We start from the raw sequence: 288,358 nt of genomic DNA on the forward strand, positions 1-288,358 counted from the left end.
TCAGGAAAAAACGCATACGCCCTTTTTGGCCAAGGGCATCATTGTCGAGGTTTTGCCGCTTTTCCTGTGCTTTAAAGGCGATTCGAATCTGCCTCCTGAAATCTGTTTCCTGCAATTCTGCCTTGCTTTCAAATCCTCTTTGTTGCCTTCCCTCAATATATTTGTAGACGAGAGTTATCATTTATAAGTCTGCAGGTTTGTGAATTGCAGTGCCCCTGAGCTCCATTTTTCAACTCGCTCTCTTGGGAGCTGGCCGCAAAAGCGCAGGATTGCTTTAGGCCCTATTCTGCTTCCGGGCGGCAGACTGAGCCTGTGGTTAATTCTTCTTCCTGATGGGAAAATAGAGTGACCTGTGCCTGTCCCAACACCTAGAGCTAGTCTCTCATTGGTTCCCCCTCTTCCCGTTCACCCTCAGGACAAATTGCAACCTGTATGGAACAGGAGGTTAAAGGTGCTGATTCTCCAAGGAGGGAGATTGCTAGTAAAGCGGCTGGAATGGCGAACCCGAGCACAAGGAGATGAGAAATGAGGTGCATTTTAGAAACCTTTCCCGATCACTCGGTGGACCATCTTCTGGGTTTCTCATGCATGTTTTCGATGTAGGAAGATGCCCTTGAACCTGGAGATTTGGGAACCATGGGATGGGTACCACGCAGTATTACTTTAAAGCGTCTGCGTTTGCTCACCCAACCTCACCAAACCCCTCAGCCCCAAGAGTGTCCACCCTTTTCTCTCAATCAGCTGCGGGTCTAGATATGGTCAATCCAGGTGGCATCACAGCGCCTGAACGAATTTTGTAAGAATTTCTCTCCCTTTCACTGTCTTTGTTTCACGGGTTTTTAAAATTAATTGAGTTTTATAATGGGGTTTAGCTGCTTTTCACTGCTGTGTTTATGCAGCTTTACACCCACTTGACTCACTTACAGAGAGATATCAATACATAGGTTTTAAGATTCTTACTAGTCAGATATACTCTTGGGCGGTGAATAGGGGGTGTTGAGTCCAGTTCCCTGAGCAAGGAGTAGGTCTTGTCTATTACGTATTGGGTTTATGGAACGGTATCTGAGCTAATTTGAAACCCTTGTTTTATGCATCACCCCACCTCACGTTTCCCGTTTGGCAGCCATAGTGTGTTTTCTAACCGTGTGACTCTGTTCTGTTTTGTAATTCAGTTCAAGGGCAGCGGTTTTTACATTCCCTCTATAAGTGATATCTTATGATAAGTGTCTTTTTCTGTGTGACTTATTGCACTTAGAATCGTCGTACCTAAATCCACTCATCATGCTGCTACTAGCCTTATGACGTTGATTTCATGGCTGAGTGATATTCCATTGTACATAAGGACCACAACTTCTTTATCCATTTTTCTCTTTCCTGGGATATTTAAGGTGTAACGAAGTGGAGGTTCTTGTCAACAGAGCAGCCCTAAACTTTGGGGTGCTTGTGTCTTGCTGATTTTTAGTTTTCCCAATTTATACGCCCATGAGTGGAAGTGCCCTATGCTCTCTAAGCTGAGTTTTGTAAATGTTTCAGGACACACCGTACACTTCTCCAGAGTGGCTGTTGGCAATTTACATCCCGCCCATCAGCGTAGCAAGGCTCCCGTTTCTCCGTGGCCTGTCCTGCATTTCTGGTTTTGACACTTTATTCAGCATGGCCCTTTTGACCGATGGGAAGCGAGACTTCTTTGTAGCGCTGATTTGCCTTTCCAGGTTGCTTGGTTGGCCAAACAGGGCGTATGCGTTTTTTCCTGAATATATTCAGGAAAAAACGCATACGCCCTTTTTGGCCAAGGGCATCATTGTCGAGGTTTTGCCGCTTCTCCTGTGCTTTAAAGGCGATTCGAATCTGCCTCCTGAAATCTGTTTCCTGCAATTCTGCCTTGCTTTCAAATCCTCTTTGTTGCCTTCCCTCAATATATTTGTAGACGAGAGTTATCATTTATAAGTCTGCAGGTTTGTGAATTGCAGTGCCCCTGAGCTCCATTTTTCAACTCGCTCTCTTGGGAGCTGGCCGCAAAAGCGCAGGATTGCTTTAGGCCCTATTCTGCTTCCGGGCGGCAGACTGAGCCTGTGGTTAATTCTTCTTCCTGATGGGAAAATAGAGTGACCTGTGCCTGTCCCAACACCTAGAGCTAGTCTCTCATTGGTTCCCCGTCTTCCCGTTCATCCTCAGTTCAAATTGCCACCTGTATGGAACAGGAGGTTAAAGGTGCTGATTCTCCAAGGAGGGAGATTGCTAGTAAAGCGGCTGGAATGGCGAACCCGAGCACAAGGAGACGAGAAATGAGGTGCGTTTTAGAAACCTTTCCCGATCACTCGGTGGACCATCTTCTGGGTTTCTCATGCATGTTTTCGATATAGGAAGATGCCCTTGAACCTGGAGATTTGGGACCCATGGGATGGGTACCACGCAGTATTACTTTAAAGCGTCTGCGTTTGCTCACCCAACCTCACCAAACCTCTCAGCCCCAAGAGTGTCCACCCTTATGTCTCAATCAGCTGCGGGTCTAGATATGGTCAATCCAGGTGGCATCACAGCCCCTGAACGAATTTTGTAAGAATTTCTCTCTCTTTCACTGTCTTTGTTTCACGGGGTTTTAAAATTAATTGAGTTTTATAATGGGGTTTAGCTGCTTTTCACTGCTGTGTTTATGCAGCTTTACACCCACTTGACTCACTTACAGAGAGATATCAATACATAAGTTTTAAGATTCTTACTAGTCAGATATACTCTTGGGCGGTGAATAGGGGGTGTTGAGTCCAGTTCCCTGAGCAAGGAGTAGGTCTTGTCTATTACATATTGGGTTTATGGAACGGTATCTGAGCTAATTTGAAACCCTTGTTTTATGCATCACCCCACCTCACCTTTGCCGTTAGGCAGCCATAGTGTGTTTTCTAACCGTGTGACTCTGTTCTGTTTTGTAATTCTGTTCAAGGGCAGCGGTTTTTACATTCCCTCTATAGGTGATATCTTATGATAAGTGTCTTTTTCTGTGTGACTTATTTGACTTAGAATCGTCGTACCTAACTCCACTCATCATGCTGCTACTAGCCTTATGACGTTGATTTCATGGCTGAGTGATATTCCATTGTACATAAGGACCACAACTTCTTTATCCATTTTTCTCTTTCCTGGGATATTTAAGGTGTAACGAAGTGGAGGTTCTTGTCAACAGAGCAGCCCTAAACTTTGGGGTGCTTGTGTCTTGCTGATTTTTAGTTTTCCCAATTTATACGCCCATGAGTGGAAGTGCCCTATGCTCTCTAAGCTGAGTTTTGTAAATGTTTCAGGACACACCGTACACTTCTCCAGAGTGGCTGTTGGCAATTTACATCCCGCCCATCAGCGTAGCAAGGCTCCCGTTTCTCCGTGGCCTGTCCTGCATTTCTGGTTTTGACACTTTATTCAGCATGGCCCTTTTGACCGATGGGAAGCGAGACTTCTTTGTAGCGCTGATTTGCCTTTCCAGGTTGCTTGGTTGGCCAAAAAGGGCGTATGCGTTTTTTCCTGAATATATTCAGGAAAAAACGCATACGCCCTTTTTGGCCAAGGGCATCATTGTCGAGGTTTTGCCGCTTTTCCTGTGCTTTAAAGGCGATTCGAATCTGCCTCCTGAAATCTGTTTCCTGCAATTCTGCCTTGCTTTCAAATCCTCTTTGTTGCCTTCCCTCAATATATTTGTAGACGAGAGTTATCATTTATAAGTCTGCAGGTTTGTGAATTGCAGTGCCCCTGAGCTCCATTTTTCAACTTGCTCTCTTGGGAGCTGGCCGCAAAAGCGCAGGATTGCTTTAGGCCCTATTCTGCTTCCGGGCGGCAGACTGAGCCTGTGGTTAATTCTTCTTCCTGATGGGAAAATAGAGTGACCTGTGCCTGTCCCAACACCTAGAGCTAGTCTCTCATTGGTTCCCCCTCTTCCCGTTCACCCTCAGGACAAATTGCAACCTGTATGGAACAGGAGGTTAAAGGTGCTGATTCTCCAAGGAGGGAGATTGCTAGTAAAGCGGCTGGAATGGCGAACCCGAGCACAAGGAGATGAGAAATGAGGTGCCTTTTAGAAACCTTTCCCGATCACTCGGTGGACCATCTTCTGGGTTTCTCATGCATGTTTTCGATGTAGGAAGATGCCCTTGAACCTGGAGATTTGGGAACCATGGGATGGGTACCACGCAGTATTACTTTAAAGCGTCTGCGTTTGCTCACCCAACCTCACCAAACCCCTCAGCCCCAAGAGTGTCCACCCTTTTCTCTCAATCAGCTGCGGGTCTAGATATGGTCAATCCAGGTGGCATCACAGCGCCTGAACGAATTTTGTAAGAATTTCTCTCCCTTTCACTGTCTTTGTTTCACGGGTTTTTAAAATTAATTGAGTTTTATAATGGGGTTTAGCTGCTTTTCACTGCTGTGTTTATGCAGCTTTACACCCACTTGACTCACTTACAGAGAGATATCAATACATAGGTTTTAAGATTCTTACTAGTCAGATATACTCTTGGGCGGTGAATAGGGGGTGTTGAGTCCAGTTCCCTGAGCAAGGAGTAGGTCTTGTCTATTACGTATTGGGTTTATGGAACGGTATCTGAGCTAATTTGAAACCCTTGTTTTATGCATCACCCCACCTCACGTTTCCCGTTTGGCAGCCATAGTGTGTTTTCTAACCGTGTGACTCTGTTCTGTTTTGTAATTCAGTTCAAGGGCAGCGGTTTTTACATTCCCTCTATAAGTGATATCTTATGATAAGTGTCTTTTTCTGTGTGACTTATTGCACTTAGAATCGTCGTACCTAAATCCACTCATCATGCTGCTACTAGCCTTATGACGTTGATTTCATGGCTGAGTGATATTCCATTGTACATAAGGACCACAACTTCTTTATCCATTTTTCTCTTTCCTGGGATATTTAAGGTGTAACGAAGTGGAGGTTCTTGTCAACAGAGCAGCCCTAAACTTTGGGGTGCTTGTGTCTTGCTGATTTTTAGTTTTCCCAATTTATACGCCCATGAGTGGAAGTGCCCTATGCTCTCTAAGCTGAGTTTTGTAAATGTTTCAGGACACACCGTACACTTCTCCAGAGTGGCTGTTGGCAATTTACATCCCGCCCATCAGCGTAGCAAGGCTCCCGTTTCTCCGTGGCCTGTCCTGCATTTCTGGTTTTGACACTTTATTCAGCATGGCCCTTTTGACCGATGGGAAGCGAGACTTCTTTGTAGCGCTGATTTGCCTTTCCAGGTTGCTTGGTTGGCCAAACAGGGCGTATGCGTTTTTTCCTGAATATATTCAGGAAAAAACGCATACGCCCTTTTTGGCCAAGGGCATCATTGTCGAGGTTTTGCCGCTTCTCCTGTGCTTTAAAGGCGATTCGAATCTGCCTCCTGAAATCTGTTTCCTGCAATTCTGCCTTGCTTTCAAATCCTCTTTGTTGCCTTCCCTCAATATATTTGTAGACGAGAGTTATCATTTATAAGTCTGCAGGTTTGTGAATTGCAGTGCCCCTGAGCTCCATTTTTCAACTCGCTCTCTTGGGAGCTGGCCGCAAAAGCGCAGGATTGCTTTAGGCCCTATTCTGCTTCCGGGCGGCAGACTGAGCCTGTGGTTAATTCTTCTTCCTGATGGGAAAATAGAGTGACCTGTGCCTGTCCCAACACCTAGAGCTAGTCTCTCATTGGTTCCCCGTCTTCCCGTTCATCCTCAGTTCAAATTGCCACCTGTATGGAACAGGAGGTTAAAGGTGCTGATTCTCCAAGGAGGGAGATTGCTAGTAAAGCGGCTGGAATGGCGAACCCGAGCACAAGGAGACGAGAAATGAGGTGCGTTTTAGAAACCTTTCCCGATCACTCGGTGGACCATCTTCTGGGTTTCTCATGCATGTTTTCCATGTAGGAAGATGCCCTTGAACCTGGAGATTTGGGACCCATGGGATGGGTACCACGCAGTATTACTTTAAAGCGTCTGCGTTTGCTCACCCAACCTCACCAAACCCCTCAGCCCCAAGAGTGTCCACCCTTATGTCTCAATCAGCTGCGGGTCTAGATATGGTCAATCCAGGTGGCATCACAGCGCCTGAACGAATTTTGTAAGAATTTCTCTCCCTTTCACTGTCTTTGTTTCACGGGTTTTTAAAATTAATTGAGTTTTATAATGGGGTTTAGCTGCTTTTCACTGCTGTGTTTATGCAGCTTTACACCCACTTGACTCACTTACAGAGAGATATCAATACATAGGTTTTAAGATTCTTACTAGTCAGATATACTCTTGGGCGGTGAATAGGGGGTGTTGAGTCCAGTTCCCTGAGCAAGGAGTAGGTCTTGTCTATTACATATTGGGTTTATGGAACGGTATCTGAGCTAATTTGAAACCCTTGTTTTATGCATCACCCCACCTCACGTTTCCCGTTTGGCAGCCATAGTGTGTTTTCTAACCGTGTGACTCTGTTCTGTTTTGTAATTCAGTTCAAGGGCAGCGGTTTTTACATTCCCTCTATAAGTGATATCTTATGATAAGTGTCTTTTTCTGTGTGACTTATTGCACTTAGAATCGTCGTACCTAAATCCACTCATCATGCTGCTACTAGCCTTATGACGTTGATTTCATGGCTGAGTGATATTCCATTGTACATAAGGACCACAACTTCTTTATCCATTTTTCTCTTTCCTGGGATATTTAAGGTGTAACAAAGTGGAGGTTCTTGTCAACAGAGCAGCCCTAAACTTTGGGGTGCTTGTGTCTTGCTGATTTTTAGTTTTCCCAATTTATACGCCCATGAGTGGAAGTGCCCTATGCTCTCTAAGCTGAGTTTTGTAAATGTTTCAGGACACACCGTACACTTCTCCAGAGTGGCTGTTGGCAATTTACATCCCGCCCATCAGCGTAGCAAGGCTCCCGTTTCTCCGTGGCCTGTCCTGCATTTCTGGTTTTGACACTTTATTCAGCATGGCCCTTTTGACCGATGGGAAGCGAGACTTCTTTGTAGCGCTGATTTGCCTTTCCAGGTTGCTTGGTTGGCCAAACAGGGCGTATGCGTTTTTTCCTGAATATATTCAGGAAAAAACGCATACGCCCTTTTTGGCCAAGGGCATCATTGTCGAGGTTTTGCCGCTTTTCCTGTGCTTTAAAGGCGATTCGAATCTGCCTCCTGAAATCTGTTTCCTGCAATTCTGCCTTGCTTTCAAATCCTCTTTGTTGCCTTCCCTCAATATATTTGTAGACGAGAGTTATCATTTATAAGTCTGCAGGTTTGTGAATTGCAGTGCCCCTGAGCTCCATTTTTCAACTCGCTCTCTTGGGAGCTGGCCGCAAAAGCGCAGGATTGCTTTAGGCCCTATTCTGCTTCCGGGCGGCAGACTGAGCCTGTGGTTAATTCTTCTTCCTGATGGGAAAATAGAGTGACCTGTGCCTGTCCCAACACCTAGAGCTAGTCTCTCATTGGTTCCCCGTCTTCCCGTTCACCCTCAGTTCAAATTGCCACCTGTATGGAACAGGAGGTTAAAGGTGCTGATTCTCCAAGGAGGGAGATTGCTAGTAAAGCGGCTGGAATGGCGAACCCGAGCACAAGGAGACGAGAAATGAGGTGCGTTTTAGAAACCTTTCCCGATCACTCGGTGGACCATCTTCTGGGTTTCTCATGCATGTTTTCGATGTAGGAAGATGCCCTTGAACCTGGAGATTTGGGACCCATGGGATGAGTACCACGCAGTATTACTGTAAAGCGTCTGCGTTTGCTCACCGAACCTCACCAAACCCCTAAGCCCCAAGAGTGTCCACGCTTATGTCTCAATCAGCTGCGGGTCTAGATATGGTCAATCCAGGTGGCATCACAGCGCCTGAACGAATTTTGTAAGAATTTCTCTCCCTTTCACTGTCTTTGTTTCACGGGTTTTTAAAATTAATTGAGTTTTATAATGGGGTTTAGCTGCTTTTCACTGCTGTGTTTATGCAGGTTTACACCCACTTGACTCACTTACAGAGAGATATCAATACATAGGTTTTAAGATTCTTACTAGTCAGATATACTCATGGGCGGTGAATAGGGGGTGTTGAGTCCAGTTCCCTGAGCAAGGAGTAGGTCTTGTCTATTACGTATTGGGTTTATGGAACGGTATCTGAGCTAATTTGAAACCCTTGTTTTATGCATCACCCCACCTCACCTTTGCCGTTAGGCAGCCGTAGTGTGTTTTCTAACCCTGTGACTCTGTTCTGTTTTGTAATTCAGTTCAAGGGCAGCGGTTTTTACATTCCCTCTATAGGTGATATCTTATGATAAGTGTCTTTTTCTGTGTGACTTATTTGACTTAGAATCGTCGTACCTAAATCCACTCATCATGCTGCTACTAGCCTTATGACGTTGATTTCATGGCTGAGTGATATTCCATTGTACATAAGGACCACAACTTCTTTATCCATTTTTCTCTTTCCTGGGATATTTAAGGTGTAACGAAGTGGAGGTTCTTGTCAACAGAGCAGCCCTAAACTTTGGGGTGCTTGTGTCTTGCTGATTTTTAGTTTTCCCAATTTATACGCCCATGAGTGGAAGTGCCCTATGCTCTCTAAGCTGAGTTTTGTAAATGTTTCAGGACACACCGTACACTTCTCCAGAGTGGCTGTTGGCAATTTACATCCCGCCCATCAGCGTAGCAAGGCTCCCGTTTCTCCGTGGCCTGTCCTGCATTTCTGGTTTTGACACTTTATTCAGCATGGCCCTTTTGACCGATGGGAAGCGAGACTTCTTTGTAGCGCTGATTTGCCTTTCCAGGTTGCTTGGTTGGCCAAAAAGGGCGTATGCGTTTTTTCCTGAATATATTCAGGAAAAAACGCATACGCCCTTTTTGGCCAAGGGCATCATTGTCGAGGTTTTGCCGCTTTTCCTGTGCTTTAAAGGCGATTCGAATCTGCCTCCTGAAATCTGTTTCCTGCAATTCTGCCTTGCTTTCAAATCCTCTTTGTTGCCTTCCCTCAATATATTTGTAGACGAGAGTTATCATTTATAAGTCTGCAGGTTTGTGAATTGCAGTGCCCCTGAGCTCCATTTTTCAACTCGCTCTCTTGGGAGCTGGCCGCAAAAGCGCAGGATTGCTTTAGGCCCTATTCTGCTTCCGGGCGGCAGACTGAGCCTGTGGTTAATTCTTCTTCCTGATGGGAAAATAGAGTGACCTGTGCCTGTCCCAACACCTAGAGCTAGTCTCTCATTGGTTCCCCGTCTTCCCGTTCATCCTCAGTTCAAATTGCCACCTGTATGGAACAGGAGGTTAAAGGTGCTGATTCTCCAAGGAGGGAGATTGCTAGTAAAGCGGCTGGAATGGCGAACCCGAGCACAAGGAGACGAGAAATGAAGTGCGTTTTAGAAACCTTTCCCGATCACTCGGTGGACCATCTTCTGGGTTTCTCATGCATGTTTTCGATGTAGGAAGATGCCCTTGAACCTGGAGATTTGGGACCCATGGGATGGGTACCACGCAGTATTACTTTAAAGCGTCTGCGTTTGCTCACCGAACCTCACCAAACCCCTCAGCCCCAAGAGTGTCCACCCTTATGTCTCAATCAGCTGCGGGTCTAGATATGGTCAATCCAGGTGGCATCACAGCGCCTGAACGAATTTTGTAAGAATTTCTCTCCCTTTCACTGTCTTTGTTTCACGGGTTTTTAAAATTAATTGAGTTTTATAATGGGGTTTAGCTGCTTTTCACTGCTGTGTTTATGCAGCTTTACACCCACTTGACTCACTTACAGAGAGATATCAATACATAGGTTTTAAGATTCTTACTAGTCAGATATACTCATGGGCGGTGAATAGGGGGTGTTGGGTCCAGTTCCCTGAGCAAGGAGTAGGTCTTGTCTATTACGTATTGGGTTTATGGAACGGTATCTGAGCTAATTTGAAACCCTTGTTTTATGCATCACCCCACCTCACCTTTGCCGTTAGGCAGCCGTAGTGTGTTTTCTAACCGTGTGACTCTGTTCTGTTTTGTAATTCAGTTCAAGGGCAGCGGTTTTTACATTCCCTCTATAGGTGATATCTTATGATAAGTGTCTTTTTCTGTGTGACTTATTTGACTTAGAATCGTCGTACCTAAATCCACTCATCATGCTGCTACTAGCCTTATGACGTTGATTTCATGGCTGAGTGATATTCCATTGTACATAAGGACCACAACTTCTTTATCCATTTTTCTCTTTCCTGGGATATTTAAGGTGTAACGAAGTGGAGGTTCTTGTCAACAGAGCAGCCCTAAACTTTGGGGTGCTTGTGTCTTGCTGATTTTTAGTTTTCCCAATTTATACGCCCATGAGTGGAAGTGCCCTATGCTCTCTAAGCTGAGTTTTGTAAATGTTTCAGGACACACCGTACACTTCTCCAGAGTGGCTGTTGGCAATTTACATCCCGCCCATCAGCGTAGCAAGGCTCCCGTTTCTCCGTGGCCTGTCCTGCATTTCTGGTTTTGACACTTTATTCAGCATGGCCCTTTTGACCGATGGGAAGCGAGACTTCTTTGTAGCGCTGATTTGCCTTTCCAGGTTGCTTGGTTGGCCAAACAGGGCGTATGCGTTTTTTCCTGAATATATTCAGGAAAAAACGCATACGCCCTTTTTGGCCAAGGGCATCATTGTCGAGGTTTTGCCGCTTTTCCTGTGCTTTAAAGGCGATTCGAATCTGCCTCCTGAAATCTGTTTCCTGCAATTCTGCCTTGCTTTCAAATCCTCTTTGTTGCCTTCCCTCAATATATTTGTAGACGAGAGTTATCATTTATAAGTCTGCAGGTTTGTGAATTGCAGTGCCCCTGAGCTCCATTTTTCAACTCGCTCTCTTGGGAGCTGGCCGCAAAAGCGCAGGATTGCTTTAGGCCCTATTCTGCTTCCGGGCGGCAGACTGAGCCTGTGGTTAATTCTTCTTCCTGATGGGAAAATAGAGTGACCTGTGCCTGTCCCAACACCTAGAGCTAGTCTCTCATTGGTTCCCCGTCTTCCCGTTCATCCTCAGTTCAAATTGCCACCTGTATGGAACAGGAGGTTAAAGGTGCTGATTCTCCAAGGAGGGAGATTGCTAGTAAAGCGGCTGGAATGGCGAACCCGAGCACAAGGAGACGAGAAATGAAGTGCGTTTTAGAAACCTTTCCCGATCACTCGGTGGACCATCTTCTGGGTTTCTCATGCATGTTTTCGATGTAGGAAGATGCCCTTGAACCTGGAGATTTGGGACCCATGGGATGGGTACCACGCAGTATTACTTTAAAGCGTCTGCGTTTGCTCACCGAACCTCACCAAACCCCTCAGCCCCAAGAGTGTCCACCCTTATGTCTCAATCAGCTGCGGGTCTAGATATGGTCAATCCAGGTGGCATCACAGCGCCTGAACGAATTTTGTAAGAATTTCTCTCCCTTTCACTGTCTTTGTTTCACGGGTTTTTAAAATTAATTGAGTTTTATAATGGGGTTTAGCTGCTTTTCACTGCTGTGTTTATGCAGCTTTACACCCACTTGACTCACTTACAGAGAGATATCAATACATAGGTTTTAAGATTCTTACTAGTCAGATATACTCATGGGCGGTGAATAGGGGGTGTTGAGTCCAGTTCCCTGAGCAAGGAGTAGGTCTTGTCTATTACGTATTGGGTTTATGGAACGGTATCTGAGCTAATTTGAAACCCTTGTTTTATGCATCACCCCACCTCACCTTTGCCGTTAGGCAGCCGTAGTGTGTTTTCTAACCGTGTGACTCTGTTCTGTTTTGTAATTCAGTTCAAGGGCAGCGGTTTTTACATTCCCTCTATAGGTGATATCTTATGATAAGTGTCTTTTTCTGTGTGACTTATTTGACTTAGAATCGTCGTACCTAAATCCACTCATCATGCTGCTACTAGCCTTATGACGTTGATTTCATGGCTGAGTGATATTCCATTGTACATAAGGACCACAACTTCTTTATCCATTTTTCTCTTTCCTGGGATATTTAAGGTGTAACGAAGTGGAGGTTCTTGTCAACAGAGCAGCCCTAAACTTTGGGGTGCTTGTGTCTTGCTGATTTTTAGTTTTCCCAATTTATACGCCCATGAGTGGAAGTGCCCTATGCTCTCTAAGCTGAGTTTTGTAAATGTTTCAGGACACACCGTACACTTCTCCAGAGTGGCTGTTGGCAATTTACATCCCGCCCATCAGCGTAGCAAGGCTCCCGTTTCTCCGTGGCCTGTCCTGCATTTCTGGTTTTGACACTTTATTCAGCATGGCCCTTTTGACCGATGGGAAGCGAGACTTCTTTGTAGCGCTGATTTGCCTTTCCAGGTTGCTTGGTTGGCCAAACAGGGCGTATGCGTTTTTTCCTGAATATATTCAGGAAAAAACGCATACGCCCTTTTTGGCCAAGGGCATCATTGTCGAGGTTTTGCCGCTTTTCCTGTGCTTTAAAGGCGATTCGAATCTGCCTCCTGAAATCTGTTTCCTGCAATTCTGCCTTGCTTTCAAATCCTCTTTGTTGCCTTCCCTCAATATATTTGTAGACGAGAGTTATCATTTATAAGTCTGCAGGTTTGTGAATTGCAGTGCCCCTGAGCTCCATTTTTCAACTCGCTCTCTTGGGAGCTGGCCGCAAAAGCGCAGGATTGCTTTAGGCCCTATTCTGCTTCCGGGCGGCAGACTGAGCCTGTGGTTAATTCTTCTTCCTGATGGGAAAATAGAGTGACCTGTGCCTGTCCCAACACCTAGAGCTAGTCTCTCATTGGTTCCCCGTCTTCCCGTTCATCCTCAGTTCAAATTGCCACCTGTATGGAACAGGAGGTTAAAGGTGCTGATTCTCCAAGGAGGGAGATTGCTAGTAAAGCGGCTGGAATGGCGAACCCGAGCACAAGGAGACGAGAAATGAAGTGCGTTTTAGAAACCTTTCCCGATCACTCGGTGGACCATCTTCTGGGTTTCTCATGCATGTTTTCGATGTAGGAAGATGCCCTTGAACCTGGAGATTTGGGACCCATGGGATGGGTACCACGCAGTATTACTTTAAAGCGTCTGCGTTTGCTCACCGAACCTCACCAAACCCCTCAGCCCCAAGAGTGTCCACCCTTATGTCTCAATCAGCTGCGGGTCTAGATATGGTCAATCCAGGTGGCATCACAGCGCCTGAACGAATTTTGTAAGAATTTCTCTCCCTTTCACTGTCTTTGTTTCACGGGTTTTTAAAATTAATTGAGTTTTATAATGGGGTTTAGCTGCTTTTCACTGCTGTGTTTATGCAGCTTTACACCCACTTGACTCACTTACAGAGAGATATCAATACATAGGTTTTAAGATTCTTACTAGTCAGATATACTCATGGGCGGTGAATAGGGGGTGTTGAGTCCAGTTCCCTGAGCAAGGAGTAGGTCTTGTCTATTACGTATTGGGTTTATGGAACGGTATCTGAGCTAATTTGAAACCCTTGTTTTATGCATCACCCCACCTCACCTTTGCCGTTAGGCAGCCGTAGTGTGTTTTCTAACCGTGTGACTCTGTTCTGTTTTGTAATTCAGTTCAAGGGCAGCGGTTTTTACATTCCCTCTATAGGTGATATCTTATGATAAGTGTCTTTTTCTGTGTGACTTATTTGACTTAGAATCGTCGTACCTAAATCCACTCATCATGCTGCTACTAGCCTTATGACGTTGATTTCATGGCTGAGTGATATTCCATTGTACATAAGGACCACAACTTCTTTATCCATTTTTCTCTTTCCTGGGATATTTAAGGTGTAACGAAGTGGAGGTTCTTGTCAACAGAGCAGCCCTAAACTTTGGGGTGCTTGTGTCTTGCTGATTTTTAGTTTTCCCAATTTATACGCCCATGAGTGGAAGTGCCCTATGCTCTCTAAGCTGAGTTTTGTAAATGTTTCAGGACACACCGTACACTTCTCCAGAGTGGCTGTTGGCAATTTACATCCCGCCCATCAGCGTAGCAAGGCTCCCGTTTCTCCGTGGCCTGTCCTGCATTTCTGGTTTTGACACTTTATTCAGCATGGCCCTTTTGACCGATGGGAAGCGAGACTTCTTTGTAGCGCTGATTTGCCTTTCCAGGTTGCTTGGTTGGCCAAAAAGGGCGTATGCGTTTTTTCCTGAATATATTCAGGAAAAAACGCATACGCCCTTTTTGGCCAAGGGCATCATTGTCGAGGTTTTGCCGCTTTTCCTGTGCTTTAAAGGCGATTCGAATCTGCCTCCTGAAATCTGTTTCCTGCAATTCTGCCTTGCTTTCAAATCCTCTTTGTTGCCTTCCCTCAATATATTTGTAGACGAGATTTATCATTTATAAGTCTGCAGGTTTGTGAATTGCAGTGCCCCTGAGCTCCATTTTTCAACTCGCTCTCTTGGGAGCTGGCCGCAAAAGCGCAGGATTGCTTTAGGCCCTATTCTGCTTCCGGGCGGCAGACTGAGCCTGTGGTTAATTCTTCTTCCTGATGGGAAAATAGAGTGACCTGTGCCTGTCCCAACACCTAGAGCTAGTCTCTCATTGGTTCCCCGTCTTCCCGTTCATCCTCAGTTCAAATTGCCACCTGTATGGAACAGGAGGTTAAAGGTGCTGATTCTCCAAGGAGGGAGATTGCTAGTAAAGCGGCTGGAATGGCGAACCCGAGCACAAGGAGACGAGAAATGAAGTGCGTTTTAGAAACCTTTCCCGATCACTCGGTGGACCATCTTCTGGGTTTCTCATGCATGTTTTCGATGTAGGAAGATGCCCTTGAACCTGGAGATTTGGGACCCATGGGATGGGTACCACGCAGTATTACTTTAAAGCGTCTGCGTTTGCTCACCGAACCTCACCAAACCCCTCAGCCCCAAGAGTGTCCACCCTTATGTCTCAATCAGCTGCGGGTCTAGATATGGTCAATCCAGGTGGCATCACAGCGCCTGAACGAATTTTGTAAGAATTTCTCTCCCTTTCACTGTCTTTGTTTCACGGGTTTTTAAAATTAATTGAGTTTTATAATGGGGTTTAGCTGCTTTTCACTGCTGTGTTTATGCAGCTTTACACCCACTTGACTCACTTACAGAGAGATATCAATACATAGGTTTTAATATTCTTACTAGTCAGATATACTCTTGGGCGGTGAATAGGGGGTGTTGAGTCCAGTTCCCTGAGCAAGGTGTAGGTCTTGTCTATTACGTATTGGGTTTATGGAACGGTATCTGAGCTAATTTGAAACCCTTGTTTTATGCATCACCCCACCTCACGTTTCCCGTTTGGCAGCCATAGTGTGTTTTCTAACCGTGTGACTCTGTTCTGTTTTGTAATTCAGTTCAAGGGCAGCGGTTTTTACATTCCCTCTATAAGTGATATCTTATGATAAGTGTCTTTTTCTGTGTGACTTATTGCACTTAGAATCGTCGTACCTAAATCCACTCATCATGCTGCTACTAGCCTTATGACGTTGATTTCATGGCTGAGTGATATTCCATTGTACATAAGGACCACAACTTCTTTATCCATTTTTCTCTTTCCTGGGATATTTAAGGTGTAACGAAGTGGAGGTTCTTGTCAACAGAGCAGCCCTAAACTTTGGGGTGCTTGTGTCTTGCTGATTTTTAGTTTTCCCAATTTATACGCCCATGAGTGGAAGTGCCCTATGCTCTCTAAGCTGAGTTTTGTAAATGTTTCAGGACACACCGTACACTTCTCCAGAGTGGCTGTTGGCAATTTACATCCCGCCCATCAGCGTAGCAAGGCTCCCGTTTCTCCGTGGCCTGTCCTGCATTTCTGGTTTTGACTCTTTATTCAGCATGGCCCTTTTGACCGATGGGAAGCGAGACTTCTTTGTAGCGCTGATTTGCCTTTCCAGGTTGCTTGGTTGGCCAAACAGGGCGTATGCGTTTTTTCCTGAATATATTCAGGAAAAAACGCATACGCTCTTTTTGGCCAAGGGCATCATTGTCGAGGTTTTGCCGCTTTTCCTGTGCTTTAAAGGCGATTCGAATCTGCCTCCTGAAATCTGTTTCCTGCAATTCTGCCTTGCTTTCAAATCCTCTTTGTTGCCTTCCCTCAATATATTTGTAGACGAGAGTTATCATTTATAAGTCTGCAGGTTTGTGAATTGCAGTGCCCCTGAGCTCCATTTTTCAACTCGCTCTCTTGGGAGCTGGCCGCAAAAGCGCAGGATTGCTTTAGGCCCTATTCTGCTTCCGGGCGGCAGACTGAGCCTGTGGTTAATTCTTCTTCCTGATGGGAAAATAGAGTGACCTGTGCCTGTCCCAACACCTAGAGCTAGTCTCTCATTGGTTCCCCGTCTTCCCGTTCATCCTCAGTTCAAATTGCCACCTGTATGGAACAGGAGGTTAAAGGTGCTGATTCTCCAAGGAGGGAGATTGCTAGTAAAGCGGCTGGAATGGCGAACCCGAGCACAAGGAGACGAGAAATGAAGTGCGTTTTAGAAACCTTTCCCGATCACTCGGTGGACCATCTTCTGGGTTTCTCATGCATGTTTTCGATGTAGGAAGATGCCCTTGAACCTGGAGATTTGGGACCCATGGGATGGGTACCACGCAGTATTACTTTAAAGCGTCTGCGTTTGCTCACCGAACCTCACCAAACCCCTCAGCCCCAAGAGTGTCCACCCTTATGTCTCAATCAGCTGCGGGTCTAGATATGGTCAATCCAGGTGGCATCACAGCGCCTGAACGAATTTTGTAAGAATTTCTCTCCCTTTCACTGTCTTTGTTTCACGGGTTTTTAAAATTAATTGAGTTTTATAATGGGGTTTAGCTGCTTTTCACTGCTGTGTTTATGCAGCTTTACACCCACTTGACTCACTTACAGAGAGATATCAATACATAGGTTTTAAGATTCTTACTAGTCAGATATACTCATGGGCGGTGAATAGGGGGTGTTGGGTCCAGTTCCCTGAGCAAGGAGTAGGTCTTGTCTATTACGTATTGGGTTTATGGAACGGTATCTGAGCTAATTTGAAACCCTTGTTTTATGCATCACCCCACCTCACCTTTGCCGTTAGGCAGCCGTAGTGTGTTTTCTAACCGTGTGACTCTGTTCTGTTTTGTAATTCAGTTCAAGGGCAGCGGTTTTTACATTCCCTCTATAGGTGATATCTTATGATAAGTGTCTTTTTCTGTGTGACTTATTTGACTTAGAATCGTCGTACCTAAATCCACTCATCATGCTGCTACTAGCCTTATGACGTTGATTTCATGGCTGAGTGATATTCCATTGTACATAAGGACCACAACTTCTTTATCCATTTTTCTCTTTCCTGGGATATTTAAGGTGTAACGAAGTGGAGGTTCTTGTCAACAGAGCAGCCCTAAACTTTGGGGTGCTTGTGTCTTGCTGATTTTTAGTTTTCCCAATTTATACGCCCATGAGTGGAAGTGCCCTATGCTCTCTAAGCTGAGTTTTGTAAATGTTTCAGGACACACCGTACACTTCTCCAGAGTGGCTGTTGGCAATTTACATCCCGCCCATCAGCGTAGCAAGGCTCCCGTTTCTCCGTGGCCTGTCCTGCATTTCTGGTTTTGACACTTTATTCAGCATGGCCCTTTTGACCGATGGGAAGCGAGACTTCTTTGTAGCGCTGATTTGCCTTTCCAGGTTGCTTGGTTGGCCAAACAGGGCGTATGCGTTTTTTCCTGAATATATTCAGGAAAAAACGCATACGCCCTTTTTGGCCAAGGGCATCATTGTCGAGGTTTTGCCGCTTTTCCTGTGCTTTAAAGGCGATTCGAATCTGCCTCCTGAAATCTGTTTCCTGCAATTCTGCCTTGCTTTCAAATCCTCTTTGTTGCCTTCCCTCAATATATTTGTAGACGAGAGTTATCATTTATAAGTCTGCAGGTTTGTGAATTGCAGTGCCCCTGAGCTCCATTTTTCAACTCGCTCTCTTGGGAGCTGGCCGCAAAAGCGCAGGATTGCTTTAGGCCCTATTCTGCTTCCGGGCGGCAGACTGAGCCTGTGGTTAATTCTTCTTCCTGATGGGAAAATAGAGTGACCTGTGCCTGTCCCAACACCTAGAGCTAGTCTCTCATTGGTTCCCCGTCTTCCCGTTCATCCTCAGTTCAAATTGCCACCTGTATGGAACAGGAGGTTAAAGGTGCTGATTCTCCAAGGAGGGAGATTGCTAGTAAAGCGGCTGGAATGGCGAACCCGAGCACAAGGAGACGAGAAATGAAGTGCGTTTTAGAAACCTTTCCCGATCACTCGGTGGACCATCTTCTGGGTTTCTCATGCATGTTTTCGATGTAGGAAGATGCCCTTGAACCTGGAGATTTGGGACCCATGGGATGGGTACCACGCAGTATTACTTTAAAGCGTCTGCGTTTGCTCACCGAACCTCACCAAACCCCTCAGCCCCAAGAGTGTCCACCCTTATGTCTCAATCAGCTGCGGGTCTAGATATGGTCAATCCAGGTGGCATCACAGCGCCTGAACGAATTTTGTAAGAATTTCTCTCCCTTTCACTGTCTTTATTTCACGGGTTTTTAAAATTAATTGAGTTTTATAATGGGGTTTAGCTGCTTTTCACTGCTGTGTTTATGCAGCTTTACACCCACTTGACTCACTTACAGAGAGATATCAATACATAGGTTTTAAGATTCTTACTAGTCAGATATACTCATGGGCGGTGAATAGGGGGTGTTGAGTCCAGTTCCCTGAGCAAGGAGTAGGTCTTGTCTATTACGTATTGGGTTTATGGAACGGTATCTGAGCTAATTTGAAACCCTTCTTTTATGCATCACCCCACCTCACCTTTGCCGTTAGGCAGCCGTAGTGTGTTTTCTAACCGTGTGACTCTGTTCTGTTTTGTAATTCAGTTCAAGGGCAGCGGTTTTTACATTCCCTCTATAGGTGATATCTTATGATAAGTGTCTTTTTCTGTGTGACTTATTTGACTTAGAATCGTCGTACCTAAATCCACTCATCATGCTGCTACTAGCCTTATGACGTTGATTTCATGGCTGAGTGATATTCCATTGTACATAAGGACCACAACTTCTTTATCCATTTTTCTCTTTCCTGGGATATTTAAGGTGTAACGAAGTGGAGGTTCTTGTCAACAGAGCAGCCCTAAACTTTGGGGTGCTTGTGTCTTGCTGATTTTTAGTTTTCCCAATTTATACGCCCATGAGTGGAAGTGCCCTATGCTCTCTAAGCTGAGTTTTGTAAATGTTTCAGGACACACCGTACACTTCTCCAGAGTGGCTGTTGGCAATTTACATCCCGCCCATCAGCGTAGCAAGGCTCCCGTTTCTCCGTGGCCTGTCCTGCATTTCTGGTTTTGACACTTTATTCAGCATGGCCCTTTTGACCGATGGGAAGCGAGACTTCTTTGTAGCGCTGATTTGCCTTTCCAGGTTGCTTGGTTGGCCAAACAGGGCGTATGCGTTTTTTCCTGAATATATTCAGGAAAAAACGCATACGCCCTTTTTGGCCAAGGGCATCATTGTCGAGGTTTTGCCGCTTTTCCTGTGCTTTAAAGGCGATTCGAATCTGCCTCCTGAAATCTGTTTCCTGCAATTCTGCCTTGCTTTCAAATCCTCTTTGTTGCCTTCCCTCAATATATTTGTAGACGAGAGTTATCATTTATAAGTCTGCAGGTTTGTGAATTGCAGTGCCCCTGAGCTCCATTTTTCAACTCGCTCTCTTGGGAGCTGGCCGCAAAAGCGCAGGATTGCTTTAGGCCCTATTCTGCTTCCGGGCGGCAGACTGAGCCTGTGGTTAATTCTTCTTCCTGATGGGAAAATAGAGTGACCTGTGCCTGTCCCAACACCTAGAGCTAGTCTCTCATTGGTTCCCCGTCTTCCCGTTCATCCTCAGTTCAAATTGCCACCTGTATGGAACAGGAGGTTAAAGGTGCTGATTCTCCAAGGAGGGAGATTGCTAGTAAAGCGGCTGGAATGGCGAACCCGAGCACAAGGAGACGAGAAATGAAGTGCGTTTTAGAAACCTTTCCCGATCACTCGGTGGACCATCTTCTGGGTTTCTCATGCATGTTTTCGATGTAGGAAGATGCCCTTGAACCTGGAGATTTGGGACCCATGGGATGGGTACCACGCAGTATTACTTTAAAGCGTCTGCGTTTGCTCACCGAACCTCACCAAACCCCTCAGCCCCAAGAGTGTCCACCCTTATGTCTCAATCAGCTGCGGGTCTAGATATGGTCAATCCAGGTGGCATCACAGCGCCTGAACGAATTTTGTAAGAATTTCTCTCCCTTTCACTGTCTTTGTTTCACGGGTTTTTAAAATTAATTGAGTTTTATAATGGGGTTTAGCTGCTTTTCACTGCTGTGTTTATGCAGCTTTACACCCACTTGACTCACTTACAGAGAGATATCAATACATAGGTTTTAAGATTCTTACTAGTCAGATATACTCATGGGCGGTGAATAGGGGGTGTTGAGTCCAGTTCCCTGAGCAAGGAGTAGGTCTTGTCTATTACGTATTGGGTTTATGGAACGGTATCTGAGCTAATTTGAAACCCTTGTTTTATGCATCACCCCACCTCACCTTTGCCGTTAGGCAGCCGTAGTGTGTTTTCTAACCGTGTGACTCTGTTCTGTTTTGTAATTCAGTTCAAGGGCAGCGGTTTTTACATTCCCTCTATAGGTGATATCTTATGATAAGTGTCTTTTTCTGTGTGACTTATTTGACTTAGAATCGTCGTACCTAAATCCACTCATCATGCTGCTACTAGCCTTATGACGTTGATTTCATGGCTGAGTGATATTCCATTGTACATAAGGACCACAACTTCTTTATCCATTTTTCTCTTTCCTGGGATATTTAAGGTGTAACGAAGTGGAGGTTCTTGTCAACAGAGCAGCCCTAAACTTTGGGGTGCTTGTGTCTTGCTGATTTTTAGTTTTCCCAATTTATACGCCCATGAGTGGAAGTGCCCTATGCTCTCTAAGCTGAGTTTTGTAAATGTTTCAGGACACACCGTACACTTCTCCAGAGTGGCTGTTGGCAATTTACATCCCGCCCATCAGCGTAGCAAGGCTCCCGTTTCTCCGTGGCCTGTCCTGCATTTCTGGTTTTGACACTTTATTCAGCATGGCCCTTTTGACCGATGGGAAGCGAGACTTCTTTGTAGCGCTGATTTGCCTTTCCAGGTTGCTTGGTTGGCCAAAAAGGGCGTATGCGTTTTTTCCTGAATATATTCAGGAAAAAACGCATACGCCCTTTTTGGCCAAGGGCATCATTGTCGAGGTTTTGCCGCTTTTCCTGTGCTTTAAAGGCGATTCGAATCTGCCTCCTGAAATCTGTTTCCTGCAATTCTGCCTTGCTTTCAAATCCTCTTTGTTGCCTTCCCTCAATATATTTGTAGACGAGATTTATCATTTATAAGTCTGCAGGTTTGTGAATTGCAGTGCCCCTGAGCTCCATTTTTCAACTCGCTCTCTTGGGAGCTGGCCGCAAAAGCGCAGGATTGCTTTAGGCCCTATTCTGCTTCCGGGCGGCAGACTGAGCCTGTGGTTAATTCTTCTTCCTGATGGGAAAATAGAGTGACCTGTGCCTGTCCCAACACCTAGAGCTAGTCTCTCATTGGTTCCCCGTCTTCCCGTTCATCCTCAGTTCAAATTGCCACCTGTATGGAACAGGAGGTTAAAGGTGCTGATTCTCCAAGGAGGGAGATTGCTAGTAAAGCGGCTGGAATGGCGAACCCGAGCACAAGGAGACGAGAAATGAAGTGCGTTTTAGAAACCTTTCCCGATCACTCGGTGGACCATCTTCTGGGTTTCTCATGCATGTTTTCGATGTAGGAAGATGCCCTTGAACCTGGAGATTTGGGACCCATGGGATGGGTACCACGCAGTATTACTTTAAAGCGTCTGCGTTTGCTCACCGAACCTCACCAAACCCCTCAGCCCCAAGAGTGTCCACCCTTATGTCTCAATCAGCTGCGGGTCTAGATATGGTCAATCCAGGTGGCATCACAGCGCCTGAACGAATTTTGTAAGAATTTCTCTCCCTTTCACTGTCTTTGTTTCACGGGTTTTTAAAATTAATTGAGTTTTATAATGGGGTTTAGCTGCTTTTCACTGCTGTGTTTATGCAGCTTTACACCCACTTGACTCACTTACAGAGAGATATCAATACATAGGTTTTAATATTCTTACTAGTCAGATATACTCTTGGGCGGTGAATAGGGGGTGTTGAGTCCAGTTCCCTGAGCAAGGAGTAGGTCTTGTCTATTACGTATTGGGTTTATGGAACGGTATCTGAGCTAATTTGAAACCCTTGTTTTATGCATCACCCCACCTCACGTTTCCCGTTTGGCAGCCATAGTGTGTTTTCTAACCGTGTGACTCTGTTCTGTTTTGTAATTCAGTTCAAGGGCAGCGGTTTTTACATTCCCTCTATAAGTGATATCTTATGATAAGTGTCTTTTTCTGTGTGACTTATTGCACTTAGAATCGTCGTACCTAAATCCACTCATCATGCTGCTACTAGCCTTATGACGTTGATTTCATGGCTGAGTGATATTCCATTGTACATAAGGACCACAACTTCTTTATCCATTTTTCTCTTTCCTGGGATATTTAAGGTGTAACAAAGTGGAGGTTCTTGTCAACAGAGCAGCCCTAAACTTTGGGGTGCTTGTGTCTTGCTGATTTTTAGTTTTCCCAATTTATACGCCCATGAGTGGAAGTGCCCTATGCTCTCTAAGCTGAGTTTTGTAAATGTTTCAGGACACACCGTACACTTCTCCAGAGTGGCTGTTGGCAATTTACATCCCGCCCATCAGCGTAGCAAGGCTCCCGTTTCTCCGTGGCCTGTCCTGCATTTCTGGTTTTGACACTTTATTCAGCATGGCCCTTTTGACCGATGGGAAGCGAGACTTCTTTGTAGCGCTGATTTGCCTTTCCAGGTTGCTTGGTTGGCCAAACAGGGCGTATGCGTTTTTTCCTGAATATATTCAGGAAAAAACGCATACGCTCTTTTTGGCCAAGGGCATCATTGTCGAGGTTTTGCCGCTTTTCCTGTGCTTTAAAGGCGATTCGAATCTGCCTCCTGAAATCTGTTTCCTGCAATTCTGCCTTGCTTTCAAATCCTCTTTGTTGCCTTCCCTCAATATATTTGTAGACGAGAGTTATCATTTATAAGTCTGCAGGTTTGTGAATTGCAGTGCCCCTGAGCTCCATTTTTCAACTCGCTCTCTTGGGAGCTGGCCGCAAAAGCGCAGGATTGCTTTAGGCCCTATTCTGCTTCCGGGCGGCAGACTGAGCCTGTGGTTAATTCTTCTTCCTGATGGGAAAATAGAGTGACCTGTGCCTGTCCCAACACCTAGAGCTAGTCTCTCATTGGTTCCCCGTCTTCCCGTTCATCCTCAGTTCAAATTGCCACCTGTATGGAACAGGAGGTTAAAGGTGCTGATTCTCCAAGGAGGGAGATTGCTAGTAAAGCGGCTGGAATGGCGAACCCGAGCACAAGGAGACGAGAAATGAAGTGCGTTTTAGAAACCTTTCCCGATCACTCGGTGGACCATCTTCTGGGTTTCTCATGCATGTTTTCGATGTAGGCAGATGCCCTTGAACCTGGAGATTTGGGACCCATGGGATGGGTACCACGCAGTATTACTGTAAAGCGTCTGCGTTTGCTCACCGAACCTCACCAAACCCCTAAGCCCCAAGAGTGTCCACGCTTATGTCTCAATCAGCTGCGGGTCTAGATATGGTCAATCCAGGTGGCATCACAGCGCCTGAACGAATTTTGTAAGAATTTCTCTCCCTTTCACTGTCTTTGTTTCACGGGTTTTTAAAATTAATTGAGTTTTATAATGGGGTTTAGCTGCTTTTCACTGCTGTGTTTATGCAGGTTTACACCCACTTGACTCACTTACAGAGAGATATCAATACATAGGTTTTAAGATTCTTACTAGTCAGATATACTCATGGGCGGTGAATAGGGGGTGTTGAGTCCAGTTCCCTGAGCAAGGAGTAGGTCTTGTCTATTACGTATTGGGTTTATGGAACGGTATCTGAGCTAATTTGAAACCCTTGTTTTATGCATCACCCCACCTCACCTTTGCCGTTAGGCAGCCGTAGTGTGTTTTCTAACCCTGTGACTCTGTTCTGTTTTGTAATTCAGTTCAAGGGCAGCGGTTTTTACATTCCCTCTATAGGTGATATCTTATGATAAGTGTCTTTTTCTGTGTGACTTATTTGACTTAGAATCGTCGTACCTAAATCCACTCATCATGCTGCTACTAGCCTTATGACGTTGATTTCATGGCTGAGTGATATTCCATTGTACATAAGGACCACAACTTCTTTATCCATTTTTCTCTTTCCTGGGATATTTAAGGTGTAACGAAGTGGAGGTTCTTGTCAACAGAGCAGCCCTAAACTTTGGGGTGCTTGTGTCTTGCTGATTTTTAGTTTTCCCAATTTATACGCCCATGAGTGGAAGTGCCCTATGCTCTCTAAGCTGAGTTTTGTAAATGTTTCAGGACACACCGTACACTTCTCCAGAGTGGCTGTTGGCAATTTACATCCCGCCCATCAGCGTAGCAAGGCTCCCGTTTCTCCGTGGCCTGTCCTGCATTTCTGGTTTTGACACTTTATTCAGCATGGCCCTTTTGACCGATGGGAAGCGAGACTTCTTTGTAGCGCTGATTTGCCTTTCCAGGTTGCTTGGTTGGCCAAACAGGGCGTATGCGTTTTTTCCTGAATATATTCAGGAAAAAACGCATACGCCCTTTTTGGCCAAGGGCATCATTGTCGAGGTTTTGCCGCTTTTCCTGTGCTTTAAAGGCGATTCGAATCTGCCTCCTGAAATCTGTTTCCTGCAATTCTGCCTTGCTTTCAAATCCTCTTTGTTGCCTTCCCTCAATATATTTGTAGACGAGAGTTATCATTTATAAGTCTGCAGGTTTGTGAATTGCAGTGCCCCTGAGCTCCATTTTTCAACTCGCTCTCTTGGGAGCTGGCCGCAAAAGCGCAGGATTGCTTTAGGCCCTATTCTGCTTCCGGGCGGCAGACTGAGCCTGTGGTTAATTCTTCTTCCTGATGGGAAAATAGAGTGACCTGTGCCTGTCCCAACACCTAGAGCTAGTCTCTCATTGGTTCCCCGTCTTCCCGTTCATCCTCAGTTCAAATTGCCACCTGTATGGAACAGGAGGTTAAAGGTGCTGATTCTCCAAGGAGGGAGATTGCTAGTAAAGCGGCTGGAATGGCGAACCCGAGCACAAGGAGACGAGAAATGAAGTGCGTTTTAGAAACCTTTCCCGATCACTCGGTGGACCATCTTCTGGGTTTCTCATGCATGTTTTCGATGTAGGAAGATGCCCTTGAACCTGGAGATTTGGGACCCATGGGATGGGTACCACGCAGTATTACTTTAAAGCGTCTGCGTTTGCTCACCGAACCTCACCAAACCCCTCAGCCCCAAGAGTGTCCACCCTTATGTCTCAATCAGCTGCGGGTCTAGATATGGTCAATCCAGGTGGCATCACAGCGCCTGAACGAATTTTGTAAGAATTTCTCTCCCTTTCACTGTCTTTGTTTCACGGGTTTTTAAAATTAATTGAGTTTTATAATGGGGTTTAGCTGCTTTTCACTGCTGTGTTTATGCAGCTTTACACCCACTTGACTCACTTACAGAGAGATATCAATACATAGGTTTTAAGATTCTTACTAGTCAGATATACTCATGGGCGGTGAATAGGGGGTGTTGAGTCCAGTTCCCTGAGCAAGGAGTAGGTCTTGTCTATTACGTATTGGGTTTATGGAACGGTATCTGAGCTAATTTGAAACCCTTGTTTTATGCATCACCCCACCTCACCTTTGCCGTTAGGCAGCCGTAGTGTGTTTTCTAACCGTGTGACTCTGTTCTGTTTTGTAATTCAGTTCAAGGGCAGCGGTTTTCACATTCCCTCTATAGGTGATATCTTATGATAAGTGTCTTTTTCTGTGTGACTTATTTGACTTAGAATCGTCGTACCTAAATCCACTCATCATGCTGCTACTAGCCTTATGACGTTGATTTCATGGCTGAGTGATATTCCATTGTACATAAGGACCACAACTTCTTTATCCATTTTTCTCTTTCCTGGGATATTTAAGGTGTAACGAAGTGGAGGTTCTTGTCAACAGAGCAGCCCTAAACTTTGGGGTGCTTGTGTCTTGCTGATTTTTAGTTTTCCCAATTTATACGCCCATGAGTGGAAGTGCCCTATGCTCTCTAAGCTGAGTTTTGTAAATGTTTCAGGACACACCGTACACTTCTCCAGAGTGGCTGTTGGCAATTTACATCCCGCCCATCAGCGTAGCAAGGCTCCCGTTTCTCCGTGGCCTGTCCTGCATTTCTGGTTTTGACACTTTATTCAGCATGGCCCTTTTGACCGATGGGAAGCGAGACTTCTTTGTAGCGCTGATTTGCCTTTCCAGGTTGCTTGGTTGGCCAAACAGGGCGTATGCGTTTTTTCCTGAATATATTCAGGAAAAAACGCATACGCCCTTTTTGGCCAAGGGCATCATTGTCGAGGTTTTGCCGCTTTTCCTGTGCTTTAAAGGCGATTCGAATCTGCCTCCTGAAATCTGTTTCCTGCAATTCTGCCTTGCTTTCAAATCCTCTTTGTTGCCTTCCCTCAATATATTTGTAGACGAGAGTTATCATTTATAAGTCTGCAGGTTTGTGAATTGCAGTGCCCCTGAGCTCCATTTTTCAACTCGCTCTCTTGGGAGCTGGCCGCAAAAGCGCAGGATTGCTTTAGGCCCTATTCTGCTTCCGGGCGGCAGACTGAGCCTGTGGTTAATTCTTCTTCCTGATGGGAAAATAGAGTGACCTGTGCCTGTCCCAACACCTAGAGCTAGTCTCTCATTGGTTCCCCGTCTTCCCGTTCATCCTCAGTTCAAATTGCCACCTGTATGGAACAGGAGGTTAAAGGTGCTGATTCTCCAAGGAGGGAGATTGCTAGTAAAGCGGCTGGAATGGCGAACCCGAGCACAAGGAGACGAGAAATGAAGTGCGTTTTAGAAACCTTTCCCGATCACTCGGTGGACCATCTTCTGGGTTTCTCATGCATGTTTTCGATGTAGGAAGATGCCCTTGAACCTGGAGATTTGGGACCCATGGGATGGGTACCACGCAGTATTACTTTAAAGCGTCTGCGTTTGCTCACCGAACCTCACCAAACCCCTCAGCCCCAAGAGTGTCCACCCTTATGTCTCAATCAGCTGCGGGTCTAGATATGGTCAATCCAGGTGGCATCACAGCGCCTGAACGAATTTTGTAAGAATTTCTCTCCCTTTCACTGTCTTTGTTTCACGGGTTTTTAAAATTAATTGAGTTTTATAATGGGGTTTAGCTGCTTTTCACTGCTGTGTTTATGCAGCTTTACACCCACTTGACTCACTTACAGAGAGATATCAATACATAGGTTTTAAGATTCTTACTAGTCAGATATACTCATGGGCGGTGAATAGGGGGTGTTGAGTCCAGTTCCCTGAGCAAGGAGTAGGTCTTGTCTATTACGTATTGGGTTTATGGAACGGTATCTGAGCTAATTTGAAACCCTTGTTTTATGCATCACCCCACCTCACCTTTGCCGTTAGGCAGCCGTAGTGTGTTTTCTAACCGTGTGACTCTGTTCTGTTTTGTAATTCAGTTCAAGGGCAGCGGTTTTTACATTCCCTCTATAGGTGATATCTTATGATAAGTGTCTTTTTCTGTGTGACTTATTTGACTTAGAATCGTCGTACCTAAATCCACTCATCATGCTGCTACTAGCCTTATGACGTTGATTTCATGGCTGAGTGATATTCCATTGTACATAAGGACCACAACTTCTTTATCCATTTTTCTCTTTCCTGGGATATTTAAGGTGTAACGAAGTGGAGGTTCTTGTCAACAGAGCAGCCCTAAACTTTGGGGTGCTTGTGTCTTGCTGATTTTTAGTTTTCCCAATTTATACGCCCATGAGTGGAAGTGCCCTATGCTCTCTAAGCTGAGTTTTGTAAATGTTTCAGGACACACCGTACACTTCTCCAGAGTGGCTGTTGGCAATTTACATCCCGCCCATCAGCGTAGCAAGGCTCCCGTTTCTCCGTGGCCTGTCCTGCATTTCTGGTTTTGACACTTTATTCAGCATGGCCCTTTTGACCGATGGGAAGCGAGACTTCTTTGTAGCGCTGATTTGCCTTTCCAGGTTGCTTGGTTGGCCAAAAAGGGCGTATGCGTTTTTTCCTGAATATATTCAGGAAAAAACGCATACGCCCTTTTTGGCCAAGGGCATCATTGTCGAGGTTTTGCCGCTTTTCCTGTGCTTTAAAGGCGATTCGAATCTGCCTCCTGAAATCTGTTTCCTGCAATTCTGCCTTGCTTTCAAATCCTCTTTGTTGCCTTCCCTCAATATATTTGTAGACGAGAGTTATCATTTATAAGTCTGCAGGTTTGTGAATTGCAGTGCCCCTGAGCTCCATTTTTCAACTCGCTCTCTTGGGAGCTGGCCGCAAAAGCGCAGGATTGCTTTAGGCCCTATTCTGCTTCCGGGCGGCAGACTGAGCCTGTGGTTAATTCTTCTTCCTGATGGGAAAATAGAGTGACCTGTGCCTGTCCCAACACCTAGAGCTAGTCTCTCATTGGTTCCCCGTCTTCCCGTTCATCCTCAGTTCAAATTGCCACCTGTATGGAACAGGAGGTTAAAGGTGCTGATTCTCCAAGGAGGGAGATTGCTAGTAAAGCGGCTGGAATGGCGAACCCGAGCACAAGGAGACGAGAAATGAAGTGCGTTTTAGAAACCTTTCCCGATCACTCGGTGGACCATCTTCTGGGTTTCTCATGCATGTTTTCGATGTAGGAAGATGCCCTTGAACCTGGAGATTTGGGACCCATGGGATGGGTACCACGCAGTATTACTTTAAAGCGTCTGCGTTTGCTCACCGAACCTCACCAAACCCCTCAGCCCCAAGAGTGTCCACCCTTATGTCTCAATCAGCTGCGGGTCTAGATATGGTCAATCCAGGTGGCATCACAGCGCCTGAACGAATTTTGTAAGAATTTCTCTCCCTTTCACTGTCTTTGTTTCACGGGTTTTTAAAATTAATTGAGTTTTATAATGGGGTTTAGCTGCTTTTCACTGCTGTGTTTATGCAGCTTTACACCCACTTGACTCACTTACAGAGAGATATCAATACATAGGTTTTAATATTCTTACTAGTCAGATATACTCTTGGGCGGTGAATAGGGGGTGTTGAGTCCAGTTCCCTGAGCAAGGTGTAGGTCTTGTCTATTACGTATTGGGTTTATGGAACGGTATCTGAGCTAATTTGAAACCCTTGTTTTATGCATCACCCCACCTCACGTTTCCCGTTTGGCAGCCATAGTGTGTTTTCTAACCGTGTGACTCTGTTCTGTTTTGTAATTCAGTTCAAGGGCAGCGGTTTTTACATTCCCTCTATAAGTGATATCTTATGATAAGTGTCTTTTTCTGTGTGACTTATTGCACTTAGAATCGTCGTACCTAAATCCACTCATCATGCTGCTACTAGCCTTATGACGTTGATTTCATGGCTGAGTGATATTCCATTGTACATAAGGACCACAACTTCTTTATCCATTTTTCTCTTTCCTGGGATATTTAAGGTGTAACGAAGTGGAGGTTCTTGTCAACAGAGCAGCCCTAAACTTTGGGGTGCTTGTGTCTTGCTGATTTTTAGTTTTCCCAATTTATACGCCCATGAGTGGAAGTGCCCTATGCTCTCTAAGCTGAGTTTTGTAAATGTTTCAGGACACACCGTACACTTCTCCAGAGTGGCTGTTGGCAATTTACATCCCGCCCATCAGCGTAGCAAGGCTCCCGTTTCTCCGTGGCCTGTCCTGCATTTCTGGTTTTGACACTTTATTCAGCATGGCCCTTTTGACCGATGGGAAGCGAGACTTCTTTGTAGCGCTGATTTGCCTTTCCAGGTTGCTTGGTTGGCCAAACAGGGCGTATGCGTTTTTTCCTGAATATATTCAGGAAAAAACGCATACGCTCTTTTTGGCCAAGGGCATCATTGTCGAGGTTTTGCCGCTTTTCCTGTGCTTTAAAGGCGATTCGAATCTGCCTCCTGAAATCTGTTTCCTGCAATTCTGCCTTGCTTTCAAATCCTCTTTGTTGCCTTCCCTCAATATATTTGTAGACGAGAGTTATCATTTATAAGTCTGCAGGTTTGTGAATTGCAGTGCCCCTGAGCTCCATTTTTCAACTCGCTCTCTTGGGAGCTGGCCGCAAAAGCGCAGGATTGCTTTAGGCCCTATTCTGCTTCCGGGCGGCAGACTGAGCCTGTGGTTAATTCTTCTTCCTGATGGGAAAATAGAGTGACCTGTGCCTGTCCCAACACCTAGAGCTAGTCTCTCATTGGTTCCCCGTCTTCCCGTTCATCCTCAGTTCAAATTGCCACCTGTATGGAACAGGAGGTTAAAGGTGCTGATTCTCCAAGGAGGGAGATTGCTAGTAAAGCGGCTGGAATGGCGAACCCGAGCACAAGGAGACGAGAAATGAAGTGCGTTTTAGAAACCTTTCCCGATCACTCGGTGGACCATCTTCTGGGTTTCTCATGCATGTTTTCGATGTAGGAAGATGCCCTTGAACCTGGAGATTTGGGACCCATGGGATGGGTACCACGCAGTATTACTTTAAAGCGTCTGCGTTTGCTCACCGAACCTCACCAAACCCCTCTGCCCCAAGAGTGTCCACCCTTATGTCTCAATCAGCTGCGGGTCTAGATATGGTCAATCCAGGTGGCATCACAGCGCCTGAACGAATTTTGTAAAAATTTCTCTCCCTTTCACTGTCTTTGTTTCACGGGTTTTTAAAATTAATTGAGTTTTATAATGGGGTTTAGCTGCTTTTCACTGCTGTGTTTATGCAGCTTTACACCCACTTGACTCACTTACAGAGAGATATCAATACATAGGTTTTAAGATTCTTACTAGTCAGATATACTCTTGGGCGGTGAATAGGGGGTGTTGAGTCCAGTTCCCTGAGCAAGGAGTAGGTCTTGTCTATTACGTATTGGGTTTATGGAACGGTATCTGAGCTAATTTGAAACCCTTGTTTTATGCATCACCCCACCTCACGTTTCCCGTTTGGCAGCCATAGTGTGTTTTCTAACCGTGTGACTCTGTTCTGTTTTGTAATTCAGTTCAAGGGCAGCGGTTTTTACATTCCCTCTATAAGTGATATCTTATGATAAGTGTCTTTTTCTGTGTGACTTATTGCACTTAGAATCGTCGTACCTAAATCCACTCATCATGCTGCTACTAGCCTTATGACGTTGATTTCATGGCTGAGTGATATTCCATTGTACATAAGGACCACTACTTCTTTATCCATTTTTCTCTTTCCTGGGATATTTAAGGTGTAACGAAGTGGAGGTTCTTGTCAACAGAGCAGCCCTAAACTTTGGGGTGCTTGTGTCTTGCTGATTTTTAGTTTTCCCAATTTATACGCCCATGAGTGGAAGTGCCCTATGCTCTCTAAGCTGAGTTTTGTAAATGTTTCAGGACACACCGTACACTTCTCCAGAGTGGCTGTTGGCAATTTACATCCCGCCCATCAGCGTAGCAAGGCTCCCGTTTCTCCGTGGCCTGTCCTGCATTTCTGGTTTTGACACTTTATTCAGCATGGCCCTTTTGACCGATGGGAAGCGAGACTTCTTTGTAGCGCTGATTTGCCTTTCCAGGTTGCTTGGTTGGCCAAACAGGGCGTATGCGTTTTTTCCTGAATATATTCAGGAAAAAACGCATACGCCCTGTTTGGCCAAGGGCATCATTGTCGAGGTTTTGCCGCTTTTCCTGTGCTTTAAAGGCGATTCGAATCTGCCTCCTGAAATCTGTTTCCTGCAATTCTGCCTTGCTTTCAAATCCTCTTTGTTGCCTTCCCTCAATATATTTGTAGACGAGAGTTATCATTTATAAGTCTGCAGGTTTGTGAATTGCAGTGCCCCTGAGCTCCATTTTTCAACTCGCTCTCTTGGGAGCTGGCCGCAAAAGCGCAGGATTGCTTTAGGCCCTATTCTGCTTCCGGGCGGCAGACTGAGCCTGTGGTTAATTCTTCTTCCTGATGGGAAAATAGAGTGACCTGTGCCTGTCCCAACACCTAGAGTTAGTCTCTCATTGGTTCCCCGTCTTCCCGTTCACCCTCAGTTCAAATTGCCACCTGTATGGAACAGGAGGTTAAAGGTGCTGATTCTCCAAGGAGGGAGATTGCTAGTAAAGCGGCTGGAATGGCGAACCCGAGCACAAGGAGACGAGAAATGAGGTGCGTTTTAGAAACCTTTCCCGATCACTCGGTGGACCATCTTCTGGGTTTCTCATGCATGTTTTCGATGTAGGAAGATGCCCTTGAACCTGGAGATTTGGGACCCATGGGATGGGTACCACGCAGTATTACTGTAAAGCGTCTGCGTTTGCTCACCGAACCTCACCAAACCCCTAAGCCCCAAGAGTGTCCACGCTTATGTCTCAATCAGCTGCGGGTCTAGATATGGTCAATCCAGGTGGCATCACAGCGCCTGAACGAATTTTGTAAGAATTTCTCTCCCTTTCACTGTCTTTGTTTCACGGGTTTTTAAAATTAATTGAGTTTTATAATGGGGTTTAGCTGCTTTTCACTGCTGTGTTTATGCAGGTTTACACCCACTTGACTCACTTACAGAGAGATATCAATACATAGGTTTTAAGATTCTTACTAGTCAGATATACTCATGGGCGGTGAATAGGGGGTGTTGAGTCCAGTTCCCTGAGCAAGGAGTAGGTCTTGTCTATTACGTATTGGGTTTATGGAACGGTATCTGAGCTAATTTGAAACCCTTGTTTTATGCATCACCCCACCTCACCTTTGCCGTTAGGCAGCCGTAGTGTGTTTTCTAACCCTGTGACTCTGTTCTGTTTTGTAATTCAGTTCAAGGGCAGCGGTTTTTACATTCCCTCTATAGGTGATATCTTATGATAAGTGTCTTTTTCTGTGTGACTTATTTGACTTAGAATCGTCGTACCTAAATCCACTCATCATGCTGCTACTAGCCTTATGACGTTGATTTCATGGCTGAGTGATATTCCATTGTACATAAGGACCACAACTTCTTTATCCATTTTTCTCTTTCCTGGGATATTTAAGGTGTAACGAAGTGGAGGTTCTTGTCAACAGAGCAGCCCTAAACTTTGGGGTGCTTGTGTCTTGCTGATTTTTAGTTTTCCCAATTTATACGCCCATGAGTGGAAGTGCCCTATGCTCTCTAAGCTGAGTTTTGTAAATGTTTCAGGACACACCGTACACTTCTCCAGAGTGGCTGTTGGCAATTTACATCCCGCCCATCAGCGTAGCAAGGCTCCCGTTTCTCCGTGGCCTGTCCTGCATTTCTGGTTTTGACACTTTATTCAGCATGGCCCTTTTGACCGATGGGAAGCGAGACTTCTTTGTAGCGCTGATTTGCCTTTCCAGGTTGCTTGGTTGGCCAAACAGGGCGTATGCGTTTTTTCCTGAATATATTCAGGAAAAAACGCATACGCTCTTTTTGGCCAAGGGCATCATTGTCGAGGTTTTGCCGCTTTTCCTGTGCTTTAAAGGCGATTCGAATCTGCCTCCTGAAATCTGTTTCCTGCAATTCTGCCTTGCTTTCAAATCCTCTTTGTTGCCTTCCCTCAATATATTTGTAGACGAGAGTTATCATTTATAAGTCTGCAGGTTTGTGAATTGCAGTGCCCCTGAGCTCCATTTTTCAACTCGCTCTCTTGGGAGCTGGCCGCAAAAGCGCAGGATTGCTTTAGGCCCTATTCTGCTTCCGGGCGGCAGACTGAGCCTGTGGTTAATTCTTCTTCCTGATGGGAAAATAGAGTGACCTGTGCCTGTCCCAACACCTAGAGCTAGTCTCTCATTGGTTCCCCGTCTTCCCGTTCATCCTCAGTTCAAATTGCCACCTGTATGGAACAGGAGGTTAAAGGTGCTGATTCTCCAAGGAGGGAGATTGCTAGTAAAGCGGCTGGAATGGCGAACCCGAGCACAAGGAGACGAGAAATGAAGTGCGTTTTAGAAACCTTTCCCGATCACTCGGTGGACCATCTTCTGGGTTTCTCATGCATGTTTTCGATGTAGGAAGATGCCCTTGAACCTGGAGATTTGGGACCCATGGGATGGGTACCACGCAGTATTACTTTAAAGCGTCTGCGTTTGCTCACCGAACCTCACCAAACCCCTCAGCCCCAAGAGTGTCCACCCTTATGTCTCAATCAGCTGCGGGTCTAGATATGGTCAATCCAGGTGGCATCACAGCGCCTGAACGAATTTTGTAAGAATTTCTCTCCCTTTCACTGTCTTTGTTTCACGGGTTTTTAAAATTAATTGAGTTTTATAATGGGGTTTAGCTGCTTTTCACTGCTGTGTTTATGCAGCTTTACACCCACTTGACTCACTTACAGAGAGATATCAATACATAGGTTTTAAGATTCTTACTAGTCAGATATACTCATGGGCGGTGAATAGGGGGTGTTGAGTCCAGTTCCCTGAGCAAGGAGTAGGTCTTGTCTATTACGTATTGGGTTTATGGAACGGTATCTGAGCTAATTTGAAACCCTTCTTTTATGCATCACCCCACCTCACCTTTGCCGTTAGGCAGCCGTAGTGTGTTTTCTAACCGTGTGACTCTGTTCTGTTTTGTAATTCAGTTCAAGGGCAGCGGTTTTTACATTCCCTCTATAGGTGATATCTTATGATAAGTGTCTTTTTCTGTGTGACTTATTTGACTTAGAATCGTCGTACCTAAATCCACTCATCATGCTGCTACTAGCCTTATGACGTTGATTTCATGGCTGAGTGATATTCCATTGTACATAAGGACCACAACTTCTTTATCCATTTTTCTCTTTCCTGGGATATTTAAGGTGTAACGAAGTGGAGGTTCTTGTCAACAGAGCAGCCCTAAACTTTGGGGTGCTTGTGTCTTGCTGATTTTTAGTTTTCCCAATTTATACGCCCATGAGTGGAAGTGCCCTATGCTCTCTAAGCTGAGTTTTGTAAATGTTTCAGGACACACCGTACACTTCTCCAGAGTGGCTGTTGGCAATTTACATCCCGCCCATCAGCGTAGCAAGGCTCCCGTTTCTCCGTGGCCTGTCCTGCATTTCTGGTTTTGACACTTTATTCAGCATGGCCCTTTTGACCGATGGGAAGCGAGACTTCTTTGTAGCGCTGATTTGCCTTTCCAGGTTGCTTGGTTGGCCAAAAAGGGCGTATGCGTTTTTTCCTGAATATATTCAGGAAAAAACGCATACGCCCTTTTTGGCCAAGGGCATCATTGTCGAGGTTTTGCCGCTTTTCCTGTGCTTTAAAGGCGATTCGAATCTGCCTCCTGAAATCTGTTTCCTGCAATTCTGCCTTGCTTTCAAATCCTCTTTGTTGCCTTCCCTCAATATATTTGTAGACGAGAGTTATCATTTATAAGTCTGCAGGTTTGTGAATTGCAGTGCCCCTGAGCTCCATTTTTCAACTCGCTCTCTTGGGAGCTGGCCGCAAAAGCGCAGGATTGCTTTAGGCCCTATTCTGCTTCCGGGCGGCAGACTGAGCCTGTGGTTAATTCTTCTTCCTGATGGGAAAATAGAGTGACCTGTGCCTGTCCCAACACCTAGAGCTAGTCTCTCATTGGTTCCCCGTCTTCCCGTTCATCCTCAGTTCAAATTGCCACCTGTATGGAACAGGAGGTTAAAGGTGCTGATTCTCCAAGGAGGGAGATTGCTAGTAAAGCGGCTGGAATGGCGAACCCGAGCACAAGGAGACGAGAAATGAAGTGCGTTTTAGAAACCTTTCCCGATCACTCGGTGGACCATCTTCTGGGTTTCTCATGCATGTTTTCGATGTAGGAAGATGCCCTTGAACCTGGAGATTTGGGACCCATGGGATGGGTACCACGCAGTATTACTTTAAAGCGTCTGCGTTTGCTCACCGAACCTCACCAAACCCCTCAGCCCCAAGAGTGTCCACCCTTATGTCTCAATCAGCTGCGGGTCTAGATATGGTCAATCCAGGTGGCATCACAGCGCCTGAACGAATTTTGTAAGAATTTCTCTCCCTTTCACTGTCTTTGTTTCACGGGTTTTTAAAATTAATTGAGTTTTATAATGGGGTTTAGCTGCTTTTCACTGCTGTGTTTATGCAGCTTTACACCCACTTGACTCACTTACAGAGAGATATCAATACATAGGTTTTAAGATTCTTACTAGTCAGATATACTCTTGGGCGGTGAATAGGGGGTGTTGAGTCCAGTTCCCTGAGCAAAGTGTAGGTCTTGTCTATTACGTATTGGGTTTATGGAACGGTATCTGAGCTAATTTGAAACCCTTGTTTTATGCATCACCCCACCTCACGTTTCCCGTTTGGCAGCCATAGTGTGTTTTCTAACCGTGTGACTCTGTTCTGTTTTGTAATTCAGTTCAAGGGCAGCGGTTTTTACATTCCCTCTATAAGTGATATCTTATGATAAGTGTCTTTTTCTGTGTGACTTATTGCACTTAGAATCGTCGTACCTAAATCCACTCATCATGCTGCTACTAGCCTTATGACGTTGATTTCATGGCTGAGTGATATTCCATTGTACATAAGGACCACAACTTCTTTATCCATTTTTCTCTTTCCTGGGATATTTAAGGTGTAACGAAGTGGAGGTTCTTGTCAACAGAGCAGCCCTAAACTTTGGGGTGCTTGTGTCTTGCTGATTTTTAGTTTTCCCAATTTATACGCCCATGAGTGGAAGTGCCCTATGCTCTCTAAGCTGAGTTTTGTAAATGTTTCAGGACACACCGTACACTTCTCCAGAGTGGCTGTTGGCAATTTACATCCCGCCCATCAGCGTAGCAAGTCTCCCGTTTCTCCGTGGCCTGTCCTGCATTTCTGGTTTTGACACTTTATTCAGCATGGCCCTTTTGACCGATGGGAAGCGAGACTTCTTTGTAGCGCTGATTTGCCTTTCCAGGTTGCTTGGTTGGCCAAACAGGGCGTATGCGTTTTTTCCTGAATATATTCAGGAAAAAACGCATACGCTCTTTTTGGCCAAGGGCATCATTGTCGAGGTTTTGCCGCTTTTCCTGTGCTTTAAAGGCGATTCGAATCTGCCTCCTGAAATCTGTTTCCTGCAATTCTGCCTTGCTTTCAAATCCTCTTTGTTGCCTTCCCTCAATATATTTGTAGACGAGAGTTATCATTTATAAGTCTGCAGGTTTGTGAATTGCAGTGCCCCTGAGCTCCATTTTTCAACTCGCTCTCTTGGGAGCTGGCCGCAAAAGCGCAGGATTGCTTTAGGCCCTATTCTGCTTCCGGGCGGCAGACTGAGCCTGTGGTTAATTCTTCTTCCTGATGGGAAAATAGAGTGACCTGTGCCTGTCCCAACACCTAGAGCTAGTCTCTCATTGGTTCCCCGTCTTCCCGTTCATCCTCAGTTCAAATTGCCACCTGTATGGAACAGGAGGTTAAAGGTGCCGATTCTCCAAGGAGGGAGATTGCTAGTAAAGCGGCTGGAATGGCGAACCCGAGCACAAGGAGACGAGAAATGAAGTGCGTTTTAGAAACCTTTCCCGATCACTCGGTGGACCATCTTCTGGGTTTCTCATGCATGTTTTCGATGTAGGAAGATGCCCTTGAACCTGGAGATTTGGGACCCATGGGATGGGTACCACGCAGTATTACTTTAAAGCGTCTGCGTTTGCTCACCGAACCTCACCAAACCCCTCAGCCCCAAGAGTGTCCACCCTTATGTCTCAATCAGCTGCGGGTCTAGATATGGTCAATCCAGGTGGCATCACAGCGCCTGAACGAATTTTGTAAGAATTTCTCTCCCTTTCACTGTCTTTGTTTCACGGGTTTTTAAAATTAATTGAGTTTTATAATGGGGTTTAGCTGCTTTTCACTGCTGTGTTTATGCAGCTTTACACCCACTTGACTCACTTACAGAGAGATATCAATACATAGGTTTTAAGATTCTTACTAGTCAGATATACTCTTGGGCGGTGAATAGGGGGTGTTGAGTCCAGTTCCCTGAGCAAGGAGTAGGTCTTGTCTATTACGTATTGGGTTTATGGAACGGTATCTGAGCTAATTTGAAACCCTTGTTTTATGCATCACCCCACCTCACGTTTCCCGTTTGGCAGCCATAGTGTGTTTTCTAACCGTGTGACTCTGTTCTGTTTTGTAATTCAGTTCAAGGGCAACGGTTTTTACATTCCCTCTATAAGTGATATCTTATGATAAGTGTCTTTTTCTGTGTGACTTATTGCACTTAGAATCGTCGTACCTAAATCCACTCATCATGCTGCTACTAGCCTTATGACGTTGATTTCATGGCTGAGTGATATTCCATTGTACATAAGGACCACAACTTCTTTATCCATTTTTCTCTTTCCTGGGATATTTAAGGTGTAACGAAGTGGAGGTTCTTGTCAACAGAGCAGCCCTAAACTTTGGGGTGCTTGTGTCTTGCTGATTTTTAGTTTTCCCAATTTATACGCCCATGAGTGGAAGTGCCCTATGCTCTCTAAGCTGAGTTTTGTAAATGTTTCAGGACACACCGTACACTTCTCCAGAGTGGCTGTTGGCAATTTACATCCCGCCCATCAGCGTAGCAAGGCTCCCGTTTCTCCGTGGCCTGTCCTGCATTTCTGGTTTTGACACTTTATTCAGCATGGCCCTTTTGACCGATGGGAAGCGAGACTTCTTTGTAGCGCTGATTTGCCTTTCCAGGTTGCTTGGTTGGCCAAACAGGGCGTATGCGTTTTTTCCTGAATATATTCAGGAAAAAACGCATACGCCCTGTTTGGCCAAGGGCATCATTGTCGAGGTTTTGCCGCTTTTCCTGTGCTTTAAAGGCGATTCGAATCTGCCTCCTGAAATCTGTTTCCTGCAATTCTGCCTTGCTTTCAAATCCTCTTTGTTGCCTTCCCTCAATATATTTGTAGACGAGAGTTATCATTTATAAGTCTGCAGGTTTGTGAATTGCAGTGCCCCTGAGCTCCATTTTTCAACTCGCTCTCTTGGGAGCTGTCCGCAAAAGCGCAGGATTGCTTTAGGCCCTATTCTGCTTCCGGGCGGCAGACTGAGCCTGTGGTTAATTCTTCTTCCTGATGGGAAAATAGAGTGACCTGTGCCTGTCCCAACACCTAGAGCTAGTCTCTCATTGGTTCCCCGTCTTCCCGTTCACCCTCAGTTCAAATTGCCACCTGTATGGAACAGGAGGTTAAAGGTGCTGATTCTCCAAGGAGGGAGATTGCTAGTAAAGCGGCTGGAATGGCGAACCCGAGCACAAGGAGACGAGAAATGAGGTGCGTTTTAGAAACCTTTCCCGATCACTCGGTGGACCATCTTCTGGGTTTCTCATGCATATTTTCGATGTAGGAAGATGCCCTTGAACCTGGAGATTTGGGACCCATGGGATGGGTACCACGCAGTATTACTTTAAAGCGTCTGCGTTTGCTCACCGAACCTCACCAAACCCCTCAGCCCCAAGAGTGTCCACCCTTATGTCTCAATCAGCTGCGGGTCTAGATATGGTCAATCCAGGTGGCATCACAGCGCCTGAACGAATTTTGTAAGAATTTCTCTCCCTTTCACTGTCTTTGTTTCACGGGTTTTTTAAATTAATTGAGTTTTATAATGGGGTTTAGCTGCTTTTCACTGCTGTGTTTATGCAGCTTTACACCCACTTGACTCACTTACAGAGAGATATCAATACATAGGTTTTAAGATTCTTACTAGTCAGATATACTTTTGGGCGGTGAATAGGGGGTGTTGAGTCCAGTTCCCTGAGCAAGGAGTAGGTCTTGTCTATTACATATTGGGTTTATGGAACGGTATCTGAGCTAATTTGAAACCCTTGTTTTATGCATCACCCCACCTCACCTTTGCTGTTAGGCAGCCATAGTGTGTTTTCTAACCGTGTGACTCTGTTCTGTTTTGTAATTCAGTTCAAGGGCAGCGGTTTTTACATTCCCTCTATAGGTGATATCTTATGATAAGTGTCTTTTTCTGTGTGACTTATTTGACTTAGAATCGTCGTACCTAAATCCACTCATCATGCTGCTACTAGCCTTATGACTTTGATTTCATGGCTGAGTGATATTCCATTGTACATAAGGACCACAACTTCTTTATCCATTTTTCTCTTTCCTGGGATATTTAAGGTGTAACGAAGTGGAGGTTCTTGTCAACAGAGCAGCCCTAAACTTTGGGGTGCTTGTGTCTTGCTGATTTTTAGTTTTCCCAATTTATACGCCCATGAGTGGAAGTGCCCTATGCTCTCTAAGCTGAGTTTTGTAAATGTTTCAGGACACACCGTACACTTCTCCAGAGTGGCTGTTGGCAATTTACATCCCGCCCATCAGCGTAGCAAGGCTCCCGTTTCTCCGTGGCCTGTCCTGCATTTCTGGTTTTGACACTTTATTCAGCATGGCCCTTTTGACCGATGGGAAGCGAGACTTCTTTGTAGCGCTGATTTCCCTTTCCAGGTTGCTTGGTTGGCCAAACAGGGCGTATGCGTTTTTTCCTGAATATATTCAGGAAAAAACGCATACGCCCTGTTTGGCCAAGGGCATCATTGTCGAGGTTTTGCCGCTTTTCCTGTGCTTTAAAGGCGATTCGAATCTGCCTCCTGAAATCTGTTTCCTGCAATTCTGCCTTGCTTTCAAATCCTCTTTGTTGCCTTCCCTCAATATATTTGTAGACGAGAGTTATCATTTATAAGTCTGCAGGTTTGTGAATTGCAGTGCCCCTGAGCTCCATTTTTCAACTCGCTCTCTTGGGAGCTGTCCGCAAAAGCGCAGGATTGCTTTAGGCCCTATTCTGCTTCCGGGCGGCAGACTGAGCCTGTGGTTAATTCTTCTTCCTGATGGGAAAATAGAGTGACCTGTGCCTGTCCCAACACCTAGAGCTAGTCTCTCATTGGTTCCCCGTCTTCCCGTTCACCCTCAGTTCAAATTGCCACCTGTATGGAACAGGAGGTTAAAGGTGCTGATTCTCCAAGGAGGGAGATTGCTAGTAAAGCGGCTGGAATGGCGAACCCGAGCACAAGGAGACGAGAAATGAGGTGCGTTTTAGAAACCTTTCCCGATCACTCGGTGGACCATCTTCTGGGTTTCTCATGCATATTTTCGATGTAGGAAGATGCCCTTGAACCTGGAGATTTGGGACCCATGGGATGGGTACCACGCAGTATTACTTTAAAGCGTCTGCGTTTGCTCACCGAACCTCACCAAACCCCTCAGCCCCAAGAGTGTCCACCCTTATGTCTCAATCAGCTGCGGGTCTAGATATGGTCAATCCAGGTGGCATCACAGCGCCTGAACGAATTTTGTAAGAATTTCTCTCCCTTTCACTGTCTTTGTTTCACGGGTTTTTTAAATTAATTGAGTTTTATAATGGGGTTTAGCTGCTTTTCACTGCTGTGTTTATGCAGCTTTACACCCACTTGACTCACTTACAGAGAGATATCAATACATAGGTTTTAAGATTCTTACTAGTCAGATATACTTTTGGGCGGTGAATAGGGGGTGTTGAGTCCAGTTCCCTGAGCAAGGAGTAGGTCTTGTCTATTACATATTGGGTTTATGGAACGGTATCTGAGCTAATTTGAAACCCTTGTTTTATGCATCACCCCACCTCACCTTTGCTGTTAGGCAGCCATAGTGTGTTTTCTAACCGTGTGACTCTGTTCTGTTTTGTAATTCAGTTCAAGGGCAGCGGTTTTTACATTCCCTCTATAGGTGATATCTTATGATAAGTGTCTTTTTCTGTGTGACTTATTTGACTTAGAATCGTCGTACCTAAATCCACTCATCATGCTGCTACTAGCCTTATGACGTTGATTTCATGGCTGAGTGATATTCCATTGTACATAAGGACCACAACTTCTTTATCCATTTTTCTCTTTCCTGGGATATTTAAGGTGTAACGAAGTGGAGGTTCTTGTCAACAGAGCAGCCCTAAACTTTGGGGTGCTTGTGTCTTGCTGATTTTTAGTTTTCCCAATTTATACGCCCATGAGTGGAAGTGCCCTATGCTCTCTAAGCTGAGTTTTGTAAATGTTTCAGGACACACCGTACACTTCTCCAGAGTGGCTGTTGGCAATTTACATCCCGCCCATCAGCGTAGCAAGGCTCCCGTTTCTCCGTGGCCTGTCCTGCATTTCTGGTTTTGACACTTTATTCAGCATGGCCCTTTTGACCGATGGGAAGCGAGACTTCTTTGTAGCGCTGATTTGCCTTTCCAGGTTGCTTGGTTGGCCAAAAAGGGCGTATGCGTTTTTTCCTGAATATATTCAGGAAAAAACGCATACGCCCTTTTTGGCCAAGGGCATCATTGTCGAGGTTTTGCCGCTTTTCCTGTGCTTTAAAGGCGATTCGAATCTGCCTCCTGAAATCTGTTTCCTGCAATTCTGCCTTGCTTTCAAATCCTCTTTGTTGCCTTCCCTCAATATATTTGTAGACGAGAGTTATCATTTATAAGTCTGCAGGTTTGTGAATTGCAGTGCCCCTGAGCTCCATTTTTCAACTCGCTCTCTTGGGAGCTGGCCGCAAAAGCGCAGGATTGCTTTAGGCCCTATTCTGCTTCCGGGCGGCAGACTGAGCCTGTGGTTAATTCTTCTTCCTGATGGGAAAATAGAGTGACCTGTGCCTGTCCCAACACCTAGAGCTAGTCTCTCATTGGTTCCCCCTCTTCCCGTTCACCCTCAGGACAAATTGCAACCTGTATGGAACAGGAGGTTAAAGGTGCTGATTCTCCAAGGAGGGAGATTGCTAGTAAAGCGGCTGGAATGGCGAACCCGAGCACAAGGAGATGAGAAATGAGGTGCCTTTTAGAAACCTTTCCCGATCACTCGGTGGACCATCTTCTGGGTTTCTCATGCATGTTTTCGATGTAGGAAGATGCCCTTGAACCTGGAGATTTGGGACCCATGGGATGGGTACCACGCAGTATTACTTTAAAGCGTCTGTGTTTGCTCACCGAACCTCACCAAACCCCTCAGCCCCAAGAGTGTCCACCCTTATGTCTCAATCAGCTGCGGGTCTAGATATGGTCAATCCAGGTGGCATCACAGCGCCTGAACGAATTTTGTAAGAATTTCTCTCCCTTTCACTGTCTTTGTTTCACGGGTTTTTAAAATTAATTGAGTTTTATAATGGGGTTTAGCTGCTTTTCACTGCTGTGTTTATGCAGCTTTACACCCACTTGACTCACTTACAGAGAGATATCAATACATAGGTTTTAAGATTCTTACTAGTCAGATATACTCATGGGCGGTGAATAGGGGGTGTTGAGTCCAGTTCCCTGAGCAAGGAGTAGGTCTTGTCTATTACGTATTGGGTTTATGGAACGGTATCTGAGCTAATTTGAAACCCTTCTTTTATGCATCACCCCACCTCACCTTTGCCGTTAGGCAGCCGTAGTGTGTTTTCTAACCGTGTGACTCTGTTCTGTTTTGTAATTCAGTTCAAGGGCAGCGGTTTTTACATTCCCTCTATAGGTGATATCTTATGATAAGTGTCTTTTTCTGTGTGACTTATTTGACTTAGAATCGTCGTACCTAAATCCACTCATCATGCTGCTACTAGCCTTATGACGTTGATTTCATGGCTGAGTGATATTCCATTGTACATAAGGACCACAACTTCTTTATCCATTTTTCTCTTTCCTGGGATATTTAAGGTGTAACGAAGTGGAGGTTCTTGTCAACAGAGCAGCCCTAAACTTTGGGGTGCTTGTGTCTTGCTGATTTTTAGTTTTCCCAATTTATACGCCCATGAGTGGAAGTGCCCTATGCTCTCTAAGCTGAGTTTTGTAAATGTTTCAGGACACACCGTACACTTCTCCAGAGTGGCTGTTGGCAATTTACATCCCGCCCATCAGCGTAGCAAGGCTCCCGTTTCTCCGTGGCCTGTCCTGCATTTCTGGTTTTGACACTTTATTCAGCATGGCCCTTTTGACCGATGGGAAGCGAGACTTCTTTGTAGCGCTGATTTGCCTTTCCAGGTTGCTTGGTTGGCCAAACAGGGCGTATGCGTTTTTTCCTGAATATATTCAGGAAAAAACGCATACGCCCTTTTTGGCCAAGGGCATCATTGTCGAGGTTTTGCCGCTTTTCCTGTGCTTTAAAGGCGATTCGAATCTGCCTCCTGAAATCTGTTTCCTGCAATTCTGCCTTGCTTTCAAATCCTCTTTGTTGCCTTCCCTCAATATATTTGTAGACGAGAGTTATCATTTATAAGTCTGCAGGTTTGTGAATTGCAGTGCCCCTGAGCTCCATTTTTCAACTCGCTCTCTTGGGAGCTGGCCGCAAAAGCGCAGGATTGCTTTAGGCCCTATTCTGCTTCCGGGCGGCAGACTGAGCCTGTGGTTAATTCTTCTTCCTGATGGGAAAATAGAGTGACCTGTGCCTGTCCCAACACCTAGAGCTAGTCTCTCATTGGTTCCCCGTCTTCCCGTTCATCCTCAGTTCAAATTGCCACCTGTATGGAACAGGAGGTTAAAGGTGCTGATTCTCCAAGGAGGGAGATTGCTAGTAAAGCGGCTGGAATGGCGAACCCGAGCACAAGGAGACGAGAAATGAAGTGCGTTTTAGAAACCTTTCCCGATCACTCGGTGGACCATCTTCTGGGTTTCTCATGCATGTTTTCGATGTAGGAAGATGCCCTTGAACCTGGAGATTTGGGACCCATGGGATGGGTACCACGCAGTATTACTTTAAAGCGTCTGCGTTTGCTCACCGAACCTCACCAAACCCCTCAGCCCCAAGAGTGTCCACCCTTATGTCTCAATCAGCTGCGGGTCTAGATATGGTCAATCCAGGTGGCATCACAGCGCCTGAACGAATTTTGTAAGAATTTCTCTCCCTTTCACTGTCTTTGTTTCACGGGTTTTTAAAATTAATTGAGTTTTATAATGGGGTTTAGCTGCTTTTCACTGCTGTGTTTATGCAGCTTTACACCCACTTGACTCACTTACAGAGAGATATCAATACATAGGTTTTAAGATTCTTACTAGTCAGATATACTCATGGGCGGTGAATAGGGGGTGTTGAGTCCAGTTCCCTGAGCAAGGAGTAGGTCTTGTCTATTACGTATTGGGTTTATGGAACGGTATCTGAGCTAATTTGAAACCCTTGTTTTATGCATCACCCCACCTCACCTTTGCCGTTAGGCAGCCGTAGTGTGTTTTCTAACCGTGTGACTCTGTTCTGTTTTGTAATTCAGTTCAAGGGCAGCGGTTTTTACATTCCCTCTATAGGTGATATCTTATGATAAGTGTCTTTTTCTGTGTGACTTATTTGACTTAGAATCGTCGTACCTAAATCCACTCATCATGCTGCTACTAGCCTTATGACGTTGATTTCATGGCTGAGTGATATTCCATTGTACATAAGGACCACAACTTCTTTATCCATTTTTCTCTTTCCTGGGATATTTAAGGTGTAACGAAGTGGAGGTTCTTGTCAACAGAGCAGCCCTAAACTTTGGGATGCTTGTGTCTTCCTGATTTTTAGTTTTCCCAATTTATACGCCCATGAGTGGAAGTGCCCTATGCTCTCTAAGCTGAGTTTTGTAAATGTTTCAGGACACACCGTACACTTCTCCAGAGTGGCTGTTGGCAATTTACATCCCGCCCATCAGCGTAGCAAGGCTCCCGTTTCTCCGTGGCCTGTCCTGCATTTCTGGTTTTGACACTTTATTCAGCATGGCCCTTTTGACCGATGGGAAGAGAGACTTCTTTGTAGCGCTGATTTGCCTTTCCAGGTTGCTTGGTTGGCCAAAAAGGGCGTATGCGTTTTTTCCTGAATATATTCAGGAAAAAACGCATACGCCCTTTTTGGCCAAGGGCATCATTGTCGAGGTTTTGCCGCTTTTCCTGTGCTTTAAAGGCGATTCGAATCTGCCTCCTGAAATCTGTTTCCTGCAATTCTGCCTTGCTTTCAAATCCTCTTTGTTGCCTTCCCTCAATATATTTGTAGACGAGATTTATCATTTATAAGTCTGCAGGTTTGTGAATTGCAGTGCCCCTGAGCTCCATTTTTCAACTCGCTCTCTTGGGAGCTGGCCGCAAAAGCGCAGGATTGCTTTAGGCCCTATTCTGCTTCCGGGCGGCAGACTGAGCCTGTGGTTAATTCTTCTTCCTGATGGGAAAATAGAGTGACCTGTGCCTGTCCCAACACCTAGAGCTAGTCTCTCATTGGTTCCCCGTCTTCCCGTTCATCCTCAGTTCAAATTGCCACCTGTATGGAACAGGAGGTTAAAGGTGCTGATTCTCCAAGGAGGGAGATTGCTAGTAAAGCGGCTGGAATGGCGAACCCGAGCACAAGGAGACGAGAAATGAAGTGCGTTTTAGAAACCTTTCCCGATCACTCGGTGGACCATCTTCTGGGTTTCTCATGCATGTTTTCGATGTAGGAAGATGCCCTTGAACCTGGAGATTTGGGACCCATGGGATGGGTACCACGCAGTATTACTTTAAAGCGTCTGCGTTTGCTCACCGAACCTCACCAAACCCCTCAGCCCCAAGAGTGTCCACCCTTATGTCTCAATCAGCTGCGGGTCTAGATATGGTCAATCCAGGTGGCATCACAGCGCCTGAACGAATTTTGTAAGAATTTCTCTCCCTTTCACTGTCTTTGTTTCACGGGTTTTTAAAATTAATTGAGTTTTATAATGGGGTTTAGCTGCTTTTCACTGCTGTGTTTATGCAGCTTTACACCCACTTGACTCACTTACAGAGAGATATCAATACATAGGTTTTAATATTCTTACTAGTCAGATATACTCTTGGGCGGTGAATAGGGGGTGTTGAGTCCAGTTCCCTGAGCAAGGTGTAGGTCTTGTCTATTACGTATTGGGTTTATGGAACGGTATCTGAGCTAATTTGAAACCCTTGTTTTATGCATCACCCCACCTCACGTTTCCCGTTTGGCAGCCATAGTGTGTTTTCTAACCGTGTGACTCTGTTCTGTTTTGTAATTCAGTTCAAGGGCAGCGGTTTTTACATTCCCTCTATAAGTGATATCTTATGATAAGTGTCTTTTTCTGTGTGACTTATTGCACTTAGAATCGTCGTACCTAAATCCACTCATCATGCTTCTACTAGCCTTATGACGTTGATTTCATGGCTGAGTGATATTCCATTGTACATAAGGACCACAACTTCTTTATCCATTTTTCTCTTTCCTGGGATATTTAAGGTGTAACGAAGTGGAGGTTCTTGTCAACAGAGCAGCCCTAAACTTTGGGGTGCTTGTGTCTTGCTGATTTTTAGTTTTCCCAATTTATACGCCCATGAGTGGAAGTGCCCTATGCTCTCTAAGCTGAGTTTTGTAAATGTTTCAGGACACACCGTACACTTCTCCAGAGTGGCTGTTGGCAATTTACATCCCGCCCATCAGCGTAGCAAGGCTCCCGTTTCTCCGTGGCCTGTCCTGCATTTCTGGTTTTGACACTTTATTCAGCATGGCCCTTTTGACCGATGGGAAGCGAGACTTCTTTGTAGCGCTGATTTGCCTTTCCAGGTTGCTTGGTTGGCCAAACAGGGCGTATGCGTTTTTTCCTGAATATATTCAGGAAAAAACGCATACGCTCTTTTTGGCCAAGGGCATCATTGTCGAGGTTTTGCCGCTTTTCCTGTGCTTTAAAGGCGATTCGAATCTGCCTCCTGAAATCTGTTTCCTGCAATTCTGCCTTGCTTTCAAATCCTCTTTGTTGCCTTCCCTCAATATATTTGTAGACGAGAGTTATCATTTATAAGTCTGCAGGTTTGTGAATTGCAGTGCCCCTGAGCTCCATTTTTCAACTCGCTCTCTTGGGAGCTGGCCGCAAAAGCGCAGGATTGCTTTAGGCCCTATTCTGCTTCCGGGCGGCAGACTGAGCCTGTGGTTAATTCTTCTTCCTAATGGGAAAATAGAGTGACCTGTGCCTGTCCCAACACCTAGAGCTAGTCTCTCATTGGTTCCCCGTCTTCCCGTTCATCCTCAGTTCAAATTGCCACCTGTATGGAACAGGAGGTTAAAGGTGCTGATTCTCCAAGGAGGGAGATTGCTAGTAAAGCGGCTGGAATGGCGAACCCGAGCACAAGGAGACGAGAAATGAAGTGCGTTTTAGAAACCTTTCCCGATCACTCGGTGGACCATCTTCTGGGTTTCTCATGCATGTTTTCGATGTAGGAAGATGCCCTTGAACCTGGAGATTTGGGACCCATGGGATGGGTACCACGCAGTATTACTTTAAAGCGTCTGCGTTTGCTCACCGAACCTCACCAAACCCCTCTGCCCCAAGAGTGTCCACCCTTATGTCTCAATCAGCTGCGGGTCTAGATATGGTCAATCCAGGTGGCATCACAGCGCCTGAACGAATTTTGTAAAAATTTCTCTCCCTTTCACTGTCTTTGTTTCACGGGTTTTTAAAATTAATTGAGTTTTATAATGGGGTTTAGCTGCTTTTCACTGCTGTGTTTATGCAGCTTTACACCCACTTGACTCACTTACAGAGAGATATCAATACATAGGTTTTAAGATTCTTACTAGTCAGATATACTCTTGGGCGGTGAATAGGGGGTGTTGAGTCCAGTTCCCTGAGCAAGGAGTAGGTCTTGTCTATTACGTATTGGGTTTATGGAACGGTATCTGAGCTAATTTGAAACCCTTGTTTTATGCATCACCCCACCTCACGTTTCCCGTTTGGCAGCCATAGTGTGTTTTCTAACCGTGTGACTCTGTTCTGTTTTGTAATTCAGTTCAAGGGCAGCGGTTTTTACATTCCCTCTATAAGTGATATCTTATGATAAGTGTCTTTTTCTGTGTGACTTATTGCACTTAGAATCGTCGTACCTAAATCCACTCATCATGCTGCTACTAGCCTTATGACGTTGATTTCATGGCTGAGTGATATTCCATTGTACATAAGGACCACTACTTCTTTATCCATTTTTCTCTTTCCTGGGATATTTAAGGTGTAACGAAGTGGAGGTTCTTGTCAACAGAGCAGCCCTAAACTTTGGGGTGCTTGTGTCTTGCTGATTTTTAGTTTTCCCAATTTATACGCCCATGAGTGGAAGTGCCCTATGCTCTCTAAGCTGAGTTTTGTAAATGTTTCAGGACACACCGTACACTTCTCCAGAGTGGCTGTTGGCAATTTACATCCCGCCCATCAGCGTAGCAAGGCTCCCGTTTCTCCGTGGCCTGTCCTGCATTTCTGGTTTTGACACTTTATTCAGCATGGCCCTTTTGACCGATGGGAAGCGAGACTTCTTTGTAGCGCTGATTTGCCTTTCCAGGTTGCTTGGTTGGCCAAACAGGGCGTATGCGTTTTTTCCTGAATATATTCAGGAAAAAACGCATACGCCCTGTTTGGCCAAGGGCATCATTGTCGAGGTTTTGCCGCTTTTCCTGTGCTTTAAAGGCGATTCGAATCTGCCTCCTGAAATCTGTTTCCTGCAATTCTGCCTTGCTTTCAAATCCTCTTTGTTGCCTTCCCTCAATATATTTGTAGACGAGAGTTATCATTTATAAGTCTGCAGGTTTGTGAATTGCAGTGCCCCTGAGCTCCATTTTTCAACTCGCTCTCTTGGGAGCTGGCCGCAAAAGCGCAGGATTGCTTTAGGCCCTATTCTGCTTCCGGGCGGCAGACTGAGCCTGTGGTTAATTCTTCTTCCTGATGGGAAAATAGAGTGACCTGTGCCTGTCCCAACACCTAGAGCTAGTCTCTCATTGGTTCCCCGTCTTCCCGTTCACCCTCAGTTCAAATTGCCACCTGTATGGAACAGGAGGTTAAAGGTGCTGATTCTCCAAGGAGGGAGATTGCTAGTAAAGCGGCTGGAATGGCGAACCCGAGCACAAGGAGACGAGAAATGAGGTGCGTTTTAGAAACCTTTCCCGATCACTCGGTGGACCATCTTCTGGGTTTCTCATGCATGTTTTCGATGTAGGAAGATGCCCTTGAACCTGGAGATTTGGGACCCATGGGATGGGTACCACGCAGTATTACTGTAAAGCGTCTGCGTTTGCTCACCGAACCTCACCAAACCCCTAAGCCCCAAGAGTGTCCACGCTTATGTCTCAATCAGCTGCGGGTCTAGATATGGTCAATCCAGGTGGCATCACAGCGCCTGAACGAATTTTGTAAGAATTTCTCTCCCTTTCACTGTCTTTGTTTCACGGGTTTTTAAAATTAATTGAGTTTTATAATGGGGTTTAGCTGCTTTTCACTGCTGTGTTTATGCAGGTTTACACCCACTTGACTCACTTACAGAGAGATATCAATACATAGGTTTTAAGATTCTTACTAGTCAGATATACTCATGGGCGGTGAATAGGGGGTGTTGAGTCCAGTTCCCTGAGCAAGGAGTAGGTCTTGTCTATTACGTATTGGGTTTATGGAACGGTATCTGAGCTAATTTGAAACCCTTGTTTTATGCATCACCCCACCTCACCTTTGCCGTTAGGCAGCCGTAGTGTGTTTTCTAACCCTGTGACTCTGTTCTGTTTTGTAATTCAGTTCAAGGGCAGCGGTTTTTACATTCCCTCTATAGGTGATATCTTATGATAAGTGTCTTTTTCTGTGTGACTTATTTGACTTAGAATCGTCGTACCTAAATCCACTCATCATGCTGCTACTAGCCTTATGACGTTGATTTCATGGCTGAGTGATATTCCATTGTACATAAGGACCACAACTTCTTTATCCATTTTTCTCTTTCCTGGGATATTTAAGGTGTAACGAAGTGGAGGTTCTTGTCAACAGAGCAGCCCTAAACTTTGGGGTGCTTGTGTCTTGCTGATTTTTAGTTTTCCCAATTTATACGCCCATGAGTGGAAGTGCCCTATGCTCTCTAAGCTGAGTTTTGTAAATGTTTCAGGACACACCGTACACTTCTCCAGAGTGGCTGTTGGCAATTTACATCCCGCCCATCAGCGTAGCAAGGCTCCCGTTTCTCCGTGGCCTGTCCTGCATTTCTGGTTTTGACACTTTATTCAGCATGGCCCTTTTGACCGATGGGAAGCGAGACTTCTTTGTAGCGCTGATTTGCCTTTCCAGGTTGCTTGGTTGGCCAAACAGGGCGTATGCGTTTTTTCCTGAATATATTCAGGAAAAAACGCATACGCCCTTTTTGGCCAAGGGCATCATTGTCGAGGTTTTGCCGCTTTTCCTGTGCTTTAAAGGCGATTCGAATCTGCCTCCTGAAATCTGTTTCCTGCAATTCTGCCTTGCTTTCAAATCCTCTTTGTTGCCTTCCCTCAATATATTTGTAGACGAGAGTTATCATTTATAAGTCTGCAGGTTTGTGAATTGCAGTGCCCCTGAGCTCCATTTTTCAACTCGCTCTCTTGGGAGCTGGCCGCAAAAGCGCAGGATTGCTTTAGGCCCTATTCTGCTTCCGGGCGGCAGACTGAGCCTGTGGTTAATTCTTCTTCCTGATGGGAAAATAGAGTGACCTGTGCCTGTCCCAACACCTAGAGCTAGTCTCTCATTGGTTCCCCGTCTTCCCGTTCATCCTCAGTTCAAATTGCCACCTGTATGGAACAGGAGGTTAAAGGTGCTGATTCTCCAAGGAGGGAGATTGCTAGTAAAGCGGCTGGAATGGCGAACCCGAGCACAAGGAGACGAGAAATGAAGTGAGTTTTAGAAACCTTTCCCGATCACTCGGTGGACCATCTTCTGGGTTTCTCATGCATGTTTTCGATGTAGGAAGATGCCCTTGAACCTGGAGATTTGGGACCCATGGGATGGGTACCACGCAGTATTACTTTAAAGCGTCTGCGTTTGCTCACCGAACCTCACCAAACCCCTCAGCCCCAAGAGTGTCCACCCTTATGTCTCAATCAGCTGCGGGTCTAGATATGGTCAATCCAGGTGGCATCACAGCGCCTGAACGAATTTTGTAAGAATTTCTCTCCCTTTCACTGTCTTTGTTTCACGGGTTTTTAAAATTAATTGAGTTTTATAATGGGGTTTAGCTGCTTTTCACTGCTGTGTTTATGCAGCTTTACACCCACTTGACTCACTTACAGAGAGATATCAATACATAGGTTTTAAGATTCTTACTAGTCAGATATACTCATGGGCGGTGAATAGGGGGTGTTGAGTCCAGTTCCCTGAGCAAGGAGTAGGTCTTGTCTATTACGTATTGGGTTTATGGAACGGTATCTGAGCTAATTTGAAACCCTTGTTTTATGCATCACCCCACCTCACCTTTGCCGTTAGGCAGCCGTAGTGTGTTTTCTAACCGTGTGACTCTGTTCTGTTTTGTAATTCAGTTCAAGGGCAGCGGTTTTTACATTCCCTCTATAGGTGATATCTTATGATAAGTGTCTTTTTCTGTGTGACTTATTTGACTTAGAATTGTCGTACCTAAATCCACTCATCATGCTGCTACTAGCCTTATGACGTTGATTTCATGGCTGAGTGATATTCCATTGTACATAAGGACCACAACTTCTTTATCCATTTTTCTCTTTCCTGGGATATTTAAGGTGTAACGAAGTGGAGGTTCTTGTCAACAGAGCAGCCCTAAACTTTGGGGTGCTTGTGTCTTGCTGATTTTTAGTTTTCCCAATTTATACGCCCATGAGTGGAAGTGCCCTATGCTCTCTAAGCTGAGTTTTGTAAATGTTTCAGGACACACCGTACACTTCTCCAGAGTGGCTGTTGGCAATTTACATCCCGCCCATCAGCGTAGCAAGGCTCCCGTTTCTCCGTGGCCTGTCCTGCATTTCTGGTTTTGACACTTTATTCAGCATGGCCCTTTTGACCGATGGGAAGCGAGACTTCTTTGTAGCGCTGATTTGCCTTTCCAGGTTGCTTGGTTGGCCAAAAAGGGCGTATGCGTTTTTTCCTGAATATATTCAGGAAAAAACGCATACGCCCTTTTTGGCCAAGGGCATCATTGTCGAGGTTTTGCCGCTTTTCCTGTGCTTTAAAGGCGATTCGAATCTGCCTCCTGAAATCTGTTTCCTGCAATTCTGCCTTGCTTTCAAATCCTCTTTGTTGCCTTCCCTCAATATATTTGTAGACGAGAGTTATCATTTATAAGTCTGCAGGTTTGTGAATTGCAGTGCCCCTGAGCTCCATTTTTCAACTCGCTCTCTTGGGAGCTGGCCGCAAAAGCGCAGGATTGCTTTAGGCCCTATTCTGCTTCCGGGCGGCAGACTGAGCCTGTGGTTAATTCTTCTTCCTGATGGGAAAATAGAGTGACCTGTGCCTGTCCCAACACCTAGAGCTAGTCTCTCATTGGTTCCCCGTCTTCCCGTTCATCCTCAGTTCAAATTGCCACCTGTATGGAACAGGAGGTTAAAGGTGCTGATTCTCCAAGGAGGGAGATTGCTAGTAAAGCGGCTGGAATGGCGAACCCGAGCACAAGGAGACGAGAAATGAAGTGCGTTTTAGAAACCTTTCCCGATCACTCGGTGGACCATCTTCTGGGTTTCTCATGCATGTTTTCGATGTAGGAAGATGCCCTTGAACCTGGAGATTTGGGACCCATGGGATGGGTACCACGCAGTATTACTTTAAAGCGTCTGCGTTTGCTCACCGAACCTCACCAAACCCCTCAGCCCCAAGAGTGTCCACCCTTATGTCTCAATCAGCTGCGGGTCTAGATATGGTCAATCCAGGTGGCATCACAGCGCCTGAACGAATTTTGTAAGAATTTCTCTCCCTTTCACTGTCTTTGTTTCACGGGTTTTTAAAATTAATTGAGTTTTATAATGGGGTTTAGCTGCTTTTCACTGCTGTGTTTATGCAGCTTTACACCCACTTGACTCACTTACAGAGAGATATCAATACATAGGTTTTAAGATTCTTACTAGTCAGATATACTCTTGGGCGGTGAATAGGGGGTGTTGAGTCCAGTTCCCTGAGCAAAGTGTAGGTCTTGTCTATTACGTATTGGGTTTATGGAACGGTATCTGAGCTAATTTGAAACCCTTGTTTTATGCATCACCCCACCTCACGTTTCCCGTTTGGCAGCCATAGTGTGTTTTCTAACCGTGTGACTCTGTTCTGTTTTGTAATTCAGTTCAAGGGCAGCGGTTTTTACATTCCCTCTATAAGTGATATCTTATGATAAGTGTCTTTTTCTGTGTGACTTATTGCACTTAGAATCGTCGTACCTAAATCCACTCATCATGCTGCTACTAGCCTTATGACGTTGATTTCATGGCTGAGTGATATTCCATTGTACATAAGGACCACAACTTCTTTATCCATTTTTCTCTTTCCTGGGATATTTAAGGTGTAACGAAGTGGAGGTTCTTGTCAACAGAGCAGCCCTAAACTTTGGGGTGCTTGTGTCTTGCTGATTTTTAGTTTTCCCAATTTATACGCCCATGAGTGGAAGTGCCCTATGCTCTCTAAGCTGAGTTTTGTAAATGTTTCAGGACACACCGTACACTTCTCCAGAGTGGCTGTTGGCAATTTACATCCCGCCCATCAGCGTAGCAAGGCTCCCGTTTCTCCGTGGCCTGTCCTGCATTTCTGGTTTTGACACTTTATTCAGCATGGCCCTTTTGACCGATGGGAAGCGAGACTTCTTTGTAGCGCTGATTTGCCTTTCCAGGTTGCTTGGTTGGCCAAACAGGGCGTATGCGTTTTTTCCTGAATATATTCAGGAAAAAACGCATACGCTCTTTTTGGCCAAGGGCATCATTGTCGAGGTTTTGCCGCTTTTCCTGTGCTTTAAAGGCGATTCGAATCTGCCTCCTGAAATCTGTTTCCTGCAATTCTGCCTTGCTTTCAAATCCTCTTTGTTGCCTTCCCTCAATATATTTGTAGACGAGAGTTATCATTTATAAGTCTGCAGGTTTGTGAATTGCAGTGCCCCTGAGCTCCATTTTTCAACTCGCTCTCTTGGGAGCTGGCCGCAAAAGCGCAGGATTGCTTTAGGCCCTATTCTGCTTCCGGGCGGCAGACTGAGCCTGTGGTTAATTCTTCTTCCTGATGGGAAAATAGAGTGACCTGTGCCTGTCCCAACACCTAGAGCTAGTCTCTCATTGGTTCCCCGTCTTCCCGTTCATCCTCAGTTCAAATTGCCACCTGTATGGAACAGGAGGTTAAAGGTGCCGATTCTCCAAGGAGGGAGATTGCTAGTAAAGCGGCTGGAATGGCGAACCCGAGCACAAGGAGACGAGAAATGAAGTGCGTTTTAGACACCTTTCCCGATCACTCGGTGGACCATCTTCTGGGTTTCTCATGCATGTTTTCGATGTAGGAAGATGCCCTTGAACCTGGAGATTTGGGACCCATGGGATGGGTACCACGCAGTATTACTTTAAAGCGTCTGCGTTTGCTCACCGAACCTCACCAAACCCCTCAGCCCCAAGAGTGTCCACCCTTATGTCTCAATCAGCTGCGGGTCTAGATATGGTCAATCCAGGTGGCATCACAGCGCCTGAACGAATTTTGTAAGAATTTCTCTCCCTTTCACTGTCTTTGTTTCACGGGTTTTTAAAATTAATTGAGTTTTATAATGGGGTTTAGCTGCTTTTCACTGCTGTGTTTATGCAGCTTTACACCCACTTGACTCACTTACAGAGAGATATCAATACATAGGTTTTAAGAATCTTACTAGTCAGATATACTCTTGGGCGGTGAATAGGGGGTGTTGAGTCCAGTTCCCTGAGCAAGGAGTAGGTCTTGTCTATTACGTATTGGGTTTATGGAACGGTATCTGAGCTAATTTGAAACCCTTGTTTTATGCATCACCCCACCTCACGTTTCCCGTTTGGCAGCCATAGTGTGTTTTCTAACCGTGTGACTCTGTTCTGTTTTGTAATTCAGTTCAAGGGCAGCGGTTTTTACATTCCCTCTATAAGTGATATCTTATGATAAGTGTCTTTTTCTGTGTGACTTATTGCACTTAGAATCGTCGTACCTAAATCCACTCATCATGCTGCTACTAGCCTTATGACGTTGATTTCATGGCTGAGTGATATTCCATTGTACATAAGGACCACAACTTCTTTATCCATTTTTCTCTTTCCTGGGATATTTAAGGTGTAACGAAGTGGAGGTTCTTGTCAACAGAGCAGCCCTAAACTTTGGGGTGCTTGTGTCTTGCTGATTTTTAGTTTTCCCAATTTATACGCCCATGAGTGGAAGTGCCCTATGCTCTCTAAGCTGAGTTTTGTAAATGTTTCAGGACACACCGTACACTTCTCCAGAGTGGCTGTTGGCAATTTACATCCCGCCCATCAGCGTAGCAAGGCTCCCGTTTCTCCGTGGCCTGTCCTGCATTTCTGGTTTTGACACTTTATTCAGCATGGCCCTTTTGACCGATGGGAAGCGAGACTTCTTTGTAGCGCTGATTTGCCTTTCCAGGTTGCTTGGTTGGCCAAACAGGGCGTATGCGTTTTTTCCTGAATATATTCAGGAAAAAACGCATACGCCCTGTTTGGCCAAGGGCATCATTGTCGAGGTTTTGCCGCTTTTCCTGTGCTTTAAAGGCGATTCGAATCTGCCTCCTGAAATCTGTTTCCTGCAATTCTGCCTTGCTTTCAAATCCTCTTTGTTGCCTTCCCTCAATATATTTGTAGACGAGAGTTATCATTTATAAGTCTGCAGGTTTGTGAATTGCAGTGCCCCTGAGCTCCATTTTTCAACTCGCTCTCTTGGGAGCTGGCCGCAAAAGCGCAGGATTGCTTTAGGCCCTATTCTGCTTCCGGGCGGCAGACTGAGCCTGTGGTTAATTCTTCTTCCTGATGGGAAAATAGAGTGACCTGTGCCTGTCCCAACACCTAGAGCTAGTCTCTCATTGGTTCCCCGTCTTCCCGTTCACCCTCAGTTCAAATTGCCACCTGTATGGAACAGGAGGTTAAAGGTGCTGATTCTCCAAGGAGGGAGATTGCTAGTAAAGCGGCTGGAATGGCGAACCCGAGCACAAGGAGACGAGAAATGAGGTGCGTTTTAGAAACCTTTCCCGATCACTCGGTGGACCATCTTCTGGGTTTCTCATGCATATTTTCGATGTAGGAAGATGCCCTTGAACCTGGAGATTTGGGACCCATGGGATGGGTACCACGCAGTATTACTTTAAAGCGTCTGCGTTTGCTCACCGAACCTCACCAAACCCCTCAGCCCCAAGAGTGTCCACCCTTATGTCTCAATCAGCTGCGGGTCTAGATATGGTCAATCCAGGTGGCATCACAGCGCCTGAACGAATTTTGTAAGAATTTCTCTCCCTTTCACTGTCTTTGTTTCACGGGTTTTTTAAATTAATTGAGTTTTATAATGGGGTTTAGCTGCTTTTCACTGCTGTGTTTATGCAGCTTTACACCCACTTGACTCACTTACAGAGAGATATCAATACATAGGTTTTAAGATTCTTACTAGTCAGATATACTTTTGGGCGGTGAATAGGGGGTGTTGAGTCCAGTTCCCTGAGCAAGGAGTAGGTCTTGTCTATTACATATTGGGTTTATGGAACGGTATCTGAGCTAATTTGAAACCCTTGTTTTATGCATCACCCCACCTCACCTTTGCTGTTAGGCAGCCATAGTGTGTTTTCTAACCGTGTGACTCTGTTCTGTTTTGTAATTCAGTTCAAGGGCAGCGGTTTTTACATTCCCTCTATAGGTGATATCTTATGATAAGTGTCTTTTTCTGTGTGACTTATTTGACTTAGAATCGTCGTACCTAAATCCACTCATCATGCTGCTACTAGCCTTATGACGTTGATTTCATGGCTGAGTGATATTCCATTGTACATAAGGACCACAACTTCTTTATCCATTTTTCTCTTTCCTGGGATATTTAAGGTGTAACGAAGTGGAGGTTCTTGTCAACAGAGCAGCCCTAAACTTTGGGGTGCTTGTGTCTTGCTGATTTTTAGTTTTCCCAATTTATACGCCCATGAGTGGAAGTGCCCTATGCTCTCTAAGCTGAGTTTTGTAAATGTTTCAGGACACACCGTACACTTCTCCAGAGTGGCTGTTGGCAATTTACATCCCGCCCATCAGCGTAGCAAGGCTCCCGTTTCTCCGTGGCCTGTCCTGCATTTCTGGTTTTGACACTTTATTCAGCATGGCCCTTTTGACCGATGGGAAGCGAGACTTCTTTGTAGCGCTGATTTGCCTTTCCAGGTTGCTTGGTTGGCCAAACAGGGCGTATGCGTTTTTTCCTGAATATATTCAGGAAAAAACGCATACGCCCTGTTTGGCCAAGGGCATCATTGTCGAGGTTTTGCCGCTTTTCCTGTGCTTTAAAGGCGATTCGAATCTGCCTCCTGAAATCTGTTTCCTGCAATTCTGCCTTGCTTTCAAATCCTCTTTGTTGCCTTCCCTCAATATATTTGTAGACGAGAGTTATCATTTATAAGTCTGCAGGTTTGTGAATTGCAGTGCCCCTGAGCTCCATTTTTCAACTCGCTCTCTTGGGAGCTGTCCGCAAAAGCGCAGGATTGCTTTAGGCCCTATTCTGCTTCCGGGCGGCAGACTGAGCCTGTGGTTAATTCTTCTTCCTGATGGGAAAATAGAGTGACCTGTGCCTGTCCCAACACCTAGAGCTAGTCTCTCATTGGTTCCCCGTCTTCCCGTTCACCCTCAGTTCAAATTGCCACCTGTATGGAACAGGAGGTTAAAGGTGCTGATTCTCCAAGGAGGGAGATTGCTAGTAAAGCGGCTGGAATGGCGAACCCGAGCACAAGGAGACGAGAAATGAGGTGCGTTTTAGAAACCTTTCCCGATCACTCGGTGGACCATCTTCTGGGTTTCTCATGCATATTTTCGATGTAGGAAGATGCCCTTGAACCTGGAGATTTGGGACCCATGGGATGGGTACCACGCAGTATTACTTTAAAGCGTCTGCGTTTGCTCACCGAACCTCACCAAACCCCTCAGCCCCAAGAGTGTCCACCCTTATGTCTCAATCAGCTGCGGGTCTAGATATGGTCAATCCAGGTGGCATCACAGCGCCTGAACGAATTTTGTAAGAATTTCTCTCCCTTTCACTGTCTTTGTTTCACGGGTTTTTTAAATTAATTGAGTTTTATAATGGGGTTTAGCTGCTTTTCACTGCTGTGTTTATGCAGCTTTACACCCACTTGACTCACTTACAGAGAGATATCAATACATAGGTTTTAAGATTCTTACTAGTCAGATATACTTTTGGGCGGTGAATAGGGGGTGTTGAGTCCAGTTCCCTGAGCAAGGAGTAGGTCTTGTCTATTACATATTGGGTTTATGGAACGGTATCTGAGCTAATTTGAAACCCTTGTTTTATGCATCACCCCACCTCACCTTTGCTGTTAGGCAGCCATAGTGTGTTTTCTAACCGTGTGACTCTGTTCTGTTTTGTAATTCAGTTCAAGGGCAGCGGTTTTTACATTCCCTCTATAGGTGATATCTTATGATAAGTGTCTTTTTCTGTGTGACTTATTTGACTTAGAATCGTCGTACCTAAATCCACTCATCATGCTGCTACTAGCCTTATGACGTTGATTTCATGGCTGAGTGATATTCCATTGTACATAAGGACCACAACTTCTTTATCCATTTTTCTCTTTCCTGGGATATTTAAGGTGTAACGAAGTGGAGGTTCTTGTCAACAGAGCAGCCCTAAACTTTGGGGTGCTTGTGTCTTGCTGATTTTTAGTTTTCCCAATTTATACGCCCATGAATGGAAGTGCCCTATGCTCTCTAAGCTGAGTTTTGTAAATATTTCAGGACACACCGTACACTTCTCCAGAGTGGCTGTTGGCAATTTACATCCCGCCCATCAGCGTAGCAAGGCTCCCGTTTCTCCGTGGCCTGTCCTGCATTTCTGGTTTTGACACTTTATTCAGCATGGCCCTTTTGACCGATGGGAAGCGAGACTTCTTTGTAGCGCTGATTTGCCTTTCCAGGTTGCTTGGTTGGCCAAACAGGGCGTATGCGTTTTTTCCTGAATATATTCAGGAAAAAACGCATACGCCCTTTTTGGCCAAGGGCATCATTGTCGAGGTTTTGCCGCTTTTCCTGTGCTTTAAAGGCGATTCGAATCTGCCTCCTGAAATCTGTTTCCTGCAATTCTGCCTTGCTTTCAAATCCTCTTTGTTGCCTTCCCTCAATATATTTGTAGACGAAAGTTATCATTTATAAGTCTGCAGGTTTGTGAATTGCAGTGCCCCTGAGCTCCATTTTTCAACTCGCTCTCTTGGGAGCTGGCCGCAAAAGCGCATGATTGCTTTAGGCCCTATTCTGCTTCCGGGCGGCAGACTGAGCCTGTGGTTAATTCTTCTTCCTGATGGGAAAATAGAGTGACCTGTGCCTGTCCCAACACGTAGAGCTAGTCTCTCATTGGTTCCCCCTCTTCCCGTTCACCCTCAGGACAAATTGCAACCTGTATGGAACAGGAGGTTAAAGGTGCTGATTCTCCAAGGAGGGAGATTGCTAGTAAAGCGGCTGGAATGGCGAACCCGAGCACAAGGAGACGAGAAATGAGGTGCGTTTTAGAAACCTTTCCCGATCACTCGGTGGACCATCTTCTGGGTTTCTCATGCATGTTTTCGATGTAGGAAGATGCCCTTGAACCTGGAGATTTGGGACCCATGGGATGGGTACCACGCAGTATTACTTTAAAGCGTCTGTTTTTGCTCACCGAACCTCACCAAACCCCTCAGCCCCAAGAGTGTCCACCCTTATGTCTCAATCAGCTGCGGGTCTAGATATGGTCAATCCAGGTGGCATCACAGCGCCTGAACGAATTTTGTAAGAATTTCTCTCCCTTTCACTGTCTTTGTTTCACGGGTTTTTAAAATTAATTGAGTTTTATAATGGGGTTTAGCTGCTTTTCACTGCTGTGTTTATGCAGCTTTACACCCACTTGACTCACTTACAGAGAGATATCAATACATAGGTTTTAAGATTCTTACTAGTCAGATATACTCTTGGGCGGTGAATAGGGGGTGTTGAGTCCAGTTCCCTGAGCAAGGAGTAGGTCTTGTCTATTACGTATTGGGTTTATGGAACGGTATCTGAGCTAATTTGAAACCCTTGTTTTATGCATCACCCCACCTCACGTTTTCCGTTTGGCAGCCATAGTGTGTTTTCTAACCGTGTGACTCTGTTCTGTTTTGTAATTCAGTTCAAGGGCAGCGGTTTTTATATTCCCTCTATAAGTGATATCTTATGATAAGTGTCTTTTTCTGTGTGACTTATTGCACTTAGAATCGTCGTACCTAAATCCACTCATCATGCTGCTACTAGCCTTATGACGTTGATTTCATGGCTGAGTGATATTCCATTGTACATAAGGACCACAACTTCTTTATCCATTTTTCTCTTTCCTGGGATATTTAAGGTGTAACGAAGTGGAGGTTCTTGTCAACAGAGCAGCCCTAAACTTTGGGGTGCTTGTGTCTTGCTGATTTTTAGTTTTCCCAATTTATACGCCCATGAATGGAAGTGCCCTATGCTCTCTAAGCTGAGTTTTGTAAATATTTCAGGACACACCGTACACTTCTCCAGAGTGGCTGTTGGCAATTTACATCCCGCCCATCAGCGTAGCAAGGCTCCCGTTTCTCCGTGGCCTGTCCTGCATTTCTGGTTTTGACACTTTATTCAGCATGGCCCTTTTGACCGATGGGAAGCGAGACTTCTTTGCAGCGCTGATTTGCCTTTCCAGGTTGCTTGGTTGGCCAAACAGGGCGTATGCGTTTTTTCCTGAATATATTCAGGAAAAAACGCATACGCCCTTTTTGGCCAAGGGCATCATTGTCGAGGTTTTGCCGCTTTTCCTGTGCTTTAAAGGCGATTCGAATCTGCCTCCTGAAATCTGTTTCCTGCAATTCTGCCTTGCTTTCAAATCCTCTTTGTTGCCTTCCCTCAATATATTTGTAGACGAGAGTTATCATTTATAAGTCTGCAGGTTTGTGAATTGCAGTGCCCCTGAGCTCCATTTTTCAACTCGCTCTCTTGGGAGCTGGCCGCAAAAGCGCATGATTGCTTTAGGCCCTATTCTGCTTCCGGGCGGCAGACTGAGCCTGTGGTTAATTCTTCTTCCTGATGGGAAAATAGAGTGACCTGTGCCTGTCCCAACACGTAGAGCTAGTCTCTCATTGGTTCCCCCTCTTCCCGTTCACCCTCAGGACAAATTGCAACCTGTATGGAACAGGAGGTTAAAGGTGCTGATTCTCCAAGGAGGGAGATTGCTAGTAAAGCGGCTGGAATGGCGAACCCGAGCACAAGGAGACGAGAAATGAGGTGCGTTTTAGAAACCTTTCCCGATCACTCGGTGGACCATCTTCTGGGTTTCTCATGCATGTTTTCGATGTAGGAAGATGCCCTTGAACCTGGAGATTTGGGACCCATGGGATGGGTACCACGCAGTATTACTGTAAAGCGTCTGCGTTTGCTCACCGAACCTCACCAAACCCCTAAGCCCCAAGAGTGTCCACGCTTATGTCTCAATCAGCTGCGGGTCTAGATATGGTCAATCCAGGTGGCATCACAGCGCCTGAACGAATTTTGTAAGAATTTCTCTCCCTTTCACTGTCTTTGTTTCACGGGTTTTTAAAATTAATTGAGTTTTATAATGGGGTTTAGCTGCTTTTCACTGCTGTGTTTATGCAGCTTTACACCCACTTGACTCACTTACAGAGAGATATCAATACATAGGTTTTAAGATTCTTACTAGTCAGATATACTCTTGGGCGGTGAATAGGGGGTGTTGAGTCCAGTTCCCTGAGCAAGGAGTAGGTCTTGTCTATTACGTATTGGGTTTATGGAACGGTATCTGAGCTAATTTGAAACCCTTGTTTTATGCATCACCCCACCTCACGTTTCCCGTTTGGCAGCCATATTGTGTTTTCTAACCGTGTGACTCTGTTCTGTTTTGTAATTCAGTTCAAGGGCAGCGGTTTTTACATTCCCTCTATAAGTGATATCTTATGATAAGTGTCTTTTTCTGTGTGACTTATTGCACTTAGAATCGTCGTACCTAAATCCACTCATCATGCTGCTACTAGCCTTATGACGTTGATTTCATGGCTGAGTGATATTCCATTGTACATAAGGACCACAACTTCTTTATCCATTTTTCTCTTTCCTGGGATATTTAAGGTGTAACGAAGTGGAGGTTCTTGTCAACAGAGCAGCCCTAAACTTTGGGGTGCTTGTGTCTTGCTGATTTTTAGTTTTCCCAATTTATACGCCCATGAGTGGAAGTGCCCTATGCTCTCTAAGCTGAGTTTTGTAAATGTTTCAGGACACACCGTACACTTCTCCAGAGTGGCTGTTGGCAATTTACATCCCGCCCATCAGCGTAGCAAGGCTCCCGTTTCTCCGTGGCCTGTCCTGCATTTCTGGTTTTGACACTTTATTCAGCATGGCCCTTTTGACCGATGGGAAGCGAGACTTCTTTGTAGCGCTGATTTGCCTTTCCAGGTTGCTTGGTTGGCCAAAAAGGGCGTATGCGTTTTTTCCTGAATATATTCAGGAAAAAACGCATACGCCCTTTTTGGCCAAGGGCATCATTGTCGAGGTTTTGCCGCTTTTCCTGTGCTTTAAAGGCGATTCGAATCTGCCTCCTGAAATCTGTTTCCTGCAATTCTGCCTTGCTTTCAAATCCTCTTTGTTGCCTTCCCTCAATATATTTGTAGACGAGAGTTATCATTTATAAGTCTGCAGGTTTGTGAATTGCAGTGCCCCTGAGCTCCATTTTTCAACTCGCTCTCTTGGGAGCTGGCCGCAAAAGCGCAGGATTGCTTTAGGCCCTATTCTGCTTCCGGGCGGCAGACTGAGCCTGTGGTTAATTCTTCTTCCTGATGGGAAAATAGAGTGACCTGTGCCTGTCCCAACACCTAGAGCTAGTCTCTCATTGGTTCCCCCTCTTCCCGTTCACCCTCAGGACAAATTGCAACCTGTATGGAACAGGAGGTTAAAGGTGCTGATTCTCCAAGGAGGGAGATTGCTAGTAAAGCGGCTGGAATGGCGAACCCGAGCACAAGGAGATGAGAAATGAGGTGCCTTTTAGAAACCTTTCCCGATCACTCGGTGGACCATCTTCTGGGTTTCTCATGCATGTTTTCGATGTAGGAAGATGCCCTTGAACCTGGAGATTTGGGACCCATGGGATGGGTACCACGCAGTATTACTTTAAAGCGTCTGTGTTTGCTCACCGAACCTCACCAAACCCCTCAGCCCCAAGAGTGTCCACCCTTATGTCTCAATCAGCTGCGGGTCTAGATATGGTCAATCCAGGTGGCATCACAGCGCCTGAACGAATTTTGTAAGAATTTCTCTCCCTTTCACTGTCTTTGTTTCACGGGTTTTTAAAATTAATTGAGTTTTATAATGGGGTTTAGCTGCTTTTCACTGCTGTGTTTATGCAGCTTTACACCCACTTGACTCACTTACAGAGAGATATCAATACATAGGTTTTAAGATTCTTACTAGTCAGATATACTCTTGGGCGGTGAATAGGGGGTGTTGAGTCCAGTTCCCTGAGCAAGGAGTAGGTCTTGTCTATTACGTATTGGGTTTATGGAACGGTATCTGAGCTAATTTGAAACCCTTGTTTTATGCATCACCCCACCTCACGTTTTCCGTTTGGCAGCCATAGTGTGTTTTCTAACCGTGTGACTCTGTTCTGTTTTGTAATTCAGTTCAAGGGCAGCGGTTTTTATATTCCCTCTATAAGTGATATCTTATGATAAGTGTCTTTTTCTGTGTGACTTATTGCACTTAGAATCGTCGTACCTAAATCCACTCATCATGCTGCTACTAGCCTTATGACGTTGATTTCATGGCTGAGTGATATTCCATTGTACATAAGGACCACAACTTCTTTATCCATTTTTCTCTTTCCTGGGATATTTAAGGTGTAACGAAGTGGAGGTTCTTGTCAACAGAGCAGCCCTAAACTTTGGGGTGCTTGTGTCTTGCTGATTTTTAGTTTTCCCAATTTATACGCCCATGAATGGAAGTGCCCTATGCTCTCTAAGCTGAGTTTTGTAAATATTTCAGGACACACCGTACACTTCTCCAGAGTGGCTGTTGGCAATTTACATCCCGCCCATCAGCGTAGCAAGGCTCCCGTTTCTCCGTGGCCTGTCCTGCATTTCTGGTTTTGACATTTTATTCAGCATGGCCCTTTTGACCGATGGGAAGCGAGACTTCTTTGTAGCGCTGATTTGCCTTTCCAGGTTGCTTGGTTGGCCAAACAGGGCGTATGCGTTTTTTCCTGAATATATTCAGGAAAAAACGCATACGCCCTTTTTGGCCAAGGGCATCATTGTCGAGGTTTTGCCGCTTTTCCTGTGCTTTAAAGGCGATTCGAATCTGCCTCCTGAAATCTGTTTCCTGCAATTCTGCCTTGCTTTCAAATCCTCTTTGTTGCCTTCCCTCAATATATTTGTAGACGAGAGTTATCATTTATAAGTCTGCAGGTTTGTGAATTGCAGTGCCCCTGAGCTCCATTTTTCAACTCGCTCTCTTGGGAGCTGGCCGCAAAAGCGCATGATTGCTTTAGGCCCTATTCTGCTTCCGGGCGGCAGACTGAGCCTGTGGTTAATTCTTCTTCCTGATGGGAAAATAGAGTGACCTGTGCCTGTCCCAACACGTAGAGCTAGTCTCTCATTGGTTCCCCCTCTTCCCGTTCACCCTCAGGACAAATTGCAACCTGTATGGAACAGGAGGTTAAAGGTGCTGATTCTCCAAGGAGGGAGATTGCTAGTAAAGCGGCTGGAATGGCGAACCCGAGCACAAGGAGACGAGAAATGAGGTGCGTTTTAGAAACCTTTCCCGATCACTCGGTGGACCATCTTCTGGGTTTCTCATGCATGTTTTCGATGTAGGAAGATGCCCTTGAACCTGGAGATTTGGGACCCATGGGATGGGTACCACGCAGTATTACTGTAAAGCGTCTGCGTTTGCTCACCGAACCTCACCAAACCCCTAAGCCCCAAGAGTGTCCACGCTTATGTCTCAATCAGCTGCGGGTCTAGATATGGTCAATCCAGGTGGCATCACAGCGCCTGAACGAATTTTGTAAGAATTTCTCTCCCTTTCACTGTCTTTGTTTCACGGGTTTTTAAAATTAATTGAGTTTTATAATGGGGTTTAGCTGCTTTTCACTGCTGTGTTTATGCAGCTTTACACCCACTTGACTCACTTACAGAGAGATATCAATACATAGGTTTTAAGATTCTTACTAGTCAGATATACTCTTGGGCGGTGAATAGGGGGTGTTGAGTCCAGTTCCCTGAGCAAGGAGTAGGTCTTGTCTATTACGTATTGGGTTTATGGAACGGTATCTGAGCTAATTTGAAACCCTTGTTTTATGCATCACCCCACCTCACGTTTCCCGTTTGGCAGCCATAGTGTGTTTTCTAACCGTGTGACTCTGTTCTGTTTTGTAATTCAGTTCAAGGGCAGCGGTTTTTACATTCCCTCTATAAGTGATATCTTATGATAAGTGTCTTTTTCTGTGTGACTTATTGCACTTAGAATCGTCGTACCTAAATCCACTCATCATGCTGCTACTAGCCTTATGACGTTGATTTCATGGCTGAGTGATATTCCATTGTACATAAGGACCACAACTTCTTTATCCATTTTTCTCTTTCCTGGGATATTTAAGGTGTAACGAAGTGGAGGTTCTTGTCAACAGAGCAGCCCTAAACTTTGGGGTGCTTGTGTCTTGCTGATTTTTAGTTTTCCCAATTTATACGTCCATGAGTGGAAGTGCCCTATGCTCTCTAAGCTGAGTTTTGTAAATGTTTCAGGACACACCGTACACTTCTCCAGAGTGGCTGTTGGCAATTTACATCCCGCCCATCAGCGTAGCAAGGCTCCCGTTTCTCCGTGGCCTGTCCTGCATTTCTGGTTTTGACACTTTATTCAGCATGGCCCTTTTGACCGATGGGAAGCGAGACTTCTTTGTAGCGCTGATTTGCCTTTCCAGGTTGCTTGGTTGGCCAAACAGGGCGTATGCGTTTTTTCCTGAATATATTCAGGAAAAAACGCATACGCCCTTTTTGGCCAAGGGCATCATTGTCGAGGTTTTGCCGCTTTTCCTGTGCTTTAAAGGCGATTCGAATCTGCCTCCTGAAATCTGTTTCCTGCAATTCTGCCTTGCTTTCAAATCCTCTTTGTTGCCTTCCCTCAATATATTTGTAGACGAGAGTTATCATTTATAAGTCTGCAGGTTTGTGAATTGCAGTGCCCCTGAGCTCCATTTTTCAACTCGGTCTCTTGGGAGCTGGCCGCAAAAGCGCAGGATTGCTTTAGGCCCTATTCTGCTTCCGGGCGGCAGACTGAGCCTGTGGTTAATTCTTCTTCCTGATGGGAAAATAGAGTGACCTGTGCCTGTCCCAACACCTAGAGCTAGTCTCTCATTGGTTCCCCGTCTTCCCGTTCACCCTCAGTTCAAATTGCCACCTGTATGGAACAGGAGGTTAAAGGTGCTGATTCTCCAAGGAGGGAGATTGCTAGTAAAGCGGCTGGAATGGCGAACCCGAGCACAAGGAGACGAGAAATGAGGTGCGTTTTAGAAACCTTTCCCGATCACTCGGTGGACCATCTTCTGGGTTTCTCATGCATGTTTTCGATGTAGGAAGATGCCCTTGAACCTGGAGATTTGGGACCCATGGGATGGGTACCACGCAGTATTACTGTAAAGCGTCTGCGTTTGCTCACCGAACCTCACCAAACCCCTAAGCCCCAAGAGTGTCCACGCTTATGTCTCAATCAGCTGCGGGTCTAGATATGGTCAATCCAGGTGGCATCACAGCGCCTGAACGAATTTTGTAAGAATTTCTCTCCCTTTCACTGTCTTTGTTTCACGGGTTTTTAAAATTAATTGAGTTTTATAATGGGGTTTAGCTGCTTTTCACTGCTGTGTTTATGCAGCTTTACACCCACTTGACTCACTTACAGAGAGATATCAATACATAGGTTTTAAGATTCTTACTAGTCAGATATACTCATGGGCGGTGAATAGGGGGTGTTGAGTCCAGCTCCCTGAGCAAGGAGTAGGTCTTGTCTATTACGTATTGGGTTTATGGAACGGTATCTGAGCTAATTTGAAACCCTTGTTTTATGCATCACCCCACCTCACCTTTGCCGTTAGGCAGCCGTAGTGTGTTTTCTAACCGTGTGACTCTGTTCTGTTTTGTAATTCAGTTCAAGGGCAGCGGTTTTTACATTCCCTCTATAGGTGATATCTTATGATAAGTGTCTTTTTCTGTGTGACTTATTTGACTTAGAATCGTCGTACCTAAATCCACTCATCATGCTGCTACTAGCCTTATGACGTTGATTTCATGGCTGAGTGATATTCCATTGTACATAAGGACCACAACTTCTTTATCCATTTTTCTCTTTCCTGGGATATTTAAGGTGTAACGAAGTGGAGGTTCTTGTCAACAGAGCAGCCCTAAACTTTGGGGTGCTTGTGTCTTGCTGATTTTTAGTTTTCCCAATTTATACGCCCATGAGTGGAAGTGCCCTATGCTCTCTAAGCTGAGTTTTGTAAATGTTTCAGGACACACCGTACACTTCTCCAGAGTGGCTGTTGGCAATTTACATCCCGCCCATCAGCGTAGCAAGGCTCCCGTTTCTCCGTGGCCTGTCCTGCATTTCTGGTTTTGACACTTTATTCAGCATGGCCCTTTTGACCGATGGGAAGCGAGACTTCTTTGTAGCGCTGATTTGCCTTTCCAGGTTGCTTGGTTGGCCAAACAGGGCGTATGCGTTTTTTCCTGAATATATTCAGGAAAAAACGCATACGCCCTTTTTGGCCAAGGGCATCATTGTCGAGGTTTTGCCGCTTTTCCTGTGCTTTAAAGGCGATTCGAATCTGCCTCCTGAAATCTGTTTCCTGCAATTCTGCCTTGCTTTCAAATCCTCTTTGTTGCCTTCCCTCAATATATTTGTAGACGAGAGTTATCATTTATAAGTCTGCAGGTTTGTGAATTGCAGTGCCCCTGAGCTCCATTTTTCAACTCGCTCTCTTGGGAGCTGGCCGCAAAAGCGCAGGATTGCTTTAGGCCCTATTCTGCTTCCGGGCGGCAGACTGAGCCTGTGGTTAATTCTTCTTCCTGATGGGAAAATAGAGTGACCTGTGCCTGTCCCAACACCTAGAGCTAGTCTCTCATTGGTTCCCCGTCTTCCCGTTCATCCTCAGTTCAAATTGCCACCTGTATGGAACAGGAGGTTAAAGGTGCTGATTCTCCAAGGAGGGAGATTGCTAGTAAAGCGGCTGGAATGGCGAACCCGAGCACAAGGAGACGAGAAATGAAGTGCGTTTTAGAAACCTTTCCCGATCACTCGGTGGACCATCTTCTGGGTTTCTCATGCATGTTTTCGATGTAGGAAGATGCCCTTGAACCTGGAGATTTGGGACCCATGGGATGGGTACCACGCAGTATTACTTTAAAGCGTCTGCGTTTGCTCACCGAACCTCACCAAACCCCTCAGCCCCAAGAGTGTCCACCCTTATGTCTCAATCAGCTGCGGGTCTAGATATGGTCAATCCAGGTGGCATCACAGCGCCTGAACGAATTTTGTAAGAATTTCTCTCCCTTTCACTGTCTTTGTTTCACGGGTTTTTAAAATTAATTGAGTTTTATAATGGGGTTTAGCTGCTTTTCACTGCTGTGTTTATGCAGCTTTACACCCACTTGACTCACTTACAGAGAGATATCAATACATAGGTTTTAAGATTCTTACTAGTCAGATATACTCTTGGGCGGTGAATAGGGGGTGTTGAGTCCAGTTCCCTGAGCAAGGAGTAGGTCTTGTCTATTACGTATTGGGTTTATGGAACGGTATCTGAGCTAATTTGAAACCCTTGTTTTATGCATCACCCCACCTCACGTTTCCCGTTTGGCAGCCATAGTGTGTTTTCTAACCGTGTGACTCTGTTCTGTTTTGTAATTCAGTTCAAGGGCAGCGGTTTTTACATTCCCTCTATAAGTGATATCTTATGATAAGTGTCTTTTTCTGTGTGACTTATTGCACTTAGAATCGTCGTACCTAAATCCACTCATCATGCTGCTACTAGCCTTATGACGTTGATTTCATGGCTGAGTGATATTCCATTGTACATAAGGACCACAACTTCTTTATCCATTTTTCTCTTTCCTGGGATATTTAAGGTGTAACGAAGTGGAGGTTCTTGTCAACAGAGCAGCCCTAAACTTTGGGGTGCTTGTGTCTTGCTGATTTTTAGTTTTCCCAATTTATACGCCCATGAGTGGAAGTGCCCTATGCTCTCTAAGCTGAGTTTTGTAAATGTTTCAGGACACACCGTACACTTCTCCAGAGTGGCTGTTGGCAATTTACATCCCGCCCATCAGCGTAGCAAGGCTCCCGTTTCTCCGTGGCCTGTCCTGCATTTCTGGTTTTGACACTTTATTCAGCATGGCCCTTTTGACCGATGGGAAGCGAGACTTCTTTGTAGCGCTGATTTGCCTTTCCAGGTTGCTTGGTTGGCCAAACAGGGCGTATGCGTTTTTTCCTGAATATATTCAGGAAAAAACGCATACGCCCTGTTTGGCCAAGGGCATCATTGTCGAGGTTTTGCCGCTTTTCCTGTGCTTTAAAGGCGATTCGAATCTGCCTCCTGAAATCTGTTTCCTGCAATTCTGCCTTGCTTTCAAATCCTCTTTGTTGCCTTCCCTCAATATATTTGTAGACGAGAGTTATCATTTATAAGTCTGCAGGTTTGTGAATTGCAGTGCCCCTGAGCTCCATTTTTCAACTCGCTCTCTTGGGAGCTGTCCGCAAAAGCGCAGGATTGCTTTAGGCCCTATTCTGCTTCCGGGCGGCAGACTGAGCCTGTGGTTAATTCTTCTTCCTGATGGGAAAATAGAGTGACCTGTGCCTGTCCCAACACCTAGAGCTAGTCTCTCATTGGTTCCCCGTCTTCCCGTTCACCCTCAGTTCAAATTGCCACCTGTATGGAACAGGAGGTTAAAGGTGCTGATTCTCCAAGGAGGGAGATTGCTAGTAAAGCGGCTGGAATGGCGAACCCGAGCACAAGGAGACGAGAAATGAGGTGCGTTTTAGAAACCTTTCCCGATCACTCGGTGGACCATCTTCTGGGTTTCTCATGCATATTTTCGATGTAGGAAGATGCCCTTGAACCTGGAGATTTGGGACCCATGGGATGGGTACCACGCAGTATTACTTTAAAGCGTCTGCGTTTGCTCACCGAACCTCACCAAACCCCTCAGCCCCAAGAGTGTCCACCCTTATGTCTCAATCAGCTGCGGGTCTAGATATGGTCAATCCAGGTGGCATTACAGCGCCTGAACGAATTTTGTAAGAATTTCTCTCCCTTTCACTGTCTTTGTTTCACGGGTTTTTTAAATTAATTGAGTTTTATAATGGGGTTTAGCTGCTTTTCACTGCTGTGTTTATGCAGCTTTACACCCACTTGACTCACTTACAGAGAGATATCAATACATAGGTTTTAAGATTCTTACTAGTCAGATATACTTTTGGGCGGTGAATAGGGGGTGTTGAGTCCAGTTCCCTGAGCAAGGAGTAGGTCTTGTCTATTACATATTGGGTTTATGGAACGGTATCTGAGCTAATTTGAAACCCTTGTTTTATGCATCACCCCACCTCACCTTTGCTGTTAGGCAGCCATAGTGTGTTTTCTAACCGTGTGACTCTGTTCTGTTTTGTAATTCAGTTCAAGGGCAGCGGTTTTTACATTCCCTCTATAGGTGATATCTTATGATAAGTGTCTTTTTCTGTGTGACTTATTTGACTTAGAATCGTCGTACCTAAATCCACTCATCATGCTGCTACTAGCCTTATGACGTTGATTTCATGGCTGAGTGATATTCCATTGTACATAAGGACCACAACTTCTTTATCCATTTTTCTCTTTCCTGGGATATTTAAGGTGTAACGAAGTGGAGGTTCTTGTCAACAGAGCAGCCCTAAACTTTGGGGTGCTTGTGTCTTGCTGATTTTTAGTTTTCCCAATTTATACGCCCATGAGTGGAAGTGCCCTATGCTCTCTAAGCTGAGTTTTGTAAATGTTTCAGGACACACCGTACACTTCTCCAGAGTGGCTGTTGGCAATTTACATCCCGCCCATCAGCGTAGCAAGGCTCCCGTTTCTCCGTGGCCTGTCCTGCATTTCTGGTTTTGACACTTTATTCAGCATGGCCCTTTTGACCGATGGGAAGCGAGACTTCTTTGTAGCGCTGATTTGCCTTTCCAGGTTGCTTGGTTGGCCAAAAAGGGCGTATGCGTTTTTTCCTGAATATATTCAGGAAAAAACGCATACGCCCTTTTTGGCCAAGGGCATCATTGTCGAGGTTTTGCCGCTTTTCCTGTGCTTTAAAGGCGATTCGAATCTGCCTCCTGAAATCTGTTTCCTGCAATTCTGCCTTGCTTTCAAATCCTCTTTGTTGCCTTCCCTCAATATATTTGTAGACGAGAGTTATCATTTATAAGTCTGCAGGTTTGTGAATTGCAGTGCCCCTGAGCTCCATTTTTCAACTCGCTCTCTTGGGAGCTGGCCGCAAAAGCGCAGGATTGCTTTAGGCCCTATTCTGCTTCCGGGCGGCAGACTGAGCCTGTGGTTAATTCTTCTTCCTGATGGGAAAATAGAGTGACCTGTGCCTGTCCCAACACCTAGAGCTAGTCTCTCATTGGTTCCCCCTCTTCCCGTTCACCCTCAGGACAAATTGCAACCTGTATGGAACAGGAGGTTAAAGGTGCTGATTCTCCAAGGAGGGAGATTGCTAGTAAAGCGGCTGGAATGGCGAACCCGAGCACAAGGAGATGAAAAATGAGGTGCCTTTTAGAAACCTTTCCCGATCACTCGGTGGACCATCTTCTGGGTTTCTCATGCATGTTTTCGATGTAGGAAGATGCCCTTGAACCTGGAGATTTGGGACCCATGGGATGGGTACCAGGCAGTATTACTTTAAAGCGTCTGCGTTTGCTCACCGAACCTCACCAAACCCCTCAGCCCCAAGAGTGTCCACCCTTATGTCTCAATCAGCTGCGGGTCTAGATATGGTCAATCCAGGTGGCATCACAGCGCCTGAACGAATTTTGTAAGAATTTCTCTCCCTTTCACTGTCTTTGTTTCACGGGTTTTTAAAATTAATTGAGTTTTATAATGGGGTTTAGCTGCTTTTCACTGCTGTGTTTATGCAGCTTTACACCCACTTGACTCACTTACAGAGAGATATCAATACATAGGTTTTAAGATTCTTACTAGTCAGATATACTCTTGGGCGGTGAATAGGGGGTGTTGAGTCCAGTTCCCTGAGCAAGGAGTAGGTCTTGTCTATTACGTATTGGGTTTATGGAACGGTATCTGAGCTAATTTGAAACCCTTGTTTTATGCATCACCCCACCTCACCTTTGCCGTTAGGCAGCCATAGTGTGTTTTCTAACCGTGTGACTCTGTTCTGTTTTGTAATTCAGTTCAACGGCAGTGGTTTTTACATTCCCTCTATAGGTGATATCTTATGATAAGTGTCTTTTTCTGTGTGACTTATTTGACTTAGAATCGTCGTACCTAAATCCACTCATCATGCTGCTACTAGCCTTATGACGTTGATTTCATGGCTGAGTGATATTCCATTGTACATAAGGACCACAACTTCTTTATCCATTTTTCTCTTTCCTGGGATATTTAAGGTGTAACGAAGTGGAGGTTCTTGTCAACAGAGCAGCCCTAAACTTTGGGGTGCTTGTGTCTTGCTGATTTTTAGTTTTCCCAATTTATACGCCCATGAGTGGAAGTGCCCTATGCTCTCTAAGCTGAGTTTTGTAAATGTTTCAGGACACACCGTACACTTCTCCAGAGTGGCTGTTGGCAATTTACATCCCGCCCATCAGCGTAGCAAGGCTCCCGTTTCTCCGTGGCCTGTCCTGCATTTCTGGTTTTGACACTTTATTCAGCATGGCCCTTTTGACCGATGGGAAGCGAGACTTCTTTGTAGCGCTGATTTGCCTTTCCAGGTTGCTTGGTTGGCCAAACAGGGCGTATGCGTTTTTTCCTGAATATATTCAGGAAAAAACGCATACGCCCTGTTTGGCCAAGGGCATCATTGTCGAGGTTTTGCCGCTTTTCCTGTGCTTTAAAGGCGATTCGAATCTGCCTCCTGAAATCTGTTTCCTGCAATTCTGCCTTGCTTTCAAATCCTCTTTGTTGCCTTCCCTCAATATATTTGTAGATGAGAGTTATCATTTATAAGTCTGCAGGTTTGTGAATTGCAGTGCCCCTGAGCTCCATTTTTCAACTCGCTCTCTTGGGAGCTGGCCGCAAAAGCGCAGGATTGCTTTAGGCCCTATTCTGCTTCCGGGCGTCAGACTGAGCCTGTGGTTAATTCTTCTTCCTGATGGGAAAATAGAGTGACCTGTGCCTGTCCCAACACCTAGAGCTAGTCTCTCATTGGTTCCCCATCTTCCCGTTCACCCTCAGTTCAAATTGCCACCTGTATGGAACAGGAGGTTAAAGGTGCTGAATTCTCCAAGGAGGGAGATTGCTAGTAAAGCGGCTGGAATGGCGAACCCGAGCACAAGGAGACGAGAAATGAGGTGCGTTTTAGAAACCTTTCCCGATCACTCGGTGGACCATCTTCTGGGTTTCTCATGCATGTTTTCGATGTAGGAAGATGCCCTTGAACCTGGAGATTTGGGACCCATGGGATGGGTACCACGCAGTATTACTGTAAAGCGTCTGCGTTTGCTCACCGAACCTCACCAAACCCCTCAGCCCCAAGAGTGTCCACCCTTATGTCTCAATCAGCTGCGGGTCTAGATATGGTCAATCCAGGTGGCATCACAGCGCCTGAACGAATTTTGTAAGAATTTCTCTCCCTTTCACTGTCTTTGTTTCACGGGTTTTTAAAATTAATTGAGTTTTATAATGGGGTTTAGCTGCTTTTCACTGCTGTGTTTATGCAGCTTTACACCCACTTGACTCACTTACAGAGAGATATCAATACATAGGTTTTAAGATTCTTACTAGTCAGATATACTCTTGGGCGGTGAATAGGGGGTGTTGAGTCCAGTTCCCTGAGCAAGGAGTAGGTCTTGTCTATTACGTATTGGGTTTATGGAACGGTATCTGAGCTAATTTGAAACCCTTGTTTTATGCATCACCCCACCTCACGTTTTCCGTTTGGCAGCCATAGTGTGTTTTCTAACCGTGTGACTCTGTTCTGTTTTGTAATTCAGTTCAAGGGCAGTGGTTTTTACATTCCCTCTATAGGTGATATCTTATGATAAGTGTCTTTTTCTGTGTGACTTATTTGACTTAGAATCGTCGTACCTAAATCCACTCATCATGCTGCTACTAGCCTTATGACGTTGATTTCATGGCTGAGTGATATTCCATTGTACATAAGGACCACAACTTCTTTATCCATTTTTCTCTTTCCTGGGATATTTAAGGTGTAACGAAGTGGAGGTTCTTGTCAACAGAGCAGCCCTAAACTTTGGGGTGCTTGTGTCTTGCTGATTTTTAGTTTTCCCAATTTATACGCCCATGAGTGGAAGTGCCCTATGCTCTCTAAGCTGAGTTTTGTAAATGTTTCAGGACACACCGTACACTTCTCCAGAGTGGCTGTTGGCAATTTACATCCCGCCCATCAGCGTAGCAAGGCTCCCGTTTCTCCGTGGCCTGTCCTGCATTTCTGGTTTTGACACTTTATTCAGCATGGCCCTTTTGACCGATGGGAAGCGAGACTTCTTTGTAGCGCTGATTTGCCTTTCCAGGTTGCTTGGTTGGCCAAACAGGGCGTATGCGTTTTTTCCTGAATATATTCAGGAAAAAACGCATACGCCCTGTTTGGCCAAGGGCATCATTGTCGAGGTTTTGCCGCTTTTCCTGTGCTTTAAAGGCGATTCGAATCTGCCTCCTGAAATCTGTTTCCTGCAATTCTGCCTTGCTTTCAAATCCTCTTTGTTGCCTTCCCTCAATATATTTGTAGATGAGAGTTATCATTTATAAGTCTGCAGGTTTGTGAATTGCAGTGCCCCTGAGCTCCATTTTTCAACTCGCTCTCTTGGGAGCTGGCCGCAAAAGCGCAGGATTGCTTTAGGCCCTATTCTGCTTCCGGGCGGCAGACTGAGCCTGTGGTTAATTCTTCTTCCTGATGGGAAAATAGAGTGACCTGTGCCTGTCCCAACACCTAGAGCTAGTCTCTCATTGGTTCCCCATCTTCCCGTTCACCCTCAGTTCAAATTGCCACCTGTATGGAACAGGAGGTTAAAGGTGCTGAATTCTCCAAGGAGGGAGATTGCTAGTAAAGCGGCTGGAATGGCGAACCCGAGCACAAGGAGACGAGAAATGAGGTGCGTTTTAGAAACCTTTCCCGATCACTCGGTGGACCATCTTCTGGGTTTCTCATGCATGTTTTCGATGTAGGAAGATGCCTTTGAACCTGGAGATTTGGGACCCATGGGATGGGTACCACGCAGTATTACTGTAAAGCGTCTGCGTTTGCTCACCGAACCTCACGAAACCCCTCAGCCCCAAGAGTGTCCACCCTTATGTCTCAATCAGCTGCGGGTCTAGATATGGTCAATCCAGGTGGCATCACAGCGCCTGAACGAATTTTGTAAGAATTTCTCTCCCTTTCACTGTCTTTGTTTCACGGGTTTTTAAAATTAATTGAGTTTTATAATGGGGTTTAGCTGCTTTTCACTGCTGTGTTTATGCAGCTTTACACCCACTTGACTCACTTACAGAGAGATATCAATACATAGGTTTTAAGATTCTTACTAGTCAGATATACTCTTGGGCGGTGAATAGGGGGTGTTGAGTCCAGTTCCCTGAGCAAGGAGTAGGTCTTGTCTATTACGTATTGGGTTTATGGAACGGTATCTGAGCTAATTTGAAACCCTTGTTTTATGCATCACCCCACCTCACGTTTTCCGTTTGGCAGCCATAGTGTGTTTTCTAACCGTGTGACTCTGTTCTGTTTTGTAATTCAGTTCAAGGGCAGCGGTTTTTACATTCCCTCTATAAGTGATATCTTATGATAAGTGTCTTTTTCTGTGTGACTTATTGCACTTAGAATCGTCGTACCTAAATCCACTCATCATGCTGCTACTAGCCTTATGACGTTGATTTCATGGCTGAGTGATATTCCATTGTACATAAGGACCACAACTTCTTTATCCATTTTTCTCTTTCCTGGGATATTTAAGGTGTAACGAAGTGGAGGTTCTTGTCAACAGAGCAGCCCTAAACTTTGGGGTGCTTGTGTCTTGCTGATTTTTAGTTTTCCCAATTTATACGCCCATGAATGGAAGTGCCCTATGCTCTCTAAGCTGAGTTTTGTAAATATTTCAGGACACACCGTACACTTCTCCAGAGTGGCTGTTGGCAATTTACATCCCGCCCATCAGCGTAGCAAGGCTCCCGTTTCTCCGTGGCCTGTCCTGCATTTCTGGTTTTGACATTTTATTCAGCATGGCCCTTTTGACCGATGGGAAGCGAGACTTCTTTGTAGCGCTGATTTGCCTTTCCAGGTTGCTTGGTTGGCCAAACAGGGCGTATGCGTTTTTTCCTGAATATATTCAGGAAAAAACGCATACGCCCTTTTTGGCCAAGGGCATCATTGTCGAGGTTTTGCCGCTTTTCCTGTGCTTTAAAGGCGATTCGAATCTGCCTCCTGAAATCTGTTTCCTGCAATTCTGCCTTGCTTTCAAATCCTCTTTGTTGCCTTCCCTCAATATATTTGTAGACGAAAGTTATCATTTATAAGTCTGCAGGTTTGTGAATTGCAGTGCCCGTGAGCTCCATTTTTCAACTCGCTCTCTTGGGAGCTGGCCGCAAAAGCGCATGATTGCTTTAGGCCCTATTCTGCTTCCGGGCGGCAGACTGAGCCTGTGGTTAATTCTTCTTCCTGATGGGAAAATAGAGTGACCTGTGCCTGTCCCAACACGTAGAGCTAGTCTCTCATTGGTTCCCCCTCTTCCCGTTCACCCTCAGGACAAATTGCAACCTGTATGGAACAGGAGGTTAAAGGTGCTGATTCTCCAAGGAGGGAGATTGCTAGTAAAGCGGCTGGAATGGCGAACCCGAGCACAAGGAGACGAGAAATGAAGTGCGTTTTAGAAACCTTTCCCGATCACTCGGTGGACCATCTTCTGGGTTTCTCATGCATGTTTTCGATGTAGGAAGATGCCCTTGAACCTGGAGATTTGGGACCCATGGGATGGGTACCACGCAGTATTACTTTAAAGCGTCTGCGTTTGCTCACCGAACCTCACCAAACCCCTCAGCCCCAAGAGTGTCCACCCTTATGTCTCAATCAGCTGCGGGTCTAGATATGGTCAATCCAGGTGGCATCACAGCGCCTGAACGAATTTTGTAAGAATTTCTCTCCCTTTCACTGTCTTTGTTTCACGGGTTTTTAAAATTAATTGAGTTTTATAATGGGGTTTAGCTGCTTTTCACTGCTGTGTTTATGCAGCTTTACACCCACTTGACTCACTTACAGAGAGATATCAATACATAAGTTTTAAGATTCTTACTAGTCAGATATACTCTTGGGCGGTGAATAGGGGGTGTTGAGTCCAGTTCCCTGAGCAAGGAGTAGGTCTTGTCTATTACATATTGGGTTTATGGAACGGTATCTGAGCTAATTTGAAACCCTTGTTTTATGCATCACCCCACCTCACCTTTGCCGTTAGGCAGCCATAGTGTGTTTTCTAAACGTGTGACTCTGTTCTGTTTTGTAATTCAGTTCAAGGGCAGTGGTTTTTACATTCCCTCTATAGGTGATATCTTATGATAAGTGTCTTTTTCTGTGTGACTTATTTGACTTAGAATCGTCGTACCTAAATCCACTCATCATGCTGCTACTAGCCTTATGACGTTGATTTCATGGCTGAGTGATATTCCATTGTACATAAGGACCACAACTTCTTTATCCATTTTTCTCTTTCCTGGGATATTTAAGGTGTAACGAAGTGGAGGTTCTTGTCAACAGAGCAGCCCTAAACTTTGGGGTGCTTGTGTCTTGCTGATTTTTAGTTTTCCCAATTTATACGCCCATGAGTGGAAGTGCCCTATGCTCTCTAAGCTGAGTTTTGTAAATGTTTCAGGACACACCGTACACTTCTCCAGAGTGGCTGTTGGCAATTTAAATCCCGCCCATCAGCGTAGCAAGGCTCCCGTTTCTCCATGGCCTGTCCTGCATTTCTGGTTTTGACACTTTATTCAGCATGGCCCTTTTGACCGATGGGAAGCGAGACTTCTTTGTAGCGCTGATTTGCCTTTCCAGGTTGCTTGGTTGGCCAAACAGGGCGTATGCGTTTTTTCCTGAATATATTCAGGAAAAAACGCATACGCCCTGTTTGGCCAAGGGCATCATTGTCGAGGTTTTGCCGCTTTTCCTGTGCTTTAAAGGCGATTCGAATCTGCCTCCTGAAATCTGTTTCCTGCAATTCTGCCTTGCTTTCAAATCCTCTTTGTTGCCTTCCCTCAATATATTTGTAGATGAGAGTTATCATTTATAAGTCTGCAGGTTTGTGAATTGCAGTGCCCCTGAGCTCCATTTTTCAACTCGCTCTCTTGGGAGCTGGCCGCAAAAGCGCAGGATTGCTTTAGGCCCTATTCTGCTTCCGGGCGGCAGACTGAGCCTGTGGTTAATTCTTCTTCCTGATGGGAAAATAGAGTGACCTGTGCCTGTCCCAACACCTAGAGCTAGTCTCTCATTGGTTCCCCATCTTCCCGTTCACCCTCAGTTCAAATTGCCACCTGTATGGAACAGGAGGTTAAAGGTGCTGATTCTCCAAGGAGGGAGATTGCTAGTAAAGCGGCTGGAATGGCGAACCCGAGCACAAGGAGACGAGAAATGAGGTGCGTTTTAGAAACCTTTCCCGATCACTCGGTGGACCATCTTCTGGGTTTCTCATGCATGTTTTCGATGTAGGAAGATGCCCTTGAACCTGGAGATTTGGGACCCATGGGATGGGTACCACGCAGTATTACTGTAAAGCGTCTGCGTTTGCTCACCGAACCTCACCAAACCCCTCAGCCCCAAGAGTGTCCACCCTTATGTCTCAATCAGCTGCGGGTCTAGATATGGTCAATCCAGGTGGCATCACAGCGCCTGAACGAATTTTGTAAGAATTTCTCTCCCTTTCACTGTCTTTGTTTCACGGGTTTTTAAAATTAATTGAGTTTTATAATGGGGTTTAGCTGCTTTTCACTGCTGTGTTTATGCAGCTTTACACCCACTTGACTCACTTACAGAGAGATATCAATACATAGGTTTTAAGATTCTTACTAGTCAGATATACTCTTGGGCGGTGAATAGGGGGTGTTGAGTCCAGTTCCCTGAGCAAGGAGTAGGTCTTGTCTATTACGTATTGGGTTTATGGAACGGTATCTGAGCTAATTTGAAACCCTTGTTTTATGCATCACCCCACCTCACCTTTCCCGTTAGGCAGCCATAGTGTGTTTTCTAACCGTATGACTCTGTTCTGTTTTGTAATTCAGTTCAAGGGCAGCGGTTTTTACATTCCCTCTATAGGTGATATCTTATGATAAGTGTCTTTTTCTGTGTGACTTATTTGACTTAGAATCGTCGTACCTAAATCCACTCATCATGCTGCTACTAGCCTTATGACGTTGATTTCATGGCTGAGTGATATTCCATTGTACATAAGGACCACAACTTCTTTATCCATTTTTCTCTTTCCTGGGATATTTAAGGTGTAACGAAGTGGAGGTTCTTGTCAACAGAGCAGCCCTAAACTTTGGGGTGCTTGTGTCTTGCTGATTTTTAGTTTTCCCAATTTATACGCCCATGAGTGGAAGTGCCCTATGCTCTCTAAGCTGAGATTTGTAAATGTTTCAGGACACACCGTACACTTCTCCAGAGTGGCTGTTTGCAATTTACATCCCGCCCATCAGCGTAGCAAGGCTCCCGTTTCTCCGTGGCCTGTCCTGCATTTCTGGTTTTGACACTTTATTCAGCATGGCCCTTTTGACCGATGGGAAGCGAGACTTCTTTGTAGCGCTGATTTGCCTTTCCAGGTTGCTTGGTTGGCCAAAAAGGGCGTATGCGTTTTTTCCTGAATATATTCAGGAAAAAACGCATACGCCCTGTTTGGCCAAGGGCATCATTGTCGAGGTTTTGCCGCTTTTCCTGTGCTTTAAAGGCGATTCGAATCTGCCTCCTGAAATCTGTTTCCTGCAATTCTGCCTTGCTTTCAAATCCTCTTTGTTGCCTTCCCTCAATATATTTGTAGATGAGAGTTATCATTTATAAGTCTGCAGGTTTGTGAATTGCAGTGCCCCTGAGCTCCATTTTTCAACTCGCTCTCTTGGGAGCTGGCCGCAAAAGCGCAGGATTGCTTTAGGCCCTATTCTGCTTCCGGGCGGCAGACTGAGCCTGTGGTTAATTCTTCTTCCTGATGGGAAAATAGAGTGACCTGTGCCTGTCCCAACACCTAGAGCTAGTCTCTCATTGGTTCCCCATCTTCCCGTTCACCCTCAGTTCAAATTGCCACCTGTATGGAACAGGAGGTTAAAGGTGCTGAATTCTCCAAGGAGGGAGATTGCTAGTAAAGCGGCTGGAATGGCGAACCCGAGCACAAGGAGACGAGAAATGAGGTGCGTTTTAGAAACCTTTCCCGATCACTCGGTGGACCATCTTCTGGGTTTCTCATGCATGTTTTCGATGTAGGAAGATGCCCTTGAACCTGGAGATTTGGGACCCATGGGATGGGTACCACGCAGTATTACTGTAAAGCGTCTGCGTTTGCTCACCGAACCTCACGAAACCCCTCAGCCCCAAGAGTGTCCACCCTTATGTCTCAATCAGCTGCGGGTCTAGATATGGTCAATCCAGGTGGCATCACAGCGCCTGAACGAATTTTGTAAGAATTTCTCTCCCTTTCACTGTCTTTGTTTCACGGGTTTTTAAAATTAATTGAGTTTTATAATGGGGTTTAGCTGCTTTTCACTGCTGTGTTTATGCAGCTTTACACCCACTTGAATCACTTACAGAGAGATATCAATACATAGGTTTTAAGATTCTTACTAGTCAGATATACTCTTGGGCGGTGAATAGGGGGTGTTGAGTCCAGTTCCCTGAGCAAGGAGTAGGTCTTGTCTATTACGTATTGGGTTTATGGAACGGTATCTGAGCTAATTTGAAACCCTTGTTTTATGCATCACCCCACCTCACGTTTTCCGTTTGGCAGCCATAGTGTGTTTTCTAACCGTGTGACTCTGTTCTGTTTTGTAATTCAGTTCAAGGGCAGCGGTTTTTACATTCCCTCTATAAGTGATATCTTATGATAAGTGTCTTTTTCTGTGTGACTTATTGCACTTAGAATCGTCGTACCTAAATCCACTCATCATGCTGCTACTAGCCTTATGACGTTGATTTCATGGCTGAGTGATATTCCATTGTACATAAGGACCACAACTTCTTTATCCATTTTTCTCTTTCCTGGGATATTTAAGGTGTAACGAAGTGGAGGTTCTTGTCAACAGAGCAGCCCTAAACTTTGGGGTGCTTGTGTCTTGCTGATTTTTAGTTTTCCCAATTTATACGCCCATGAATGGAAGTGCCCTATGCTCTCTAAGCTGAGTTTTGTAAATATTTCAGGACACACCGTACACTTCTCCAGAGTGGCTGTTGGCAATTTACATCCCGCCCATCAGCGTAGCAAGGCTCCCGTTTCTCCGTGGCCTGTCCTGCATTTCTGGTTTTGACATTTTATTCAGCATGGCCCTTTTGACCGATGGGAAGCGAGACTTCTTTGTAGCGCTGATTTGCCTTTCCAGGTTGCTTGGTTGGCCAAACAGGGCGTATGCGTTTTTTCCTGAATATATTCAGGAAAAAACGCATACGCCCTTTTTGGCCAAGGGCATCATTGTCGAGGTTTTGCCGCTTTTCCTGTGCTTTAAAGGCGATTCGAATCTGCCTCCTGAAATCTGTTTCCTGCAATTCTGCCTTGCTTTCAAATCCTCTTTGTTGCCTTCCCTCAATATATTTGTAGACGAAAGTTATCATTTATAAGTCTGCAGGTTTGTGAATTGCAGTGCCCGTGAGCTCCATTTTTCAACTCGCTCTCTTGGGAGCTGGCCGCAAAAGCGCATGATTGCTTTAGGCCCTATTCTGCTTCCGGGCGGCAGACTGAGCCTGTGGTTAATTCTTCTTCCTGATGGGAAAATAGAGTGACCTGTGCCTGTCCCAACACGTAGAGCTAGTCTCTCATTGGTTCCCCCTCTTCCCGTTCACCCTCAGGACAAATTGCAACCTGTATGGAACAGGAGGTTAAAGGTGCTGATTCTCCAAGGAGGGAGATTGCTAGTAAAGCGGCTGGAATGGCGAACCCGAGCACAAGGAGACGAGAAATGAAGTGCGTTTTAGAAACCTTTCCCGATCACTCGGTGGACCATCTTCTGGGTTTCTCATGCATGTTTTCGATGTAGGAAGATGCCCTTGAACCTGGAGATTTGGGACCCATGGGATGGGTACCACGCAGTATTACTTTAAAGCGTCTGCGTTTGCTCACCGAACCTCACCAAACCCCTCAGCCCCAAGAGTGTCCACCCTTATGTCTCAATCAGCTGCGGGTCTAGATATGGTCAATCCAGGTGGCATCACAGCGCCTGAACGAATTTTGTAAGAATTTCTCTCCCTTTCACTGTCTTTGTTTCACGGGTTTTTAAAATTAATTGAGTTTTATAATGGGGTTTAGCTGCTTTTCACTGCTGTGTTTATGCAGCTTTACACCCACTTGACTCACTTACAGAGAGATATCAATACATAAGTTTTAAGATTCTTACTAGTCAGATATACTCTTGGGCGGTGAATAGGGGGTGTTGAGTCCAGTTCCCTGAGCAAGGAGTAGGTCTTGTCTATTACATATTGGGTTTATGGAACGGTATCTGAGCTAATTTGAAACCCTTGTTTTATGCATCACCCCACCTCACCTTTGCCGTTAGGCAGCCATAGTGTGTTTTCTAACCGTGTGACTCTGTTCTGTTTTGTAATTCAGTTCAAGGGCAGTGGTTTTTACATTCCCTCTATAGGTGATATCTTATGATAAGTGTCTTTTTCTGTGTGACTTATTTGACTTAGAATCGTCGTACCTAAATCCACTCATCATGCTGCTACTAGCCTTATGACGTTGATTTCATGGCTGAGTGATATTCCATTGTACATAAGGACCACAACTTCTTTATCCATTTTTCTCTTTCCTGGGATATTTAAGGTGTAACGAAGTGGAGGTTCTTGTCAACAGAGCAGCCCTAAACTTTGGGGTGCTTGTGTCTTGCTGATTTTTAGTTTTCCCAATTTATACGCCCATGAGTGGAAGTGCCCTATGCTCTCTAAGCTGAGTTTTGTAAATGTTTCAGGACACACCGTACACTTCTCCAGAGTGGCTGTTGGCAATTTACATCCCGCCCATCAGCGTAGCAAGGCTCCCGTTTCTCCATGGCCTGTCCTGCATTTCTGGTTTTGACACTTTATTCAGCATGGCCCTTTTGACCGATGGGAAGCGAGACTTCTTTGTAGCGCTGATTTGCCTTTCCAGGTTGCTTGGTTGGCCAAACAGGGCGTATGCGTTTTTTCCTGAATATATTCAGGAAAAAACGCATACGCCCTGTTTGGCCAAGGGCATCATTGTCGAGGTTTTGCCGCTTTTCCTGTGCTTTAAAGGCGATTCGAATCTGCCTCCTGAAATCTGTTTCCTGCAATTCTGCCTTGCTTTCAAATCCTCTTTGTTGCCTTCCCTCAATATATTTGTAGATGAGAGTTATCATTTATAAGTCTGCAGGTTTGTGAATTGCAGTGCCCCTGAGCTCCATTTTTCAACTCGCTCTCTTGGGAGCTGGCCGCAAAAGCGCAGGATTGCTTTAGGCCCTATTCTGCTTCCGGGCGGCAGACTGAGCCTGTGGTTAATTCTTCTTCCTGATGGGAAAATAGAGTGACCTGTGCCTGTCCCAACACCTAGAGCTAGTCTCTCATTGGTTCCCCATCTTCCCGTTCACCCTCAGTTCAAATTGCCACCTGTATGGAACAGGAGGTTAAAGGTGCTGATTCTCCAAGGAGGGAGATTGCTAGTAAAGCGGCTGGAATGGCGAACCCGAGCACAAGGAGACGAGAAATGAGGTGCGTTTTAGAAACCTTTCCCGATCACTCGGTGGACCATCTTCTGGGTTTCTCATGCATGTTTTCGATGTAGGAAGATGCCCTTGAACCTGGAGATTTGGGACCCATGGGATGGGTACCACGCAGTATTACTGTAAAGCGTCTGCGTTTGCTCACCGAACCTCACCAAACCCCTCAGCCCCAAGAGTGTCCACCCTTATGTCTCAATCAGCTGCGGGTCTAGATATGGTCAATCCAGGTGGCATCACAGCGCCTGAACGAATTTTGTAAGAATTTCTCTCCCTTTCACTGTCTTTGTTTCACGGGTTTTTAAAATTAATTGAGTTTTATAATGGGGTTTAGCTGCTTTTCACTGCTGTGTTTATGCAGCTTTACACCCACTTGACTCACTTACAGAGAGATATCAATACATAGGTTTTAAGATTCTTACTAGTCAGATATACTCTTGGGCGGTGAATAGGGGGTGTTGAGTCCAGTTCCCTGAGCAAGGAGTAGGTCTTGTCTATTACGTATTGGGTTTATGGAACGGTATCTGAGCTAATTTGAAACCCTTGTTTTATGCATCACCCCACCTCACCTTTCCCGTTAGGCAGCCATAGTGTGTTTTCTAACCGTATGACTCTGTTCTGTTTTGTAATTCAGTTCAAGGGCAGCGGTTTTTACATTCCCTCTATAGGTGATATCTTATGATAAGTGTCTTTTTCTGTGTGACTTATTTGACTTAGAATCGTCGTACCTAAATCCACTCATCATGCTGCTACTAGCCTTATGACGTTGATTTCATGGCTGAGTGATATTCCATTGTACATAAGGACCACAACTTCTTTATCCATTTTTCTCTTTCCTGGGATATTTAAGGTGTAACGAAGTGGAGGTTCTTGTCAACAGAGCAGCCCTAAACTTTGGGGTGCTTGTGTCTTGCTGATTTTTAGTTTTCCCAATTTATACGCCCATGAGTGGAAGTGCCCTATGCTCTCTAAGCTGAGATTTGTAAATGTTTCAGGACACACCGTACACTTCTCCAGAGTGGCTGTTTGCAATTTACATCCCGCCCATCAGCGTAGCAAGGCTCCCGTTTCTCCGTGGCCTGTCCTGCATTTCTGGTTTTGACACTTTATTCAGCATGGCCCTTTTGACCGATGGGAAGCGAGACTTCTTTGTAGCGCTGATTTGCCTTTCCAGGTTGCTTGGTTGGCCAAAAAGGGCGTATGCGTTTTTTCCTGAATATATTCAGGAAAAAACGCATACGCCCTTTTTGGCCAAGGGCATCATTGTCGAGGTTTTGCCGCTTTTCCTGTGCTTTAAAGGTGATTCGAATCTGCCTCCTGAAATCTGTTTCCTGCAATTCTGCCTTGCTTTCAAATCCTCTTTGTTGCCTTCCCTCAATATATTTGTAGACGAGAGTTATCATTTATAAGTCTGCAGGTTTGTGAATTGCAGTGCCCCTGAGCTCCATTTTTCAACTCGCTCTCTTGGGAGCTGGCCGCAAAAGCGCAGGATTGCTTTAGGCCCTATTCTGCTTCCGGGCGGCAGACTGAGCCTGTGGTTAATTCTTCTTCCTGATGGGAAAATAGAGTGACCTGTGCCTGTCCCAACACCTAGAGCTAGTCTCTCATTGGTTCCCCATCTTCCCGTTCACCCTCAGTTCAAATTGCCACCTGTATGGAACAGGAGGTTAAAGGTGCTGATTCTCCAAGGAGGGAGATTGCTAGTAAAGCGGCTGGAATGGCGAACCCGAGCACAAGGAGACGAGAAATGAGGTGCGTTTTAGAAACCTTTCCCGATCACTCGGTGGACCATCTTCTGGGTTTCTCATGCATGTTTTCGATGTAGGAAGATGCCCTTGAACCTGGAGATTTGGGACCCATGGGATGGGTACCACGCAGTATTACTGTAAAGCGTCTGCGTTTGCTCACCGAACCTCACCAAACCCCTCAGCCCCAAGAGTGTCCACCCTTATGTCTCAATCAGCTGCGGGTCTAGATATGGTCAATCCAGGTGGCATCACAGCGCCTGAACGAATTTTGTAAGAATTTCTCTCCCTTTCACTGTCTTTGTTTCACGGGTTTTTAAAATTAATTGAGTTTTATAATGGGGTTTAGCTGCTTTTCACTGCTGTGTTTATGCAGCTTTACACCCACTTGACTCACTTACAGAGAGATATCAATACATAGGTTTTAAGATTCTTACTAGTCAGATATACTCTTGGGCGGTGAATAGGGGGTGTTGAGTCCAGTTCCCTGAGCAAGGAGTAGGTCTTGTCTATTACGTATTGGGTTTATGGAACGGTATCTGAGCTAATTTGAAACCCTTGTTTTATGCATCACCCCACCTCACGTTTTCCGTTTGGCAGCCATAGTGTGTTTTCTAACCGTGTGACTCTGTTCTGTTTTGTAATTCAGTTCAAGGGCAGCGGTTTTTACATTCCCTCTATAAGTGATATCTTATGATAAGTGTCTTTTTCTGTGTGACTTATTGCACTTAGAATCGTCGTACCTAAATCCACTCATCATGCTGCTACTAGCCTTATGACGTTGATTTCATGGCTGAGTGATATTCCATTGTACATAAGGACCACAACTTCTTTATCCATTTTTCTCTTTCCTGGGATATTTAAGGTGTAACGAAGTGGAGGTTCTTGTCAACAGAGCAGCCCTAAACTTTGGGGTGCTTGTGTCTTGCTGATTTTTAGTTTTCCCAATTTATACGCCCATGAATGGAAGTGCCCTATGCTCTCTAAGCTGAGTTTTGTAAATATTTCAGGACACACCGTACACTTCTCCAGAGTGGCTGTTGGCAATTTACATCCCGCCCATCAGCGTAGCAAGGCTCCCGTTTCTCCGTGGCCTGTCCTGCATTTCTGGTTTTGACACTTTATTCAGCATGGCCCTTTTGACCGATGGGAAGCGAGACTTCTTTGTAGCGCTGATTTGCCTTTCCAGGTTGCTTGGTTGCCCAAACAGGGCGTATGCGTTTTTTCCTGAATATATTCAGGAAAAAACGCATACGCCCTTTTTGGCCAAGGGCATCATTGTCGAGGTTTTGCCGCTTTTCCTGTGCTTTAAAGGCGATTCGAATCTGCCTCCTGAAATCTGTTTCCTGCAATTCTGCCTTGCTTTCAAATCCTCTTTGTTGCCTTCCCTCAATATATTTGTAGACGAAAGTTATCATTTATAAGTCTGCAGGTTTGTGAATTGCAGTGCCCCTGAGCTCCATTTTTCAACTCGCTCTCTTGGGAGCTGGCCGCAAAAGCGCATGATTGCTTTAGGCCCTATTCTGCTTCCGGGCGGCAGACTGAGCCTGTGGTTAATTCTTCTTCCTGATGGGAAAATAGAGTGACCTGTGCCTGTCCCAACACGTAGAGCTAGTCTCTCATTGGTTCCCCCTCTTCCCGTTCACCCTCAGGACAAATTGCAACCTGTATGGAACAGGAGGTTAAAGGTGCTGATTCTCCAAGGAGGGAGATTGCTAGTAAAGCGGCTGGAATGGCGAACCCGAGCACAAGGAGACGAGAAATGAGGTGCGTTTTAGAAACCTTTCCCGATCACTCGGTGGACCATCTTCTGGGTTTCTCATGCATGTTTTCGATGTAGGAAGATGCCCTTGAACCTGGAGATTTGGGACCCATGGGATGGGTACCACGCAGTATTACTTTAAAGCGTCTGCGTTTGCTCACCGAACCTCACCAAACCCCTCAGCCCCAAGAGTGTCCACCCTTATGTCTCAATCAGCTGCGGGTCTAGATATGGTCAATCCAGGTGGCATCACAGCGCCTGAACGAATTTTGTAAGAATTTCTCTCCCTTTCACTGTCTTTGTTTCACGGGTTTTTAAAATTAATTGAGTTTTATAATGGGGTTTAGCTGCTTTTCACTGCTGTGTTTATGCAGCTTTACACCCACTTGACTCACTTACAGAGAGATATCAATACATAAGTTTTAAGATTCTTACTAGTCAGATATACTCTTGGGCGGTGAATAGGGGGTGTTGAGTCCAGTTCCCTGAGCAAGGAGTAGGTCTTGTCTATTACATATTGGGTTTATGGAACGGTATCTGAGCTAATTTGAAACCCTTGTTTTATGCATCACCCCACCTCACCTTTGCCGTTAGGCAGCCATAGTGTGTTTTCTAACCGTGTGACTCTGTTCTGTTTTGTAATTCAGTTCAAGGGCAGTGGTTTTTACATTCCCTCTATAGGTGATATCTTATGATAAGTGTCTTTTTCTGTGTGACTTATTTGACTTAGAATCGTCGTACCTAAATCCACTCATCATGCTGCTACTAGCCTTATGACGTTGATTTCATGGCTGAGTGATATTCCATTGTACATAAGGACCACAACTTCTTTATCCATTTTTCTCTTTCCTGGGATATTTAAGGTGTAACGAAGTGGAGGTTCTTGTCAACAGAGCAGCCCTAAACTTTGGGGTGCTTGTGTCTTGCTGATTTTTAGTTTTCCCAATTTATACGCCCATGAGTGGAAGTGCCCTATGCTCTCTAAGCTGAGTTTTGTAAATGTTTCAGGACACACCGTACACTTCTCCAGAGTGGCTGTTGGCAATTTACATCCCGCCCATCAGCGTAGCAAGGCTCCCGTTTCTCCGTGGCCTGTCCTGCATTTCTGGTTTTGACACTTTATTCAGCATGGCCCTTTTGACCGATGGGAAGCGAGACTTCTTTGTAGCGCTGATTTGCCTTTCCAGGTTGCTTGGTTGGCCAAACAGGGCGTATGCGTTTTTTCCTGAATATATTCAGGAAAAAACGCATACGCCCTGTTTGGCCAAGGGCATCATTGTCGAGGTTTTGCCGCTTTTCCTGTGCTTTAAAGGCGATTCGAATCTGCCTCCTGAAATCTGTTTCCTGCAATTCTGCCTTGCTTTCAAATCCTCTTTGTTGCCTTCCCTCAATATATTTGTAGATGAGAGTTATCATTTATAAGTCTGCAGGTTTGTGAATTGCAGTGCCCCTGAGCTCCATTTTTCAACTCGCTCTCTTGGGAGCTGGCCGCAAAAGCGCAGGATTGCTTTAGGCCCTATTCTGCTTCCGGGCGGCAGACTGAGCCTGTGGTTAATTCTTCTTCCTGATGGGAAAATAGAGTGACCTGTGCCTGTCCCAACACCTAGAGCTAGTCTCTCATTGGTTCCCCATCTTCCCGTTCACCCTCAGTTCAAATTGCCACCTGTATGGAACAGGAGGTTAAAGGTGCTGATTCTCCAAGGAGGGAGATTGCTAGTAAAGCGGCTGGAATGGCGAACCCGAGCACAAGGAGACGAGAAATGAGGTGCGTTTTAGAAACCTTTCCCGATCACTCAGTGGACCATCTTCTGGGTTTCTCATGCATGTTTTCGATGTAGGAAGATGCCCTTGAACCTGGAGATTTGGGACCCATGGGATGGGTACCACGCAGTATTACTGTAAAGCGTCTGCGTTTGCTCACCGAACCTCACCAAACCCCTCAGCCCCAAGAGTGTCCACCCTTATGTCTCAATCAGCTGCGGGTCTAGATATGGTCAATCCAGGTGGCATCACAGCGCCTGAACGAATTTTGTAAGAATTTCTCTCCCTTTCACTGTCTTTGTTTCACGGGTTTTTAAAATTAATTGAGTTTTATAATGGGGTTTAGCTGCTTTTCACTGCTGTGTTTATGCAGCTTTACACCCACTTGACTCACTTACAGAGAGATATCAATACATAGGTTTTAAGATTCTTACTAGTCAGATATACTCTTGGGCGGTGAATAGGGGGTGTTGAGTCCAGTTCCCTGAGCAAGGAGTAGGTCTTGTCTATTACGTATTGGGTTTATGGAACGGTATCTGAGCTAATTTGAAACCCTTGTTTTATGCATCACCCCACCTCACCTTTCCCGTTAGGCAGCCATAGTGTGTTTTCTAACCGTATGACTCTGTTCTGTTTTGTAATTCAGTTCAAGGGCAGCGGTTTTTACTTTCCCTCTATAGGTGATATCTTATGATAAGTGTCTTTTTCTGTGTGACTTATTTGACTTAGAATCGTCGTACCTAATTCCACTCATCATGCTGCTACTAGCCTTATGACGTTGATTTCATGGCTGAGTGATATTCCATTGTACATAAGGACCACAACTTCTTTATCCATTTTTCTCTTTCCTGGGATATTTAAGGTGTAACGAAGTGGAGGTTCTTGTCAACAGAGCAGCCCTAAACTTTGGGGTGCTTGTGTCTTGCTGATTTTTAGTTTTCCCAATTTATACGCCCATGAGTGGAAGTGCCCTATGCTCTCTAAGCTGAGATTTGTAAATGTTTCAGGACACACCGTACACTTCTCCAGAGTGGCTGTTGGCAATTTACATCCCGCCCATCAGCGTAGCAAGGCTCCCGTTTCTCCGTGGCCTGTCCTGCATTTCTGGTTTTGACACTTTATTCAGCATGGCCCTTTTGACCGATGGGAAGCGAGACTTCTTTGTAGCGCTGATTTGCCTTTCCAGGTTGCTTGGTTGGCCAAAAAGGGCGTATGCGTTTTTTCCTGAATATATTCAGGAAAAAACGCATACGCCCTTTTTGGCCAAGGGCATCATTGTCGAGGTTTTGCCGCTTTTCCTGTGCTTTAAAGGTGATTCGAATCTGCCTCCTGAAATCTGTTTCCTGCAATTCTGCCTTGCTTTCAAATCCTCTTTGTTGCCTTCCCTCAATATATTTGTAGACGAGAGTTATCATTTATAAGTCTGCAGGTTTGTGAATTGCAGTGCCCCTGAGCTCCATTTTTCAACTCGCTCTCTTGGGAGCTGGCCGCAAAAGCGCAGGATTGCTTTAGGCCCTATTCTGCTTCCGGGCGGCAGACTGAGCCTGTGGTTAATTCTTCTTCCTGATGGGAAAATAGAGTGACCTGTGCCTGTCCCAACACCTAGAGCTAGTCTCTCATTGGTTCCCCGTCTTCCCGTTCACCCTCAGTTCAAATTGCCACCTGTATGGAACAGGAGGTTAAAGGTGCTGATTCTCCAAGGAGGGAGATTGCTAGTAAAGCGGCTGGAATGGCGAACCCGAGCACAAGGAGACGAGAAATGAGGTGCGTTTTAGAAACCTTTCCCGATCACTCGGTGGACCATCTTCTGGGTTTCTCATGCATGTTTTCGATGTAGGAAGATGCCCTTGAACCTGGAGATTTGGGACCCATGGGATGGGTACCACGCAGTATTACTTTAAAGCGTCTGCGTTTGCTCACCGAACCTCACCAAACCCCTCAGCCCCAAGAGTGTCCACCCTTATGTCTCAATCAGCTGCGGGTCTAGATATGGTCAATCCAGGTGGCATCACAGCGCCTGAACGAATTTTGTAAGAATTTCTCTCCCTTTCACTGTCTTTGTTTCACGGGTTTTTAAAATTAATTGAGTTTTATAATGGGGTTTAGCTGCTTTTCACTGCTGTGTTTATGCAGCTTTACACCCACTTGACTCACTTACAGAGAGATATCAATACATAGGTTTTAAGATTCTTACTAGTCAGATATACTCTTGGGCGGTGAATAGGGGGTGTTGAGTCCAGTTCCCTGAGCAAGGAGTAGGTCTTGTCTATTACGTATTGGGTTTATGGAACGGTATCTGAGCTAATTTGAAACCCTTGTTTTATGCATCACCCCACCTCACCTTTCCCGTTAGGCAGCCATAGTGTGTTTTCTAACCGTATGACTCTGTTCTGTTTTGTAATTCAGTTCAAGGGCAGCGGTTTTTACTTTCCCTCTATAGGTGATATCTTATGATAAGTGTCTTTTTCTGTGTGACTTATTTGACTTAGAATCGTCGTACCTAAATCCACTCATCATGCTGCTACTAGCCTTATGACGTTGATTTCATGGCTGAGTGATATTCCATTGTACATAAGGACCACAACTTCTTTATCCATTTTTCTCTTTCCTGGGATATTTAAGGTGTAACGAAGTGGAGGTTCTTGTCAACAGAGCAGCCCTAAACTTTGGGGTGCTTGTGTCTTGCTGATTTTTAGTTTTCCCAATTTATACGCCCATGAGTGGAAGTGCCCTATGCTCTCTAAGCTGAGATTTGTAAATGTTTCAGGACACACCGTACACTTCTCCAGAGTGGCTGTTGGCAATTTACATCCCGCCCATCAGCGTAGCAAGGCTCCCGTTTCTCCGTGGCCTGTCCTGCATTTCTGGTTTTGACACTTTATTCAGCATGGCCCTTTTGACCGATGGGAAGCGAGACTTCTTTGTAGCGCTGATTTGCCTTTCCAGGTTGCTTGGTTGGCCAAAAAGGGCGTATGCGTTTTTTCCTGAATATATTCAGGAAAAAACGCATACGCCCTTTTTGGCCAAGGGCATCATTGTCGAGGTTTTGCCGCTTTTCCTGTGCTTTAAAGGCGATTCGAATCTGCCTCCTGAAATCTGTTTCCTGCAATTCTGCCTTGCTTTCAAATCCTCTTTGTTGCCTTCCCTCAATATATTTGTAGACGAGAGTTATCATTTATAAGTCTGCAGGTTTGTGAATTGCAGTGCCCCTGAGCTCCATTTTTCAACTCGCTCTCTTGGGAGCTGGCCGCAAAAGCGCAAGGTTTTCTTTAGGCCCTATTCTGATTCCGGGCGGCAGACTGAGCCTGTGGTTAATTCTTCTTCCTGATGGGAAAATAGAGTGACCTGTGCCTGTCCCAACACCTAGAGCTAGTCTCTCATTGGTTCCCCGTCTTCCCGTTCACCCTCAGTTCAAATTGCCACCTGTATGGAACAGGAGGTTAAAGGTGGTGATTCTCCAACGAGGGAGATTGCTAGTAAAGCGGCTGGAATGACGAACTCGAGCACAAGGAGATGAGAAATGAGGTGCGTTTTAGAAACCTTTCCCGATCACTCGGTGGACCATCTTCTGGCTTTCTCATGCATGTTTTCGATGTAGGAAGATGCCCTTGAACCTGGAGATTTGGGACCCAAGGGATGGGTACCACACAGTATTACTTTAAAGCGTCTGCGTTTGCTCACCCAACCTCACCAAACCTCTCAGCCCCAAGAGTGTCCACCCTTATGTCTCAATCGGCTGCAGGTCTAGATATGGTCAATCGAGGTGGCATCACAGCCCCTGAACGAATTTTGTGAGAATTTCTCTCTCTTTCACTGTCTTTGTTTCACGGGTTTTTAAAATTAATTGAGTTTTATAATGGGGTTTAGCTGCTTTTCACTGCTGTGTTTATGCAGCTTTACACCCACTTGACTCACTTACAGAGAGATATCAATACATAGGTTTTAAGATTCTTACTAGTCAGATATACTCTTGGGCGGTGAATAGGGGGTGTTGAGTCCAGTTCCCTGAGCAAGGAGTAGGTCTTGTCTATTACGTATTGGGTTTATGGAACGGTATCTGAGCTAATTTGAAACCCTTGTTTTATGCATCACCCCACCTCACCTTTGCCGTTAGGCAGCCATAGTGTGTTTTCTAACCGTGTGACTCTGTTCTGTTTTGTAATTCAGTTCAATGGCAGCGGTTTTTACATTCCCTCTATAGGTGATATCTTATGATTAGTGTCTTTTTCTGTGTGACTTATTTGACTTAGAATCGTCGTACCTAAATCCACTCATCATGCTGCTACTAGCCTTATGACGTTGATTTCATGGCTGAGTGATATTCCATTGTACATAAGGACCACAACTTCTTTATCCATTTTTCTCTTTCCTGGGATATTTAAGGTGTAACGAAGTGGAGGTTCTTGTCAACAGAGCAGCCCTAAACTTTGGGGTGCTTGTGTCTTGCTGATTTTTAGTTTTCCCAATTTATACGCCCATGAGTGGAAGTGCCCTATGCTCTCTAAGCTGAGTTTTGTAAATGTTTCAGGACACACCGTACACTTCTCCAGAGTGGCTGTTGGCAATTTACATCCCGCCCATCAGCGTAGCAAGGCTCCCGTTTCTCCGTGGCCTGTCCTGCCTTTCTGATTTTGACACTTTATTCAGCATGGCCCTTTTGACCGATGGGAAGCGAGACTTCTTTGTAGTGCTGATTTGCCTTTCCAGGTTGCTTGGTTGGCCAAAAAGGGCGTATGCGTTTTTTCCTGAATATATTCAGGAAAAAACGCATACGCCCTTTTTGGCCAAGGGCATCATTGTCGAGGTTTTGCCGCTTTTCCTGTGCTTTAAAGGCGATTCGAATCTGCCTCCTGAAATCTGTTTCCTGCAATTCTGCCTTGCTTTCAAATCCTCTTTGTTGCCTTCCCTCAATATATTTGTAGACGAGAGTTATCATTTATAAGTCTGCAGGTTTGTGAATTGCAGTGCCCCTGAGCTCCATTTTTCAACTCGCTCTCTTGGGAGCTGGCCGCAAAAGCGCAGGATTGCTTTAGGCCCTATTCTGCTTCCGGGCGGCAGACTGAGCCTGTGGTTAATTCTTCTTCCTGATGGGAAAATAGAGTGACCTGTGCCTGTCCCAATACCTAGAGCTAGTCTCTCATTGGTTCCCCGTCTTCCCGTTCACCCTCAGTTCAAATTGCCACCTGTATGGAACAGGAGGTTAAAGGTGCTGATTCTCCAAGGAGGGAGATTGCTAGTAAAGCGGCTGGAATGGCGAACCCGAGCACAAGGAGACGAGAAATGAGGTGCGTTTTAGAAACCTTTCCCGATCACTCGGTGGACCATCTTCTGGGTTTCTCATGCATGTTTTCGATGTAGGAAGATGCCCTTGAACCTGGAGATTTGGGACCCATGGGATGGGTACCACGCAGTATTACTGTAAAGCGTCTGCGTTTGCTCACCGAACCTCACCAAACCCCTCAGCCCCAAGAGTGTCCACCCTTATGTCTCAATCAGCTGCGGGTCTAGATATGGTCAATCCAGGTGGCATCACAGCGCCTGAACGAATTTTGTAAGAATTTCTCTCCCTTTCACTGTCTTTGTTTCACGGGTTTTTAAAATTAATTGAGTTTTATAATGGGGTTTAGCTGCTTTTCACTGCTGTGTTTATGCAGCTTTACACCCACTTGACTCACTTACAGAGAGATATCAATACATAGGTTTTAAGATTCTTACTAGTCAGATATACTCTTGGGCGGTGAATAGGGGGTGTTGAGTCCAGTTCCCTGAGCAAGGAGTAGGTCTTGTCTATTACGTATTGGGTTTATGGAACGGTATCTGAGCTAATTTGAAACCCTTGTTTTATGCATCACCCCACCTCACCTTTGCCGTTAGGCAGCCATAGTGTGTTTTCTAACCGTGTGACTCTGTTCTGTTTTGTAATTCAGTTCAAGGGCAGCGGTTTTTACATTCCCTCTATAGGTGATATCTTATGATAAGTGTCTTTTTCTGTGTGACTTATTACACTTAGAATCGTCGTACCTAAATCCACTCATCATGCTGCTACTAGCCTTATGACGTTGATTTCATGGCTGAGTGATATTCCATTGTACATAAGGACCACAACTTCTTTATCCATTTTTCTCTTTCCTGGGATATTTAAGGTGTAACGAAGTGGAGGTTCTTGTCAACAGAGCAGCCCTAAACTTTGGGGTGCTTGTGTCTTGCTGATTTTTAGTTTTCCCAATTTATACGCCCATGAATGGAAGTGCCCTATGCTCTCTAAGCTGAGTTTTGTAAATGTTTCAGGACACACCGTACACTTCTCCAGAGTGGCTGTTGGCAATTTACATCCCGCCCATCAGCGTAGCAAGGCTCCCGTTTCTCCGTGGCCTGTCCTGCATTTCTGGTTTTGACACTTTATTCAGCATGGCCCTTTTGACCGATGGGAAGCGAGACTTCTTTGTAGCGCTGATTTGCCTTTCCAGGTTGCTTGGTTGGCCAAAAAGGGCGTATGCGTTTTTTCCTGAATATATTCAGGAAAAAACGCATACGCCCTTTTTGGCCAAGGGCATCATTGTCGAGGTTTTGCCGCTTTTCCTGTGCTTTAAAGTTGATTCGAATCTGCCTCCTGAAATCTGTTTCCTGCAATTCTGCCTTGCTTTCAAATCCTCTTTGTTGCCTTCCCTCAATATATTTGTAGACGAGAGTTATCATTTATAAGTCTGCAGGTATGTGAATTGCAGTGCCCCTGAGCTCCATTTTTCAACTCGCTCTCTTGGGAGCTGGCCGCAAAAGCGCAGGATTGCTTTAGGCCCTATTCTGCTTCCGGGCGGCAGACTGAGCCTGTGCTTAATTCTTCTTCCTGATGGGAAAATAGAGTGACCTGTGCCTGTCCCAACACCTAGAGCTAGTCTCTCATTGGTTCCCCCTCTTCCCGTTCATCCTCAGGACAAATTGCCACCTGTATGGAACAGGAGGTTAAAGGTGCTGATTCTCCAAGGAGGGAGATTGCCAGTAAAGCGGCTGGAATGGCGAACCCGAGCACAAGGAGACGAGAAATGAGGTGCGTTTTAGAAACCTTTCCCGATCACTCGGTGGACCATCTTCTGGGTTTCTCATGCATGTTTTCGATGTAGGAAGATGCCCTTGAACCTGGAGATTTGGGACCCATGGGATGGGTACCACACAGTATTACTTTAAAGCGTCTGCGTTTGCTCACCGAACCTCACCAAACCTCTCAGCCCCAAGAGTGTCCACCCTTATGTCTCAATCGGCTGCAGGTCTAGATATGGTCAATCGAGGTGGCATCACAGCCCCTGAACGAATTTTGTGAGAAATTCTCTCTCTTTCACTGTCTTTGTTTCACGGGTTTTTAAAATTAATTGAGTTTTATAATGGGGTTTAGCTGGTTTTCACTGCTGTGTTTATGCAGCTTTACACCCCCTTGACTCACTTACAGGGAGATATCAATACATAGGTTTTAAGATTCTTACTAGTCAGATATACTCTTGGGCGGTGAATAGGGGGTGTCGAGTCCAGTTCCCTGAGCAAGGAGTAGGTCTTGTCTATTACATATTGGGTTTATGGAACGGTATCTGAGCTAATTTGAAACCCTTGTTTTATGCATCACCCCACCTCACCTTTCCCGTTAGGCAGCCATAGTGTGTTTTCTAACCGTGTGACTCTGTTCTGTTTTGTAATTCAGTTCAAGGGTAGCGGGTTTTACATTCCCTCTATAAGTGATATCTTATGATAAGTGACTTTTTCTGTGTGACTTATTACACTTAGAATCGTCGTACCTAAATCCACTCATCATGCTGCTACTAGCCTTATGACGTCGATTTCATGGCTGAGTGATATTCCATTGTACATACGGACCACAACTTCTTTATCCATTTTTCTCTTTCCTGGGATATTTAAGGTGTAACGAAGTGGAGGTTCTTGTCAACAGAGCAGCCCTAAACTTTGGGGTGCTTGTGTCTTGGTGATTTCTAGTTTTCCCAATGTATACGCCCATGAGTGGAAGTGCCCTATGCTCTCTAAGCTGAGTTTTGTAAATGTTTCAGGACACACCGTACACTTCTCCAGAGTGGCTGTTGGCAATTTACATCCCGCCCATCAGCGTAGCAAGGCTCCCGTTTCTCCGTGGCCTGTCCTGCATTTCTGGTTTTGACATTTTATTCAGCATGGCCCTTTTGACCGATGGGAAGCGAGACTTCTTTGTAGCGCTGATTTGCCTTTCCAGGTTGCTTGGTTGGCCAAAAAGGGCGTATGCGTTTTTTCCTGAATATATTCAGGAAAAAACGCATACGCCCTTTTTGGCCAAGGGCATCATTGTCGAGGTTTTGCCGCTTTTCCTGTGCTTTAAAGGTGATTCGAATCTGCCTCCTGAAATCTGTTTCCTGCAATTCTGCCTTGCTTTCAAATCCTCTTTGTTGCCTTCCCTCAATATATTTGTAGACGAGAGTTATCAATTATAAGTCTGCAGGTTTGTGAATTGCAGTGCCCCTGAGCTCCATTTTTCAACTCGCTCTCTTGGGAGCTGGCCGCAAAAGCGCAGGATTGCTTTAGGCACTATTCTGCTTCCGGGCGGCAGACTGAGCCTGTGGTTAATTCTTCTTCCTGATGGGAAAATAGAGTGACCTGTGCCTGTCCCAACACCTAGAGCTAGTCTCTCATTGGTTCCCCGTCTTCCCGTTCATCCTCAGTTCAAATTGCAACCTGTATGGAACAGGAGGTTAAAGATGCTGATTCTCCAAGGAGGGAGATTGCTAGTAAAGCGGCTGGAATGGCGAACTCGAGCACAAGGAGATGAGAAATGAGGTGCGTTTTAGAAACCTTTCCCGATCACTCGGTGGACCATCTTCTGGGTTTCTCATGCATGTTTTCGATGTAGGAAGATGCCCTTGAATCTGGAGATTTGGGACCCATGGGATGGGTACCACACAGTATTACTTTAAAGCGTCTGCGTTTGCTCACCCAACCTCACCAAACCCCTCAGCCCCAAGAGTGTCCACCCTTATGTCTCAATCGGCTGCAGGTCTAGATATGGTCAATCGAGGTGGCATCACAGCCCCTGAACGAATTTTGTAAGAATTTCTCTCTCTTTCACTGTCTTTGTTTCACGGGTTTTTAAAATTAATTGAGTTTTATAGTGGGGTTTAGCTGCTTTTCACTGCTGTGTTTATGCAGCTTTACACCCACTTGACTCACTTACAGAGAGATATCAATACATAAGTTTTAAGATTCTTACTAGTCAGATATATTCTTGGGCGGTGAATAGGGGGTGTTGAGTCCAGTTCCCTGAGCAAGGAGTAGGTCTTGTCTATTACGTATTGGGTTTATGGAACGGTATCTGAGCTAATTTGAAACCCTTCTTTTATGCATCACCCCACCTCACCTTTCCCGTTAGGCAGCCATAGTGTGTTTTCTAACCGTGTGACTCTGTTCTGTTTTGTAATTCAGTTCAAGGGCAGCGGTTTTTACATTCCCTCTATAGGTGATATCTTATGATAAGTGTCTTTTTCTGTGTGACTTATTACACTTAGAATCGTCGTACCTAAATCCACTCATCATGCTGCTACTAGCCTTATGATGTTGATTTCATGGCTGAGTGATATTCCATTGTACATAAGGACCACAACTTCTTTATCCATTTTTCTCTTTCCTGGGATATTTAAGGTGTAACGAAGTGGAGGTTCTTGTCAACAGAGCAGCCCTAAACTTTGGGGTGCTTGTGTCTTGCTGATTTTTAGTTTTCCCAATTTATACGCCCATGAGTGGAAGTGCCCTATGCTCTCTAAGCTGAGTTTTGTAAATGTTTCAGGACACACCGTACACTTCTCCAGAGTGGCTGGTGGCAATTTACATCCCGCCCATCAGCGTAGCAAGGCTCCCGTTTCTCCGTGGCCTGTCCTGCATTTCTGGTTTTGACACTTTATTCAGCATGGCCCTTTTGACCGATGGGAAGCGAGACTTCTTTGTAGCGCTGATTTGCCTTTCCAGGTTGCTTGGTTGGCCAAAAAGGGCGTATGCGTTTTTTCCTGAATATATTCAGGAAAAAACGCATACGCCCTTTTTGGCCAAGGGCATGATTGTCGAGGTTTTGCCGCTTTTCCTGTGCTTTAAAGTCGATTCGAATCTGCCTCCTGAAATCTGTTTCCTGCAATTCTGCCTTGCTTTCAAATCCTCTTTGTTGCCTTCCCTCAATATATTTGTAGACGAGAGTTATCATTTATAAGTCTGCAGGTTTGTGAATTGCAGTGCCCCTGAGCTCCATTTTTCAACTCGCTCTCTTGGGAGCTGGCCGCAAAAGCGCAGGATTGCTTTAGGCCCTATTCTGCTTCCGGGCGGCAGACTGAGCCTGTGCTTAATTCTTCTTCCTGATGGGAAAATAGAGTGACCTGTGCCTGTCCCAACACCTAGAGCTAGTCTCTCATTGGTTCCCCCTCTTCCCGTTCATCCTCAGGACAAATTGCCACCTGTATGGAACAGGAGGTTAAAGGTGCTGATTCTCCAAGGAGGGAGATTGCTAGTAAAGCGGCTGGAATGGCGAACCCGAGCACAAGGAGATGAGAAATGAGGTGCGTTTTAGAAACCTTTCCCGATCACTCGGTGGACCATCTTCTGGGTTTCTCATGCATGTTTTCGATGTAGGAAGATGCCCTTGAACCTGGAGATTTGGGACCCATGGGATGGGTACCACACAGTATTACTTTAAAGCGTCTGCGTTTGCTCACCCAACCTCACCAAACCTCTCAGCCCCAAGAGTGTCCACCCTTATGTCTCAATCGGCTGCAGGTCTAGATATGGTCAATCGAGGTGGCATCACAGCCCCTGAACGAATTTTGTGAGAAATTCTCTCTCTTTCACTGTCTTTGTTTCACGGGTTTTTAAAATTAATTGAGTTTTATAATGGGGTTTAGCTGGTTTTCACTGCTGTGTTTATGCAGCTTTACACCCACTTGACTCACTTACAGGGAGATATCAATACATAGGTTTTAAGATTCTTACTAGTCACATATATTCTTGGGCGGTGAATAGGGGGTGTTGAGTCCAGTTCCCTGAGCAAGGAGTAGGTCTTGTCTATTACATATTGGGTTTATGGAACGGTATCTGAGCTAATTTGAAACCCTTGTTTTATGCATCACCCCACCTCACCTTTCCCGTTAGGCAGCCATAGTGTGTTTTCTAACCGTGTGACTCTGTTCTGTTTTGTAATTCAGTTCAATGGCAGCGGTTTTTACATTCCCTCTATAGGTGATATCTTATGATTAGTGTCTTTTTCTGTGTGACTTATTTGACTTAGAATCGTCGTACCTAAATCCACTCATCATGCTGCTACTAGCCTTATGACGTTGATTTCATGGCTGAGTGATATTCCATTGTACATAAGGACCACAACTTCTTTATCCATTTTTCTCTTTCCTGGGATATTTAAGGTGTAACGAAGTGGAGGTTCTTGTCAACAGAGCAGCCCTAAACTTTGGGGTGCTTGTGTCTTGCTGATTTCTAGTTTTCCCAATGTATACGCCCATGAGTGGAAGTGCCCTATGCTCTCTAAGCTGAGTTTTGTAAATGTTTCAGGACACACCGTACACTTCTCCAGAGTGGCTGTTGGCAATTTACATCCCGCCCATCAGCGTAGCAAGGCTCCCGTTTCTCCGTGGCCCGTCCTGCATTTCTGGTTTTGACACTTTATTCAGCATGGCCCTTTTGACCGATGGGAAGCGAGACTTCTTTGTAGCGCTGATTTGCCTTTCCAGGTTGCTTGGTTGGCCAAAAAGGGCGTATGCGTTTTTTCCTGAATATATTCAGGAAAAAACGCATACGCCCTTTTTGGCCAAGGGCATCATTGTCGAGGTTTTGCCGCTTTTCCTGTGCTTTAAAGGCGATTCGAATCTGCCTCCTGAAATCTGTTTCCTGCAATTCTGCCTTGCTTTCAAATCCTCTTTGTTGCCTTCCCTCAATATATTTGTAGACGAGAGTTATCATTTATAAGTCTGCAGGTATGTGAATTGCAGTGCCCCTGAGCTCCATTTTTCAACTCGCTCTCTTGGGAGCTGGCCGCAAAAGCGCAGGATTGCTTTAGGCCCTATTCTGCTTCCGGGCGGCAGACTGAGCCTGTGCTTAATTCTTCTTCCTGATGGGAAAATAGAGTGACCTGTGCCTGTCCCAACACCTAGAGCTAGTCTCTCATTGGTTCCCCCTCTTCCCGTTCATCCTCAGGACAAATTGCCACCTGTATGGAACAGGAGGATAAAGGTGCTGATTCTCCAAGGAGGGAGATTGCCAGTAAAGCGGCTGGAATGGCGAACCCCAGCACAAGGAGACGAGAAATGAGGTGCGTTTTAGAAACCTTTCCCGATCACTCGGTGGACCATCTTCTGGGTTTCTCATGCATGTTTTCGATGTAGGAAGATGCCCTTGAACCTGGAGATTTGGGACCCATGGGATGGGTACCACACAGTATTACTTTAAAGTGTCTACGTTTGCTCACCGAACCTCACCAAACCTCTCAGCCCCAAGAGTGTCCACCCTTATGTCTCAATCGGCTGCAGGTCTAGATATGGTCAATCGAGGTGGCATCACAGCCCCTGAACGAATTTTGTGAGAAATTCTCTCTCTTTCACTGTCTTTGTTTCACGGGTTTTTAAAATTAATTGAGTTTTATAATGGGGTTTAGCTGGTTTTCACTGCTGTGTTTATGCAGCTTTACACCCACTTGACTCACTTACAGGGAGATATCAATACATAGGTTTTAAGATTCTTACTAGTCAGATATACTCTTGGGCGGTGAATAGGGGGTGTCGAGTCCAGTTCCCTGAGCAAGGAGTAGGTCTTGTCTATTAAGTATTGGGTTTATGGAACGGTATCTGAGCTAATTTGAAACCCTTGTTTTATGCATCACCCCACCTCACCTTTCCCGTTAGGCAGCCATAGTGTGTTTTCTAACCGTGTGACTCTGTTCTGTTTTGTAATTCAGTTCAAGGGTAGCGGGTTTTACATTCCTTCTATAAGTGATATCTTATGATAAGTGACTTTTTCTGTGTGACTTATTACACTTAGAATCGTCGTACCTAAATCCACTCATCATGCTGCTACTAGCCTTATGACGTCGATTTCATGGCTGAGTGATATTCCATTGTACATACGGACCACAACTTCTTTATCCATTTTTCTCTTTCCTGGGATATTTAAGGTGTAACGAAGTGGGGGTTCTTGTCAACAGAGCAGCCCTAAACTTTGGGGTGCTTGTGTCTTGGTGATTTCTAGTTTTCCCAATGTATACGCCCATGAGTGGAAGTGCCCTATGCTCTCTAAGCTGAGTTTTGTAAATGTTTCAGGACACACCGTACACTTCTCCAGAGTGGCTGTTGGCAATTTACATCCCGCCCATCAGCGTAGCAAGGCTCCCGTTTCTCCGTGGCCTGTCCTGCATTTCTGGTTTTGACATTTTATTCAGCATGGCCCTTTTGACCGATGGGAAGCGAGACTTCTTTGTAGCGCTGATTTGCCTTTCCAGGTTGCTTGGTTGGCCAAAAAGGGCGTATGCGTTTTTTCCTGAATATATTCAGGAAAAAACGCATACGCCCTTTTTGGCCAAGGGCATCATTGTCGAGGTTTTGCCGCTTTTCCTGTGCTTTAAAGGTGATTCGAATCTGCCTCCTGAAATCTGTTTCCTGCAATTCTGCCTTGCTTTCAAATCCTCTTTGTTGCCTTCCCTCAATATATTTGTAGACGAGAGTTATCAATTATAAGTCTGCAGGTTTGTGAATTGCAGTGCCCCTGAGCTCCATTTTTCAACTCGCTCTCTTGGGAGCTGGCCGCAAAAGCGCAGGATTGCTTTAGGCCCTATTCTGCTTCCGGGCGGCAGACTGAGCCTGTGGTTAATTCTTCTTCCTGATGGGAAAATAGAGTGACCTGTGCCTGTCCCAACACCTAGAGCTAGTCTCTCATTGGTTCCCCGTCTTCCCGTTCATCCTCAGTTCAAATTGCCACCTGTATGGAACAGGAGGTTAAAGGTGCTGATTCTCCAACGAGGGAGATTGCTAGGAAAGCGGCTGGAATGACGAAGTCGAGCACAAGGAGATGAGAAATGAGGTGCGTTTTAGAAACCTTTCCCGATCACTCGGTGGACCATCTTCTGGGTTTCTCATGCATGTTTTCGATGTAGGAAGATGCCCTTGAACCTGGAGATTTGGGACCCATGGGATGGGTACCACACAGTATTACTTTAAAGCGTCTGCGTTTGCTCACCCAACCTCACCAAACCTCTCAGCCCCAAGAGTGTCCACCCTTATGTCTCAATCGGCTGCAGGTCTAGATATGGTCAATCGAGGTGGCATCACAGCCCCTGAACGAATTTTGTGAGAAATTCTCTCTCTTTCACTGTCTTTGTTTCACGGGTTTTTAAAATTAATTGAGTTTTATAATGGGGTTTAGCTGGTTTTCACTGCTGTGTTTATGCAGCTTTACACCCACTTGACTCACTTACAGAGAGATATCTATACATAAGTTTTAAGATTCTTACTAGTCAGATATATTCTTGGGCGGTGAATAGGGGGTGTTGAGTCCAGTTCCCTGAGCAAGGAGTAGGTCTTGTCTATTACGTATTGGGTTTATGGAACGGTATCTGAGCTAATTTGAAACCCTTGTTTTATGCATCACCCCACCTCACCTTTCCCGTTAGGCAGCCATAGTGTGTTTTCTAACCGTGTGACTCTGTTCTGTTTTGTAATTCAGTTCAAGGGCAGCGGTTTTTACATTCCCTCTATAGGTGATATCTTATGATAAGTGTCTTTTTCTGTGTGACTTATTACACTTAGAATCGTCGTACCTAAATCCACTCATCATGCTGCTACTAGCCTTATGACGTCGATTTCATGGCTTAGTGATATTCCATTGTACATAAGGACCACAACTTCTTTATCCATTTTTCTCTTTCCTGAGATATTTAAGGTGTAACGAAGTGGAGGTTCTTGTCAACAGAGCAGCCCTAAACTTTGGGGTGCTTGTGTCTTGCTGATTTTTAGTTTTCCCAATTTATACGCCCATGAGTGGAAGTGCCCTATGCTCTCTAAGCTGAGTTTTGTAAATGTTTCAGGACACACCGTACACTTCTCCAGAGTGGCTGTTGGCAATTTACATCCCGCCCATCAGCGTAGCAAGGCTCCCGTTTCTCCGTGGCCTGTCCTGCATTTCTGGTTTTGACACTTTATTCAGCATGGCCCTTTTGACCGATGGGAAGCGAGACTTCTTTGTAGCGCTGATTTGCCTTTCCAGGTTGCTTGGTTGGCCAAAAAGGGCGTATGCGTTTTTTCCTGAATATATTCAGGAAAAAACGCATACGCCCTTTTTGGCCAAGGGCATCATTGTCGAGGTTTTGCCGCTTTTCCTGTGCTTTAAAGGCGATTCGAATCTGCCTCCTGAAATCTGTTTCCTGCAATTCTGCCTTGCTTTCAAATCCTCTTTGTTGCCTTCCCTCAATATATTTGTAGACGAGAGTTATCATTTATAAGTCTGCAGGTTTGTGAATTGCAGTGCCCCTGAGCTCCATTTTTCAACTCGCTCTCTTGGGAGCTGGCCGCAAAAGTGCAGGATTGCTTTAGGCCCTATTCTGCTTCCGGGCGGCAGACTGAGCCTGTGGTTAATTCTTCTTCCTGATGGGAAAATAGAGTGACCTGTGCCTGTCCCAAAACCTAGAGCTAGTCTCTCATTGGTTCCCCGTCTTCCCGTTCATCCTCAGTTCAAATTGCAACCTGTATGGAACAGGAGGTTAAAGATGCTGATTCTCCAAGGAGGGAGATTGCTAGTAAAGCGGCTGGAATGGCGAACTCGAGCACAAGGAGATGAGAAATGAGGTGCGTTTTAGAAACCTTTCCCGATCACTCGGTGGACCATCTTCTGGGTTTCTCATGCATGTTTTCGATGTAGGAAGATGCCCTTGAACCTGGAGATTTGGGACCCATGGGATGGGTACCACACAGTATTACTTTAAAGCGTCTGCGTTTGCTCACCCAACCTCACCAAACCTCTCAGCCCCAAGAGTGTCCACCCTTATGTCTCAATCGGCTGCAGGTCTAGATATGGTCAATCGAGGTGGCATCACAGCCCCTGAACGAATTTTGTGAGAAATTCTCTCTCTTTCACTGTCTTTGTTTCACGGGTTTTTAAAATTAATTGAGTTTTATAATGGGGTTTAGCTGGTTTTCACTGCTGTGTTTATGCAGCTTTACACCCACTTGACTCACTTACAGGGAGATATCAATACATAGGTTTTAAGATTCTTACTAGTCAGATATATTCTTGGGCGGTGAATAGGGGGTGTTGAGTCCAGTTCCCTGAGCAAGGAGTAGGTCTTGTCTATTACTTATTGGGTTTATGGAACGATATCTGAGCTAATTTGAAACCCTTGTTTTATGCATCACCCCACCTCACCTTTCCCGTTAGGCAGCCATAGTGTGTTTTCTAACCGTGTGACTCTGTTCTGTTTTGTAATTCAGTTCAATGGCAGCGGTTTTTACATTCCCTCTATAGGTGATATCTTATGATTAGTGTCTTTTTCTGTGTGACTTATTTGACTTAGAATCGTCGTACCTAAATCCACTCATCATGCTGCTACTAGCCTTATGACGTTGATTTCATGGCTGAGTGATATTCCATTGTACATAAGGACCACAACTTCTTTATCCATTTTTCTCTTTCCTGGGATATTTAAGGTGTAACGAAGTGGAGGTTCTTGTCAACAGAGCAGCCCTAAACTTTGGGGTGCTTGTGTCTTGCTGATTTCTAGTTTTCCCAATGTATACGCCCATGAGTGGAAGTGCCCTATGCTCTCTAAGCTGAGTTTTGTAAATGTTTCAGGACACACCGTACACTTCTCCAGAGTGGCTGTTGGCAATTTACATCCCGCCCATCAGCGTAGCAAGGCTCCCGTTTCTCCGTGGCCTGTCCTGCATTTCTGGTTTTGACACTTTATTCAGCATGGCCCTTTTGACCGATGGGAAGCGAGACTTCTTTGTAGCGCTGATTTGCCTTTCCAGGTTGCTTGGTTGGCCAAAAAGGGCGTATGCGTTTTTTCCTGAATATATTCAGGAAAAAACGCATACGCCCTTTTTGGCCAAGGGCATCATTGTCGAGGTTTTGCCGCTTTTCCTGTGCTTTAAAGGCGATTCGAATCTGCCTCCTGAAATCTGTTTCCTGCAATTCTGCCTTGCTTTCAAATCCTCTTTGTTGCCTTCCCTCAATATATTTGTAGACGAGAGTTATCATTTATAAGTCTGCAGGTTTGTGAATTGCAGTGCCCCTGAGCTCCATTTTTCAACTCGCTCTCTTGGGAGCTGGCCGCAAAAGCGCAGGATTGCTTTAGGCCCTATTCTGCTTCCGGGCGGCAGACTGAGCCTGTGGTTAATTCTTCTTCCTGATGGGAAAATAGAGTGACCTGTGCCTGTCCCAACACCTAGAGCTAGTCTCTCATTGGTTCCCCGTCTTCCCGTTCATCCTCAGTTCAAATTGCCACCTGTATGGAACAGGATGTTAAAGGTGGTGATTCTCCAACGAGGGAGATTGCTAGTAAAGCGGCTGGAATGACGAACTCGAGCACAAGGAGATGAGAAATGAGGTGCGTTTTAGAAACCTTTCCCGATCACTCGGTGGACCATCTTCTGGCTTTCTCATGCATGTTTTCGATGTAGGAAGATGCCCTTGAACCTGGAGATTTGGGACCCATGGGATGGGTACCACACAGTATTACTTTAAAGCGTCTGCGTTTGCTCACCCAACCTCACCAAACCTCTCAGCCCCAAGAGTGTCCACCCTTATGTCTCAATCGGCTGCAGGTCTAGATATGGTCAATCGAGGTGGCATCACAGCCCCTGAACGAATTTTGTGAGAATTTCTCTCTCTTTCACTGTCTTTGTTTCACGGGTTTTTAAAATTAATTGAGTTTTATAATGGGGTTTAGCTGCTTTTCACTGCTGTGTTTATGCAGCTTTACACCCACTTGACTCACTTACAGAGAGATATCAATACATAAGTTTTAAGATTCTTACTAGTCAGATATATTCTTGGGCGGTGAATAGGGGGTGTTGAGTCCAGTTCCCTGAGCAAGGAGTAGGTCTTGTCTATTACGTATTGGGTTTATGGAACGGTATCTGAGCTAATTTGAAATCCTTGTTTTATGCATCACCCCACCTCACCTTTCCCGTTAGGCAGCCATAGTGTGTTTTCTAACCGTGTGACTCTGTTCTGTTTTGTAATTCAGTTCAAGGGCAGCGGTTTTTACATTCCCTCTATAGGTGATATCTTATGATAAGTGTCTTTTTCTGTGTGACTTATTACACTTAGAATCGTCGTACCTAAATCCACTCATCATGCTGCTACTAGCCTTATGACGTCGATTTCATGGCTTAGTGATATTCCATTGTACATACGGACCACAACTTCTTTATCCATTTTTCTCTTTCCTGGGATATTTAAGGTGTAACGAAGTGGAGGTTCTTGTCAACAGAGCAGCCCTAAACTTTGGGGTGCTTGTGTCTTGCTGATTTCTAGTTTTCCCAATGTATACGCCCATGAGTGGAAGTGCCCTATGCTCTCTAAGCTGAGTTTTGTAAATGTTTCAGGACACACCGTACACTTCTCCAGAGTGGCTGTTGGCAATTTACATCCCGCCCATCAGCGTAGCAAGGCTCCCGTTTCTCCGTGGCCTGTCCTGCATTTCTGGTTTTGACACTTTATTCAGCATGGCCCTTTTGACCGATGGGAAGCGAGACTTCTTTGTAGCGCTGATTTGCCTTTCCAGGTTGCTTGGTTGGCCAAAAAGGGCGTATGCGTTTTTTCCTGAATATATTCAGGAAAAAACGCATACGCCCTTTTTGGCCAAGGGCATCATTGTCGAGGTTTTGCCGCTTTTCCTGTGCTTTAAAGGCGATTCGAATCTGCCTCCTGAAATCTGTTTCCTGCAATTCTGCCTTGCTTTCAAATCCTCTTTGTTGCCTTCCCTCAATATATTTGTAGACGAGAGTTATCATTTATAAGTCTGCAGGTTTGTGAATTGCAGTGCCCCTGAGCTCCATTTTTCAACTCGCTCTCTTGGGAGCTGGCCGCAAAAGCGCAAGGTTTTCTTTAGGCCCTATTCTGCTTCCGGGCGGCAGACTGAGCCTGTGGTTAATTCTTCTTCCTGATGGGAAAATAGAGTGACCTGTGCCTGTCCCAACACCTAGAGCTAGTCTCTCATTGGTTCCCCCTCTTCCCGTTCACCCTCAGGACAAATTGCAACCTGTATGGAACAGGAGGTTAAAAGTGCTGATTCTCCAAGGAGGGAGATTGCTAGTAAAGCGGCTGGAATGGCGAACCCGAGCACAAGGAGACGAGAAATGAGGTGCGTTTTAGAAACCTTTCCCAATCACTCGGTGGACCGTCTTCTGGGTTTCTCATGCATGTTTTCGATGTAGGCAGATGCCCTTGAACCTGGAGATTTGGGACCCATGGGATGGGTACCACGCAGTATTACTTTAAAGCGTCTGCGTTTGCTCACCCAACCTCACCAAACCTCTCAGCCCCAAGAGTGTCCACCCTTATGTCTCAATCAGCTGCAGGTCTAGGTATGGTCAATCCAGGTGGCATCACAGCCCCTGAACGAATTTTGTGAGAATTTCTCTCTCTTTCACTGTCTTTGTTTCACGGGTTTTTAAAATTAATTGAGTTTTATAATGGGGTTTAGCTGCTTTTCACTGCTGTGTTTATGCAGCTTTACACCCACTTGACTCACTTACAGAGAGATATCAATACATAGGTTTTAAGATTCTTACTAGTCAGATATACTCGTGGCCGGTGAATAGGGGGTGTTGAGTCCAGTTCCCTGAGCAAGGAGTAGGTCTTGTCTATTACGTATTGGGTTTATGGAACGGTATCTGAGCTAATTTGAAACCCTTGTTTTATGCATCACCCCACCTCACCTTTGCCGTTAGGCAGCCATAGTGTGTTTTCTAACCGTGTGACTCTGTTCTGTTTTGTAATTCAGTTCAAGGGCAGCGGTTTTTACATTCCCTCTATAGGTGATATCTTATGATAAGTGTCTTTTTCTGTGTGACTTATTACACTTAGAATCGTCGTACCTAAATCCACTCATCATGCTGCTACTAGCCTTATGACGTTGATTTCATGGCTGAGTGATATTCCATTGTACATAAGGACCACAACTTCTTTATCCATTTTTCTCTTTCCTGGGATATTTAAGGTGTAACGAAGTGGAGGTTCTTGTCAACAGAGCAGCCCTAAACTTTGGGGTGCTTGTGTCTTGCTGATTTTTAGTTTTCCCAATTTATACGCCCATGAATGGAAGTGCCCTATGCTGTCTAAGCTGAGATTTGTAAATGTTTCAGGACACACCGTACACTTCTCCAGAGTGGCTGTTGGCAATTTACATCCCGCCCATCAGCGTAGCAAGGCTCCCGTTTCTCCGTGGCCTGTCCTGCATTTCTGGTTTTGACACTTTATTCAGCATGGCCCTTTTGACCGATGGGAAGCGAGACTTCTTTGTAGCGCTGATTTGCCTTTCCAGGTTGCTTGGTTGGCCAAAAAGGGCGTATGCGTTTTTTCCTGAATATATTCAGGAAAAAACGCATACGCCCTTTTTGGCCAAGGGCATCATTGTCGAGGTTTTGCCGCTTTTCCTGTGCTTTAAAGTCGATTCGAATCTGCCTCCTGAAATCTGTTTCCTGCAATTCTGCCTTGCTTTCAAATCCTCTTTGTTGCCTTCCCTCAATATATTTGTAGACGAGAGTTATCATTTATAAGTCTGCAGGTATGTGAATTGCAGTGCCCCTGAGCTCCATTTTTCAACTCGCTCTCTTGGGAGCTGGCCGCAAAAGCGCAGGATTGCTTTAGGCCCTATTCTGCTTCCGGGCGGCAGACTGAGCCTGTGCTTAATTCTTCTTCCTGATGGGAAAATAGAGTGACCTGTGCCTGTCCCAACACCTAGAGCTAGTCTCTCATTGGTTCCCCCTCTTCCCGTTCATCCTCAGGACAAATTGCCACCTGTATGGAACAGGAGGTTAAAGGTGCTGATTCTCCAAGGAGGGAGATTGCCAGTAAAGCGGCTGGAATGGCGAACCCGAGCACAAGGAGACGAGAAATGAGGTGCGTTTTAGAAACCTTTCCCGATCACTCGGTGGACCATCTTCTGGGTTTCTCATGCATGTTTTCGATGTAGGAAGATGCCCTTGAACCTGGAGATTTGGGACCCATGGGATGGGTACCACACAGTATTACTTTAAAGCGTCTGCGTTTGCTCACCGAACCTCACCAAACCTCTCAGCCCCAAGAGTGTCCACCCTTATGTCTCAATCGGCTGCAGGTCTAGATATGGTCAATCGAGGTGGCATCACAGCCCCTGAACGAATTTTGTGAGAAATTCTCTCTCTTTCACTGTCTTTGTTTCACGGGTTTTTAAAATTAATTGAGTTTTATAATGGGGTTTAGCTGGTTTTCACTGCTGTGTTTATGCAGCTTTACACCCACTTGACTCACTTACAGGGAGATATCAATACATAGGTTTTAAGATTCTTACTAGTCAGATATACTCTTGGGCGGTGAATAGGGGGTGTCGAGTCCAGTTCCCTGAGCAAGGAGTAGGTCTTGTCTATTACATATTGGGTTTATGGAACGGTATCTGAGCTAATTTGAAACCCTTGTTTTATGCATCACCCCACCTCACCTTTCCCGTTAGGCAGCCATAGTGTGTTTTCTAACCGTGTGACTCTGTTCTGTTTTGTAATTCAGTTCAAGGGTAGCTGGTTTTACATTCCCTCTATAAGTGATATCTTATGATAAGTGACTTTTTCTGTGTGACTTATTACACTTAGAATCGTCGTACCTAAATCCACTCATCATGCTGCTACTAGCCTTATGACGTCGATTTCATGGCTGAGTGATATTCCATTGTACATACGGACCACAACTTCTTTATCCATTTTTCTCTTTCCTGGGATATTTAAGGTGTAACGAAGTGGAGGTTCTTGTCAACAGAGCAGCCCTAAACTTTGGGGTGCTTGTGTCTTGGTGATTTCTAGTTTTCCCAATGTATACGCCCATGAGTGGAAGTGCCCTATGCTCTCTAAGTTGAGTTTTGTAAATGTTTCAGGACACACCGTACACTTCTCCAGAGTGGCTGTTGTCAATTTACATCCCGCCCATCAGCGTAGCAAGGCTCCCGTTTCTCCGTGGCCTGTCCTGCATTTCTGGTTTTGACATTTTATTCAGCATGGCCCTTTTGACCGATGGGAAGCGAGACTTCTTTGTAGCGCTGATTTGCCTTTCCAGGTTGCTTGGTTGGCCAAAAAGGGCGTATGCGTTTTTTCCTGAATATATTCAGGAAAAAACGCATACGCCCTTTTTGGCCAAGGGCATCATTGTCGAGGTTTTGCCGCTTTTCCTGTGCTTTAAAGGTGATTCGAATCTGCCTCCTGAAATCTGTTTCCTGCAATTCTGCCTTGCTTTCAAATCCTCTTTGTTGCCTTCCCTCAATATATTTGTAGACGAGAGTTATCAATTATAAGTCTGCAGGTTTGTGAATTGCAGTGCCCCTGAGCTCCATTTTTCAACTCGCTCTCTTGGGAGCTGGCCGCAAAAGCGCAGGATTGCTTTAGGCCCTATTCTGCTTCCGGGCGGCAGACTGAGCCTGTGGTTAATTCTTCTTCCTGATGGGAAAATAGAGTGACCTGTGCCTGTCCCAACACCTAGAGCTAGTCTCTCATTGGTTCCCCGTCTTCCCGTTCATCCTCAGTTCAAATTGCCACCTGTATGGAACAGGAGGTTAAAGGTGCTGATTCTCCAACGAGGGAGATTGCTAGTAAAGCGGCTGGAATGACGAAGTCGAGCACAAGGAGATGAGAAATGAGGTGCGTTTTAGAAACCTTTCCCGATCACTCGGTGGACCATCTTCTGGGTTTCTCATGCATGTTTTCGATGTAGGAAGATGCCCTTGAACCTGGAGATTTGGGACCCATGGGATGGGTACCACACAGTATTACTTTAAAGCGTCTGCGTTTGCTCACCCAACCTCACCAAACCTCTCAGCCCCAAGAGTGTCCACCCTTATGTCTCAATCGGCTGCAGGTCTAGATATGGTCAATCGAGGTGGCATCACAGCCCCTGAACGAATTTTGTGAGAATTTCTCTCTCTTTCACTGTCTTTGTTTCACGGGTTTTTAAAATTAATTGAGTTTTATAATGGGGTTTAGCTGCTTTTCACTGCTGTGTTTATGCAGCTTTACACCCACTTGACTCACTTACAGAGAGATATCAATACATAAGTTTTAAGATTCTTACTAGTCAGATATATTCTTGGGCGGTGAATAGGGGGTGTTGAGTCCAGTTCCCTGAGCAAGGAGTAGGTCTTGTCTATTACGTATTGGGTTTATGGAACGGTATCTGAGCTAATTTGAAACCCTTGTTTTATGCATCACCCCACCTCACCTTTCCCGTTAGGCAGCCATAGTGTGTTTTCTAACCGTGTGACTCTGTTCTGTTTTGTAATTCAGTTCAAGGGCAGCGGTTTTTACATTCCCTCTATAGGTGATACCTTATGATAAGTGTCTTTTTCTGTGTGACTTATTACACTTAGAATCGTCGTACCTAAATCCACTCATCATGCTGCTACTAGCCTTATGACGTCGATTTCATGGCTTAGTGATATTCCATTGTACATAAGGACCACAACTTCTTTATCCATTTTTCTCTTTCCTGAGATATTTAAGGTGTAACGAAGTGGAGGTTCTCGTCAACAGAGCAGCCCTAAACTTTGGGGTGCTTGTGTCTTGCTGATTTTTAGTTTTCCCAATTTATACGCCCATGAGTGGAAGTGCCCTATGCTCTCTAAGCTGAGTTTTGTAAATGTTTCAGGACACACCGTACACTTCTCCAGAGTGGCTGTTGGCAATTTACATCCCGCCCATCAGCGTAGCAAGGCTCCCGTTTCTCCGTGGCCTGTACTGCATTTCTGGTTTTGACACTTTATTCAGCATGGCCCTTTTGACCGATGGGAAGCGAGACTTCTTTGTAGCGCTGATTTGCCTTTCCAGGTTGCTTGGTTGGCCAAAAAGGGCGTATGCGTTTTTTCCTGAATATATTCAGGAAAAAACGCATACGCCCTTTTTGGCCAAGGGCATCATTGTCGAGGTTTTGCCGCTTTTCCTGTGCTTTAAAGGCGATTCGAATCTGCCTCCTGAAATCTGTTTCCTGCAATTCTGCCTTGCTTTCAAATCCTCTTTGTTGCCTTCCCTCAATATATTTGTAGACGAGAGTTATCATTTATAAGTCTGCAGGTTTGTGAATTGCAGTGCCCCTGAGCTCCATTTTTCAACTCGCTCTCTTGGGACCTGGCCGCAAAAGTGCAGGATTGCTTTAGGCCCTATTCTGCTTCCGGGCGGCAGACTGAGCCTGTGGTTAATTCTTCTTCCTGATGGGAAAATAGAGTGACCTGTGCCTGTCCCAACACCTAGAGCTAGTCTCTCATTGGTTCCCCGTCTTCCCGTTCATCCTCAGTTCAAATTGCAACCTGTATGGAACAGGAGGTTAAAGATGCTGATTCTCCAAGGAGGGAGATTGCTAGTAAAGCGGCTGGAATGGCGAACTCGAGCACAAGGAGATGAGAAATGAGGTGCGTTTTAGAAACCTTTCCCGATCACTCGGTGGACCATCTTCTGGGTTTCTCATGCATGTTTTCGATGTAGGAAGATGCCCTTGAACCTGGAGATTTGGGACCCAAGGGATGGGTACCACACAGTATTACTTTAAAGCGTCTGCGTTTGCTCACCCAACCTCACCAAACCTCTCAGCCCCAAGAGTGTCCACCCTTATGTCTCAATCGGCTGCAGGTCTAGATATGGTCAATCGAGGTGGCATCACAGCCCCTGAACGAATTTTGTAAGAATTTCTCTCTCTTTCACTGTCTTTGTTTCACGGGTTTTTAAAATTAATTGAGTTTTATAGTGGGGTTTAGCTGCTTTTCACTGCTGTGTTTATGCAGCTTTACACCCACTTGACTCACTTACAGAGAGATATCAATACATAAGTTTTAAGATTCTTACTAGTCAGATATATTCTTGGGCGGTGAATAGGGGGTGTTGAGTCCAGTTCCCTGAGCAAGGAGTAGGTCTTGTCTATTACGTATTGGGTTTATGGAACGGTATCTGAGCTAATTTGAAACCCTTCTTTTATGCATCACCCCACCTCACCTTTCCCGTTAGGCAGCCATAGAGTGTTTTCTAACCGTGTGACTCTGTTCTGTTTTGTAATTCAGTTCAAGGGCAGCGGTTTTTACATTCCCTCTATAGGTGATATCTTATGATAAGTGTCTTTTTCTGTGTGACTTATTACACTTAGAATCGTCGTACCTAAATCCACTCATCATGCTGCTACTAGCCTTATGATGTTGATTTCATGGCTGAGTGATATTCCATTGTACATAAGGACCACAACTTCTTTATCCATTTTTCTCTTTCCTGGGATATTTAAGGTGTAACGAAGTGGAGGTTCTTGTCAACAGAGCAGCCCTAAACTTTGGGGTGCTTGTGTCTTGCTGATTTTTAGTTTTCCCAATTTATACGCCCATGAGTGGAAGTGCCCTATGCTCTCTAAGCTGAGTTTTGTAAATGTTTCAGGACACACCGTACACTTCTCCAGAGTGGCTGTTGGCAATTTACATCCCGCCCATCAGCGTAGCAAGGCTCCCGTTTCTCCGTGGCCTGTCCTGCATTTCTGGTTTTGACACTTTATTCAGCATGGCCCTTTTGACCGATGGGAAGCGAGACTTCTTTGTAGCGCTGATTTGCCTTTCCAGGTTGCTTGGTTGGCCAAAAAGGGCGTATGCGTTTTTTCCTGAATATATTCAGGAAAAAACGCATACGCCCTTTTTGGCCAAGGGCATCATTGTCGAGGTTTTGCCGCTTTTCCTGTGCTTTAAAGTCGATTCGAATCTGCCTCCTGAAATCTGTTTCCTGCAATTCTGCCTTGCTTTCAAATCCTCTTTGTTGTCTTCCCTCAATATATTTGTAGACGAGAGTTATCATTTATAAGTCTGCAGGTTTGTGAATTGCAGTGCCCCTGAGCTCCATTTTTCAACTCGCTCTCTTGGGAGCTGGCCGCAAAAGCGCAGGATGGCTTTAGGCCCTATTCTGCTTCCGGGCGGCAGACTGAGCCTGTGCTTAATTCTTCTTCCTGATGGGAAAATAGAGTGACCTGTGCCTGTCCCAACACCTAGAGCTAGTCTCTCATTGGTTCCCCCTCTTCCCGTTCATCCTCAGGACAAATTGCCACCTGTATGGAACAGGAGGTTAAAGGTGCTGATTCTCCAAGGAGGGAGATTGCTAGTAAAGCGGCTGGAATGGCGAACCCGAGCACAAGGAGATGAGAAATGAGGTGCGTTTTAGAAACCTTTCCCGATCACTCGGTGGACCATCTTCTGGGTTTCTCATGCATGTTTTCGATGTAGGAAGATGCCCTTGAACCTGGAGATTTGGGACCCATGGGATGGGTACCACACAGTATTACTTTAAAGCGTCTGCGTTTGCTCACCCAACCTCACCAAACCTCTCAGCCCCAAGAGTGTCCACCCTTATGTCTCAATCGGCTGCAGGTCTAGATATGGTCAATCGAGGTGGCATCACAGCCCCTGAACGAATTTTGTGAGAAATTTTCTCTCTTTCACTGTCTTTGTTTCACGGGTTTTTAAAATTAATTGAGTTTTATAATGGGGTTTAGCTGCTTTTCACTGCTGTGTTTATGCAGCTTTACACCCACTTGACTCACTTACAGAGAGATATCAATACATAAGTTTTAAGATTCTTACTAGTCAGATATATTCTTGGGCGGTGAATAGGGGGTGTTGAGTCCAGTTCCCTGAGCAAGGAGTAGGTCTTGTCTATTACGTATTGGGTTTATCGAACGGTATCTGAGCTAATTTGAAACCCTTGTTTTATGCATCACCCCACCTCACCTTTCCCGTTAGGCAGCCATAGTGTGTTTTCTAACCCTGTGACTCTGTTCTGTTTTGTAATTCAGTTCAAGGGCAGCGGTTTTTACATTCCCTCTATAGGTGATATCTTATGATAAGTGTCTTTTCCTGTGTGACTTATTACACTTAGAATCGTCGTACCTAAATCCACTCATCATGCTGCTACTAGCCTTATGACGTCGATTTCATGGCTTAGTGATATTCCATTGTACATAAGGACCACAACTTCTTTATCCATTTTTCTCTTTCCTGAGATATCTAAGGTGTAACGAAGTGGAGGTTCTTGTCAACAGAGCAGCCCTAAACTTTGGGGTGCTTGTGTCTTGCTGATTTTTAGTTTTCCCAATTTATACGCCCATGAGTGGAAGTGCCCTATGCTCTCTAAGCTGAGTTTTGTAAATGTTTCAGGACACACCGTACACTTCTCCAGAGTGGCTGTTGGCAATTTACATCCCGCCCATCAGCGTAGCAAGGCTCCCGTTTCTCCGTGGCCTGTCCTGCATTTCTGGTTTTGACACTTTATTCAGCATGGCCCTTTTGACCGATGGGAAGCGAGACTTCTTTGTAGCGCTGATTTGCCTTTCCAGGTTGCTTGGTTGGCCAAAAAGGGCGTATGCGTTTTTTCCTGAATATATTCAGGAAAAAACGCATACGCCCTTTTTGGCCAAGGGCATCATTGTCGAGGATTTGCCGCTTTTCCTGTGCTTTAAAGGCGATTCGAATCTGCCTCCTGAAATCTGTTTCCTGCAATTCTGCCTTGCTTTCAAATCCTCTTTGTTGCCTTCCCTCAATATATTTGTAGACGAGAGTTATCATTTATAAGTCTGCAGGTTTGTGAATTGCAGTGCCCCTGAGCTCCATTTTTCAACTCGCTCTCTTGGGAGCTGGCCGCAAAAGCGCAGGATTGCTTTAGGCCCTATTCTGCTTCCGGGCGGCAGACTGAGCCTGTGGTTAATTCTTCTTCCTGATGGGAAAATAGAGTGACCTGTGCCTGTCCCAACACCTAGAGCTAGTCTCTCATTGGTTCCCCGTCTTCCCGTTCATCCTCAGTTCAAATTGCCACCTGTATGGAACAGGAGGTTAAAGGTGCTGATTCTCCAACGAGGGAGATTGCTAGTAAAGCGGCTGGAATGACGAACTCGAGCACAAGGAGATGAGAAATGAGGTGCGTTTTAGAAACCTTTCCCGATCACTCGGTGGACCATCTTCTGGGTTTCTCATGCATGTTTTCGATATAGGAAGATGCCCTTGAACCTGGAGATTTGGGACCCATGGGATGGGTACCACGCAGTATTACTTTAAAGCGTCTGCGTTTGCTCACCCAACCTCACCAAACCTCTCAGCCCCAAGAGTGTCCACCCTTATGTCTCAATCAGCTGCGGGTCTAGATATGGTCAATCCAGGTGGCATCACAGCCCCTGAACGAATTTTGTAAGAATTTTTCTCTCTCTCACTGTCTTTGTTTCACGGGGTTTTAAAATTAATTGAGTTTTATAATGGGGTTTAGCTGCTTTTCACTGCTGTGTTTATGCATCTTTACACCCACTTGACTCACTTACAGAGAGATATGAATACATAGGTTTTAAGATTCTTACTAGTCAGATATATTCTTGGGCGGTGAATAGGGGGTGTTGAGTCCAGTTCCCTGAGCAAGGAGTAGGTCTTGTCTATTACGTATTGGGTTTATGGAACGGTATCTGAGCTAATTTGAAACCCTTGTTTTATGCATCACCCCACCTCACCTTTCCCGTTAGGCAGCCATAGTGTGTTTTCTAACCGTGTGACTCTGTTCTGTTTTGTAATTCAGTTCAAGGGCAGCGGTTTTTACATTCCCTCTATAGGTGATATCTTATGATAAGTGTCTTTTCCTGTGTGACTTATTACACTTAGAATCGTCGTACCTAAATCCACTCATCATGCTGCTACTAACCTTATGACGTCGATTTCATGGCTTAGTGATATTCCATTGTACATAAGGACCACAACTTCTTTATCCATTTTTCTCTTTCCTGAGATATTTAAGGTGTAACGAAGTGGAGGTTCTTGTCAACAGAGCAGCCCTAAACTTTGGGGTGCTTGTGTCTTGCTGATTTTTAGTTTTCCCAATTTATACGCCCATGAGTGGAAGTGCCCTATGCTCTCTAAGCTGAGTTTTGTAAATGTTTCAGGACACACCGTACACTTCTCCAGAGTGGCTGTTGGCAATTTACATCCCGCCCATCAGCGTAGCAAGGCTCCCGTTTCTCCGTGGCCTGTCCTGCATTTCTGGTTTTGACACTTTATTCAGCATGGCCCTTTTGACCGATGGGAAGCGAGACTTCTTTGTAGCGCTGATTTGCCTTTCCAGGTTGCTTGGTTGGCCAAAAAGGGCGTATGCGTTTTTTCCTGAATATATTCAGGAAAAAACGCATACGCCCTTTTTGGCCAAGGGCATCATTGTCGAGGTTTTGCCGCTTTTCCTGTGCTTTAAAGGCGATTCGAATCTGCCTCCTGAAATCTGTTTCCTGCAATTCTGCCTTGCTTTCAAATCCTCTTTGTTGCCTTCCCTCAATATATTTGTAGACGAGAGTTATCATTTATAAGTCTGCAGGTTTGTGAATTGCAGTGCCCCTGAGCTCCATTTTTCAACTCGCTCTCTTGGGAGCTGGCCGCAAAAGTGCAGGATTGCTTTAGGCCCTATTCTGCTTCCGGGCGGCAGACTGAGCCTGTGGTTAATTCTTCTTCCTGATGGGAAAATAGAGTGACCTGTGCCTGTCCCAACACCTAGAGCTAGTCTCTCATTGGTTCCCCGTCTTCCCGTTCATCCTCAGTTCAAATTGCAACCTGTATGGAACAGGAGGTTAAAGATGCTGATTCTCCAAGGAGGGAGATTGCTAGTAAAGCGGCTGGAATGGCGAACTCGAGCACAAGGAGATGAGAAATGAGGTGCGTTTTAGAAACCTTTCCCGATCACTCGGTGGACCATCTTCTGGGTTTCTCATGCATGTTTTCGATGTAGGAAGATGCCCTTGAACCTGGAGATTTGGGACCCATGGGATGGGTACCACACAGTATTACTTTAAAGCGTCTGCGTTTGCTCACCCAACCTCACCAAACCTCTCAGCCCCAAGAGTGTCCACCCTTATGTCTCAATCGGCTGCAGGTCTAGATATGGTCAATCGAGGTGGCATCACAGCCCCTGAACGAGTTTTGTGAGAATTTCTCTCTCTTTCACTGTCTTTGTTTCACGGGTTTTTAAAATTAATTGAGTTTTATAATGGGGTTTAGCTGCTTTTCACTGCTGTGTTTATGCAGCTTTACACCCACTTGACTCACTTACAGAGAGATATCAATACATAAGTTTTAAGATTCTTACTAGTCAGATATATTCTTGGGCGGTGAATAGGGGGTGTTGAGTCCAGTTCCCTGAGCAAGGAGTAGGTCTTGTCTATTACGTATTGGGTTTATGGAACGGTATCTGAGCTAATTTGAAACCCTTGTTTTATGCATCACCCCACCTCACCTTTCCCGTTAGGCAGCCATAGTGTGTTTTCTAACCGTGTGACTCTGTTCTGTTTTGTAATTCAGTTCAAGGGCAGCGGTTTTTACATTCCCTCTATAGGTGATATCTTATGATAAGTGTCTTTTTCTGTGTGACTTATTACACTTAGAATCGTCGTACCTAAATCCACTCATCATGCTGCTACTAGCCTTATGACGTTGATTTCATGGCTTAGTGATATTCCATTGTACATAAGGACCACAACTTCTTTATCCATTTTTCTCTTTCCTGAGATATTTAAGGTGTAACGAAGTGGAGGTTCTTGTCAACAGAGCAGCCCTAAACTTTGGGGTGCTTGTGTCTTGCTGATTTTTAGTTTTCCCAATTTATACGCCCATGAGTGGAAGTGCCCTATGCTCTCTAAGCTGAGTTTTGTAAATGTTTCAGGACACACCGTACACTTCTCCAGAGTGGCTGTTGGCAATTTACATCCCGCCCATCAGCGTAGCAAGGCTCCCGTTTCTCCGTGGCCTGTCCTGCATTTCTGGTTTTGACACTTTATTCAGCATGGCCCTTTTGACCGATGGGAAGCGAGACTTCTTTGTAGCGCTGATTTGCCTTTCCAGGTTGCTTGGTTGGCCAAAAAGGGCGTATGCGTTTTTTCCTGAATATATTCAGGAAAAAACGCATACGCCCTTTTTGGCCAAGGGCATCATTGTCGAGGTTTTGCCGCTTTTCCTGTGCTTTAAAGGCGATTCGAATCTGCCTCCTGAAATCTGTTTCCTGCCATTCTGCCTTGCTTTCAAATCCTCTTTGTTGCCTTCCCTCAATATATTTGTAGACGAGAGTTATCATTTATAAGTCTGCAGGTTTGTGAATTGCAGTGCCCCTGAGCTCCATTTTTCAACTCGCTCTCTTGGGAGCTGGCCGCAAAAGTGCAGGATTGCTTTAGGCCCTATTCTGCTTCCGGGCGGCAGACTGAGCCTGTGGTTAATTCTTCTTCCTGATGGGAAAATAGAGTGACCTGTGCCTGTCCCAACACCTAGAGCTAGTCTCTCATTGGTTCCCCGTCTTCCCGTTCATCCTCAGTTCAAATTGCAACCTGTATGGAACAGGAGGTTAAAGATGCTGATTCTCCAAGGAGAGAGATTGCTAGTAAAGCGGCTGGAATGGCGAACTCGAGCACAAGGAGATGAGAAATGAGGTGCGTTTTAGAAACCTTTCCCGATCACTCGGTGGACCATCTTCTGGGTTTCTCATGCATGTTTTCGATGTAGGAAGATGCCCTTGAACCTGGAGATTTGGGACCCATGGGATGGGTACCACACAGTATTACTTTAAAGCGTCTGCGTTTGCTCACCCAACCTCACCAAACCTCTCAGCCCCAAGAGTGTCCACCCTTATGTCTCAATCGGCTGCAGGTCTAGATATGGTCAATCGAGGTGGCATCACAGCCCCTGAACGAATTTTGTAAGAATTTCTCTCTCTTTCACTGTCTTTGTTTCACGGGTTTTTAAAATTAATTGAGTTTTATAGTGGGGTTTAGCTGCTTTTCACTGCTGTGTTTATGCAGCTTTACACCCACTTGACTCACTTACAGAGAGATATCAATACATAAGTTTTAAGATTCTTACTAGTCAGATATATTCTTGGGCGGTGAATAGGGGGTGTTGAGTCCAGTTCCCTGAGCAAGGAGTAGGTCTTGTCTATTATGTATTGGGTTTATGGAACGGTATCTGAGCTAATTTGAAACCCTTCTTTTATGCATCACCCCACCTCACCTTTCCCGTTAGGCAGCCATAGTGTGTTTTCTAACCGTGTGACTCTGTTCTGTTTTGTAATTCAGTTCAAGGGCAGCGGTTTTTACATTCCCTCTATAGGTGATATCTTATGATAAGTGTCTTTTTCTGTGTGACTTATTACACTTAGAATCGTCGTACCTAAATCCACTCATCATGCTGCTACTAGCCTTATGATGTTGATTTCATGGCTGAGTGATATTCCATTGTACATAAGGACCACAACTTCTTTATCCATTTTTCTCTTTCCTGGGATATTTAAGGTGTAACGAAGTGGAGGTTCTTGTCAACAGAGCAGCCCTAAACTTTGGGGTGCTTGTGTCTTGCTGATTTTTAGTTTTCCCAATTTATACGCCCATGAGTGGAAGTGCCCTATGCTCTCTAAGCTGAGTTTTGTAAATGTTTCAGGACACACCGTACACTTCTCCAGAGTGGCTGTTGGCAATTTACATCCCGCCCATCAGCGTAGCAAGGCTCCCGTTTCTCCGTGGCCTGTCCTGCATTTCTGGTTTTGACACTTTATTCAGCATGGCCCTTTTGACCGATGGGAAGCGAGACTTCTTTGTAGCGCTGATTTGCCTTTCCAGGTTGCTTGGTTGGCCAAAAAGGGCGTATGCGTTTTTTCCTGAATATATTCAGGAAAAAACGCATACGCCCTTTTTGGCCAAGGGCATCATTGTCGAGGTTTTGCCGCTTTTCCTGTGCTTTAAAGGCGATTCGAATCTGCCTCCTGAAATCTGTTTCCTGCAATTCTGCCTTGCTTTCAAATCCTCTTTGTTGCCTTCCCTCAATATATTTGTAGACGAGAGTTATCATTTATAAGTCTGCAGGTTTGTGAATTGCAGTGCCCCTGAGCTCCATTTTTCAACTCGCTCTCTTGGGAGCTGGCCGCAAAAGCGCAGGATTGCTTTAGGCCCTATTCTGCTTCCGGGCGGCAGACTGAGCCTGTGCTTAATTCTTCTTCCTGATGGGAAAATAGAGTGACCTGTGCCTGTCCCAACACCTAGAGCTAGTCTCTCATTGGTTCCCCCTCTTCCCGTTCATCCTCAGGACAAATTGCCACCTGTATGGAACAGGAGGTTAAAGGTGCTGATTCTCCAAGGAGGCAGATTGCTAGTAAAGCGGCTGGAATGGCGAACCCGAGCACAAGGAGATGAGAAATGAGGTGCGTTTTAGAAACCTTTCCCGATCACTCGGTGGACCATCTTCTGGGTTTCTCATGCATGTTTTCGATGTAGGAAGATGCCCTTGAACCTGGAGATTTGGGACCCATGGGATGGGTACCACACAGTATTACTTTAAAGCGTCTGCGTTTGCTCACCCAACCTCACCAAACCTCTCAGCCCCAAGAGTGTCCACCCTTATGTCTCAATCGGCTGCAGGTCTAGATATGGTCAATCGAGGTGGCATCACAGCCCCTGAACGAATTTTGTGAGAAATTCTCTCTCTTTCACTGTCTTTGTTTCACGGGTTTTTAAAATTAATTGAGTTTTATAATGGGGTTTAGCTGGTTTTCACTGCTGTGTTTATGCAGCTTTACATCCACTTGACTCACTTACAGGGAGATATCAATACATAGGTTTTAAGATTCTTACTAGTCAGATATATTCTTGGGCGGTGAATAGGGGGTGTTGAGTCCAGTTCCCTGAGCAAGGAGTAGGTCTTGTCTATTACATATTGGGTTTATGGAACGGTATCTGAGCTAATTTGAAACCCTTGTTTTATGCATCACCCCACCTCACCTTTCCCGTTAGGCAGCCATAGTGTGTTTTCTAACCGTGTGACTCTGTTCTGTTTTGTAATTCAGTTCAAGGGTAGCGGTTTTTACATTCCCTCTATAAGTGATATCTTATGATAAGTGTCTTTTTCTGTGTGACTTATTACACTTAGAATCGTCGTACCTAAATCCACTCATCATGCTGCTACTAGCCTTATGACGTTGATTTCATGGCTGAGTGATATTCCATTGTACATACGGACCACAACTTCTTTATCCATTTTTCTCTTTCCTGGGATATTTAAGGTGTAACGAAGTGGAGGTTCTTGTCAACAGAGCAGCCCTAAACTTTGGGGTGCTTGTGTCTTGCTGATTTCTAGTTTTCCCAATGTATACGCCCATGAGTGGAAGTGCCCTATGCTCTCTAAGCTGAGTTTTGTAAATGTTTCAGGACACACCGTACACTTCTCCAGAGTGGCTGTTGGCAATTTACATCCCGCCCATCAGCGTAGCAAGGCTCCCGTTTCTCCGTGGCCTGTCCTGCATTTCTGGTTTTGACACTTTATTCAGCATGGCCCTTTTGACCGATGGGAAGCGAGACTTCTTTGTAGCGCTGATTTGCCTTTCCAGGTTGCTTGGTTGGCCAAAAAGGGCGTATGCGTTTTTTCCTGAATATATTCAGGAAAAAACGCATACGCCCTTTTTGGCCAAGGGCATCATTGTCGAGGTTTTGCCGCTTTTCCTGTGCTTTAAAGGCGATTCGAATCTGCCTCCTGAAATCTGTTTCCTGCAATTCTGCCTTGCTTTCAAATCCTCTTTGTTGCCTTCCCTCAATATATTTGTAGACGAGAGTTATCAATTATAAGTCTGCAGGTTTGTGAATTGCAGTGCCCCTGAGCTCCATTTTTCAACTCGCTCTCTTGGGAGCTGGCCGCAAAAGCGCAGGATTGCTTTAGGCCCTATTCTGCTTCCGGGCGGCAGACTGAGCCTGTGGTTAATTCTTCTTCCTGATGGGAAAATAGAGTGACCTGTGCCTGTCCCAACACCTAGAGCTAGTCTCTCATTGGTTCCCCGTCTTCCCGTTCATCCTCAGTTCAAATTGCCACCTGTATGGAACAGGAGGTTAAAGGTGCTGATTCTCCAACGAGGGAGATTGCTAGTAAAGCGGCTGGAATGACGAACTCGAGCACAAGGAGATGAGAAATGAGGTGCGTTTTAGAAACCTTTCCCGATCACTCGGTGGACCATCTTCTGGGTTTCTCATGCATGTTTTCGATGTAGGAAGATGCCCTTGAACCTGGAGATTTGGGACCCATGGGATGGGTACCACACAGTATTACTTTAAAGCGTCTGCGTTTGCTCACCCAACCTCACCAAACCTCTCAGCCCCAAGAGTGTCCACCCTTATGTCTCAATCGGCTGCAGGTCTAGATATGGTCAATCGAGGTGGCATCACAGCCCCTGAACGAATTTTGTGAGAAATTTTCTCTCTTTCACTGTCTTTGTTTCACGGGTTTTTAAAATTAATTGAGTTTTATAATGGGGTTTAGCTGCTTTTCACTGCTGTGTTTATGCAGCTTTACACCCACTTGACTCACTTACAGAGAGATATCAATACATAAGTTTTAAGATTCTTACTAGTCAGATATATTCTTGGGCGGTGAATAGGGGGTGTTGAGTCCAGTTCCCTGAGCAAGGAGTAGGTCTTGTCTATTACGTATTGGGTTTATCGAACGGTATCTGAGCTAATTTGAAACCCTTGTTTTATGCATCACCCCACCTCACCTTTCCCGTTAGGCAGCCATAGTGTGTTTTCTAACCCTGTGACTCTGTTCTGTTTTGTAATTCAGTTCAAGGGCAGCGGTTTTTACATTCCCTCTATAGGTGATATCTTATGATAAGTGTCTTTTCCTGTGTGACTTATTACACTTAGAATCGTCGTACCTAAATCCACTCATCATGCTGCTACTAGCCTTATGACGTCGATTTCATGGCTTAGTGATATTCCATTGTACATAAGGACCACAACTTCTTTATCCATTTTTCTCTTTCCTGAGATATCTAAGGTGTAACGAAGTGGAGGTTCTTGTCAACAGAGCAGCCCTAAACTTTGGGGTGCTTGTGTCTTGCTGATTTTTAGTTTTCCCAATTTATACGCCCATGAGTGGAAGTGCCCTATGCTCTCTAAGCTGAGTTTTGTAAATGTTTCAGGACACACCGTACACTTCTCCAGAGTGGCTGTTGGCAATTTACATCCCGCCCATCAGCGTAGCAAGGCTCCCGTTTCTCCGTGGCCTGTCCTGCATTTCTGGTTTTGACACTTTATTCAGCATGGCCCTTTTGACCGATGGGAAGCGAGACTTCTTTGTAGCGCTGATTTGCCTTTCCAGGTTGCTTGGTTGGCCAAAAAGGGCGTATGCGTTTTTTCCTGAATATATTCAGGAAAAAACGCATACGCCCTTTTTGGCCAAGGGCATCATTGTCGAGGATTTGCCGCTTTTCCTGTGCTTTAAAGGCGATTCGAATCTGCCTCCTGAAATCTGTTTCCTGCAATTCTGCCTTGCTTTCAAATCCTCTTTGTTGCCTTCCCTCAATATATTTGTAGACGAGAGTTATCATTTATAAGTCTGCAGGTTTGTGAATTGCAGTGCCCCTGAGCTCCATTTTTCAACTCGCTCTCTTGGGAGCTGGCCGCAAAAGCGCAGGATTGCTTTAGGCCCTATTCTGCTTCCGGGCGGCAGACTGAGCCTGTGGTTAATTCTTCTTCCTGATGGGAAAATAGAGTGACCTGTGCCTGTCCCAACACCTAGAGCTAGTCTCTCATTGGTTCCCCGTCTTCCCGTTCATCCTCAGTTCAAATTGCCACCTGTATGGAACAGGAGGTTAAAGGTGCTGATTCTCCAACGAGGGAGATTGCTAGTAAAGCGGCTGGAATGACGAACTCGAGCACAAGGAGATGAGAAATGAGGTGCGTTTTAGAAACCTTTCCCGATCACTCGGTGGACCATCTTCTGGGTTTCTCATGCATGTTTTCGATATAGGAAGATGCCCTTGAACCTGGAGATTTGGGACCCATGGGATGGGTACCACGCAGTATTACTTTAAAGCGTCTGCGTTTGCTCACCCAACCTCACCAAACCTCTCAGCCCCAAGAGTGTCCACCCTTATGTCTCAATCAGCTGCGGGTCTAGATATGGTCAATCCAGGTGGCATCACAGCCCCTGAACGAATTTTGTAAGAATTTTTCTCTCTCTCACTGTCTTTGTTTCACGGGGTTTTAAAATTAATTGAGTTTTATAATGGGGTTTAGCTGCTTTTCACTGCTGTGTTTATGCATCTTTACACCCACTTGACTCACTTACAGAGAGATATGAATACATAGGTTTTAAGATTCTTACTAGTCAGATATATTCTTGGGCGGTGAATAGGGGGTGTTGAGTCCAGTTCCCTGAGCAAGGAGTAGGTCTTGTCTATTACGTATTGGGTTTATGGAACGGTATCTGAGCTAATTTGAAACCCTTGTTTTATGCATCACCCCACCTCACCTTTCCCGTTAGGCAGCCATAGTGTGTTTTCTAACCGTGTGACTCTGTTCTGTTTTGTAATTCAGTTCAAGGGCAGCGGTTTTTACATTCCCTCTATAGGTGATATCTTATGATAAGTGTCTTTTCCTGTGTGACTTATTACACTTAGAATCGTCGTACCTAAATCCACTCATCATGCTGCTACTAACCTTATGACGTCGATTTCATGGCTTAGTGATATTCCATTGTACATAAGGACCACAACTTCTTTATCCATTTTTCTCTTTCCTGAGATATTTAAGGTGTAACGAAGTGGAGGTTCTTGTCAACAGAGCAGCCCTAAACTTTGGGGTGCTTGTGTCTTGCTGATTTTTAGTTTTCCCAATTTATACGCCCATGAGTGGAAGTGCCCTATGCTCTCTAAGCTGAGTTTTGTAAATGTTTCAGGACACACCGTACACTTCTCCAGAGTGGCTGTTGGCAATTTACATCCCGCCCATCAGCGTAGCAAGGCTCCCGTTTCTCCGTGGCCTGTCCTGCATTTCTGGTTTTGACACTTTATTCAGCATGGCCCTTTTGACCGATGGGAAGCGAGACTTCTTTGTAGCGCTGATTTGCCTTTCCAGGTTGCTTGGTTGGCCAAAAAGGGCGTATGCGTTTTTTCCTGAATATATTCAGGAAAAAACGCATACGCCCTTTTTGGCCAAGGGCATCATTGTCGAGGTTTTGCCGCTTTTCCTGTGCTTTAAAGGCGATTCGAATCTGCCTCCTGAAATCTGTTTCCTGCAATTCTGCCTTGCTTTCAAATCCTCTTTGTTGCCTTCCCTCAATATATTTGTAGACGAGAGTTATCATTTATAAGTCTGCAGGTTTGTGAATTGCAGTGCCCCTGAGCTCCATTTTTCAACTCGCTCTCTTGGGAGCTGGCCGCAAAAGTGCAGGATTGCTTTAGGCCCTATTCTGCTTCCGGGCGGCAGACTGAGCCTGTGGTTAATTCTTCTTCCTGATGGGAAAATAGAGTGACCTGTGCCTGTCCCAACACCTAGAGCTAGTCTCTCATTGGTTCCCCGTCTTCCCGTTCATCCTCAGTTCAAATTGCAACCTGTATGGAACAGGAGGTTAAAGATGCTGATTCTCCAAGGAGGGAGATTGCTAGTAAAGCGGCTGGAATGGCGAACTCGAGCACAAGGAGATGAGAAATGAGGTGCGTTTTAGAAACCTTTCCCGATCACTCGGTGGACCATCTTCTGGGTTTCTCATGCATGTTTTCGATGTAGGAAGATGCCCTTGAACCTGGAGATTTGGGACCCATGGGATGGGTACCACACAGTATTACTTTAAAGCGTCTGCGTTTGCTCACCCAACCTCACCAAACCTCTCAGCCCCAAGAGTGTCCACCCTTATGTCTCAATCGGCTGCAGGTCTAGATATGGTCAATCGAGGTGGCATCACAGCCCCTGAACGAGTTTTGTGAGAATTTCTCTCTCTTTCACTGTCTTTGTTTCACGGGTTTTTAAAATTAATTGAGTTTTATAATGGGGTTTAGCTGCTTTTCACTGCTGTGTTTATGCAGCTTTACACCCACTTGACTCACTTACAGAGAGATATCAATACATAAGTTTTAAGATTCTTACTAGTCAGATATATTCTTGGGCGGTGAATAGGGGGTGTTGAGTCCAGTTCCCTGAGCAAGGAGTAGGTCTTGTCTATTACGTATTGGGTTTATGGAACGGTATCTGAGCTAATTTGAAACCCTTGTTTTATGCATCACCCCACCTCACCTTTCCCGTTAGGCAGCCATAGTGTGTTTTCTAACCGTGTGACTCTGTTCTGTTTTGTAATTCAGTTCAAGGGCAGCGGTTTTTACATTCCCTCTATAGGTGATATCTTATGATAAGTGTCTTTTTCTGTGTGACTTATTACACTTAGAATCGTCGTACCTAAATCCACTCATCATGCTGCTACTAGCCTTATGACGTTGATTTCATGGCTTAGTGATATTCCATTGTACATAAGGACCACAACTTCTTTATCCATTTTTCTCTTTCCTGAGATATTTAAGGTGTAACGAAGTGGAGGTTCTTGTCAACAGAGCAGCCCTAAACTTTGGGGTGCTTGTGTCTTGCTGATTTTTAGTTTTCCCAATTTATACGCCCATGAGTGGAAGTGCCCTATGCTCTCTAAGCTGAGTTTTGTAAATGTTTCAGGACACACCGTACACTTCTCCAGAGTGGCTGTTGGCAATTTACATCCCGCCCATCAGCGTAGCAAGGCTCCCGTTTCTCCGTGGCCTGTCCTGCATTTCTGGTTTTGACACTTTATTCAGCATGGCCCTTTTGACCGATGGGAAGCGAGACTTCTTTGTAGCGCTGATTTGCCTTTCCAGGTTGCTTGGTTGGCCAAAAAGGGCGTATGCGTTTTTTCCTGAATATATTCAGGAAAAAACGCATACGCCCTTTTTGGCCAAGGGCATCATTGTCGAGGTTTTGCCGCTTTTCCTGTGCTTTAAAGGCGATTCGAATCTGCCTCCTGAAATCTGTTTCCTGCCATTCTGCCTTGCTTTCAAATCCTCTTTGTTGCCTTCCCTCAATATATTTGTAGACGAGAGTTATCATTTATAAGTCTGCAGGTTTGTGAATTGCAGTGCCCCTGAGCTCCATTTTTCAACTCGCTCTCTTGGGAGCTGGCCGCAAAAGTGCAGGATTGCTTTAGGCCCTATTCTGCTTCCGGGCGGCAGACTGAGCCTGTGGTTAATTCTTCTTCCTGATGGGAAAATAGAGTGACCTGTGCCTGTCCCAACACCTAGAGCTAGTCTCTCATTGGTTCCCCGTCTTCCCGTTCATCCTCAGTTCAAATTGCAACCTGTATGGAACAGGAGGTTAAAGATGCTGATTCTCCAAGGAGGGAGATTGCTAGTAAAGCGGCTGGAATGGCGAACTCGAGCACAAGGAGATGAGAAATGAGGTGCGTTTTAGAAACCTTTCCCGATCACTCGGTGGACCATCTTCTGGGTTTCTCATGCATGTTTTCGATGTAGGAAGATGCCCTTGAACCTGGAGATTTGGGACCCATGGGATGGGTACCACACAGTATTACTTTAAAGCGTCTGCGTTTGCTCACCCAACCTCACCAAACCTCTCAGCCCCAAGAGTGTCCACCCTTATGTCTCAATCGGCTGCAGGTCTAGATATGGTCAATCGAGGTGGCATCACAGCCCCTGAACGAATTTTGTAAGAATTTCTCTCTCTTTCACTGTCTTTGTTTCACGGGTTTTTAAAATTAATTGAGTTTTATAGTGGGGTTTAGCTGCTTTTCACTGCTGTGTTTATGCAGCTTTACACCCACTTGACTCACTTACAGAGAGATATCAATACATAAGTTTTAAGATTCTTACTAGTCAGATATATTCTTGGGCGGTGAATAGGGGGTGTTGAGTCCAGTTCCCTGAGCAAGGAGTAGGTCTTGTCTATTATGTATTGGGTTTATGGAACGGTATCTGAGCTAATTTGAAACCCTTCTTTTATGCATCACCCCACCTCACCTTTCCCGTTAGGCAGCCATAGTGTGTTTTCTAACCGTGTGACTCTGTTCTGTTTTGTAATTCAGTTCAAGGGCAGCGGTTTTTACATTCCCTCTATAGGTGATATCTTATGATAAGTGTCTTTTTCTGTGTGACTTATTACACTTAGAATCGTCGTACCTAAATCCACTCATCATGCTGCTACTAGCCTTATGATGTTGATTTCATGGCTGAGTGATATTCCATTGTACATAAGGACCACAACTTCTTTATCCATTTTTCTCTTTCCTGGGATATTTAAGGTGTAACGAAGTGGAGGTTCTTGTCAACAGAGCAGCCCTAAACTTTGGGGTGCTTGTGTCTTGCTGATTTTTAGTTTTCCCAATTTATACGCCCATGAGTGGAAGTGCCCTATGCTCTCTAAGCTGAGTTTTGTAAATGTTTCAGGACACACCGTACACTTCTCCAGAGTGGCTGTTGGCAATTTACATCCCGCCCATCAGCGTAGCAAGGCTCCCGTTTCTCCGTGGCCTGTCCTGCATTTCTGGTTTTGACACTTTATTCAGCATGGCCCTTTTGACCGATGGGAAGCGAGACTTCTTTGTAGCGCTGATTTGCCTTTCCAGGTTGCTTGGTTGGCCAAAAAGGGCGTATGCGTTTTTTCCTGAATATATTCAGGAAAAAACGCATACGCCCTTTTTGGCCAAGGGCATCATTGTCGAGGTTTTGCCGCTTTTCCTGTGCTTTAAAGGCGATTCGAATCTGCCTCCTGAAATCTGTTTCCTGCAATTCTGCCTTGCTTTCAAATCCTCTTTGTTGCCTTCCCTCAATATATTTGTAGACGAGAGTTATCATTTATAAGTCTGCAGGTTTGTGAATTGCAGTGCCCCTGAGCTCCATTTTTCAACTCGCTCTCTTGGGAGCTGGCCGCAAAAGCGCAGGATTGCTTTAGGCCCTATTCTGCTTCCGGGCGGCAGACTGAGCCTGTGCTTAATTCTTCTTCCTGATGGGAAAATAGAGTGACCTGTGCCTGTCCCAACACCTAGAGCTAGTCTCTCATTGGTTCCCCCTCTTCCCGTTCATCCTCAGGACAAATTGCCACCTGTATGGAACAGGAGGTTAAAGGTGCTGATTCTCCAAGGAGGCAGATTGCTAGTAAAGCGGCTGGAATGGCGAACCCGAGCACAAGGAGATGAGAAATGAGGTGCGTTTTAGAAACCTTTCCCGATCACTCGGTGGACCATCTTCTGGGTTTCTCATGCATGTTTTCGATGTAGGAAGATGCCCTTGAACCTGGAGATTTGGGACCCATGGGATGGGTACCACACAGTATTACTTTAAAGCGTCTGCGTTTGCTCACCCAACCTCACCAAACCTCTCAGCCCCAAGAGTGTCCACCCTTATGTCTCAATCGGCTGCAGGTCTAGATATGGTCAATCGAGGTGGCATCACAGCCCCTGAACGAATTTTGTGAGAAATTCTCTCTCTTTCACTGTCTTTGTTTCACGGGTTTTTAAAATTAATTGAGTTTTATAATGGGGTTTAGCTGGTTTTCACTGCTGTGTTTATGCAGCTTTACATCCACTTGACTCACTTACAGGGAGATATCAATACATAGGTTTTAAGATTCTTACTAGTCAGATATATTCTTGGGCGGTGAATAGGGGGTGTTGAGTCCAGTTCCCTGAGCAAGGAGTAGGTCTTGTCTATTACATATTGGGTTTATGGAACGGTATCTGAGCTAATTTGAAACCCTTGTTTTATGCATCACCCCACCTCACCTTTCCCGTTAGGCAGCCATAGTGTGTTTTCTAACCGTGTGACTCTGTTCTGTTTTGTAATTCAGTTCAAGGGTAGCGGTTTTTACATTCCCTCTATAAGTGATATCTTATGATAAGTGTCTTTTTCTGTGTGACTTATTACACTTAGAATCGTCGTACCTAAATCCACTCATCATGCTGCTACTAGCCTTATGACGTTGATTTCATGGCTGAGTGATATTCCATTGTACATACGGACCACAACTTCTTTATCCATTTTTCTCTTTCCTGGGATATTTAAGGTGTAACGAAGTGGAGGTTCTTGTCAACAGAGCAGCCCTAAACTTTGGGGTGCTTGTGTCTTGCTGATTTCTAGTTTTCCCAATGTATACGCCCATGAGTGGAAGTGCCCTATGCTCTCTAAGCTGAGTTTTGTAAATGTTTCAGGACACACCGTACACTTCTCCAGAGTGGCTGTTGGCAATTTACATCCCGCCCATCAGCGTAGCAAGGCTCCCGTTTCTCCGTGGCCTGTCCTGCATTTCTGGTTTTGACACTTTATTCAGCATGGCCCTTTTGACCGATGGGAAGCGAGACTTCTTTGTAGCGCTGATTTGCCTTTCCAGGTTGCTTGGTTGGCCAAAAAGGGCGTATGCGTTTTTTCCTGAATATATTCAGGAAAAAACGCATACGCCCTTTTTGGCCAAGGGCATCATTGTCGAGGTTTTGCCGCTTTTCCTGTGCTTTAAAGGCGATTCGAATCTGCCTCCTGAAATCTGTTTCCTGCAATTCTGCCTTGCTTTCAAATCCTCTTTGTTGCCTTCCCTCAATATATTTGTAGACGAGAGTTATCAATTATAAGTCTGCAGGTTTGTGAATTGCAGTGCCCCTGAGCTCCATTTTTCAACTCGCTCTCTTGGGAGCTGGCCGCAAAAGCGCAGGATTGCTTTAGGCCCTATTCTGCTTCCGGGCGGCAGACTGAGCCTGTGGTTAATTCTTCTTCCTGATGGGAAAATAGAGTGACCTGTGCCTGTCCCAACACCTAGAGCTAGTCTCTCATTGGTTCCCCGTCTTCCCGTTCATCCTCAGTTCAAATTGCCACCTGTATGGAACAGGAGGTTAAAGGTGCTGATTCTCCAACGAGGGAGATTGCTAGTAAAGCGGCTGGAATGACGAACTCGAGCACAAGGAGATGAGAAATGAGGTGCGTTTTAGAAACCTTTCCCGATCACTCGGTGGACCATCTTCTGGGTTTCTCATGCATGTTTTCGATATAGGAAGATGCCCTTGAACCTGGAGATTTGGGACCCATGGGATGGGTACCACGCAGTATTACTTTAAAGCGTCTGCGTTTGCTCACCCAACCTCACCAAACCTCTCAGCCCCAAGAGTGTCCACCCTTATGTCTCAATCAGCTGTGGGTCTAGATATGGTCAATCCAGGTGGCATCACAGCCCCTGAACGAATTTTGTAAGAATTTCTCTCTCTTTCACTGTCTTTGTTTCACGGGGTTTTAAAATTAATTGAGTTTTATAAAGGGGTTTAGCTGCTTTTCACTGCTGTGTTTATGCAGCTTTACACCCACTTGACTCACTTACAGAGAGATATCAATACATAAGTTTTAAGATTCTTACTAGTCAGATATATTCTTGGGCGGTGAATAGGGGGTGTTGAGTCCAGTTCCCTGAGCAAGGAGTAGGTCTTGTCTATTACGTATTGGGTTTATGGAACGGTATCTGAGCTAATTTGAAACCCTTGTTTTATGCATCACCCCACCTCACCTTTCCCGTTAGGCAGCCATAGTCTGTTTTCTAACCGTGTGACTCTGTTCTGTTTTGTAATTCAGTTCAAGGGCAGCGGTTTTTACATTCCCTCTATAGGTGATATCTTATGATAAGTGTCTTTTCCTGTGTGACTTATTACACTTAGAATCGTCGTACCTAAATCCACTCATCATGCTGCTACTAGCCTTATGACGTCGATTTCATGGCTTAGTGATATTCCATTGTACATAAGGACCACAACTTCTTTATCCATTTTTCTCTTTCCTGAGATATTTAAGGTGTAACGAAGTGGAGGTTCTTGTCAACAGAGCAGCCCTAAACTTTGGGGTGCTTGTGTCTTGCTGATTTTTAGTTTTCCCAATTTATACGCCCATGAGTGGAAGTGCCCTATGCTCTCTAAGCTGAGTTTTGTAAATGTTTCAGGACACACCGTACACTTCTCCAGAGTGGCTGTTGGCAATTTACATCCCGCCCATCAGCGTAGCAAGGCTCCCGTTTCTCCGTGGCCTGTCCTGCATTTCTGGTTTTGACACTTTATTCAGCATGGCCCTTTTGACCGATGGGAAGCGAGACTTCTTTGTAGCGCTGATTTGCCTTTCCAGGTTGCTTGGTTGGCCAAAAAGGGCGTATGCGTTTTTTCCTGAATATATTCAGGAAAAAACGCATACGCCCTTTTTGGCCAAGGGCATCATTGTCGAGGTTTTGCCGCTTTTCCTGTGCTTTAAAGGCGATTCGAATCTGCCTCCTGAAATCTGTTTCCTGCAATTCTGCCTTGCTTTCAAATCCTCTTTGTTGCCTTCCCTCAATATATTTGTAGACGAGAGTTATCATTTATAAGTCTGCAGGTTTGTGAATTGCAGTGCCCCTGAGCTCCATTTTTCAACTCGCTCTCTTGGGAGCTGGCCGCAAAAGTGCAGGATTGCTTTAGGCCCTATTCTGCTTCCGGGCGGCAGACTGAGCCTGTGGTTAATTCTTCTTCCTGATGGGAAAATAGAGTGACCTGTGCCTGTCCCAACACCTAGAGCTAGTCTCTCATTGGTTCCCCGTCTTCCCGTTCATCCTCAGTTCAAATTGCAACCTGTATGGAACAGGAGGTTAAAGATGCTGATTCTCCAAGGAGGGAGATTGCTAGTAAAGCGGCTGGAATGGCGAACTCGAGCACAAGGAGATGAGAAATGAGGTGCGTTTTAGAAACCTTTCCCGATCACTCGGTGGACCATCTTCTGGGTTTCTCATGCATGTTTTCGATGTAGGAAGATGCCCTTGAACCTGGAGATTTGGGACCCATGGGATGGGTACCACACAGTATTACTTTAAAGCGTCTGCGTTTGCTCACCCAACCTCACCAAACCTCTCAGCCCCAAGAGTGTCCACCCTTATGTCTCAATCGGCTGCAGGTCTAGATATGGTCAATCGAGGTGGCATCACAGCCCCTGAACGAGTTTTGTGAGAATTTCTCTCTCTTTCACTGTCTTTGTTTCACGGGTTTTTAAAATTAATTGAGTTTTATAATGGGGTTTAGCTGCTTTTCACTGCTGTGTTTATGCAGCTTTACACCCACTTGACTCACTTACAGAGAGATATCAATACATAAGTTTTAAGATTCTTACTAGTCAGATATATTCTTGGGCGGTGAATAGGGGGTGTTGAGTCCAGTTCCCTGAGCAAGGAGTAGGTCTTGTCTATTACGTATTGGGTTTATGGAACGGTATCTGAGCTAATTTGAAACCCTTGTTTTATGCATCACCCCACCTCACCTTTCCCGTTAGGCAGCCATAGTGTGTTTTCTAACCGTGTGACTCTGTTCTGTTTTGTAATTCAGTTCAAGGGCAGCGGTTTTTACATTCCCTCTATAGGTGATATCTTATGATAAGTGTCTTTTTCTGTGTGACTTATTACACTTAGAATCGTCGTACCTAAATCCACTCATCATGCTGCTACTAGCCTTATGACGTTGATTTCATGGCTTAGTGATATTCCATTGTACATAAGGACCACAACTTCTTTATCCATTTTTCTCTTTCCTGAGATATTTAAGGTGTAACGAAGTGGAGGTTCTTGTCAACAGAGCAGCCCTAAACTTTGGGGTGCTTGTGTCTTGCTGATTTTTAGTTTTCCCAATTTATACGCCCATGAGTGGAAGTGCCCTATGCTCTCTAAGCTGAGTTTTGTAAATGTTTCAGGACACACCGTACACTTCTCCAGAGTGGCTGTTGGCAATTTACATCCCGCCCATCAGCGTAGCAAGGCTCCCGTTTCTCCGTGGCCTGTCCTGCATTTCTGGTTTTGACACTTTATTCAGCATGGCCCTTTTGACCGATGGGAAGCGAGACTTCTTTGTAGCGCTGATTTGCCTTTCCAGGTTGCTTGGTTGGCCAAAAAGGGCGTATGCGTTTTTTCCTGAATATATTCAGGAAAAAACGCATACGCCCTTTTTGGCCAAGGGCATCATTGTCGAGGTTTTGCCGCTTTTCCTGTGCTTTAAAGGCGATTCGAATCTGCCTCCTGAAATCTGTTTCCTGCCATTCTGCCTTGCTTTCAAATCCTCTTTGTTGCCTTCCCTCAATATATTTGTAGACGAGAGTTATCATTTATAAGTCTGCAGGTTTGTGAATTGCAGTGCCCCTGAGCTCCATTTTTCAACTCGCTCTCTTGGGAGCTGGCCGCAAAAGTGCAGGATTGCTTTAGGCCCTATTCTGCTTCCGGGCGGCAGACTGAGCCTGTGGTTAATTCTTCTTCCTGATGGGAAAATAGAGTGACCTGTGCCTGTCCCAACACCTAGAGCTAGTCTCTCATTGGTTCCCCGTCTTCCCGTTCATCCTCAGTTCAAATTGCAACCTGTATGGAACAGCTGGTTAAAGATGCTGATTCTCCAAGGAGGGAGATTGCTAGTAAAGCGGCTGGAATGGCGAACTGGAGCACAAGGAGATGAGAAATGAGGTGCGTTTTAGAAACCTTTCCCGATCACTCGGTGGACCATCTTCTGGGTTTCTCATGCATGTTTTCGATGTAGGAAGATGCCCTTGAACCTGGAGATTTGGGACCCATGGGATGGGTACCACACAGTATTACTTTAAAGCGTCTGCGTTTGCTCACCCAACCTCACCAAACCTCTCAGCCCCAAGAGTGTCCACCCTTATGTCTCAATCGGCTGCAGGTCTAGATATGGTCAATCGAGGTGGCATCACAGCCCCTGAACGAATTTTGTAAGAATTTCTCTCTCTTTCACTGTCTTTGTTTCACGGGTTTTTAAAATTAATTGAGTTTTATAGTGGGGTTTAGCTGCTTTTCACTGCTGTGTTTATGCAGCTTTACACCCACTTGACTCACTTACAGAGAGATATCAATACATAAGTTTTAAGATTCTTACTAGTCAGATATATTCTTGGGCGGTGAATAGGGGGTGTTGAGTCCAGTTCCCTGAGCAAGGAGTAGGTCTTGTCTATTATGTATTGGGTTTATGGAACGGTATCTGAGCTAATTTGAAACCCTTGTTTTATGCATCACCCCACCTCACCTTTCCCGTTAGGCAGCCATAGTGTGTTTTCTAACCGTGTGACTCTGTTCTGTTTTGTAATTCAGTTCAAGGGCAGCGGTTTTTACATTCCCTCTATAGGTGATATCTTATGATAAGTGTCTTTTCCTGTGTGACTTATTACACTTAGAATCGTCGTACCTAAATCCACTCATCATGCTGCTACTAGCCTTATGACGTCGATTTCATGGCTTAGTGATATTCCATTGTACATAAGGACCACAACTTCTTTATCCATTTTTCTCTTTCCTGAGATATTTAAGGTGTAACGAAGTGGAGGTTCTTGTCAACAGAGCAGCCCTAAACTTTGGGGTGCTTGTGTCTTGCTGATTTTTAGTTTTCCCAATTTATACGCCCATGAGTGGAAGTGCCCTATGCTGTCTAAGCTGAGTTTTGTAAATGTTTCAGGACACACCGTACACTTCTCCAGAGTGGCTGTTGGCAATTTACATCCCGCCCATCAGCGTAGCAAGGCTCCCGTTTCTCCGTGGCCTGTCCTGCATTTCTGGTTTTGACACTTTATTCAGCATGGCCCTTTTGACCGATGGGAAGCGAGACTTCTTTGTAGCGCTGATTTGCCTTTCCAGGTTGCTTGGTTGGTCAAAAAGGGCGTATGCGTTTTTTCCTGAATATATTCAGGAAAAAACGCATACGCCCTTTTTGGCCAAGGGCATCATTGTCGAGGTTTTGCCGCTTTTCCTGTGCTTTAAAGGCGATTCGAATCTGCCTCCTGAAATCTGTTTCCTGCAATTCTGCCTTGCTTTCAAATCCTCTTTGTTGCCTTCCCTCAATATATTTGTAGACGAGAGTTATCATTTATAAGTCTGCAGGTTTGTGAATTGCAGTGCCCCTGAGCTCCATTTTTCAACTCGCTCTCTTGGGAGCTGGCCGCAAAAGCGCAAGGTTTTCTTTAGGCCCTATTCTGCTTCCGGGCGGCAGACTGAGCCTGTGGTTAATTCTTCTTCCTGATGGGAAAATAGCGTGACCTGTGCCTGTCCCAACACCTAGAGCTAGTCTCTCATTGGTTCCCCCTCTTCCCGTTCATCCTCAGGACAAATTGCCACCTGTATGGAACAGGAGGTTAAAGGTGCTGATTCTCCAAGGAGGGAGATTGCTAGTAAAGCGGCTGGAATGGCGAACTCGAGCACAAGGAGATGAGAAATGAGGTGCGTTTTAGAAACCTTTCCCGATCACTCGGTGGACCATCTTCTGGGTTTCTCATGCATGTTTTCGATGTAGGAAGATGCCCTTGAACCTGGAGATTTGGGACCCATGGGATGGGTACCACACAGTATTACTTTAAAGCGTCTGCGTTTGCTCACCCAACCTCACCAAACCTCTCAGCCCCAAGAGTGTCCACCCTTATGTCTCAATCGGCTGCAGGTCTAGATATGGTCAATCGAGGTGGCATCACAGCCCCTGAACGAATTTTGTGAGAAATTCTCTCTCTTTCACTGTCTTTGTTTCACGGGTTTTTAAAATTAATTGAGTTTTATAATGGGGTTTAGCTGGTTTTCACTGCTGTGTTTATGCAGCTTTACACCCACTTGACTCACTTACAGGGAGATATCAATACATAGGTTTTAAGTTTCTTACTAGTCAGATATATTCTTGGGCGGTGAATAGGGGGTGTTGAGTCCAGTTCCCTGAGCAAGGAGTAGGTCTTGTCTATTACATATTGGGTTTATGGAACGGTATCTGAGCTAATTTGAAACCCTTGTTTTATGCATCACCCCACCTCACCTTTCCCGTTAGGCAGCCATAGTGTGTTTTCTAACCGTGTGACTCTGTTCTGTTTTGTAATTCAGTTCAAGGGTAGCGGTTTTTACATTCCCTCTATAAGTGATATCTTATGATAAGTGTCTTTTTCTGTGTGACTTATTACACTTAGAATCGACGTACCTAAATCCACTCATCATGCTGCTACTAGCCTTATGACGTTGATTTCATGGCTGAGTGATATTCCATTGTACATACGGACCACAACTTCTTTATCCATTTTTCTCTTTCCTGGGATATTTAAGGTGTAACGAAGTGGAGGTTCTTGTCAACAGAGCAGCGCTAAACTTTGGGGTGCTTGTGTCTTGCTGATTTTTAGTTTTCCCAATGTATACGCCCATGAGTGGAAGTGCCCTATGCTCTCTAAGCTGAGTTTTGTAAATGTTTCAGGACACACCGTACACTTCTCCAGAGTGGCTGTTGGCAATTTACATCCCGCCCATCAGCGTAGCAAGGCTCCCGTTTCTCCGTGGCCTGTCCTGCATTTCTGGTTTTGACACTTTATTCAGCATGGCCCTTTTGACCGATGGGAAGCGAGACTTCTTTGTAGCGCTGATTTGCCTTTCCAGGTTGCTTGGTTGGTCAAAAAGGGCGTATGCGTTTTTTCCTGAATATATTCAGGAAAAAACGCATACGCCCTTTTTGGCCAAGGGCATCATTGTCGAGGTTTTGCCGCTTTTCCTGTGCTTTAAAGGCGATTCGAATCTGCCTCCTGAAATCTGTTTCCTGCAATTCTGCCTTGCTTTCAAATCCTCTTTGTTGCCTTCCCTCAATATATTTGTAGACGAGAGTTATCATTTATAAGTCTGCAGGTTTGTGAATTGCAGTGCCCCTGAGCTCCATTTTTCAACTCGCTCTCTTGGGAGCTGGCCGCAAAAGCGCAAGGTTTTCTTTAGGCCCTATTCTGCTTCCGGGCGGCAGACTGAGCCTGTGGTTAATTCTTCTTCCTGATGGGAAAATAGCGTGACCTGTGCCTGTCCCAACACCTAGAGCTAGTCTCTCATTGGTTCCCCCTCTTCCCGTTCATCCTCAGGACAAATTGCCACCTGTATGGAACAGGAGGTTAAAGGTGCTGATTCTCCAAGGAGGGAGATTGCTAGTAAAGCGGCTGGAATGGCGAACTCGAGCACAAGGAGATGAGAAATGAGGTGCGTTTTAGAAACCTTTCCCGATCACTCGGTGGACCATCTTCTGGGTTTCTCATGCATGTTTTCGATGTAGGAAGATGCCCTTGAACCTGGAGATTTGGGACCCATGGGATGGGTACCACACAGTATTACTTTAAAGCGTCTGCGTTTGCTCACCCAACCTCACCAAACCTCTCAGCCCCAAGAGTGTCCACCCTTATGTCTCAATCGGCTGCAGGTCTAGATATGGTCAATCGAGGTGGCATCACAGCCCCTGAACGAATTTTGTGAGAATTTCTCTCTCTTTCACTGTCTTTGTTTCACGGGTTTTTAAAATTAATTGAGTTTTATAGTGGGGTTTAGCTGCTTTTCACTGCTGTGTTTATGCAGCTTTACACCCACTTGACTCACTTACAGAGAGATATCAATACATAAGTTTTAAGATTCTTACTAGTCAGATATATTCTTGGGCGGTGAATAGGGGGTGTTGAGTCCAGTTCCCTGAGCAAGGAGTAGGTCTTGTCTATTACATATTGGGTTTATGGAACGGTATCTGAGCTAATTTGAAACCCTTGTTTTATGCATCACCCCACCTCACCTTTGCCGTTAGGCAGCCATAGTGTGTTTTCTAACCGTGTGACTCTGTACTGTTTTGTAATTCAGTTCAAGGGTAGCGGTTTTTACATTCCCTCTATAAGTGATATCTTACGATAAGTGTCTTTTTCTGTGTGACTTATTTCACTTAGAATCGTCGTACCTAAATCCACTCATCATGCTGCTACTAGCCTTATGATGTTGATTTCATGGCTGAGTGATATTCCATTGTACATAAGGACCACAACTTCTTTATCCATTTTTCCCTTTCCTGGGATATTTAAGGTGTAACGAAGTGCAGGTTCTTGTCAACAGAGCAGCCCTAAACTTTGGGGTGCTTGTGTCCTGCTGATTTTTAGTTTTCCCAATTTATACGCCCATGAGTGGAAGTGCCCTATGCTCTCTAAGCTGAGTTTTGTAAATGTTTCAGGACACACCGTACACTTCTCCAGAGTGGCTGTTGGCAATTTACATCCCGCCCATCAGCGTAGCGAGGCTCCCGTTTCTCCGTGGCCTGTCCTGCATTTCTGGTTTTGACACTTTATTCAGCATGGCCCGTTTGACCGATGGGAAGCGAGACTTCTTTGTAGCGCTGATTTGCCTTTCCAGGTTGCTTGGTTGGCCAAAAAGGGCGTATGCGTTTTTTCCTGAATATATTCAGGAAAAAACGCATACGCCCTTTTTGGCCAAGGGCATCATTGTCGAGGTTTTGCCGCTTTTCCTGTGCTTTAAAGTCGATTCGAATCTGCCTCCTGAAATCTGTTTCCTGCAATTCTGCCTTGCTTTCAAATCCTCTTTGTTGCCTTCCCTCAATATATTTGTAGACGGGAGTTATCATTTATAAGTCTGCAGGTTTGTGAATTGCAGTGCCCCTGAGCTCCATTTTTCAACTCGCTCTCTTGGGAGCTGGCCGCAAAAGCGCAAGGTTTTCTTTAGGCCCTATTCTGCTTCCGGGCGGCAGACTGAGCCTGTGCTTAATTCTTCTTCCTGATGGGAAAATAGAGTGACCTGTGCCTGTCCCAACACCTAGAGCTAGTCTCTCATTGGTTCCCCCTCTTCCCGTTCACCCTCAGGACAAATTGCAACCTGTATGGAACAGGAGGTTAAAAGTGCTGATTCTCCAAGGAGGGAGATTGGTAGTAAAGCGGCTGGAATGGCGAACCCGAGCACAAGGAGACGAGAAATGAGGTGCGTTTTAGAAACCTTTCCCAATCACTCGGTGGACCGTCTTCTGGGTTTCTCATGCATGTTTTCGATGTAGGCAGATGCCCTTGAACCTGGAGATTTGGGACCCATGGGATGGGTACCACGCAGTATTACTTTAAAGTGTCTGCGTTTGCTCACCCAACCTCACCAAACCTCTCAGCCCCAAGAGTGTCCACCCTTATGTCTCAATCAGCTGCAGGTCTAGGTATGGTCAATCCAGGTGGCATCACAGCCCCTGAACGAATTTTGTGAGAATTTCTCTCTCTTTCACTGTCTTTGTTTCACGGGTTTTTAAAATTAATTGAGTTTTATAATGGGGTTTAGCTGCTTTTCACTGCTGTGTTTATGCAGCTTTACACCCACTTGACTCACTTACAGAGAGATATCAATACATAGGTTTTAAGATTCTTACTAGTCAGATATACTCTTGGCCGGTGAATAGGGGGTGTTGAGTCCAGTTCCCTGAGCAAGGAGTAGGTCTTGTCTATTACGTATTGGGTTTATGGAACGGTATCTGAGCTAATTTGAAACCCTTGTTTTATGCATCACCCCACCTCACCTTTCCCGTTAGGCAGCCATAGTGTGTTTTCTAACCGTGTGGCTCTGTTCTGTTTGGTAATTCAGTTCAAGGGTAGCGGTTTTTACATTCCCTCTATAAGTGATATCTTATGATAAGTGTCTTTTTCTGTGTGACTTATTACACTTAGAATCGTCGTACCTAAATCCACTCATCATGCTGCTACTAGCCTTATGACGTTGATTTCATGGCTGAGTGATATTCCATTGTACATACGGACCACAACTTCTTTATCCATTTTTCTCTTTCCTGGGATATTTAAGGTGTAACGAAGTGGAGGTTCTTGTCAACAGAGCAGCCCTAAACTTTGGGGTGCTTGTGTCTTGCTGATTTCTAGTTTTCCCAATGTATACGCCCATGAGTGGAAGTGCCCTATGCTCTCTAAGCTGAGTTTTGTAAATGTTTCAGGACACACCGTACACTTCTCCAGAGTGGCTGTTGGCAATTTACATCCCGCCCATCAGCGTAGCAAGGCTCCCGTTTCTCCGTGGCCTGTCCTGCATTTCTGGTTTTGACACTTTATTCAGCATGGCCCGTTTGACCGATGGGAAGCGAGACTTCTTTGTAGCGCTGATTTGCCTTTCCAGGTTGCTTGGTTGGCCAAAAAGGGCGTATGCGTTTTTTCCTGAATATATTCAGGAAAAAACGCATACGCCCTTTTTGGCCAAGGGCATCATTGTCGAGGTTTTGCCGCTTTTCCTGTGCTTTAAAGTCAATTCGAATCTGCCTCCTGAAATCTGTTTCCTGCAATTCTGCCTTGCTTTCAAATCCTCTTTGTTGCCTTCCCTCAATATATTTGTAGACGAGAGTTATCATTTATAAGTCTGCAGGTTTGTGAATTGCAGTGCCCCTGAGCTCCATTTTTCAACTCGCTCTCTTGGGAGCTGGCCGCAAAAGCGCAAGGTTTTCTTTAGGCCCTATTCTGCTTCCGGGCGGCAGACTGAGCCTGTGCTTAATTCTTCTTCCTGATGGGAAAATAGAGTGACCTGTGCCTGTCCCAACACCTAGAGCTAGTCTCTCATTGGTTCCCCCTCTTCCCGTTCACCCTCAGGACAAATTGCAACCTCTATGGAACAGGAGGTTAAAAGTGCTGATTCTCCAAGGAGGGAGATTGCTAGTAAAGCGGCTGGAATGGCGAACCCGAGCACAAGGAGACGAGAAATGAGGTGCGTTTTAGAAACCTTTCCCAATCACTCGGTGGACCGTCTTCTGGGTTTCTCATGCATGTTTTCGATGTAGGCAGATGCCCTTGAACCTGGAGATTTGGGACCCATGGGATGGGTACCACGCAGTATTACTTTAAAGTGTCTGCGTTTGCTCACCCAACCTCACCAAACCTCTCAGCCCCAAGAGTGTCCACCCTTATGTCTCAATCAGCTGCAGGTCTAGGTATGGTCAATCCAGGTGGCATCACAGCCCCTGAACGAATTTTGTGAGAATTTCTCTCTCTTTCACTGTCTTTGTTTCACGGGTTTTTAAAATTAATTGAGTTTTATAATGGGGTTTAGCTGCTTTTCACTGCTGTGTTTATGCAGCTTTACACCCACTTGACTCACTTACAGAGAGATATCAATACATAGGTTTTAAGATTCTTACTAGTCAGATATACTCTTGGCCGGTGAATAGGGGGTGTTGAGTCCAGTTCCCTGAGCAAGGAGTAGGTCTTGTCTATTACGTATTGGGTTTATGGAACGGTATCTGAGCTAATTTGAAACCCTTGTTTTATGCATCACCCCACCTCACCTTTCCGGTTAGGCAGCCATAGTGTGTTTTCTAACCGTGTGACTCTGTTCTGTTTGGTAATTCAGTTCAAGGGTAGCGGTTTTTACATTCCCTCTATAAGTGATATCTTATGATAAGTGTCTTTTTCTGTGTGACTTATTACACTTAGAATCGTCGTACCTAAATCCACTCATCATGCTGCTACTAGCCTGATGACGTTGATTTCATGGCTGAGTGATATTCCATTGTACATACGGACCACAACTTCTTTATCCATTTTTCTCTTTCCTGGGATATTTAAGGTGTAACGAAGTGGAGGTTCTTGTCAACAGAGCAGCCCTAAACTTTGGGGTGCTTGTGTCTTGCTGATTTCTAGTTTTCCCAATGTATACGCCCATGAGTGGAAGTGCCCTATGCTCTCTAAGCTGAGTTTTGTAAATGTTTCAGGACACACCGTACACTTCTCCAGAGTGGCTGTTGGCAATTTACATCCCGCCCATCAGCGTAGCAAGGCTCCCGTTTCTCCGTGGCCTGTCCTGCATTTCTGGTTTTGACACTTTATTCAGCATGGCCCTTTTGACCGATGGGAAGCGAGACTTCTTTGTAGCGCTGATTTGCCTTTCCAGGTTGCTTGGTTGGCCAAAAAGGGCGTATGCGTTTTTTCCTGAATATATTCAGGAAAAAACGCATACGCCCTTTTTGGCCAAGGGCATCATTGTCGAGGTTTTGCCGCTTTTCCTGTGCTTTAAAGTCGATTCGAATCTGCCTCCTGAAATCTGTTTCCTGCAATTCTGCCTTGCTTTCAAATCCTCTTTGTTGCCTTCCCTCAATATATTTGTAGACGAGAGTTATCATTTATAAGTCTGCAGGTTTGTGAATTGCAGTGCCCCTGAGCTCCATTTTTCAACTCGCTCTCTTGGGAGCTGGCCGCAAAAGCGCAAGGTTTTCTTTAGGCCCTATTCTGCTTCCGGGCGGCAGACTGAGCCTGTGCTTAATTCTTCTTCCTGATGGGAAAATAGAGTGACCTGTGCCTGTCCCAACACCTAGAGCTAGTCTCTCATTGGTTCCCCGTCTTCCCGTTCATCCTCAGTTCAAATTGCCACCTGTATGGAACAGGAGGTTAAAGGTGCTGATTCTCCAAGGAGGGAGATTGCTAGTAAAGCGGCTGGAATGACGAACTCGAGCACAAGGAGATGAGAAATGAGGTGCGTTTTAGAAACCTTTCCCGATCACTCGGTGGACCATCTTCTGGGTTTCTCATGCATGTTTTCGATGTAGGAAGATGCCCTTGAACCTGGAGATTTGGGACCCATGGGATGGGTACCACACAGTATTACTTTAAAGCGTCTGCGTTTGCTCACCCAACCTCACCAAACCTCTCAGCCCCAAGAGTGTCCACCCTTATGTCTCAATCGGCTGCAGGTCTAGATATGGTCAATCGAGGTGGCATCACAGCCCCTGAACGAATTTTGTGAGAATTTCTCTCTCTTTCACTGTCTTTGTTTCACGGGTTTTTAAAATTAATTGAGTTTTATAATGGGGTTTAGCTGCTTTTCACTGCTGTGTTTATGCAGCTTTACACCCACTTGACTCACTTACAGAGAAATATCAATACATAAGTTTTAAGATTCTTACTAGTCAGATATATTCTTGGGCGGTGAATAGGGGGTGTTGAGTCCAGTTCCCTGAGCAAGGAGTAGGTCTTGTCTATTACGTATTGGGTTTATGGAACGGTATCTGAGCTAATTTGAAACCCTTATTTTATGCATCACCCCACCTCACCTTTCCCGTTAGGCAGCCATAGTGTGTTTTCTAAACGTGTGACTCTGTTCTGTTTTGTAATTCAGTTCAAGGGCAGCGGTTTTTACATTCCCTCTATAGGTGATATCTTACGATAAGTGTCTTTTTCTGTGTGACTTATTACACTTAGAATCGTCGTACCTAAATCCACTCATCATGCTGCTACTAGCCTTATGACGTCGATTTCATGGCTGAGTGATATTCCATTGTACATAAGGACCACAACTTCTTTATCCATTTTTCTCTTTCCTGGGATATTTAAGGTGTAACGAAGTGGAGGTTCTTGTCAACAGAGCAGCCCTAAACTTTGGGGTGCTTGTGTCTTGCTGATTTTTAGTTTTCCCAATTTATACGCCCATGAGTGGAAGTGCCCTATGCTCTCTAAGCTGAGTTTTGTAAATGTTTCAGGACACACCGTACACTTCTCCAGAGTGGCTGTTGGCAATTTACATCCCGCCCATCAGCGTAGCAAGGCTCCCGTTTCTCCGTGGCCTGTCCTGCATTTCTGGTTTTGACACTTTATTCAGCATGGCCCTTTTGACCGATGGGAAGCGAGACTTCTTTGTAGCGCTGATTTGCTTTTCCAGGTTGCTTGGTTGGCCAAAAAGGGCGTATGCGTTTTTTCCTGAATATATTCAGGAAAAAACGCATACGCCCTTTTTGGCCAAGGGCATCATTGTCGAGGTTTTGCCGCTTTTCCTGTGCTTTAAAGGCGATTCGAATCTACCTCCTGAAATCTGTTTCCTGCACTTCTGCCTTGCTTTCAAATCCTCTTCGTTGCCTTCCCTGAATATATTTGTGGACGAGAGTTATCATCTATAACTCTGCAAGTTTGGGAATTGCAGTGCCCCTGAGCTCCATTTTTCAACTCTCTTTCTTGGGACCTGGCCGCAAAAGCGCAGGATTGCTTTAGGCCCTATTCTGCTTCCGGGCGGCAGACTGAGCCTGTGGTTAATTCTTCTTCCTGATGGGAAAATAGAGTGACCTGTGCCTGTCCCAACACCTAGAGCTAGTCTCTCATTGGTTCCCCGTCTTCCCGTTCATCCTCAGTTCAAATTGCAACCTGTATGGAACAGGAGGTTAAAGGTGCTGATTCTCCAAGGAGGGAGATTGCTAGTAAAGCGGCTGGAATGGCGAACTCGAGCACAAGGAGATGAGAAATGAGGTGCGTTTTAGAAACCTTTCCCGATCACTCGGTGGACCATCTTCTGGGTTTCTCATGCATGTTTTCGATGTAGGAAGATGCCCTTGAACCTGGAGATTTGGGACCCATGGGATGGGTACCACACAGTATTACTTTAAAGCGTCTGCGTTTGCTCACCCAACCTCACCAAACCTCTCAGCCCCATGAGTGTCCACCCTTATGTCTCAATCGGCTGCAGGTCTAGATATGGTCAATCGAGGTGGCATCACAGCCCCTGAACGAATTTTGTGAGAATTTCTCTCTCTTTCACTGTCTTTGTTTCACGGGTTTTTAAAATTAATTGAGTTTTATAGTGGGGTTTAGCTGCTTTTCACTGCTGTGTTTATGCAGCTTTACACCCACTTGACTCACTTACAGAGAGATATCAATACATAGGTTTTAAGATTCTTACTAGTCAGATATACTCTTGGGCGGTGAATAGGGGGTGTTGAGTCCAGTTCCCTGAGCAAGGAGTAGGTCTTGTCTATTACGTATTGGGTTTATGGAACGGTATCTGAGCTAATTTGAAACCCTTGTTTTATGCATCACCCCACCTCACCTTTGCCGTTAGGCAGCCATAGTGTGTTTTCTAACCGTGTGACTCTGTACTGTTTTGTAATTCAGTTCAAGGGTAGCGGTTCTTACATTCCCTCTATAAGTGATATCTTACGATAAGTGTCTTTTTCTGTGTGACTTATTTCACTTAGAATCGTCGTACCTAAATCCACTCATCATGCTGCTACTAGCCTTATGACATTGATTTCATGGCTGAGTGATATTCCATTGTACATAAGGACCACAACTTCTTTATCCATTTTTCCCTTTCCTGGGATATTTAAGGTGTAACGAAGTGGAGGTTCTTGTCAACAGAGCAGCCCTAAACTTTGGGGTGCTTGTGTCCTGCTGATTTTTAGTTTTCCCAATTTATACGCCCATGAGTGGAAGTGCCCTATGCTGTCTAAGCTGAGTTTTGTAAATGTTTCAGGACACACCGTACACTTCTCCAGAGTGGCTGTTGGCAATTTACATCCCGCCCATCAGCGTAGCAAGGCTCCCGTTTCTCCGTGGCCTGTCCTGCATTTCTGGTTTTGACACTTTATTCAGCATGGCCCTTTTGACCGATGGGAAGCGAGACTTCTTTGTAGCGCTGATTTGCCTTTCCAGGTTGCTTGGTTGGCCAAAAAGGGCGTATGCGTTTTTTCCTGAATATATTCAGGAAAAAACGCATACGCCCTTTTTGGCCAAGGGCATCATTGTCGAGGTTTTGCCGCTTTTCCTGTGCTTTAAAGGCGATTCGAATCTGCCTCCTGAAATCTGTTTCCTGCAATTCTGCCTTGCTTTCAAATCCTCTTTGTTGCCTTCCCTCAATATATTTGTAGACGAGAGTTATCATTTATAAGTCTGCAGGTTTGTGAATTGCAGTGCCCCTGAGCTCCATTTTTCAACTCGCTCTCTTGGGAGCTGGCCGCAAAAGCGCAAGGTTTTCTTTAGGCCCTATTCTGCTTCCGGGCGGCAGACTGAGCCTGTGGTTAATTCTTCTTCCTGATGGGAAAATAGAGTGACCTGTGCCTGTCCCAACACCTAGAGCTAGTCTCTCATTGGTTCCCCCTCTTCCCGTTCACCCTCAGGACAAATTGCAACCTGTATGGAACAGGAGGTTAAAAGTGCTGATTCTCCAAGGAGGGAGATTGCTAGTAAAGCGGCTGGAATGGCGAACCCTAGCACAAGGAGATGAGAAATGAGGTGCGTTTTAGAAACCTTTCCCGATCACTCGATGTACCATCTTCTGGGTTTCTCATGCATGTTTTCGATGTAGGCAGATGCCCTTGAACCTGGAGATTTGGGACCCATGGGATGGGTACCACGCAGTATTACTTTAAAGCGTCTGTGTTTGCTCACCCAACCTCACCAAACCTCTCAGCCCCAAGAGTGTCCACCCTTATGTCTCAATCAGCTGCAGGTCTAGGTATGGTCAATCCAGGTGGCATCACAGCCCCTGAACGAATTTTGTGAGAATTTCTCTCTCTTTCATTGTCTTTGTTTCACGGGTTTTTAAAATTAATTGAGTTTCATAATGGGGTTTAGCTGCTTTTCACTGCTGTGTTTATGCAGCTTTACACCCACTTGACTCACTTACAGAGAGATATCAATACATAGGTTTTAAGATTCTTACTAGTCAGATATACTCTTGGGCGGTGAATAGGGGGTGTTGAGTCCAGTTCCCTGAGCAAGGAGTAGGTCTTGTCTATTACGTATTGGGTTTATGGAACGGTATCTGAGCTAATTTGAAACCCTTGTTTTATGCATCACCCCACCTCACCTTTCCCGTTAGGCAGCCATAGTGTGTTTTCTAACCGTGTGACTCTGTTCTGTTTTGTAATTCAGTTCAAGGGTAGCGGTTCTTACATTCCCTCTATAAGTGATATCTTACGATAAGTGTCTTTTTCTGTGTGACTTATTTCACTTAGAATCGTCGTACCTAAATCCACTCATCATGCTGCTACTAGCCTTATGACATTGATTTCATGGCTGAGTGATATTCCATTGTACATAAGGACCACAACTTCTTTATCCATTTTTCCCTTTCCTGGGATATTTAAGGTGTAACGAAGTGGAGGTTCTTGTCAACAGAGCAGCCCTAAACTTTGGGGTGCTTGTGTCCTGCTGATTTTTAGTTTTCCCAATTTATACGCCCATGAGTGGAAGTGCCCTATGCTCTCTAAGCTGAGTTTTGTAAATGTTTCAGGACACACCGTACACTTCTCCAGAGTGGCTGTTGGCAATTTACATCCCGCCCATCAGCGTAGCAAGGCTCCCGTTTCTCCGTGGCCTGTCCTGCATTTCTGGTTTTGACACTTTATTCAGCATGGCCCTTTTGACCGATGGGAAGCGAGACTTCTTTGTAGCGCTGATTTGCCTTTCCAGGTTGCTTGGTTGGCCAAAAAGGGCGTATGCGTTTTTTCCTGAATATATTCAGGAAAAAACGCATACGCCCTTTTTGGCCAAGGGCATCATTGTCGAGGTTTTGCCGCTTTTCCTGTGCTTTAAAGGCGATTCGAATCTGCCTCCTGAAATCTGTTTCCTGCAATTCTGCCTTGCTTTCAAATCCTCTTTGTTGCCTTCCCTCAATATATTTGTAGACGAGAGTTATCATTTATAAGTCTGCAGGTTTGTGAATTGCAGTGCCCCTGAGCTCCATTTTTCAACTCGCTCTCTTGGGAGCTGGCCGCAAAAGCGCAAGGTTTTCTTTAGGCCCTATTCTGCTTCCGGGCGGCAGACTGAGCCTGTGGTTAATTCTTCTTCCTGATGGGAAAATAGAGTGACCTGTGCCTGTCCCAACACCTAGAGCTAGTCTCTCATTGGTTCCCCCTCTTCCCGTTCACCCTCAGGACAAATTGCAACCTGTATGGAACAGGAGGTTAAAAGTGCTGATTCTCCAAGGAGGGAGATTGCTAGTAAAGCGGCTGGAATGGCGAACCCGAGCACAAGGAGATGAGAAATGAGGTGCGTTTTAGAAACCTTTCCCGATCACTCGATGTACCATCTTCTGGGTTTCTCATGCATGTTTTCGATGTAGGCAGATGCCCTTGAACCTGGAGATTTGGGACCCATGGGATGGGTACCACGCAGTATTACTTTAAAGCGTCTGCGTTTGCTCACCCAACCTCACCAAACCTCTCAGCCCCAAGAGTGTCCACCCTTATGTCTCAATCAGCTGCAGGTCTAGGTATGGTCAATCCAGGTGGCATCACAGCCCCTGAACGAATTTTGTGAGAATTTCTCTCTCTTTCATTGTCTTTGTTTCACGGGTTTTTAAAATTAATTGAGTTTTATAATGGGGTTTAGCTGCTTTTCACTGCTGTGTTTATGCAGCTTTACACCCACTTGACTCACTTACAGAGAGATATCAATACATAGGTTTTAAGATTCTTACTAGTCAGATATACTCTTGGGCGGTGAATAGGGGGTGTTGAGTCCAGTTCCCTGAGCAAGGAGTAGGTCTTGTCTATTACGTATTGGGTTTATGGAACGGTATCTGAGCTAATTTGAAACCCTTGTTTTATGCATCACCCCACCTCACCTTTCCCGTTAGGCAGCCATAGTGTGTTTTCTAACCGTGTGACTCTGTTCTGTTTTGTAATTCAGTTCAAGGGCAGCGGTTTTTACATTCCCTCTATAGGTGATATCTTATGATAAGTGTCTTTTTCTGTGTGACTTATTACACTTAGAATCGTCGTACCTAAATCCACTCATCATGCTGCTACTAGCCTTATGACGTCGATTTCATGGCTGAGTGATATTCCATTGTACATAAGGACCACAACTTCTTTATCCATTTTTCTCTTTCCTGGGATATTTAAGGTGTAACGAAGTGGAGGTTCTTGTCAACAGAGCAGCCCTAAACTTTGGGGTGCTTGTGTCTTGCTGATTTTTAGTTTTCCCAATTTATACGCCCATGAGTGGAAGTGCCCTATGCTGTCTAAGCTGAGTTTTGTAAATGTTTCAGGACACACCGTACACTTCTCCAGAGTGGCTGTTGGCAATTTACATCCCGCCCATCAGCGTAGCAAGGCTCCCGTTTCTCCGTGGCCTGTCCTGCATTTCTGGTTTTGACACTTTATTCAGCATGGCCCTTTTGACCGATGGGAAGCGAGACTTCTTTGTAGCGCTGATTTGCCTTACCAGGTTGCTTGGTTGGCCAAAAAGGGCGTATGCGTTTTTTCCTGAATATATTCAGGAAAAAACGCATACGCCCTTTTTGGCCAAGGGCATCATTGTCGAGGTTTTGCCGCTTTTCCTGTGCTTTAAAGTCGATTCGAATCTGCCTCCTGAAATCTGTTTCCTGCAATTCTGCCTTGCTTTCAAATCCTCTTTGTTGCCTTCCCTCAATATATTTGTAGACGAGAGTTATCATTTATAAGTCTGCAGGTTTGTGAATTGCAGTGCCCCTGAGCTCCATTTTTCAACTCGCTCTCTTGGGAGCTGGCCGCAAAAGCGCAGGATTGCTTTAGGCCCTATTCTGCTTCCGGGCGGCAGACTGAGCCTGTGGTTAATTCTTCTTCCTGATGGGAAAATAGCGTGACCTGTGCCTGTCCCAACACCTAGAGCTAGTCTCTCATTGGTTCCCCCTCTTCCCGTTCATCCTCAGGACAAATTGCCACCTGTATGGAACAGGAGGTTAAAGGTGCTGATTCTCCAAGGAGGGAGATTGCTAGTAAAGCGGCTGGAATGGCGAACTCGAGCACAAGGAGATGAGAAATGAGGTGCGTTTTAGAAACCTTTCCCGATCACTCGGTGGACCATCTTCTGGGTTTCTCATGCATGTTTTCGATGTAGGAAGATGCCCTTGAACCTGGAGATTTGGGACCCATGGGATGGGTACCACACAGTATTACTTTAAAGCGTCTGCGTTTGCTCACCCAACCTCACCAAACCTCTCAGCCCCAAGAGTGTCCACCCTTATGTCTCAATCGGCTGCAGGTCTAGATATGGTCAATCGAGGTGGCATCACAGCCCCTGAACGAATTTTGTGAGAATTTCTCTCTCTTTCACTGTATTTGTTTCACGGGTTTTTAAAATTAATTGAGTTTTATAATGGGGTTTAGCTGCTTTTCACTGCTGTGTTTATGCAGCTTTACACCCACTTGACTCACTTACAGAGAGATATCAATACATAAGTTTTAAGATTCTTGCTAGTCAGATATATTCTTGGGCGGTGAATAGGGGGTGTTGAGTCCAGTTCCCTGAGCAAGGAGTAGGTCTTGTCTATTACGTATTGGGTTTATGGAACGGTATCTGAGCTATTTTGAAACCCTTGTTTTATGCATCACCCCACCTCACCTTTCCCGTTAGGCAGCCATAGTGTGTTTCTAACCGTGTGACTCTGTACTGTTTTGTAATTCAGTTCAAGGGTAGCGGTTTTTACATTCCCTCTATAAGTGATATCTTATGATAAGTGTCTTTTTCTGTGTGACTTATTTCACTTAGAATCGTCGTACCTAAATCCACTCATCATGCTGCTACTAGCCTTATGACGTCGATTTCATGGCTGAGTGATATTCCATTGTACATAAGGACCACAACTTCTTTATCCATTTTTCTCTTTCCTGGGATATTTAAGGTGTAACGAAGTGGAGGTTCTTGTCAACAGAGCAGCCCTAAACTTTGGGGTGCTTGTGTCTTGCTGATTTTTAGTTTTCCCAATTTATACGCCCATGAGTGGAAGTGCCCTATGCTGTCTAAGCTGAGTTTTGTAAATGTTTCAGGACACACCGTACACTTCTCCAGAGTGGCTGTTGGCAATTTACATCCCGCCCATCAGCGTAGCAAGGCTCCCGTTTCTCCGTGGCCTGTCCTGCATTTCTGGTTTTGACACTTATTCAGCATGGCCCTTTTGACCGATGGGAAGCGAGACTTCTTTGTAGCGCTGATTTGCCTTTCCAGGTTGCTTGGTTGGCCAAAAAGGGCGTATGCGTTTTTTCCTGAATATATTCAGGAAAAAACGCATACGCCCTTTTTGGCCAAGGGCATCATTGTCGAGGTTTTGCCGCTTTTCCTGTGCTTTAAAGGCGATTCGAATCTGCCTCCTGAAATCTGTTTCCTGCAATTCTGCCTTGCTTTCAAATCCTCTTTGTTGCCTTCCCTCAATATATTTGTAGACGAGAGTTATCATTTATAAATCTGCAGGTTTGTGAATTGCAGTGCCCCTGAGCTCCATTTTTCAACTCGCTCTCTTGGGACCTGGCCGCAAAAGCGCAGGATTGCTTTAGGCCCTATTCTGCTTCCGGGCGGCAGACTGAGCCTGTGCTTAAATCTTCTTCCTGTTGGGAAAATAGAGTGACCTGTGCCTGTCCCAACACCTAGAGCTAGTCTCTCATTGGTTCCCCCTCTTCCCGTTCATCCTCAGGACAAATTGCCACCTGTATGGAACAGGAGGTTAAAGGTGCTGATTCTCCAAGGAGGGAGATTGCTAGTAAAGCGGCTGGAATGGCAAACTCGAGCACAAGGAGATGAGAAATGAGGTGCGTTTTAGAAACCTTTCCCGATCACTCGGTGGACCATCTTCTGGGTTTCTCATGCATGTTTTCGATGTAGGAAGATGCCCTTGAACCTGGAGATTTGGGACCCATGGGATGGGTACCACACAGTATTACTTTAAAGCGTCTGCGTTTGCTCACCCAACCTCACCAAACCTCTCAGCCCCAAGAGTGTCCACCCTTATGTCTCAATCGGCTGCAGGTCTAGATATGGTCAATCGAGGTGGCATCACAGCCCCTGAACGAATTTTGTGAGAATTTCTCTCTCTTTCACTGTCTTTGTTTCACGGGTTTTTAAAATTAATTGAGTTTTATAATGGGGTTTAGCTGGTTTTCACTGCTGTGTTTATGCAGCTTTACACCCACTTGACTCACTTACAGGGAGATATCAATACATAGGTTTTAAGATTCTTACTAGTCAGATATATTCTTGGGCGGTGAATAGGGGGTGTTGAGTCCAGTTCCCTGAGCAAGGAGTAGGTCTTGTCTATTACATATTGGGTTTATGGAACGGTATCTGAGCTAATTTGAAACCCTTGTTTTATGCATCACCCCACCTCACCTTTCCCGTTAGGCAGCCATAGTGTGTTTTCTAACCGTGTGACTCTGTTCTGTTTTGTAATTCAGTTCAAGGGTAGCGGTTTTTACATTCCCTCTATAAGTGATATCTTATGATAAGTGTCTTTTTCTGTGTGACTTTTTACACTTAGAATCGTCGTACCTAAATCCACTCATCATGCTGCTACTAGCCTTATGACGTTGATTTCATGGCTGAGTGATATTCCATTGTACATACGGACCACAACTTCTTTATCCATTTTTCTCTTTCCTGGGATATTTAAGGTGTAACGAAGTGGAGGTTCTTGTCAACAGAGCAGCCCTAAACTTTGGGGTGCTTGTGTCTTGCTGATTTCTAGTTTTCCCAATGTATACGCCCATGAGTGGAAGCGCCCTATGCTCTCTAAGCTGAGTTTTGTAAATGTTTCAGGACACACCGTACACTTCTCCAGAGTGGCTGTTGGCAATTTACATCCCGCCCATCAGCGTAGCAAGGCTCCCGTTTCTCCGTGGCCTGTCCTGCATTTCTGGTTTTGACACTTTATTCAGCATGGCCCTTTTGACCGATGGGAAGCGAGACTTCTTTGTAGCGCTGATTTGCCTTTCCAGGTTGCTTGGTTGGCCAAAAAGGGCGTATGCGTTTTTTCCTGAATATATTCAGGAAAAAACGCATACGCCCTTTTTGGCCAAGGGCATCATTGTCGAGGTTTTGCCGCTTTTCCTGTGCTTTAAAGGCGATTCGAATCTGCCTCCTGAAATCTGTTTCCTGCAATTCTGCCTTGCTTTCAAATCCTCTTTGTTGCCTTCCCTCAATATATTTGTAGACGAGAGTTATCAATTATAAGTCTGCAGGTTTGTGAATTGCAGTGCCCCTGAGCTCCATTTTTCAACTCGCTCTCTTGGGAGCTGGCCGCAAAAGCGCAGGATTGCTTTAGGCCCTATTCTGCTTCCGGGCGGCAGACTGAGCCTGTGGTTAATTCTTCTTCCTGATGGGAAAATAGAGTGACCTGTGCCTGTCCCAACACCTAGAGCTAGTCTCTCATTGGTTCCCCGTCTTCCCGTTCATCCTCAGTTCAAATTGCCACCTGTATGGAACAGGAGGTTAAAGGTGCTGATTCTCCAACGAGGGAGATTGCTAGTAAAGCGGCTGGAATGACGAACTCGAGCAGAAGGAGATGAGAAATGAGGTGCGTTTTAGAAACCTTTCCCGATCACTCGGTGGACCATCTTCTGGGTTTCTCATGCATGTTTTCGATGTAGGAAGATGCCCTTGAACCTGGAGATTTGGGACCCATGGGATGGGTACCACACAGTATTACTTTAAAGCGTCTGCGTTTGCTCACCCAACCTCACCAAACCTCTCAGCCCCAAGAGTGTCCACCCTTATGTCTCAATCGGCTGCAGGTCTAGATATGGTCAATCGAGGTGGCATCACAGCCCCTGAACGAATTTTGTGAGAATTTCTCTCTCTTTCACTGTCTTTGTTTCACGGGTTTTTAAAATTAATTGAGTTTTATAATGGGGTTTAGCTGCTTTTCACTGCTGTGTTTATGCAGCTTTACACCCACTTGACTCACTTACAGAGAGATATCAATACATAAGTTTTAATATTCTTACTAGTCAGATATATTCTTGGGCGGTGAATAGGGGGTGTTGAGTCCAGTTCCCTGAGCAAGGAGTAGGTCTTGTCTATTACGTATTGGGTTTATGGAACGGTATCTGAGCTAATTTGAAACCCTTGTTTTATGCATCACCCCACCTCACCTTTCCCGTTAGGCAGCCATAGTGTGTTTTCTAACCGTGTGACTCTGTTCTGTTTTGTAATTCAGTTCAAGGGCAGCGGTTTTTACATTCCCTCTATAGGTGATATCTTATGATAAGTGTCTTTTTCTGTGTGACTTATTACACTTAGAATCGTCGTACCTAAATCCACTCATCATGCTGCTACTAGCCTTATGACGTCGATTTCATGGCTTAGTGATATTCCATTGTACATAAGGACCACAACTTCTTTATCCATTTTTCTCTTTCCTGAGATATTTAAGGTGTAACGAAGTGGAGGTTCTTGTCAACAGAGCAGCCCTAAACTTTGGGGTGCTTGTGTCTTGCTGATTTTTAGTTTTCCCAATTTATACGCCCATGAGTGGAAGTGCCCTATGCTCTCTAAGCTGAGTTTTGTAAATGTTTCAGGACACACCGTACACTTCTCCAGAGTGGCTGTTGGCAATTTACATCCCGCCCATCAGCGTAGCAAGGCTCCCGTTTCTCCGTGGCCTGTCCTGCATTTCTGGTTTTGACACTTTATTCAGCATGGCCCTTTTGACCGATGGGAAGCGAGACTTCTTTGTAGCGCTGATTTGCCTTTCCAGGTTGCTTGGTTGGCCAAAAAGGGCGTATGCGTTTTTTCCTGAATATATTCAGGAAAAAACGCATACGCCCTTTTTGGCCAAGGGCATCATTGTCGAGGTTTTGCCGCTTTTCCTGTGCTTTAAAGGCGATTCGAATCTGCCTCCTGAAATCTGTTTCCTGCAATTCTGCCTTGCTTTCAAATCCTCTTTGTTGCCTTCCCTCAATATATTTGTAGACGAGAGTTATCATTTATAAGTCTGCAGGTTTGTGAATTGCAGTGCCCCTGAGCTCCATTTTTCAACTCGCTCTCTTGGGAGCTGGCCGCAAAAGTGCAGGATTGCTTTAGGCCCTATTCTGCTTCCGGGCGGCAGACTGAGCCTGTGGTTAATTCTTCTTCCTGATGGGAAAATAGAGTGACCTGTGCCTGTCCCAACACCTAGAGCTAGTCTCTCATTGGTTCCCCGTCTTCCCGTTCATCCTCAGTTCAAATTGCAACCTGTATGGAACAGGAGGTTAAAGATGCTGATTCTCCAAGGAGGGAGATTGCTAGTAAAGCGGCTGGAATGGCGAACTCGAGCACAAGGAGATGAGAAATGAGGTGCGTTTTAGAAACCTTTCCCGATCACTCGGTGGACCATCTTCTGGGTTTCTCATGCATGTTTTCGATGTAGGAAGATGCCCTTGAACCTGGAGATTTGGGACCCATGGGATGGGTACCACACAGTATTACTTTAAAGCGTCTGCGTTTGCTCACCCAACCTCACCAAACCTCTCAGCCCCAAGAGTGTCCACCCTTATGTCTCAATCGGCTGCAGGTCTAGATATGGTCAATCGAGGTGGCATCACAGCCCCTGAACGAATTTTGTGAGAATTTCTCTCTCTTTCACTGTCTTTGTTTCACGGGTTTTTAAAATTAATTGAGTTTTATAGTGGGGTTTAGCTGCTTTTCACTGCTGTGTTTATGCAGCTTTACACCCACTTGACTCACTTACCGAGAGATATCAATACATAAGTTTTAAGATTCTTACTAGTCAGATATATTCTTGGGCGGTGAATAGGGGGTGTTGAGTCCAGTTCCCTGAGCAAGGAGTAGGTCTTGTCTATTACGTATTGGGTTTATGGAACGGTATCTGAGCTAATTTGAAACCCTTGTTTTATGCATCACCCCACCTCACCTTTGCCGTTAGGCAGCCATAGTGTGTTTTCTAACCGTGTGACTCTGTTCTGTTTTGTAATTCAGTTCAAGGGCAGCGGTTTTTACATTCCCTCTATAGGTGATATCTTATGATAAGTGTCTTTTTCTGTGTGACTTATTACACTTAGAATCGTCGTACCTAAATCCACTCATCATGCTGCTACTAGCCTTATGATGTTGATTTCATGGCTGAGTGATATTCCATTGTACATAAGGACCACAACTTCTTTATCCATTTTTCTCTTTCCTGGGATATTTAAGGTGTAACGAAGTGGAGGTTCTTGTCAACAGAGCAGCCCTAAACTTTGGGGTGCTTGTGTCTTGCTGATTTTTAGTTTTCCCAATTTATACGCCCATGAGTGGAAGTGCCCTATGCTGTCTAAGCTGAGTTTTGTAAATGTTTCAGGACACACCGTACACTTCTCCAGAGTGGCTGTTGGCAATTTACATCCCGCCCATCAGCGTAGCAAGGCTCCCGTTTCTCCGTGGCCTGTCCTGCATTTCTGGTTTTGACACTTTATTCAGCATGGCCCTTTTGACCGATGGGAAGCGAGACTTCTTTGTAGCGCTGATTTGCCTTTCCAGGTTGCTTGGTTGGCCAAAAAGGGCGTATGCGTTTTTTCCTGAATATATTCAGGAAAAAACGCATACGCCCTTTTTGGCCAAGGGCATCATTGTCGAGGTTTTGCCGCTTTTCCTGTGCTTTAAAGTCGATTCGAATCTGCCTCCTGAAATCTGTTTCCTGCAATTCTGCCTTGCTTTCAAATCCTCTTTGTTGCCTTCCCTCAATATATTTGTAGACGAGAGTTATCATTTATAAGTCTGCAGGTTTGTGAATTGCAGTGCCCCTGAGCTCCATTTTTCAACTCGCTCTCTTGGGAGCTGGCCGCAAAAGCGCAGGATTGCTTTAGGCCCTATTCTGCTTCCGGGCGGCAGACTGAGCCTGTGGTTAATTCTTCTTCCTGATGGGAAAATAGAGTGACCTGTGCCTGTCCCAACACCTAGAGCTAGTCTCTCATTGGTTCCCCCTCTTCCCGTTCATCCTCAGGACAAATTGCCACCTGTATGGAACAGGAGGTTAAAGGTGCTGATTCTCCAAGGAGGGAGATTGCTAGTAAAGCGGCTGGAATGGCGAACCCGAGCACAAGGAGATGAGAAATGAGGTGCGTTTTAGAAACCTTTCCCGATCACTCGGTGGACCATCTTCTGGGTTTCTCATGCATGTTTTCGATGTAGGAAGATGCCCTTGAACCTGGAGATTTGGGACCCATGGGATGGGTACCACACAGTATTACTTTAAAGCGTCTGCGTTTGCTCACCCAACCTCACCAAACCTCTCAGCCCCAAGAGTGTCCACCCTTATGTCTCAATCGGCTGCAGGTCTAGATATGGTCAATCGAGGTGGCATCACAGCCCCTGAACGAATTTTGTGAGAAATTCTCTCTCTTTCACTGTCTTTGTTTCACGGGTTTTTAAAATTAATTGAGTTTTATAATGGGGTTTAGCTGGTTTTCACTGCTGTGTTTATGCAGCTTTACACCCACTTGACTCACTTACAGGGAGATATCAATACATAGGTTTTAAGTTTCTTACTAGTCAGATATATTCTTGGGCGGTGAATAGGGGGTGTTGAGTCCAGTTCCCTGAGCAAGGAGTAGGTCTTGTCTATTACATATTGGGTTTATGGAACGGTATCTGAGCTAATTTGAAACCCTTGTTTTATGCATCACCCCACCTCACCTTTCCCGTTAGGCAGCCATAGTGTGTTTTCTAACCGTGTGACTCTGTTCTGTTTTGTAATTCAGTTCAAGGGTAGCGGTTTTTACATTCCCTCTATAAGTGATATCTTATGATAAGTGTCTTTTTCTGTGTGACTTATTACACTTAGAATCGTCGTACCTAAATCCACTCATCATGCTGCTACTAGCCTTATGACGTTGATTTCATGGCTGAGTGATATTCCATTGTACATACGGACCACAACTTCTTTATCCATTTTTCTCTTTCCTGGGATATTTAAGGTGTAACGAAGTGGAGGTTCTTGTCAACAGAGCAGCCCTAAACTTTGGGGTGCTTGTGTCTTGCTGATTTTTAGTTTTCCCAATTTATACGCCCATGAGTGGAAGTGCCCTATGCTCTCTAAGCTGAGTTTTGTAAATGTTTCAGGACACACCGTACACTTCTCCAGAGTGGCTGTTGGCAATTTACATCCCGCCCATCAGCGTAGCAAGGCTCCCGTTTCTCCGTGGCCTGTCCTGCATTTCTGGTTTTGACACTTTATTCAGCATGGCCCTTTTGACCGATGGGAAGCGAGACTTCTTTGTAGCGCTGATTTGCCTTTCCAGGTTGCTTGGTTGGCCAAAAAGGGCGTATGCGTTTTTTCCTGAATATATTCAGGAAAAAACGCATACGCCCTTTTTGGCCAAGGGCATCATTGTCGAGGTTTTGCCGCTTTTCCTGTGCTTTAAAGGCGATTCGAATCTGCCTCCTGAAATCTGTTTCCTGCAATTCTGCCTTGCTTTCAAATCCTCTTTGTTGCCTTCCCTCAATATATTTGTAGACGAGAGTTATCATTTATAAGTCTGCAGGTTTGTGAATTGCAGTGCCCCTGAGCTCCATTTTTCAACTCGCTCTCTTGGGAGCTGGCCGCAAAAGCGCAAGGTTTTCTTTAGGCCCTATTCTGCTTCCGGGCGGCAGACTGAGCCTGTGGTTAATTCTTCTTCCTGATGGGAAAATAGCGTGACCTGTGCCTGTCCCAACACCTAGAGCTAGTCTCTCATTGGTTCCCCCTCTTCCCGTTCATCCTCAGGACAAATTGCCACCTGTATGGAACAGGAGGTTAAAGGTGCTGATTCTCCAAGGAGGGAGATTGCTAGTAAAGCGGCTGGAATGGCGAACTCGAGCACAAGGAGATGAGAAATGAGGTGCGTTTTAGAAACCTTTCCCGATCACTCGGTGGACCATCTTCTGGGTTTCTCATGCATGTTTTCGATGTAGGAAGATGCCCTTGAACCTGGAGATTTGGGACCCATGGGATGGGTACCACACAGTATTACTTTAAAGCGTCTGCGTTTGCTCACCCAACCTCACCAAACCTCTCAGCCCCAAGAGTGTCCACCCTTATGTCTCAATCGGCTGCAGGTCTAGATATGGTCAATCGAGGTGGCATCACAGCCCCTGAACGAATTTTGTGAGAATTTCTCTCTCTTTCACTGTCTTTGTTTCACGGGTTTTTAAAATTAATTGAGTTTTATAGTGGGGTTTAGCTGCTTTTCACTGCTGTGTTTATGCAGCTTTACACCCACTTGACTCACTTACAGAGAGATATCAATACATAAGTTTTAAGATTCTTACTAGTCAGATATATTCTTGGGCGGTGAATAGGGGGTGTTGAGTCCAGTTCCCTGAGCAAGGAGTACGTCTTGTCTATTACATATTGGGTTTATGGAACGGTATCTGAGCTAATTTGAAACCCTTGTTTTATGCATCACCCCACCTCACCTTTGCCGTTAGGCAGCCATAGTGTGTTTTCTAACCGTGTGACTCTGTACTGTTTTGTAATTCAGTTCAAGGGTAGCGGTTTTTACATTCCCTCTATAAGTGATATCTTACGATAAGTGTCTTTTTCTGTGTGACTTATTTCACTTAGAATCGTCGTACCTAAATCCACTCATCATGCTGCTACTAGCCTTATGATGTTGATTTCATGGCTGAGTGATATTCCATTGTACATAAGGACCACAACTTCTTTATCCATTTTTCCCTTTCCTGGGATATTTAAGGTGTAACGAAGTGCAGGTTCTTGTCAACAGAGCAGCCCTAAACTTTGGGGTGCTTGTGTCCTGCTGATTTTTAGTTTTCCCAATTTATACGCCCATGAGTGGAAGTGCCCTATGCTCTCTAAGCTGAGTTTTGTAAATGTTTCAGGACACACCGTAAACTTCTCCAGAGTGGCTGTTGGCAATTTACATCCCGCCCATCAGCGTAGCGAGGCTCCCGTTTCTCCGTGGCCTGTCCTGCATTTCTGGTTTTGACACTTTATTCAGCATGGCCCGTTTGACCGATGGGAAGCGAGACTTCTTTGTAGCGCTGATTTGCCTTTCCAGGTTGCTTGGTTGGCCAAAAAGGGCGTATGCGTTTTTTCCTGAATATATTCAGGAAAAAACGCATACGCCCTTTTTGGAAAAGGGCATCATTGTCGAGGTTTTGCCGCTTTTCCTGTGCTTTAAAGTCGATTCGAATCTGCCTCCTGAAATCTGTTTCCTGCAATTCTGCCTTGCTTTCAAATCCTCTTTGTTGCCTTCCCTCAATATATTTGTAGACGAGAGTTATCATTTATAAGTCTGCAGGTTTGTGAATTGCAGTGCCCCTGAGCTCCATTTTTCAACTCGCTCTCTTGGGAGCTGGCCGCAAAAGCGCAAGGTTTTCTTTAGGCCCTATTCTGCTTCCGGGCGGCAGACGGAGCCTGTGCTTAATTCTTCTTCCTGATGGGAAAATAGAGTGACCTGTGCCTGTCCCAACACCTAGAGCTAGTCTCTCATTGGTTCCCCCTCTTCCCGTTCACCCTCAGGACAAATTGCAACCTGTATGGAACAGGAGGTTAAAAGTGCTGATTCTCCAAGGAGGGAGATTGCTAGTAAAGCGGCTGGAATGGCGAACCCGAGCACAAGGAGACGAGAAATGAGGTGCGTTTTAGAAACCTTTCCCAATCACTCGGTGGACCGTCTTCTGGGTTTCTCATGCATGTTTTCGATGTAGGCAGATGCCCTTGAACCTGGAGATTTGGGACCCATGGGATGGGTACCACGCAGTATTACTTTAAAGTGTCTGCGTTTGCTCACCCAACCTCACCAAACCTCTCAGCCCCAAGAGTGTCCACCCTTATGTCTCAATCAGCTGCAGGTCTAGGTATGGTCAATCCAGGTGGCATCACAGCCCCTGAACGAATTTTGTGAGAATTTCTCTCTCTTTCACTGTCTTTGTTTCACGGGTTTTTAAAATTAATTGAGTTTTATAATGGGGTTTAGCTGCTTTTCACTGCTGTGTTTATGCAGCTTTACACCCACTTGACTCACTTACAGAGAGATATCAATACATAGGTTTTAAGATTCTTACTAGTCAGATATACTCTTGGCCGGAGAATAGGGGGTGTTGAGTCCAGTTCCCTGAGCAAGGAGTAGGTCTTGTCTATTACGTATTGGGTTTATGGAACGGTATCTGAGCTAATTTGAAACCCTTGTTTTATGCATCACCCCACCTCACCTTTCCCGTTAGGCAGCCATAGTGTGTTTTCTAACCGTGTGACTCTGTTCTGTTTGGTAATTCAGTTCAAGGGTAGCGGTTTTTACATTCCCTCTATAAGTGATATCTTATGATAAGTGTCTTTTTCTGTGTGACTTATTACACTTAGAATCGTCGTACCTAAATCCACTCATCATGCTGCTACTAGCCTTATGACGTTGATTTCATGGCTGAGTGATATTCCATTGTACATACGGACCACAACTTCTTTATCCATTTTTCTCTTTCCTGGGATATTTAAGGTGTAACGAAGTGGAGGTTCTTGTCAACAGAGCAGCCCTAAACTTTGGGGTGCTTGTGTCTTGCTGATTTTTAGTTTTCCCAATTTATACGCCCATGAGTGGAAGTGCCCTATGCTCTCTAAGCTGAGTTTTGTAAATGTTTCAGGACACACCGTACACTTCTCCAGAGTGGCTGTTGGCAATTTACATCCCGCCCATCAGCGTAGCAAGGCTCCCGTTTCTCCGTGGCCTGTCCTGCATTTCTGGTTTTGACACTTTATTCAGCATGGCCCTTTTGACCGATGGGAAGCGAGACTTCTTTGTAGCGCTGATTTGCCTTTCCAGGTTGCTTGGTTGGCCAAAAAGGGCGTATGCGTTTTTTCCTGAATATATTCAGGAAAAAACGCATACGCCCTTTTTGGCCAAGGGCATCATTGTCGAGGTTTTGCCGCTTTTCCTGTGCTTTAAAGGCGATTCGAATCTGCCTCCTGAAATCTGTTTCCTGCAATTCTGCCTTGCTTTCAAATCCTCTTTGTTGCCTTCCCTCAATATATTTGTAGACGAGAGTTATCATTTATAAGTCTGCAGGTTTGTGAATTGCAGTGCCCCTGAGCTCCATTTTTCAACTCGCTCTCTTGGGAGCTGGCCGCAAAAGCGCAAGGTTTTCTTTAGGCCCTATTCTGCTTCCGGGCGGCAGACTGAGCCTGTGGTTAATTCTTCTTCCTGATGGGAAAATAGAGTGACCTGTGCCTGTCCCAACACCTAGAGCTAGTCTCTCATTGGTTCCCCCTCTTCCCGTTCACCCTCAGGACAAATTGCAACCTGTATGGAACAGGAGGTTAAAAGTGCTGATTCTCCAAGGAGGGAGATTGCTAGTAAAGCGGCTGGAATGGCGAACCCGAGCACAAGGAGATGAGAAATGAGGTGCGTTTTAGAAACCTTTCCCGATCACTCGATGTACCATCTTCTGGGTTTCTCATGCATGTTTTCGATGTAGGCAGATGCCCTTGAACCTGGAGATTTGGGACCCATGGGATGGGTACCACGCAGTATTACTTTAAAGCGTCTGCGTTTGCTCACCCAACCTCACCAAACCTCTCAGCCCCAAGAGTGTCCACCCTTATGTCTCAATCAGCTGCAGGTCTAGGTATGGTCAATCCAGGTGGCATCACAGCCCCTGAACGAATTTTGTGAGAATTTCTCTCTCTTTCATTGTCTTTGTTTCACGGGTTTTTAAAATTAATTGAGTTTTATAATGGGGTTTAGCTGCTTTTCACTGCTGTGTTTATGCAGCTTTACACCCACTTGACTCACTTACAGAGAGATATCAATACATAGGTTTTAAGATTCTTACTAGTCAGATATACTCTTGGGCGGTGAATAGGGGGTGTTGAGTCCAGTTCCCTGAGCAAGGAGTAGGTCTTGTCTATTACGTATTGGGTTTATGGAACGGTATCTGAGCTAATTTGAAACCCTTGTTTTATGCATCACCCCACCTCACCTTTCCCGTTAGGCAGCCATAGTGTGTTTTCTAACCGTGTGACTCTGTTCTGTTTTGTAATTCAGTTCAAGGGCAGCGGTTTTTACATTCCCTCTATAGGTGATATCTTATGATAAGTGTCTTTTTCTGTGTGACTTATTACACTTAGAATCGTCGTACCTAAATCCACTCATCATGCTGCTACTAGCCTTATGACGTCGATTTCATGGCTGAGTGATATTCCATTGTACATAAGGACCACAACTTCTTTATCCATTTTTCTCTTTCCTGGGATATTTAAGGTGTAACGAAGTGGAGGTTCTTGTCAACAGAGCAGCCCTAAACTTTGGGGTGCTTGTGTCTTGCTGATTTTTAGTTTTCCCAATTTATACGCCCATGAGTGGAAGTGCCCTATGCTGTCTAAGCTGAGTTTTGTAAATGTTTCAGGACACACCGTACACTTCTCCAGAGTGGCTGTTGGCAATTTACATCCCGCCCATCAGCGTAGCAAGGCTCCCGTTTCTCCGTGGCCTGTCCTGCATTTCTGGTTTTGACACTTTATTCAGCATGGCCCTTTTGACCGATGGGAAGCGAGACTTCTTTGTAGCGCTGATTTGCCTTACCAGGTTGCTTGGTTGGCCAAAAAGGGCGTATGCGTTTTTTCCTGAATATATTCAGGAAAAAACGCATACGCCCTTTTTGGCCAAGGGCATCATTGTCGAGGTTTTGCCGCTTTTCCTGTGCTTTAAAGTCGATTCGAATCTGCCTCCTGAAATCTGTTTCCTGCAATTCTGCCTTGCTTTCAAATCCTCTTTGTTGCCTTCCCTCAATATATTTGTAGACGAGAGTTATCATTTATAAGTCTGCAGGTTTGTGAATTGCAGTGCCCCTGAGCTCCATTTTTCAACTCGCTCTCTTGGGAGCTGGCCGCAAAAGCGCAGGATTGCTTTAGGCCCTATTCTGCTTCCGGGCGGCAGACTGAGCCTGTGGTTAATTCTTCTTCCTGATGGGAAAATAGCGTGACCTGTGCCTGTCCCAACACCTAGAGCTAGTCTCTCATTGGTTCCCCCTCTTCCCGTTCATCCTCAGGACAAATTGCCACCTGTATGGAACAGGAGGTTAAAGGTGCTGATTCTCCAAGGAGGGAGATTGCTAGTAAAGCGGCTGGAATGGCGAACTCGAGCACAAGGAGATGAGAAATGAGGTGCGTTTTAGAAACCTTTCCCGATCACTCGGTGGACCATCTTCTGGGTTTCTCATGCATGTTTTCGATGTAGGAAGATGCCCTTGAACCTGGAGATTTGGGACCCATGGGATGGGTACCACACAGTATTACTTTAAAGCGTCTGCGTTTGCTCACCCAACCTCACCAAACCTCTCAGCCCCAAGAGTGTCCACCCTTATGTCTCAATCGGCTGCAGGTCTAGATATGGTCAATCGAGGTGGCATCACAGCCCCTGAACGAATTTTGTGAGAATTTCTCTCTCTTTCACTGTATTTGTTTCACGGGTTTTTAAAATTAATTGAGTTTTATAATGGGGTTTAGCTGCTTTTCACTGCTGTGTTTATGCAGATTTACACCCACTTGACTCACTTACAGAGAGATATCAATACATAAGTTTTAAGATTCTTGCTAGTCAGATATATTCTTGGGCGGTGAATAGGGGGTGTTGAGTCCAGTTCCCTGAGCAAGGAGTAGGTCTTGTCTATTACGTATTGGGTTTATGGAACGGTATCTGAGCTATTTTGAAACCCTTGTTTTATGCATCACCCCACCTCACCTTTCCCGTTAGGCAGCCATAGTGTGTTTCTAACCGTGTGACTCTGTACTGTTTTGTAATTCAGTTCAAGGGTAGCGGTTTTTACATTCCCTCTATAAGTGATATCTTATGATAAGTGTCTTTTTCTGTGTGACTTATTTCACTTAGAATCGTCGTACCTAAATCCACTCATCATGCTGCTACTAGCCTTATGACGTCGATTTCATGGCTGAGTGATATTCCATTGTACATAAGGACCACAACTTCTTTATCCATTTTTCTCTTTCCTGGGATATTTAAGGTGTAACGAAGTGGAGGTTCTTGTCAACAGAGCAGCCCTAAACTTTGGGGTGCTTGTGTCTTGCTGATTTTTAGTTTTCCCAATTTATACGCCCATGAGTGGAAGTGCCCTATGCTGTCTAAGCTGAGTTTTGTAAATGTTTCAGGACACACCGTACACTTCTCCAGAGTGGCTGTTGGCAATTTACATCCCGCCCATCAGCGTAGCAAGGCTCCCGTTTCTCCGTGGCCTGTCCTGCATTTCTGGTTTTGACACTTATTCAGCATGGCCCTTTTGACCGATGGGAAGCGAGACTTCTTTGTAGCGCTGATTTGCCTTTCCAGGTTGCTTGGTTGGCCAAAAAGGGCGTATGCGTTTTTTCCTGAATATATTCAGGAAAAAACGCATACGCCCTTTTTGGCCAAGGGCATCATTGTCGAGGTTTTGCCGCTTTTCCTGTGCTTTAAAGGCGATTCGAATCTGCCTCCTGAAATCTGTTTCCTGCAATTCTGCCTTGCTTTCAAATCCTCTTTGTTGCCTTCCCTCAATATATTTGTAGACGAGAGTTATCATTTATAAATCTGCAGGTTTGTGAATTGCAGTGCCCCTGAGCTCCATTTTTCAACTCGCTCTCTTGGGACCTGGCCGCAAAAGCGCAGGATTGCTTTAGGCCCTATTCTGCTTCCGGGCGGCAGACTGAGCCTGTGCTTAAATCTTCTTCCTGATGGGAAAATAGAGTGACCTGTGCCTGTCCCAACACCTAGAGCTAGTCTCTCATTGGTTCCCCCTCTTCCCGTTCATCCTCAGGACAAATTGCCACCTGTATGGAACAGGAGGTTAAAGGTGCTGATTCTCCAAGGAGGGAGATTGCTAGTAAAGCGGCTGGAATGGCAAACTCGAGCACAAGGAGATGAGAAATGAGGTGCGTTTTAGAAACCTTTCCCGATCACTCGGTGGACCATCTTCTGGGTTTCTCATGCATGTTTTCGATGTAGGAAGATGCCCTTGAACCTGGAGATTTGGGACCCATGGGATGGGTACCACACAGTATTACTTTAAAGCGTCTGCGTTTGCTCACCCAACCTCACCAAACCTCTCAGCCCCAAGAGTGTCCACCCTTATGTCTCAATCGGCTGCAGGTCTAGATATGGTCAATCGAGGTGGCATCACAGCCCCTGAACGAATTTTGTGAGAATTTCTCTCTCTTTCACTGTCTTTGTTTCACGGGTTTTTAAAATTAATTGAGTTTTATAATGGGGTTTAGCTGGTTTTCACTGCTGTGTTTATGCAGCTTTACACCCACTTGACTCACTTACAGGGAGATATCAATACATAGGTTTTAAGATTCTTACTAGTCAGATATATTCTTGGGCGGTGAATAGGGGGTGTTGAGTCCAGTTCCCTGAGCAAGGAGTAGGTCTTGTCTATTACATATTGGGTTTATGGAACGGTATCTGAGCTAATTTGAAACCCTTGTTTTATGCATCACCCCACCTCACCTTTCCCGTTAGGCAGCCATAGTGTGTTTTCTAACCGTGTGACTCTGTTCTGTTTTGTAATTCAGTTCAAGGGTAGCGGTTTTTACATTCCCTCTATAAGTGATATCTTATGATAAGTGTCTTTTTCTGTGTGACTTTTTACACTTAGAATCGTCGTACCTAAATCCACTCATCATGCTGCTACTAGCCTTATGACGTTGATTTCATGGCTGAGTGATATTCCATTGTACATACGGACCACAACTTCTTTATCCATTTTTCTCTTTCCTGGGATATTTAAGGTGTAACGAAGTGGAGGTTCTTGTCAACAGAGCAGCCCTAAACTTTGGGGTGCTTGTGTCTTGCTGATTTCTAGTTTTCCCAATGTATACGCCCATGAGTGGAAGCGCCCTATGCTCTCTAAGCTGAGTTTTGTAAATGTTTCAGGACACACCGTACACTTCTCCAGAGTGGCTGTTGGCAATTTACATCCCGCCCATCAGCGTAGCAAGGCTCCCGTTTCTCCGTGGCCTGTCCTGCATTTCTGGTTTTGACACTTTATTCAGCATGGCCCTTTTGACCGATGGGAAGCGAGACTTCTTTGTAGCGCTGATTTGCCTTTCCAGGTTGCTTGGTTGGCCAAAAAGGGCGTATGCGTTTTTTCCTGAATATATTCAGGAAAAAACGCATACGCCCTTTTTGGCCAAGGGCATCATTGTCGAGGTTTTGCCGCTTTTCCTGTGCTTTAAAGGCGATTCGAATCTGCCTCCTGAAATCTGTTTCCTGCAATTCTGCCTTGCTTTCAAATCCTCTTTGTTGCCTTCCCTCAATATATTTGTAGACGAGAGTTATCAATTATAAGTCTGCAGGTTTGTGAATTGCAGTGCCCCTGAGCTCCATTTTTCAACTCGCTCTCTTGGGAGCTGGCCGCAAAAGCGCAGGATTGCTTTAGGCCCTATTCTGCTTCCGGGCGGCAGACTGAGCCTGTGGTTAATTCTTCTTCCTGATGGGAAAATAGAGTGACCTGTGCCTGTCCCAACACCTAGAGCTAGTCTCTCATTGGTTCCCCGTCTTCCCGTTCATCCTCAGTTCAAATTGCCACCTGTATGGAACAGGAGGTTAAAGGTGCTGATTCTCCAAGGAGGGAGATTGCTAGTAAAGCGGCTGGAATGACGAACTCGAGCAGAAGGAGATGAGAAATGAGGTGCGTTTTAGAAACCTTTCCCGATCACTCGGTGGACCATCTTCTGGGTTTCTCATGCATGTTTTCGATGTAGGAAGATGCCCTTGAACCTGGAGATTTGGGACCCATGGGATGGGTACCACACAGTATTACTTTAAAGCGTCTGCGTTTGCTCACCCAACCTCACCAAACCTCTCAGCCCCAAGAGTGTCCACCCTTATGTCTCAATCGGCTGCAGGTCTAGATATGGTCAATCGAGGTGGCATCACAGCCCCTGAACGAATTTTGTGAGAATTTCTCTCTCTTTCACTGTCTTTGTTTCACGGGTTTTTAAAATTAATTGAGTTTTATAATGGGGTTTAGCTGCTTTTCACTGCTGTGTTTATGCAGCTTTACACCCACTTGACTCACTTACAGAGAGATATCAATACATAAGTTTTAATATTCTTACTAGTCAGATATATTCTTGGGCAGTGAATAGGGGGTGTTGAGTCCAGTTCCCTGAGCAAGGAGTAGGTCTTGTCTATTACGTATTGGGTTTATGGAACGGTATCTGAGCTAATTTGAAACCCTTGTTTTATGCATCACCCCACCTCACCTTTCCCGTTAGGCAGCCATAGTGTGTTTTCTAACCGTGTGACTCTGTTCTGTTTTGTAATTCAGTTCAAGGGCAGCGGTTTTTACATTCCCTCTATAGGTGATATCTTATGATAAGTGTCTTTTTCTGTGTGACTTATTACACTTAGAATCGTCGTACCTAAATCCACTCATCATGCTGCTACTAGCCTTATGACGTCGATTTCATGGCTTAGTGATATTCCATTGTACATAAGGACCACAACTTCTTTATCCATTTTTCTCTTTCCTGAGATATTTAAGGTGTAATGAAGTGGAGGTTCTTGTCAACAGAGCAGCCCTAAACTTTGGGGTGCTTGTGTCTTGCTGATTTTTAGTTTTCCCAATTTATACGCCCATGAGTGGAAGTGCCCTATGCTCTCTAAGCTGAGTTTTGTAAATGTTTCAGGACACACCGTACACTTCTCCAGAGTGGCTGTTGGCAATTTACATCCCGCCCATCAGCGTAGCAAGGCTCCCGTTTCTCCGTGGCCTGTCCTGCATTTCTGGTTTTGACACTTTATTCAGCATGGCCCTTTTGACCGATGGGAAGCGAGACTTCTTTGTAGCGCTGATTTGCCTTTCCAGGTTGCTTGGTTGGCCAAAAAGGGCGTATGCGTTTTTTCCTGAATATATTCAGGAAAAAACGCATACGCCCTTTTTGGCCAAGGGCATCATTGTCGAGGTTTTGCCGCTTTTCCTGTGCTTTAAAGGCGATTCGAATCTGCCTCCTGAAATCTGTTTCCTGCAATTCTGCCTTGCTTTCAAATCCTCTTTGTTGCCTTCCCTCAATATATTTGTAGACGAGAGTTATCATTTATAAGTCTGCAGGTTTGTGAATTGCAGTGCCCCTGAGCTCCATTTTTCAACTCGCTCTCTTGGGAGCTGGCCGCAAAAGTGCAGGATTGCTTTAGGCCCTATTCTGCTTCCGGGCGGCAGACTGAGCCTGTGGTTAATTCTTCTTCCTGATGGGAAAATAGAGTGACCTGTGCCTGTCCCAACACCTAGAGCTAGTCTCTCATTGGTTCCCCGTCTTCCCGTTCATCCTCAGTTCAAATTGCAACCTGTATGGAACAGGAGGTTAAAGATGCTGATTCTCCAAGGAGGGAGATTGCTAGTAAAGCGGCTGGAATGGCGAACTCGAGCACAAGGAGATGAGAAATGAGGTGCGTTTTAGAAACCTTTCCCGATCACTCGGTGGACCATCTTCTGGGTTTCTCATGCATGTTTTCGATGTAGGAAGATGCCCTTGAACCTGGAGATTTGGGACCCATGGGATGGGTACCACACAGTATTACTTTAAAGCGTCTGCGTTTGCTCACCCAACCTCACCAAACCTCTCAGCCCCAAGAGTGTCCACCCTTATGTCTCAATCGGCTGCAGGTCTAGATATGGTCAATCGAGGTGGCATCACAGCCCCTGAACGAATTTTGTGACAATTTCTCTCTCTTTCACTGTCTTTGTTTCACGGGTTTTTAAAATTAATTGAGTTTTATAGTGGGGTTTAGCTGCTTTTCACTGCTGTGTTTATGCAGCTTTACACCCACTTGACTCACTTACCGAGAGATATCAATACATAAGTTTTAAGATTCTTACTAGTCAGATATATTCTTGGGCGGTGAATAGGGGGTGTTGAGTCCAGTTCCCTGAGCAAGGAGTAGGTCTTGTCTATTACGTATTGGGTTTATGGAACGGTATCTGAGCTAATTTGAAACCCTTGTTTTATGCATCACCCCACCTCACCTTTGCCGTTAGGCAGCCATAGTGTGTTTTCTAACCGTGTGACTCTGTTCTGTTTTGTAATTCAGTTCAAGGGCAGCGGTTTTTACATTCCCTCTATAGGTGATATCTTATGATAAGTGTCTTTTTCTGTGTGACTTATTACACTTAGAATCGTCGTACCTAAATCCACTCATCATGCTGCTACTAGCCTTATGATGTTGATTTCATGGCTGAGTGATATTCCATTGTACATAAGGACCACAACTTCTTTATCCATTTTTCTCTTTCCTGGGATATTTAAGGTGTAACGAAGTGGAGGTTCTTGTCAACAGAGCAGCCCTAAACTTTGGGGTGCTTGTGTCTTGCTGATTTTTAGTTTTCCCAATTTATACGCCCATGAGTGGAAGTGCCCTATGCTGTCTAAGCTGAGTTTTGTAAATGTTTCAGGACACACCGTACACTTCTCCAGAGTGGCTGTTGGCAATTTACATCCCGCCCATCAGCGTAGCAAGGCTCCCGTTTCTCCGTGGCCTGTCCTGCATTTCTGGTTTTGACACTTTATTCAGCATGGCCCTTTTGACCGATGGGAAGCGAGACTTCTTTGTAGCGCTGATTTGCCTTTCCAGGTTGCTTGGTTGGCCAAAAAGGGCGTATGCGTTTTTTCCTGAATATATTCAGGAAAAAACGCATACGCCCTTTTTGGCCAAGGGCATCATTGTCGAGGTTTTGCCGCTTTTCCTGTGCTTTAAAGTCGATTCGAATCAGCCTCCTGAAATCTGTTTCCTGCAATTCTGCCTTGCTTTCAAATCCTCTTTGTTGCCTTCCCTCAATATATTTGTAGACGAGAGTTATCATTTATAAGTCTGCAGGTTTGTGAATTGCAGTGCCCCTGAGCTCCATTTTTCAACTCGCTCTCTTGGGAGCTGGCCGCAAAAGCGCAGGATTGCTTTAGGCCCTATTCTGCTTCCGGGCGGCAGACTGAGCCTGTGGTTAATTCTTCTTCCTGATGGGAAAATAGAGTGACCTGTGCCTGTCCCAACACCTAGAGCTAGTCTCTCATTGGTTCCCCCTCTTCCCGTTCATCCTCAGGACAAATTGCCACCTGTATGGAACAGGAGGTTAAAGGTGCTGATTCTCCAAGGAGGGAGATTGCTAGTAAAGCGGCTGGAATGGCGAACCCGAGCACAAGGAGATGAGAAATGAGGTGCGTTTTAGAAACCTTTCCCGATCACTCGGTGGACCATCTTCTGGGTTTCTCATGCATGTTTTCGATGTAGGAAGATGCCCTTGAACCTGGAGATTTGGGACCCATGGGATGGGTACCACACAGTATTACTTTAAAGCGTCTGCGTTTGCTCACCCAACCTCACCAAACCTCTCAGCCCCAAGAGTGTCCACCCTTATGTCTCAATCGGCTGCAGGTCTAGATATGGTCAATCGAGGTGGCATCACAGCCCCTGAACGAATTTTGTGAGAAATTCTCTCTCTTTCACTGTCTTTGTTTCACGGGTTTTTAAAATTAATTGAGTTTTATAATGGGGTTTAGCTGGTTTTCACTGCTGTGTTTATGCAGCTTTACACCCACTTGACTCACTTACAGGGAGATATCAATACATAGGTTTTAAGTTTCTTACTAGTCAGATATATTCTTGGGCGGTGAATAGGGGGTGTTGAGTCCAGTTCCCTGAGCAAGGAGTAGGTCTTGTCTATTACATATTGGGTTTATGGAACGGTATCTGAGCTAATTTGAAACCCTTGTTTTATGCATCACCCCACCTCACCTTTCCCGTTAGGCAGCCATAGTGTGTTTTCTAACCGTGTGACTCTGTTCTGTTTTGTAATTCAGTTCAAGGGTAGCGGTTTTTACATTCCCTCTATAAGTGATATCTTATGATAAGTGTCTTTTTCTGTGTGACTTATTACACTTAGAATCGTCGTACCTAAATCCACTCATCATGCTGCTACTAGCCTTATGACGTTGATTTCATGGCTGAGTGATATTCCATTGTACATACGGACCACAACTTCTTTATCCATTTTTCTCTTTCCTGGGATATTTAAGGTGTAACGAAGTGGAGGTTCTTGTCAACAGAGCAGCCCTAAACTTTGGGGTGCTTGTGTCTTGCTGATTTTTAATTTTCCCAATTTATACGCCCATGAGTGGAAGTGCCCTATGCTCTCTAAGCTGAGTTTTGTAAATGTTTCAGGACACACCGTACACTTCTCCATAGTGGCTGTTGGCAATTTACATCCCGCCCATCAGCGTAGCAAGGCTCCCGTTTCTCCGTGGCCTGTCCTGCATTTCTGGTTTTGACACTTTATTCAGCATGGCCCTTTTGACCGATGGGAAGCGAGACTTCTTTGTAGCGCTGATTTGCCTTTCCAGGTTGCTTGGTTGGCCAAAAAGGGCGTATGCGTTTTTTCCTGAATATATTCAGGAAAAAACGCATACGCCCTTTTTGGCCAAGGGCATCATTGTCGAGGTTTTGCCGCTTTTCCTGTGCTTTAAAGGCGATTCGAATCTGCCTCCTGAAATCTGTTTCCTGCAATTCTGCCTTGCTTTCAAATCCTCTTTGTTGCCTTCCCTCAATATATTTGTAGACGAGAGTTATCATTTATAAGTCTGCAGGTTTGTGAATTGCAGTGCCCCTGAGCTCCATTTTTCAACTCGCTCTCTTGGGAGCTGGCCGCAAAAGCGCAAGGTTTTCTTTAGGCCCTATTCTGCTTCCGGGCGGCAGACTGAGCCTGTGGTTAATTCTTCTTCCTGATGGGAAAATAGCGTGACCTGTGCCTGTCCCAACACCTAGAGCTAGTCTCTCATTGGTTCCCCCTCTTCCCGTTCATCCTCAGGACAAATTGCCACCTGTATGGAACAGGAGGTTAAAGGTGCTGATTCTCCAAGGAGGGAGATTGCTAGTAAAGCGGCTGGAATGGCGAACTCGAGCACAAGGAGATGAGAAATGAGGTGCGTTTTAGAAACCTTTCCCGATCACTCGGTGGACCATCTTCTGGGTTTCTCATGCATGTTTTCGATGTAGGAAGATGCCCTTGAACCTGGAGATTTGGGACCCATGGGATGGGTACCACACAGTATTACTTTAAAGCGTCTGCGTTTGCTCACCCAACCTCACCAAACCTCTCAGCCCCAAGAGTGTCCACCCTTATGTCTCAATCGGCTGCAGGTCTAGATATGGTCAATCCAGGTGGCATCACAGCCCCTGAACGAATTTTGTGAGAATTTCTCTCTCTTTCACTGTCTTTGTTTCACGGGTTTTTAAAATTAATTGAGTTTTATAGTGGGGTTTAGCTGCTTTTCACTGCTGTGTTTATGCAGCTTTACACCCACTTGACTCACTTACAGAGAGATATCAATACATAAGTTTTAAGATTCTTACTAGTCAGATATATTCTTGGGCGGTGAATAGGGGGTGTTGAGTCCAGTTCCCTGAGCAAGGAGTAGGTCTTGTCTATTACATATTGGGTTTATGGAACGGTATCTGAGCTAATTTGAAACCCTTGTTTTATGCATCACCCCACCTCACCTTTGCCGTTAGGCAGCCATAGTGTGTTTTCTAACCGTGTGACTCTGTACTGTTTTGTAATTCAGTTCAAGGGTAGCGGTTTTTACATTCCCTCTATAAGTGATATCTTACGATAAGTGTCTTTTTCTGTGTGACTTATTTCACTTAGAATCGTCGTACCTAAATCCACTCATCATGCTGCTACTAGCCTTATGATGTTGATTTCATGGCTGAGTGATATTCCATTGTACATAAGGACCACAACTTCTTTATCCATTTTTCCCTTTCCTGGGATATTTAAGGTGTAACGAAGTGCAGGTTCTTGTCAACAGAGCAGCCCTAAACTTTGGGGTGCTTGTGTCCTGCTGATTTTTAGTTTTCCCAATTTATACGCCCATGAGTGGAAGTGCCTTATGCTCTCTAAGCTGAGTTTTGTAAATGTTTCAGGACACACCGTACACTTCTCCAGAGTGGCTGTTGGCAATTTACATCCCGCCCATCAGCGTAGCGAGGCTCCCGTTTCTCCGTGGCCTGTCCTGCATTTCTGGTTTTGACACTTTATTCAGCATGGCCCGTTTGAACCGATGGAAGCGAGACTTCTTTGTAGCGCTGATTTGCCTTTCCAGGTTGCTTGGTTGGCCAAAAAGGGCGTATGCGTTTTTTCCTGAATATATTCAGGAAAAAACGCATACGCCCTTTTTGGCCAAGGGCATCATTGTCGAGGTTTTGCCGCTTTTCCTGTGCTTTAAAGTCGATTCGAATCTGCCTCCTGAAATCTGTTTCCTGCAATTCTGCCTTGCTTTCAAATCCTCTTTGTTGCCTTCCCTCAATATATTTGTAGACGAGAGTTATCATTTATAAGTCTGCAGGTTTGTGAATTGCAGTGCCCCTGAGCTCCATTTTTCAACTCGCTCTCTTGGGAGCTGGCCGCAAAAGCGCAAGGTTTTCTTTAGGCCCTATTCTGCTTCCGGGCGGCAGACTGAGCCTGTGCTTAATTCTTCTTCCTGATGGGAAAATAGAGTGACCTGTGCCTGTCCCAACACCTAGAGCTAGTCTCTCATTGGTTCCCCCTCTTCCCGTTCATCCTCAGGACAAATTGCCACCTGTATGGAACAGGAGGTTAAAGGTGCTGATTCTCCAAGGAGGGAAATTGCTAGTAAAGCGGCTGGAATGGCGAACCCGAGCACAAGGAGATGAGAAATGAGGTGCGTTTTAGAAACCTTTCCCGATCACTCGGTGGACCATCTTCTGGGTTTCTCATGCATGTTTTCGATGTAGGAAGATGCCCTTGAACCTGGAGATTTGGGACCCATGGGATGGGTACCACACAGTATTACTTTAAAGCGTCTGCGTTTGCTCACCCAACCTCACCAAACCTCTCAGCCCCAAGAGTGTCCACCCTTATGTCTCAATCGGCTGCAGGTCTAGATATGGTCAATCGAGGTGGCATCACAGCCCCTGAACGAATTTTGTGAGAAATTCTCTCTCTTTCACTGTCTTTGTTTCACGGGTTTTTAAAATTAATTGAGTTTTATAATGGGGTTTAGCTGGTTTTCACTGCTGTGTTTATGCAGCTTTACACCCACTTGACTCACTTACAGGGAGATATCAATACATAGGTTTTAAGATTCTTACTAGTCAGATATATTCTTGGGCGGTGAATAGGGGGTGTTGAGTCCAGTTCCCTGAGCAAGGAGTAGGTCTTGTCTATTACATATTGGGTTTATGGAACGGTATCTGAGCTAATTTGAAACCCTTGTTTTATGCATCACCCCACCTCACCTTTCCCGTTAGGCAGCCATAGTGTGTTTTCTAACCGTGTGACTCTGTTCTGTTTTGTAATTCAGTTCAAGGGCAGCGGTTTTTACATTCCCTCTATAGGTGATATCTTATGATAAGTGTCTTTTTCTGTGTGACTTATTACACTTAGAATCGTCGTACCTAAATCCACTCATCATGCTGCTACTAGCCTTATGACGTCGATTTCATGGCTTAGTGATATTCCATTGTATATAAGGACCACAACTTCTTTATCCATTTTTCTCTTTCCTGAGATATTTAAGGTGTAACGAAGTGGAGGTTCTTGTCAACAGAGCAGCCCTAAACTTTGGGGTGCTTGTGTCTTGCTGATTTTTAGTTTTCCCAATTTATTCGCCCATGAGTGAAAGTGCCCTATGCTGTCTAAGCTGAGTTTTGTAAATGTTTCAGGACACACCGTACACTTCTCCAGAGTGGCTGTTGGCAATTTACATCCCGCCCATCAGCGTAGCAAGGCTCCCGTTTCTCCGTGGCCTGTCCTGCATTTCTGGTTTTGACACTTTATTCAGCATGGCCCTTTTGACCGATGGGAAGCGAGACTTCTTTGTAGCGCTGATTTGCCTTTCCAGGTTGCTTGGTTGGCCAAAAAGGGCGTATGCGTTTTTTCCTGAATATATTCAGGAAAAAACGCATACGCCCTTTTTGGCCAAGGGCATCATTGTCGAGGTTTTGCCGCTTTTCCTGTGCTTTAAAGGCGATTCGAATCTGCCTCCTGAAATCTGTTTCCTGCAATTCTGCCTTGCTTTCAAATCCTCTTTGTTGCCTTCCCTCAATATATTTGTAGACGAGAGTTATCATTTATAAGTCTGCAGGTTTGTGAATTGCAGTGCCCCTGAGCTCCATTTTTCAACTCGCTCTCTTGGGAGCTGGCCGCAAAAGCGCAGGATTGCTTTAGGCCCTATTCTGCTTCCGGGCGGCAGACTGAGCCTGTGGTTAATTCTTCTTCCTGATGGGAAAATAGAGTGACCTGTGCCTGTCCCAACACCTAGAGCTAGTCTCTCATTGGTTCCCCCTCTTCCCGTTCATCCTCAGGACAAATTGCCACCTGTATGGAACAGGAGGTTAAAGGTGCTGATTCTCCAAGGAGGGAGATTGCTAGTAAAGCGGCTGGAATGGCGAACCCGAGCACAAGGAGATGAGAAATGAGGTGCGTTTTAGAAACCTTTCCCGATCACTCGGTGGACCATCTTCTGGGTTTCTCATGCATGTTTTCGATGTAGGAAGATGCCCTTGAACCTGGAGATTTGGGACCCATGGGATGGGTACCACACAGTATTACTTTAAAGCGTCTGCGTTTGCTCACCCAACCTCACCAAACCTCTCAGCCCCAAGAGTGTCCACCCTTATGTCTCAATCGGCTGCAGGTCTAGATATGGTCAATCGAGGTGGCATCACAGCCCCTGAACGAATTTTGTGAGAAATTCTCTCTCTTTCACTGTCTTTGTTTCACGGGTTTTTAAAATTAATTGAGTTTTATAATGGGGTTTAGCTGGTTTTCACTGCTGTGTTTATGCAGCTTTACACCCACTTGACTCACTTACAGGGAGATATCAATACATAGGTTTTAAGTTTCTTACTAGTCAGATATATTCTTGGGCGGTGAATAGGGGGTGTTGAGTCCAGTTCCCTGAGCAAGGAGTAGGTCTTGTCTATTACATATTGGGTTTATGGAACGGTATCTGAGCTAATTTGAAACCCTTGTTTTATGCATCACCCCACCTCACCTTTCCCGTTAGGCAGCCATAGTGTGTTTTCTAACCGTGTGACTCTGTTCTGTTTTGTAATTCAGTTCAAGGGTAGCGGTTTTTACATTCCCTCTATAAGTGATATCTTATGATAAGTGTCTTTTTCTGTGTGACTTATTACACTTAGAATCGTCGTACCTAAATCCACTCATCATGCTGCTACTAGCCTTATGACGTTGATTTCATGGCTGAGTGATATTCCATTGTACATACGGACCACAACTTCTTTATCCATTTTTCTCTTTCCTGGGATATTTAAGGTGTAACGAAGTGGAGGTTCTTGTCAACAGAGCAGCCCTAAACTTTGGGGTGCTTGTGTCTTGCTGATTTCTAGTTTTCCCAATGTATACGCCCATGAGTGGAAGTGCCCTATGCTCTCTAAGCTGAGTTTTGTAAATGTTTCAGGACACACCGTACACTTCTCCAGAGTGGCTGTTGGCAATTTACATCCCGCCCATCAGCGTAGCAAGGCTCCCTTTTCTCCGTGGCCTGTCCTGCATTTCTGGTTTTGACACTTTATTCAGCATGGCCCTTTTGACCGATGGGAAGCGAGACTTCTTTGTAGCGCTGATTTGCCTTTCCAGGTTGCTTGGTTGGCCAAAAAGGGCGTATGCGTTTTTTCCTGAATATATTCAGGAAAAAACGCATACGCCCTTTTTGGCCAAGGGCATCATTGTCGAGGTTTTGCCGCTTTTCCTGTGCTTTAAAGGCGATTCGAATCTGCCTCCTGAAATCTGTTTCCTGCAATTCTGCCTTGCTTTCAAATCCTCTTTGTTGCCTTCCCTCAATATATTTGTAGACGAGAGTTATCATTTATAAGTCTGCAGGTTTGTGAATTGCAGTGCCCCTGAGCTCCATTTTTCAACTCGCTCTCTTGGGAGCTGGCCGCAAAAGCGCAAGGTTTTCTTTAGGCCCTATTCTGCTTCCGGGCGGCAGACTGAGCCTGTGGTTAATTCTTCTTCCTGATGGGAAAATAGCGTGACCTGTGCCTGTCCCAACACCTAGAGCTAGTCTCTCATTGGTTCCCCCTCTTCCCGTTCATCCTCAGGACAAATTGCCACCTGTATGGAACAGGAGGTTAAAGGTGCTGATTCTCCAAGGAGGGAGATTGCTAGTAAAGCGGCTGGAATGGCGAACTCGAGCACAAGGAGATGAGAAATGAGGTGCGTTTTAGAAACCTTTCCCGATCACTCGGTGGACCATCTTCTGGGTTTCTCATGCATGTTTTCGATGTAGGAAGATGCCCTTGAACCTGGAGATTTGGGACCCATGGGATGGGTACCACACAGTATTACTTTAAAGCGTCTGCGTTTGCTCACCCAACCTCACCAAACCTCTCAGCCCCAAGAGTGTCCACCCTTATGTCTCAATCGGCTGCAGGTCTAGATATGGTCAATCGAGGTGGCATCACAGCCCCTGAACGAATTTTGTGAGAATTTCTCTCTCTTTCACTGTCTTTGTTTCACGGGTTTTTAAAATTAATTGAGTTTTATAGTGGGGTTTAGCTGCTTTTCACTGCTGTGTTTATGCAGCTTTACACCCACTTGACTCACTTACAGAGAGATATCAATACATAAGTTTTAAGATTCTTACTAGTCAGATATATTCTTGGGCGGTGAATAGGGGGTGTTGAGTCCAGTTCCCTGAGCAAGGCGTAGGTCTTGTCTATTACATATTGGGTTTATGGAACGGTATCTGAGCTAATTTGAAACCCTTGTTTTATGCATCACCCCACCTCACCTTTGCCGTTAGGCAGCCATAGTGTGTTTTCTAACCGTGTGACTCTGTACTGTTTTGTAATTCAGTTCAAGGGTAGCGGTTTTTACATTCCCTCTATAAGTGATATCTTACGATAAGTGTCTTTTTCTGTGTGACTTATTTCACTTAGAATCGTCGTACCTAAATCCACTCATCATGCTGCTACTAGCCTTATGACGTTGATTTCATGGCTGAGTGATATTCCATTGTACATACGGACCACAACTTCTTTATCCATTTTTCTCTTTCCTGGGATATTTAAGGTGTAACGAAGTGGAGGTTCTTGTCAACAGAGCAGCCCTAAACTTTGGGGTGCTTGTGTCCTGCTGATTTTTAGTTTTCCCAATTTATACGCCCATGAGTGGAAGTGCCCTATGCTCTCTAAGCTGAGTTTTGTAAATGTTTCAGGACACACCGTACACTTCTCCAGAGTGGCTGTTGGCAATTTACATCCCGCCCATCAGCGTAGCGAGGCTCCCGTTTCTCCGTGGCCTGTCCTGCATTTCTGGTTTTGACACTTTATTCAGCATGGCCCGTTTGACCGATGGGAAGCGAGACTTCTTTGTAGCGCTGATTTGCCTTTCCAGGTTGCTTGGTTGGCCAAAAAGTGCGTATGCGTTTTTTCCTGAATATATTCAGGAAAAAACGCATACGCCCTTTTTGGCCAAGGGCATCATTGTCGAGGTTTTGCCGCTTTTCCTGTGCTTTAAAGTCGATTCGAATCTGCCTCCTGAAATCTGTTTCCTGCAATTCTGCCTTGCTTTCAAATCCTCTTTGTTGCCTTCCCTCAATATATTTGTAGACGAGAGTTATCATTTATAAGTCTGCAGGTTTGTGAATTGCAGTGCCCCTGAGCTCCATTTTTCAACTCGCTCTCTTGGGAGCTGGCCGCAAAAGCGCAAGGTTTTCTTTAGGCCCTATTCTGCTTCCGGGCGGCAGACTGAGCCTGTGCTTAATTCTTCTTCCTGATGGGAAAATAGAGTGACCTGTGCCTGTCCCAACACCTAGAGCTAGTCTCTCATTGGTTCCCCCTCTTCCCGTTCACCCTCAGGACAAATTGCAACCTGTATGGAACAGGAGGTTAAAAGTGTTGATTCTCCAAGGAGGGAGATTGCTAGTAAAGCGGCTGGAATGGCGAACCCGAGCACAAGGAGACGAGAAATGAGGTGCGTTTTAGAAACCTTTCCCAATCACTCGGTGGACCGTCTTCTGGGTTTCTCATGCATGTTTTCGATGTAGGCAGATGCCCTTGAACCTGGAGATTTGGGACCCATGGGATGGGTACCACGCAGTATTACTTTAAAGTGTCTGCGTTTGCTCACCCAACCTCACCAAACCTCTCAGCCCCAAGAGTGTCCACCCTTATGTCTCAATCAGCTGCAGGTCTAGGTATGGTCAATCCAGGTGGCATCACAGCCCCTGAACGAATTTTGTGAGAATTTCTCTCTCTTTCACTGTCTTTGTTTCACGGGTTTTTAAAATTAATTGAGTTTTATAATGGGGTTTAGCTGCTTTTCACTGCTGTGTTTATGCAGCTTTACACCCACTTGACTCACTTACAGAGAGATATCAATACATAGGTTTTAAGATTCTTACTAGTCAGATATACTCTTGGCCGGTGAATAGGGGGTGTTGAGTCCAGTTCCCTGAGCAAGGAGTAGGTCTTGTCTATTACGTATTGGGTTTATGGAACGGTATCTGAGCTAATTTGAAACCCTTGTTTTATGCATCACCCCACCTCACCTTTCCCGTTAGGCAGCCATAGTGTGTTTTCTAACCGTGTGACTCTGTTCTGTTTGGTAATTCAGTTCAAGGGTAGCGGTTTTTACATTCCCTCTATAAGTGATATCTTATGATAAGTGTCTTTTTCTGTGTGACTTATTACACTTAGAATCGTCGTACCTAAATCCACTCATCATGCTGCTACTAGCCTTATGACGTTGATTTCATGGCTGAGTGATATTCCATTGTACATACGGACCACAACTTCTTTATCCATTTTTCTCTTTCCTGGGATATTTAAGGTGTAACGAAGTGGAGGTTCTTGTCAACAGAGCAGCCCTAAACTTTGGGGTGCTTGTGTCTTGCTGATTTCTAGTTTTCCCAATGTATACGCCCATGAGTGGAAGTGCCCTATGCTCTCTAAGCTGAGTTTTGTAAATGTTTCAGGACACACCGTACACTTCTCCAGAGTGGCTGTTGGCAATTTACATCCCGCCCATCAGCGTAGCAAGGCTCCCGTTTCTCCGTGGCCTGTCCTGCATTTCTGGTTTTGACACTTTATTCAGCATGGCCCGTTTGACCGATGGGAAGCGAGACTTCTTTGTAGCGCTGATTTGCCTTTCCAGGTTGCTTGGTTGGCCAAAAAGGGCGTATGCGTTTTTTCCTGAATATATTCAGGAAAAAACGCATACGCCCTTTTTGGCCAAGGGCATCATTGTCGAGGTTTTGCCGCTTTTCCTGTGCTTTAAAGGCGATTCGAATCTGCCTCCTGAAATCTGTTTCCTGCAATTCTGCCTTGCTTTCAAATCCTCTTTGTTGCCTTCCCTCAATATATTTGTAGACGAGAGTTATCATTTATAAGTCTGCAGGTTTGTGAATTGCAGTGCCCCTGAGCTCCATTTTTCAACTCGCTCTCTTGGGAGCTGGCCGCAAAAGCGCAAGGTTTTCTTTAGGCCCTATTCTGCTTCCGGGCGGCAGACGGAGCCTGTGCTTAATTCTTCTTCCTGATGGGAAAATAGAGTGACCTGTGCCTGTCCCAACACCTAGAGCTAGTCTCTCATTGGTTCCCCCTCTTCCCGTTCACCCTCAGGACAAATTGCAACCTGTATGGAACAGGAGGTTAAAAGTGCTGATTCTCCAAGGAGGGAGATTGCTAGTAAAGCGGCTGGAATGGCGAACCCGAGCACAAGGAGACGAGAAATGAGGTGCGTTTTAGAAACCTTTCCCAATCACTCGGTGGACCGTCTTCTGGGTTTCTCATGCATGTTTTCGATGTAGGCAGATGCCCTTGAACCTGGAGATTTGGGACCCATGGGATGGGTAGCACGCAGTATTACTTTAAAGTGTCTGCGTTTGCTCACCCAACCTCACCAAACCTCTCAGCCCCAAGAGTGTCCACCCTTATGTCTCAATCAGCTGCAGGTCTAGGTATGGTCAATCCAGGTGGCATCACAGCCCCTGAACGAATTTTGTGAGAATTTCTCTCTCTTTCACTGTCTTTGTTTCACGGGTTTTTAAAATTAATTGAGTTTTATAATGGGGTTTAGCTGCTTTTCACTGCTGTGTTTATGCAGCTTTACACCCACTTGACTCACTTACAGAGAGATATCAATACATAGGTTTTAAGATTCTTACTAGTCAGATATACTCTTGGCCGGAGAATAGGGGGTGTTGAGTCCAGTTCCCTGAGCAAGGAGTAGGTCTTGTCTATTACGTATTGGGTTTATGGAACGGTATCTGAGCTAATTTGAAACCCTTGTTTTATGCATCACCCCACCTCACCTTTCCCGTTAGGCAGCCATAGTGTGTTTTCTAACCGTGTGACTCTGTTCTGTTTGGTAATTCAGTTCAAGGGTAGCGGTTTTTACATTCCCTCTATAAGTGATATCTTATGATAAGTGTCTTTTTCTGTGTGACTTATTACACTTAGAATCGTCGTACCTAAATCCACTCATCATGCTGCTACTAGCCTTATGACGTTGATTTCATGGCTGAGTGATATTCCATTGTACATACGGACCACAACTTCTTTATCCATTTTTCTCTTTCCTGGGATATTTAAGGTGTAACGAAGTGGAGGTTCTTGTCAACAGAGCAGCCCTAAACTTTGGGGTGCTTGTGTCTTGCTGATTTCTAGTTTTCCCAATGTATACGCCCATGAGTGGAAGTGCCCTATGCTCTCTAAGCTGAGTTTTGTAAATGTTTCAGGACACACCGTACACTTCTCCAGAGTGGCTGTTGGCAATTTACATCCCGCCCATCAGCGTAGCAAGGCTCCCGTTTCTCCGTGGCCTGTCCTGCATTTCTGGTTTTGACACTTTATTCAGCATGGCCCTTTTCACCGATGGGAAGCGAGACTTCTTTGTAGCGCTGATTTGCCTTTCCAGGTTGCTTGGTTGGCCAAAAAGGGCGTATGCGTTTTTTCCTGAATATATTCAGGAAAAAACGCATACGCCCTTTTTGGCCAAGGGCATCATTGTCGAGGTTTTGCCGCTTTTCCTGTGCTTTAAAGGCGATTCGAATCTGCCTCCTGAAATATGTTTCCTGCAATTCTGCCTTGCTTTCAAATCCTCTTTGTTGCCTTCCCTCAATATATTTGTAGACGAGAGTTATCATTTATAAGTCTGCAGGTATGTGAATTGCAGTGCCCCTGAGCTCCATTTTTCAACTCGCTCTCTTGGGACCTGGCCGCAAAAGCGCAGGATTGCTTTAGGCCCTATTCTGCTTCCGGGCGGCAGACTGAGCCTGTGGTTAATTCTTCTTCCTGATGGGAAAATAGAGTGACCTGTGCCTGTCCCAACACCTAGATCTAGTCTCTCATTGGTTCCCCGTCTTCCCGTTCATCCTCAGTTCAAATTGCCACCTGTATGGAACAGGAGGTTAAAGGTGCTGATTCTCCAAGGAGGGAGATTGCTAGTAAAGCGGCTGGAATGACGAACTCGAGCAGAAGGAGATGAGAAATGAGGTGCGTTTTAGAAACCTTTCCCGATCACTCGGTGGACCATCTTCTGGGTTTCTCATGCATGTTTTCGATGTAGGAAGATGCCCTTGAACCTGGAGATTTGGGACCCATGGGATGGGTACCACAAAGTATTACTTTAAAGCGTCTGCGTTTGCTCACCCAACCTCACCAAACCTCTCAGCCCCAAGAGTGTCCACCCTTATGTCTCAATCGGCTGCAGGTCTTGATATGGTCAATCGAGGTGGCATCACAGCCCCTGAACGAATTTTGTGAGAATTTCTCTCTCTTTCACTGTCTTTGTTTCACGGGTTTTTAAAATTAATTGAGTTTTATAATGGGGTTTAGCTGCTTTTCACTGCTGTGTTTATGCAGCTTTACACCCACTTGACTCACTTACAGAGAGATATCAATACATAAGTTTTAAGATTCTTACTAGTCAGATATATTCTTGGGCGGTGAATAGGGGGTGTTGAGTCCATTTCCCTGAGCAAGGAGTAGGTCTTGTCTATTACGTATTGGGTTTATGGAACGGTATCTGAGCTAATTTGAAACCCTTATTTTATGCATCACCCCACTTCACCTTTCCCGTTAGGCAGCCTTAGTGTGTTTTCTAACCGTGTGACTCTGTTCTGTTTTGTAATTCAGTTCAAGGGCAGCGGTTTTTACATTCCCTCTATAGGTGATATCTTATGATAAGTGTCTTTTTCTGTGTGACTTATTACACTTAGAATCGTCGTACCTAAATCCACTCATCATGCTGCTACTAGCCTTATGAAGTCGATTTCATGGCTGAGTGATATTCCATTGTACATAAGGACCACAACTTCTTTATCCATTTTTCTCTTTCCTGGGATATTTAAGGTGTAACGAAGTGGAGGTTCTTGTCAACAGAGCAGCCCTAAACTTTGTGGTGCTTGTGTCTTGCTGATTTCTAGTTTTCCCAATTTATACGCCCATGAGTGGAAGTGCCCTATGCTCTCTAAGCTGAGTTTTGTAAATGTTTCAGGACACACCGTACACTTCTCCAGAGTGGCTGTTGGCAATTTACATCCCGCCCATCAGCGTAGCAAGGCTCCCGTTTCTCCGTGGCCTGTCCTGCATTTCTGGTTTTGACACTTTATTCAGCATGGCCCTTTTGACCGATGGGAAGCGAGACTTCTTTGTAGCGCTGATTTGCTTTTCCAGGTTGCTTGGTTGGCCAAAAAGGGCGTATGCGTTTTTTCCTGAATATATTCAGGAAAAAACGCATACGCCCTTTTTGGCCAAGGGCATCATTGTCGAGGTTTTGCCGCTTTTCCTGTGCTTTAAAGGCGATTCGAATCTACCTCCTGAAATCTGTTTCCTGCACTTCTGCCTTGCTTTCAAATCCTCTTCGTTGCCTTCCCTGAATATATTTGTGGACGAGAGTTATCATCTATAACTCTGCAAGTTTGGGAATTGCAGTGTCCCTGAGCTCCATTTTTCAACTCGCTTTCTTGGGAGCTGGCCGCAAAAGCGCAGGATTGCTTTAGGCCCTATTCTGCTTCCGGGCGGCAGACTGAGCCTGTGGTTAATTCTTCTTCCTGATGGGAAAATAGAGTGACCTGTGCCTGTCCCAACACCTAGAGCTAGTCTCTCATTGGTTCCCCGTCTTCCCGTTCATCCTCAGTTCAAATTGCAACCTGTATGGAACAGGAGGTTAAAGGTGCTGATTCTCCAAGGAGGGAGATTGCTAGTAAAGCGGCTGGAATGGCGAACTCGAGCACAAGGAGATGAGAAATGAGGTGCGTTTTAGAAACCTTTCCCGATCACTCGGTGGACCATCTTCTGGGTTTCTCATGCATGTTTTCGATGTAGGAAGATGCCCTTGAACCTGGAGATTTGGGACCCATGGGATGGGTACCACACAGTATTACTTTAAAGCGTCTGCGTTTGCTCACCCAACCTCACCAAACCTCTCAGCCCCAAGAGTGTCCACCCTTATGTCTCAATCGGCTGCAGGTCTAGATATGGTCAATCGAGGTGGCATCACAGCCCCTGAACGAATTTTGTGAGAATTTCTCTCTCTTTCACTGTCTTTGTTTCACGGGTTTTTAAAATTAATTGAGTTTTATAGTGGGGTTTAGCTGCTTTTCACTGCTGTGTTTATGCAGCTTTACACCCACTTGACTCACTTACAGAGAGATATCAATACATAGGTTTTAAGATTCTTACTAGTCAGATATACTCTTGGGCGGTGAATAGGGGGTGTTGAGTCCAGTTCCCTGAGCAAGGAGTAGGTCTTGTCTATTACGTATTGGGTTTATGGAACGGTATCTGAGCTAATTTGAAACCCTTGTTTTATGCATCACCCCACCTCACCTTTGCCGTTAGGCAGCCATAGAGTGTTTTCTAACAGTGTGACTCTGTACTGTTTTGTAATTCAGTTCAATGGTAGCGGTTCTTACATTCCCTCTATAAGTGATATCTTACGATAAGTGTCTTTTTCTGTATGACTTATTTCACTTAGAATCGTCGTACCTAAATCCACTCATCATGCTGCTACTAGCCTTATGACATTGATTTCATGGCTGAGTGATATTCCATTGTACATAAGGACCACAACTTCTTTATCCATTTTTCCCTTTCCTGGGATATTTAAGGTGTAACGAAGTGGAGGTTCTTGTCAACAGAGCAGCCCTAAACTTTGGGGTGCTTGTGTCCTGCTGATTTTTAGTCTTCCCAATTTATACGCCCATGAGTGGATGTGCCCTATGCTCTCTAAGCTGAGTTTTGTAAATGTTTCAGGACACACCGTACACTTCTCCAGAGTGGCTGTTGGCAATTTACATCCCGCCCATCAGCGTAGCAAGGCTCCCGTTTCTCCGTGGCCTGTCCTGCATTTCTGGTTTTGACACTTTATTCAGCATGGCCCTTTTGACCGATGGGAAGCGAGACTTCTTTGTAGCGCTGATTTGCCTTTCCAGGTTGCTTGGTTGGCCAAAAAGGGCGTATGCGTTTTTTCCTGAATATATTCAGGAAAAAACGCATACGCCCTTTTTGGCCAAGGGCATCATTGTCGAGGTTTTGCCGCTTTTCCTGTGCTTTAAAGGCGATTCGAATCTGCCTCCTGAAATCTGTTTCCTGCAATTCTGCCTTGCTTTCAAATCCTCTTTGTTGCCTTCCCTCAATATATTTGTAGACGAGAGTTATCATTTATAAGTCTGCAGGTTTGTGAATTGCAGTGCCCCTGAGCTCCATTTTTCAACTCGCTCTCTTGGGAGCTGGCCGCAAAAGTGCAAGGTTTTCTTTAGGCCCTATTCTGCTTCCGGGCGGCAGACTGAGCCTGTGGTTAATTCTTCTTCCTGATGGGAAAATAGAGTGACCTGTGCCTGTCCCAACACCTAGATCTAGTCTCTCATTGGTTCCCCCTCTTCCCGTTCACCCTCAGGACAAATTGCAACCTGTAAGGAACAGGAGGTTAAAAGTGCTGATTCTCCAAGGAGGGAGATTGCTAGTAAAGCGGCTGGAATGGCGAACCCGAGCACAAGGAGATGAGAAATGAGGTGCGTTTTAGAAACCTTTCCCGATCACTCGATGTACCATCTTCTGGGTTTCTCATGCATGTTTTCGATGTAGGCAGATGCCCTTGAACCTGGAGATTTGGGACCCATGGGATGGGTACCACGCAGTATTACTTTAAAGCGTCTGCGTTTGCTCACCCAACCTCACCAAACCTCTCAGCCCCAAGAGTGTCCACCCTTATGTCTCAATCAGCTGCAGGTCTAGGTATGGTCAATCCAGGTGGCATTACAGCCCCTGAACGAATTTTGTGAGAATTTCTCTCTCTTTTACTGTCTTTGTTTCACGGGATTTTAAAATTAATTGAGTTTTATAATGGGGTTTAGCTGCTTTTCACTGCTGTGTTTATGCAGCTTTACAACCAATTGACTCACTTACAGAGAGATATCAATACATAAGTTTTAAGATTCTTACTAGTCAGATATATTCTTGGGCGTTGAATAGGGGGTGTTGAGTCCAGTTCCCTGAGCAAGGAGTAGGTCTTGTCTATTACATATTGGGTTTATGGAACGGTATCTGAGCTAATTTGAAACCCTTGTTTTATGCATCACCCCACCTCACCTTTCCCGTTAGGCAGCCATAGTGTGTTTTCTAACCGTGTGACTCTGTTCTGTTTTGTAATTCAGTTCAAGGGCAGCGGTTTTTACATTCCCTCTATAGGTGATATCTTATGATAAGTGTCTTTTTCTGTGTGACTTATTACACTTAGAATCGTCGTACCTAAATCCACTCATCATGCTGCTACTAGCCTTATGACGTCGATTTCATGGCTGAGTGATATTCCATTGTACATAAGGACCACAACTTCTTTATCCATTTTTCTCTTTCCTGGGATATATAAGGTGTAACGAAGTGGAGGTTCTTGTCAACAGAGCAGCCCTAAACTTTGGGGTGCTTGTGTCTTGCTGATTTTTAGTTTTCCCAATTTATACGCCCATGAGTGGAAGTGCCCTATGCTCTCTAAGCTGAGTTTTGTAAATGTTTCAGGACACACCGTACACTTCTCCAGAGTGGCTGTTGGCAATTTACATCCCGCCCATCAGCGTAGCAAGGCTCCCGTTTCTCCGTGGCCTGTCCTGCATTTCTGGTTTTGACACTTTATTCAGCATGGCCCTTTTGACCGATGGGAAGCGAGACTTCTTTGTAGCGCTGATTTGCCTTTCCAGGTTGCTTGGTTGGCCAAAAAGGGCGTATGCGTTTTTTCCTGAATATATTCAGGAAAAAACGCATACGCCCTTTTTGGCCAAGGGCATCATTGTCGAGGTTTTGCCGCTTTTCCTGTGCTTTCAAGGCGATTCGAATCTACCTCCTGAAATGGGTTTCTTGCAATTCTGCCTTGCTTTCAAATTTTCTTCGTTGCCTTCCCTCAATATATTTGTGGTCGAGATTTATAATTTATAACTCTGCAGGTTTGTGAATTGCAGTGCCCCTGAGCTCCATTTTCCAACTCGCTTGCTTGGGAGCTGGCCGCAAAAGCGCAGGATTGCTTCAGGCCCTATTCTGGTTCCGGGGGGCAGGCTGAGACTGTGGTTAATTCTTCTTCCTGATGGGAAAATGGAGTGACCTGTGCCTGTCCCAACACCTAGAGGTAGTCTCTCATTGGTTCCCCCTCTTCCCGTTCTTCCTCAGGACAAATTGCCACCTGTATGGAACAGGAGGTTAAAGGTGCTGATTCTCCAAGGAGGGAGATTGCTAGTAAAGCGGCTGGAATGGCGAACTCGAGCACAAGGAGATGAGAAATGAGGTGCGTTTTAGAAACCTTTCCCGATCACTCGGTGGACCATCTTCTGGGTTTCTCATGCATGTTTTCGATGTAGGAAGATGCCCTTGAACCTGGAGATTTGGGACCCATGGGATGGGTACCACACAGTATTACTTTAAAGCGTCTGCGTTTGCTCACCCAACCTCACCAAACCTCTCAGCCCCAAGAGTGTCCACCCTTATGTCTCAATCGGCTGCAGGTCTAGATATGGTCAATCGAGGTGGCATCACAGCCCCTGAACGAATTTTGTGAGAATTTCTCTCTCTTTCACTGTCTTTGTTTCACGGGTTTTTAAAATTAATTGAGTTTTATAATGGGGTTTAGCTGCTTTTCACTGCTGTGTTTATGCAGCTTTACACCCACTTGACTCACTTACAGAGAGATATCAATACATAAGTTTTAAGATTCTTGCTAGTCAGATATATTCTTGGGCGGTGAATAGGGGGTGTTGAGTCCAGTTCCCTGAGCAAGGAGTAGGTCTTGTCTATTACGTATTGGGTTTATGGAACGGTATCTGAGCTACTTTGAAACCCTTGTTTTATGCATCACCCCACCTCACCTTTCCCGTTAGGCAGCCATAGTGTGTTTCTAACCGTGTGACTCTGTACTGTTTTGTAATTCAGTTCAAGGGTAGCGGTTTTTACATTCCCTCTATAAGTGATATCTTATGATAAGTGTCTTTTTCTGTGTGACTTATTTCACTTAGAATCGTCGTACCTAAATCCACTCATCATGCTGCTACTAGCCTTATGACGTCGATTTCATGGCTGAGTGATATTCCATTGTACATAAGGACCACAACTTCTTTATCCATTTTTCTCTTTCCTGGGATATTTAAGGTGTAACGAAGTGGAGGTTCTTGTCAACAGAGCAGCCCTAAACTTTGGGGTGCTTGTGTCTTGCTGATTTTTAGTTTTCCCAATTTATACGCCCATGAGTGGAAGTGCCCTATGCTGTCTAAGCTGAGTTTTGTAAATGTTTCAGGACACACCGTACACTTCTCCAGAGTGGCTGTTGGCAATTTACATCCCGCCCATCAGCGTAGCAAGGCTCCCGTTTCTCCGTGGCCTGTCCTGCATTTCTGGTTTTGACACTTATTCAGCATGGCCCTTTTGACCGATGGGAAGCGAGACTTCTTTGTAGCGCTGATTTGCCTTTCCAGGTTGCTTGGTTGGCCAAAAAGGGCGTATGCGTTTTTTCCTGAATATATTCAGGAAAAAACGCATACGCCCTTTTTGGCCAAGGGCATCATTGTCGAGGTTTTGCCGCTTTTCCTGTGCTTTAAAGGCGATTCGAATCTGCCTCCTGAAATCTGTTTCCTGCAATTCTGCCTTGCTTTCAAATCCTCTTTGTTGCCTTCCCTCAATATATTTGTAGACGAGAGTTATCATTTATAAATCTGCAGGTTTGTGAATTGCAGTGCCCCTGAGCTCCATTTTTCAACTCGCTCTCTTGGGAGCTGGCCGCAAAAGCGCAGGATTGCTTTAGGCCCTATTCTGCTTCCGGGCGGCAGACTGAGCCTGTGGTTAATTCTTCTTCCTGATGGGAAAATAGAGTGACCTGTGCCTGTCCCAACACCTAGATCTAGTCTCTCATTGGTTCCCCGTCTTCCCGTTCATCCTCAGTTCAAATTGCCACCTGTATGGAACAGGAGGTTAAAGGTGCTGATTCTCCAAGGAGGGAGATTGCTAGTAAAGCGGCTGGAATGACGAACTCGAGCACAAGGAGATGAGAAATGAGGTGCGTTTTAGAAACCTTTCCCGATCACTCGATGTACCATCTTCTGGGTTTCTCATGCATGTTTTCGATGTAGGAAGATGCCCTTGAACCTGGAGATTTGGGACCCATGGGATGGGTACCACACAGTATTACTTTAAAGCGTCTGCGTTTGCTCACCCAACCTCACCAAACCTCTCAGCCCCAAGAGTGTCCACCCTTATGTCTCAATCGGCTGCAGGTCTAGATATGGTCAATCGAGGTGGCATCACAGCCCCTGAACGAATTTTGTGAGAATTTCTCTCTCTTTTACTGTCTTTGTTTCACGGGATTTTAAAATTAATTGAGTTTTATAATGGGGTTTAGCTGCTTTTCACTGCTGTGTTTATGCAGCTTTACAACCAATTGACTCACTTACAGAGAGATATCAATACATAAGTTTTAAGATTCTTACTAGTCAGATATATTCTTGGGCGGTGAATAGGGGGTGTTGAGTCCAGTTCCCTGAGCAAGGAGTAGGTCTTGTCTATTACATATTGGGTTTATGGAACGGTATCTGAGCTAATTTGAAACCCTTGTTTTATGCATCACCCCACCTCACCTTTGCCGTTAGGCAGCCATAGTGTGTTTTCTAACCGTGTGACTCTGTTCTGTTTTGTAATGCAGTTCAAGGGTAGCGGTTTTTACATTCCCTCTATAAGTGATATCTTATGATAAGTGTCTTTTTCTGTGTGACTTCTTTCACTTAGAATCATCGTACCTAAATCCACTCATCATGCTGCTACTAGCCTTATGACATTGATTTCATGGCTGAGTGATATTCCATTGTACATAAGGACCACAACTTCTTTATCCATTTTTCTCTTTCCTGGGATATTTAAGGTGTAACGAAGTGGAGGTTCTTGTCAACAGAGCAGCCCTAAACTTTGGTGTGCTTGTGTCCTGCTGATTTTTAGTTTTCCCAATTTATACGCCCATGAGTGGAAGTGCCCTATGCTCTCTAAGCTGAGTTTTGTAAATGTTTCAGGACACACCGTACACTTCTCCAGAGTGGCTGTTTGCAATTTACATCCCGCCCATCAGCGTAGCAAGGCTCCCGTTTCTCCGTGGCCTGTCCTGCATTTCTGGTTTTGACACTTTATTCAGCATGGCCCTTTTGACCGATGGGAAGCGAGACTTCTTTGTAGCGCTGATTTGCCTATCCAGGTTGCTTGGTTGGCCAAAAAGGGCGTATGCGTTTTTTCCTGAATATATTCAGGAAAAAACGCATACGCCCTTTTTGGCCAAGGGCATCATTGTCGAGGTTTTGCCGCTTTTCCTGTGCTTTAAAGGCGATTCGAATCTGCCTCCTGAAATCTGTTTCCTGCAATTCTGCCTTGCTTTCAAATCCTCTTTGTTGCCTTCCCTCAATATATTTGTAGACGAGAGTTATCATTTATAAGTCTGCAGGTTTGTGAATTGCAGTGCCCCTGAGCTCCATTTTTCAACTCGCTCTCTTGGGAGCTGGCCGCAAAAGCGCAGGATTGCTTTAGGCCCTATTCTGCTTCCGGGCGGCAGACTGAGCCTGTGGTTAATTCTTCTTCCTGATGGGAAAATAGAGTGACCTGTGCCTGTCCCAACACCTAGAGCTAGTCTCTCATTGGTTCCCCCTCTTCCCGTTCACCCTCAGGACAAATTGCAACCTGTATGGAACAGGAGGTTAAAGGTGCTGATTCTCCAAGGAGGGAGATTGCTAGTAAAGCGGCTGGAACGGCGAACCCGAGCACAAGGAGATGAGAAATGAGGTGCGTTTTAGAAACCTTTCCCGATCACTCGATGTACCATCTTCTGGGTTTCTCATGCATGTTTTCGATGTAGGCAGATGCCCTTGAACCTGGAGATTTGGGACCCATGGGATGGGTACCACGCAGTATTACTTTAAAGCGTCTGCGTTTGCTCACCCAACCTCACCAAACCTCTCAGCCCCAAGAGTGTCCACCCTTATGTCTCAATCAGCTGCAGGTCTAGGTATGGTCAATCCAGGTGGCATCACAGCCCCTGAACGAATTTTGTGAGAATTTCTCTCTCTTTCACTGTCTTTGTTTCACGGGTTTTTAAAATTAATTGAGTTTTATAATGGGGTTTAGCTGCTTTTCACTGCTGTGTTTATGCAGCTTTACACCCACTTGACTCACTTACAGAGAGATATCAATACATAGGTTTTAAGATTCTTACTAGTCAGATATACTCTTGGGCGGTGAATAGGGGGTGTTGAGTCCAGTTCCCTGAGCAAGGAGTAGGTCTTGTCTATTACATATTGGGTTTATGGAACGGTATCTGAGCTAATTTGAAACCCTTGTTTTATGCATCACCCCACCTCACCTTTCCCGTTAGGCAGCCATAGTGTGTTTTCTAACCGTGTGACTCTGTTCTGTTTTGTAATTCAGTTCAAGGGTAGCGGTTTTTACATTCCCTCTATAAGTGATATCTTATGATAAGTGTCTTTTTCTGTGTGACTTATTACACTTAGAATCGTCGTACCTAAATCCACTCATCATGCTGCTACTAGCCTTATGACGTTGATTTCATGGCTGAGTGATATTCCATTGTACATACGGACCACAACTTCTTTATCCATTTTTCTCTTTCCTGGGATATTTAAGGTGTAACGAAGTGGAGGTTCTTGTCAACAGAGCAGCCCTAAACTTTGGGGTGCTTTTGTCTTGCTGATTTCTAGTTTTCCCAATGTATACGCCCATGAGTGGAAGTGCCCTATGCTCTCTAAGCTGAGTTTTGTAAATGTTTCAGGACACACCGTACACTTCTCCAGAGTGGCTGTTGGCAATTTACATCCCGCCCATCAGCGTAGCAAGGCTCCCGTTTCTCCGTGGCCTGTCCTGCATTTCTGGTTTTGACACTTTATTCAGCATGGCCCTTTTGACCGATGGGAAGCGAGACTTCTTTGTAGCGCTGATTTGCCTTTCCAGGTTGCTTGGTTGGCCAAAAAGGGCGTATGCGTTTTTTCCTGAATATATTCAGGAAAAAACGCATACGCCCTTTTTGGCCAAGGGCATCATTGTCGAGGTTTTGCCGCTTTTCCTGTGCTTTAAAGGCGATTCGAATCTGCCTCCTGAAATCTGTTTCCTGCAATTCTGCCTTGCTTTCAAATCCTCTTTTTTGCCTTCCCTCAATATATTTGTAGACGAGAGTTATCATTTATAAGTCTGCAGGTTTGTGAATTGCAGTGCCCCTGAGCTCCATTTTTCAACTCGCTCTCTTGGGAGCTGGCCGCAAAAGCGCAGGATTGCTTTAGGCCCTATTCTGCTTCCGGGCGGCAGACTGAGCCTGTGGTTAATTCTTCTTCCTGATGGGAAAATAGAGTGACCTGTGCCTGTCCCAACACCTAGAGCTAGTCTCTCATTGGTTCCCCGTCTTCCCGTTCATCCTCAGTTCAAATTGCCACCTGTATGGAACAGGAGGTTAAAGGTGCTGATTCTCCAAGGAGGGAGATTGCTAGTAAAGCGGCTGGAATGGCGAACTCGAGCACAAGGAGATGAGAAATGAGGTGCGTTTTAGAAACCTTTCCCGATCACTCGGTGGACCATCTTCTGGGTTTCTCATGCATGTTTTCGATGTAGGAAGATGCCCTTGAACCTGGAGATTTGGGACCCATGGGATGGGTACCACACAGTATTACTTTAAAGCGTCTGCGTTTGCTCACCCAACCTCACCAAACCTCTCAGCCCCAAGAGTGTCCACCCTTATGTCTCAATCGGCTGCAGGTCTAGATATGGTCAATCGAGGTGGCATCACAGCCCCTGAACGAATTTTGTGAGAATTTCTCTCTCTTTCACTGTCTTTGTTTCACGGGATTTTAAAATTAATTGAGTTTTATAATGGGGTTTAGCTGCTTTTCACTGCTGTGTTTATGTAGCTTTACACCCACTTGACTCACTTACAGAGAGATATCAATACATAAGTTTTAAGATTCTTACTAGTCAGATATATTCTTGGGCAGTGAATAGGGGGTGTTGAGTCCAGTTCCCTGAGCAAGGAGTAGGTCTTGTCTATTACATATTGGGTTTATGGAACGGTATCTGAGCTAATTTGAAACCCTTGTTTTATGCATCACCCCACCTCACCTTTGCCGTTAGGCTGCCATAGTGTGTTTTCTAACCGTGTGATTCTGTACTGTTTTGTAATTCAGTTCAAGGGTAGCGGTTTTTACATTCCCTCTATAAGTTATATCTTATGATAAGTGTCTTTTTCTGTGTGACTTATTTCACTTAGAATCGTCGTACCTAAATCCACTCATCATGCTGCTACTAGCCTTATGACGTTGATTTCATGGCTGAGTGATATTCCATTGTACATAAGGACCACAACTTCTTTATCCATTTTTCTCTTTCCTGGGATATTTAAGGTGTAACGAAGTGGAGGTTCTTGTCAACAGAGCAGCCCTAAACTTTGGGGTGCTTGTGTCTTGCTGATTTTTAGTTTTCCCAATTTATACGCCCATGAGTGGAAGTGCCCTATGCTGTCTAAGCTGAGTTTTGTAAATGTTTCAGGACACACCGTACACTTCTCCAGAGTGGCTGTTGGCAATTTACATCCCACCCATCAGCATAGCAAGGCTCCCGTTTCTCCGTGGCCTGTCCTGCATTTCTGGTTTTGACACTTATTCAGCATGGCCCTTTTGACCGATGGGAAGCGAGACTTCTTTGTAGCGCTGATTTGCCTTTCCAGGTTGCTTGGTTGGCCAAAAAGGGCGTATGCGTTTTTTCCTGAATATATTCAGGAAAAAACGCATACGCCCTTTTTGGCCAAGGGCATCATTGTCGAGGTTTTGCCGCTTTTCCTGTGCTTTAAAGTCGATTCGAATCTGCCTCCTGAAATCTGTTTCCTGCAATTCTGCCTTGCTTTCAAATCCTCTTTGTTGCCTTCCCTCAATATATTTGTAGACGAGAGTTATCATTTATAAATCTGCAGGTTTGTGAATTGCAGTGCCCCTGAGCTCCATTTTTCAACTCGCTCTCTTGGGACCAGGCCGCAAAAGCGCAGGATTGCTTTAGGCCCTAATCTGCTTCCGGGCGGCAGACTGAGCCTGTGCTTAAATCTTCTTCCTGATGGGAAAATAGAGTGACCTGTGCCTGTCCCAACACCTAGAGCTAGTCTCTCATTGTTCCCCCTCTTCCCGTTCATCCTCAGGACAAATTGCCACCTGTATGGAACAGGAGGTTAAAGGTGCTGATTCTCCAAGGAGGGAGATTGCTAGTAAAGCGGCTGGAATGGCAAACTCGAGCACAAGGAGATGAGAAATGAGGTGCGTTTTAGAAACCTTTCCCGATCACTCGGTGGACCATCTTCTGGGTTTCTCATGCATGTTTTCGATGTAGGAAGATGCCCTTGAACCTGGAGATTTGGGACCCATGGGATGGGTACCACACAGTATTACTTTAAAGCGTCTGCGTTTGCTCACCCAACCTCACCAAACCTCTCAGCCCCAAGAGTGTCCACCCTTATGTCTCAATCGGCTGCAGGTCTAGATATGGTCAATCGAGGTGGCATCACAGCCCCTGAACGAATTTTGTGAGAATTTCTCTCTCTTTCACTGTCTTTGTTTCACGGGTTTTTAAAATTAATTGAGTTTTATAATGGGGTTTAGCTGGTTTTCACTGCTGTGTTTATGCAGCTTTACACCCACTTGACTCACTTACAGGGAGATATCAATACATAGGTTTTAAGATTCTTACTAGTCAGATATACTCTTGGCCGGTGAATAGGGGGTGTTGAGTCCAGTTCCCTGAGCAAGGAGTAGGTCTTGTCTATTACATATTGGGTTTATGGAACGGTATCTGAGCTAATTTGAAACCCTTGTTTTATGCATCACCCCACCTCACCTTTCCCGTTAGGCAGCCATAGTGTGTTTTCTAACCGTGTGACTCTGTTCTGTTTTGTAATTCAGTTCAAGGGTAGCGGTTTTTACATTCCCTCTATAAGTGATATCTTATGATAAGTGTCTTTTTCTGTGTGACTTATTACACTTAGAATCGTCGTACCTAAATCCACTCATCATGCTGCTACTAGCCTTATGACGTTGATTTCATGGCTGAGTGATATTCCATTGTACATACGGACCACAACTTCTTTATCCATTTTTCTCTTTCCTGGGATATTTAAGGTGTAACGAAGTGGAGGTTCTTGTCAACAGAGCAGCCCTAAACTTTGGGGTGCTTGTGTCTTGCTGATTTCTAGTTTTCCCAATGTATACGCCCATGAGTGGAAGTGCCCTATGCTCTCTAAGCTGAGTTTTGTAAATGTTTCAGGACACACCGTACACTTCTCCAGAGTGGCTGTTGGCAATTTACATCCCGCCCATCAGCGTAGCAAGGCTCCCTTTTCTCCGTGGCCTGTCCTGCATTTCTGGTTTTGACACTTTATTCAGCATGGCCCTTTTGACCGATGGGAAGCGAGACTTCTTTGTAGCGCTGATTTGCCTTTCCAGGTTGCTTGGTTGGCCAAAAAGGGCGTATGCGTTTTTTCCTGAATATATTCAGGAAAAAACGCATACGCCCTTTTTGGCCAAGGGCATCATTGTCGAGGTTTTGCCGCTTTTCCTGTGCTTTAAAGGCGATTCGAATCTGCCTCCTGAAATCTGTTTCCTGCAATTCTGCCTTGCTTTCAAATCCTCTTTGTTGCCTTCCCTCAATATATTTGTAGACGAGAGTTATCATTTATAAGTCTGCAGGTTTGTGAATTGCAGTGCCCCTGAGCTCCATTTTTCAACTCGCTCTCTTGGGAGCTGGCCGCAAAAGCGCAGGATTGCTTTAGGCCCTATTCTGCTTCCGGGCGGCAGACTGAGCCTGTGGTTAATTCTTCTTCCTGATGGGAAAATAGAGTGACCTGTGCCTGTCCCAACACCTAGATCTAGTCTCTCATTGGTTCCCCGTCTTCCCGTTCATCCTCAGTTCAAATTGCCACCTGTATGGAACAGGAGGTTAAAGGTGCTGATTCTCCAAGGAGGGAGATTGCTAGTAAAGCGGCTGGAATGACGAACTCGAGCACAAGGAGATGAGAAATGAGGTGCGTTTTAGAAACCTTTCCCGATCACTCGGTGGACCATCTTCTGGGTTTCTCATGCATGTTTTCGATGTAGGCAGATGCCCTTGAACCTGGAGATTTGGGACCCATGGGATGGGTACCACGCAGTATTACTTTAAAGCGTCTGCGTTTGCTCACCCAACCTCACCAAACCTCTCAGCCCCAAGAGTGTCCACCCTTATGTCTCAATCGGCTGCAGGTCTAGATATGGTCAATCGAGGTGGCATCACAGCCCCTGAACGAATTTTGTGAGAATTTCTCTCTCTTTCACTGTCTTTGTTTCACGGGATTTTAAAATTAATTGAGTTTTATAATGGGGTTTAGCTGCTTTTCACTGCTGTGTTTATGCAGCTTTACAACCAATTGACTCACTTACAGAGAGATATCAATACATAAGTTTTAAGATTCTTACTAGTCAGATATATTCTTGGGCGGTGAATAGGGGGTGTTGAGTCCAGTTCCCTGAGCAAGGAGTAGGTCTTGTCTATTACATATTGGGTTTATGGAACGGTATCTGAGCTAATTTGAAACACTTGTTTTATGCATCACCCCACCTCACCTTTGCCGTTAGGCAGCCATAGTGTGTTTTCTAACCGTGTGACTCTGTTCTGTTTTGTAATGCAGTTCAAGGGTAGCGGTTTTTACATTCCCTCTATAAGTGATATCTTATGATAAGTGTCTTTTTCTGTGTGACTTCTTTCACTTAGAATCATCGTACCTAAATCCACTCATCATGCTGCTACTAGCCTTATGACATTGATTTCATGGCTGAGTGATATTCCATTGTACATAAGGACCACAACTTCTTTATCCATTTTTCTCTTTCCTGGGATATTTAAGGTGTAACGAAGTGGAGGTTCTTGTCAACAGAGCAGCCCTAAACTTTGGTGTGCTTGTGTCCTGCTGATTTTTAGTTTTCCCAATTTATACGCCCATGAGTGGAAGTGCCCTATGCTCTCTAAGCTGAGTTTTGTAAATGTTTCAGGACACACCGTACACTTCTCCAGAGTGGCTGTTTGCAATTTACATCCCGCCCATCAGCGTAGCAAGGCTCCCGTTTCTCCGTGGCCTGTCCTGCATTTCTGGTTTTGACACTTTATTCAGCATGGCCCTTTTGACCGATGGGAAGCGAGACTTCTTTGTAGCGCTGATTTGCCTTTCCAGGTTGCTTGGTTGGCCAAAAAGGGCGTATGCGTTTTTTCCTGAATATATTCAGGAAAAAACGCATACGCCCTTTTTGGCCAAGGGCATCATTGTCGAGGTTTTGCCGCTTTTCCTGTGCTTTAAAGGCGATTCGAATCTGCCTCCTGAAATCTGTTTCCTGCAATTCTGCCTTGCTTTCAAATCCTCTTTGTTGCCTTCCCTCAATATATTTGTAGACGAGAGTTATCATTTATAAGTCTGCAGGTTTGTGAATTGCAGTGCCCCTGAGCTCCATTTTTCAACTCGCTCTCTTGGGAGCTGGCCGCAAAAGCGCAAGGTTTTCTTTAGGCCCTATTCTGCTTCCGGGCGGCAGACTGAGCCTGTGGTTAATTCTTCTTCCTGATGGGAAAATAGAGTGACCTGTGCCTGTCCCAACACCTAGAGCTAGTCTCTCATTGGTTCCCCCTCTTCCCGTTCACCCTCAGGACAAATTGCAACCTGTATGGAACAGGAGGTTAAAGGTGCTGATTCTCCAAGGAGGGAGATTGCTAGTAAAGCGGCTGGAACGGCGAACCCGAGCACAAGGAGATGAGAAATGAGGTGCGTTTTAGAAACCTTTCCCGATCACTCGATGTACCATCTTCTGGGTTTCTCATGCATGTTTTCGATGTAGGCAGATGCCCTTGAACCTGGAGATTTGGGACCCATGGGATGGGTACCACGCAGTATTACTTTAAAGCGTCTGCGTTTGCTCACCCAACCTCACCAAACCTCTCAGCCCCAAGAGTGTCCACCCTTATGTCTCAATCAGCTGCAGGTCTAGGTATGGTCAATCCAGGTGGCATCACAGCCCCTGAACGAATTTTGTGAGAATTTCTCTCTCTTTCACTGTCTTTGTTTCACGGGTTTTTAAAATTAATTGAGTTTTATAATGGGGTTTAGCTGCTTTTCACTGCTGTGTTTATGCAGCTTTACACCCACTTGACTCACTTACAGAGAGATATCAATACATAGGTTTTAAGATTCTTACTAGTCAGATATACTCTTGGGCGGTGAATAGGGGGTGTTGAGTCCAGTTCCCTGAGCAAGGAGTAGGTCTTGTCTATTACATATTGGGTTTATGGAACGGTATCTGAGCTAATTTGAAACCCTTGTTTTATGCATCACCCCACCTCACCTTTCCCGTTAGGCAGCCATAGTGTGTTTTCTAACCGTGTGACTCTGTTCTGTTTTGTAATTCAGTTCAAGGGTAGCGGTTTTTACATTCCCTCTATAAGTGATATCTTATGATAAGTGTCTTTTTCTGTGTGACTTATTACACTTAGAATCGTCGTACCTAAATCCACTCATCATGCTGCTACTAGCCTTATGACGTTGATTTCATGGCTGAGTGATATTCCATTGTACATACGGACCACAACTTCTTTATCCATTTTTCTCTTTCCTGGGATATTTAAGGTGTAACGAAGTGGAGGTTCTTGTCAACAGAGCAGCCCTAAACTTTGGGGTGCTTGTGTCTTGCTGATTTCTAGTTTTCCCAATGTATACGCCCATGAGTGGAAGTGCCCTATGCTCTCTAAGCTGAGTTTTGTAAATGTTTCAGGACACACCGTACACTTCTCCAGAGTGGCTGTTGGCAATTTACATCCCGCCCATCAGCGTAGCAAGGCTCCCGTTTCTCCGTGGCCTGTCCTGCATTTCTGGTTTTGACACTTTATTCAGCATGGCCCTTTTGACCGATGGGAAGCGAGACTTCTTTGTAGCGCTGATTTGCCTTTCCAGGTTGCTTGGTTGGCCAAAAAGGGCGTATGCGTTTTTTCCTGAATATATTCAGGAAAAAACGCATACGCCCTTTTTGGCCAAGGGCATCATTGTCGAGGTTTTGCCGCTTTTCCTGTGCTTTAAAGGCGATTCGAATCTGCCTCCTGAAATCTGTTTCCTGCAATTCTGCCTTGCTTTCAAATCCTCTTTGTTGCCTTCCCTCAATATATTTGTAGACGAGAGTTATCATTTATAAGTCTGCAGGTATGTGAATTGCAGTGCCCCTGAGCTCCATTTTTCAACTCGCTCTCTTGGGAGCTGGCCGCAAAAGCGCAGGATTGCTTTAGGCCCTATTCTGCTTCCGGGCGGCAGACTGAGCCTGTGGTTAATTCTTCTTCCTGATGGGAAAATAGAGTGACCTGTGCCTGTCCCAACACCTAGAGCTAGTCTCTCATTGGTTCCCCGTCTTCCCGTTCATCCTCAGTTCAAATTGCCACCTGTATGGAACAGGAGGTTAAAGGTGCTGATTCTCCAAGGAGGGAGATTGCTAGTAAAGGGGCTGGAATGGCGAACTCGAGCACAAGGAGATGAGAAATGAGGTGCGTTTTAGAAACCTTTCCCGATCACTCGGTGGACCATCTTCTGGGTTTCTCATGCATGTTTTCGATGTAGGAAGATGCCCTTGAACCTGGAGATTTGGGACCCATGGGATGGGTACCACACAGTATTACTTTAAAGCGTCTGCGTTTGCTCACCCAACCTCACCAAACCTCTCAGCCCCAAGAGTGTCCACCCTTATGTCTCAATCGGCTGCAGGTCTAGATATGGTCAATCGAGGTGGCATCACAGCCCCTGAACGAATTTTGTGAGAATTTCTCTCTCTTTCACTGTCTTTGTTTCACTGGTTTTTAAAATTAATTGAGTTTTATAATGGGGTTTAGCTGCTTTTCACTGCTGTGTTTATGTAGCTTTACACCCACTTGACTCACTTACAGAGAGATATCAATACATAAGTTTTAAGATTCTTACTAGTCAGATATATTCTTGGGCGGTGAATAGGGGGTGTTGAGTCCAGTTCCCTGAGCAAGGAGTAGGTCTTGTCTATTACATATTGGGTTTATGGAACGGTATCTGAGCTAATTTGAAACCCTTGTTTTATGCATCACCCCACCTCACCTTTGCCGTTAGGCAGCCATAGTGTGTTTTCTAACCGTGTGATTCTGTACTGTTTTGTAATTCAGTTCAAGGGTAGCGGTTTTTACATTCCCTCTATAAGTTATATCTTATGATAAGTGTCTTTTTCTGTGTGACTTATTTCACTTAGAATCGTCGTACCTAAATCCACTCATCATGCTGCTACTAGCCTTATGACGTTGATTTCATGGCTGAGTGATATTCCATTGTACATAAGGACCACAACTTCTTTATCCATTTTTCTCTTTCCTGGGATATTTAAGGTGTAACGAAGTGGAGGTTCTTGTCAACAGAGCAGCCCTAAACTTTGGGGTGCTTGTGTCTTGCTGATTTTTAGTTTTCCCAATTTATACGCCCATGAGTGGAAGTGCCCTATGCTGTCTAAGCTGAGTTTTGTAAATGTTTCACGACACACCGTACACTTCTCCAGAGTGGCTGTTGGCAATTTACATCCCACCCATCAGCGTAGCAAGGCTCCCGTTTCTCCGTGGCCTGTCCTGCATTTCTGGTTTTGACACTTATTCAGCATGGCCCTTTTGACCGATGGGAAGCGAGACTTCTTTGTAGCGCTGATTTGCCTTTCCAGGTTGCTTGGTTGGCCAAAAAGGGCGTATGCGTTTTTTCCTGAATATATTCAGGAAAAAACGCATACACCCTTTTTGGCCAAGGGCATCATTGTCGAGGTTTTGCCGCTTTTCCTGTGCTTTAAAGTCGATTCGAATCTGCCTCCTGAAATCTGTTTCCTGCAATTCTGCCTTGCTTTCAAATCCTCTTTGTTGCCTTCCCTCAATATATTTGTAGACGAGAGTTATCATTTATAAATCTGCAGGTTTGTGAATTGCAGTGCCCCTGAGCTCCATTTTTCAACTCGCTCTCTTGGGACCTGGCCGCAAAAGCGCAGGATTGCTTTAGGCCCTATTCTGCTTCCGGGCGGCAGACTGAGCCTGTGCTTAAATCTTCTTCCTGATGGGAAAATAGAGTGACCTGTGCCTGTCCCAACACCTAGAGCTAGTCTCTCATTGGTTCCCCCTCTTCCCGTTCATCCTCAGGACAAATTGCCACCTGTATGGAACAGGAGGTTAAAGGTGCTGATTCTCCAAGGAGGGAGATTGCTAGTAAAGCGGCTGGAATGGCAAACTCGAGCACAAGGAGATGAGAAATGAGGTGCGTTTTAGAAACCTTTCCCGATCACTCGGTGGACCATCTTCTGGGTTTCTCATGCATGTTTTCGATGTAGGAAGATGCCCTTGAACCTGGAGATTTGGGACCCATGGGATGGGTACCACACAGTATTACTTTAAAGCGTCTGCGTTTGCTCACCCAACCTCACCAAACCTCTCAGCCCCAAGAGTGTCCACCCTTATGTCTCAATCGGCTGCAGGTCTAGATATGGTCAATCGAGGTGGCATCACAGCCCCTGAACGAATTTTGTGAGAATTTCTCTCTCTTTCATTGTCTTTGTTTCACGGGATTTAAAATTAATTGAGTTTTATAATGGGGTTTAGCTGCTTTTCACTGCTGTGTTTATGCAGCTTTACACCCACTTGACTCACTTACAGAGAGATATCAATACATAAGTTTTAAGATTCTTACTAGTCAGATATACTCTTGGGCGGTGAATAGGGGGTGTTGAGTCCAGTTCCCTGAGCAAGGAGTAGGTCTTGTCTATTACGTATTGGGTTTATGGAACGGTATCTGAGCTATTTTGAAACCCTTGTTTTATGCATCACCCCACCTCACCTTTCCCGTTAGGCAGCCATAGTGTGTTTCTAACCGTGTGACTCTGTACTGTTTTGTAATTCAGTTCAAGGGTAGCGGTTTTTACATTCCCTCTATAAGTGATATCTTATGATAAGTGTCTTTTTCTGTGTGACTTATTTCACTTAGAATCGTCGTACCTAAATCCACTCATCATGCTGCTACTAGCCTTATGACGTCGATTTCATGGCTGAGTGATATTCCATTGTACATAAGGACCACAACTTCTTTATCCATTTTTCTCTTTCCTGGGATATTTAAGGTGTAACGAAGTGGAGGTTCTTGTCAACAGAGCAGCCCTAAACTTTGGGGTGCTTGTGTCTTGCTGATTTCTAGTTTTCCCAATTTATACGCCCATGAGTGGAAGTGCCCTATGCTGTCTAAGCTGAGTTTTGTAAATGTTTCAGGACACACCGTACACTTCTCCAGAGTGGCTGTTGGCAATTTACATCCCGCCCATCAGCGTAGCAAGGCTCCCGTTTCTCCGTGGCCTGTCCTGCATTTCTGGTTTTGACACTTATTCAGCATGGCCCTTTTGACCGATGGGAAGCGAGACTTCTTTGTAGCGCTGATTTGCCTTTCCAGGTTGCTTGGTTGGCCAAAAAGGGCGTATGCGTTTTTTCCTGAATATATTCAGGAAAAAACGCATACGCCCTTTTTGGCCAAGGGCATCATTGTCGAGGTTTTGCCGCTTTTCCTGTGCTTTAAAGGCTTTCGAATCTGCCTCCTGAAATCTGTTTCCTGCAATTCTGCCTTGCTTTCAAATCCTCTTTGTTGCCTTCCCTCAATATATTTGTAGACGAGAGTTATCATTTATAAATCTGCAGGTTTGTGAATTGCAGTGCCCCTGAGCTCCATTTTTCAACTCGCTCTCTTGGGACCTGGCCGCAAAAGCGCAGGATTGCTTTAGGCCCTATTCTGCTTCCGGGCGGCAGACTGAGCCTGTGCTTAAATCTTCTTCCTGATGGGAAAATAGAGTGACCTGTGCCTGTCCCAACACCTAGAGCTAGTCTCTCATTGGTTCCCCCTCTTCCCGTTCATCCTCAGGACAAATTGCCACCTGTATGGAACAGGAGGTTAAAGGTGCTGATTCTCCAAGGAGGGAGATTGCTAGTAAAGCGGCTGGAATGGCAAACTCGAGCACAAGGAGATGAGAAATGAGGTGCGTTTTAGAAACCTTTCCCGATCACTCGGTGGACCATCTTCTGGGTTTCTCATGCATGTTTTCGATGTAGGAAGATGCCCTTGAACCTGGAGATTTGGGACCCATGGGATGGGTACCACACAGTATTACTTTAAAGCGTCTGCGTTTGCTCACCCAACCTCACCAAACCTCTCAGCCCCAAGAGTGTCCACCCTTATGTCTCAATCGGCTGCAGGTCTAGATATGGTCAATCGAGGTGGCATCACAGCCCCTGAACGAATTTTGTGAGAATTTCTCTCTCTTTCACTGTCTTTGTTTCACGGGTTTTTAAAATTAATTGAGTTTTATAATGGGGTTTAGCTGGTTTTCACTGCTGTGTTTATGCAGCTTTACACCCACTTGACTCACTTACAGGGAGATATCAATACATAGGTTTTAAGAATCTTACTAGTCAGATATACTCTTGGCCGGTGAATAGGGGGTGTTGAGTCCAGTTCCCTGAGCAAGGAGTAGGTCTTGTCTATTACATATTGGGTTTATGGAACGGTATCTGAGCTAATTTGAAACCCTTGTTTTATGCATCACCCCACCTCACCTTTCCCGTTAGGCAGCCATAGTGTGTTTTCTAACCGTGTGACTCTGTTCTGTTTTGTAATTCAGTTCAAGGGTAGCGGTTTTTACATTCCCTCTATAAGTGATATCTTATGATAAGTGTCTTTTTCTGTGTGACTTATTACACTTAGAATCGTCGTACCTAAATCCACTCATCATGCTGCTACTAGCCTTATGACGTTGATTTCATGGCTGAGTGATATTCCATTGTACATACGGACCACAACTTCTTTATCCAATTTTCTCTTTCCTGGGATATTTAAGGTGTAACGAAGTGGAGGTTCTTGTCAACAGAGCAGCCCTAAACTTTGGGGTGCTTGTGTCTTGCTGATTTCTAGTTTTCCCAATGTATACGCCCATGAGTGGAAGTGCCCTATGCTCTCTAAGCTGAGTTTTGTAAATGTTTCAGGACACACCGTACACTTCTCCAGAGTGGCTGTTGGCAATTTACATCCCGCCCATCAGCGTAGCAAGGCTCCCTTTTCTCCGTGGCCTGTCCTGCATTTCTGGTTTTGACACTTTATTCAGCATGGCCCTTTTGACCGATGGGAAGCGAGACTTCTTTGTAGCGCTGATTTGCCTTTCCAGGTTGCTTGGTTGGCCAAAAAGGGCGTATGCGTTTTTTCCTGAATATATTCAGGAAAAAACGCATACGCCCTTTTTGGCCAAGGGCATCATTGTCGAGGTTTTGCCGCTTTTCCTGTGCTTTAAAGGCGATTCGAATCTGCCTCCTGAAATCTGTTTCCTGCAATTCTGCCTTGCTTTCAAATCCTCTTTGTTGCCTTCCCTCAATATATTTGTAGACGAGAGTTATCATTTATAAGTCTGCAGGTTTGTGAATTGCAGTGCCCCTGAGCTCCATTTTTCAACTCGCTCTCTTGGGAGCTGGCCGCAAAAGCGCAGGATTGCTTTAGGCCCTATTCTGCTTCCGGGCGGCAGACTGAGCCTGTGGTTAATTCTTCTTCCTGATGGGAAAATAGAGTGACCTGTGCCTGTCCCAACACCTAGATCTAGTCTCTCATTGGTTCCCCGTCTTCCCGTTCATCCTCAGTTCAAGTTGCCACCTGTATGGAACAGGAGGTTAAAGGTGCTGATTCTCCAAGGAGGGAGATTGCTAGTAAAGCGGCTGGAATGACGAACTCGAGCACAAGGAGATGAGAAATGAGGTGCGTTTTAGAAACCTTTCCCGATCACTCGGTGGACCATCTTCTGGGTTTCTCATGCATGTTTTCGATGTAGGAAGATGCCCTTGAACCTGGAGATTTGGGACCCATGGGATGGGTACCACACAGTATTACTTTAAAGCGTCTGCGTTTGCTCACCCAACCTCACCAAACCTCTCAGCCCCAAGAGTGTCCACCCTTATGTCTCAATCGGCTGCAGGTCTAGATATGGTCAATCGAGGTGGCATCACAGCCCCTGAACGAATTTTGTGAGAATTTCTCTCTCTTTTACTGTCTTTGTTTCACGGGATTTTAAAATTAATTGAGTTTTATAATGGGGTTTAGCTGCTTTTCACTGCTGTGTTTATGCAGCTTTACAACCAATTGACTCACTTACAGAGAGATATCAATACATAAGTTTTAAGATTCTTACTAGTCAGATATATTCTTGGGCGGTGAATAGGGGGTGTTGAGTCCAGTTCCCTGAGCAAGGAGTAGGTCTTGTCTATTACATATTGGGTTTATGGAACGGTATCTGAGCTAATTTGAAACCCTTGTTTTATGCATCACCCCACCTCACCTTTGCCGTTAGGCAGCCATAGTGTGTTTTCTAACCGTGTGGCTCTGTTCTGTTTTGTAATGCAGTTCAAGGGTAGCGGTTTTTACATTCCCTCTATAAGTGATATCTTATGATAAGTGTCTTTTTCTGTGTGACTTATTTCACTTAGAATCATCGTACCTAAATCCACTCATCATGCTGCTACTAGCCTTATGACATTGATTTCATGGCTGAGTGATATTCCATTGTACATAAGGACCACAACTTCTTTATCCATTTTTCTCTTTCCTGGGATATTTAAGGTGTAACGAAGTGGAGGTTCTTGTCAACAGAGCAGCCCTAAACTTTGGTGTGCTTGTGTCCTGCTGATTTTTAGTTTTCCCAATTTATACGCCCATGAGTGGAAGTGCCCTATGCTCTCTAAGCTGAGTTTTGTAAATGTTTCAGGACACACCGTACACTTCTCCAGAGTGGCTGTTTGCAATTTACATCCCGCCCATCAGCGTAGCAAGGCTCCCGTTTCTCCGTGGCCTGTCCTGCATTTCTGGTTTTGACACTTTATTCAGCATGGCCCTTTTGACCGATGGGAAGCGAGACTTCTTTGTAGCGCTGATTTGCCTTTCCAGGTTGCTTGGTTGGCCAAAAAGGGCGTATGCGTTTTTTCCTGAATATATTCAGGAAAAAACGCATACGCCCTTTTTGGCCAAGGGCATCATTGTCGAGGTTTTGCCGCTTTTCCTGTGCTTTAAAGGCGATTCGAATCTGCCTCCTGAAATCTGTTTCCTGCAATTCTGCCTTGCTTTCAAATCCTCTTTGTTGCCTTCCCTCAATATATTTGTAGACGAGAGTTATCATTTATAAGTCTGCAGGTTTGTGAATTGCAGTGCCCCTGAGCTCCATTTTTCAACTCGCTCTCTTGGGAGCTGGCCGCAAAAGCGCAAGGTTTTCTTTAGGCCCTATTCTGCTTCCGGGCGGCAGACTGAGCCTGTGGTTAATTCTTCTTCCTGATGGGAAAATAGAGTGACCTGTGCCTGTCCCAACACCTAGAGCTAGTCTCTCATTGGTTCCCCCTCTTCCCGTTCACCCTCAGGACAAATTGCAACCTGTATGGAACAGGAGGTTAAAGGTGCTGATTCTCCAAGGAGGGAGATTGCTAGTAAAGCGGCTGGAACGGCGAACCCGAGCACAAGGAGATGAGAAATGAGGTGCGTTTTAGAAACCTTTCCCGATCACTCGGTGGACCATCTTCTGGGTTTCTCATGCATGTTTTCGATGTAGGAAGATGCCCTTGAACCTGGAGATTTGGGACCCATGGGATGGGTACCACACAGTATTACTTTAAAGCGTCTGCGTTTGCTCACCCAACCTCACCAAACCTCTCAGCCCCAAGAGTGTCCACCCTTATGTCTCAATCGGCTGCAGGTCTAGATATGGTCAATCGAGGTGGCATCACAGCCCCTGAACGAATTTTGTGAGAATTTCTCTCTCTTTCACTGTCTTTGTTTCACTGGTTTTTAAAATTAATTGAGTTTTATAATGGGGTTTAGCTGCTTTTCACTGCTGTGTTTATGTAGCTTTACACCCACTTGACTCACTTACAGAGAGATATCAATACATAAGTTTTAAGATTCTTACTAGTCAGATATATTCTTGGGCGGTGAATAGGGGGTGTTGAGTCCAGTTCCCTGAGCAAGGAGTAGGTCTTGTCTATTACATATTGGGTTTATGGAACGGTATCTGAGCTAATTTGAAACCCTTGTTTTATGCATCACCCCACCTCACCTTTGCCGTTAGGCAGCCATAGTGTGTTTTCTAACCGTGTGATTCTGTACTGTTTTGTAATTCAGTTCAAGGGTAGCGGTTTTTACATTCCCTCTATAAGTTATATCTTATGATAAGTGTCTTTTTCTGTGTGACTTATTTCACTTAGAATCGTCGTACCTAAATCCACTCATCATGCTGCTACTAGCCTTATGACGTTGATTTCATGGCTGAGTGATATTCCATTGTACATAAGGACCACAACTTCTTTATCCATTTTTCTCTTTCCTGGGATATTTAAGGTGTAACGAAGTGGAGGTTCTTGTCAACAGAGCAGCCCTAAACTTTGGGGTGCTTGTGTCTTGCTGATTTTTAGTTTTCCCAATTTATACGCCCATGAGTGGAAGTGCCCTATGCTGTCTAAGCTGAGTTTTGTAAATGTTTCAGGACACACCGTACACTTCTCCAGAGTGGCTGTTGGCATTTTACATCCCGCCCATCAGCGTAGCAAGGCTCCCGTTTCTCCGTGGCCTGTCCTGCATTTCTGGTTTTGACACTTATTCAGCATGGCCCTTTTGACCGATGGGAAGCGAGACTTCTTTGTAGCGCTGATTTGCCTTTCCAGGTTGCTTGGTTGGCCAAAAAGGGCGTATGCGTTTTTTCCTGAATATATTCAGGAAAAAACGCATACGCCCTTTTTGGCCAAGGGCATCATTGTCGAGGTTTTGCCGCTTTTCCTGTGCTTTAAAGGCGATTCGAATCTGCCTCCTGAAATCTGTTTCCTGCAATTCTGCCTTGCTTACAAATCCTCTTTGTTGCCTTCCCTCAATATATTTGTAGACGAGAGTTATCATTTATAAATCTGCAGGTTTGTGAATTGCAGTGCCCCTGAGCTCCATTTTTCAACTCGCTCTCTTGGGACCTGGCCGCAAAAGCGCAGGATTGCTTTAGGCCCTATTCTGCTTCCGGGCGGCAGACTGAGCCTGTGCTTAAATCTTCTTCCTGATGGGAAAATAGAGTGACCTGTGCCTGTCCCAACACCTAGAGCTAGTCTCTCATTGGTTCCCCCTCTTCCCGTTCATCCTCAGGACAAATTGCCACCTGTATGGAACAGGAGGTTAAAGGTGCTGATTCTCCAAGGAGGGAGATTGCTAGTAAAGCGGCTGGAATGGCAAACTCGAGCACAAGGAGATGAGAAATGAGGTGCGTTTTAGAAACCTTTCCCGATCACTCGGTGGACCATCTTCTGGGTTTCTCATGCATGTTTTCGATGTAGGAAGATGCCCTTGAACCTGGAGATTTGGGACCCATGGGATGGGTACCACACAGTATTACTTTAAAGCGTCTGCGTTTGCTCACCCAACCTCACCAAACCTCTCAGCCCCAAGAGTGTCCACCCTTATGTCTCAATCGGCTGCAGGTCTAGATATGGTCAATCGAGGTGGCATCACAGCCCCTGAACGAATTTTGTGAGAATTTCTCTCTCTTTCACTGTCTTTGTTTCACGGGTTTTTAAAATTAATTGAGTTTTATAATGGGGTTTAGCTGGTTTTCACTGCTGTGTTTATGCAGCTTTACACCCACTTGACTCACTTACAGGGAGATATCAATACATAGGTTTTAAGATTCTTACTAGTCAGATATATTCTTGGGCGGTGAATAGGGGGTGTTGAGTCCAGTTCCCTGAGCAAGGAGTAGGTCTTGTCTATTACATATTGGGTTTATGGAACGGTATCTGAGCTAATTTGAAACTCTTGTTTTATGCATCACCCCACCTCACCTTTCCCGTTAGGCAGCCATAGTGTGTTTTCTAACCGTGTGACTCTGTTCTGTTTTGTAATTCAGTTCAAGGGTAGCGGTTTTTACATTCCCTCTATAAGTGATATCTTATGATAAGTGTCTTTTTCTGTGTGACTTATTACACTTAGAATCGTCGTACCTAAATCCACTCATCATGCTGCTACTAGCCTTATGACGTTGATTTCATGGCTGAGTGATATTCCATTGTACATACGGACCACAACTTCTTTATCCATTTTTCTCTTTCCTGGGATATTTAAGGTGTAACGAAGTGGAGGTTCTTGTCAACAGAGCAGCCCTAAACTTTGGGGTGCTTGTGTCTTGCTGATTTCTAGTTTTCCCAATGTATACGCCCATGAGTGGAAGTGCCCTATGCTCTCTAAGCTGAGTTTTGTAAATGTTTCAGGACACACCGTACACTTCTCCAGAGTGGCTGTTGGCAATTTACATCCCGCCCATCAGCGTAGCAAGGCTCCCTTTTCTCCGTGGCCTGTCCTGCATTTCCGGTTTTGACACTTTATTCAGCATGGCCCTTTTGACCGATGGGAAGCGAGACTTCTTTGTAGCGCTGATTTGCCTTTCCAGGTTGCTTGGTTGGCCAAAAAGGGCGTATGCGTTTTTTCCTGAATATATTCAGGAAAAAACGCATACGCCCTTTTTGGCCAAGGGCATCATTGTCGAGGTTTTGCCGCTTTTCCTGTGCTTTAAAGGCGATTCGAATCTGCCTCCTGAAATCTGTTTCCTGCAATTCTGCCTTGCTTTCAAATCCTCTTTGTTGCCTTCCCTCAATATATTTGTAGACGAGAGTTATCATTTATAAGTCTGCAGGTTTGTGAATTGCAGTGCCCCTGAGCTCCATTTTTCAACTCGCTCTCTTGGGAGCTGGCCGCAAAAGCGCAGGATTGCTTTAGGCCCTATTCTGCTTCCGGGCGGCAGACTGAGCCTGTGGTTAATTCTTCTTCCTGATGGGAAAATAGAGTGACCTGTGCCTGTCCCAACACCTAGAGCTAGTCTCTCATTGGTTCCCCGTCTTCCCGTTCATCCTCAGTTCAAATTGCCACCTGTATGGAACAGGAGGTTAAAGGTGCTGATTCTCCAAGGAGGGAGATTGCTAGTAAAGCGGCTGGAATGACGAACTCGAGCACAAGGAGATGAGAAATGAGGTGCGTTTTAGAAACCTTTCCCGATCACTCGGTGGACCATCTTCTGGGTTTCTCATGCATGTTTTCGATGTAGGAAGATGCCCTTGAACCTGGAGATTTGGGACCCATGGGATGGGTACCACACAGTATTACTTTAAAGCGTCTGCGTTTGCTCACCCAACCTCACCAAACCTCTCAGCCCCAAGAGTGTCCACCCTTATGTCTCAATCGGCTGCAGGTCTAGATATGGTCAATCGAGGTGGCATCACAGCCCCTGAACGAATTTTGTGAGAATTTCTCTCTCTTTCACTGTCTTTGTTTCACGGGATTTTAAAATTAATTGAGTTTTATAATGGGGTTTAGCTGCTTTTCACTGCTGTGTTTATGCAGCTTTACAACCAATTGACTCACTTACAGAGAGATATCAATACATAAGTTTTAAGATTCTTACTAGTCAGATATATTCTTGGGCGGTGAATAGGGGGTGTTGAGTCCAGTTCCCTGAGCAAGGAGTAGGTCTTGTCTATTACATATTGGGTTTATGGAACGGTATCTGAGCTAATTTGAAACCCTTGTTTTATGCATCACCCCACCTCACCTTTGCCGTTAGGCAGCCATAGTGTGTTTTCTAACCGTGTGACTCTGTTCTGTTTTGTAATGCAGTTCAAGGGTAGCGGTTTTTACATTCCCTCTATAAGTGATATCTTATGATAAGTGTCTTTTTCTGTGTGACTTATTTCACTTAGAATCATCGTACCTAAATCCACTCATCATGCTGCTACTAGCCTTATGACATTGATTTCATGGCTGAGTGATATTCCATTGTACATAAGGACCACAACTTCTTTATCCATTTTTCTCTTTCCTGGGATATTTAAGGTGTAACGAAGTGGAGGTTCTTGTCAACAGAGCAGCCCTAAACTTTGGTGTGCTTGTGTCCTGCTGATTTTTAGTTTTCCCAATTTATTCGCCCATGAGTGGAAGTGCCCTATGCTCTCTAAGCTGAGTTTTGTAAATGTTTCAGGACACACCGTACACTTCTCCAGAGTGGCTGTTGGCAATTTACATCCCGCCCATCAGCGTAGCAAGGCTCCCGTTTCTCCGTGGCCTGTCCTGCATTTCTGGTTTTGACACTTTATTCAGCATGGCCCTTTTGACCGATGGGAAGCGAGACTTCTTTGTAGCGCTGATTTGCCTTTCCAGGTTGCTTGGTTGGCCAAAAAGGGCGTATGCGTTTTTTCCTGAATATATTCAGGAAAAAACGCATACGCCCTTTTTGGCCAAGGGCATCATTGTCGAGGTTTTGCCGCTTTTCCTGTGCTTTAAAAGCGATTCGAATCTGCCTCCTGAAATCTGTTTCCTGCAATTCTGCCTTGCTTTCAAATCCTCTTTGTTGCCTTCCCTCAATATATTTGTAGACGAGAGTTATCATTTATAAGTCTGCAGGTTTGTGAATTGCAGTGCCCCTGAGCTCCATTTTTCAACTCGCTCTCTTGGGAGCTGGCCGCAAATGCGCAAGGTTTTCTTTAGGCCCTATTCTGCTTCCGGGCGGCAGACTGAGCCTGTGGTTAATTCTTCTTCCTGATGGGAAAATAGAGTGACCTGTGCCTGTCCCAACACCTAGAGCTAGTCTCTCATTGGTTCCCCCTCTTCCCGTTCACCCTCAGGACAAATTGCAACCTGTATGGAACAGGAGGTTAAAGGTGCTGATTCTCCAAGGAGGGAGATTGCTAGTAAAGCGGCTGGAATGGCGAACCCGAGCACAAGGAGATGAGAAATGAGGTGCGTTTTAGAAACCTTTCCCGATCACTCGATGTACCATCTTCTGGGTTTCTCATGCATGTTTTCGATGTAGGCAGATGCCCTTGAACCTGGAGATTTGGGACCCATGGGATGGGTACCACGCAGTATTACTTTAAAGCCTCTGCGTTTGCTCACCCAACCTCACCAAACCTCTCAGCCCCAAGAGTGTCCACTCTTATGTCTCAATCAGCTGCAGGTCTAGGTATGGTCAATCCAGGTGGCATCACAGCCCCTGAACGAATTTTGTGAGAATTTCTCTCTCTTTCACTGTCTTTGTTTCACGGGTTTTTAAAATTAATTGAGTTTTATAATGGGGTTTAGCTGCTTTTCACTGCTGTGTTTATGCAGCTTTACACCCACTTGACTCACTTACAGAGAGATATCAATACATAGGTTTTAAGATTCTTACTAGTCAGATATACTCTTGGGCGGTGAATAGGGGGTGTTGAGTCCAGTTCCCTGAGCAAGGAGTAGGTCTTGTCTATTACATATTGGGTTTATGGAACGGTATCTGAGCTAATTTGAAACCCTTGTTTTATGCATCACCCCACCTCACCTTTCCCGTTAGGCAGCCATAGTGTGTTTTCTAACCGTGTGACTCTGTTCTGTTTTGTAATTCAGTTCAAGGGTAGCGGTTTTTACATTCCCTCTATAAGTGATATCTTATGATAAGTGTCTTTTTCTGTGTGACTTATTACACTTAGAATCGTCATACCTAAATCCACTCATCATGCTGCTACTAGCCTTATGACGTTGATTTCATGGCTGAGTGATATTCCATTGTACATACGGACCACAACTTCTTTATCCATTTTTCTCTTTCCTGGGATATTTAAGGTGTAACGAAGTGGAGGTTCTTGTCAACAGAGCTGCCCTAAACTTTGGGGTGCTTGTGTCTTGCTGATTTCTAGTTTTCCCAATGTATACGCCCATGAGTGGAAGTGCCCTATGCTCTCTAAGCTGAGTTTTGTAAATGTTTCAGGACACACCGTACACTTCTCCAGAGTGGCTGTTGGCAATTTACATCCCGCCCATCAGCGTAGCAAGGCTCCCGTTTCTCCGTGGCCTGTCCTGCATTTCTGGTTTTGACACTTTATTCAGCATGGCCCTTTTGACCGATGGGAAGCGAGACTTCTTTGTAGCGCTGATTTGCCTTTCCAGGTTGCTTGGTTGGCCAAAAAGGGCGTATGCGTTTTTTCCTGAATATATTCAGGAAAAAACGCATACGCCCTTTTTGGCCAAGTGCATCATTGTCGAGGTTTTGCCGCTTTTCCTGTGCTTTAAAGGCGATTCGAATCTGCCTCCTGAAATCTGTTTCCTGCAATTCTGCCTTGCTTTCAAATCCTCTTTGTTGCCTTCCCTCAATATATTTGTAGACGAGAGTTATCATTTATAAGTCTGCAGGTTTGTGAATTGCAGTGCCCCTGAGCTCCATTTTTCAACTCGCTCTCTTGGGAGCTGGCCGCAAAAGCGCAGGATTGCTTTAGGCCCTATTCTGCTTCCGGGCGGCAGACTGAGCCTGTGGTTAATTCTTCTTCCTGATGGGAAAATAGAGTGACCTGTGCCTGTCCCAACACCTAGAGCTAGTCTCTCATTGGTTCCCCGTCTTCCCGTTCATCCTCAGTTCAAATTGCCACCTGTATGGAACAGGAGGTTAAAGGTGCTGATTCTCCAACGAGGGAGATTGCTAGTAAAGCGGCTGGAATGGCGAACTCGAGCACAAGGAGATGAGAAATGAGGTGCGTTTTAGAAACCTTTCCCGATCACTCGGTGGACCATCCTCTGGGTTTCTCATGCATGTTTTCGATGTAGGAAGATGCCCTTGAACCTGGAGATTTGGGACCCATGGGATGGGTACCACACAGTATTACTTTAAAGCGTCTGCGTTTGCTCACCCAACCTCACCAAACCTCTCAGCCCCAAGAGTGTCCACCCTTATGTCTCAATCGGCTGCAGGTCTAGATATGGTCAATCGAGGTGGCATCACAGCCCCTGAACGAATTTTGTGAGAATTTCTCTCTCTTTCACTGTCTTTGTTTCACGGGTTTTTAAAATTAATTGAGTTTTATAATGGGGTTTAGCTGCTTTTCACTGCTGTGTTTATGTAGCTTTACACCCACTTGACTCACTTACAGAGAGATATCAATACATAAGTTTTAAGATTCTTACTAGTCAGATATATTCTTGGGCGGTGAATAGGGGGTGTTGAGTCCAGTTCCCTGAGCAAGGAGTAGGTCTTGTCTATTACATATTGGGTTTATGGAACGGTATCTGAGCTAATTTGAAACCCTTGTTTTATGCATCACCCCACCTCACCTTTGCCGTTAGGCAGCCATAGTGTGTTTTCTAACCGTGTGATTCTGTACTGTTTTGTAATTCAGTTCAAGGGTAGCGGTTTTTACATTCCCTCTATAAGTTATATCTTATGATAAGTGTCTTTTTCTGTGTGACTTATTTCACTTAGAATCGTCGTACCTAAATCCACTCATCATGCTGCTACTAGCCTTATGACGTTGATTTCATGGCTGAGTGATATTCCATTGTACATAAGGACCACAACTTCTTTATCCATTTTTCTCTTTCCTGGGATATTTAAGGTGTAACGAAGTGGAGGTTCTTGTCAACAGAGCAGCCCTAAACTTTGGGGTGCTTGTGTCTTGCTGATTTTTAGTTTTCCCAATTTATACGCCCATGAGTGGAAGTGCCCTATGCTGTCTAAGCTGAGTTTTGTAAATGTTTCACGACACACCGTACACTTCTCCAGAGTGGCTGTTGGCAATTTACATCCCACCCATCAGCGTAGCAAGGCTCCCGTTTCTCCGTGGCCTGTCCTGCATTTCTGGTTTTGACACTTATTCAGCATGGCCCTTTTGACCGATGGGAAGCGAGACTTCTTTGTAGCGCTGATTTGCCTTTCCAGGTTGCTTGGTTGGCCAAAAAGGGCGTATGCGTTTTTTCCTGAATATATTCAGGAAAAAACGCATACGCCCTTTTTGGCCAAGGGCATCATTGTCGAGGTTTTGCCGCTTTTCCTGTGCTTTAAAGTCGATTCGAATCTGCCTCCTGAAATCTGTTTCCTGCAATTCTGCCTTGCTTTCAAATCCTCTTTGTTGCCTTCCCTCAATATATTTGTAGACGAGAGTTATCATTTATAAATCTGCAGGTTTGTGAATTGCAGTGCCCCTGAGCTCCATTTTTCAACTCGCTCTCTTGGGAGCTGGCCGCAAAAGCGCAGGATTGCTTTAGGCCCTATTCTGCTTCCGGGCGGCAGACTGAGCCTGTGCTTAAATCTTCTTCCTGATGGGAAAATAGAGTGACCTGTGCCTGTCCCAACACCTAGAGCTAGTCTCTCATTGGTTCCCCCTCTTCCCGTTCATCCTCAGGACAAATTGCCACCTGTATGGAACAGGAGGTTAAAGGTGCTGATTCTCCAAGGAGGGAGATTGCTAGTAAAGCGGCTGGAATGGCAAACTCGAGCACAAGGAGATGAGAAATGAGGTGCGTTTTAGAAACCTTTCCCGATCACTCGGTGGACCATCTTCTGGGTTTCTCATGCATGTTTTCGATGTAGGAAGATGCCCTTGAACCTGGAGATTTGGGACCCATGGGATGGGTACCACACAGTATTACTTTAAAGCGTCTGCGTTTGCTCACCCAACCTCACCAAACCTCTCAGCCCCAAGAGTGTCCACCCTTATGTCTCAATCGGCTGCAGGTCTAGATATGGTCAATCGAGGTGGCATCACAGCCCCTGAACGAATTTTGTGAGAATTTCTCTCTCTTTCACTGTCTTTGTTTCACGGGTTTTTAAAATTAATTGAGTTTTATAATGGGGTTTAGCTGGTTTTCACTGCTGTGTTTATGCAGCTTTATACCCACTTGACTCACTTACAGGGAGATATCAATACATAGGTTTTAAGATTCTTACTAGTCAGATATATTCTTGGGCGGTGAATAGGGGGTGTTGAGTCCAGTTCCCTGAGCAAGGAGTATGTCTTGTCTATTACGTATTGGGTTTATGGAACGGTATCTGAGCTAATTTGAAACCCTTGTTTTATGCATCACCCCACCTCATCTTTCCCGTTAGGCAGCCATAGTGTGTTTTCTAACCGTGTGACTCTGTTCTGTTTTGTAATTCAGTTCAAGGGTAGTGGTTTTTACATTCCCTCTATAAGTGATATCTTATGATAAGTGTCTTTTTCTGTGTGACTTATTACACTTAGAATCGTCGTACCTAAATCCACTCATCATGCTGCTACTAGCCTTATGACGTTGATTTCATGGCTGAGTGATATTCCATTGTACATATGGACCACAACTTCTTTATCCATTTTTCTCTTTCCTGGGATATTTAAGGTGTAACGAAGTGGAGGTTCTTGTCAACAGAGCAGCCCTAAACTTTGGGGTGCTTGTGTCTTGCTGATTTCTAGTTTTCCCAATGTATACGCCCATGAGTGGAAGTGCCCTATGCTCTCTAAGCTGAGTTTTGTAAATGTTTCAGGACACACCGTACACTTCTCCAGAGTGGCTGTTGGCAATTTACATCCCGCCCATCAGCGTAGCAAGGCTCCCTTTTCTCCGTTGCCTGTCCTGCATTTCTGGTTTTGACACTTTATTCAGCATGGCCCTTTTGACCGATGGGAAGCGAGACTTCTTTGTAGCGCTGATTTGCCTTTCCAGGTTGCTTGGTTGGCCAAAAAGGGCGTATGCGTTTTTTCCTGAATATATTCAGGAAAAAACGCATACGCCCTTTTTGGCCAAGGGCATCATTGTCGAGGTTTTGCCGCTTTTCCTGTGCTTTAAAGGCGATTCGAATCTGCCTCCTGAAATCTGTTTCCTGCAATTCTGCCTTGCTTTCAAATCCTCTTTGTTGCCTTCCCTCAATATATTTGTAGACGAGAGTTATCATTTATAAGTCTGCAGGTATGTGAATTGCAGTGCCCCTGAGCTCCATTTTTCAACTCGCTCTCTTGGGAGCTGGCCGCAAAAGCGCAGGATTGCTTTAGGCCCTATTCTGCTTCCGGGCGGCAGACTGAGCCTGTGGTTAATTCTTCTTCCTGATGGGAAAATAGAGTGACCTGTGCCTGTCCCAACACCTAGAGCTAGTCTCTCATTGGTTCCCCGTCTTCCCGTTCATCCTCAGTTCAAATTGCCACCTGTATGGAACAGGAGGTTAAAGGTGCTGATTCTCCAAGGAGGGAGATTGCTAGTAAAGCGGCTGGAATGACGAACTCGAGCACAAGGAGATGAGAAATGAGGTGCGTTTTAGAAACCTTTCCCGATCACTCGGTGGACCATCTTCTGGGTTTCTCATGCATGTTTTCGATGTAGGAAGATGCCCTTGAACCTGGAGATTTGGGACCCATGGGATTTGTACCACACAGTATTACTTTAAAGCGTCTGCGTTTGCTCACCCAACCTCACCAAACCTCTCAGCCTCAAGAGTGTCCACCCTTATGTCTCAATCGGCTGCAGGTCTAGATATGGTCAATCGAGGTGGCATCACAGCCCCTGAACGAATTTTGTGAGAATTTCTCTCTCTTTCACTGTCTTTGTTTCACGGGATTTTAAAATTAATTGAGTTTTATAATGGGGTTTAGCTGCTTTTCACTGCTGTGTTTATGCAGCTTTACAACCACTTGACTCACTTACAGAGAGATATCAATACATAAGTTTTAAGATTCTTACTAGTCAGATATATTCTTGGGCGGTGAATAGGGGGTGTTGAGTCCAGTTCCCTGAGCAAGGAGTAGGTCTTGTCTATTACATATTGGGTTTATGGAACGGTATCTGAGCTAATTTGAAACCCTTGTTTTATGCATCACCCCACCTCACCTTTGCCGTTAGGCAGCCATAGTGTGTTTTCTAACCGTGTGACTCTGTTCTGTTTTGTAATGCAGTTCAAGGGTAGCGGTTTTTACATTCCCTCTATAAGTGATATCTTATGATAAGTGTCTTTTTCTGTGTGACTTATTTCACTTAGAATCATCGTACCTAAATCCACTCATCATGCTGCTACTAGCCTTATGACATTGATTTCATGGCTGAGTGATATTCCATTGTACATAAGGACCACAACTTCTTTATCCATTTTTCTCTTTCCTGGGATATTTAAGGTGTAACGAAGTGGAGGTTCTTGTCAACAGAGCAGCCCTAAACTTTGGTGTGCTTGTGTCCTGCTGATTTTTAGTTTTCCCAATTTATACGCCCATGAGTGGAAGTGCCCTATGCTCTCTAAGCTGAGTTTTGTAAATGTTTCAGGACACACCGTACACTTCTCCAGAGTGGCTGTTTGCAATTTACATCCCGCCCATCAGCGTAGCAAGGCTCCCGTTTCTCCGTGGCCTGTCCTGCATTTCTGGTTTTGACACTTTATTCAGCATGGCCCTTTTGACCGATGGGAAGCGAGACTTCTTTGTAGCGCTGATTTGCCTTTCCAGGTTGCTTGGTTGGCCAAAAAGGGCGTATGCGTTTTTTCCTGAATATATTCAGGAAAAAACGCATACGCCCTTTTTGGCCAAGGGCATCATTGTCGAGGTTTTGCCGCTTTTCCTGTGCTTTAAAGGCGATTCGAATCTGCCTCCTGAAATCTGTTTCCTGCAATTCTGCCTTGCTTTCAAATCCTCTTTGTTGCCTTCCCTCAATATATTTGTAGACGAGAGTTATCATTTATAAGTCTGTAGGTTTGTGAATTGCAGTGCCCCTGAGCTCCATTTTTCAACTCGCTCTCTTGGGAGCTGGCCGCAAAAGCGCAAGGTTTTCTTTAGGCCCTATTCTGCTTCCGGGCGGCAGACTGAGCCTGTGGTTAATTCTTCTTCCTGATGGGAAAATAGAGTGACCTGTGCCTGTCCCAACACCTAGAGCTAGTCTCTCATTGGTTCCCCGTCTTCCCGTTCATCCTCAGTTCAAATTGCCACCTGTATGGAACAGGAGGTTAAAGGTGCTGATTCTCCAAGGAGGGAGATTGCTAGTAAAGCGGCTGGAATGGCGAACTCGAGCACAAGGAGATGAGAAATGAGGTGCGTTTTAGAAACCTTTCCCGATCACTCGGTGGACCATCTTCTGGGTTTCTCATGCATGTTTTCGATGTAGGAAGATGCCCTTGAACCTGGAGATTTGGGACCCATGGGATGGGTACCACACAGTATTACTTTAAAGCGTCTGCGTTTGCTCACCCAACCTCACCAAACCTCTCAGCCCCAAGAGTGTCCACCCTTATGTCTCAATCGGCTGCAGGTCTAGATATGGTCAATCGAGGTGGCATCACAGCCCCTGAACGAATTTTGTGAGAATTTCTCTCTCTTTTACTGTCTTTGTTTCACGGGTTTTTAAAATTAATTGAGTTTTATAATGGGGTTTAGCTGGTTTTCACTGCTGTGTTTATGCAGCTTTACACCCACTTGACTCACTTACAGGGAGATATCAATACATAGGTTTTAAGATTCTTACTAGTCAGATATATTCTTGGGCGGTGAATAGGGGGTGTTGAGTCCAGTTCCCTGAGCAAGGAGTAGGTCTTGTCTATTACATATTGGGTTTATGGAACGGTATCTGAGCTAATTTGAAACCCTTGTTTTATGCATCACCCCACCTCATCTTTCCCGTTAGGCAGCCATAGTGTGTTTTCTAACCGTGTGACTCTGTTCTGTTTTGTAATTCAGTTCAAGGGTAGCGGTTTTTACATTCCCTCTATAAGTGATATCTTATGATAAGTGTCTTTTTCTGTGTGACTTATTACACTTAGAATCGTCGTACCTAAATCCACTCATCATGCTGCTACTAGCCTTATGACGTTGATTTCATGGCTGAGTGATATTCCATTGTACATACGGACCACAACTTCTTTATCCATTTTTCTCTTTCCTGGGATATTTAAGGTGTAACGAAGTGGAGGTTCTTGTCAACAGAGCAGCCCTAAACTTTGGGGTGCTTGTGTCTTGCTGATTTCTAGTTTTCCCAATGTATACGCCCATGAGTGGAAGTGCCCTATGCTCTCTAAGCTGAGTTTTGTAAATGTTTCAGGACACACCGTACACTTCTCCAGAGTGGCTGTTGGCAATTTACATCCCGCCCATCAGCGTAGCAAGGCTCCCTTTTCTCCGTGGCCTGTCCTGCATTTCTGGTTTTGACACTTTATTCAGCATGGCCCTTTTGACCGATGGGAAGCGAGACTTCTTTGTAGCGCTGATTTGCCTTTCCAGGTTGCTTGGTTGGCCAAAAAGGGCGTATGCGTTTTTTCCTGAATATATTCAGGAAAAAACGCATACGCCCTTTTTGGCCAAGGGCATCATTGTCGAGGTTTTGCCGCTTTTCCTGTGCTTTAAAGGCGATTCGAATCTGCCTCCTGAAATCTGTTTCCTGCAATTCTGCCTTGCTTTCAAATCCTCTTTGTTGCCTTCCCTCAATATATTTGTAGACGAGAGTTATCATTTATAAGTCTGCAGGTATGTGAATTGCAGTGCCCCTGAGCTCCATTTTTCAACTCGCTCTCTTGGGAGCTGGCCGCAAAAGCGCAGGATTGCTTTAGGCCCTATTCTGCTTCCGGGCGGCAGACTGAGCCTGTGGTTAATTCTTCTTCCTGATGGGAAAATAGAGTGACCTGTGCCTGTCCCAACACCTAGAGCTAGTCTCTCATTGGTTCCCCGTCTTCCCGTTCATCCTCAGTTCAAATTGCCACCTGTATGGAACAGGAGGTTAAAGGTGCTGATTCTCCAAGGAGGGAGATTGCTAGTAAAGCGGCTGGAATGACGAACTCGAGCACAAGGAGATGAGAAATGAGGTGCGTTTTAGAAACCTTTCCCGATCACTCGGTGGACCATCTTCTGGGTTTCTCATGCATGTTTTCGATGTAGGAAGATGCCCTTGAACCTGGAGATTTGGGACCCATGGGATGGGTACCACACAGTATTACTTTAAAGCGTCTGCGTTTGCTCACCCAACCTCACCAAACCTCTCAGCCCCAAGAGTGTCCACCCTTATGTCTCAATCGGCTGCAGGTCTAGATATGGTCAATCGAGGTGGCATCACAGCCCCTGAACGAATTTTGTGAGAATTTCTCTCTCTTTCACTGTCTTTGTTTCACGGGTTTTTAAAATTAATTGAGTTTTATAATGGGGTTTAGCTGGTTTTCACTGCTGTGTTTATGCAGCTTTACAACCAATTGACTCACTTACAGAGAGATATCAATACATAAGTTTTAAGATTCTTACTAGTCAGATATATTCTTGGGCGGTGAATAGGGGGTGTTGAGTCCAGTTCCCTGAGCAAGGAGTAGGTCTTGTCTATTACATATTGGGTTTATGGAACGGTATCTGAGCTAATTTGAAACCCTTGTTTTATGCATCACCCCACCTCACCTTTGCCGTTAGGCAGCCATAGTGTGTTTTCTAACCGTGTGACTCTGTTCTGTTTTGTAATGCAGTTCAAGGGTAGCGGTTTTTACATTCCCTCTATAAGTGATATCTTATGATAAGTGTCTTTTTCTGTGTGACTTATTTCACTTAGAATCATCGTACCTAAATCCACTCATCATGCTGCTACTAGCCTTATGACATTGATTTCATGGCTGAGTGATATTCCATTGTACATAAGGACCACAACTTCTTTATCCATTTTTCTCTTTCCTGGGATATTTAAGGTGTAACGAAGTGGAGGTTCTTGTCAACAGAGCAGCCCTAAACTTTGGTGTGCTTGTGTCCTGCTGATTTTTAGTTTTCCCAATTTATTCGCCCATGAGTGGAAGTGCCCTATGCTCTCTAAGCTGAGTTTTGTAAATGTTTCAGGACACACCGTACACTTCTCCAGAGTGGCTGTTTGCAATTTACATCCCGCCCATCAGCGTAGCAAGGCTCCCGTTTCTCCGTGGCCTGTCCTGCATTTCTGGTTTTGACACTTTATTCAGCATGGCCCTTTTGACCGATGGGAAGCGAGACTTCTTTGTAGCGCTGATTTGCCTTTCCAGGTTGCTTGGTTGGCCAAAAAGGGCGTATGCGTTTTTTCCTGAATATATTCAGGAAAAAACGCATACGCCCTTTTTGGCCAAGGGCATCATTGTCGAGGTTTTGCCGCTTTTCCTGTGCTTTAAAAGCGATTCGAATCTGCCTCCTGAAATCTGTTTCCTGCAATTCTGCCTTGCTTTCAAATCCTCTTTGTTGCCTTCCCTCAATATATTTGTAGACGAGAGTTATCATTTATAAGTCTGCAGGTTTGTGAATTGCAGTGCCCCTGAGCTCCATTTTTCAACTCGCTCTCTTGGGAGCTGGCCGCAAATGCGCAAGGTTTTCTTTAGGCCCTATTCTGCTTCCGGGCGGCAGACTGAGCCTGTGGTTAATTCTTCTTCCTGATGGGAAAATAGAGTGACCTGTGCCTGTCCCAACACCTAGAGCTAGTCTCTCATTGGTTCCCCCTCTTCCCGTTCACCCTCAGGACAAATTGCAACCTGTATGGAACAGGAGGTTAAAGGTGCTGATTCTCCAAGGAGGGAGATTGCTAGTAAAGCGGCTGGAATGGCGAACCCGAGCACAAGGAGATGAGAAATGAGGTGCGTTTTAGAAACCTTTCCCGATCACTCGATGTACCATCTTCTGGGTTTCTCATGCATGTTTTCGATGTAGGCAGATGCCCTTGAACCTGGAGATTTGGGACCCATGGGATGGGTACCACGCAGTATTACTTTAAAGCCTCTGCGTTTGCTCACCCAACCTCACCAAACCTCTCAGCCCCAAGAGTGTCCACCCTTATGTCTCAATCAGCTGCAGGTCTAGGTATGGTCAATCCAGGTGGCATCACAGCCCCTGAACGAATTTTGTGAGAATTTCTCTCTCTTTCACTGTCTTTGTTTCACGGGTTTTTAAAATTAATTGAGTTTTATAATGGGGTTTAGCTGCTTTTCACTGCTGTGTTTATGCAGCTTTACACCCACTTGACTCACTTACAGAGAGATATCAATACATAGGTTTTAAGATTCTTACTAGTCAGATATACTCTTGGGCGGTGAATAGGGGGTGTTGAGTCCAGTTCCCTGAGCAAGGAGTAGGTCTTGTCTATTACATATTGGGTTTATGGAACGGTATCTGAGCTAATTTGAAACCCTTGTTTTATGCATCACCCCACCTCACCTTTCCCGTTAGGCAGCCATAGTGTGTTTTCTAACCGTGTGACTCTGTTCTGTTTTGTAATTCAGTTCAAGGGTAGCGGTTTTTACATTCCCTCTATAAGTGATATCTTATGATAAGTGTCTTTTTCTGTGTGACTTATTACACTTAGAATCGTCATACCTAAATCCACTCATCATGCTGCTACTAGCCTTATGACGTTGATTTCATGGCTGAGTGATATTCCATTGTACATACGGACCACAACTTCTTTATCCATTTTTCTCTTTCCTGGGATATTTAAGGTGTAACGAAGTGGAGGTTCTTGTCAACAGAGCTGCCCTAAACTTTGGGGTGCTTGTGTCTTGCTGATTTCTAGTTTTCCCAATGTATACGCCCATGAGTGGAAGTGCCCTATGCTCTCTAAGCTGAGTTTTGTAAATGTTTCAGGACACACCGTACACTTCTCCAGAGTGGCTGTTGGCAATTTACATCCCGCCCATCAGCGTAGCAAGGCTCCCGTTTCTCCGTGGCCTGTCCTGCATTTCTGGTTTTGACACTTTATTCAGCATGGCCCTTTTGACCGATGGGAAGCGAGACTTCTTTGTAGCGCTGATTTGCCTTTCCAGGTTGCTTGGTTGGCCAAAAAGGGCGTATGCGTTTTTTCCTGAATATATTCAGGAAAAAACGCATACGCCCTTTTTGGCCAAGGGCATCATTGTCGAGGTTTTGCCGCTTTTCCTGTGCTTTAAAGGCGATTCGAATCTGCCTCCTGAAATCTGTTTCCTGCAATTCTGCCTTGCTTTCAAATCCTCTTTGTTGCCTTCCCTCAATATATTTGTAGACGAGAGTTATCATTTATAAGTCTGCAGGTTTGTGAATTGCAGTGCCCCTGAGCTCCATTTTTCAACTCGCTCTCTTGGGAGCTGGCCGCAAAAGCGCAGGATTGCTTTAGGCCCTATTCTGCTTCCGGGCGGCAGACTGAGCCTGTGGTTAATTCTTCTTCCTGATGGGAAAATAGAGTGACCTGTGCCTGTCCCAACACCTAGAGCTAGTCTCTCATTGGTTCCCCGTCTTCCCGTTCATCCTCAGTTCAAATTGCCACCTGTATGGAACAGGAGGTTAAAGGTGCTGATTCTCCAACGAGGGAGATTGCTAGTAAAGCGGCTGGAATGGCGAACTCGAGCACAAGGAGATGAGAAATGAGGTGCGTTTTAGAAACCTTTCCCGATCACTCGGTGGACCATCTTCTGGGTTTCTCATGCATGTTTTCGATGTAGGAAGATGCCCTTGAACCTGGAGATTTGGGACCCATGGGATGGGTACCACACAGTATTACTTTAAAGCGTCTGCGTTTGCTCACCCAACCTCACCAAACCTCTCAGCCCCAAGAGTGTCCACCCTTATGTCTCAATCGGCTGCAGGTCTAGATATGGTCAATCGAGGTGGCATCACAGCCCCTGAACGAATTTTGTGAGAATTTCTCTCTCTTTCACTGTCTTTGTTTCACGGGTTTTTAAAATTAATTGAGTTTTATAATGGGGTTTAGCTGCTTTTCACTGCTGTGTTTATGTAGCTTTACACCCACTTGACTCACTTACAGAGAGATATCAATACATAAGTTTTAAGATTCTTACTAGTCAGATATATTCTTGGGCGGTGAATAGGGGGTGTTGAGTCCAGTTCCCTGAGCAAGGAGTAGGTCTTGTCTATTACATATTGGGTTTATGGAACGGTATCTGAGCTAATTTGAAACCCTTGTTTTATGCATCACCCCACCTCACCTTTGCCGTTAGGCAGCCATAGTGTGTTTTCTAACCGTGTGATTCTGTACTGTTTTGTAATTCAGTTCAAGGGTAGCGGTTTTTACATTCCCTCTATAAGTTATATCTTATGATAAGTGTCTTTTTCTGTGTGACTTATTTCACTTAGAATCGTCGTACCTAAATCCACTCATCATGCTGCTACTAGCCTTATGACGTTGATTTCATGGCTGAGTGATATTCCATTGTACATAAGGACCACAACTTCTTTATCCATTTTTCTCTTTCCTGGGATATTTGAGGTGTAACGAAGTGGAGGTTCTTGTCAACAGAGCAGCCCTAAACTTTGGGGTGCTTGTGTCTTGCTGATTTTTAGTTTTCCCAATTTATACGCCCATGAGTGGAAGTGCCCTATGCTGTCTAAGCTGAGTTTTGTAAATGTTTCACGACACACCGTACACTTCTCCAGAGTGGCTGTTGGCAATTTACATCCCACCCATCAGCGTAGCAAGGCTCCCGTTTCTCCGTGGCCTGTCCTGCATTTCTGGTTTTGACACTTATTCAGCATGGCCCTTTTGACCGATGGGAAGCGAGACTTCTTTGTAGCGCTGATTTGCCTTTCCAGGTTGCTTGGTTGGCCAAAAAGGGCGTATGCGTTTTTTCCTGAATATATTCAGGAAAAAACGCATACGCCCTTTTTGGCCAAGGGCATCATTGTCGAGGTTTTGCCGCTTTTCCTGTGCTTTAAAGTCGATTCGAATCTGCCTCCTGAAATCTGTTTCCTGCAATTCTGCCTTGCTTTCAAATCCTCTTTGTTGCCTTCCCTCAATATATTTGTAGACGAGAGTTATCATTTATAAATCTGCAGGTTTGTGAATTGCAGTGCCCCTGAGCTCCATTTTTCAACTCGCTCTCTTGGGAGCTGGCCGCAAAAGCGCAGGATTGCTTTAGGCCCTATTCTGCTTCCGGGCGGCAGACTGAGCCTGTGCTTAAATCTTCTTCCTGATGGGAAAATAGAGTGACCTGTGCCTGTCCCAACACCTAGAGCTAGTCTCTCATTGGTTCCCCCTCTTCCCGTTCATCCTCAGGACAAATTGCCACCTGTATGGAACAGGAGGTTAAAGGTGCTGATTCTCCAAGGAGGGAGATTGCTAGTAAAGCGGCTGGAATGGCAAACTCGAGCACAAGGAGATGAGAAATGAGGTGCGTTTTAGAAAACTTTCCCGATCACTCGGTGGACCATCTTCTGGGTTTCTCATGCATGTTTTCGATGTAGGAAGATGCCCTTGAACCTGGAGATTTGGGACCCATGGGATGGGTACCACACAGTATTACTTTAAAGCGTCTGCGTTTGCTCACCCAACCTCACCAAACCTCTCAGCCCCAAGAGTGTCCACCCTTATGTCTCAATCGGCTGCAGGTCTAGATATGGTCAATCGAGGTGGCATCACAGCCCCTGAACGAATTTTGTGAGAATTTCTCTCTCTTTCACTGTCTTTGTTTCACGGGTTTTTAAAATTAATTGAGTTTTATAATGGGGTTTAGTTGGTTTTCACTGCTGTGTTTATGCAGCTTTATACCCACTTGACTCACTTACAGGGAGATATCAATACATAGGTTTTAAGATTCTTACTAGTCAGATATATTCTTGGGCGGTGAATAGGGGGTGTTGAGTCCAGTTCCCTGAGCAAGGAGTATGTCTTGTCTATTACGTATTGGGTTTATGGAACGGTATCTGAGCTAATTTGAAACCCTTGTTTTATGCATCACCCCACCTCATCTTTCCCGTTAGGCAGCCATAGTGTGTTTTCTAACCGTGTGACTCTGTTCTGTTTTGTAATGCAGTTCAAGGGTAGCGGTTTTTACATTCCCTCTATAAGTGATATCTTATGATAAGTGTCTTTTTCTGTGTGACTTATTTCACTTAGAATCATCGTACCTAAATCCACTCATCATGCTGCTACTAGCCTTATGACATTGATTTCATGGCTGAGTGATATTCCATTGTACATAAGGACCACAACTTCTTTATCCATTTTTCTCTTTCCTGGGATATTTAAGGTGTTACGAAGTGGAGGTTCTTGTCAACAGAGCAGCCCTAAACTTTGGTGTGCTTGTGTCCTGCTGATTTTTAGTTTTCCCAATTTATTCGCCCATGAGTGGAAGTGCCCTATGCTCTCTAAGCTGAGTTTTGTAAATGTTTCAGGACACACCGTACACTTCTCCAGAGTGGCTGTTTGCAATTTACATCCCGCCCATCAGCGTAGCAAGGCTCCCGTTTCTCCGTGGCCTGTCCTGCATTTCTGGTTTTGACACTTTATTCAGCATGGCCCTTTTGACCGATGGGAAGCGAGACTTCTTTGTAGCGCTGATTTGCCTTTCCAGGTTGCTTGGTTGGCCAAAAAGGGCGTATGCGTTTTTTCCTGAATATATTCAGGAAAAAACGCATACGCCCTTTTTGGCCAAGGGCATCATTGTCGAGGTTTTGCCGCTTTTCCTGTGCTTTAAAAGCGATTCGAATCTGCCTCCTGAAATCTGTTTCCTGCAATTCTGCCTTGCTTTCAAATCCTCTTTGTTGCCTTCCCTCAATATATTTGTAGACGAGAGTTATCATTTATAAGTCTGCAGGTTTGTGAATTGCAGTGCCCCTGAGCTCCATTTTTCAACTCGCTCTCTTGGGAGCTGGCCGCAAAAGCGCAGGATTGCTTTAGGCCCTATTCTGCTTCCGGGCGGCAGACTGAGCCTGTGCTTAAATCTTCTTCCTGATGGGAAAATAGAGTGACCTGTGCCTGTCCCAACACCTAGAGCTAGTCTCTCATTGGTTCCCCCTCTTCCCGTTCATCCTCAGGACAAATTGCCACCTGTATGGAACAGGAGGTTAAAGGTGCTGATTCTCCAAGGAGGGAGATTGCTAGTAAAGCGGCTGGAATGGCAAACTCGAGCACAAGGAGATGAGAAATGAGGTGCGTTTTAGAAAACTTTCCCGATCACTCGGTGGACCATCTTCTGGGTTTCTCATGCATGTTTTCGATGTAGGAAGATGCCCTTGAACCTGGAGATTTGGGACCCATGGGATGGGTACCACACAGTATTACTTTAAAGCGTCTGCGTTTGCTCACCCAACCTCACCAAACCTCTCAGCCCCAAGAGTGTCCACCCTTATGTCTCAATCGGCTGCAGGTCTAGATATGGTCAATCGAGGTGGCATCACAGCCCCTGAACGAATTTTGTGAGAATTTCTCTCTCTTTCACTGTCTTTGTTTCACGGGTTTTTAAAATTAATTGAGTTTTATAATGGGGTTTAGTTGGTTTTCACTGCTGTGTTTATGCAGCTTTATACCCACTTGACTCACTTACAGGGAGATATCAATACATAGGTTTTAAGATTCTTACTAGTCAGATATATTCTTGGGCGGTGAATAGGGGGTGTTGAGTCCAGTTCCCTGAGCAAGGAGTATGTCTTGTCTATTACGTATTGGGTTTATGGAACGGTATCTGAGCTAATTTGAAACCCTTGTTTTATGCATCACCCCACCTCATCTTTCCCGTTAGGCAGCCATAGTGTGTTTTCTAACCGTGTGACTCTGTTCTGTTTTGTAATGCAGTTCAAGGGTAGCGGTTTTTACATTCCCTCTATAAGTGATATCTTATGATAAGTGTCTTTTTCTGTGTGACTTATTTCACTTAGAATCATCGTACCTAAATCCACTCATCATGCTGCTACTAGCCTTATGACATTGATTTCATGGCTGAGTGATATTCCATTGTACATAAGGACCACAACTTCTTTATCCATTTTTCTCTTTCCTGGGATATTTAAGGTGTTACGAAGTGGAGGTTCTTGTCAACAGAGCAGCCCTAAACTTTGGTGTGCTTGTGTCCTGCTGATTTTTAGTTTTCCCAATTTATTCGCCCATGAGTGGAAGTGCCCTATGCTCTCTAAGCTGAGTTTTGTAAATGTTTCAGGACACACCGTACACTTCTCCAGAGTGGCTGTTTGCAATTTACATCCCGCCCATCAGCGTAGCAAGGCTCCCGTTTCTCCGTGGCCTGTCCTGCATTTCTGGTTTTGACACTTTATTCAGCATGGCCCTTTTGACCGATGGGAAGCGAGACTTCTTTGTAGCGCTGATTTGCCTTTCCAGGTTGCTTGGTTGGCCAAAAAGGGCGTATGCGTTTTTTCCTGAATATATTCAGGAAAAAACGCATACGCCCTTTTTGGCCAAGGGCATCATTGTCGAGGTTTTGCCGCTTTTCCTGTGCTTTAAAAGCGATTCGAATCTGCCTCCTGAAATCTGTTTCCTGCAATTCTGCCTTGCTTTCAAATCCTCTTTGTTGCCTTCCCTCAATATATTTGTAGACGAGAGTTATCATTTATAAGTCTGCAGGTTTGTGAATTGCAGTGCCCCTGAGCTCCATTTTTCAACTCGCTCTCTTGGGAGCTGGCCGCAAATGCGCAAGGTTTTCTTTAGGCCCTATTCTGCTTCCGGGCGGCAGACTGAGCCTGTGGTTAATTCTTCTTCCTGATGGGAAAATAGAGTGACCTGTGCCTGTCCCAACACCTAGAGCTAGTCTCTCATTGGTTCCCCCTCTTCCCGTTCACCCTCAGGACAAATTGCAACCTGTATGGAACAGGAGGTTAAAGGTGCTGATTCTCCAAGGAGGGAGATTGCTAGTAAAGCGGCTGGAATGGCGAACCCGAGCACAAGGAGATGAGAAATGAGGTGCGTTTTAGAAACCTTTCCCGATCACTCGATGTACCATCTTCTGGGTTTCTCATGCATGTTTTCGATGTAGGCAGATGCCCTTGAACCTGGAGATTTGGGACCCATGGGATGGGTACCACGCAGTATTACTTTAAAGCCTCTGCGTTTGCTCACCCAACCTCACCAAACCTCTCAGCCCCAAGAGTGTCCACCCTTATGTCTCAATCAGCTGCAGGTCTAGGTATGGTCAATCCAGGTGGCATCACAGCCCCTGAACGAATTTTGTGAGAATTTCTCTCTCTTTCACTGTCTTTGTTTCACGGGTTTTTAAAATTAATTGAGTTTTATAATGGGGTTTAGCTGCTTTTCACTGCTGTGTTTATGCAGCTTTACACCCACTTGACTCACTTACAGAGAGATATCAATACATAGGTTTTAAGATTCTTACTAGTCAGATATACTCTTGGGCGGTGAATAGGGGGTGTTGAGTCCAGTTCCCTGAGCAAGGAGTAGGTCTTGTCTATTACATATTGGGTTTATGGAACGGTATCTGAGCTAATTTGAAACCCTTGTTTTATGCATCACCCCACCTCACCTTTCCCGTTAGGCAGCCATAGTGTGTTTTCTAACCGTGTGACTCTGTTCTGTTTTGTAATTCAGTTCAAGGGTAGCGGTTTTTACATTCCCTCTATAAGTGATATCTTATGATAAGTGTCTTTTTCTGTGTGACTTATTACACTTAGAATCGTCATACCTAAATCCACTCATCATGCTGCTACTAGCCTTATGACGTTGATTTCATGGCTGAGTGATATTCCATTGTACATACGGACCACAACTTCTTTATCCATTTTTCTCTTTCCTGGGATATTTAAGGTGTAACGAAGTGGAGGTTCTTGTCAACAGAGCTGCCCTAAACTTTGGGGTGCTTGTGTCTTGCTGATTTCTAGTTTTCCCAATGTATACGCCCATGAGTGGAAGTGCCCTATGCTCTCTAAGCTGAGTTTTGTAAATGTTTCAGGACACACCGTACACTTCTCCAGAGTGGCTGTTGGCAATTTACATCCCGCCCATCAGCGTAGCAAGGCTCCCGTTTCTCCGTGGCCTGTCCTGCATTTCTGGTTTTGACACTTTATTCAGCATGGCCCTTTTGACCGATGGGAAGCGAGACTTCTTTGTAGCGCTGATTTGCCTTTCCAGGTTGCTTGGTTGGCCAAAAAGGGCGTATGCGTTTTTTCCTGAATATATTCAGGAAAAAACGCATACGCCCTTTTTGGCCAAGGGCATCATTGTCGAGGTTTTGCCGCTTTTCCTGTGCTTTAAAGGCGATTCGAATCTGCCTCCTGAAATCTGTTTCCTGCAATTCTGCCTTGCTTTCAAATCCTCTTTGTTGCCTTCCCTCAATATATTTGTAGACGAGAGTTATCATTTATAAGTCTGCAGGTTTGTGAATTGCAGTGCCCCTGAGCTCCATTTTTCAACTCGCTCTCTTGGGAGCTGGCCGCAAAAGCGCAGGATTGCTTTAGGCCCTATTCTGCTTCCGGGCGGCAGACTGAGCCTGTGGTTAATTCTTCTTCCTGATGGGAAAATAGAGTGACCTGTGCCTGTCCCAACACCTAGAGCTAGTCTCTCATTGGTTCCCCGTCTTCCCGTTCATCCTCAGTTCAAATTGCCACCTGTATGGATCAGGAGGTTAAAGGTGCTGATTCTCCAACGAGGGAGATTGCTAGTAAAGCGGCTGGAATGGCGAACTCGAGCACAAGGAGATGAGAAATGAGGTGCGTTTTAGAAACCTTTCCCGATCACTCGGTGGACCATCTTCTGGGTTTCTCATGCATGTTTTCGATGTAGGAAGATGCCCTTGAACCTGGAGATTTGGGACCCATGGGATGGGTACCACACAGTATTACTTTAAAGCGTCTGCGTTTGCTCACCAAACCTCACCAAACCTCTCAGCCCCAAGAGTGTCCACCCTTATGTCTCAATCGGCTGCAGGTCTAGATATGGTCAATCGAGGTGGCATCACAGCCCCTGAACGAATTTTGTGAGAATTTCTCTCTCTTTCACTGTCTTTGTTTCACGGGTTTTTAAAATTAATTGAGTTTTATAATGGGGTTTAGCTGCTTTTCACTGCTGTGTTTATGTAGCTTTACACCCACTTGACTCACTTACAGAGAGATATCAATACATAAGTTTTAAGATTCTTACTAGTCAGATATATTCTTGGGCGGTGAATAGGGGGTGTTGAGTCCAGTTCCCTGAGCAAGGAGTAGGTCTTGTCTATTACATATTGGGTTTATGGAACGGTATCTGAGCTAATTTGAAACCCTTGTTTTATGCATCACCCCACCTCACCTTTGCCGTTAGGCAGCCATAGTGTGTTTTCTAACCGTGTGATTCTGTACTGTTTTGTAATTCAGTTCAAGGGTAGCGGTTTTTACATTCCCTCTATAAGTTATATCTTATGATAAGTGTCTTTTTCTGTGTGACTTATTTCACTTAGAATCGTCGTACCTAAATCCACTCATCATGCTGCTACTAGCCTTATGACGTTGATTTCATGGCTGAGTGATATTCCATTGTACATAAGGACCACAACTTCTTTATCCATTTTTCTCTTTCCTGGGATATTTAAGGTGTAACGAAGTGGAGGTTCTTGTCAACAGAGCAGCCCTAAACTTTGGGGTGCTTGTGTCTTGCTGATTTTTAGTTTTCCCAATTTATACGCCCATGAGTGGAAGTGCCCTATGCTGTCTAAGCTGAGTTTTGTAAATGTTTCACGACACACCGTACACTTCTCCAGAGTGGCTGTTGGCAATTTACATCCCACCCATCAGCGTAGCAAGGCTCCCGTTTCTCCGTGGCCTGTCCTGCATTTCTGGTTTTGACACTTATTCAGCATGGCCCTTTTGACCGATGGGAAGCGAGACTTCTTTGTAGCGCTGATTTGCCTTTCCAGGTTGCTTGGTTGGCCAAAAAGGGCGTATGCGTTTTTTCCTGAATATATTCAGGAAAAAACGCATACGCCCTTTTTGGCCAAGGGCATCATTGTCGAGGTTTTGCCGCTTTTCCTGTGCTTTAAAGTCGATTCGAATCTGCCTCCTGAAATCTGTTTCCTGCAATTCTGCCTTGCTTTCAAATCCTCTTTGTTGCCTTCCCTCAATATATTTGTAGACGAGAGTTATCATTTATAAATCTGCAGGTTTGTGAATTGCAGTGCCCCTGAGCTCCATTTTTCAACTCGCTCTCTTGGGAGCTGGCCGCAAAAGCGCAGGATTGCTTTAGGCCCTATTCTGCTTCCGGGCGGCAGACTGAGCCTGTGCTTAAATCTTCTTCCTGATGGGAAAATAGAGTGACCTGTGCCTGTCCCAACACCTAGAGCTAGTCTCTCATTGGTTCCCCCTCTTCCCGTTCATCCTCAGGACAAATTGCCACCTGTATGGAACAGGAGGTTAAAGGTGCTGATTCTCCAAGGAGGGAGATTGCTAGTAAAGCGGCTGGAATGGCAAACTCGAGCACAAGGAGATGAGAAATGAGGTGCGTTTTAGAAAACTTTCCCGATCACTCGGTGGACCATCTTCTGGGTTTCTCATGCATGTTTTCGATGTAGGAAGATGCCCTTGAACCTGGAGATTTGGGACCCATGGGATGGGTACCACACAGTATTACTTTAAAGCGTCTGCGTTTGCTCACCCAACCTCACCAAACCTCTCAGCCCCAAGAGTGTCCACCCTTATGTCTCAATCGGCTGCAGGTCTAGATATGGTCAATCGAGGTGGCATCACAGCCCCTGAACGAATTTTGTGAGAATTTCTCTCTCTTTCACTGTCTTTGTTTCACGGGTTTTTAAAATTAATTGAGTTTTATAATGGGGTTTAGCTGGTTTTCACTGCTGTGTTTATGCAGCTTTATACCCACTTGACTCACTTACAGGGAGATATCAATACATAGGTTTTAAGATTCTTACTAGTCAGATATATTCTTGGGCGGTGAATAGGGGGTGTTGAGTCCAGTTCCCTGAGCAAGGAGTATGTCTTGTCTATTACGTATTGGGTTTATGGAACGGTATCTGAGCTAATTTGAAACCCTTGTTTTATGCATCACCCCACCTCACCTTTCCCGTTAGGCAGCCATAGTGTGTTTTCTAACCGTGTGACTCTGTTCTGTTTTGTAATTCAGTTCAAGGGTAGCGGTTTTTACATTCCCTCTATAAGTGATATCTTATGATAAGTGTCTTTTTCTGTGTGACTTATTACACTTAGAATCGTCGTACCTAAATCCACTCATCATGCTGCTACTAGCCTTATGACGTTGATTTCATGGCTGAGTGATATTCCATTGTACATACGGACCACAACTTCTTTATCCATTTTTCTCTTTCCTGGGATATTTAAGGTGTAACGAAGTGGAGGTTCTTGTCAACAGAGCAGCCCTAAACTTTGGGGTGCTTGTGTCTTGCTGATTTCTAGTTTTCCCAATGTATACGCCCATGAGTGGAAGTGCCCTATGCTCTCTAAGCTGAGTTTTGTAAATGTTTCAGGACACACCGTACACTTCTCCAGAGTGGCTGTTGGCAATTTACATCCCGCCCATCAGCGTAGCAAGGCTCCCTTTTCTCCGTTGCCTGTCCTGCATTTCTGGTTTTGACACTTTATTCAGCATGGCCCTTTTGACCGATGGGAAGCGAGACTTCTTTGTAGCGCTGATTTGCCTTTCCAGGTTGCTTGGTTGGCCAAAAAGGGCGTATGCGTTTTTTCCTGAATATATTCAGGAAAAAAAGCATACGCCCTTTTTGGCCAAGGGCATCATTGTCGAGGTTTTGCCGCTTTTCCTGTACTTTAAAGGCGATTCGAATCTGCCTCCTGAAATCTGTTTCCTGCAATTCTGCCTTGCTTTCAAATCCTCTTTGTTGCCTTCCCTCAATATATTTGTAGACGAGAGTTATCATTTATAAGTCTGCAGGTATGTGAATTGCAGTGCCCCTGAGCTCCATTTTTCAACTCGCTCTCTTGGGAGCTGGCCGCAAAAGCGCAGGATTGCTTTAGGCCCTATTCTGCTTCCGGGCGGCAGACTGAGCCTGTGGTTAATTCTTCTTCCTGATGGGAAAATAGAGTGACCTGTGCCTGTCCCAACACCTAGAGCTAGTCTCTCATTGGTTCCCCGTCTTCCCGTTCATCCTCAGTTCAAATTGCCACCTGTATGGAACAGGAGGTTAAAGGTGCTGATTCTCCAAGGAGGGAGATTGCTAGTAAAGCGGCTGGAATGACGAACTCGAGCACAAGGAGATGAGAAATGAGGTGCGTTTTAGAAACCTTTCCCGATCACTCGGTGGACCATCTTCTGGGTTTCTCATGCATGTTTTCGATGTAGGAAGATGCCCTTGAACCTGGAGATTTGGGACCCATGGGATTTGTACCACACAGTATTACTTTAAAGCGTCTGCGTTTGCTCACCCAACCTCACCAAACCTCTCAGCCTCAAGAGTGTCCACCCTTATGTCTCAATCGGCTGCAGGTCTAGATATGGTCAATCGAGGTGGCATCACAGCCCCTGAACGAATTTTGTGAGAATTTCTCTCTCTTTCACTGTCTTTGTTTCACGGGATTTTAAAATTAATTGAGTTTTATAATGGGGTTTAGCTGCTTTTCACTGCTGTGTTTATGCAGCTTTACAACCACTTGACTCACTTACAGAGAGATATCAATACATAAGTTTTAAGATTCTTACTAGTCAGATATATTCTTGGGCGGTGAATAGGGGGTGTTGAGTCCAGTTCCCTGAGCAAGGAGTAGGTCTTGTCTATTACATATTGGGTTTATGGAACGGTATCTGAGCTAATTTGAAACCCTTGTTTTATGCATCACCCCACCTCACCTTTGCCGTTAGGCAGCCATAGTGTGTTTTCTAACCGTGTGACTCTGTTCTGTTTTGTAATGCAGTTCAAGGGTAGCGGTTTTTACATTCCCTCTATAAGTGATATCTTATGATAAGTGTCTTTTTCTGTGTGACTTATTTCACTTAGAATCATCGTACCTAAATCCACTCATCATACTGCTACTAGCCTTATGACATTGATTTCATGGCTGAGTGATATTCCATTGTACATAAGGACCACAACTTCTTTATCCATTTTTCTCTTTCCTGGGATATTTAAGGTGTAACGAAGTGGAGGTTCTTGTCAACAGAGCAGCCCTAAACTTTGGTGTGCTTGTGTCCTGCTGATTTTTAGTTTTCCCAATTTATACGCCCATGAGTGGAAGTGCCCTATGCTCTCTAAGCTGAGTTTTGTAAATGTTTCAGGACACACCGTACACTTCTCCAGAGTGGCTGTTGGCAATTTACATCCCGCCCATCAGCGTAGCAAGGCTCCCGTTTCTCCGTGGCCTGTCCTGCATTTCTGGTTTTGACACTTTATTCAGCATGGCCCTTTTGACCGATGGGAAGCGAGACTTCTTTGTAGCGCTGATTTGCCTTTCCAGGTTGCTTGGTTGGCCAAAAAGGGCGTATGCGTTTTTTCCTGAATATATTCAGGAAAAAACGCATACGCCCTTTTTGGCCAAGGGCATCATTGTCGAGGTTTTGCCGCTTTTCCTGTGCTTTAAAGGCGATTCGAATCTGCCTCCTGAAATCTGTTTCCTGCAATTCTGCCTTGCTTTCAAATCCTCTTTGTTGCCTTCCCTCAATATATTTGTAGACGAGAGTTATCATTTATAAGTCTGTAGGTTTGTGAATTGCAGTGCCCCTGAGCTCCATTTTTCAACTCGCTCTCTTGGGAGCTGGCCGCAAAAGCGCAAGGTTTTCTTTAGGCCCTATTCTGCTTCCGGGCGGCAGACTGAGCCTGTGGTTAATTCTTCTTCCTGATGGGAAAATAGAGTGACCTGTGCCTGTCCCAACACCTAGAGCTAGTCTCTCATTGGTTCCCCGTCTTCCCGTTCATCCTCAGTTCAAATTGCCACCTGTATGGAACAGGAGGTTAAAGGTGCTGATTCTCCAAGGAGGGAGATTGCTAGTAAAGCGGCTGGAACGGCGAACTCGAGCACAAGGAGATGAGAAATGAGGTGCGTTTTAGAAACCTTTCCCGATCACTCGGTGGACCATCTTCTGGGTTTCTCATGCATGTTTTCGATGTAGGAAGATGCCCTTGAACCTGGAGATTTGGGACCCATGGGATGGGTACCACACAGTATTACTTTAAAGCGTCTGCGTTTGCTCACCCAACCTCACCAAACCTCTCAGCCCCAAGAGTGTCCACCCTTATGTCTCAATCGGCTGCAGGTCTAGATATGGTCAATCGAGGTGGCATCACAGCCCCTGAACGAATTTTGTGAGAATTTCTCTCTCTTTCACTGTCTTTGTTTCACGGGATTTTAAAATTAATTGAGTTTTATAATGGGGTTTAGCTGCTTTTCACTGCTGTGTTTATGCAGCTTTACAACCACTTGACTCACTTACAGAGAGATATCAATACATAAGTTTTAAGATTCTTACTAGTCAGATATATTCTTGGGCGGTGAATAGGGGGTGTTGAGTCCAGTTCCCTGAGCAAGGAGTAGGTCTTGTCTATTACATATTGGGTTTATGGAACGGTATCTGAGCTAATTTGAAACCCTTGTTTTATGCATCACCCCACCTCACCTTTGCCGTTAGGCAGCCATAGTGTGTTTTCTAACCGTGTGATTCTGTACTGTTTTGTAATTCAGTTCAAGGGTAGCGGTTTTTACATTCCCTCTATAAGTTATATCTTATGATAAGTGTCTTTTTCTGTGTGACTTATTTCACTTAGAATCGTCGTACCAAAATCCACTCATCATGCTGCTACTAGCCTTATGACGTTGATTTCATGGCTGAGTGATATTCCATTGTACATAAGGACCACAACTTCTTTATCCATTTTTCTCTTTCCTGGGATATTTAAGGTGTAACGAAGTGGAGGTTCTTGTCAACAGAGCAGCCCTAAACTTTGGGGTGCTTGTGTCTTGCTGATTTTTAGTTTTCCCACTTTATACGCCCATGAGTGGAAGTGCCCTATGCTGTCTAAGCTGAGTTTTGTAAATGTTTCACGACACACCGTACACTTCTCCAGAGTGGCTGTTGGCAATTTACATCCCACCCATCAGCGTAGCAAGGCTCCCGTTTCTCCGTGGCCTGTCCTGCATTTCTGGTTTTGACACTTATTCAGCATGGCCCTTTTGACCGATGGGAAGCGAGACTTCTTTGTAGCGCTGATTTGCCTTTCCAGGTTGCTTGGTTGGCCAAAAAGGGCGTATGCGTTTTTTCCTGAATATATTCAGGAAAAAACGCATACGCCCTTTTTGGCCAAGCGCATCATTGTCGAGGTTTTGCCGCTTTTCCTGTGCTTTAAAGTCGATTCGAATCTGCCTCCTGAAATCTGTTTCCTGCAATTCTGCCTTGCTTTCAAATCCTCTTTGTTGCCTTCCCTCAATATATTTGTAGACGAGAGTTATCATTTATAAATCTGCAGGTTTGTGAATTGCAGTGCCCCTGAGCTCCATTTTTCAACTCGCTCTCTTGGGAGCTGGCCGCAAAAGCGCAGGATTGCTTTAGGCCCTATTCTGCTTCCGGGCGGCAGACTGAGCCTGTGCTTAAATCTTCTTCCTGATGGGAAAATAGAGTGACCTGTGCCTGTCCCAACACCTAGAGCTAGTCTCTCATTGGTTCCCCCTCTTCCCGTTCATCCTCAGGACAAATTGCCACCTGTATGGAACAGGAGGTTAAAGGTGCTGATTCTCCAAGGAGGGAGATTGCTAGTAAAGCGGCTGGAATGGCAAACTCGAGCACAAGGAGATGAGAAATGAGGTGCGTTTTAGAAACCTTTCCCGATCACTCGGTGGACCATCTTCTGGGTTTCTCATGCATGTTTTCGATGTAGGAAGATGCCCTTGAACCTGGAGATTTGGGACCCATGGGATGGGTACCACACAGTATTACTTTAAAGTGTCTGCGTTTGCTCACCCAACCTCACCAAACCTCTCAGCCCCAAGAGTGTCCACCCTTATGTCTCAATCGGCTGCAGGTCTAGATATGGTCAATCGAGGTGGCATCACAGCCCCTGAACGAATTTTGTGAGAATTTCTCTCTCTTTCACTGTCTTTGTTTCACGGGTTTTTAAAATTAATTGAGTTTTATAATGGGGTTTAGCTGGTTTTCACTGCTGTGTTTATGCAGCTTTATACCCACTTGACTCACTTACAGGGAGATATCAATACATAGGTTTTAAGATTCTTACTAGTCAGATATATTCTTGGGCGGTGAATAGGGGGTGTTGAGTCCAGTTCCCTGAGCAAGGAGTATGTCTTGTCTATTACGTATTGGGTTTATGGAACGGTATCTGAGCTAATTTGAAACCCTTGTTTTATGCATCACCCCACCTCATCTTTCCCGTTAGGCAGCCATAGTGTGTTTTCTAACCGTGTGACTCTGTTCTGTTTTGTAATTCAGTTCAAGGGTAGCGGTTTTTACATTCCCTCTATAAGTGATATCTTATGATAAGTGTCTTTTTCTGTGTGACTTATTACACTTAGAATCGTCGTACCTAAATCCACTCATCATGCTGCTACTAGCCTTATGACGTTGATTTCATGGCTCAGTGATATTCCATTGTACATATGGACCACAACTTATTTATCCATTTTTCTCTTTCCTGGGATATTTAAGGTGTAACGAAGTGGAGGTTCTTGTCAACAGAGCAGCCCTAAACTTTGGGGTGCTTGTGTCTTGCTGATTTCTAGTTTTCCCAATGTATACGCCCATGAGTGGAAGTGCCCTATGCTCTCTAAGCTGAGTTTTGTAAATGTTTCAGGACACACCGTACACTTCTCCAGAGTGGCTGTTGGCAATTTACATCCCGCCCACCAGCGTAGCAAGGCTCCCTTTTCTCCGTTGCCTGTCCTGCATTTCTGGTTTTGACACTTTATTCAGCATGGCCCTTTTGACCGATGGGAAGCGAGACTTCTTTGTAGCGCTGATTTGCCTTTCCAGGTTGCTTGGTTGGCCAAAAAGGGCGTATGCGTTTTTTCCTGAATATATTCAGGAAAAAACGCATACGCCCTTTTTGGCCAAGGGCATCATTGTCGAGGTTTTGCCGCTTTTCCTGTGCTTTAAAGGCGATTCGAATCTGCCTCCTGAAATCTGTTTCCTGCAATTCTGCCTTGCTTTCAAATCCTCTTTGTTGCCTTCCCTCAATATATTTGTAGACGAGAGTTATCATTTATAAGTCTGCAGGTATGTGAATTGCAGTGCCCCTGAGCTCCATTTTTCAACTCGCTCTCTTGGGAGCTGGCCGCAAAAGCGCAGGATTGCTTTAGGCCCTATTCTGCTTCCGGGCGGCAGACTGAGCCTGTGGTTAATTCTTCTTCCTGATGGTAAAATAGAGTGACCTGTGCCTGTCCCAACACCTAGAGCTAGTCTCTCATTGGTTCCCCGTCTTCCCGTTCATCCTCAGTTCAAATTGCCACCTGTATGGAACAGGAGGTTAAAGGTGCTGATTCTCCAAGGAGGGAGATTGCTAGTAAAGCGGCTGGAATGACGAACTCGAGCACAAGGAGATGAGAAATGAGGTGCGTTTTAGAAACCTTTCCCGATCACTCGGTGGACCATCTTCTGGGTTTCTCATGCATGTTTTCGATGTAGGAAGATGCCCTTGAACCTGGAGATTTGGGACCCATGGGATTTGTACCACACAGTATTACTTTAAAGCGTCTGCGTTTGCTCACCCAACCTCACCAAACCTCTCAGCCCCAAGAGTGTCCACCCTTATGTCTCAATCGGCTGCAGGTCTAGATATGGTCAATCGAGGTGGCATCACAGCCCCTGAACGAATTTTGTGAGAATTTCTCTCTCTTTCACTGTCTTTGTTTCACGGGATTTTAAAATTAATTGAGTTTTATAATGGGGTTTAGCTGCTTTTCACTGCTGTGTTTATGCAGCTTTACAACCACTTGACTCACTTACAGAGAGATATCAATACATAAGTTTTAAGATTCTTACTAGTCAGATATATTCTTGGGCGGTGAATAGGGGGTGTTGAGTCCAGTTCCCTGAGCAAGGAGTAGGTCTTGTCTATTACATATTGGGTTTATGGAACGGTATCTGAGCTAATTTGAAACCCTTGTTTTATGCATCACCCCACCTCACCTTTGCCGTTAGGCAGCCATAGTGTGTTTTCTAACCGTGTGACTCTGTTCTGTTTTGTAATGCAGTTCAAGGGTAGCGGTTTTTACATTCCCTCTATAAGTGATATCTTATGATAAGTGTCTTTTTCTGTGTGACTTATTTCACTTAGAATCATCGTACCTAAATCCACTCATCATGCTGCTACTAGCCTTATGACATTGATTTCATGGCTGAGTGATATTCCATTGTACATAAGGACCACAACTTCTTTATCCATTTTTCTCTTTCCTGGGATATTTAAGGTGTAACGAAGTGGAGGTTCTTGTCAACAGAGCAGCCCTAAACTTTGGTGTGCTTGTGTCCTGCTGATTTTTAGTTTTCCCAATTTATACGCCCATGAGTGGAAGTGCCCTATGCTCTCTAAGCTGAGTTTTGTAAATGTTTCAGGACACACCGTACACTTCTCCAGAGTGGCTGTTTGCAATTTACATCCCGCCCATCAGCGTAGCAAGGCTCCCGTTTCTCCATGGCCTGTCCTGCATTTCTGGTTTTGACACTTTATTCAGCATGGCCCTTTTGACCGATGGGAAGCGAGACTTCTTTGTAGCGCTGATTTGCCTTTCCAGGTTGCTTGGTTGGCCAAAAAGGGCGTATGCGTTTTTTCCTGAATATATTCAGGAAAAAACGCATACGCCCTTTTTGGCCAAGGGCATCATTGTCGAGGTTTTGCCGCTTTTCCTGTGCTTTAAAGGCGATTCGAATCTGCCTCCTGAAATCTGTTTCCTGCAATTCTGCCTTGCTTTCAAATCCTCTTTGTTGCCTTCCCTCAATATATTTGTAGACGAGAGTTATCATTTATAAGTCTGTAGGTTTGTGAATTGCAGTGCCCCTGAGCTCCATTTTTCAACTCGCTCTCTTGGGAGCTGGCCGCAAAAGCGCAAGGTTTTCTTTAGGCCCTATTCTGCTTCCGGGCGGCAGACTGAGCCTGTGGTTAATTCTTCTTCCTGATGGGAAAATAGAGTGACCTGTGCCTGTCCCAACACCTAGAGCTAGTCTCTCATTGGTTCCCCGTCTTCCCGTTCATCCTCAGTTCAAATTGCCACCTGTATGGAACAGGAGGTTAAAGGTGCTGATTCTCCAAGGAGGGAGATTGCTAGTAAAGCGGCTGGAATGGCGAACTCGAGCACAAGGAGATGAGAAATGAGGTGCGTTTTAGAAACCTTTCCCGATCACTCGGTGGACCATCTTCTGGGTTTCTCATGCATGTTTTCGATGTAGGAAGATGCCCTTGAACCTGGAGATTTGGGACCCATGGGATGGGTACCACACAGTATTACTTTAAAGCGTCTGCGTTTGCTCACCCAACCTCACCAAACCTCTCAGCCCCAAGAGTGTCCACCCTTATGTCTCAATCGGCTGCAGGTCTAGATATGGTCAATCGAGGTGGCATCACAGCCCCTGAACGAATTTTGTGAGAATTTCTCTCTCTTTCACTGTCTTTGTTTCACGGGTTTTTAAAATTAATTGAGTTTTATAATGGGGTTTAGCTGGTTTTCACTGCTGTGTTTATGCAGCTTTACAACCACTTGACTCACTTACAGAGAGATATCAATACATAAGTTTTAAGATTCTTACTAGTCAGATATATTCTTGGGCGGTGAATAGGGGGTGTTGAGTCCAGTTCCCTGAGCAAGGAGTAGGTCTTGTCTATTACATATTGGGTTTATGGAACGGTATCTGAGCTAATTTGAAACCCTTGTTTTATGCATCACCCCACCTCACCTTTGCCGTTAGGCAGCCATAGTGTGTTTTCTAACCGTGTGACTCTGTTCTGTTTTGTAATGCAGTTCAAGGGTAGCGGTTTTTACATTCCCTCTATAAGTGATATCTTATGATAAGTGTCTTTTTCTGTGTGACTTATTTCACTTAGAATCATCGTACCTAAATCCACTCATCATGCTGCTACTAGCCTTATGACATTGATTTCATGGCTGAGTGATATTCCATTGTACATAAGGACCACAACTTCTTTATCCATTTTTCTCTTTCCTGGGATATTTAAGGTGTAACAAAGTGGAGGTTCTTGTCAACAGAGCAGCCCTAAACTTTGGTGTGCTTGTGTCCTGCTGATTTTTAGTTTTCCCAATTTATACGCCCATGAGTGGAAGTGCCCTATGCTCTCTAAGCTGAGTTTTGTAAATGTTTCAGGACACACCGTACACTTCTCCAGAGTGGCTGTTTGCAATTTACATCCCGCCCATCAGCGTAGCAAGGCTCCCGTTTCTCCGTGGCCTGTCCTGCATTTCTGGTTTTGACACTTTATTCAGCATGGCCCTTTTGACCGATGGGAAGCGAGACTTCTTTGTAGCGCTGATTTGCCTTTCCAGGTTGCTTGGTTGGCCAAAAAGGGCGTATGCGTTTTTTCCTGAATATATTCAGGAAAAAACGCATACGCCCTTTTTGGCCAAGGGCATCATTGTCGAGGTTTTGCCGCTTTTCCTGTGCTTTAAAGGCGATTCGAATCTGCCTCCTGAAATCTGTTTCCTGCAATTCTGCCTTGCTTTCAAATCCTCTTTGTTGCCTTCCCTCAATATATTTGTAGACGAGAGTTATCATTTATAAGTCTGCAGGTTTGTGAATTGCAGTGCCCCTGAGCTCCATTTTTCAACTCGCTCTCTTGGGAGCTGGCCGCAAAAGCGCAAGGTTTTCTTTAGGCCCTATTCTGCTTCCGGGCGGCAGACTGAGCCTGTGGTTAATTCTTCTTCCTGATGGGAAAATAGAGTGACCTGTGCCTGTCCCAACACCTAGAGCTAGTCTCTCATTGGTTCCCCGTATTCCCGTTCATCCTCAGTTCAAATTGCCACCTGTATGGAACAGGAGGTTAAAGGTGCTGATTCTCCAAGGAGGGAGATTGCTAGTAAAGCGGCTGGAATGGCGAACTCGAGCACAAGGAGATGAGAAATGAGGTGCGTTTTAGAAACCTTTCCCGATCACTCGGTGGACCATCTTCTGGGTTTCTCATGCATGTTTTCGATGTAGGAAGATGCCCTTGAACCTGGAGATTTGGGACCCATGGGATGGGTACCACACAGTATTACTTTAAAGCGCCTGCGTTTGCTCACCCAACCTCACCAAACCTCTCAGCCCCAAGAGTGTCCACCCTTATGTCTCAATCGGCTGCAGGTCTAGATATGGTCAATCGAGGTGGCATCACAGCCCCTGAACGAATTTTGTGAGAATTTCTCTCTCTTTCACTGTCTTTGTTTCACGGGTTTTTAAAATTAATTGAGTTTTATAATGGGGTTTAGCTGCTTTTCACTGCTGTGTTTATGCAGCTTTACACCCACTTGACTCACTTACAGAGAGATATCAATACATAAGTTTTAAGATTCTTACTAGTCAGATATATTCTTGGGCGGTGAATAGGGGGTGTTGAGTCCAGTTCCCTGAGCAAGGAGTAGGTCTTGTCTATTACATATTGGGTTTATGTAACGGTATCTGAGCTAATTTGAAACCCTTGTTTTATGCATCACCCCACCTCACCTTTGCCGTTAGGCAGCCATAGTGTGTTTTCTAACCGTGTGATTCTGTACTGTTTTGTAATTCAGTTCAAGGGTAGCGGTTTTTACATTCCCTCTATAAGTGATATCTTACGATAAGTGTCTTTTTCTGTGTGACTTATTTCACGTAGAATCGTCGTACCTAAATCCACTCATCATGCTGCTACTAGCCTTATGATGTTGATTTCATGGCTGAGTGATATTCCATTGTACATACGGACCACAACTTCTTTATCCATTTTTCTCTTTCCTGGGATATTTAAGGTGTAACGAAGTGGAGGTTCTTGTCAACAGAGCAGCCCTAAACTTTGGGGTGCTTGTGTCTTGCTGATTTCTAGTTTTCCCAATGTATACGCCCATGAGTGGAAGTGCCCTATGCTCTCTAAGCTGAGTTTTGTAAATGTTTCAGGACACACCGTACACTTCTCCAGAGTGGCTGTTGGCAATTTACATCCCGCCCATCAGCGTAGCAAGGCTCCCTTTTCTCCGTTGCCTGTCCTGCATTTCTGGTTTTGACACTTTATTCAGCATGGCCCTTTTGACCGATGGGAAGCGAGACTTCTTTGTAGCGCTGATTTGCCTTTCCAGGTTGCTTGGTTGGCCAAAAAGGGCGTATGCGTTTTTTCCTGAATATATTCAGGAAAAAACGCATACGCCCTTTTTGGCCAAGGGCATCATTGTCGAGGTTTTGCCGCTTTTCCTGTACTTTAAAGGCGATTCGAATCTGCCTCCTGAAATCTGTTTCCTGCAATTCTGCCTTGCTTTCAAATCCTCTTTGTTGCCTTCCCTCAATATATTTGTAGACGAGAGTTATCATTTATAAGTCTGCAGGTATGTGAATTGCAGTGCCCCTGAGCTCCATTTTTCAACTCGCTCTCTTGGGAGCTGGCCGCAAAAGCGCAGGATTGCTTTAGGCCCTATTCTGCTTCCGGGCGGCAGACTGAGCCTGTGGTTAATTCTTCTTCCTGATGGGAAAATAGAGTGACCTGTGCCTGTCCCAACACCTAGAGCTAGTCTCTCATTGGTTCCCCGTCTTCCCGTTCATCCTCAGTTCAAATTGCCACCTGTATGGAACAGGAGGTTAAAGGTGCTGATTCTCCAAGGAGGGAGATTGCTAGTAAAGCGGCTGGAATGACGAACTCGAGCACAAGGAGATGAGAAATGAGGTGCGTTTTAGAAACCTTTCCCGATCACTCGGTGGACCATCTTCTGGGTTTCTCATGCATGTTTTCGATGTAGGAAGATGCCCTTGAACCTGGAGATTTGGGACCCATGGGATTTGTACCACACAGTATTACTTTAAAGCGTCTGCGTTTGCTCACCCAACCTCACCAAACCTCTCAGCCTCAAGAGTGTCCACCCTTATGTCTCAATCGGCTGCAGGTCTAGATATGGTCAATCGAGGTGGCATCACAGCCCCTGAACGAATTTTGTGAGAATTTCTCTCTCTTTCACTGTCTTTGTTTCACGGGATTTTAAAATTAATTGAGTTTTATAATGGGGTTTAGCTGCTTTTCACTGCTGTGTTTATGCAGCTTTACAACCACTTGACTCACTTACAGAGAGATATCAATACATAAGTTTTAAGATTCTTACTAGTCAGATATATTCTTGGGCGGTGAATAGGGGGTGTTGAGTCCAGTTCCCTGAGCAAGGAGTAGGTCTTGTCTATTACATATTGGGTTTATGGAACGGTATCTGAGCTAATTTGAAACCCTTGTTTTATGCATCACCCCACCTCACCTTTGCCGTTAGGCAGCCATAGTGTGTTTTCTAACCGTGTGACTCTGTTCTGTTTTGTAATGCAGTTCAAGGGTAGCGGTTTTTACATTCCCTCTATAAGTGATATCTTATGATAAGTGTCTTTTTCTGTGTGACTTATTTCACTTAGAATCATCGTACCTAAATCCACTCATCATACTGCTACTAGCCTTATGACATTGATTTCATGGCTGAGTGATATTCCATTGTACATAAGGACCACAACTTCTTTATCCATTTTTCTCTTTCCTGGGATATTTAAGGTGTAACGAAGTGGAGGTTCTTGTCAACAGAGCAGCCCTAAACTTTGGTGTGCTTGTGTCCTGCTGATTTTTAGTTTTCCCAATTTATACGCCCATGAGTGGAAGTGCCCTATGCTCTCTAAGCTGAGTTTTGTAAATGTTTCAGGACACACCGTACACTTCTCCAGAGTGGCTGTTGGCAATTTACATCCCGCCCATCAGCGTAGCAAGGCTCCCGTTTCTCCGTGGCCTGTCCTGCATTTCTGGTTTTGACACTTTATTCAGCATGGCCCTTTTGACCGATGGGAAGCGAGACTTCTTTGTAGCGCTGATTTGCCTTTCCAGGTTGCTTGGTTGGCCAAAAAGGGCGTATGCGTTTTTTCCTGAATATATTCAGGAAAAAACGCATACGCCCTTTTTGGCCAAGGGCATCATTGTCGAGGTTTTGCCGCTTTTCCTGTGCTTTAAAGGCGATTCGAATCTGCCTCCTGAAATCTGTTTCCTGCAATTCTGCCTTGCTTTCAAATCCTCTTTGTTGCCTTCCCTCAATATATTTGTAGACGAGAGTTATCATTTATAAGTCTGTAGGTTTGTGAATTGCAGTGCCCCTGAGCTCCATTTTTCAACTCGCTCTCTTGGGAGCTGGCCGCAAAAGCGCAAGGTTTTCTTTAGGCCCTATTCTGCTTCCGGGCGGCAGACTGAGCCTGTGGTTAATTCTTCTTCCTGATGGGAAAATAGAGTGACCTGTGCCTGTCCCAACACCTAGAGCTAGTCTCTCATTGGTTCCCCGTCTTCCCGTTCATCCTCAGTTCAAATTGCCACCTGTATGGAACAGGAGGTTAAAGGTGCTGATTCTCCAAGGAGGGAGATTGCTAGTAAAGCGGCTGGAATGGCGAACTCGAGCACAAGGAGATGAGAAATGAGGTGCGTTTTAGAAACCTTTCCCGATCACTCGGTGGACCATCTTCTGGGTTTCTCATGCATGTTTTCGATGTAGGAAGATGCCCTTGAACCTGGAGATTTGGGACCCATGGGATGGGTACCACACAGTATTACTTTAAAGCGTCTGCGTTTGCTCACCCAACCTCACCAAACCTCTCAGCCCCAAGAGTGTCCACCCTTATGTCTCAATCGGCTGCAGGTCTAGATATGGTCAATCGAGGTGGCATCACAGCCCCTGAACGAATTTTGTGAGAATTTCTCTCTCTTTCACTGTCTTTGTTTCACGGGATTTTAAAATTAATTGAGTTTTATAATGGGGTTTAGCTGCTTTTCACTGCTGTGTTTATGCAGCTTTACAACCACTTGACTCACTTACAGAGAGATATCAATACATAAGTTTTAAGATTCTTACTAGTCAGATATATTCTTGGGCGGTGAATAGGGGGTGTTGAGTCCAGTTCCCTGAGCAAGGAGTAGGTCTTGTCTATTACATATTGGGTTTATGGAACGGTATCTGAGCTAATTTGAAACCCTTGTTTTATGCATCACCCCACCTCACCTTTGCCGTTAGGCAGCCATAGTGTGTTTTCTAACCGTGTGATTCTGTACTGTTTTGTAATTCAGTTCAAGGGTAGCAGTTTTTACATTCCCTCTATAAGTTATATCTTATGATAAGTGTCTTTTTCTGTGTGACTTATTTCACTTAGAATCGTCGTACCAAAATCCACTCATCATGCTGCTACTAGCCTTATGACGTTGATTTCATGGCTGAGTGATATTCCATTGTACATAAGGACCACAACTTCTTTATCCATTTTTCTCTTTCCTGGGATATTTAAGGTGTAACGAAGTGGAGGTTCTTGTCAACAGAGCAGCCCTAAACTTTGGGGTGCTTGTGTCTTGCTGATTTTTAGTTTTCCCACTTTATACGCCCATGAGTGGAAGTGCCCTATGCTGTCTAAGCTGAGTTTTGTAAATGTTTCACGACACACCGTACACTTCTCCAGAGTGGCTGTTGGCAATTTACATCCCACCCATCAGCGTAGCAAGGCTCCCGTTTCTCCGTGGCCTGTCCTGCATTTCTGGTTTTGACACTTATTCAGCATGGCCCTTTTGACCGATGGGAAGCGAGACTTCTTTGTAGCGCTGATTTGCCTTTCCAGGTTGCTTGGTTGGCCAAAAAGGGCGTATGCGTTTTTTCCTGAATATATTCAGGAAAAAACGCATACGCCCTTTTTGGCCAAGCGCATCATTGTCGAGGTTTTGCCGCTTTTCCTGTGCTTTAAAGTCGATTCGAATCTGCCTCCTGAAATCTGTTTCCTGCAATTCTGCCTTGCTTTCAAATCCTCTTTGTTGCCTTCCCTCAATATATTTGTAGACGAGAGTTATCATTTATAAATCTGCAGGTTTGTGAATTGCAGTGCCCCTGAGCTCCATTTTTCAACTCGCTCTCTTGGGAGCTGGCCGCAAAAGCGCAGGATTGCTTTAGGCCCTATTCTGCTTCCGGGCGGCAGACTGAGCCTGTGCTTAAATCTTCTTCCTGATGGGAAAATAGAGTGACCTGTGCCTGTCCCAACACCTAGAGCTAGTCTCTCATTGGTTCCCCCTCTTCCCGTTCATCCTCAGGACAAATTGCCACCTGTATGGAACAGGAGGTTAAAGGTGCTGATTCTCCAAGGAGGGAGATTGCTAGTAAAGCGGCTGGAATGGCAAACTCGAGCACAAGGAGATGAGAAATGAGGTGCGTTTTAGAAACCTTTCCCGATCACTCGGTGGACCATCTTCTGGGTTTCTCATGCATGTTTTCGATGTAGGAAGATGCCCTTGAACCTGGAGATTTGGGACCCATGGGATGGGTACCACACAGTATTACTTTAAAGTGTCTGCGTTTGCTCACCCAACCTCACCAAACCTCTCAGCCCCAAGAGTGTCCACCCTTATGTCTCAATCGGCTGCAGGTCTAGATATGGTCAATCGAGGTGGCATCACAGCCCCTGAACGAATTTTGTGAGAATTTCTCTCTCTTTCACTGTCTTTGTTTCACGGGTTTTTAAAATTAATTGAGTTTTATAATGGGGTTTAGCTGGTTTTCACTGCTGTGTTTATGCAGCTTTATACCCACTTGACTCACTTACAGGGAGATATCAATACATAGGTTTTAAGATTCTTACTAGTCAGATATATTCTTGGGCGGTGAATAGGGGGTGTTGAGTCCAGTTCCCTGAGCAAGGAGTATGTCTTGTCTATTACGTATTGGGTTTATGGAACGGTATCTGAGCTAATTTGAAACCCTTGTTTTATGCATCACCCCACCTCATCTTTCCCGTTAGGCAGCCATAGTGTGTTTTCTAACCGTGTGACTCTGTTCTGTTTTGTAATTCAGTTCAAGGGTAGCGGTTTTTACATTCCCTCTATAAGTGATATCTTATGATAAGTGTCTTTTTCTGTGTGACTTATTACACTTAGAATCGTCGTACCTAAATCCACTCATCATGCTGCTACTAGCCTTATGACGTTGATTTCATGGCTCAGTGATATTCCATTGTACATATGGACCACAACTTATTTATCCATTTTTCTCTTTCCTGGGATATTTAAGGTGTAACGAAGTGGAGGTTCTTGTCAACAGAGCAGCCCTAAACTTTGGGGTGCTTGTGTCTTGCTGATTTCTAGTTTTCCCAATGTATACGCCCATGAGTGGAAGTGCCCTATGCTCTCTAAGCTGAGTTTTGTAAATGTTTCAGGACACACCGTACACTTCTCCAGAGTGGCTGTTGGCAATTTACATCCCGCCCACCAGCGTAGCAAGGCTCCCTTTTCTCCGTTGCCTGTCCTGCATTTCTGGTTTTGACACTTTATTCAGCATGGCCCTTTTGACCGATGGGAAGCGAGACTTCTTTGTAGCGCTGATTTGCCTTTCCAGGTTGCTTGGTTGGCCAAAAAGGGCGTATGCGTTTTTTCCTGAATATATTCAGGAAAAAACGCATACGCCCTTTTTGGCCAAGGGCATCATTGTCGAGGTTTTGCCGCTTTTCCTGTGCTTTAAAGGCGATTCGAATCTGCCTCCTGAAATCTGTTTCCTGCAATTCTGCCTTGCTTTCAAATCCTCTTTGTTGCCTTCCCTCAATATATTTGTAGACGAGAGTTATCATTTATAAGTCTGCAGGTATGTGAATTGCAGTGCCCCTGAGCTCCATTTTTCAACTCGCTCTCTTGGGAGCTGGCCGCAAAAGCGCAGGATTGCTTTAGGCCCTATTCTGCTTCCGGGCGGCAGACTGAGCCTGTGGTTAATTCTTCTTCCTGATGGGAAAATAGAGTGACCTGTGCCTGTCCCAACACCTAGAGCTAGTCTCTCATTGGTTCCCCGTCTTCCCGTTCATCCTCAGTTCAAATTGCCACCTGTATGGAACAGGAGGTTAAAGGTGCTGATTCTCCAAGGAGGGAGATTGCTAGTAAAGCGGCTGGAATGACGAACTCGAGCACAAGGAGATGAGAAATGAGGTGCGTTTTAGAAACCTTTCCCGATCACTCGGTGGACCATCTTCTGGGTTTCTCATGCATGTTTTCGATGTAGGAAGATGCCCTTGAACCTGGAGATTTGGGACCCATGGGATTTGTACCACACAGTATTACTTTAAAGCGTCTGCGTTTGCTCACCCAACCTCACCAAACCTCTCAGCCCCAAGAGTGTCCACCCTTATGTCTCAATCGGCTGCAGGTCTAGATATGGTCAATCGAGGTGGCATCACAGCCCCTGAACGAATTTTGTGAGAATTTCTCTCTCTTTCACTGTCTTTGTTTCACGGGATTTTAAAATTAATTGAGTTTTATAATGGGGTTTAGCTGCTTTTCACTGCTGTGTTTATGCAGCTTTACAACCACTTGACTCACTTACAGAGAGATATCAATACATAAGTTTTAAGATTCTTACTAGTCAGATATATTCTTGGGCGGTGAATAGGGGGTGTTGAGTCCAGTTCCCTGAGCAAGGAGTAGGTCTTGTCTATTACATATTGGGTTTATGGAACGGTATCTGAGCTAATTTGAAACCCTTGTTTTATGCATCACCCCACCTCACCTTTGCCGTTAGGCAGCCATAGTGTGTTTTCTAACCGTGTGACTCTGTTCTGTTTTGTAATGCAGTTCAAGGGTAGCGGTTTTTACATTCCCTCTATAAGTGATATCTTATGATAAGTGTCTTTTTCTGTGTGACTTATTTCACTTAGAATCATCGTACCTAAATCCACTCATCATGCTGCTACTAGCCTTATGACATTGATTTCATGGCTGAGTGATATTCCATTGTACATAAGGACCACAACTTCTTTATCCATTTTTCTCTTTCCTGGGATATTTAAGGTGTAACGAAGTGGAGGTTCTTGTCAACAGAGCAGCCCTAAACTTTGGTGTGCTTGTGTCCTGCTGATTTTTAGTTTTCCCAATTTATACGCCCATGAGTGGAAGTGCCCTATGCTCTCTAAGCTGAGTTTTGTAAATGTTTCAGGACACACCGTACACTTCTCCAGAGTGGCTGTTTGCAATTTACATCCAGCCCATCAGCGTAGCAAGGCTCCCGTTTCTCCATGGCCTGTCCTGCATTTCTGGTTTTGACACTTTATTCAGCATGGCCCTTTTGACCGATGGGAAGCGAGACTTCTTTGTAGCGCTGATTTGCCTTTCCAGGTTGCTTGGTTGGCCAAAAAGGGCGTATGCGTTTTTTCCTGAATATATTCAGGAAAAAACGCATACGCCCTTTTTGGCCAAGGGCATCATTGTCGAGGTTTTGCCGCTTTTCCTGTGCTTTAAAGGCGATTCGAATCTGCCTCCTGAAATCTGTTTCCTGCAATTCTGCCTTGCTTTCAAATCCTCTTTGTTGCCTTCCCTCAATATATTTGTAGACGAGAGTTATCATTTATAAGTCTGTAGGTTTGTGAATTGCAGTGCCCCTGAGCTCCATTTTTCAACTCGCTCTCTTGGGAGCTGGCCGCAAAAGCGCAAGGTTTTCTTTAGGCCCTATTCTGCTTCCGGGCGGCAGACTGAGCCTGTGGTTAATTCTTCTTCCTGATGGGAAAATAGAGTGACCTGTGCCTGTCCCAACACCTAGAGCTAGTCTCTCATTGGTTCCCCGTCTTCCCGTTCATCCTCAGTTCAAATTGCCACCTGTATGGAACAGGAGGTTAAAGGTGCTGATTCTCCAAGGAGGGAGATTGCTAGTAAAGCGGCTGGAATGGCGAACTCGAGCACAAGGAGATGAGAAATGAGGTGCGTTTTAGAAACCTTTCCCGATCACTCGGTGGACCATCTTCTGGGTTTCTCATGCATGTTTTCGATGTAGGAAGATGCCCTTGAACCTGGAGATTTGGGACCCATGGGATGGGTACCACACAGTATTACTTTAAAGCGTCTGCGTTTGCTCACCCAACCTCACCAAACCTCTCAGCCCCAAGAGTGTCCACCCTTATGTCTCAATCGGCTGCAGGTCTAGATATGGTCAATCGAGGTGGCATCACAGCCCCTGAACGAATTTTGTGAGAATTTCTCTCTCTTTCACTGTCTTTGTTTCACGGGTTTTTAAAATTAATTGAGTTTTATAATGGGGTTTAGCTGGTTTTCACTGCTGTGTTTATGCAGCTTTACAACCACTTGACTCACTTACAGAGAGATATCAATACATAAGTTTTAAGATTCTTACTAGTCAGATATATTCTTGGGCGGTGAATAGGGGGTGTTGAGTCCAGTTCCCTGAGCAAGGAGTAGGTCTTGTCTATTACATATTGGGTTTATGGAACGGTATCTGAGCTAATTTGAAACCCTTGTTTTATGCATCACCCCACCTCACCTTTGCCGTTAGGCAGCCATAGTGTGTTTTCTAACCGTGTGACTCTGTTCTGTTTTGTAATGCAGTTCAAGGGTAGCGGTTTTTACATTCCCTCTATAAGTGATATCTTATGATAAGTGTCTTTTTCTGTGTGACTTATTTCACTTAGAATCATCGTACCTAAATCCACTCATCATGCTGCTACTAGCCTTATGACATTGATTTCATGGCTGAGTGATATTCCATTGTACATAAGGACCACAACTTCTTTATCCATTTTTCTCTTTCCTGGGATATTTAAGGTGTAACAAAGTGGAGGTTCTTGTCAACAGAGCAGCCCTAAACTTTGGTGTGCTTGTGTCCTGCTGATTTTTAGTTTTCCCAATTTATACGCCCATGAGTGGAAGTGCCCTATGCTCTCTAAGCTGAGTTTTGTAAATGTTTCAGGACACACCGTACACTTCTCCAGAGTGGCTGTTTGCAATTTACATCCCGCCCATCAGCGTAGCAAGGCTCCCGTTTCTCCGTGGCCTGTCCTGCATTTCTGGTTTTGACACTTTATTCAGCATGGCCCTTTTGACCGATGGGAAGCGAGACTTCTTTGTAGCGCTGATTTGCCTTTCCAGGTTGCTTGGTTGGCCAAAAAGGGCGTATGCGTTTTTTCCTGAATATATTCAGGAAAAAACGCATACGCCCTTTTTGGCCAAGGGCATCATTGTCGAGGTTTTGCCGCTTTTCCTGTGCTTTAAAGGCGATTCGAATCTGCCTCCTGAAATCTGTTTCCTGCAATTCTGCCTTGCTTTCAAATCCTCTTTGTTGCCTTCCCTCAATATATTTGTAGACGAGAGTTATCATTTATAAGTCTGCAGGTTTGTGAATTGCAGTGCCCCTGAGCTCCATTTTTCAACTCGCTCTCTTGGGAGCTGGCCGCAAAAGCGCAAGGTTTTCTTTAGGCCCTATTCTGCTTCCGGGCGGCAGACTGAGCCTGTGGTTAATTCTTCTTCCTGATGGGAAAATAGAGTGACCTGTGCCTGTCCCAACACCTAGAGCTAGTCTCTCATTGGTTCCCCGTATTCCCGTTCATCCTCAGTTCAAATTGCCACCTGTATGGAACAGGAGGTTAAAGGTGCTGATTCTCCAAGGAGGGAGATTGCTAGTAAAGCGGCTGGAATGGCGAACTCGAGCACAAGGAGATGAGAAATGAGGTGCGTTTTAGAAACCTTTCCCGATCACTCGGTGGACCATCTTCTGGGTTTCTCATGCATGTTTTCGATGTAGGAAGATGCCCTTGAACCTGGAGATTTGGGACCCATGGGATGGGTACCACACAGTATTACTTTAAAGCGCCTGCGTTTGCTCACCCAACCTCACCAAACCTCTCAGCCCCAAGAGTGTCCACCCTTATGTCTCAATCGGCTGCAGGTCTAGATATGGTCAATCGAGGTGGCATCACAGCCCCTGAACGAATTTTGTGAGAATTTCTCTCTCTTTCACTGTCTTTGTTTCACGGGTTTTTAAAATTAATTGAGTTTTATAATGGGGTTTAGCTGCTTTTCACTGCTGTGTTTATGCAGCTTTACACCCACTTGACTCACTTACAGAGAGATATCAATACATAAGTTTTAAGATTCTTACTAGTCAGATATATTCTTGGGCGGTGAATAGGGGGTGTTGAGTCCAGTTCCCTGAGCAAGGAGTAGGTCTTGTCTATTACATATTGGGTTTATGTAACGGTATCTGAGCTAATTTGAAACCCTTGTTTTATGCATCACCCCACCTCACCTTTGCCGTTAGGCAGCCATAGTGTGTTTTCTAACCGTGTGATTCTGTACTGTTTTGTAATTCAGTTCAAGGGTAGCGGTTTTTACATTCCCTCTATAAGTGATATCTTACGATAAGTGTCTTTTTCTGTGTGACTTATTTCACGTAGAATCGTCGTACCTAAATCCACTCATCATGCTGCTACTAGCCTTATGATGTTGATTTCATGGCTGAGTGATATTCCATTGTACATAAGGACCACAACTTCTTTATCCATTTTTCCCTTTCCTGGGATATTTAAGGTGTAACGAAGTGCAGGTTCTTGTCCACAGAGCAGCCCTAAACTTTGGGGTGCTTGTGTCCTGCTGATTTTTAGTTTTCCCAATTTATACGCCCATGAGTGGAAGTGCCCTATGCTCTCTAAGCTGAGTTTTGTAAATGTTTCAGGACACACCGTACACTTCTCCAGAGTGGCTGTTGGCAATTTACATCCCGCCCATCAGCGTAGCAAGGCTCCCGTTTCTCCGTGGCCTGTCCTGCATTTCTGGTTTTGACACTTTATTCAGCATGGCCCTTTTGACCGATGGGAAGCGAGACTTCTTTGTAGCGCTGATTTGCCTTTCCAGGTTGCTTGGTTGGCCAAAAAGGGCGTATGCGTTTTTTCCTGAATATATTCAGGAAAAAACGCATACGCCCTTTTTGGCCAAGGGCATCATTGTCGAGGTTTTGCCGCTTTTCCTGTGCTTTAAAGGCGATTCGAATCTGCCTCCTGAAATCTGTTTCCTGCAATTCTGCCTTGCTTTCAAATCCTCTTTGTTGCCTTCCCTCAATATATTTGTAGACGAGAGTTATCATTTATAACTCTGCAGGTTTGTGAATTGCAGTGCCCCTGAGCTCCATTTTTCAACTCGCTCTCTTGGGAGCTGGCCGCAAAAGCGCAGGATTGCTTTAGGCCCTATTCTGCTTCCGGGCGGCAGACTGAGCCTGTGCTTAATTCTTCTTCCTGATGGGAAAATAGAGTGACCTGTGCCTGTCCCAACACCTAGAGCTAGTCTCTCATTGGTTCCCCCTCTTCCTGTTCATCCTCAGGACAAATTGCCACCTGTATGGAACAGGAGGTTAAAGGTGCTGATTCTCCAAGGAGGGAGATTGCTAGTAAAGCGGCTGGAATGGCGAACTCGAGCACAAGGAGAAGAGAAATGAGGTGCGTTTTAGAAACCTTTCCCGATCACTCGGTGGACCATCTTCTGGGTTTCTCATGCATGTTTTCGATGTAGGAAGATGCCCTTGAACCTGGAGATTTGGGACCCATGGGATGGGTACCACACAGTATTACTTTAAAGCGTCTGCGTTTGCTCACCCAACCTCACCAAACCTCTCAGCCCCAAGAGTGTCCACCCTTATGTCTCAATCAGCTGCAGGTCTAGATATGGTCAATCCAGGTGGCATCACAGCCCCTGAACGAATTTTGTAAGAATTTCTCTCTCTTTCACTGTCTTTGTTTCACGGGTTTTTAAAATTAATTGAGTTTTATAATGGGGTTTAGCTGCTTTTCACTGCTGTGTTTATGCAGCTTTACACCCACTTGACTCACTTACAGAGAGATATCAATACATAAGTTTTAAGATTCTTGCTAGTCAGATATATTCTTGGGCGGTGAATAGGGGGTGTTGAGTCCAGTTCCCTGAGCAAGGAGTAGGTCTTGTCTATTACGTATTGGGTTTATGGAACGGTATCTGAGCTAATTTGAAACCCTTGTTTTATGCATCACCCCACCTCACCTTTGCCGTTAGGCAGCCATAGTGTGTTTTCTAACCGTGTGACTCTGTTCTGTTTTGTAATTCAGTTCAAGGGTAGCGGTTTTTACATTCCCTCTATAAGTGATATCTTATGATAAGTGTCTTTTTCTGTGTGAATTATTTCACTTAGAATCGTCGTACCTAAATCCACTCATCATGCTGCTACTAGCCTTATGACGTTGATTTCATGGCTGAGTGATATTCCTTTGTACATAAGGACCACAACTTCTTTATCCATTTTTCTCTTTCCTGGGATATTTAAGGTGTAACGAAGTGGAGGTTCTTGTCAACAGAGCAGCCCTAAACTTTGGGGTGCTTGTGTCTTGCTGATTTTTAGTTTTCCCAATTTATACGCCCATGAGTGGAAGTGCCCTATGCTCTCTAAGCTGAGTTTTGTAAATGTTTCAGGACACTCCGTACACTTCTCCAGAGTGGCTGTTGGCAATTTACATCCCGCCCATCAGCGTAGCAAGGCTCCCGTTTCTCCGTGGCCTGTCCTGCATTTCTGGTTTTGACACTTTATTCAGCATGGCCCTTTTGACCGATGGGAAGCGAGACTTCTTTGTAGCGCTGATTTGCCTTTCCAGGTTGCTTGGTTGGCCAAAAAGGGCGTATGCGTTTTTTCCTGAATATATTCAGGAAAAAACGCATACGCCCTTTTTGGCCAAGGGCATCATTGTCGAGGTTTTGCCGCTTTTCCTGTGCTTTAAAGGCGATTCGAATCTGCCTCCTGAAATCTGTTTCCTGCAATTCTGCCTTGCTTTCAAATCCTCTTTGTTGCCTTCCCTCAATATATTTGTAGACGAGAGTTATCATTTATAAGTCTGCAGGTATGTGAATTGCAGTGCCCCTGAGCTCCATTTTTCAACTCGCTCTCTTGGGAGCTGGCCGCAAAAGCGCAGGATTGCTTTAGGGCCTATTCTGCTTCCGGGCGGCAGACTGAGCCTGTGCTTAATTCTTCTTCCTGATGGGAAAATAGAGTGACCTGTGCCTGTCCCAACACCTAGAGCTAGTCTCTCATTGGTTCCCCCTCTTCCCGTTCATCCTCAGGACAAATTGCCACCTGTATGGAACAGGAGGTTAAAGGTGCTGATTCTCCAAAGAGGGAGATTGCTAGTAAAGCGGCTGGAATGGCGAACTCGAGCACAAGGAGATGAGAAATGAGGTGCGTTTTAGAAACCTTTCCCGATCACTCGATGTACCATCTTCTGGGTTTCTCATGCATGTTTTCGATGTAGGCAGATGCCCTTGAACCTGGAGATTTGGGACCCATGGGATGGGTACCACGCAGTATTACTTTAAAGGGTCTGCGTTTGCTCACCCAACCTCACCAGTCCTCTCAGCCCCAAGAGTGTCCAGCCTTATGTGTAACCCAGCCGTGGCTCTAGATATGGTCAATCCAGGTTGCTTCACTGCCCCTGAACGAACTTATTACTAATTTCTCTCTCTTTCATTGTATTTGTTCGGGTTTTTTTTGTAATTTATTTTTAGAATGGGGTTTAGCTGATTTTCACTGCTGTGTTTATGCTGCTTTACACCCATTTGACTCACTTACAGAGAGATATCAATACATAGGTTTTACGATTCTTATTAGTCAGATATATTCTTGTGCCTTGAATAAGGGGTGTTGAGTCCAGTTCACTGAGCAAGGTGTAGGTCTTGTCTATTACATATTCAGTTTATGGAACGGTATCTGAGCTAATTTGAAACCCTTGTTTTATGCATCACCCCACCTCACCTTTCCCGTTAGGCAGCCATAGTGTGTTTTCTAAACGTGTGACTCTGTTCTGTTTTGTAATTCAGTTCAAGTGTAGCTGTTTTTACATTCCCTGTATAAGTAATATCTTATGATAAGTGTCTTTTTCTGTGTGACTTATTTCACTTAGAAACATCGTGCCTAAATCCACTCATCATGCTGCTACTAGCCGTATGATATTGAGTTCATGGCTGAGTGATATTCCTTTGTACATAAGTACCACAACTTCTTTATCCATTTTTCTCTATCCTTGCATATTAAAGGTGTACTGAAGTGGAGGTTCTTGTAAACAGAGCAGCCCTAAACATTTGAGGGTGCCTGTGTCTTGTTGATTTTTATTTTTCCCATTTTATACGCCCATGAGTAGAAGTGTCCTATGCTCTCTAGCTGTGTTTTTTAGATGTTTAAGGAATCACCATACACTTCTCCTGTGTGGCCGTTGGCAAATTACATCCCGCCCATCAACCTAACATGGCTCCCTTTTCTCCCTGGCCTGTCCTGCATTTCTGTGTTTTACAGTCTTTTCGAATGGCTCTTTTGACCCCTGGGTATTGAGACTTCTTTTTAGTGCTCATTTGCATTTCCGGCTTGCTTGGTTGGCCAAAAAAGGCGTATGCGTTTTTTCCTGAATATATTCAGGAAAAAAGGTATACGCCCTCTTTGGCCAAGGGCATCATTGTCGACGTTTTACCGCTTTTCATGTGCTTTAAAGGCGATTCGAATCTACCTCCTGAAATTTGTTTCCTGCAATTCTGCCTTGCTTTCAAATCCTCTTCGTTGCCTTCCCTCAATATGTTTTTGGACGAGAGTGATCATTTATAACTCTGCATGTTTGTGAATTGCAGTGCCCCTGAGCTCCATTTTTCAACTCGCTTTTTTGTGAGCTGGCTGCAAAACCGCAAGATTGCTTTAGGCCGTATACTGCTTCGGTGGGGCAGGCTGAGCCTGTGGTTAATTTTTCTTCTTGATGGGAAATTAGAGTGACCTGTGCCTGTCCGAACATCTAGGGCTTGTCTTTCATTGTTTCTCCTCCTTCCCCTTCATCCTCTGGACAAATTCCAAACTCTGTGCAACAGGATGTTGAAAGTGCTGACATCCTCAATTGTGGAGAATGTTAGGAAAGAGGCTGGAGGGGTGAACCCGACAACCAGGGGATTAGGAGATGAGGTGCCTTTTTCCAAAATCTTCCTGATCCAACCGTGTACCATCTTCTGGGTGTCACAGGCATGTTTTAGCTGTAGGAAAGGTCCCATGTATGTAAGGAGAACACCAGGGATTTTTTCAAATCAGTGTCTCCCTGAACCCCTATCTGGGGAATTTTTAAGCTACTGGTACATGTATGTTCATTAAGGGACTGGGCTGTAGGCAGAGTCCGAACTTTAGAGGATTGAAGTCTTCATGGTCAGAAACGCTCACCATCGGCCTCCTTTAGCTTCCATTTTATCTGTAGTTGATAGATGATGTCGATATAGATATCTATTGTTTTTCAGATTATTTCCCCTTAGGGGTTATTACAAAATATTGAGTATAGTTCCCTGTGCTATACAGCAGTTCCTTGTTGATGATATATTTTATACATAGCAGTGTGTATATGTTAATCCGAAACTGTTAATTTATCCCCCTCCCAACTTTCCCCTTTGGTAATAAAAAAATACAAGATTTTATACTTCTCAGAAATCTAGGAGCTGAAAGAGAGGTATCATTTTCAATAGAAAATCATTCAAAACAAGATTGAAACTTCAGCCAAGATTAGTAGATCCACATCCTTGGAAAGAAATCACTGCATTTCTCTAATGTTGACCTGACAAATACGACAAACCCCTCCACTGAACTTGCTTATAATAAAGTGATGGAAATATCAAATGGAAGTGTTAGAAATACTTTATTTTACACGAGCCTTATACACTGCTCTATGTTAATTACAGTTTGGGTCACACATCTGTTCATTGAAGTTACAATATTTGGCTCACACATCTGTTCATTGAAGTTACAATGTTCTCAAATTCTGTTACTGATCCTGCAGAGTCGGCCCCAACAAGTGTCCCCCTGCCCAGTGTCATTGGAGCCAAGAGATCGAGACTGAGTTTGGTTCAGAAGCAAAGGAAAACTTTATATTTTGATCAGAGAATGGAGAGGTGAGAGCGTGCGCTCCCCCACGGGCTGTGGGCCGGGCTGCTCTGTAGGGATCCCGTCAGCGTCAGCGGGAGGGACGGGGCGGAGCTCTCGAGGGCCGGGTTGCCTGGAGCTCAGGCTCTATGTGGCGGAGTCTGCACGGGGCCCCGAGAGCTGAGGTGTCGGCCCAGCCATTTTGCACTAGGAAATCGGGTCTGAAGTGCCAGGTGTGGGACCTCTGCCTGTGGAAACCTAGGAACAAGTGAAATTAGAAAAAGCACAAAGGAAAAAAAGGTTAGACTTTATTTTATTGCCCAGATTCTATTTTTATCTCCCAGGAATTTTTAATGGGCTTTGCCGGTGACAAACCCCTCCTCTGCCTCTTGTCCCATTCCACATTCTTGTGGTGCTGAGGGTGCAGACACCTCTTCTGTAAATGCTTCGTGCTGAGTTGGGTGTCCTCATACCCGGGGGGAGGGGCAGGACTTCTCCCCAGCAGCCTCCAGGTGAGGTTGATTGTCCCCAGGCCTCCTCCCTCACTGCTCGTCTGCCTGAGCACCAGCGTTGGAAGTTTTATAGATTCTAATGACCTTTAAGGGTCCAGGAAAGAGATGCGCAGGGACGCTGGGGGGGCCGGTTTTACCCTGCTCCACATTGGTTCGGCCCCCTTAGGCTGACGGTTTCTGCCAGCCTAGATGTTCTTACCAGTAGTCTGCGCTTTCTTCAGTTAGGCCACTGAATTAACGTACAAACAGCACCAGGTGTCAGAGCCCTGCCTGCTCAACTCCCAGACAGTCCAGGGCCGGTGGTGATCCAGGACCATGACGGCCACTCAGTCACCGCCCTTTTGAAGTAACCAGGAGTACATCTGGTCTCATTGGCCGCCGTCACCGTGGTGTCTGTAGGCTTTTCTATGGTGGCAGCGTTATTTACGGGTCCCCTGCCAAGTTTATTAGCTTCGCTCTGGGTGCAGTAAGTCCTGCAAGCAATAGTCTGTTCTTTTGGGGCACACTCTTTTGGTTTTCTGAGAGAAGCTCCAGGTCAAGTGATGGTCACACGAGTCGTCATGGGGGCCTGTTGCCCCAGGTTGTCTCTCTGGAGGTTGGAGTTGGAGGGCCTCCTCACTCGAGGTCATTGTGCCCACGGAGCGATCCCTGCAACTTCAGGGCATGGTGGGTGGTTAGCATCACCAAGTGGCGTCCTTTACCCTTAGGAGGGAGCTGGCCTTGCAGGCTGCTCATTTCCAGGTTTTTAGATACCCCCAGTATCCTGGTCGGATGGGGTGGCTGGCCAATGCCTGGAGGGCATTCTTGCGTTGTTCCATTTCAAGTGGTCCCAGTTTTTGCACTAAAACTCCAAGGGCGATTCGCCTTCGACCAGGAATGTAAAGGTCAAAGGGTTTAGCTAAATTAGGGAGGTCCAGGGCAAGGGTCTGAATTGACTGCTCTTTCCATTCTTGAAAGGCCGCTTCTGGATTCTATTCAAAAGGATCATCATCTTTTCCTTTCAGTGTTTCATATAGAGCCCCAGGTATTAGACTGTAGTTAGGGATCCAGATGCAGCAAACCCCGGTCTCCCCAGGAACCCCTAAGCTGTCTTCTAGTTTTAGGAAGGGTGAGGCTGCAAATGGCTTCTTCCCTTTCCTGGGATGGGCTTCTCCGATCTTTGTGAGAATGAAGCCCAGGCAGGTCACCTTAGTCTGTGATATTTGAGCCTTTTTCTTGGACGCCTTCTATCTTTTATTGGCTAGGTAGTCCAGAGGCCTCCTTTGTAGGGCTGGCGATCAGAATGTCCTCTGCATATTTTTTTTAAATTTATTCATTTATTATTTATGGCTGTGTTGGGTCTTCGTTTCTGTGCGAGGGCTTTCTCTAGTTGCGGCAAGCGGGGGCCACTCTTCATCGCGGTGCGCGGGCCTCTCACTATCGCAGCCTCTCTTATTGTGGAGCACAGGCTCCAGACGCGCAGGCTCAGTAATTGTGGCTCACGGGCCTAGTTGCTCCGCGGCATATGGGTTCTTCTCAGACCAGGGTTCGAACCTGTGTCCCCTGCATTGGCAGGCAGATTCTCAACCACTGCACCACCAGGGAAGCCCAGAATGTCGTCTGCATATTGAAGGAGGGTTCACTTCTCCAGAGGTAGATCTTTTAGGGTTTTAGCTAACGTTTCCCCAAAGATGGTGTGGGAATTTTTGAACCCCTGGGGAAGGACGGCCAAGCAGTATTGTTTTTGTTGTATGTTGAGTCCTGCCACTCACAGCCAAAATTTCTTGTGACTCTGGGACTAATGGAATACAGAAGAAGGCATCATTGAAGTCTAATACAGAATACCATGTCCTGGTGGATGGTAGAATGACCAGCAGGGTGTAGGAATTAGGAACTACTGGATGTATATCCTCTGTGGCTTCACTGACTGTCTTGGCGTCCTTTACCAGGTCCCCAGAAGCCCACGGGGCTCTCATGGTCAGGCCCCTCCCAGGATATGGAGCTCACCTGTGCAGGTAGCCAGCAGCCCACGGGGCTCTCGTGGTTAGGCCCCTCCCAGGATATGGAGCTCACCTGTGCAGGTACCCAGCAGCCCACGGGGCTCTCATTGTCAGGCCTCTCCCAGGATATGGAGCTCACCTGGGCAGGTACCCAGCAGCTCACGGGGCTCTCGTGGGCAGGCCCCTCCCTGGATATGGAGCTCCCTTGGACAGGTACCCCGGCAGAGCTGGGCACACAGGAACCGTGCACATAGCCCTCATTGCAGAGCACCCCCAGCACATCTGTTGCTCAGAGCTGACACAGAGCACCTCAGAGCAGGGCTTGAACTAACAAACAGCAGCTCCGACATGTCTGTGACCCTAGGCTTCACTCTGTGCGGCCTCCCTCCACCTGGTCTTCCAGGGGCTTCCACTGCAGCCGGGGCACCAGGCCTCTGTCTCCACCCATCAACCCTCCTCTCCCTGACTCCTGGTTTCCTCTCGTTAGGAGAGGGTCTTCTTGAAGTTGTCTTCCACTCATGGACCAGATAAAATGATTAGAAAACAATCCAGGGCTGCCGCCCCTTGTCTATCCTGACTCTCGGGACCCTACACCTGTTCCTTGGATCTGGCCGGTGCAGCAAGGCCCATTATCTGCAACTCTGAGCCCCTGAGGGGCGAGGATTGGCTGACCTGGGCAGCCTGACCTGGCCGGCCAGCCCTTCCCAGGTGTGCCTGGGTTGAGGTCAATATAAACACCCCTCCAGGCAGCAAAAGCCTCTGCAGCTGTGCCTGACGCCATATTCTCTGCCCCGTCAGCAGTCTCGGGGTTGTGCTGGTGGGAGGGAGTAGGGCCTAGTGCTCTATGAGTGGCCCCGTGTGAGTGGGGCTCTGCTGGACTTTCTGCAGGAGTTGCCGGGCTGCCACCTGCTAAAGAAGAGGATGTGTCACCCATACCTGCTGCTGGAATTTCTCCCCGGGCAGAGGTGAGGAAGGAAAAAAGCAGTGGGGACCGGGACAGGAGGGGTACCTCAGGCAGGGAAATGGAAAGCTTCCAGAAGAGCGCCCGGGGCCAGGACCGTCCTGGCTGGCCTGCAGGCACCAAGTCGGCCTGCGTGCTGTCGCTGGTGTGACTCCAAGCCCTTTCCTCTAGGCTTTAAAGTCTTTGCATACATTCAGGTGTTTTACCTGGGAAGGGTGGAAAAAGTTCAGCAGCAGCTGGCCTGAGGCTCAGCTCACGTTTACTCAGAGACGCCTCCTCACGGTTCCCCAGCTTTGCAATGAGGACGCTCCTTGCGGGGGAGCTGCTGGCGGCATGGGAGACGATTCCCAACCTCTGACCAACTTCAGAACTGTTTACCACTGGAGCAAGTGCCCTGATAGGGTTTTCCTCTGTATGAACAATGGGTTCTGTTTTTTTTTTTTTTCATTTTTGGTTCAAGGTAGGTTTTATTCCTCTTTTTGTATTTATAGATATAAGCATGGAAATAATTCATTCATATAAATACGTCTATGGGAAGGACAGAACTTTTTTTCCTGTTTTATGTTTTTAAATATTTTTTTTTTTAATTTTTAAATTTTATTTTATTCATTTTTTTATACAGCAGGGTCTTATTGGTTATCTATTTTATACATATAAGTGTATATATGTCAATCCCAGGCTCGCAATTCATCCCACCACCACCACCCTTCCACTTTCCCCCCTTGGTGACCATACATTTGTTCTCTACATCTGTGTCTCTATTTCTGCCTTGCAAACCGGTTCATCTGTACCATTTTTCTAGTTTCCACATGTATGCGTTAATATACGATATTTGTTTTTCTTTTTCTGACTTACTTCACTCTGTATGACAGTCTCTAGATCTATCCACGTCTCTAGAAATGACCCAATTTCATTCCTTTTTATGGCTGAGTAATATTCCATTTTATATATGTACCACATATTTTCCATTTGTCTATCTATGGGCATTTAGATTGCTTCCATGACCTGGCTATTGTAAATAGTGCTGCAATGAACATTGTGGTGAATGTGTCTTTTTGAATTATGGTTTTCTCTGGGTATATGCCCAGTAGTGGGATTGCTGGGTCATATGGTAATTCTATTTTTAGTTTTTTAAGGAACCTCCATACTGTTCTCCATAGTGACTGTATCAATTTACATTCCCACAAATAGTGTAAGAGGGTTCCCTTTTCTCCACACCCTCTCCAGCATTTGTTGTTTGTAGATTTTCTGATGATGCCCATTCTAACTTGTGTGAGGTGATACCTCATTGTAGTTTTGGTTTATATTTCTCTAATAATTAGTGATGTTGAGCAGCTTTTCATGTGCTTCTTGGCCATCTGTATGTCTTCTTGGGACAAATGTCTGTTTACGTCATCTGCCCATTTTTGGATTGGGTTGTCTGTTTTTTTACTGTTGTTGTGCATGTGCTGTTTATATATATTGGAGATTAATCCTTTGTCCATTGATTCGTTTGCAAATATTTTCTCCCATTCTGAGGGTTGTCTTTTCGTCATCTTTGTAGTTTCCTTTGCTTTCCAAAAGCTTTTAGGTTTCATTTGATCCCATTTGTTTATTTTTGTTTTTTATTCCATTACTCTAGTAGGTGGATCAAAAAAGATCTTGCTGTGATTTATGTCAAAGAGTATTCTTCCTATGTTTTCCTCTAAGAGTTTTATAGTGTCCGGTCTAACATTTCGGTCTCTAATCCATTTTGAGTTTATTTTTTGTGTATGGTGTTAGGGAGTGTTCTAATTTCATTCTTTTACATGTAGCTGTCCATTTTTCCCAGCACCACTTATTGAAGAGACTGTCTTTTCTCCATTGTATATCCTTGCCTCCTTTGTCATAGATTAGTGGACCATAGGTGTGTAGGTTTGTCTCTGGGCTTTCTTTTTTTTTTTTTTTTTTCTTTTACATCTTTATTGGAGTATAATTGCTTTACAATTGTGTATTAGTTTCTGCTGTATGAAAAAGTGAATCAGCTATACGTATACATATAACACCATATCCCCTCCCTCTTGCACTTCCCTCTCACTCCCTTATCCCACCCCTTTAGGTGGTTACAAAGCACCGAGCTGATCTCCCTGTGCTATGTGGCTGCTTCCCAGTAGCTATCAATTTTACATTTGGTAGTGTATATATGTCCATACCACTCTCTCACTTTGTCCCAGCTTACCCTTCCCCCTCCCCATGTCCTCAAGTCCTTTCTCTACGTCTGTGTCCTTAATCCTTTCCTGCCCCTAGGTTCTTCATAAACATTTTTCTTTTAGATTCCATATATATGTGTTAGCATATGGTATTTGTTTTTCTCTTTCTGACTTACTTCACTCTGTAGGACAGACTCTAGATCCATCCACCTCACTACAAATAAATCAATTTCGTTTCTTTTTATGGCTGAATAATGTTCCATTGTATATATGTGCCACATCTTCTTTATCCAGTTATCTGTTGATGGACACTTAGGTTGCTTCCATGTCCTGGCTATTGTAAATAGAGCTACAATGAACATTGTGGTACATGACTCTTTTTGAATTATGGTTTTCTCAGGGTAAATATCCAGTAGTGGGATTGCTGGGTTGTACGGTTGTTCTATTTTTAGTTTTTAAGGAAACCCCATACCGTTCTCCCTAGTAGCTATATCAATTTACATTCCCACCAACAGTGCAAGAGGGTTCCCTTTTTTCCAATAAATGCCTCTCCAGCATTTATTGTTTGTAGATTTTTTGATGATGGCCATTCTGACTGATGTGAGGTGATATCTCACTGTAGTTTTGATTTGCATTTCTCTAATGATTAGTGATGTTCAGCATCCTTTCATGTGTTTGTTGGCAACCTGTATATCTTCTTTGGATAAATGTCTATTTAGGTCTTCTGCCCATTTTTGGATTGGGTTGTTTGGTTTTGTGATATTGAGCTACAGGAGCTGCTTTTTGGAGATTAATCCTTTGCCATTTGCTTCATTTGAAAATATTTTCTCCCATTCTGATGGTTGTCTTTTCATCTTGCTTATGCTTTCCTTTGCTGTGCAAAAGATTTTAAGTTTCATTAGGTCCCATTTTTTTATTTTTGTTTTTATTTCCATTTCCCTAGGAGGTGGGTCAAAAAGGATCTTGCTGTGATTTATGTCATAGACTGTTCTGCTTAGGTTTTCCTCTAAGAGCTTTATAGTGGCTGGTCTTACATTTAGGTCTCTAATCCATTTTGAGTTTATTTTTGTGTATGGTGTTAGGGAGTGTTCTAATTTCATTCTTTTACATGTAGCTGTCCAGTTTTCCCCGCACCACCTACTGAAGACACTGTCTTTTCTCCATTGTATACCCTTGCCTCCTTTGTCATAGATTAGTTAACCATAGGTACGTGGGTTTATCTCTGTGCTTTCTATCCTGTTCTATTGATCTATATTTCTGTTTTTGTGTCAGTACCATATCATCTTGGTTACTGTAGCTTTGTAATATAGTCTGAAGTCTGGAAGTCTGATTCCTCCAGCTCATTTTTTTTCCCCTCAAGGCTGCTTTGGCTATCTGGGGTCTTTTGTGTCTCCCTACAAATTTTAAGATTTTTTTTTCTAGTTCTGTAGAAAATGCCAAAGGTATTTTGATAGGGATTGCATTGAATCTGTAGATTGCTTTGGGTAGTATAGTCATTTTCACAATATTGATTCTTCTAATCCAAGAACATGGTATATGTCTCCATCTGTTTATATCATCTTTGATTTCTTTCATCAGTGTCTTATAGTTTTCTGAGTACAGGTCTTTTACTTCCTTAGGTAGGTTTATTCCTAGGTAGTTTATTCTTTTTGTTGCAGTGGTAATGGGATTGTTTCCTTAATTTCTCTTTCTGTTCTTTCATTGTTAGTGTATAGGAATGCAAAATATTTCTGTGCATTAATTTTGTATCCTGCAACTTTACCAAATTCATTGATTAGCTCCAGTGGTTTTCTGGTGGCATCTTTAGGATTCTCTATCTATGATATGATGTCATCTGCAAACAGTGACAATTTTACTTCTTCTTTTCCTTTTTGTATTCCTTTTATTTCTTTTTCTTCTCTGATTGCCATGGCTAGGACTTCCAAAACTATGTTGAATAGTAGTGGTGAGAGTGGACATCCTCGTCTTGTTCCTGATCTTAGAGGAAACGCTTTCACTTTTTCACCATTGAGAATGCTGTTCGCTGTGGGTTTGTCATATATGGCCTTTATAAGGTTGAGGTAGTTTCCCTCTATGCCCACACTCTGCAGAGTTTTTTATCATAAATGGATGTTGAATTTTCTCAAAATCTTTTCCTGCATCTATTGAGATGATCATATGGTTTTATTCTACAATTTGTTAATATGGTGTATCACATTGATTTGTGTATATTGAAGAATCCTTGCATCCCTGGGATAAACCCCACTTGATCATGGTGTATGATCCTTTTAACGTGTTGTTCGATTCTGTTTGCTAGTATTTTGTTGAGGATTTTTACATCTATATTCATCAGTGATATTGGTCTATAATTTACTTTCCTTGTAGTATCTTTGTCTGGTTTTGGTATCAGGGTGATGGTGGTCTCATAGAATGAGTTTGGGAGTGTTCCTTCCCCTGCAATTGTTTTGAAGAATTTGAGAAGGTTGGGCGCTAGCTCTTCTCTAAATATTTGATAGAATTCACCTGTGATGCCATCTGGTTCTGGACTTTTGTTTGTTGGAAGATTTTTAATCACAGTTTCAATTTCATTGCTTGTGATAGGTTTGTTCATATTCTCTATTTCTTCCTGATTCAGTCTTGGAAAGTTATCCCTTTCTAAGAATTTGTCCATTTCTTCCAGCTTGTCCATTTTATTGGCATAGAGTTGCTTGTAGTAGTCTCTTAGGATGCTTTGTATTCCTGTGGTGTCTGTTGTAACTTCTCATTTTTCACTTCTAATTTTGTTGATTTGAGTCCTCTCCCTCTTTTTCTTGGGTCTGGCTAAAGGCTTATCATTTTTGTTGATCTTCTCAAAGAACCAGCTTTTAGTTTTATTGATCTTTGCTTTCATTTTCTTTGTTTCTATTCCATTTATTTCTGCTCTGATCTTTATGATTCCTTTCCTTCTACTAACTTTGGGTTTTGTTCTTCTTTCTCTAGTTCCTCTAGGTGTAAGGTTAGATTGTTTATTTGAGATTTTTCTTGTTTCTTGAGGTAGGCTTGTATTGCTATAAACTTCCCTCTTAGAACTGCTTTTGCTGCATCCCATAGGTTTTGGATCATCGTGTTTTTGTTGTCATTTGTCTCTAGGTAGTTTTTGATTTCCTCTTTTATTCTTCAGTGATCTCTTGGTTATTTAGTAACGTATTGTTTAGCCTCCATGTTTTTTGTTTTTTACGGATTTTTCCCTGTAATTGATTTCTAATCTCATAGCATTGTGGTCGGAACAGCTGCTTGATATGATTTCAGTTTTCTTTAATTTACTGAGGCTTTTTTGTGACCCGAGATGTGATCTATCCTGGAGAATGTTCCGTGTGCTGTTGAGAAGAACGTGTAATCTGCTGTTTTTGGATGGAATGTCCTATAAATATCAGTTAACTCTATCTGGTCTATTGTGTCATTTAAAGCTTGTGTTTCCTTATTAATTTTCTTTCTGGATGATCTCCACTGGTGTAAGTGAGCTGTTAAAGTCCCCCGCTATTATTGTGTTACTGTCAATGTCCTCTTTTATAGCTGTTAGCAGTTGCCTTATATATTGAGGTGCTCCTATGTTGGGTACATATATATTTATAATTGTTATATCTTCTTCTTGGATTGATCCCTTGACCGTTATGTAGTGTCTTTCCTTGTCTCTTGTAACATTCTTTATTTTAAAGTCTATTTTATCTGATATGAGTATTGCTACTCCAGCTTTCTTTTGATTTTCATTTGCATAGAATATATTTTTCCATCGCCTCACTTTCAGTCTGTATGTGTCCCTAGGTCTGAAATGGGTCTCTTGTAGACAGCATATATATAGGTCTTGTTTTTGTATCCATTCAGAGAGGCTGTATCTTTTGGTTGGAACATTTAGTCCATTCATGTTTAAGGTAATTATTGATATGTATATTACTATTTTCTTAATTGTTACGGGTTTGTCTTGTTGGGTCCTTTTCTCCTCCTGTGTTTCCCACTTAGAGAATTTCCTTTAGCATTTGGTGTAGAGCTGGTTTCATGGTGCTGAATTCTCTTAGCTTTTGCTTGTCTGTAGGACTTTTGATTTCTCTGTGAAATCTGAAAGAGATCCTTGCTGGATGGAGTACTCTTGGTTGTCGGTTCTTCCCTTTCATCACTTTAAATTTATCATGCCACTCCCTTCTGGCTTGTAGATTTTCTGCTGAGAAATCAGCTGTTATGGGAATTCCCTTTTATGTTATTTGTCATTTTTCCCTTGTTGCTTTCAATAATTTTTCTTTGTCTTTAATTTTTGTCAATTTGGTTACTATGTGTCTTGGCATTTTTCTCCTTTGATTTATCCTGCCTGGGACTCTCTGCGCTTCCTGGACTTGGGTGGCTATTTCTTTTCCCATGCTAGGGAAGTTTTTGACTATAATCTCTTCAAATATATTCTTGCGTCCTTTCTCTCTCTCTTCTCCTTCTGGGACCCCTATAATGTGAATGTTGTTGCATTTAATGTTGTCCCAGAGGACTCTTAGGGTGTCTTCATTTATTTTCATTATTTTTCTTTATTCTGTTCCATGGCAGTGATTTCCACCTTTCTGTCTTCCAGGTCACTTATCCATTCTTCTGCCACAGTTATTCTGCTACTGATTCCTTCTAGTGTATTTTTCATTTCAGTTATTATATTATTCACCTCTGTTTGTTTGTTCTTTAATTCTTCTAGGTGTGTGTTCCTTAATTCTTCTAGGTCTTTGTTAAGCATTTCTTGCATCTTCTCGATCTTTGCCCCCATTCTTTTTTTTTTTTTTAATTTTTTTTTTACGTTTTTTTTAAACATCTTTATTGAAGTATAATTGCTTCACAATGGTGTGTTAGTTTCTGCTTTATAACAATGTGAATCAGCTACACATATACACACGTTCCAATATCTCCTCCCTCCCACATCTCCCTCCCTCCCACCCTCCCCATCCCACCCCCGCAGGCGGTCACAAAGCACCGAGCTGATCTCCCTGTGCTATGTGGCTGCTTCCCACTAGCCATCTATTTTACATTTGGTAGTGTATATATGTCCATGACACTCTGTCACCCTGTCACATCTCACCCCTCCCCCTCCCCATATCCTCAAGTCCATTCTTTAGTAGGTCTGTGTCTTTATTCCCATCTTGCCACTAGGTTCTTCATGACCTTTTTTTCCCCTTAGATTCCATATATATGTGTTAGCATACTGTATTTGTTTTTCTCTTTCTGACTTACTTCACTCTGTATGACAGACTCTAACTCCATCCACTTCATTACAAATACCTCCATTTCATTTCTTTTTATGGCTGAGTAATATTCCATTGTATATATGTGCCACATCTTCTTTATCCATTCATCCGATGATGGACACTTAGGTTGCTTCCATGTCCTGGCTATTGTAAATAGAGCTGCAATGAACATTTTGGTACATGACTCTTTTTGAATTATGGTTTTCTCAGGGTATATGCCCAGTAGTGCGATTGCTGGGTCGTATGGTAGTTCTATTTTTAGTTTTTTAAGGAACCTCCATACTGTTCTCCATAGTGGCTGTATCAATTTACATTCCCACCAACAGTGCAAGAGTGTTCCCTTTTCTCCACAACCTCTCCAGCATTTATTGTTTCTAGATTTTTTGATGATGGCCATTCTGACTGGTGTGAGATGATACCTCATTGTAGTTTTGATTTGCATTTCTCTAATGTTTAATGATGTTGAGCATTCTTTCATGTGTCTGTTGGCCATTTGTATATCTTCTTTGGAGAAATGTCTATTTAGGTCTTCTGCCCATTTTTGGATTGGGTTGTTTGTTTTTTTGTTATTGAGCTGCATGAGCTGCTTGTAAATCTTGGAGATTAATCCTTTGTCATTTGCTTCATTTGCAAATATTTTCTCCCATTATGAGGGTTGTCTTTTGGTCTTGTTTATGGTTTCCTTTGCTGTGCAAAAGCTTGTAAGTTTCATTAGGTCCCATTTGTTTATTTGTGTGTTTATTTCCATTTCTCTAGGACCTGGGTCAAAAAGGATCTTGCTGTGATGTATGTCATAGAGTGTTCTGCCTATGTTTTCCTCTAAGAGTTTGATAGTGTCTGGCTTTACACTTAGGTCTTTAATCCATTTTGAGTTTATTTTTGTGTATGGTGTCAGGGAGTGTTCTAATTTCATACTTTTACATGTACATGTCCAATTTTCCCAGCACCACTTATTGAAGAGGCTGTCTTTTCTCCACTGTATATGCTTGCCTCCTTTATCAAAGATAAGGTGACCATATGTGTGTGGGTTAATCTCTGGGCTTTCTATCCTGTTCCATTGATCTATATTTCTGTTTTTGTGCCAGTACCAAACTGTCTTGATTACTGTAGCTTTGTAATATAGTCTGAAGTCAGGGAGCCTGATTCCTCCAGCTCCATTTTTCATTCTCAAGATTGCTTTGGCTATTCGGGGTCTTTTGTGCCTCCATGCAAATTGTGAAATTTTTTGTTCTAGTTCTGTGAAAAATGCCAGTGGTAATTTGATAGGGATTGCATTGAATCTGTAGATTGCTTTGGGTAGTAGAGTCATTTTCACAATGTTGATTCTTCCAATCCAAGAACATGGTATCTCTCTCCATCTATTTGTATCATCTTTAATTTCTTTCATCAGTGTCCTATAATTTTCTGCATACAGGTCTTTTGTCTCCTTAGGTAGGTTTATTCCTAGATATTTTATTCTTTTTGTTTTTGCCTCCATTCTTTTGCCAAGGTCTTGGATCATCTTCACTATCTTTATTCTGATTCTTTTTCTGGAAGGTTCCCTATCTCCGCCTCATTTCGTTTTTTTTCTGGCGCGCTATCTTGTTCCTTGATCTGGTATAAAGTCCTCTGCCTTTTCATTTTGTCTATCTTTCTGTGAATGTGGTTTTCCTTCCACAGGCTTCAGAATTGTAGTTCTTCTTGCTTCTGCTGTCTGCTCTCCAGTGGATGAGTCTATCTTAGAGGCTTGTGCAAGCTTCCTGATGGGAGGGACTGGTGGTGGGTAGAGCTGGGTGTTGCTTTGGTGGGCAGAGCTTTAATCCGCTTGTCTGCGGATTAAATAAAACTTTAATAAAAAGTTTAATCCGCTTGTCTGCTGATCCATGGGGCTGGGTTCCCTCCCTGTTGGTTGTTTGGCCTGAGGCGACCCAGCACTGGAGCCTACATTGCTCTTGGTGGGGCTAATGGCGGACTCTGGGAGGGCTCACACCAAGGAGTATTTCCCAGAACTTCTGCTGCCAGTGTCGTTGTCCTCATGGTGAGCCACAACCACAGCCACCACCTGCCTCTGCAGGAGACCCTCTAAAACTATCAGGTAGTTCTGGTCATTCTCCTACGGGGTCACTGCTCCTTCCCCTGGGCCCTGATGTGCACACTACTTTGTGTGTGTCCTCCAAGAGTGGAGTATCTGAGTGGAGTTGAGACTCTGAGACTCTGCGTGGAGTCGCACAGACTCTGGGTCCTGTGAAGCTTCGATGTTTTGTGGTTCTAGAAATCCTATAGGAGACGGTCCACAGCAGGTGAAGCTAATGCTCTCAGTAGAGGTGATGAAGCCAAAGATCTGCAGTTCCAACTAGAGGTGCCGCTGTACATACAGGACAAAATCATCTCGTGTGAATGTAGTTCAGGCATGTTTAAGAAGAATGGAGCCATGTTAATGCCTACCATATTCTATCTTGAGCCTCTCCTCAGGGACCCCCTCCTCAGTTCCTGAGGCTCCTGTAAGTCATGTAAAGGGGACTGGAGAGTGGGCTCTGTCCAGTCTGAGCCCTGAGTTACCCTGTGTGTATCTTAGGATACTTTGTATTTCTGTGGTGTCTGTTGTAACATCATCTCTTTCATTTCAGATTTATTTGGGCCCTTTCTTTTTTTAAAAAAAAAAACATACTATTGTTGTCTTTTATTCTTTACAGAAGTGTAATAAGTGTTTGATCTACTATCCTCACTCTATGTATACTTTTTGCAGTGAGATTTTTACTTTACTTTGTTTTCTTGCTACTATCAATAATTAGTGAGACTTCCTTTAAGCTATCTTCAACATTGCTTATAAAGCTGCTTTATTAGTGATGACAGAGCCTTAATGGAAGTCATGTTCTGGTTGTAAAGTAGAATGCAATGTGCCAGCAAAAGCCCCTTAAGTTTACTCATTACTTCTTGTTCTTTTTTTAATTTAATTTTTATTTTTTATCAGAGCAAATTTTATTAAAATGTTTTGTTTCCTCTAGGTGTGCAAGATGTGGTTCTTTTAAAAATATACATATATCTATTCTTCTTCTTTGGATCATTTTCCCATGTAGGTTATGACACAATGTTGAGTAATCTTCTCTTGGTATTACGTAGGTCTTTGGTGATTACATATTTCACATGTGTTTCTATATCTATGTTAACCCCAATATCCTAATGTATCCAATCCTCACACCTTTCCATTTGGTGAAACATAAGTTTCTTTAATGAATCTGTGATTGCATTTCTCTGTGGAAATATCTTCATTGGTATCAATTTTTAGCTAAGACCTATAAGTGATATTATAGGATATGTGTCTTTTGTTTTCTGACTTAGTACAATTTGCCTGATTACCTCAAGAATCATACATGGTGCTGCAAATGGCATTGTTTCATTTTTTTCCCTGGCTAATATTCCATCTGTACATGAACCAGTTCTTCTTTGGCCACGCAACTCTTGATGGACTTTTTGGTTGCATCCATGTCTTGGCTATTGTAATACTGCTGCAATGCACATTTGCTTGCCTGTGTCTTTCCAGATCTATCTTCCTATGTTATAGGCCAAGGAGTGGGCTTGCTGTATCATATGGTAGCTCAGTGTGTACGTTTTAAAGGCACCACCATTCAGTTCTCATTAGTGGCTCTTTCCAGGTTACGTCCAACTTAAAGTTGAGGGTATGCATTTCTCCACAACACCTTCAGTATTTATTGTTAGTAGTTTTATTGCTGATGGTTATTCTGACAGGTACGAGCTGAGACCTCTTTGTGGTTGAACTTGCATGTGCCCCATAATCTGTTGAAATTGAGCTTTGAAGCATGTCCTTTTTATTTATCAAACTGTGATTACAGCTTAGTTCTTCAAAGTGTTTACTTAAAGTATGTGTCACATTTTGAAATTTTTTGGCCATTACCTCCCTCAAGACATTTTGAGGGCAGTTTTCATTTACAGCCCTGCAGTACTTGTTCATATGAAGTGACCATTAGCACAGGCTTTAAGGCTGCTTTTGCAGGTAACGGCCAGAAGGCGGCAGCCTTTCTATGTTCCCCACTCTGGTAACTAGGGAAAAACACCTTCCGGCCACTGGTGGCCCTCGGTTATAAATTAGAGTGCAATGTGCCCGGATAAACCCACAAATGCTGATGTCTCCTTACTTTTGTTTTGTTTTTTAGATTTAATTTATAATTATTATTGGAGTAATATTCCATTGTGTACATGGACCACTTCGTCTTGGTGCATTCCTCGGTTGATGGACATTTTTGTTGCTTCCAAGTGTTGGCTATGGTAAATAGTCCTGGAGTGCCGGATTGCCAGCCTGTGACTTTATGATTTTCATTTTCTCAGGTGATAGGCCCAGCAGTGGTTGTGACTGATGGACTGGTAGCTCAATGTTTCCCTTTTCAAAGCACCTACATTGTGTTTTCATTAGTGGCTCTTTACATGCCCCCCCTCACAACCGAGGGTACGCATTTCTCCACACTCCCTTCAGCATTTATTTTTTGCAACATTTTTCCTAATGGCCATTCTGACTGCTGTGAGCTGATAGGTTTTTGTAATATGGGTATTCATGTCATTAAAATTTCTAAAATTCATCAGTTTTCCACACCTTTTTTTCTGTTAAAAAAAAAAAAAAAGAAAAAATTGTGAATACAATATACCTCTTGAAAGTGTCTTCTTGAAACGTTGCCCTCATTTGAATTTTTTGGTCAATTTTCAACCCCAGGATTTTTGTGTAGGGTAGGTGTCATTTACAGGCCTGCGGTTATCTGAATACTTAGTGACCTTAAGCAATGGGTTTAAAGCTTCTGTTGTGGGAAACGGCTACAATGAGGTAGCATTTCTCCATTCCCAAATCTGGGTACTAGGGCAAGAGCCTTTCTGGAAGTCGTGTTCCTAGGTTGTAAATTAGAATGGAATGTGCCAGGAGATAGCCCCATATGTTTATGTCTCATTACTTCTTCTTGGTTTTTTAAATTTTTAAAATCGGGGTTAAGATTAGAATATTGTTTGTCCTAAGTGTACACAGTCTGGTTCATTTATACATTATATACGTCTATTCATGTACAGATCCTCTTCCCATGTAAAATATTACAGAGTGTTCCGTAGACCCCCCTTAATATATGGTCTGGCTTTTTGATAAATGTATATAATATGTATTTATATATGTATAGTAACACTAATCTACATTTATCCATTGCCCCCACCTTTCCTTATACATGAGCAGAGTTTGATTTCTAAGCACGTGAGTGTCTTTCTCTTTGGAAATCTGTTCATTTCTGTCAGTTATTAGATAATCCCATAAGTGATAACATAGGGTATAGCTCTTTTGCTTTGCGACCTACCTCATGTTTAGAGATTATCTCCAGGCTCATCTATGGTGCCTCAAAGAGCAGTGCTTCATTGTTTTCCATGGCTTATATTCCATTGTGTACATGGATCACTTCTTCTTGGTGCATTCCTCTGTTGATGGACAGGTTTGTTGCTTCCAAGTGTTGCCTATGGTAAATATTGCTGGAGTGCAGGATTGCCAGCCTCTGATTTTTGATTTTCATTTTCTCAGGTGATAGACCCAGCAGTGGGTATGATTGATTGACTGCTATGGTAGCTCAACGTTTACCTTTTCAAAGCACCTCAATTGTGCTTTCATTAGTGGCTCTTACCACGTCCCCCTTAGAATCGAGGGTACGCATTTCTCCACAATCACGTCAGCATTTATTGTTTGCAGCATTTTTGTTGATGGCCATTCTGACTGGTGTGAGCTGATAGGTTTTTGTAATTTGGGTTTACATGCCTGTAAAAATTCCTACAATTCATCATTTTTCCACGCCTTTTTCTTTTCTGTTTAAAGAAAAAAGAAAAAAAGTGTGAGTATAATATACCTCTCCAAATTTTCTTTTTGGAAGGTTGCACTCTAGAATTTATTGGTCGATTTTCGACCTCAGTATTTTTTGGAAGGCAGGTGTCATTTACAGAACTGCAATTGGTGAATATTTAGTGACCTTTGGCAGTGGGTTTAAAGCTGCTGTTGTGGGAAACGGCCACAAGAATGCAGCATTTCTCCATTCCCGAATCTGGGTACTAGGGCAGCAGAGCCGTTCTGGAAGTCGTTTGCCTAGGTTGTAAATTTGCATGGAATGTGCCAGGAAAACCCCCCATAAGTTTATGTCTCATTACTCCTAGTTCGTTGTTTAAATTTTTTCAATTGGGGTAATGGTTAGAATGTTGCTTGTCCAAGGTGTACACACTCTGGTTCATCTACATATTCTATATACTTATTTATGTAGAGATCCTCTTCCCCTGTAAATTATAACAGAGTGTTCCGTAAACCTTCCTTGCTATAGGGTCGGTCTTTTTGATATATGTATATAATATGTATTTGTATACATATGGTAACGCTAATCTTCATTTATCCATTCCCCCCACCTTTCCTTTTAGATAAGCATAGGTTTTTTTAATAAGTCTGTGATTGACTTTCTCTATGGAAATATGTTCATCTGTGTCCGTTATTAGATAACGCCTATAAGTGATATCATAGGATATAGGACTTTTGCTTTCCGACTTACCTCATGTTCTGTGATTATCTCCAAGATCATCTATGGTGCCTCAAAGAGCAGTGTTTCACTGTTTTCCATGCCTAGTATTCATTGTCTACATGGACCACTTTTTCTTTATCCTTTCATCTGTTGATGGACATTTTGGTTGCTTCACTGTCTTGTCTATTTTGAATAAGGCTGCAGTGCAGCTTTTGCAACCCGGGTATTCTTCATTCTGGTCTTCTCAGGTGAGAGGCCCATTGGTGATCCTGCTGGATTGAAAGGTACCTCAGTTTTTCCTTTTCAACGCAGCTCCTTTCTGTTCGCATTATTAGCATTTAACCCTTTTACATCTCACCAGCAGCTACAGGGTACACAGATCTCTAAAACCTCTTCAGCATTTATTGTTTGTAGACTTTTTGCCAATGGTCAGTCGACTGGTGTGAGTTGAAAACTTTTTGTAGATTAGATTGCATGAGTCTAATACTTCCTGAGGTGGAACTTTTATCCATTTTCCTTTCTTTAAAAAGAGAGTGAGTAAAACTTACCTCTTTATACTATCTTGAAAATCCTGCGTGTTTTGAATTTTTTTTTATCCATTCCCTACCTCAGCACACTTTTTTAGGGCAGGTGTCCTTTACAGCCCTGAGTCCTTGTGAATGGTAAGTGACCATTAGCTGTGGGTTAAAAGCTGCTCTTGCGGGAATCGGCCACAAGGCGGCAGCATTTCTCCTTTACCAAATCTGGTTACTAGGGCAACAGAGCCTTACTGGAAGTGGTGTTCTAGGTTGTAAATTAGAATGGAATGTGCGAGGAAAAAGCCCTTTAAGTTTATGTCTCATTACTTCTTGTTGGTGTTTTTAAATTAATTTTTATTTTTCATCACAGCAAACTTGATTACAATGTTTTCTTTGTTCTAGGTGTGCAAGATGTGGTTCTTTCACACATATGCATATATCTATTCTTCTTCGGATCCTTTTCCCATGTCTGTTATGACACAATGTTGAGTAGTCTCCTCTTGGTATTGCGTAGGTCTTTGGTGATTATATATTTCACATGTGTTTGTATCTCTCTGTTAACCTCAATATGGTAATGTATCCAATCCTCACACCTTTCCATTTGGTGAACCATAAGTTTTTTTAATGAAGCTATGATAGTGTTTCTCTGTGGAAATATCTTTGTTTGTATCATTTTTTAGGTAACACCTATATGTGATATGATAGGATATGGGTCTTTCGCTTTCTCACTTACTCCAAGTGGCGTGATTACATCTAGACTCATCTATGGTGCTGCAAATGGCATTGTTTCATTTTTTCACAAGCTCATATTCCATCTGTACATGTAGCAGTCCTTCTTTGTCCGCCCATCTGTCGGTGGACTTTCTGGTTACTTCCATATCTTGGCTATGGGAATACTATGCAATGCAGATTTGCGTACCTGTGTCCTTCCAATTCTGTCTTCTTAGTTTATAGGTCCAGGAATAGGTCTGCTGGATGCTATGGTAGCTCAATGTTTACCTTTTAAAGGCACCTCTATTCTGTTCTCTTTAGTGGCTCTTTCCAGGTTACGTCCCACATAAAGTTGAGGGTATGCATTTCTTCCCAGCACCTTCAGCATTTATTCTTTGTAGTTTTTGCTGATGGTTATTCTGAGTGGTGTGAGCTGATACCTCTTTGTGGTTGAATTTGCATGTGTCTCATAATGCGTTGAAATTGAGCTTTTAGACATGTCCTTTTTATTTTTCCAGCTGTGATTAGAGCTTATTTCTTCAAAGTGTTTTCTTAAAGTATGTATCACCATTTGAAATATTTTGGCCATTATCTCCCTCAAGATATTTTGAGGGCAGGTTTCATTTACAGCCCTGCAGCACTTGTTCATATGAAGTGACCATTAGCTCAGGCTTTAAACCTGCTTTTGCAGGTAACGGCCAGAGAGTGGCAGCCTTTCTACATTCCCCATGCTGGTACCAGGGAAACAGACCTACCGGCCAGTGGTGTTCTTCGGTTATAAACTAGAGTGCAATGTGCCCGGATAAACCCACAAATGTTGATGTCTCCTTGCTTTTGTTTGTTTTTAAATTTAATTTATATTTATTATTAGAGTAATATTCCATTGTGTACGTGGACCACTTCTTCTTGGTGCATTCCTCGGTTGATGGACATTTTCATTGCTTCCAAGTGCTGGCTATGGTAAATCTTGCTGGCGTACAGGTTTGCCAGCCTGTGACTTTTTGATTCTCATTTTCTCAGGTGATAGGCCAAGCAGTGGTTGTGATTGATTGACTGGTAGCTCAATGTTTCCCTGTTCAAAGCGCCTACATTGTGTTTTCATTAGTGGCTCTTTACATGCCCCCCCCTTACAACCGAGGGTACGCATTTCTCCACACTCCCTTCACCATTTATTTTTTGCAGCATTTTTCCTAATGGCCATTCTGACTGCTCTGAGCTGATAGGTTTTGTAATATGGGTATGCATGTCATTAAAATTTTTAAAATTCATCATATTCCTACGCCTTTGTCTTTTCTCTTAAAAGAAAAAAAACGTGAGTAAAATATAGCTCTTGAAATTGTCTTCTTCGAAGGTTGCCCTCTTTTGAATTTTTTGGTCGATTTTTGACCGCAGAAATTTTCTGGAGGGCGGGTGCCATTTACAGAACTGCAAGTTGGTGAAAATTTAGTGACCTTTTGCAGTGGGTTCAAAGCTGCTGTTGTGGGAAACGGCCTCAAGGAGGTAGCATTTCTCCATTCCCCAATCTGGGTACTAGGGCAGCAGAGCCTTTCTGGAAGTCATTGTCCTAGGTTGTAAATTAGAATGGAATTTGCCAGGAGAAATCCCCATAAGTTTATGTCTCATTACTTCTTCTTGGTTTTTAAATTTTTTTTTTAATCTGTGTAAAGTTTAGAACATTGTCTGTCCTAGGTGTACACAATCTGGTTCATTTGTACATTATGCATGTCTATGAATGTACAGATCCTCTTCCCATGTAAAATATTACAGTGTTCCGTCGACCTCCCTTGCTATATGTTCGGTCTTTTTGATACATGGATATAATATGTATTTGTATATGTATAGTAACACTAATCTTCATTTCTCAATTTCCCCCCTCCTTTCCTTTTAGATGAGCATAGTTTGTTTTCTAAGCCTGTGAGTGTCTTTCTCTTTGGAAATATGTTCATCTGTGTCAGTTATTAGATAATGCCATAAGTGATAATATAGGCTATAGGTCTTTGGCTTTCCGACCTACTTCATGTTTTTTGATTATCTCCAGGCTCATCTATGGTGCCTCAAAGAGCAGTGCTTCAAGGTTTTCCATGGCTAATATTCCATTGTGTACATGGACCACTTCTTCTTGGTGCATTCCTCTGTTGATGGACATGTCCGTTGCTTCCAAGTGTTGCCTATGGTAAATATTGCTGGAGTGCAGGATTGCCAGCCTTTGATTATTGATTTTCATTTTCTCAGGTGATAGACCCAGCAGTGGGTATGATTGATTGACTGCTATGGTAGCTCAACGTTTACCTTTTCAAGGCACCTCATTTGTCCTTTCATTAGTGACTCTTACCACGTCCCCCTTAGAATCGAGGGGACGCATTTCTCCACAATCACGTCAGCATATATTGTTTGCAGGATTTTTGTTGATGGCCATTCTGACTGGTGTGAGCTGATAGGTTTTTGTAATTTGGGTTTACGTGCCTGTCAAAATTCCTACAATTCATCATTTGTCCACGCCTTTTTCTTTTCTGTTAAAAGAAAAAAAGAAAAAAACTGTGAGTATAATATACCTCTTCAAATTTTCTTTTTGGAAGGTTGCACTCTAGAATTTTTTGGTCGATTTTCGACCTCAGTATTTTTTGGAGGGCAGGTGCCATTTACAAAACTGCCATTGGTGAATATTTAGTGACCTTTGGCAGTGGGTTTAAAGCTGCTGTTGTGGGAAACGACCACAAGGATGCAGCATTTCTCCATTGCCAAATCTGGGTACTAGGGCAGCAGAGCCGTTCTGGAAGTCGTTTGCCTAGGTTGTAAATTTGGATGGAATGTGCCAGGAAAACCCCCCATAAGTTTATGTCTCATTACTCCTAGTTCGTTGTTTTAATTTTTTCATTTGGGGTAATGGTTAGAATGTTGCTTGTCCAAGGTGTACACACTCTGGTTCATCTACATATTCTATAAACCTATTTATGTAGAGATCCTCTTCCCCTGTAAATTATTACAGAGTGTTCCGTAAACCTTCCTTGCTATAGGGTCGGTCTTTTTGATATATGTATATAATATGTATTTGTATACATATGGTAACGCTAATCTTCATTTATCCATCCCCCCCACCTTTCCTTTTAGATAAGCATAGTTTTTTTTTTTTAAATAAGTCTGTGATTGACTTTCTTTGTGGAAATATGTTCATTTGTGTCCGTTATTAGATAACGCCTATAAGTGATATCATAGGATATAGGACTTTTGCTTTCCGACTTACCTCATGTTCTGTGATTATCTCCAAGATCATCTATGGTGCCTCAAAGAGCAGTGTTTCACTGTTTTCCATGCCTAGTATTCATTGTCTACATGGACCACCACTTCTTCTTTATCCTTTCATCTGTTGATGGACATTTTGGTTGCTTCACTGTCTTGTCTATTGTGAATAAGGCTGCAGTGCAGCTTTTGCAACCCGGGTCTTCTTCATTCTGGTCTTCTCAGGTGAGAGGCCCATTGGTGCGCCTGCTGGATTGAATGGTACCTCAGTTTTTCCTTTTCAACGCAGCTCCTTTCTGTTCTCATTATTAGCGTTTAACCCTTTTACATCTCACCAGCAGCTAGAGGATACACAGTTCTCTAAAACCTCTTCAGCATTTATTGTTTGTAGAGTTTTTGCCAATGGTCAGTCGACTGGTGTGAGTTGAAAAGTTTTTGTAGATTAGATTGCATGAGTCTAATACTTCCTGAGGTGGAACTTTTATCCATTTTCCTTTCTTTAAAAAGAGAGTGAGTAAAACTTACCTCTTTATACTATCTTGAAAATCCTGCGTGTTTTGAATTTTTTTTTTATCCATTCCCTACCTCAGCACACTTTTTTAGGGCAGGTGTCCTTTACAGCCCTGAGTCCTTGTGAATGGTAAGTGACCATTAGCTGTGGGTTAAAAGCTGCTCTTGTGGGAATCGGCCACAAGGCGGCAGCATTTCTCCTTTACCAAATCTGGTTACTAGGGCAACAGAGCCTTACTGGAAGTGGTGTTCTAGGTTGTAAATTAGAATGGAATGTGCGAGGAAAAAGCCCTTTAAGTTTATGTCTCATTACTTCTTGTTGGTATTTTTAACTTAATTTTTATTTTTTACCACAGCAAACTTGATTACAATGTTTTCTTTGTTCTAGGTGTGCAAGATGTGGTTCTTTCACACATATGCATATATCTATTCTTCTTCAGATCCTTTTCCCATGTCGGTTATGACACAATGTTGAGTAGTCTCCTCTTGGTATTGCGTAGGTCTTTGGTGATTATATATTTCACATGTGTTTGTATCTCTCTGT

The sequence above is a fragment of the Eschrichtius robustus genome, chromosome 7, assembly GCF_028021215.1.
Source record: "Eschrichtius robustus isolate mEscRob2 chromosome 7, mEscRob2.pri, whole genome shotgun sequence".
In the NCBI taxonomy this organism is placed as follows: domain Eukaryota; kingdom Metazoa; phylum Chordata; class Mammalia; order Artiodactyla; family Eschrichtiidae; genus Eschrichtius; species Eschrichtius robustus.